The following is a 288,358-nucleotide window of genomic DNA, read 5'->3' as shown; positions in this document are numbered from 1 at the left end:
ATGGAGGGCTTTGTGGGTGAGGCAGGCCGTTCTGAAGTTTGACAGCATTTCTATGGGTAGCCACTTGAGTTCTTTGAGGGCAGGAGAGATGTGGTCAAATTTCTTTAATCCAGTTAACATTCTGGCAGCCGTATTGAGGGTAGTTTTTAGCGAAGCAAGGTGTGTTTTTGCAATTCCAGAGAGGACTGCGTTTCCATAGTCCAGTCTTGACAGCACCAATGCTTGAGTGGCTTGTTTAAGGTCGTTGGGTGGAATTAAAGGTTTTATTTTGTTTAGTAGCTTCAGATTAAGGAAGGCGCTCTTAGCCGAAATCTTAATGTGTTTGATCATGTCCAGTTTTGAGCCTAGCGTGATGCCTAATGATTTGACAGACTCGGCCACAGAGAGGTTCCCGTGGAGCGCATCGATCTCTTTTAGCCACTCAACCACTTGAGGGTTCTCTTCTTTGTTCGAGATGTGGTGTAGCTCGGTTTTGTCCGAGTCATGGGACACTACCCGTGTGGTTCAAGCACAGCATGAACATTTAACAAGCAAACTAAATACATCGACTTGGGACTTCCAACACCATGGGAACAATGACACCATATGAATTGCAACAGCAATAACGTAATATACACTATTACATGTGCCTGCAATCTTCAGTATATAGGGATGACAACAAGAAAAATCTAAATCAGAATCAATGAACACAGGAGCACTATATGGTGCAAAAGAAGCTCCACTAAACTGACAACACACTGTCTGGAAAAAGGACATTCTAAAATGGATTATAATAGAAAGAATGGACAACACTAGGTCCCTAACAAAAAAACTACTGACTAAAGAACGACGCTGGGTGTATAAGCTCAAAACATACAGAACAGGACTAAATGATGAAATTCCATGGGGACCACTGAGATACTAACTAATGCATGCCCCGGTAGACATATACATACATTTATATTTACAGAGGTACATACCCGATATCTATTCAGGAGACTGGCAAGCTAAGCGGGGAATTAACCAATAACCAGATATCAACCGGAACACACCGGACATCAACATGCTAGAGATATACTATTGTGACATAGTTGCATGCTTTTGTGCACACAACAGGGACATCTCTCATTATGAATACTGTGAAGGTTCAACATAAATAGCACATTGATCTATTAAGAAACCTAATCGCACCCGATAGCCCTGGAGGCTGAAAAAATGTTATCATTTCCTATTTATATCCTAATAGGAATTATTGACCATTGAGCTCTTTTCGTTGGTTTGTTTTTTCAATTGAGGTGAAACCTGCATACAACATTCAATATTATTTTCCCTATATAATGGTCAACCTCACTAATAAGACCAATTACCTGTGGAGTTTTTTGTAGTAGAGACTGAACGCTTTCATTACACTCAATAACACAGATTTTCCTTAAAATAATGGTGGACACGATTAACATACCTACTTTAAGGAAGAGGTGTGGCACAACAGGTAGTGTTGTGTTCTTATCTAGGACCCCGATCAATATTGTGACCTTATGCCCCTATACGGCTATAATCAATCCATACCCCTATAATGGCATAAACGGTCAGAGCCATATTTCAGAAACTCGTCTCTGGCATAAACGATCAGAGCCATATTTCAGAACCTCGCCTCTGCAGCTCATTACAGCATATGACACAGCAGAAGCCACTATCTTAGATTCCTAGATTACACACCGAGTTCTTTCAACAGATAAAACTCCCAGCAACCTGGGAAAGCCCCGCTTGCTATGTTTTGATTAGTAATAGAACTCTAATGAGCACTGTAAGAACGACCGGTTCTTAGTGACATCTTTATTGACGTCTTATGTCCAAAAACTTTCGTCAAACAAGGCACCTTTTAGGTATAAATAATACCAACGTTGCCTTAAGCAAACACGACGGTGGTGGTGAATACAGGAGCAGAACAGCTGTCCCTTGCAGAGCCCAGCAGATGCGAGAAACCCATGGACGCTGCCCCTCCTCCTCCTTGGCGAGCTGAGAAAGACGCTGTCTTTTCTCCTGCCGAGAAAATCCAGCTCCGGCGTTTCCAGCCTACCCTTGCGGGTAACTGGGATATCGAGTCCTGAGGGGAGATACCAGACCTCCAACATTCTATTCCAGAGGTACAGTGTTGACTAAATCCTTAGAGAGAATTCTTGAAGCAAACTCTTGGCAAAACCAACTTAACTTAAACTGCTACTTACTTACTCCCTTCCACTTATTAGGCTTAGGTCAGGTACACTGGGGTAGGCGTAGTTAGAAGCACCAGTTGAGTACGTTAGCTAAATGTATATATGAATGTATATATTTTATTCATTTTAACCATTGTATGGCTAAGAAACCATATCAATGCTTTTACAGTATTATTTCGCAATCCTTTTACTGTACGCACTTTTTATAATAACAAGTCTTGCAATTGTGGCAATTCATTTCTCTTGCATGAGAAGAAAGACTGTTCAATAAATAATACCTTTTTATTGAAAACACCCGTCTCTCTATTCTCTGCATCTTGGTGAAAGTAATCTGCGCAACTGACTGAGTGAAATAGCTGTCTATTGTTTCAGACGACTCTAGAGATTGACTCTTATTCTAAGGAGCAAAGTTGTCATGTTTATGCGGTTGTTGGAAAACTGAATCCCTTCTTGTCTGAGCCAGGGGAGCTGATCACTTCCTATTCAGTCAAGAAAGTTTCCAGTGACCTCTGAGCTAGTTGGTACAAACCCAATTAAGTTTAGCATAGTCAGTAGAGACCTGGAAGACCGCACTTCTACGTCTACACTGCTGTTTATGTTATTCCAATGCGCAGGGCCTATGGGGAAAATAGGAACTACACTACATGGCGCCCAACGTTTGGTAAGGCGATAAAACTAACGCAAGACGTTAGAGTAACTCAGTCGTGCTTTTCACACAGACCCTTTCTACCTTAAATACTCCAATAGATGTCTGGAGTGGGTGAAAGGTTAAAATCCGCCCGAACTTAGTAGGAAGAGATCCTATGTAAAGCTCTGGTTTATTCAACGTTGAAGGATACAGTGTTCTAAAATATTGTGTACCTAATCTTTGTCCTCCTTGAAACTTGATCTGCAACAAAAGACCTCCCTTACAGTAAAATGCCAGGAGAAGGCGGAAACAACCGAACCGCTGATGCCGCAGTAAATGCGACTCAGCCGGAATCCAATGAAACAGGAATTTACCCACCGGGTGCAAATATCATCCCAGTCAACATAAGAAAAACTATAACGTTAAAACTTATAGAAAATGGACTGACCACACAAGGTGGCACAGTCGTCTTCGTGATAGAGGCACATGAATATCGACAGACAGAGGTATTCTATTCATGGATAAAATTTCCAGCGGCAAACGCTGCAACACACGAGTTCCACTATTACAAAATAGAGGATCCACCGGATGAATACGCTCCTTTCGAGGAGATTGAAATCCCATTAAAATACCAAGAGCATCTGCTCTGGTTTAAAGGCGCCCTAAAACACAATGATCATATTACCAGGCTCGGTCCACTAGGTAGACCAGGAGCAACGTGGCCGGTTCTAGCCAGCTACACACCACCACCAAACATTGAAAAAATGTCAAAAGAAGAGCTGTTTGCACAGCTAAAAACCTTAATTAAAATACATAGACAATTAGTCCAATATGTAATGCGGACTGCAACAGTCCAAACAGCTGTTAATGTCCCACAGCTGACCCCTCATCAAGGGAACACAAATAAAATTACACCACATAACATACAATCATGTCTTGGTAAAACACCCATAAAACGGGAACAAATTCCTTTCTGGTTAGCGCAGAAAATTACTCAAATAGAGGCAGTATTTCCGAATACTACCCCTATTGAGAAACACAGAACTCTGACCATCTGCCTTCCATTGGGGGTCTCACCACATGTGGAGGACTGTGACACTTGGGGTACAGTTTTTGCTTCCATTTACACAAAAACACATGGTGTTCCGTCAATGGCGGTAATACCAGATGTGCTAAAACAGATTCAGAATGAATACGGTCCAGAACCTGCTTTAACTCTTGGTATGAAATTACTGAAAGACTTCAAGCAGGTCTCGGCTATATTACTAGCCAATATAAAAGGAGAAGCAGCATCTGTGGCGATCCGCCAGAAATTGAAAGAAACAGATATAACAGATCAACCAATTGAGCTTGCCAGAATCATAGAAAAATGCTATGAGGAACTAGGTAGAGACAGCTTGGGTGGGAAACCAGTAAAACCCCAACTACTCGAAAATACTGAAAAAACATTTATTAAAAATAATTCAAACACTCCTAAAAAGAGCTGGGATGGAAATAAACAATCCACTCCCAAGGAAAAAGTTTTCCAGTCCAGAGGAAGGTCTCCTCGGCGGAGGGATAGAACTCTGACTCAAGAACACCAATCTCCCCAGAGGGAGCCCTCTGAGAAAAGATATAACCTTAGAAATAGGGATAACTTGAAAAAGCCTGATAGATATCAAAGTATTGATACACGTCCCTCTCGATCTTTTTCGCAGAAATCGGAAAGAAGAGGACGGTCAGACCCAGGAGAGCACACCAAGTCCAAAGACAAGGAACCTGCTCAAAGTAAAAAATCACAATTTCCAAGAAAGAAGGTAGCCAGTATTAGAGTAATCGAACATGCCGAGAATACTGAGGACACAGCTGAAAAACGGGGAGTGGGCACAAACAATGCTAGACAGTGCAGCAGAACTCACCATAGTTCGCAAGATCCTTATGAGTCATCTGGAGACATTGGACACGAATGAATACATTCAAGTAGAAACTGCCGACACCAGAGTTAGCGAACCTCATAAGATATACGAAATAACACTGCGTATAGAGTGAGATAAGACTAGGAAAATAAGGGGTCTATTTTGGGATAGACTCTCAAAAGGCTATGACATCCTGTTATCTGAAAAGGATTGGCCCACGGAGTTTGTCAGGGAGTGCCCTCGTGGCGAAGAAATGATTATGCCTGCCTTCTCGAATCACATTCCGATTCACACTAAATATATATATGCGAGGAAATGGGCAGTAGCCCAGGCAACAGCTTTATATAAAAATCATGTAGGATGGGATGAGGACTCTACTCCTCACAAAATCCAGTTAAAAAGTCAACCGACTGCACAAAGGCAGTATCCAATTAAGCAAGAAGCTAAAAAACAGGTCAGGGAGATTTTAGATCAACTTGAATACCAGAGGGTGATTGAAACATGCACCTCTCAAATGAACAATCCTTTGTTTCCTGTTTCCAAACCAGACGATTCATATCGTCTAGTTTTGGACTACAGACACCTAAACTCATGTTGCAAAACATTTGCAGTACAAAATTCGCATAGTGCTGCACTAATAAAACGACATTAGACATATCTAATGGTTTCTTTTGTCAAAATATTGCACTAGAAAGCAGGTACTTGACCGCTTTCTCAGTAATGGGGTCACAGGAAAATTTCTGTAGGCTCTCATAGGGATTTAAGAACAGCCCAGGATTATTCTCAGCCAGAGTAACAGAGTTACTACAAATATATGATGATGAGGCAGTATCTTACGTTGATGACATCTATCTCACAGATGACGACTTGGAGACTCACTTGAAAAGGGTGAACACCATAATACTTGGGTTCACTGCAGAGGGTTACAAATTCAACTTTAAAAGGTCTCGAATTGCCCATCTGACAGTCTTATTTTTAGGATACGAATTATCAAGTGAAGGAAAAAGCCTAGCGGACAACTTCTTAGAGAAGTGCGCTGTACTCCAAGCACCAACAACGCTGAAGAACTTACAATCTATTCTAGGCTTCCTGAATTTCGGAAGAACTTACATTCATCTTATGCGGAGAGGGTTAAACCTCTCTACGAACTAATTAAACCTGATTTTAAACCAATCAACTGGACTCAAAAACACACAGAAATTTTGAGATCACTGCAAACAGACATGTTAGCAAAAACAAAATTAGATACACGTGACAATACAATCGACTTACAAATCTCACAGAAAATACTGTGAAAGCAGTGCAAACTGCCATAGCTAAAGAACGAGAACTAGCACATGGCAAAAGGATAATTGTCCTCACAGCGGAATCCGCCTTCGAGGTGCTATTCAGCCCAGTAAACCTGCCTACAGTGTCACTGGATCCGAAATGGATACAGTGTGTAAACTCTCTCAGCGCACAAGACGTGAAATACTATTTCGCGCCGCACATGAAAAAACTGAATGATTTAACTTATGAACAAGAATTTCCTCTGCCAATCGAAATTCTTCCTCTACAACAATACTCCTGTATAATCTACACAGACAGATTTGTACAGCACTACAATGTAGAAAATAAATGCTATGATGCAGCCTGCGCGATTGTTAAAGGTCGCTGGCTCTGCGGTAAATTCAGACCGAAAATAACAAAAACGGAATCACTGAGAAATTGTTCGGCTCAGCGAGCTGAAATTAGATCTTTAAAGATGGCACTTGAAAATGCAGAACGTGAATTCCCGACACTAATCGTGTGCGATTCGCATTTTTGCGTCAACTCTTTCAATAATAAGTTGCAGAGCTGGGTTCAAAATGATTACAAAGATGACACAGGTGCCACAATCAAGCATAAAATGCTTTGGAAACAAGTAGTTCTTTTACAGAAAGAACTACAAAAGACTCACGTGATACACACTCTGAGTTATCAACGTGATGGCGTTCACGTTGCAGTGAATTCATTGGCTAATACAGCCATGGCGGAAGCAACTAAACCGGCTTCCGTAGCCACAAGAAAGCGTTCAGAAAAATACATAGACGGGGGAAACCATGCTGGCAGTAAAAACGTCCTTAAAAAGCGACTATGCAGCACTACCCATGAACTATCCACTCAATTATGTATACGTAATTGATGCAAACTCCGTTCCTTTTGCTCGAATCCCTGGAGTGGGGGATAGGGTAATTCCAAACATGAACCGGAGAAAGTTATTAATAGCAGACGCACACATGGGTGAAGGTCCAAGGCACAAACAGATGAAGGAATCTCTGACTGAATTACAATCAGAGTACTGGTGGCCGGGGATGAGCGTGCAACATCAAATATATGTGAAGAACTGTCCCGACTGTGACAGAGATCGCAGTAATGAACCGGTCCAGTCTGTTGCCCAGTTACCATTTATAGACAGGGTAATGCTGTCTATTTGCAAACCAGCGTCCTATTAATTGTTTAAGACTAAAATTCACTTATAAAATGTGGCCCCAGCGCTTGGCTGACGCCAAAACTGTTATAAAAGATCTGCGAGTCTTTATCAGCACATACGCAATTGCCATGTTCCATTCTGACCAGGGTCCTGCTTTCAGCTCTCGAGCTTCTAAGGAGACCATGGCCAGTATGGGCGTTGGGTTGCGATACTCTTGTCCATCACACCCTGAGGGGAACAGTGTAGTGGAAAGAAAAAACCGAGACATAAAGCAATCTATAACAGCGAAGGTATTAGGTTCGGGTGATGGGTGGGTCAAACATTAAATAAGTGTCCAACTTAGTCTAAATAATTTGCCAAGAAATTCTCTAAAAGGTTTCAGCCCGTACGAACTATTGTTCGGAACTAGAATGCATCTTCAGGACCTCGATAGTCAGGCTTCAGTGGTAAAAGATAAGAATAAAGACTTTGACATCAAAGATCGTTTGGCTGTTTTACAGGACTTGAATGAAACAAGAAAATCCTTAAGCAACATAAAGTTAAAGCAACAGCCAACTACCACTGAAGACACACCACCTGTCCCAGAAAGACCTGTCTGGATTCCAAAGATTGGGGATCTAGTCAGAGAGAAAATAGCGGTGAAGAAGGAATTTGGGCCTTCTTACAGAAAAGCAGTACCTGTCTTGGCAATCAACGGAACAAGATCAGTAGTACTACCGCCTCTTGCTGGTAAAAAGGAGAACAGAGTTGTATCAATCGACCTGGTAAAACTACAAGCATGTGGCCTATAATCAACAGTAGGCCAAGTGGACTCCCAAGAAACAACAGAATACCCATATTTGCAACAATCCAAGAGGTTCAAACTGAAAGACTAATCACATTCGATCAGCCTGCAGTGCACAGAGAGGGACTACGCAATAATGCCATGGAACTCGTGCCTCTTGAAACACAGATTGAAACAGTTCGTCAAGAAACACCGGTCTACAATGATGTGGCATCAGAATGTGCTACCGAAAGACTAATTGAGAAAACAATTCTAACAATTGACAGAACTGCCTCTGGCTACTTCATCAACTTCGATACCTTTTCTGAAGATCAAAACGACCCTGAAGTGACGCCAGAAACAAAGACTTTTAAAGAAAAAGCAACAGAACTCTTTTATCAAATCAAAGAAGTATATCTGGATGCACCATTGATTGAGCATTGGATTATATCAGGGATACTTATACTCCTACTAGGCCTAATATTGGTTTTAATTTTAGGTACATTTATCACAATTCAATGGACACAGCAAGTCAGAACATCAACTTAGTCCTGAAACCACACAAATCATCCCACGTGAAGAAAAGAGGACTATCATCAGTAAATGTCACAGCCATTCCAATACCCGGCGGGGTAGTGTGGGACAAGACTGACTATGAAGTATATGGCCCGGTCTGAGTACATTCTCTGATGATTGGGATTTTGAAAGTATAAATAATATGATGTCAGATTTAGTGTTGTCAGCAAGATTTACACAACATGATTATTTACAAGGTTTGTCTAATTATGAACAGATGTACTGCTTCTCACATTACTGAGACCATTACTTACATAAATCTGCACAACCTAGAAATGTTTTTAAATATAACCAGTGGGAACATTGTGCTACTCCACCTAAAAGCAGTTCGAAAACATTCTATGAGAAATTCCAGTACTTCTCAGGTTTTAACACAAGTGATGCAGAAACGTTTTTTTATAAACTGTTGGATAAAACAGGGTTGAAAACTATGCTGACAAATACTAAATTGATATATTCAGAAGCATTTTATGAAACAATGATGACATTTGGTTTTGATTTCTGAAAAACAACATTGAAACAAAAACCATCTGGGGTACAAAAGATTGGCAGGTACAAGGCCTAGAGGCATTATTTCAAGCCTGCATGATCCCAGAACAAATAATGTTCTTAAATGACACAATTCACCAAACAACCTGTCTTGGCCTAGCTAAGATAAAAGACCTTAACAAACCGTCTATTCCAAAGCCAATTCCTGATAATGCAACAACAGAAGTTGAAATAGACGTATCTAAAATTTTATATCTAAACAGAACACATCCTGATTGGAAAAAGTGGTTAATCTGGCCTACTGACACGAATAACTGTCAAGATAGATTCCTGAACAAAACACAGGGGTTAAAAATGACCAGACCAGACCCTAGATCCTCCCAGAGACAACATCCAGGGATAGTAACAACATACAGTGTAGGGAAGCTGTGCCTTGAATGGCTAGAATCATCCACACTGGCAGAAATTAAGCAACACTTATCTTTACTTAAAGATGGTGCTGATTTGCGCGATTTCATTATGGGACCACGGAAACAGCGTCAAAAATGCTTCACAGCGGCCAGCATATATGCGGCATACAACGAGGCTTGGTAAGAAACTCAAATTGAAACAGCTGAAAAAATACGAGAAATTGATCGTATTAATTTAGAAAAATCACTTTCTGTTGTGGACAATGGGTTAATGACTCTGTCTTCCAGAATATATTCACTGGGCAGTATTGTATCATCTGCCATCGATATAATAGATAAAGACTTGCTAATGTTACAGCATGGCCAGTCGCAATTGCGTTCTATTGTACAGCTAAGCTGGACGCTGCTGTGGCGTTTAATCAACACAACGTCATTGTTTTCCATCTTTTACCTTACTGATAAACAAATCAGCTTGGCACAGAAAGGAGCAGACTATACAATCCTGAGCATCGAAAAACTTGAGAGATTACCATTGACAATGTCAGAAAGACCTGTCATTGAATGGATAATACACAGGATTATCACAATTCCGATAACAACTTTCCAATTTAAAAATTGCCTTGAGTATATACCGACTGGCCAGTATGAACGGTTGGGTAAAGGGTACATTAAGTCAGCATGGAAATTACCATATACACACACATGCTATAGTGACAGCAACAAAAATTTATTTCTTAGTGGTGAAAATTGCAAACATTCACTAAGCGGTATACTTTTGTGCCAGGGTATTAATTTACACGGGGCCTGTGAAGGAACTTCAAACAACCTTTCATGCCACCAACATGTCACACCTGCAACGCAGATAGAGCCCTTCTTTAGGCAGCTTTCTAACGGGAGTTACATTCTAATTACGGATCACAGCTGTTGTGGCTTGATGCCAGGGAAAGCATATCTCGTAAGCGTAACTTCCATGGTCACTTGCTGTATGCAAGCATTGTTTCCAAACGGCCCTGAAGATTCCGAGACGGCGATTTGGCCTCCTTTGAATGTCTCTTCTATAAGAATTGATACTTTAAGCAGAATGAAGTCTGTGCTTTTACAGACAGCAGTGCCCATAACGTCATCTAAAGAGACGTATGATCTCCAAGTTGCAAGGACAGCATCAGAGATACATGACCTTTTATCAACAAATTGCCCCGTGCATTTCACAGAAATTCTTAGCCAAATTCTAAATATGTCAGATGCCGTAGGTATCTCAGGCGTATTTAAGATGATTTTTTCAGGACTGTTAACACCATTCAAAGCAATCCTAGGAATTATTCCTAATTTTGTCCATTCAGTCTTTGGCAGCATAGCCCTGACTTTGGGACTTGTAGCAGGCATTTTATTTTTGACCCTCCTGCTCCGATATGGCAAGCCAAAACACAGACATGACTCCGGCAAGGATGGAAGAAACGATCCTAGCAGTACGCTACCGGGACCGCATAACTAGAGTCCTTGGATTGGCCAGGCTGAGAGATCTGAACATGACCTGGTTTCTTTCATTCAGACCTGTATGGCAGACCTGCATCTTACCTGTGCTTCAATGTATGCTATGCGGTGAAGAATGCGTGTTAGACACCTGTCTTGCACTCCCATCAGCAGTACCAATGGATATCGATACTTTGCTAAGTCCTGTAACGGCTCATGCATCGTGTTGTCCCCAGCGGCTACCAATCCTGATGACGGCATTCGTTGAGACTCCTGTGCGACGACTAGGTGGCGGCAGTGAAGCGATACAAGAAAGCAACATCACCCAGGTACGGCCTTCTGTGAGCATTGCTGATCCAAACATCGATGATAGCAATCATTCTCACGGATCACTGACAGAATTTCGACCTCATAAATATCGACCTACAGGAATATCGAGTCAACAATATCGAGGGCAAGAATATCGACATTCTATCTACAACATGGTAAGTACAAAAATATCGAAAAAATAATATAGATGTAAAAAATATCGATGTTAAAAATATCGATTTTTTTTCTTTTAATATATAAATGTAAAATTAAGTATATAACACTAATAAATAAAATCTACATATTTAAAAGTATCTAATAATATTTAAAATTAATAAATAATACATATATATTAATAATACATTAATTAAATATATACAGTAAATATATAATATATATGTACTGAACAATAAGTATTAATTATTTTACTAATTTATAAATTAATAAAATATATTCTAAATTACTAATACATTTACAAACATAAAACAATAACATAAATAAAATGTAACTAATATAAAAATAAAATAAACATTTAATTTTTTTACAATTAATTATATAAAACGTTGGATAGCGTAGGGGTAAAAATTACTATTCCCTCTCCAGAGAGTGCAACAGTAGGGAAAGCGTTGGATTGCGTAGGGGTAAAAATTACTATTCCCACTCCAGAGAGTGCAACAGTAGGGAAAGCGTTGGATAGCGTACGGGTAAAAATTACTATTCCCACTCCAGAAAGTGCAACAGTAGGGAAAGCGTTGGATAGCGTAGGGGTAAAAATTACTATTCTCACTCCAGAGAGTGCAAAGGTAGGGAAAGCGTTGGATAGCGTAGGGGTAAAAATTACTATTCCCCCTCCAGAGAGTGCAACAGTAGGGAAAGCATTGGATAGCGTAGGAGTAAAAATTACTATTCCCACTCCAGAGAGTGCAACAGTAGGGAAAGCCTTGGATAGCGTAGGGGTAAAAATTACTATTCCCACTCCAGAGAGTGCAACAGTAGGGAAAACGTTGGATAGTGTAGGGGTAAAAATTACTATTCCCACTCCAGAGAGTGCAACAGTAGGGAAAACGTTGGATAGCGTAGGGGTAAAAATTACTATTCCCACTCCAGAGAGTGCAACAGTAGGGAAAGCATTGGATAGCGTAGGGGTAAAAATTACTATTCCCACTCCAGAGAGTGCAACAGTAGGGAAAGCGTTGGATAGCGTAGGGGTAAAAATTACTATTCCCACTCCAGAGAGTGCAACAGTAGGGAAAGCATTGGATAGCGTAGGGGTAAAAATTACTATTCCCACTCCAGAGAGTGCAACTGTAGGGAAAGCGTTGGATAGCGTGGGGGTAAAAATTACTATTCCCACTCCAGAGAATGCAACAGTAGGGAAAGCATTGGATAGCGTAGGGGTAAAAATTACTATTCCCACTCCAGAGAGTGCAACAGTAGGGAAAGCATTGGATAGCGTAGGGGTAAAAATTACTATTCCCACTCCAGAGAGTGCAACAGTAGGGAAAGCGTTGGATAGCGTAGGGGTAAAAATGACTATTCCCACTCCAGAGAGTGCAACAGTAGGGAAGGCGTTGGATAGCGTAGGGGTAAAAATTACTATTCCCACTCCAGAGACTGCAACAGTAGGGAAAGCATTGGATAGCGTAGGGGTAAAAATTACTATTCCCACTCCAGAGAGTGCAACAGTAGGGAAAGTGTTGGATAGTATAAGGGTTAAAATAACATACTTATAAATAAACGATTTTTGTAATTATAAAAACATAAACTATTAAATAAATATAAACCATATACAATACCTATACATAATTATAAAACACATGCTTAGCAAAATATATTTTACCTAAAATAAATTTAAAATAATACCATTTATTAATATTTAATTACCAATTAATAATTAATTAACAATTATATTATTAACAATACAATTAGTTTTAATACATTATTAATTAATTAAATTTACATTACTTCCCACCATATTTCCCTATAAAACCACTACCCACAACATAACACATTTATCCATTTATGAATTAATGATAAATAATTAGCAAATAATTAAAATTAATTAACTATTAATTAAAATTAATTACCAATTAATTAAATTTATTTTATAATTCCTACTAATTATTAAATAATTAACCATAATTAAATTACTCCCCACCCTATTCCCCTATAAACCCACATCCCGCTACAGAAAATATATATCAATTAATCAATTAATTTAATTTTTTTCCAATTAATTAATAATAATTAACAATTAATTATAATTAATTAATAAATCCTACTAATTAATAATCAACTTAGCATAATTAAATTATTTCCCACCCTATTCCCCTATAAACCCACAACCCGCTCCGGTACTAAAACATACAATTTTCTTATAAATTAATTTATCATTATATAAAATTAATACACATATAATAATAATTATTTTAAATACTTAAGTTAAACATATAACACATACATAATAAAAAACTATAAAATAATACAAATATCGATATTAGTGTCATCGAAATTAGTAACATCGATATATATGCTATCGATATTACTAACTTCGATATTACTTACATCGATATTAAGAATTTCGATATTACTTACCTTAGGGTCGATATTCTGTCCAACGATATTCTTGACTTCGATATTATGGTAGGTCGATATTTCCTACTCGATATTTTGACTGTGTACCTATTCTCACACCTGCCAAGTCACAGCATTATCGAATTTGGTCGAACTGTCACCTGAATATGTAGACCTATTCTTTAAGAGCCTGTCTGATATGATGTTCTCCCCTTAACAACAACAATGAATTTTTGGAAAAGCATTCCCGCGCACAGCGTTCCCATGAACTCTGAATTCGGCCTTCAGTTTTGATCAACAAAAACTACTAAAAAGCGTTTGGAACTCTATTCCGCCGTTCACCGTGAACATTTTTTTAAATTGAACATTTTTTTTAAATATTTACCTTTTTTCTGGCACGAAACCTTTGCTTAAAGTAGAACTATTCATAAAGAACAGAACTTCTATTTTTAGGTAGATCTAGAGACATAATAATTTCACCTCAGCCTCTAGCACATGTTACAGCAAATGCATTTATATGTGATGAAATTATCTCGGCCTTCTTTTCTGTATCGCACGCCAACACAACCTCAACATCATCTCCTACGCCGACGACACCCAGCTGATCCTCTCCCTGACCAACGACCCCGCCGCCGCCAGAACCAACCTCCACGAAGAGATGAAAGACGTAGCCGAGTGGATGACGACCAGCCGCCTGAAGCTGAACTCAGACAAGACGGAAGTCCTCATCCTGGGCTCCTCGCCCTCCACCTGGGACGACTCCTGGTGGCCCCCCGCCCTGGGCACCGCACCCAAACCGACAGACCACGCACGCAACCTGGCCTTCATCCTGGACTCCACCCTCTCCATGACCAGACAAGTCAACGCCGTCTCCGCGTCCTGTTTCAACATCCTGCGCATGCTACGGAAAATCTTCCGGTGGATCCCCACCGAGACCAGGAAGACGGTCACCCAGGCCCTCGTCACCAGCCGTCTGGACTACGGCAACGCCCTCTACGCCGGAACCACCGCCAAGCTCCAGAAGAGACTCCAGCGGATCCAGAACACCTCAGCCAGACTCATCCTCGACATCCCCCGACGCAGCCACATCTCCGGACATCTGAGAGACCTGCACTGGCTCCCCGTCAACAAGAGAATCACCTTCCGTCTCCTCACCCACGCACACAAAGCCCTAAACGGCCAAGGCCCGAGCTACCTCAACAACCGCCTCAACTTCTACGCTCCCAAACGCCACCTCCGATCGACCAACCACGCCTTAGCTGCCGTCCCCCGCATCCGAAGAGCGACAACAGGAGGAAGGTCCTTCTCCTACCTGGCCGCCAAGACCTGGAACACCCTCCCGACCGACCTTCGCCTGACCCAAGACCACCTCTCCTTCAGGAAGAAGCTCAAGACCTGGCTGTTCGAGCAGTAGCGGCACCCCCCCCCCCCCCCCAAGCGCCTTGAGACCCTCCGGGTGAGTAGGGCGCTCTATAAATGCCTTGATTGATTGATTGATTGTATAAAGAGATATTTCATGTGTAATTTTTTTTCGCAAAATCGTTCAACTGATTACATATGCTATAATTTTTGAATGATTTCTATGCTTAAAGACGTACAGTACCTATATTTTCATGTATTTCAAATACGCCATTTCAAATGCAATATGTATTTTGGGGTGAGAAGTATTACACACGCATCTTATTGCTTTAGTTTTTAGTAATTTGATGGACATAAATTTGTGGAGTGGGTGTCGTGTGACCTTATGCCCCTATACGGCTATAATCAATCCATACCCGTATAATGGCATAAACGGTCAGAGCCATATTTCAGAAACTCGTCTCTGGCATAAATGATCAGAGCCATATTTTAGAAACTCGTCTCTGGCATAAACGATCAGAGCCATATTTCAGAACCTCGCCTCTGCAGCTCATTACAGTAGATGACACAGCAAAAGCCACTATCTTAGATTCCTAGATTACACACCGAGTTCTTTCAACAGATAAAACCCCCAGCAACCTGGGAAAGCCCCGCTTGCTATGTTTTGATTAGTAATAGAACTCTAATGAGCACTGTAAGAACGACCGGTTCTTAGTGACATCTTTATTGACTTCTTATGTCCAAAAACTTTCGTCAAACAAGGCACCTTTTAGGTATAAATAATACCAACGTTGCCTTAAGCAAACACAGCGGTGGTGATAGAGAATACAGGAGCAGAACAGCTGTCCCTTGCAGAGCCCAGCAGATGCGAGAAGCCCACAGACGCTGCCCCTCCTCCTCCTTGATGCGCTGAGAAAGACGCTGTCTTTTCTCCTGCCGAGAAAATCCAGCTCCGGCGTTTCCAGTCTACCCTTGCGGGTAACTGGGATATCGAGTCCTGAGGGGAGATACCAGACCTCCAACATTCTATTCCAGAGGTACGGTGTTGACTAAACCCTTAGAGAGAATTCTTGAAGCAAACTCTAGGCAAAACCAACTTAACTTAAACTGCTATTTACTTACTCCCTTCCACGTATTAGGCTTAGGTCAGGTACACTGGGGTAGGCGTAGTTAGAAGCACCAGTTGAGTACGTTAGCTAAATGTATATATGAATGTATATATTTTATTCATTTTAACCATTGTATGGCTACGAAACCATATCAATGCTTTTACAGTATTATTTCGCAATCCTCCTTTTACTGTATGCACTTTTTATAATAACAAGTCTTGCAATTGTGGCAATTCATTCCTCTTGCATGAGAAGAAAGACTGTTCAATAAATAATACCTTTTTATTGAAAATGCCCGTCTCTCTATTCTCTGCATCTTGGTGAAAGTAATCTGCACAACTGACTGAGTGAAATAGCTGTCTATTGTTTCACACGACTCTAGAGATTGACTCTTATTCTAAGGAGCAAAGTTGTCATGTTTATGCGGTTGTTGGAAAACTGAATCCCTTCTTGTCTGAGCCAGGGGAGCTGATCACTTCCTATTCAGTCAAGAAAGTTTCCAGTGACCTCTGAGCTAGTTGGTGCAAACCCAATTAAGTTTAGCATAGTCAGTAGAGACCTGGAAGACCGCACTTCTACGTCTACACTGCTGTTTATCTTATTCTAATGCGCAGGGCCTATAGGGAAAATAGGAACTACACTACAGTAGTGTGACTGACTCCGGAACCCAGGGGCTCACGGTTTGATCCTTGACGCCGGAGGCAGATCAGCCCAACACCATGTGACTCTGGGAAATAGCTCACTTAATCTTCACGACAGCCCCCTGTGTCTTGACACCTTCGGGTAATTGTTTGTGCTTTACAAATACTGGACATTTACATTTAATTTGTGCCTCTTCGAGTTTCTTGTTCAGAGTCTCTGGACAAATGAACTCTATCTCCCATCAAGTTATGGTTCTTTTTGTAGTTCAGCGTGATGTTGGATACTGGTCACGCTATGCTCTGCTCACGTGGTACAGAACTAATCAACGTCCACCACGGAGCATGACCGTCTAAATATTGATATCTCCCGGCATCATTTCATTGAGAGCCGGGAGCGACTGAGGGCAGCTTAGGCAAATAGCCACCCTTGATGAAGTAAGTAACATGACCAGATCATTCCGGAGACGGGGGGCGTCCGTACTCCATGAGGTAAGACCGCTGGTGACCCCCGCCTCTCAATACCTCCTGCCTTTTTTCCAACCACGTTTTACCCGCAGTGTGTGACTAAAGGGAGCCCCACCTCCGCTCCTGAGGCATGAGGTAACCATAAAGTGTGGGTGAGTATGATCATATGGACCACTATGAATTATCACTATAGAATGTGTATGATATGCAGAGAACCTTTTCACATTAGGAAGTTTTCTTAAAACCGTTTGGTGTTCGTTTTCATCTGGGGGTTAGGTATTTTCCTCATTCTGCATAATATGCATGAGATTGTTACACTAAAATGTGGCAACTAGGTCCATTATTTTATTGCTCTAGAAGAGAATACCCACACAATCCATGTGGCAGGATGAATTGCATCAGGAGAATGAATATATGTTTTACATTATTAGTAATGATGGGCACAAACAGTAAACATAATCACTGTTTTAATATGTACTCTCACCCTGTACAAAAGTCATATATGATTTGTATGTAATACCTGCAGTGGATTACTCTATTGCAGGTGAATCGCCACAAAGACCGTTGAAGGGCAAGTATCAGCACTGCCCCTGTATGACTGCATGGCACTACTCTGCAAGCTATATTTTTGACCTAATTACCAGGAAGGTATTGATCTGATACCCTGAAGAAAGCCCCAGACCTGGTTAGGCCTTAGACTGGGCTGAAACATGTTGGTCTAAAAATCTAGGGTCGTAGGACCATAATAGTCCACATTACCCATAATTCTTATTTTAGTTTCCCCACCGTCTCCACAAATAAAGGGATACCTCGGAGAAGGTGAGGGGTTTTTAATCTCTAGTTAAGTGCCCTGGTCACCCTCTTTCTAAGGGCTCCCTGAAATATGGTTGAACCCATGCTGACTTTTAGGAGTCAAGGGGAAGCATGACACTACTAGAGTGTGTGAGGGTTGTATATAAAACAGGAATCTTTTTTTCCCCGCACAAGTCATGCAGAGCTAGCATACCCACACGGAGTGATTTACCCCTCAAGTCCATATTCCATCCATTATATATCACAATTCCCATGACCCCTGGCGGGATACCTTTTTGTTGTATTGAATCTGGAAGCCAGCCAGGAGTAGATGAAATGGCGGTATGATCAGAATCATAGAGAAGTGCAGCCACTGGAGAGCGGGTGCATCCCTCAGTAGGGCACACCTTTGGTTCTTCCGAAAGAAGACTCCCTTGGAGTGATGTAATGTTCTTTTAAATTTTATTTGTCATTTTCAAAAGTTCATCATATAAGAATGTTGGAATTGAAGTTCATTCCACAATATTCAATCACAGTTGCATGACGTATATATATTCCTGAAACGCTCCAATGCATTTCGGGCTAAAGATCCCTTTATCAGGGAGCTCTAAAATACAAAGATATAGCAATAAACAGTTGTTCTCATAATGATGGTATCAAAACATAACGTGGCGTAAATAATAAGATGGTGACATGGTGAAAAAACATCACGTTAAGTGGAAAACCATAACCGTAAGTGAAACTACAAGACGAGTACCCTGTTATCCCGGGTGCATAATTAGTGAAAAAACGAACCAACGAAAAAAATGAGTAGGCATATTACAAAACGACTCTCACAAAAACAGGAGCCTAGGGGGAAACAGAGACAGGCCGCCCCCCACTCAAAAATCTCTCTTACAGCTGTGCCCAAATCAGTGAAAAAACAGTGAAAAAACAAAATATCACCTTAAAAAGAGCGTAACTAACTGGCAACTCATGTCTTTATTCTGTGCTGCTAGCTCGCTCTGATTAAAAGTCAACCGACATGTTTCATCACTATATTTTCAGTGATTTCTTCAGGGTTTTGATGGTGGGTCAGCGTTTAGCATGCACCTATCAGGATCTTCCCTTATTTTACCAGGTGGCCTGTTGTGATGAGCCTACCCGGCCCCCGTGGAAGATTGCGTCACGAGTAGCAGTCCCTGTCTGTGTACTGGGACGCTTTGAACCGCCAATCGGTCGGTATCGCGTAGGTGCGCTGGTATGGTCTTGGCTCACCCCTCTTTTTAAGGTGATATTTTGTTTTTTCACTGATTTGGGCACAGAAATATCACATTGGGTTCTCAGCACTCACAAACTCATGGTTGTTGGTCGTGTATGCACTATCTTTATGTTTGTTTTCTCCCTTTTATTTTCAAGGTTGACAGTAGCCGATGATGAGAAGTGAGGAATCAGGCGAGTACCAGTCTGATATAGTCCTCCCCTTGGTGTTGCTTCCGTGAGGCACTGTCAACCTCCCCTCCCCTTTTTTTCACGTATGGAAGGGAGGATGCATATGTAGTGGCGGTGGACACTGATACACATACACATACCTGGGCATCACTGCCAGATTAACAATTACAACGTAGTGTAACACTGGGGGTAGAAGGTAGATATTCTCTCTACCCCATGAACAAAAACTTTTTTCATTCTGTTTAGCCGTTGAGCTGTTCAAGAGCAGGCCATTGCTGTAAGAGATATTACAAAACGAGTAAGCATATTTAAAAAAAGTGAACGGTGAAACGTTGGGAGGGCGTGTTGTGAGATAAAAAGAGCAAGGAGAGTGGTTTAAGTCATGTGAGCTAAAAAAAGGTGCAATGAAGATTACACAGTTAAACAAGGTGTGACACCGACTTACTGAAATACGTTGCAAGACTTCTTGTCACACAGAAAGCTTGAGCGGATTGCAAACCAAGTGGTTCGTGTGGCAGGATCTCAGAAAACAACTTCTAAAGGAGGTTTAATCGTGATCTCGCGATGGGTGGGTAATGGAAAACGAGTGGCAGACTGTGAAAAGGGAACCAAAAAACGGACTAAAAAACGAGAAGGAAGCGGCGGCTATCTTGTGGGTAGTTAAAGGTGAAAAAATAAATGTGGATAAAGTGAAAATAAAATGAAAATAAAAGAATAGTGGAATAAGAGTGTGGTTAATGGGCAGCGGCACTAAACAGGAATAAGCATCAAACATACAAGCCTAACAAGGCGTGTTAAATGAAACATGAAAATTCTAATCGGTCATTAAGCCCGAAGGGCTTCATAGATTGCAGTCTGTATATCCAAGCAATTTCATGCTGTAGAAGGTACTTGTTGTTATCTCTACCTTCGCTCTTGTTGACGGTTTCAACAACCATAAATTTGAGTTGGGAGATATTGTGTCGCGCTTCATTAAAATGTACGGCGATGTTGGATTTGGAGGTTTTGGTTCTGATGTTAGATTTATGTTCATTCATGTGAACTTTAATTTCCTTTCAGTCTTGCCAATATAAATTTTGCCGCATGGGCATTTTACCAGGTAAATCACATTTGTAGTGTCACATGTGGCATCAGCATGCAATTTGATATCAAACCCCTTCATAGGGTGGGTGACAGTATTTCCACGGATGACGTTATTGCAATTACTGCAGTTCATGCATGGCCTGGTTCCTTTAGATTCTCCCAGTTGTAGTGTTTCTTTAGACAATATTTCTTCTAAGTTTGCATTACGGGTGTATGCAAATATTGGAGGATTTTTAAATGCACTCCCAAAGTCAGGTTCCATACTTAAAATGGGCCAATATTTGAGGATGATTTTCTGTAGTTTGTACTCAAGGTAGAAAATTTCGAAACTAGCACCATTCTAGTGTCCATGGGTCTACTAGTTCTTATAAGCAGTTTTTCTCTAGGTATTAGTGCAACTCGTGTTTTGGCCTGTTCAATGAGCGTGCTAGGGTAGCCTCTATCGATAAATCTTTGGCCCATCTCATTCAAACGTTGTGAGAAAGGTAGGTGTTGTTTGAGTGAAGCCTGGTGAAAACTGAATTTTTTTTGTTTCTATTGGTCTCTTTGCGGTGTAAGTCTGTTTCAATACCTGTGTTGGATAATGTGACTTGAACATCGAGGACAGTGATCGTCTTCTCATCAATCTGCCATGTGAGCTGAAATACGTTCATTGATGTCATTGAGGGCCGTCAATAACTGTTGAAAATTCTCTTTGGTGTTCATCCAGATGATAAATATATCATCTATGTAGCGCACAAACAGTTTAATGTTGTTGATCCAGTTTGGGTTTCCATAAATATGAGTTTCTTCGTATTGCTTCATGTAGATGTAGGTATGATCAGAATGCCACTCTGATTGAGTTTCAACATGGGCAAAAAAGTGTGGGTCATGACCCCAGTGGAGCCTTGTGCGCTCCAGGATAAGTGGGCTGCGTCATTTGAGGTGGTCACCTACCTGGTGGACTTGCAGTCTCCCAGGAACCCTTTGCGGATCCTGCATGTGTACAGCATTAAGCCTCTCTTTGAGAGGTCTGAAGTGAACATCCTCCTAGCGACACACGATGGAATGGAAGAGGAGACTGAGCCTCTCCATGACCTCCTACCTGCTAAGTAACAAGATGGGTCAGTGGACGGTGTAACGTTCTCCCCAGCCCTGACTCCTGTACAGCATTGTGACTGCTGCAAACTGTTGGCACTGTTTGGTGCTCTGTTCTCCCTGATTCCTGGTGTCACTCAGTGGTGTGTACATGATGTGGACACTGGGGACAGTCCTCATGTGAAGCATAACATTTACAGAGTGACTGACAGGGTCATGGCTTGCATCAAGGAGGAGGTCTCCAAGATGTTTGCATTGGGGGTGATTGAGCCCTCCAATAGCCCATGGGCCAGCCCAGTGGTCTTAGTCCCAAAGGTTTCCACACCCAGTGCCACGCCTGAACTCCGGTTCTGTGCAGACTACAGAGGGCTCAATTCAGTCACCAGAACTGACACACACCCCATCCCCAGAGCTGATGAGCTCTTAGATCAGTTCTGAGCCGCCAAGTACCTCAGTACATTTGACTTAACATCTGCGTACTGGCAGATTGCCTAAAATGATGGGGCAAAGGAGAGGTCTGCATTTTTAACACTAGAGGGGCACTACCAATTCTGGGTGATGCCCTTTGGGTTGAAGAATGCCCCTGTCACCTTTCAGAGGTTGGTCAACCAGGTGTTGGCTGGGCCGAAGGATGGATGGCATTGCCATGTTCAGTGCCACTTTGGAGGAACACCTGCATCACCTCTGGGAAGTATTGAAGGCTTTGCAGAGGGCAGGCCTCATGATCAAGGCGAGCAAGTACCAGATCGAGCAGGGATCAGTAGTGTGCTTGGGACACCAAGTAGAGAGCGACCAGGTGGCGCCCCTACAGCTAAAGATTGATGGTATTCTGGCTTGGGAGCCCCCCTAGACCCAGACAGTGGTGAGGGCCTTTTTAGGGCTCACCGGGTATTACAAGAGGTTTTTCAAGGGATATGGCACCATTGTTGCCCCCTTGACTGAGCTGACTTCCAGGAAGCAGCCCAAGAAGGTGAACTGGACTGACGCCTGTCAGAAAGCTTTTGATGCCCTGAAATTTGCAATGTGATTGACGCCTGTGCTCAAGGTGCCCAACTTCTCTCAGAAATTCATGGTACAGACAGACACCTAAGAGCATGGTGTGGGAGCTGTGCTCTCACAACTATATGAGGAGGGCCTAGACCAACCCGTAGGCTTCATTAGTAGGAGGTTACTTCCCCGGGAACAGACGTGGAGTGCAATTGAGTGTGAGGCTTTTGCTGTGGTCAGGGCACTGAAGAAGCTGGGACCCTACTTGTTTGGGATGGACTTCCGGGTTCAGATCGACCACAGTTCCTCATATGGTTGATGCAGATGAGGGGTGAGAACCCAAAGTTGTTGAGGTGGTCCATTTCCCTACAGGGGATGGACTTTACGGTGGAACACCTCCCTGGACAGAACACGCCAATGCTGATGGTCTGTCCACATTTTTCCGCCTTAGTGAAGAGATCTCCCAGGTGGATGGGTAGTTTTCCCCACATTTTAGCTGGAGGGGCACATGTTAAACCTAGCATATTGTCGTGTGTTTCCCCTGTATTTATTGCCTTTTGCCTCCTGTGTTTTAATGTGTATTGGACTTTATTTTACTGGTCTACATGCTTTGGGCAGCTTGCCACTGCTGTTCAGAGATAAAGTGCAAGTGCTCCCTCTGTAAATTGCTGTTATGGATTGATGTGTCCATGATTGGCATATGTGGTTTGCTATTACGTACCTAGTACCATGCACAGTGTGTGCCAAAGGACTGTAAACCAAATGCTGCTAGTGGGCTTGCAGCACTGATAGTGCCACCCACACAAGCAGCCCTACAAAGGTAACTCAGACCTGCCACTGCAGTGTATGTGTGCAGTCTAGTACTGCCATGTCGACTTGGCAAGTGCACCCACTTGCCATGCCCTAACCTTCCCTTTTATTACATGTAAGTCACCCCTAAAGTAGGCCCCAGGTACCCCTGTGGGCAGGGTGCTGTGTATGTGAAGGGTAGTGTAGGAGAGTAGGGTCTGCTTCCTATTGTCAACCCCACTTTTTGCTGTGATTCTCTGGTTTTTCGACTTTAGACTGGCTGTGGCCCTGCTAATTAGAACCACAGCCATCTGTTCTCTCTCTAAATTGATAAAATGTACTTTAGGTACATACCAGATTGGGTATTGGGTCACCTTTGTGAGCCCCTGTATAGTGTACCATATGTACCCAGGGCAAAGGTGCATCCAAGGCCTTCCAGGGGCTGCAGCATGCATTATGCCACCCCTGACTGGCCCTCCAAACTGGCACCACAGGTCTATTCACACATCCTGGGTAAGGTGGTGTAATCACCCCTTACTTAGATATAGTATACCTATATCTACCTTATATATAGACACGTAGTAACCTATAAGTCACTCCTATGGCAGGCCTTAATAATCCTGGAGGCAGAGTGCTTGGTTTTATGTGAGAGGGTGCCCTAGCATGAGCTGAGCCCCTCTGCAGCTTTCGGAACCATCTCCTTATAGCTGTTCTATGATATAGCCATACCATATACTCATAAGTGCATTATAATCCTCGCGGTTAATGCTAACTTTGGTTTGGCTTTATCAAAACATGTCGTGTAAGGTGTCAAACACTTTGGAATACTACCCCCCAACCCCCACCAATTCTGGTGGCGGGGGTAGCATTCCACCCTTCTAGAGGGAGAAGACATGTAAGTACTGGCAAACCCGGTTAAAGTTCAACAGAGCCTCAGCATCACAAAATGGATGCTGCTGCCACAGACACAAGTCTGACCTCCTACTGCCGGACGAAACTCCATCAGGGGAGGCCTGGATAATAGGTTTCCTGTCCAAGGCGGTGCTGGCACCTCCCCAGACAGGCTGATGAGTATTGGGCAGGGAGGGCTGCATTCAGTGAATGCATTTCAGACACTGCCTGGGGCACACAAGGTGCTCCATGCATAGCCTGGTTCAAACCAGATGCTGGGGCACTCCAGTCCTGCTCTGGCGCAAAACTGGACAAAGGGAAAGGGGTATAACCACCCCCTTCTCAGGTCCACCCAAGGAGGGACCTGCCAGGTAGTCCAACCCCTAAACTGAGTATAATTATAGGAGCTGTGTCCCTAGGTCTTTAGATCACCCTGGACGAATCTTTGAAAGACATATCCTGGACCTTCTTCGTTCCATTTCGACTGGAAGACAGAAGACATCTCCCTTGTGGTCAAGGAGTGACCACCCTGTGCATACAGGCAATACCAGTAACTTGCCGGTCTGCATTGTCAAGGCTCCCGCCGGAACCCGAAGACTCTGTGGCTCAGGACATGGACTTCCAGACATCTCTGAACCTGCTCAACGATTCCAGCGAAGCTGAGACTCGTAGCGGACACGAGAGACGTGGGACCGAACACTCCTGGACATCCTGCATTTTGCTAACTGCATCGACTCCCGAGGTATCTTGCAGTTGTGCATTGGGGAATGAGAAACTGCAGATCCGAGCACCATTTACACCGAAGCTCAGCCCTCCACACTCCACGAGTGTCCCGGGGGGCCCGCTCTTGTATTTCAGCTTGACGCGTCCTCCCGGTTCCTAGTCTGATGGCTAGTGAGCCCCCGGAGGACTCCATCTTGAATCTAACTTTCTTGGCTGCTCCAGGCTTGCTCCATCTTCCCCTCAAAGGAGAAGTGCCACAGACCTTGCTGGTCTGCACCGAAGCCAGTCTTCATCTCCTGCATGGATTGCATTTGTAAAGGCTTGTTGTGTCCAATCCGGATACTGACACCGCAGTCAACTAGATCCTTTGTGGTACAGCTCGAATCCAGCTCCTGGTTGTCATCAACACCTCCTGGACCTTGTGGCTGCAGAGACAAGCTTCACCTCTTCACCTGAGATCAACGCGACTTCACCTGGTTCCTTCCTGGTTCCTTCCTGGTCATTGGCTAGTGACCTAGACTCTGTCCCTTCTGCTTTCAGGTTCTTCAGATCTTCGATCCACCCTAGGATCCACCTGGACACTTTTCCTATGGTCGCCTGCAGCACTTCTTTGCAGATCTCCATTGAAAACGACGACGAAACTCGACACCAAAAGGCACCTATGTACCCGGCTTCCCTGGGTGAGGTAACACGAAGTGTCCTAGTCTAAAGGGGTTTTGTCGAAGTCCATCCGGAACTGCCCTTAAACAGTAACTTTGTAACTTCTACATTTCCCATAGAAAGTCAATGGTAACTCGTGGCTGTGTATAGACACTGCACGCGTCTCCCGTGGGCCTCCTACTTCCTAATCTTGGGTCGTTTAGAGTAGCCGCAGCGATTCCCTAGGCCCTAGGCCTACTTTCTATTCCAGACGTGGTTCTTATACCACTATTTTAGTATATGGTTTATGAGGCCCCAAGGGCAAAACGTATACTGTGCAACTTATCGCATGCTAATTGAGTAACTTGTATTGTGCTTTTATCTCTGACCTCATAAGAGTGCAAAGGGGTTATGTTTAGAATAAATACATATATATTTGATATATACCTTGTGTGGTGTCCTTTCATTTGGTATTCAAGGGATTATAATTGGTAAAACAACTTGCTTCACATGCTCTCTGAAATCTTAGCTTGATGACTGCTAGTCCATGCTACCACTAGGATAGCTTTCTATAAGGTTGACTTTACAACTACCATCAATAAGGGTCGATTAGACTGGTGCAAGGTGCCCACTAGAACTAGTGGACATCATATGTCAGGATAACTTCTCACAGGCAGGACATGCCTTAATGTGTGTGGCATGTCCTGATAGTGAAATACTGCCAATTTCGTTTTTCACTATTGCAAGGCTATCTGTCCTATAGGATATATTGGGGAGTTAACTTCTAACATCTGATAAGTATAACTGCCCATGGGGAGATGGGAAAATGGAGTTTAGTATGCTTGCACTCGGAATATAAAAATACATCTTTTAGTAAAGATGATCTCTATATTGTGTTTTTGAAAATACCACTTTTAGAAAGTAGACATTTTCTTGCTTATCCATGCCTCTGCTAGGATTGTGCATTGACTGTCTGGTTTTGGAGTGGCAGGGGCTGAGGATGTGCATTCTGTTCAGAAAGCCACTTGGGGGTGGGGGGCTGAGGTGTGTCCTGCATTTCCAGGGTGAGTCAGGGCTGGGCTGAATAGACCTGGGCTGCATTTGGAGTAGGGGGAGGAGATTTCTTTCACACCTGAATGGGTCTGGTCTGCCTTGGACAATGCTGTCTCCACCTCCTGCCGGGCAGCTGCACCAGAGATCACAGAACCAGTTTTGGCTGAGCACAGTCACTCTCTGCCTGCACAGAACAAAGGATTTTGTACTATAAAAAGTTGGGCCCAGACCCCTGAACTTTATAGCACTTTTAGACTTCAAGAGGAACCTCTGCCAAGGAGAAGAGCTGGAAGAAACAGGAGGAGGAGTACTGCCCGTTTGCTCTGTGCTGCCTGGGGTCAGCCTGCAGTAGCTGTTTCCGCCAAAGAGAGGAACTGTGTGAGTATTCCGCTTGAGAAAGTATCTCCAGGGGCTTGGAAGTTGAACGTGCCCATTGTTCAAGAGGTCTCAGGAACAACAAAGACCTCATCATCCTTCTGGGTACCGTCTCTGGAACAGCTGGTTTCAGTTGCTGCAGAAGAAAAGGGCAACCGACTTTCACCGAGTCTGACACAGGATTCTGTGTCCTGAAGCCCTGCAGAAGGCACCACCGCACTTTGCAGCATGTCCTTGGCCTCACTGATTTAATTAATTTAATTTTGGGTTTATATCGACTTTTTTTCCCGACCTACAAGAATATTGAGTTTAAAATATCAGAGGGACAGCATATCGATATCAGGAATACCGACCTGAAGGTAAAAAATATTGTTTTTGTTAATATCGAAGTTAGTAATATCGATAGCAAAAATATTGACGTTACTCATATCGATATTAACATTAGTGTGATGTATTTTATAATGTATTTTAAATGTATGTTTTTATAATTTTTGTTAATTATTGTACTAGTTTTAAAATATATGTATTACATTTTTCGAAGTTAGTAGTAATTTTTTTAAGTAAATTATGCATTTTAGTAGCGTAGCGGGTTGTGGGTTTCTAGGGGAATAAGGGTGGGTAGTAATTTAATTATAGTAAATTAATTAAATATTTTTTAGGAATTATTAAATATTTTTAAATACATTTTGCGTTTTAGTTCTGTAGCAGGATTTTGGGGAATAGCGTGGGAAGTAATTTAATTGTAATTAAATATTATTTAATTTTTATGTATTAGTATTGATAATTATTTTTATGTTAAATAATTATTAATTGGTAATTAATTTGTATTAATTGATTAATTGGTAATTATATTAAGTGTATTAATTTATTATTGAAGTTTGTTGTGAAGTTATAGGGTAAAAGGGTGGGAAGTAATTTAATTGTAATGAAGTAAATATTTATTTTAGGGTTGAATATTGATAATTAAATTATTGTTAATTAATTATTAATTGGTAATAAAGTTTTTTATAATTAATATTTTTTTAATTAATTTATTGTTCAGTACTGATTAATTGGTAATTAAATTTGAATATTCATAATGTATTGGTATTTATCATAATTTATTGTTCATTCATTATTACTTGCTAAATGTTTTTTTAATAATTATTGTTTTTTGGTATTGAAATTAGTTTTTTTGATGTTATTATTATTTGGTAATACATTTTTAATAATTATTATTTAATTGTATTTATTTTAATTGTTAATTAATTATTAATTGGTAATTATCTTTAAATATTTATTTATTGGTATTGTTAATAAATTGGTTGTGATTTAATAATTAAATTATTATTTTTCACACAAACATTTTTTGATTATGAGTAAGTTATTTTGACCCCTATCTATGCTATCCAACACTTTCCCTACTGTTGCACCCTCTGGAGTTGGAATAGTAATTTTAACCCCTACTCTATCCAACACTTTCCCTACTGTTGAACCCTCTGGAGTTGGAATAGTAATTTTAACGCCTACGCTATCCAACACTTTCCCTGCTGTTGCACTCTCTGAAGTTGGAACAGTAATTTTGACCCCTACGCTATCCAATATTTACTGTCTTAGTTAATGTAGTGTATAATTTATTTTACATTATTTTTTATAATTTGTTATATATAGTTTTGATTTTTTCATTTATATTATTGTTGTATGTGTATGTATATATTTATAGTTTATAAAATGTTTTTTAACAATTTATAAGGTATTAGAGTAATAAATTGTAAATATTTTTAAGTAAGTATATATATATTATATTTCATATGTATGTTTCAGTTTATTTTTACATTATATGTATTACTTATCATTTTAAACATATTTTAACTGTTTATTTTATTTATTTTTATTATTTATTTAATTTTATATTATTTGTAAACATAAAAAAATTATATTTTTTACAACAATATTTTTTACAATATTTTTTCTCTATATTTTTGTACACACCTTAATGTAGATAGGACTTCGATATTCTTGACATCGATATTGCGCCTCCGATATTTTTGACGCCGATATTTTCGACGTCGATATTATGTCACACATTCTTTGTGAGGACACTGCACCCTGCACCGCTTCCATTTTTGCTCGTACCATTGTGCCGTCCGCAATGAGAAAGGTACTGTTTTCGAGTCTGACTTCACTTTAGCTGACACCGCACGGACGTGATGAGCTGCAATCATTAGACTTTGTCATTTTCAGCTGCCCAGTAGCCCCAGACCGGCCTACCAACTCTGAGGAACTTTGTTCTTCAGCTATTTCTGCAATTTGAAGGTCAACTTGCATAATAACTATTTTTGAGTACTGTATGTTGGATTTTTTCGTATTTGGTCTTGTTGGTTTAGATAAAGTTTTGCTTATTTTTTTTCTAAACTGGTGTGGTGTCCATTTTTAGTGTTTACACTGTGTTATTGTAAGCATGCACAAATGCTTTACACACTGCCTCTGAGATAATCCTGTCTGCCTAGGTACCAAGGGGGTGAGCAGGGGGTATTTTTTAAATGTATCCTGCTTACCCAGACTAGGAAGAAGGATCCCTACTTTGACAAAGGTGCAAACCATTGCCAACTAGAGACCATCATTTCTAACAATTAACCTATGGAGACTTCTGGCAGGCTTTTAGCGGGTTCAGGCTCCCGCGCTAGGAATGGGTTAGCCAACATTGGGCAGTTATTCCAGGCTACTTACAGGCCCCGCCCACATGATTGAAAATGGGGTAAAACTATGGCCCGGCTCGAAAGACTATGAGACTCTTACAAATGAGGACACATCTGTCATGCAGTCCCAATGCTGATTGTGCATGAGAATGAGCTCTTTGTGCGACAGCTGGTTCTTTGAGTAAGTTGCATTAATTCTCATGAATGATGAGACTCTGAACAAGCATTGGCGCAATCAGTATCCTTGGAAAGCTGGTTTGATGATTATTATTATTTTTTTTTTTTTTATTAATGCTCACAAAATAAATCATAAACACATACAATAAAGTACACTGGGTTGCGTCCAATCAAACAATAGATGATGATACATCCTCCTGATTACAGAGATACAATACAAATAACAACCTACGGGTTCAGGGATCCTCCGATAATGCTGGATCATCCGGTGCGGCGAGGGGAGCACAAATATTGCCCCTATACACATTCCAGGGCCCCAAAATTTTACCCCACTTCTTGGGTCTCCCCCTGGCCACATACACCGCACGCTCTCTATACATACACCAGTCCAGGTTTTCTATCCATTTCCCAATAGTAGGCGGCTGATTCGCCCCCCATAATTGAGCGATTTTACGCTTGGCAATAGCACATGCCAACGTGGCCCACACCTTTCCATGAGACGTAAGATCTGTTGGGTCCCAAACATTCAAGAGACAACGCCACGCTTCCAACTCAAAGCTCACTCCCCACACCTCGCGTACCTTAACATGAACTGCGGACCAGTACCCCCGAATGAGGGTACATTCCCATAGCATGTGGAGAAATGTTCCAGCCTCACCACATCCCCTCCTGCACTCATCACCTGCAGCCAACCCATGTGCACCAATCGTGGGCCAGTAACATAGCAGTGGTGGAGGACCTTCAATTGCACCAACTGGAGTCTCATTTGGATAGCAATGACCCTTGGAGAGGCCTCCCTGTAGTCTTCATCGTCAAGGATCAGTTCGTCTGCAGTCCATTGGTCTCTAAGAGCCCCAAAAGGATCCTCCGTGTTGTTAACTAGTTTTTTATAAATCAAGGAGTATCTTCCAAACACCGCCAGGACGTCCAAAAATGCTATGAGCGAAGTCCGGGGGATCAAATATAGTACAGTAAAATGTCATCTGCATAAAGCGATATCTTATCTTCCCACTCGGACGTCCACCTAGGCCCCCTAATCGATCTGTCCCAACAAACCCACGCCGCCAGCGGCTCCAGCGCTAAAGCAAATAACAGTGGGGAAAGAGGACATCCCTGTCTGGTGCCCCTCCTCAAGGCAAAATCTGCTGATCTATGATTATTTACAACCACTCGAGCTAGGGGATCGGAGTACAAAAGACGGACCCAGTAGGCAAACTCCAGACCGATGCCCAGCTTGTCCAAGACGGCAAATAGATATGGTAACTCCACTCTGTCAAATGCCATGGTGGCATCCAGGGACAACAAAATCGTCGGCTCGTGTATTTGTGATGCACCGCCCAGAACCCCATGCAACATGCGTAAATTAAGGGCCATATTACGGCGGGGCATAAAACCCGACTGATCCGGGTGGATCAGTGTCGTAATGACCTTAACCAGCCGAGTCGCCAGCAGCTTTGCTAAGACCTTCGACTCGGCATTCAATATGGAGATCAGCCGGTATGAAGAACATTCCGTCTTCTGTTTGCCTTCCTTGTGCAGGACTATGATATTTGCGACACGCTGATCGTACGGAAGCTGACCCCTCTCCCTGCTCTCACTAAACATATCCTTGGCAAAGGGAGCCAATTTATTTGCGTTCACTTTATAGAGCTCAATGGGGAGCCCATTTGGACCAGAGGCCTTCCCGGAACGAACCCACCTAATGGCCTGTGCCACTTCGCCGTTCGTAAATGGAGAGTCTATGTAGTCCCTGTCCTCATCCGAGAGAGTGGGCATTGGAATGTCCCGAATCATGTATGCATTTTCGGACAACGTGTATTTACATTCGGCCAAATACACCACCTTGTAGTAGCCAGTAAATTCGTCCGCGATCTCCTGAGGATCCGTTATTTTATCCGAGCCAACGGGCTGCAGCACCGGTACCAAACGCGACGCCCACTCCCTTTTCTCCAACCAGGCAATCAGCTTCCCAGACTTATCCCCATGTTCGTACACCCTACTCTGTGTATCTGCCAGTTGTGTTTTCGCGCTATCACGAACCAAGCTCCGATACTCATCCCTGAGGATGCGCAGGCGGTGCAATCCCTCTGGGGTGGAGTCAAGTGACACCTCCCGTTCCAGCGCAAGCAAATCTGATTCCACTCTGTCAATCACAGCGCCGCCCTCCTTCTTCTTTTGGGAAATAAAGTACAGCAATTCCCCTCTAAGGACAGTTTTATATGCTTCCCACAGGGAACATTTGGAGTCCACCATACCAACGTTTTCTTGAAAATAACTATCTGCAACACGCACAATCTCCTTCTTTGCTGCAGGGTCCCACAACCGCCAAGCGCTAATAGGTGCAACCCTAGCCACACCACGCCCGCCAAGGTCTAAACCAATCCAAACAGGTGAGTGATCCGAGACCCCCCTAGCCAAATGTCTCACCTCCTGGAGCCAAGTCGCCTGTACATAGTCTATCCTGGACAGGGACTTGTGTGCAGTCGAAGCGTGAGTGTATTGAGATTCACCGGGATTTTTAAGCCTCCAGCCATCAATCAGACCTGTAGTCTCCACAAAGTCAGCCAACCACCTCCAGGACAGCAACAACGCCCGAGCCGGACACCTATCAGCCTCCCCATCCATAACTGCATTGAAATCACCACCAACAATCAACACCCCAACAGGCAACGTCAAAAAAATCTTGCACAGATCATGAAAAGTATCGGTCTGAAGGGCCGGTGGAACATAAACAGACAAAAAGGTCACAGTTCACCCCTCCCATAACCCCGAAATCCCAGCATATCTACCCCTATTATCGGTCCATGTGGCCTGTATGGCCAGCGGGAAGGAATTCTTAACCAAAATCCCAACCCCTCTTGACCCAGTCATAAAACCAGCATGGGCAACCAATTTGTAGCCCCCTCTGTGCAGTGCCATGCATCGCTTTCCCATGAGGTGAGTCTCCTGCAGTAACACCACAGCTGGGGAGTGTCTCCGAATCATCTGGCCAATCATACCTCTCTTGATCTTGTCCCCTAGCCCATTCACATTCCAACTCAATGCGGTAATCCCAATCACCCTTTTATCGGAGGACATCACCATACCAAAAAGTTACAGGATCGACTGATAGCACCCAGTGTAAAATAAAATGACATACAATAAAACAAAAACAATTCCCGACCCCCCCTACCATCCCTCCTCCCTGCAACCCTGCATACAGCTTATAATAATAATAATAATAAATGAGTTTGTAAAGCGCCTGGTGACGCCTTCCCGGCGTGTCCCCGCGCTGTGGAGAGAGTAGCTGGATGCAGAGGCCAAAATCATAGGGTGTACAGGTGGGTTTTTAAGCTTTTCCTAAAACTGGTTTCTGTTTCAGCTAGTCTAATATGCGTGGGAAGGGTATTCCAGTGTTTGGCCGCCAGAGCGCGGAAAGAGCGACCACCCATCCTGGCCTTCTTTACGCGAGGCATTTTAAGGAGACCCTTCCCCATTGAGCGGAGAGCTCTAATTGGCTCATAGGGTATAGCTAAGTCTGTGAGATAGTCGGGAGCTGTCCCTGAGATGATCCTGTAGCTAATGAGCAGTGCCTTAAAGAGAATTCTTTTTCTGATGGGAAGCCAATGAAGGGCATCCAAGGCGGATTTAGAAGGAGCTCTCTTGGGTAATTTAAGGACTAGCCGTGCTGCCGTATTTTGTAGGACTTGAAGCCTTTTCTTGTTCTTTTCAGTTGTCCCTAAGAGGAGCACATTGCCGTAGTCAAAACGGGAGGTGACAAGTGATTGGGTCAAGGTACGTCTAGCCTCTAGTGGAAGGAGGTCAAGAGTACGATTTAGGGTTTTTAACACCCCGAAACATTTCCCTACCACTTTGTGGACATGACTTTCAAAAGAGAGTCTAGGGTCAACCCAAACCCCTAAGTTCTTGGCTTCTACGGCAGGAGTGGGTAAAGGTCCCAGACAGGAAGGCCACCATTCCTGAGTCCAGCTGGAGTCGCTACCGCCTATTACAAGAACCTCTGTTTTGGAGCCGTTAAGTTTTAGGCAGTGTTGGTTCATCCAACCTGCCAACTCCTGCATGCAGTTTTTGAAATTAGTTGCAGCTAAGGTCGGGGCTTGGGATAGCGAGATGAGCAGTTGGGTATCGTCGGCATACGATACTAAATTTATGCCATACGATTGAACCACATCTGCCAGAGGAGCCATGTACAAATTGAACAGGGTCGGACTCAGGGCAGAGCCCTGAGGTACCCCCTGTTCAAGAGCAATGCTATCTGAAAGGAAAGCCCCTCTCTGGACCTGAAAACTACGGCCCAGAAGGAAGGCTTTAAGCCAGCCTAATGCTGTCTTGGTGACCCCAGCTTCGTTTAGACACTGTAGCAAGATGGAATGAGCTACAGTGTCAAACGCGGCGCTGAGGTCCAGCATGATGATTATGCTCATCCCCAACTAGCAGTGTGCCTGTCGCCCCCAACTAAGCTACGAAAATCTAAAAGTAGAAAACAGAGGAGGGCCTACGAGTCGGTTCACCACCCCCCCGAATCTTTGTGGATACACCCGCACAACAAAGTTCCTCAAAAACATTATGAACACAATTCTGCAGGAAATCCTATTGCTGGTCCCCGCTGAAACATACCCTGGAGCCACTATCTACAGCCCCCTGCTGAACTCACGCCAAACCAAGTCATTGTTCCTCAGCTTCCCTTGATCGCGGGACTCCTGGTCAGGCCGCTGGATACCATCCAACCAGTCCGCCGCCACATCAGGATTATCAAGGAACCAGGCCTTCCCATCAAGTTCCACTCGCAGGCGGGCAGGAAACATCATGGCGTATCTCATGCCTTTTTCTCTCAGTTTCTTCTTGATTGACAAGAACCTCTGCCTTTGCTCCTGCACTGCCTGAGTAAAGTCCGGAAAGAACAAGAGCGTCGCATTCTCGAATTCCAGGGGGTCTGCTGCACGAGCCGCCTGCAGGATAGCGTCCCGGTCACGAAAGTTAAGGACTCAGGCAATGATCGGTCTAGGATTCGCCCCGACCCGGGGCCTGTCACCCGGCACCCTGTGAGCTCGTTCCACCATAAAAAACTTACTGAGGCCCTTAGGTTTGAGATGATTGAGGATAAGGTTCTCCATAAAAAGATCCATTGCCTGCCCCTCCGCCTTTTCTGGCACTCCTAGGATGTGAACATTGTTACGTCGAGCCCGCCCTTCGTAATCATCAAGCCAATGATCAGTAGACTCCCTAGAGGACCGAAGATCACGCACCTCCTGCTGCAGCTGGTTCACATCATCGATAAGGCTTGTTGTTTTGACTTCCAGCGACTTAACTTTCTCTGTCGCCTTTGATAGGTCTGCCCTGATCAGCCCCATTTCTATCGAAACAGTGTTGAGTTTGGTATCAAGAGTCTCCATCTTCTGGCCCAGGGACGTCCGGACCCCAGTGATAGCCGCCATGAGGTCTTTTAAGGTCGGTTCCTCCCTCGCCGACCAGTCGTCAGAGCTTCCTCCCGGACCCTTCTTAGACTCAAGGGGTGACCCCTTAGGCAGAGTATACCTGTCCAGCTTATTGGACTGCACCTGCCTGGCACCCCTGGTGGTCTTAGGCAGCTGCTTCTCTGGGTCCGTCTTCGTCGCCATCCTGCCTCGCTCAAGGCAACCACCGTCGCAATCAGGAATTAACAATGGGGAGTATCCAGCCGGAGAATGTGGAGACCGTCTCCCCACACGGAGCAGTCACGATCCAGGGGCCCAGACCTTGTCACTCAGCAGCCGAGACCACCAGGGCAAGTATCTTCACAGGACCACTTAGCGCCCCACTTGGCCCCACCAGTTGACCGCCAGAAGGATGAAGGCCCACCAGGGGTTCAGGGCAGCCCAGAATGGAAGACGCACACCACTGGGGCTCCACCTCAATCACTGGGGCCCTGCATCGTCCCACAAGCCCTCCAGGGCACAAGGGGGCACCTCCACAAATTTACGGCCACCGCAGGGGATCACAAAACACGGGGGGCAGACTGTCCCCTGCCCCACCCGACTAAGAAATCCAGGCGGGTCGCCGCGATGGGGGCATCTTCAGGGGCTTCCACTAAGGTCTCTCGGGCAAGGCCACTGTCAGACATCAAACATCAAGCTCCAGCTATGGCAGCCAAGGTGCAGGCCAACGACCTCACGCAGACAGGCACCCCGGGCCCACAATAGGGGACCGTCACCCCCCCAGGTCACATTTCAGGCACATTCAGGTGGGGGGCCTAGAGCAGCCGGCGAGGCACCATGGGGAAAGCAGCCCGTGAACCCCGCGACCTCAAGCCGGACCGGCTCGGGTCCGTCCCGGCGGCCGATGTTGTGACACTACGGCCGGGGGGGGGCGCAGGCACTCAAGGCCCCGGCTTCCTACAGCTGCAGGCCGCAAACATGCGAGCAGCGCAGCGCAGTCGCTGGGGCACCTAGAGAGTCCGGGATAGTACCAGCGGACTCCGCTACAGTTCCCCCTCGGAGGATTGGCCGGGGGACAGGATCGCAGTCAGGATGGCGAGTCGGTGGAGTTAGGCCATCCGGAGCCGATTTTCAGGCGGCCATCTTGGACGCCGGCTCGGCTCCTCCCCGTTTCATGATTATTTTATGTTTTTTTATTGCAAGATTAAACCACAAAAGAAAAATAAGAAAACACCCCATTGCCTAAACCTGCCAACCATGCGCTTATAATAAAAAGCTTAAATAAAAAAAATTATATCTATATATACTTTTAATAAATCAGAACAGGGACTTCCTATTAGATCAAATAACAGTTCTAATGAAGAAAACGGGAGGATTTATTTACTGCATATGGAATACATAGTACAACACACAGTAGTGGGTATCCTGGTGCGTAAATCTCTGCCACTCACTGTGAAAAATACCTGGGTAGGACTACTTTGAGAGTTCAGTGGACTCGGCACAGACCATATGGGAGGCATAAAAGACTATCATAAAAGGTCAGGGGCTCTTACTGATAGTGGAACTTTAAAAGGAAAAAAGGGCGGGTTTAGGGACACTCGAGTGGGAGATCCATAACTTGGGTGTCCGGACTTTTTGAATCGGAACAGGAGGGCATGCAAATCCGCTTAACCTTAAAACTGCAGGAATACAGGGACAGTTACACGGAAGCCGCTAGAGCCAATCATTGTGCTGCTCAACATCGCTTCTGTGAAGTGGGAGACAGAGCTGGGAGCTCCTAGCCTGACTTGACAGAAAGAACAAATCAGTGGGTGCTTGAATTACTAAGGGCCAGATTCTGATGCGGTTAGGAAAGCCACCTAACAGCATTTGCTCCTTCCAAATAAGATCGGGAACATGTCTTACCAACCGAGGGCCCAATTATGATGCGGTTAGGAACATATGTTCCCATTGAAGTCAATGGAAGTCCAACCAAATCGTAGTGTTAAGCATCCGGGTGCATCGTACTCCGTCGGTCGGACTCTCCCGATCCGAGTGGGTCGGCAACCATTTCCAACCCGGTTCGGTTGGGAAGCATTTCCAACCCGCATCAGAATCAGCCCCTAAATGATAAAGGGGAGTGAGTGAGGGTTAGACAGTGAGTGGCGAACGCCTATGTGGCCTACTATGCATATTTATACTCTCCAACACTTATGGCCACGCCCGAGGAGTCTTGAGAACTGTTATCAGATATTTGACTCCCAAATCTTTCCCACTCAAACAGAATGCTCCTGGAACAGGACATTACAGAGGACGAAATAGTGCAGGCAATCCGTGACTTAAATTCTGGTAAAGCAGCGGGTACCAGTGGCCCCCCTATTGAGCTTTACAAACTGACAGCATCTACAGTCTCCCCCCATCTCCTCCAAATGTTCAAAGAGAGCAGTGAAGCGGGCTCCTTACCCCAAGATCAGAGAGTGGGCGGTCATAATTCTGAAGTATTGGGTCCCTCACCCTCCTTGCCCCTGTGCCACTAGACCTGCTCCACTAAAGAGAGCGACTACCTTGTGCAATGGCCACTTTACTCTGCTCCTTGTTGAAAACATGGGCCTCCATCCTGCCCGTTCCCTGCTCTGCTATCTCTCTCTGAGGCCTACCTCTGTTTCATTTCCCCCCTCTTCTTGGGCCATTACTTTGAGGCCCAAAGCACCACTGGCACTTCACTAGTTTGCTGGGGCCTAACTAAGGAAGGCAGGGATCGTAAAATAAGGCTAATTGGGGTTTAGTTGGCACCTGTAGGAAAGTGCCTCTTTTGACATGGTGAGCTAGCACCTTTTGCCTCGAACATAATGTGATTTCGTCTGGAAGTGCACTGGGTTCCTACTAACCAGGTCCCCCTTGCAAGATCTCTTTCCCTAAACTGTACTATTATTCCACAATTGCCAAAACTTCAGCCCCTTTGTAAGTCCCTACTAACTTCACAGACAACCTCAACAAGGACATCAACAACTTCAACAACAGGAAACAACTGTGCAGACTCACTCGCACGCTGTTCAACGTCTACATGACACTGCTCCCCAAAACCATCTCATCCCAGGGAATCAACATCATCTCCTACTCCAACGACACACAACTCATCCTCTCCCTGACGGACAAGACACCCACCGCCAGAAGCAACGTCAGCAACTGCATGACCACAGTAGCAGAATGGATCAGAACCAGCTGCTTAAAGCTCAACTCTGACAAGACAGGAGAACTGGTGTATGGACACAAGACCTCCCCAGGCGACTCCACCTGGTGGCCGATGGAGCTAGGACCAGCACCCACCGACCATGCCAGGAATCTGGGGGTCTTCCTGGATAACACGCTAAACATGGCAGCACAAGTCAACGCAGTTAGCACGGCCTGCTTCCACATACTCCATATGCTATGAAGAATCTTCAAGTGGCTGCCACAGAACACCAGGCATACCTTCACACAGACACTCATTACTAGCAGACTAGGGAAACTCAGTGTATATGAGAATCCCACAGCAGCACCTAGAGAGACTTCAGAATATCCAGCACACCGTTGCAAGACTCGTACTCGACCTCCCATGCTGAGCCCACAACTCGCACCACCTCAGAGAGCTCTCTGGCTCCCCCGTCACAACCGCAGCCAATTCAAACTCCTCTTGCACATACAGAGCCTTACACAACCCTGGGCCAGCATACCTCAACAACCGCATACACTTTCAGCAGCCTGACAGACCACTCCGCACAGCCTCAGTCTCACATACAAAGCCTTACACAACCCTGGACCAGCATACCTCAACAACCGCATACACTTTCAGCAGCCTGACAGACCCCTCCGCACAGCCTCACTCTCACATACAAAGCCTTACACAACCCTGGGCCAGCATACCTCAACATCCGCATACACTTTCAGCAGCCTGACAGACCCCTCCGCTCAGCGACACTCTCACACATACAAAGCCTTACACAACACTGGGCCAGCATACCTCAACAACCGCATTCACTTTCAGCGCCTGACAGACCCCTCCGCTCAGCCACACTCTCACATACAAAACCTTACACAACACTGGGCCAGCATACCTCAACAACCGCATACACTTTCAGCGCCTGACAGACCCCTCCGCTCAGCCTCACTCACACATACAAAACCTTACACAACCCTGGGCCAGCATACCTCAACAACCTCATACACTTTCAGCGCCTGACAGACCCCTCCGCTCAGCCACACTCACACATACAAAGCCTTACACAACACTGGGCCAGCATACCTCAACAACCGCATATACTTTCAGCAGCCTGACAGACCCCTCCGCTCAGCGACACTCTCACATACAAAACCTTACACAACACTGGGCCAGCATACCTCAACAACCGCATACACTTTCAGCAGCCTGACAGACCCCTCCGCTCAGCCACACTCACACATACAAAGCCTTACACAACACTGGGCCAGCATACCTCAACAACCGCATACACTTTCAGCGCCTGACAGACCCCTCCGCTCAGCGACACTCTCACATACAAAACCTTACACAACACTGGGCCAGCATACCTCAACAACCGCATACACTTTCAGCAGCCTGACAGACCCCTCCGCTCAGCGACACTCTCACATACAAAACCTTACACAACACTGAGCCAGCATACCTCAACAACCGCATACACTTTCAGCAGCCTGACAGACCCCTCCGCTCAGCGACACTCTCACATACAAAACCTTGCACAACACTGGGCCAGCATACCTCAACAACCGCATACACTTTCAGCAGCCTGACAGACCCCTCCGCTCAGCCACACTCACACATACAAAGCATTACACAACACTGGGCCAGCATACCTCAACAACCGCATACACTTTCAGCAGCCTGACAGACCCCTCCGCTCAGCGACACTCTCACATACAAAACCTTACACAACACTGGGCCAGCATACCTCAACAACCGCATACACTTTCAGCAGCCTGACAGACCCCTCCGCTCAGCGACACTCTCACATACAAAACCTTACACAACACTGGGCCAGCATACCTCAACAACCGCATACACTTTCAGCAGCCTGACAGACCCCTCCGCTCAGCGACACTCTCACATACAAAACCTTACACAACACTGGGCCAGCATACCTCAACATCCGCATACACTTTCAGCAGCCTGACAGACCCCTCCGCTCAGCGACACTCTCACATACAAAACCTTAAACAACACTGGGCCAGCATACCTCAACAACCGCATACACTTTCAGCAGCCTGACAGACCCCTCCGCTCAGCGACACTCTCACATACAAAACCTTACACAACACTGGGCCAGCATACCTCAACAACCGCATACACTTTCAGCGCCTGACAGACCCCTCCGCTCAGCGACACTCTCACATACAAAACCTTACACAACACTGGGCCAGCATACCTCAACAACCGCATACACTTTCAGCAGCCTGACAGACCCCTCCGCTCAGCGACACTCTCACATACAAAACCTTACACAACACTGGGCCAGCATACCTCAACAACCGCATACACTTTCAGCAGCCTGACAGACCCCTCCGCTCAGCGCCACTCTCACATACAAAACCTTACACAACACTGGGCCAGCATACCTCAACATCCGCATACACTTTCAGCAGCCTGACAGACCCCTCCGCTCAGCCACACTCACACATACAAAGCCTTACACAACACTGGGCCAGCATACCTCAACAACCGCATACACTTTCAGCGCCTGACAGACCCCTCCGCTCAGCGACACTCTCACATACAAAACCTTACACAACACTGGGCCAGCATACCTCAACAACCGCATACACTTTCAGCAGCCTGACAGACCCCTCCGCTCAGCGACACTCTCACATGCAAAACCTTACACAACCCTGGGCCAGCATACCTCAACAACCGCATACACTTTCAGCAGCCTGACAGACCCCTCCGCTCAGCGACACTCTCACATACAAAACCTTACACAACACTGGGCCAGCATACCTCAACAACCGCATACACTTTCAGCAGCCTGACAGACCCCTCCGCTCAGCGACACTCTCACATACAAAACCTTACACAACCCTGGGCCAGCATACCTCAACAACCGCATACACTTTCAGCAGCCTGACAGACCCCTCCGCTCAGCGACACTCTCACATACAAAACCTTACACAACACTGGGCCAGCATACCTCAACAACCGCATACACTTTCAGCAGCCTGACAGACCCCTCCGCTCAGCGACACTCTCACATACAAAACCTTACACAACACTGGGCCAGCATACCTCAACAACCGCATACACTTTCAGCAGCCTGACAGACCCCTCCGCTCAGCGACACTCTCACATACAAAACCTTACACAACACTGGGCCAGCATACCTCAACAACCGCATACACTTTCAGCAGCCTGACAGACCCCTCCGCTCAGCGACACTCTCACATACAAAGCCTTACACAACCCTGGGCCAGCATACCTCAACAACCGCATATACTTTCAGCAGCCTGACAGACCCCTCCGCTCAGCGACACTCTCACATACAAAACCTTACACAACACTGGGCCAGCATACCTCAACAACCGCATACACTTTCAGCAGCCTGACAGACCCCTCCGCTCAGCGACACTCTCACATACAAAGCCTTACACAACCCTGGGCCAGCATACCTCAACAACCGCATACACTTTCAGCAGCCTGACAGACCCCTCCACTCAGCGACACTCTCACATACAAAACCTTAAACAACACTGGGCCAGCATACCTCAACAACCGCATACACTTTCAGCAGCCTGACAGACCCCTACACTCAGCCACACTCACACATACAAAACCTTACACAACACTGGGCCAGCATACCTCAACAACCGCATACACTTTCAGCAGCCTGACAGACCCCTCCGCTCAGCGACACTCACACATACAAAGCCTTACACAACACTGGGCCAGCACACCTCAACAACCGCATACACTTTCAGCAGCCTGACAGACCCCTACGCTCAGCCACACTCACACATACAAAACCTTACACAACCCTGGGCCGCATACCTCAAGAACCGCATACACTTTCAGCGCCTGACAGACCCCTACGCTCAGCCACACTCACACATACAAAGCCTTACACAACACTGGGCCAGCATACCTCAACAACCGCATATACTTTCAGCAGCCTGACAGACCCCTCCGCTCAGCGACACTCTCACATACAAAACCTTACACAACACTGGGCCAGCATACCTCAACAACCGCATACACTTTCAGCAGCCTGACAGACCCCTCCGCTCAGCGACACTCTCACATACAAAGCCTTACACAACCCTGGGCCAGCATACCTCAACAACCGCATACACTTTCAGCAGCCTGACAGACCCCTCCGCTCAGCGTCACTTGCACACATACAAAGCCTTACACAACCCTGGGCCAGCATACCTCAACAACCGCATACACTTTCAGCAGCCTGACAGACCCCTCCGCTCAGCGACACTCTCACATACAAAGCCTTACACAACCCTGGGCCAGCATACCTCAACAACCGCATACACTTTCAGCAGCCTGACAGACCCCTCCGCTCAGCGTCACTTGCACACATACAAAGCCTTACACAACCCTGGGCCAGCATACCTCAACAACCGCATACACTTTCAGCAGCCTGACAGACCCCTCCGCTCAGTGACACTCTCACATACAAAACCTTACACAACCCTGGGCCAGCATACCTCAACAACCGCATACACTTTCAGCAGCCTGACAGACCCCTCCGCTCAGCGACACTCTCACATACAAAACCTTACACAACACTGGGCCAGCATACCTCAACAACCGCATACACTTTCAGCAGCCTGACAGACCCCTCCGCTCAGCGACACTCTCACATACAAAACCTTACACAACCCTGGGCCAGCATACCTCAACAACCGCATACACTTTCAGCAGCCTGACAGACCCCTCCGCTCAGCGACACTCTCACATACAAAACCTTACACAACACTGGGCCAGCATACCTCAACAACCGCATACACTTTCAGCAGCCTGACAGACCCCTCCGCTCAGCGACACTCTCACATACAAAACCTTACACAACACTGGGCCAGCATACCTCAACAACCGCATACACTTTCAGCAGCCTGACAGACCCCTCCGCTCAGCGACACTCTCACATACAAAACCTTACACAACACTGGGCCAGCATACCTCAACAACCGCATACACTTTCAGCAGCCTGACAGACCCCTCCGCTCAGCGACACTCTCACATACAAAGCCTTACACAACCCTGGGCCAGCATACCTCAACAACCGCATACACTTTCAGCAGCCTGACAGACCCCTCCGCTCAGCGACACTCTCACATACAAAACCTTACACAACACTGGCCCAGCATACCTCAACAACCACATACACTTACAGCAGCCTGACAGACCCCTCCGCTCAGCGCCACTCTCACATACAAAACCTTACACAACACTGGGCCAGCATACCTCAACATCCGCATACACTTTCAGCAGCCTGACAGACCCCTCCGCTCAGCCACACTCACACATACAAAGCCTTACACAACACTGGGCCAGCATACCTCAACAACCGCATACACTTTCAGCGCCTGACAGACCCCTCCGCTCAGCGACACTCTCACATACAAAACCTTACACAACACTGGGCCAGCATACCTCAACAACCGCATACACTTTCAGCAGCCTGACAGACCCCTCCGCTCAGCGACACTCTCACATGCAAAACCTTACACAACCCTGGGCCAGCATACCTCAACAACCGCATACACTTTCAGCAGCCTGACAGACCCCTCCGCTCAGCGACACTCTCACATACAAAACCTTACACAACACTGGGCCAGCATACCTCAACAACCGCATACACTTTCAGCAGCCTGACAGACCCCTCCGCTCAGCGACACTCTCACATACAAAACTTTACACAACCCTGGGCCAGCATACCTCAACAACCGCATACACTTTCAGCAGCCTGACAGACCCCTCCGCTCAGCGACACTCTCACATACAAAACCTTACACAACACTGGGCCAGCATACCTCAACAACCGCATACACTTTCAGCAGCCTGACAGACCCCTCCGCTCAGCGACACTCTCACATACAAAACCTTACACAACACTGGGCCAGCATACCTCAACAACCGCATACACTTTCAGCAGCCTGACAGACCCCTCCGCTCAGCGACACTCTCACATACAAAACCTTACACAACACTGGGCCAGCATACCTCAACAACCGCATACACTTTCAGCAGCCTGACAGACCCCTCCGCTCAGCGACACTCTCACATACAAAGCCTTACACAACCCTGGGCCAGCATACCTCAACAACTGCATATACTTTCAGCAGCCTGACAGACCCCTCCGCTCAGCGACACTCTCACATACAAAACCTTACACAACACTGGGCCAGCATACCTCAACAACCGCATACACTTTCAGCAGCCTGACAGACCCCTCCGCTCAGCGACACTCTCACATACAAAGCCTTACACAACCCTGGGCCAGCATACCTCAACAACCGCATACACTTTCAGCAGCCTGACAGACCCCTCCGCTCAGCGACACTCTCACATACAAAACCTTACACAACACTGGGCCAGCATACCTCAACAACCGCATACACTTTCAGCAGCCTGACAGACCCCTACACTCAGCCACACTCACACATACAAAACCTTACACAACACTGGGCCAGCATACCTCAACAACCGCATACACTTTCAGCAGCCTGACAGACCCCTCCGCTCAGCGACACTCACACATACAAAGCCTTACACAACACTGGGCCAGCACACCTCAATAACCGCATACACTTTCAGCAGCCTGACAGACCCCTACGCTCAGCCACACTCACACATACAAAACCTTACACAACCCTGGGCCGCATACCTCAAGAACCGCATACACTTTCAGCGCCTGACAGACCCCTACGCTCAGCCACACTCACACATACAAAGCCTTACACAACACTGGGCCAGCATACCTCAACAACCGCATATACTTTCAGCAGCCTGACAGACCCCTCCGGTCAGCGACACTCTCACATACAAAACCTTACACAACACTGGGCCAGCATACCTCAACAACCGCATACACTTTCAGCAGCCTGACAGACCCCTCCGCTCAGCGACACTCTCACATACAAAGCCTTACACAACCCTGGGCCAGCATACCTCAACAACCGCATACACTTTCAGCAGCCTGACAGACCCCTCCGCTCAGCGTCACTTGCACACATACAAAGCCTTACACAACCCTGGGCCAGCATACCTCAACAACCGCATACACTTTCAGCAGCCTGACAGACCCCTCCGCTCAGCGACACTCTCACATACAAAGCCTTACACAACCCTGGGCCAGCATACCTCAACAACCGCATACACTTTCAGCAGCCTGACAGACCCCTCCGCTCAGCGTCACTTGCACACATACAAAGCCTTACACAACCCTGGGCCAGCATACCTCAACAACCGCATACACTTTCAGCAGCCTGACAGACCCCTCCGCTCAGCGACACTCTCACATACAAAACCTTACACAACCCTGGGCCAGCATACCTCAACAACCGCATACACTTTCAGCAGCCTGACAGACCCCTCCGCTCAGCGACACTCTCACATACAAAACCTTACACAACACTGGGCCAGCATACCTCAACAACCGCATACACTTTCAGCAGCCTGACAGACCCCTCCGCTCAGCGACACTCTCACATACAAAACCTTACACAACCCTGGGCCAGCATACCTCAACAACCGCATACACTTTCAGCAGCCTGACAGACCCCTCCGCTCAGCGACACTCTCACATACAAAACCTTACACAACACTGGGCCAGCATACCTCAACAACCGCATACACTTTCAGCAGCCTGACAGACCCCTCCGCTCAGCGACACTCTCACATACAAAACCTTACACAACACTGGGCCAGCATACCTCAACAACCGCATACACTTTCAGCAGCCTGACAGACCCCTCCGCTCAGCGACACTCTCACATACAAAACCTTACACAACACTGGGCCAGCATACCTCAACAACCGCATACACTTTCAGCAGCCTGACAGACCCCTCCGCTCAGCGACACTCTCACATACAAAGCCTTACACAACCCTGGGCCAGCATACCTCAACAACCGCATACACTTTCAGCAGCCTGATAGACCCCTCCGCTCAGCGACACTCTCACATACAAAACCTTACACAACACTGGCCCAGCATACCTCAACAACCACATACACTTACAGCAGCCTGACAGACCCCTCCGCTCAGCCTCACTCACACATACAAAGCCTTACACTACCGTGGGCCAGCATACCTCAACAACCGCATACACTTTCAGCAGCCTGGCAGACTCCTACACTCAGCCACACTCACACATACAAAGCCTTACACAACACTGGGCCAGCATACCTCAACAACCTCATACACTTTCAGCGCCTGACAGACCCCTCCGCTCAGCCACACTCACACATACAAAGCCTTACACAACACTGGGCCAGCATACCTCAAGAACCGCATACACTTTCAGCAGCCTGACAGACCCCTCCGCTCAGCCTCACTCACACATACAAAGCCTTACACAACACTGGGCCAGCATACCTCAACAACCGCATACACTTTCAGCGCCTGACAGACCCCTCCGCTCAGCCACACTCACACATACAAAACCTTACACAACACTGGGCCAGCATACCTCAACAACCTCATACACTTTCAGCGCCTGACAGACCCCTCCGCTCAGCCACACTCACACATACAAAACCTTACACAACACTGGGCCAGCATACCTCAACAACCGCATACACTTTCAAAGCCTGACAGACTCCTACGCTCAGCCACACTCACACATACAAAGCCTTACACAACACTGGGCCAGCATACCTCAAGAACCACATACACTTTCAGCAGCCTGACAGACCCCTCCGCTCAGCCTCACTCACACATACAAAGCCTTACACAACACTGGGCCAGCATACCTCAAGAACCACATACACTTTCAGCAGCCTGACAGACCCCTCCGCTCAGCGACACTCTCACATACAAAACCTTACACAACACTGGGCCAGCACACCTCAACAACCGCATACACTTTCAGCAGCCTGACAGACCCCTACGCTCAGCCACACTCACACATACAAAACCTTACACAACCCTGGGCCGCATACCTCAAGAACCGCATACACTTTCAGCGCCTGACAGACCCCTACGCTCAGCCACACTCACACATACAAAGCCTTACACAACACTGGGCCAGCATACCTCAACAACCGCATATACTTTCAGCAGCCTGACAGACCCCTCCGCTCAGCGACACTCTCACATACAAAACCTTACACAACACTGGGCCAGCATACCTCAACAACCGCATACACTTTCAGCAGCCTGACAGACCCCTCCGCTCAGCGACACTCTCACATACAAAGCCTTACACAACCCTGGGCCAGCATACCTCAACAACCGCATACACTTTCAGCAGCCTGACAGACCCCTCCGCTCAGCGTCAGTTGCACACATACAAAGCCTTACACAACCCTCGGCCAGCATACCTCAACAACCGCATACACTTTCAGCAGCCTGACAGACCCCTCCGCTCAGCGACACTCTCACATACAAAGCCTTACACAACACTGGGCCAGCATACCTCAACAACCGCACACACTTTCAGCAGCCTGACAGACCCCTCCGCTCAGCCACACTCACACATACAAAGCATTACACAACACTGGGCCAGCATACCTCAACAACCGCATACACTTTCAGCAGCCTGACAGACCCCTCCGCTCAGCGACACTCTCACATACAAAACCTTACACAACACTGGGCCAGCATACCTCAACAACCGCATACACTTTCAGCAGCCTGACAGACCCCTCCGCTCAGCGACACTCTCACATACAAAACCTTACACAACACTGGGCCAGCATACCTCAACAACCGCATACACTTTCAGCAGCCTGACAGACCCCTCCGCTCAGCGACACTCTCACATACAAAACCTTACACAACACTGGGCCAGCATACCTCAACATCCGCATACACTTTCAGCAGCCTGACAGACCCCTCCGCTCAGCGACACTCTCACATACAAAACCTTACACAACACTGGGCCAGCATACCTCAACAACCGCATACACTTTCAGCAGCCTGACAGACCCCTCCGCTCAGCGACACTCTCACATACAAAACCTTACACAACACTGGGCCAGCATACCTCAACAACCGCATACACTTTCACCCCATGACAGACCCCTCCGCTCAGCGACACTCTCACATACAAAACCTTACACAACACTGGGCCAGCATACCTCAACAACCGCATACACTTTCAGCAGCCTGACAGACCCCTCCGCTCAGCGACACTCTCACATACAAAACCTTACACAACACTGGGCCAGCATACCTCAACAACCGCATACACTTTCAGCAGCCTGACAGACCCCTCCGCTCAGCGCCACTCTCACATAAAAACCTTACACAACACTGGGCCAGCATACCTCAACATCCGCATACACTTTCAGCAGCCTGACAGACCCCTCCGCTCAGCCACACTCACACATACAAAGCCTTACACAACACTGGGCCAGCATACCTCAACAACCGCATACACTTTCAGCGCCTGACAGACCCCTCCGCTCAGCGACACTCTCACATACAAAACCTTCCACAACACTGGGCCAGCATACCTCAACAACCGCATACACTTTCAGCAGCCTGACAGACCCCTCCGCTCAGCGACACTCTCACATACAAAACCTTACACAACACTGAGCCAGCATACCTCAACAACCGCATACACTTTCAGCAGCCTGACAGACCCCTCCGCTCAGCGACACTCTCACATACAAAACCTTACACAACACTGGGCCAGCATACCTCAACAACCGCATACACTTTCAGCAGCCTGACAGACCCCTCCGCTCAGCGACACTCTCACATGCAAAACCTTACACAACACTGGGCCAGCATACCTCAACAACCGCATACACTTTCAGCAGCCTGACAGACCCCTCCGCTCAGCGACACTCTCACATACAAAACCTTACACAACACTGGGCCAGCATACCTCAACAACCGCATACACGTTCAGCAGCCTGACAGACCCCTCCGCTCAGCGACACTCTCACATACAAAACCTTACACAACACTGGGCCAGCATACCTCAACATCCGCATACACTTTCAGCAGCCTGACAGACCCCTCCGCTCAGCGACACTCTCACATACAAAACCTTACACAACACTGGGCCAGCATACCTCAACAACCGCATACACTTTCAGCAGCCTGACAGACCCCTACACTCAGCCACACTCACACATACAAAACCTTACACAACACTGGGCCAGCATACCTCAACAACCGCATACACTTTCAGCAGCCTGACAGACCCCCTCCGCTCAGCGACACTCTCACATACAAAACCTTACACAACACTGGGCCAGCATACCTCAACAACCGCATACACTTTCAGCAGCCTGACAGACCCCTCCGCTCAGCGACACTCTCACATACAAAACCTTACACAACACTGGGCCAGCATACCTCAACAACCGCATACACTTTCAGCAGCCTGACAGACCCCTACACTCAGCCACACTCACACATACAAAACCTTACACAACACTGGGCCAGCATACCTCAACAACCGCATACACTTTCAGCAGCCTGACAGACCCCTCCGCTCAGCGACACTCACACATACAAAGCCTTACACAACACTGGGCCAGCACACCTCAACAACCGCATACACTTTCAGCAGCCTGACAGACCCCTCTGCTCAGCCTCACTCACACATACAAAACCTTACACAACACTGGGCCAGCATACCTCAACAACCGCATACACTTTCAGCAGCCTGAAAGACCCCTACACTCAGCCACACTCACACATACAAAACCTTACACAACACTGGGCCAGCATACCTCAACAACCGCATACACTTTCAGCAGCCTGACAGACCCCTCCGCTCAGCGACACTCACACATACAAAGCCTTACACAACACTGGGCCAGCACACCTCAACAACCGCATACACTTTCAGCAGCCTGACAGACCCCTACGCTCAGCCACACTCACACATACAAAACCTTACACAACCCTGGGCCGCATACCTCAAGAACCGCATACACTTTCAGCGCCTGACAGACCCCTACGCTCAGCCACACTCACACATACAAAGCCTTACACAACACTGGGCCAGCATACCTCAACAACCGCATATACTTTCAGCAGCCTGACAGACCCCTCCGCTCAGCGACACTCTCACATACAAAACCTTACACAACACTGGGCCAGCATACCTCAACAACCGCATACACTTTCAGCAGCCTGACAGACCCCTCCGCTCAGCGACACTCTCACATACAAAGCCTTACACAACCCTGGGCCAGCATACCTCAACAACCGCATACACTTTCAGCAGCCTGACAGACCCCTCCGCTCAGCGTCACTTGCACACATACAAAGCCTTACACAACCCTGGGCCAGCATACCTCAACAACCGCATACACTTTCAGCAGCCTGACAGACCCCTCCGCTCAGCGACACTCTCACATACAAAGCCTTACACAACCCTGGGCCAGCATACCTCAACAACCGCATACACTTTCAGCAGCCTGACAGACCCCTCCGCTCAGCGTCACTTGCACACATACAAAGCCTTACACAACCCTGGGCCAGCATACCTCAACAACCGCATACACTTTCAGCAGCCTGACAGACCCCTCCGCTCAGCGACACTCTCACATACAAAACCTTACACAACCCTGGGCCAGCATACCTCAACAACCGCATACACTTTCAGCAGCCTGACAGACCCCTCCGCTCAGCGACACTCTCACATACAAAACCTTACACAACACTGGGCCAGCATACCTCAACAACCGCATACACTTTCAGCAGCCTGACAGACCCCTCCGCTCAGCGACACTCTCACATACAAAACCTTACACAACCCTGGGCCAGCATACCTCAACAACCGCATACACTTTCAGCAGCCTGACAGACCCCTCCGCTCAGCGACACTCTCACATACAAAACCTTACACAACACTGGGCCAGCATACCTCAACAACCGCATACACTTTCAGCAGCCTGACAGACCCCTCCGCTCAGCGACACTCTCACATACAAAACCTTACACAACACTGGACCAGCATACCTCAACAACCGCATACACTTTCAGCAGCCTGACAGACCCCTCCGCTCAGCGACACTCTCACATACAAAACCTTACACAACACTGGGCCAGCATACCTCAACAACCGCATACACTTTCAGCAGCCTGACAGACCCCTCCGCTCAGCGACACTCTCACATACAAAGCCTTACACAACCCTGGGCCAGCATACCTCAACAACCGCATACACTTTCAGCAGCCTGACAGACCCCTCCGCTCAGCGACACTCTCACATACAAAACCTTACACAACACTGGCCCAGCATACCTCAACAACCACATACACTTACAGCAGCCTGACAGACCCCTCCGCTCAGCCTCACTCACACATACAAAGCCTTACACTACCGTGGGCCAGCATACCTCAACAACCGCATACACTTTCAGCAGCCTGGCAGACCCCTACACTCAGCCACACTCACACATACAAAGCCTTACACAACACTGGGCCAGCATACCTCAACAACCTCATACACTTTCAGCGCCTGACAGACCCCTCCGCTCAGCCACACTCACACATACAAAGCCTTACACAACACTGGGCCAGCATACCTCAAGAACCGCATACACTTTCAGCAGCCTGACAGACCCCTCCGCTCAGCCTCACTCACACATACAAAGCCTTACACAACACTGGGCCAGCATACCTCAACAACCGCATACACTTTCAGCGCCTGACAGACCCCTCCGCTCAGCCACACTCACACATACAAAACCTTACACAACACTGGGCCAGCATACCTCAACAACCTCATACACTTTCAGCGCCTGACAGACCCCTCCGCTCAGCCACACTCACACATACAAAACCTTACACAACACTGGGCCAGCATACCTCAACAACCGCATACACTTTCAAAGCCTGACAGACTCCTACGCTCAGCCACACTCACACATACAAAGCCTTACACAACACTGGGCCAGCATACCTCAAGAACCACATACACTTTCAGCAGCCTGACAGACCCCTCCACTCAGCCTCACTCACACATACAAAGCCTTACACAACACTGGGCCAGCATACCTCAAGAACCACATACACTTTCAGCAGCCTGACAGACCCCTCCGCTCAGCGACACTCTCACATACAAAACCTTACACAACACTGGGCCAGCATACCTCAACAACCTCATACACTTTCAGCGCCTGACAGACCCCTCCGCTCAGCCACACTCACACATACAAAACCTTACACAACACTGGGCCAGCATACCTCAAGAACCACATACACTTTCAGCAGCCTGACAGACCCCTCCGCTCAGCCTCACTCACACATACAAAGCCTTACACAACACTGGGCCAGCATACCTCAAGAACCACATACACTTTCAGCAGCCTGACAGAAGACCCCTACACTCAGCCTCACTCTCACTCGCACACATCTCCCGCATTCACAACCTCAGGACAGGAGGGTTCATTCTCAGACATTGCAACAACAACATGGCACAGCCTCCCACAGCACAACAGAGCCTCCTCCTCACTTCTTGAGCTCCGCACACAGCTGGAGACCTGCCTCTTTGAATACACTGAGGGGAGAATCACCTACACAGCTGCTTATGCGCCTGGATACCCTCACGGGTGATTAGTGCGCTATACAACCAGACAGAACATGACATGAACCCACACGGCTGCCTTTGAGTGACGCATGGTCCAGCTGCATAGAGGCGCAGTGCAGGCCTGGCCACCCCCTGGCGACCTGCCAGTGCTCCAGTGTGGTCCTTGGACAAGGCCCGGCCCCTCCTGCAGAAGGTATCCCAGAATCCTTCACTTTCACCCACATAAAGCCATAGACACAACTCCCCCCAGGCACCAACAGACACAGACTTGCTGAACAGGCAGAACTTTGGACACAGCTGCTAAACATCAACAAAAGTAAACACAGAAAGAGTCCAAAGTCCCTCACTGATGGCGGCACAAGAAGCGGGTGAAAGGGAGGAGGCGAAATCCAAGGCTGAAGACACAGACACTGGTGCATCAACCCCACACTCTGACATGATACAGGGAGATGGGGGTGTGAGAAACGACATTACTAGGGCACTCGAAGGTTTTAAGAAATGCCCTGTACATTCTATTTTATTGTCTATGGTTTTAAGATATCTAAAAAATAAACTGAATTACTACTTAATTACTTACACAAAGTTGTTCAAGAAATATAAAGACATTTGTGAGCCGGACTGAGTAGAGAATGTGTCTCACAGCTGATGACACACAGCCAGATAGACACCGTGTTCTTCTGCAGGGTGAGGACATGTATGTCACATGCAGATCACACCCACCATGGGCAGGGAGGCGCTTGAATTCCATGCAGAGGGGCGGGACCACCAAGTGGATGACGGAAAGACTCATTTGCATATGCTTTTGTAAAGACTACAAGCTAAGAAGGGCCGAGGATGTGATCTAAAGGCGAAGCTTCGATTGTGAACAAAGAACTTGGCTCTTCCCTGAAACTTGGGGGATGGTGTGTGATACCCCAGGCCCACAAGAATGCGAAGGTCTGAAATGCAACTGATTTTAAAATGTATGTAATGAAATACTTGATATATCACCCAACCCCCTCGCCCCAAAATGTACGGCTCTCCTTTGCTCCTAAGGGAGGTTTGTGATCTATAAATGCATACATTCATAATGATGGAATGGAATGCTTCTTAGAAGAATTAGGTGGATAACAAATGTTGGCTTTACCATTTCTGTAGGTTGGGTTGCCTCAAACATTCCGTACTTCTAGGGGAGGAGGCATAGCCATGGCGACAAAATCTTGCTTTCCGGCGGATTGGAAAGTTCTTGATCTGCAGATGTGCGAGAGCGCCTCTTTCAAGGTCACTGTCAGCCATCAGTTCACTTTTAGTGGCCTGCTTATCTATCGCCCTCCAGGGAATGACACGGTCTTCAAGGCCGCTCTCGTTGACATGGTTAATTCGTTAGCTCCTAGATGTGCTAACTTTAACATCGTTGGCGATCTGAATATACATCTTGATCAGACGTCCTCTTTACCTATCAGCTCTTTGATAGCGGACCTTGAAGCCATGCAACTTAACCAACTAGTCACCGCCCCCACCCATATAGGAGGTCACATCCTCGACCCCTTTTTTACCACCTTGGATCGGGCCAGGGCATCCGACCCGATGGCGGTTGGCTGGACTGATCATTTGTTGGTTAAAGTGTCATGTCCCTTGGATGATCAACAATTTAAACCTGTGGACAGACTGACCCTTAAAAGAAATTGGCGTAAGCTCAAAATGGAGGAATTCGTTAAAATCTTGGAGACACAGCCCTTGGGCAACCTGTCGAATGTGGACCAGGGATATGAACAGTTCTGTAACTGGGTCCGTACTGCTCTTGACTCTCTTATACCAATGCGTTGTTCGAAATGTCATGCTAAAACTCGCAGCCCATGGTATAATGAGACCCTTGCCGAGCTTAAGAGAACTTGCCGGCAAGCTGAGAGGACGTGGAGGAAATCCTTCGACCCCACATTAAAATCATTGTACTTCACCCAGCTTAAAATCTATCACAGAGCTATCTGTCAAGCCCGGGCGGCATATTATGCCTCAGAGTTTTCTAACAGCCCTAACCCATCTAAATTAATATTCAAGGTGCTCAAAGATCTGATGGGTAAACGGGCCACCTCGCTAGAAATCTGCACGGACTCCCACTGTGAAAGCTTGGCATCCTTTTTCGTGGAGAAGGTGCAGGTAATCTACCGAGGGTTCATGCCATCTGTGCCCGGTGACGAGCCCAAGGCTGTAAGAGCTCTGGACTGTGAACTTTTGTCTTCCCTACCTGCTTTGTCGGCTGAGGCGTTTAATACTCTGAGCCTCAAAATTAAATCTGGTTCTCCTCTAGACCCTCTGAAGCCAGAGCTTATTACTCTTCTCCCGCCCCTATGCCGTGAGCCTATATTGGACCTGATCAATCTCTCACTAGCTGAGGGCGTGGTTCCTGCCTCCTGGAAGCAAGCAGTGGTCAGCCCCATTTTGAAGAAGCCTAGTCTCGACCCTCTGTTACCTGAGAATTACCGCCCCATCTCCCTCCTGCCCTGGACCGCCAAGGTCACTGAGGCACACGTGAATTCCATCTTGTCTGCTCACCTCTCTCGCAATAATATTCTTGACGAGAGCCAGAATGGTTTTCGCGCACAACACAGCACCGAAACTGCGCTGCTCTTTATGAGCGAACATCTGCGTTCGGTGCTGGATGCGGGGCAGACAGCGGCGCTCATCTTGTTAGACCTGAGCGCCGCATTTGACACGGTGTCTCATGACATTTTGTTGCGGAGGCTGGAGGAAGTGGGACTTGAGGGGAAAGCTCTTCAATGGTTCCGCTCTTTCCTCTCGGACCGGTTTTTTAAAGTAGCTATCCCACCTGGTCAGTCCTCTTTCCACCCTTTGGGACTAGGAGTACCTCAGGGATCTGCGTTGAGCCCCACTTTGTTCAACTTGTATGTGAAACCGCTGGCTGCTGTCGTTAGACAAAGTGGCTTAACCATGACATCGTATGCCGACGACACGCAGCTGGCGGTGACACTCAGTGGGGACCCTAAGGTGACTGCCCCCAGGTTTCGCGCAGGGCTTTTAGTCGTGGCGAATTGGATGCGTATTAACTGTTTACAGTTAAACGCTAAGAAAACCGAAGTCCTGATCTTAGGAAAGCAAGCTGAATTGTGGGGTGACCAATGGTGGCCTCCTGAATTGGGGGTGACTCCCATCCCAGTTGCCGAAGTGAAGAACCTGGGGGTCTGGCTTGATTCCAATCTCTCTTTTACCAGCCATACTAAGAAGATCGCAGCTACCTGCTATGGTATTCTGCGGGGACTGAGACCAGTCCTCAAATTCTTCGACCCCCCTACTCGGCAACTGGTGGTCCAAGCCTCTATTCTCTCTCGGCTAGACTACGGGAGTGCTCTGCTGCTTGGTGTTAATCAGGCCGAGGCCACCAGACTGCAGAGGGTGCAGAATGCCGCTGCGCGGGCCATTGTGGGCCTCCCGAGACGGTGCTCTGTATCTGCAGTTCTGACCTCCCTTCACTGGCTGCCGGTCAGACAGAGAATCAAATTCAAGGCACTCTGTCTGACATTCAAGATCCTGAAATTTTCGTCACCTCCTGCCCTGACGGGTCTTGTTTCCCCGTATGTCCCCAGGCGGTCTCTCAGGTCGGAATCTCTTCATCTAGCAAGCACGCCTAGATTCAGACTGAGTAGGATGGGAGGTCGTTCATTTCGTGTCATGGCGGCTGGATTATGGAACTCCCTTCCTGTCCATATCCGTGCCCTTAACAGCCTGACTCTCTTTAGACGTGCGATCAAAACCCATTTGTTCACCTCTGTTGACTGATCTCCTCTCTTTTCAGCGGCGATTTGTTGTGTTGTGGTACTTGATCAGGCGCCAGGACGCCCCTTCGCTGGGGCAGCTGTGCGCCGAATAAAAGCTATTAACATAACATAACATAACTGGGGGTGTCTTTAGCAGAGGCGCATCGTTTGGTAGGGGGGCGTCCTCTCATATTCCAGACATAACACCAGTTCCAAGTACGTGACTGGTGGTGTGGGGTTAGTAGGGCGTCTGGTTCTCGGTGAGGCTGGTGGGGAGCTGAGGGGCGTGGACGGGGTGGGTGGGGCGGGCTCTGTCCATATTCGTTTTTATTGGGTACAAATCTGCTCCCGGTAAAAATGCGTCCAGAGTTTCCAGACTTGGTCACTTCCGGTTCAGAAACACAAGGTCACTCGTGCTCGTGGAAAGGCGGAGAAGTACAGCCGGCAGACCTAGCGCCCCCTCTGACTCACAGCGCTTCATTTGTACAAATAGAGAGCTCCAAGGACCTGTTATGGAAGCCAATGTAGCGCGCACCTTTGCTTGTCCCTGTCAGCCCTTCCAGTGCCAGAACCACCTCAAATACTAACCTCACACTCTTACAGGTGTGACAATTCAGACGATTCCAGGCCCCAAACCTATTAGCATGGCTCGGGAGGTGTGTATTACAGCCTTTAACGTGTATTATTAAACACTCTTGTGTTATGCTTGCCTCAAAAGTAGACAAACATTGCCACCATGTGGCAGCTGTCTGAAGTGCTGGTGTTAAAAATGAAGGGGCAAATTTACAAGCCCCATGCGCCGCCGGTGCATCACGTTGCATGACGCACCGGTGGCGCAGCCTGCTAAGGGATATTTACAAGCACAGGTAAAGTCACCCTGCGTTAACCACTTGGATTATGGGGCCTGGACTGGCAAACTTTGTGGCGAGAAAGAACAAATATTAAAAATCCTAACAATTGTAGAATTTTTGTGTCAAACCGTTTCACAAAATGACAGCTTGTCCTGCAATGAGTCACAAAAGTACTGCCTGGCTGTGATCTGTCCCAGCTCGACACTGCCAGGTCCCATCTCTGACCTGCAGCTCGCGCGTCGCACTTCGCAATGGGAGGAAGCGGGAAGATGGCGGATCTGGGGCAGATTTCAGTTTGGAAGCTCTGCTCTCTCTGGTACCAACTACACCAGGTGTCCATATCGCCGACTTCATCAGCCCGCACGCCCTCCTCTCCACTGACTACATCCTCCTCGGGGACCTCAACTTCCACCTGGAGAACAACAACGACCGCAACACCACCACCCTGCTGGACAACCTCGCAAACCTCGGACTCAAGCAAATGGTGACCACCCCCACCCACTACGCCGGACACACACTCGACCCCGTCTTCTCATCCAGCAAGGACATCGCCTTCAGCCACGCCACCGGACTCCACTGGACGGACCACAGCTGCGTCCACTTCAGCTTCGCAAGGACCACGATCCACCACCACCAGCAACAGGTTGCACGCAGAAGCTGGCACAAGATCACAGCCGACCAGCTCGGGTCCTCCCTGAGCATGAACCCTCCCACCAGCACAACAAACCCAAGCCAGGCGGCCACCAACCTCGCGAAGTGGATCAGCAACTGCGCAGACGACCTCGCCCCGCTGAAGACCCCGCCTAGCAGACCCGGTAGCAAGAAAGCCCCATGGTTCACCGACGAACTCAAGAGCTCCAAGAAGAACTGCCGAGCCCTCGAGAGAACCTGGCGCAGAGACCCAACACCGGACAACATGACTGCCCTCAAGCTCGCCACCCGAAAACACCACCAACTCATCCACGCCACCAAGAAAATCGCATTCAAGGAACGACTGGACAACAACGCACACAACAGCAAGGAACTCTTCAACATCGTTAAAGAGCTCTCCGACCCCAACGCCGGAAACAACGACATCACCCCTTTGCAAGACCTCTGCAACTCCCTCGCCTCCTACTTCCACAACAAGATCACGGACATACACAACAGCTTCAGCACTCAACCGACGCACGCCACGAGCGAACCACCGCCCCCCACCACCACCCTCCGCGCCTGGACCCCGATCCGCACCGAAGACACCGTCCGCATGATGAACTCCATCCACTCCGGATCTCCTACCGACCCCTGCCCTCACCACGTCTTCAACAAGGCCGACGCTGCCATCGCACCCCACCTGCGGGACATTATCAACACCTCCTTTGACACCGCTACCTTCCCAGAGAGCTGGAAGCACGCCGAACTCAGCGCTCTACTAAAGAAGCCATCAGCCGACCCCACCGACCTCAAGAACTACCGCCCCATCTCGCTGCTCCCGTTTCCTGCAAAAGTCATTGAGAAGACCGTCAACAAGCAGCTGGCCGCCTTCCTCGAGACAAACGGATCCCTCGACCTCTCGCAGTCTGGCTTCCGGGCCAACCACAGCACCGAGACTGCCCTGATCGCAGCCACCGACGACATCCGAGCACTGCTTGACAACGGAGAAACAGCAGCCCTCATCCTCCTAGACCTCTCCGCGGCCTTCGACACTGTCTGCCACCGTACACTAGTGCAGCGACCCAGCAACGTCGGAATCCAGGAGAAGGCACTGGAGTGGATCATCTCCTTCCTCGCCGAAAGGACACAGAGAGTCCGCCTCCCCCCCTTCAGATCTGAAGCCACCAAAGTCATCTGCGGCGTTCCTCAGGGTTCCTCGCTCAGTCCAACCCTCTTCAACGTCTACATGAGCCCCCTCGCAGACATCGTACACCAGCACAACCTCAACATCATCTCCTACGCCGACGACACCCAGCTGATTCTCTCCCTCACCAACGACCCCGCCACCGCCAGAGCCAACCTTCACGAAGGGATGAAAGAGGTAGCTGAATGGATGAAGATCAGCCGCCTGAAACTGAACTCAGACAAGACGGAAGTCCTCATCCTGGGATCCTCACCCTCCGCCTGGGACGACTCCTGGTGGCCCCCCGCCCTAGGCAGCGCACCTAAACCAACAGACCACGCACGCAACCTAGGCTTCATCCTGGACTCCTCCCTCTCCTTGACCAGACAAGTCAACGCCGTCTCCTCGTCGTGCTTCAACATCCTGCGCATGCTACGAAAGATCTTCCGGTGGTTCCCCACCAAGACCAGGAAGACGGTCACCCAGGCCCTTGTCACCAGCCGTCTGGACTACGGCAACTCCCTCTACGCCGGAACCACTGCCAAACTCCAGAAGAGACTCCAGCGGATCCAGAACGCCTCAGCACGACTCATCCTGGACATCCCCCGTCACAGCCACATCTCCGGACACCTGAGAGACCTGCACTGGCTCCCGGTCAACAAGAGAATCACCTTCCGACTCCTCACCCACGCACACAAAGCCCTACACAACCAAGGCCCAGGATACCTCAACAGCCGCCTCAACTTCTACGCTCCCAAACGCCAGCTTCGATCGACCGGCCATGCCCTCGCCGCCGTCCCCCGCATCCGAAGAGCCACCACAGGGGGAAGATCCTTCTCCTACCTCGCCGCCAAGACTTGGAACTCCCTCCCGACCCACCTCCGCCTGACCCAGGACCACCTCGCCTTCAGGAAGCAACTCAAGACCTGGCTGTTCGAGCAGTAGCGGACCCCCCTCCCCTAGCGCCTTGAGACCCTCTGGGTGAGTAGTGCGCTATATAAATGCTTGATTGATTGATAAATGCTTGATTGATTGATATAAATGCTTGATTGATTGATTGAATGGATGACAAAGGGCTGCGGGGACCGGAAGTGACACAAGGCAGCCGGGTTAGGGTCGCCACAAGACACAGGTCTGCAAGGTTCCCAGGGTCATGCTTGATGTGCTTCTCCAGTCCAGGTTTTTCAATGAATTCTGGGATTTGTAGTCTTTTACAATGCATTTTAAAACTGAACCAGAATTCAAAGAGCAAAACTAGGACGGGGAGCAGCCCTTCAAGCTTGGACCTGGGAAACCTGGCAGCCTGGAGACATGGGAGAGGGGAGAGAGGGGGCAGGGGTCCTAGCATTCTTTACTAGAGATGTCTTTGGGATTCCTTTTGTGTAGCCATGTCTACAGTTTAGATGGACTGCTCATGTGGAAGGGGTGAGAAGAAACATTGGGGACATGATCTCTCCGGTTGCAGAGGGCACAGACTGTTCTCATCGACCAGTTCTTCTTCGCCGCCTGCGCCTGTCATGCTTTTGGACGTGCACGCTTAGCACAGTTTGTAGCTCTGTGTCATTGTGGGCCAGGCACTGGCAGGGGCAGCGTGAACTATGTGCAGGGCCTCTGTGCCCAGTGTTTGTGAGAGCTGCTTCAGAACCCTCTGCTGGCCTTCCAGGTGTACCCTTGGGCAGTGCTGCCCCTGTGAAGACTGGCCTTCAGGGTGTGCCTCTGGGCAGTGCTGCCCCTCTGAAGACTGGCCTTCAGGGTGCACCCTTGGGCAGTGCTGCCCCTCTGAAGACTGGCCTTCTGGCTGTACCCTTGGGCAGTGCTGCCCCTCTGAAGACTGGCCTTCAGGGTGCACCCTTGGGCAGTGCTGCCCCTCTGAAGATTAGCCTTCAAGGTGCACCCTTGGGCAGTGCTGCCCCTGTTAAGAGTGGCCTGCAGGGTCTACCCTTGGGCAGTGCTGCCCCTGTGAGGACTGGCCTTATGGGTCTACCCTTGGGCAGTGCTGCTCTGTGAAGACCGGCCTTCAGGGTGTGCCCTTGGGCAGTGCTGCCCCTGTGAAGACTGGTCTTCAGGGTGCACCCTTGGGTTGTGCTGCCCCTGTTAAGAGTGGCCTGCAGGGTCTACCCTTGGGCAGTGCTGCCCCTGTGAGGACTGGCCTTATGGGTCTACCCTTGGGCAGTGCTGCTCTGTGAAGACTGACCTTCAAGGTGTACCCTTGTGCAGTGCTTCCCCAGTGAAGACTGGCCTTCAGGGTGTACCCTTGGGCAGTGCTGCCCCTGTGAGGACTGGCCTTCAGGGTGTACCCTTGGGCAGTGCTGCTCTGTGAAGACTGACCTTCAAGGTGTACCCTTGTGCAGTGCTTCCCCTGTGAAGACCGGCCTTCAGGGTGTGCCCTTGGGCAGTGCTGCCCCTGTTAAGACTGGCCTGCAGGGTGCACCCTTGGGCAGCGCTGCCCCTGTGAAGACTGGCCTTCAGGGTGTGCCCTTGTGCAGTGCTGCCCCAGTGAAGACTGGCCTTCAGGGTGTACCCTTGGGCAGTGCTGCCCCTGTGAGGACTGGCCTTCAGGGTGTACCCTTGGGCAGTGCTGCCCGTGTGAAGACTGGCCTTCAGGGTGTACCCTTGGGCAGTGCTGCCCCTGTTAAGACTGGCCTTCAGGGTGTGCCCTTGGGCAGTGCTGCCCCTGTTAAGACTGGCCTGCAGGGTGCACCCTTGGGCAGTGCTGCCCCTGTGAAGACTGGCCTTCAGGGTGTGCCCTTGGGCAGTGCTTCCCCAGTGAAGACTGGCCTTCAGGGTGCGCCCTTGGGCAGTGCTGCCCCTGTGAAGACTGGCCTTCAGGGTGTACCCTTGGGCAGTGCTGCCCCTGGGAAGACTGGCCTTCAGGGCGTACCCCTGGGCAGTGCTGCCCCTGTGAAGACTGGCCTTCAGGGTGTACCCTTGGGCAGTGCTGCCCCTGTGAGGACTGGCCTTCAGGGTGTACCCTTGGGCAGTGCTGCTCTGTGAAGACCGGCCTTCAGGGTGTACCATTGGGAAGTGCTGACCCTGAGAAGACTGACCTTCAGGGTGTACCCTTGGGTTGTGCTGCCCCTGTGAAGACTGGCCTTATGGGTGTGCCCTTGGGCAGTGCTGACCCTGTGAAGACTGGCCTTCAGGGTGTACCCTTGGGCAGTGCTGCCCCTGGGAAGACTGGCCTTCAAGGTGTACCCTTGGGCAGTGCTGCCCCTGGGAAGACTGACCTTCAAGGTGTACCCTTGTGCAGTGCTTCCCCTGTGAAGACCGGCCTTCAGGGTGTGCCCTTGGGCAGTGCTGCCCCTGTTAAGACTGGCCTGCAGGGTGCACCCTTGGGCAGCGCTGCCCCTGTGAAGACTGGCCTTCAGGGTGTGCCCTTGTGCAGTGCTGCCCCAGTGAAGACTGGCCTTCAGGGTGTACCCTTGGGCAGTGCTGCCCCTGTGAGGACTGGCCTTCAGGGTGTACCCTTGGGCAGTGCTGCCCGTGTGAAGACTGGCCTTCAGGGTGTACCCTTGGGCAGTGCTGCCCCTGTTAAGACTGGCCTTCAGGGTGTGCCCTTGGGCAGTGCTGCCCCTGTTAAGACTGGCCTGCAGGGTGCACCCTTGGGCAGTGCTGCCCCTGTGAAGACTGGCCTTCAGGGTGTGCCCTTGGGCAGTGCTTCCCCAGTGAAGACTGGCCTTCAGGGTGCGCCCTTGGGCAGTGCTGCCCCTGTGAAGACTGGCCTTCAGGGTGTACCCTTGGGCAGTGCTGCCCCTGGGAAGACTGGCCTTCAGGGCGTACCCCTGGGCAGTGCTGCCCCTGTGAAGACTGGCCTTCAGGGTGTGCCCTTGGGCAGTGCTGTCCCTGTGAAGACCGGCCTTCAGGGTGTACCCTTGGGCAGTGCTGCCCCTGTGAAGACTGGCCTTCAGGGTGTACCCTTGGGCAGTGCTGCCCCTGTGAAGACTGGCCTTCAGGGTGTGCCCTTGGGGAGTGCTGCCCCTGTGAAGACTGGCCTTCAGGGTGTGCGCTTGGGGAGTGCTGCCCCAGTGAAGACTGGCCTTCAGGGTGTACCCTTGGGCAGTGCTGCCCTGTTAAGACTGGCCTTCAGGCTGTACCCTTGGGTAGTGCTGACCCTGTGAAGACTGGCCTTCAGGGTGTACCCTTGGGCAGTGCTGCCCTGTTAAGACTGGCCTTCAGGCTGTACCCTTGGGCAGTGCTGACCCTGTGAAGACTGGCCTTCAGGGTGTACCCTTGGGCGGTGCTGCCCCTGGGAAGACTGGCCTTCAGGGCGTACCACTGGGCAGTGCTGCCCCTGTGAAGACTGGCCTTTAGGGTGTGCCCTTGGGCAGTGCCACCACTGTGAAGACTGGCCTTCAGGGTGTGCCCTTGGGCAGTGCTGCCCCTGTGAAGACTGGCCTTCAGGGCGTACCCCTGGGCAGTGCTGCCCCTGTGAAGACTGGCCTTCAGGGTGTACCCTTGGGCAGTGCTGCCCCTGTGAAGACTGGCCTTCAGGGTGTGCCCTTGGGCAGTGCTGCCCCTGTGAAGACTGTCCTTCAGGGTGTGCCCTTGGGCAGTGCTGCCCCTGTGAAGACATGGGCCTTCAGGGTGTACCCTTGGGCAGTGCTACCCCTGTGAAGTCTGGCGTTCAGGGTGTACCATTGGACAGTGCTGCACCTGTGAAGACTGGCCTTCAGGGTGCACCCCTGGGCAGTGCTGCGCCTGTGAAGACTGGCCTTCAGGGTGTGCCCTTGGGCAGTGCTGCTCCTGTGAAGACTGGCCTTCAGGGTGTACCCTTGGGCAGTGCTGCCCCTGTGAAGACTGGCCTTCAGGGTGTGCCCTTGGGCAGTGCTGGCCCTGAGAAGACTGGCCTTCTGGGTGTACCATTGGGCAGTGCTGGCCCTGAGAAGACTGGCCTTATGGGTGTTCCCTTGGGCAGCGCTGCCCCTGTGAAGACTGGCCTCCGGGGTGTGCCCTTGGGCAGTGCTGCGCCTGTGAAGACCGGCCTTCAGGGTGTACCATTGGGCAGTGCTGCAGTTGTGAAGACTGGCCTTCAGGGTGTACCCTTAGGCAGCGCTGCGCCTGTGAAGACTGGCCTCCGGGGTGTGCCCCTGGGCAGTGCTGCGCCTGTGAAGACCGGCCTTCAGGGTGTACGCTCGGGCAGTGCTGCACCTGTGAAGACTGGCCTTCATGGTGTACCCTTGGGCAGTGCTGCGCCTGTGAAGACCGGCCTTCAGGGTGTACCCTTGGGCAGTGCTGCGCCTGTGAAGACTGGCCTTCAGGGTGTACCCTTGGGCAGCGCTGCGCCTGTGAAGACTGGCCTCCGGGGTGTGCCCCTGGGCAGTGCTGCCCCTGTGAAGACTGGACTTCCCTTCAGGGTGTACCCTTGGGCAGTGCTGCCCCTGTGAAGACTGGCCTCCGGGGTGTGCCCCTGGGCAGTGCTGCCCCTGTGAAGACTGGACTTCCCTTCAGGGTGTACCCTTGGGCAGTGCTGCCCCTGTGAGGACTGGTCTTCAGGGTGTACCCTTGGGCAGTGCTGCCCCTGTGAAGACTGGCCTTCAGGGTTTGCCCTTGGGGAGTGCTGCCCCTGTGAAGACTGGCCTTCAAGGTGTACCCTTGGGCAGTGCTGCCCCTGTGAAGACTGGCCTTCCAGGTGTGCCCTTGGGCAGTGCTGCCCCTGTGAAGACTGGCCTTCAGGGTGTGCCCTTGGGCTGTGCTGCCCCTGTTAAGACTGGCCTTCAGGGTGTACCCCTGGGCAGTGCTGCGCCTGTGAAGACTGGCCTTCAGGGTGTGCCCTTGGGCAGTGCTGCCCCTGTTAAGACTGGCCTTCAGGGCGTACCCCTGGGCAGTGCTGCCCCAGTGAAGACTGGCCTTCAAGGTGCACCCTTGGGCAGTGCTGCCCCTGTGAAGACTGGCCTTCAGGGTGTACCCTTGGGCAGTGCTGCCCCGGTGAAGACTGGCCTTCAGGGTGCACCCCTGGGCAGTGCTGCGCCTGTGAAGACTGGCCTTCAGGGTGCACCCCTGGGCAGTGCTGCGCCTGTAAAGACTGGCCTTCAGGGTGTGCTCTTGGACAGTGCTGCGCCTGTGAAGACTGGCCTTCAGGGTGTACCCTTGGGCAGTGCTGCGCCTGTGAAGACTGGCCTTCAGGGTGTACCCTTGGGCAGTGCTGCGCCTGTGAAGACTGGCCTTCAGGGTGTGCCCTTGGGCAGTGCTGCCGCTGTGAGGACTGGCCTTCTGGGTGTACCCTTGGGCAGTGCTGCCCCTGTGAAGACTGGCCTTCAGGGTGTACCCTTGGGCAGTGCTGCGCCTGTGAAGACTGGCCTTCAGGGTGCACCCCTGGGCAGTGCTGCGCCTGTGAAGACTGGCCTTCAGGGTGTGCCCTTGGACAGTGCTGCGCCTGTGAAGACTGGCCTTCAGGGTGTACCCTTGGGCAGTGCTGCGCCTGTGAAGACTGGCCTTCAGGGTGTACCCTTGGGCAGTGCTGCGCCTGTGAAGACTGGCCTTCAGGGTGTGCCCTTGGGCAGTGCTGCCGCTGTGAGGACTGGCCTTCTGGGTGTACCCTTGGGCAGTGCTGCCCCTGTGAAGACTGGCCTTCAGGGTGTACCCTTGGGCAGTGCTGCGCCTGTGAAGACTGGCCTTCAGGGTGCACCCCTGGCCAGTGCTGCGCCTGTGAAGACTGGCCTTCAGGGTGTGCCCTTGGACAGTGCGGCGCCTGTGAAGACTGGCCTTCAGGGTGTGCCCTTGGGCAGTGCTGCCCCTGTGAAGACATGGGCCTTCAGGGTGTACCCTTGGGCAGTGCTACCCCTGTGAAGTCTGGCGTTCAGGGTGTACCATTGGACTGTGCTGCACCTGTGAAGACTGGCCTTCAGGGTGCACCCCTGGGCAGTGCTGCGCCTGTGAAGAGTGGCCTTCAGGGTGTGCCCTTGGGCAGTGCTGCTCCTGTGAAGACTGGCCTTCAGGGTGTACCCTTGGGCAGTGCTGCCCCTGTGAAGACTGGCCTTCAGGGTGTGCCCTTGGGCAGTGCTGGCCCTGAGAAGACTGGCCTTCTGGGTGTACCATTGGGCAGTGCTGGCCCTGAGAAGACTGGCCTTATGGGTGTTCCCTTGGGCAGCGCTGCCCCTGTGAAGACTGGCCTCCGGGGTGTGCCCTTGGGCAGTGCTGCGCCTGTGAAGACCGGCCTTCAGGGTGTACCATTGGGCAGTGCTGCACCTGTGAAGACTGGCCTTCAGGGTGTACCCTTGGGCAGCGCTGCGCCTGTGAAGACTGGCCTCCGGGGTGTGCCCCTGGGCAGTGCTGCGCCTGTGAAGACCGGCCTTCAGGGTGTACGCTCGGGCAGTGCTGCACCTGTGAAGACTGGCCTTCATGGTGTACCCTTGGGCAGTGCTGCGCCTGTGAAGACCGGCCTTCAGGGTGTACCCTTGGGCAGTGCTGCGCCTGTGAAGACTGGCCTTCAGGGTGTACCCTTGGGCAGTGCTGCGCCTGTGAAGACTGGCCTCCGGGGTGTGCCCCTGGGCAGTGCTGCCCCTGTGAAGACTGGACTTCCCTTCAGGGTGTACCCTTGGGCAGTGCTGCCCCTGTGAAGACTGGCCTCCGGGGTGTGCCCCTGGGCAGTGCTGCCCCTGTGAAGACTGGACTTCCCTTCAGGGTGTACCCTTGGGCAGTGCTGCCCCTGTGAGGACTGGTCTTCAGGGTGTACCCTTGGGCAGTGCTGCCCCTGTGAAGACTGGCCTTCAGGGTTTGCCCTTGGGGAGTGCTGCCCCTGTGAAGACTGGCCTTCAAGGTGTACCCTTGGGCAGTGCTGCCCCTGTGAAGACTGGCCTTCCAGGTGTGCCCTTGGGCAGTGCTGCCCCTGTGAAGACTGGCCTTCAGGGTGTGCCCTTGGGCTGTGCTGCCCCTGTTAAGACTGGCCTTCAGGGTGTACCCCTGGGCAGTGCTGCCCCTGTTAAGACTGGCCTTCAGGGCGTACCCCTGGGCAGTGCTGCCCCAGTGAAGACTGGCCTTCAAGGTGCACCCTTGGGCAGTGCTGCCCCTGTGAAGACTGGCCTTCAGGGTGTACCCTTGGGCAGTGCTGCCCCGGTGAAGACTGGCCTTCAGGGTGCACCCCTGGGCAGTGCTGCGCCTGTGAAGACTGGCCTTCAGGGTGCACCCCTGGGCAGTGCTGCGCCTGTAAAGACTGGCCTTCAGGGTGTGCTCTTGGACAGTGCTGCGCCTGTGAAGACTGGCCTTCAGGGTGTACCCTTGGGCAGTGCTGCGCCTGTGAAGACTGGCCTTCAGGGTGTACCCTTGGGCAGTGCTGCGCCTGTGAAGACTGGCCTTCAGGGTGTGCCCTTGGGCAGTGCTGCCGCTGTGAGGACTGGCCTTCTGGGTGTACCCTTGGGCAGTGCTGCCCCTGTGAAGACTGGCCTTCAGGGTGAACCCTTGGGCAGTGCTGCGCCTGTGAAGACTGGCCTTCAGGGTGCACCCCTGGGCAGTGCTGCGCCTGTGAAGACTGGCCTTCAGGGTGTGCCCTTGGACAGTGCGGCGCCTGTGAAGACTGGCCTTCAGGGTGTGCCCCTGGGCAGTGCTGCGCCTGTAAAGACTGGCCTTCAGGGTGTACCCCTGGGCAGTGCTGCGCCTGTGAAGACTGGCCTTCAGGGTGTGCCCTTGGGCAGTGCTGCCCCTGTTAAGACTGGCCTTCAGGGCGTACCCCTGGGCAGTGCTGCCCCAGTGAAGACTGGCCTTCAAGGTGCACCCTTGGGCAGTGCTGCCCCTGTGAAGACTGGCCTTCAGGGTGTACCCTTGGGCAGTGCTGCCCCGGTGAAGACTGGCCTTCAGGGTGCACCCCTGGGCAGTGCTGCGCCTGTGAAGACTGGCCTTCAGGGTGCACCCCTGGGCAGTGCTGCGCCTGTAAAGACTGGCCTTCAGGGTGTGCTCTTGGACAGTGCTGCGCCTGTGAAGACTGGCCTTCAGGGTGTACCCTTGGGCAGTGCTGCGCCTGTGAAGACTGGCCTTCAGGGTGTACCCTTGGGCAGTGCTGCGCCTGTGAAGACTGGCCTTCAGGGTGTGCCCTTGGGCAGTGCTGCCGCTGTGAGGACTGGCCTTCTGGGTGTACCCTTGGGCAGTGCTGCCCCTGTGAAGACTGGCCTTCAGGGTGTACCCTTGGGCAGTGCTGCGCCTGTGAAGACTGGCCTTCAGGGTGCACCCCTGGGCAGTGCTGCGCCTGTGAAGACTGGCCTTCAGGGTGTGCCCTTGGACAGTGCGGCGCCTGTGAAGACTGGCCTTCAGGGTGTACCCTTGGGCAGTGCTGCACCTGTGAAGACTGGCCTTCAGGGTGTACCCTTGGGCAGTGCTGCGCCTGTGAAGACTGGCCTTCAGGGTGTGCCCTTGGGCAGTGCTGCCCCTGTGAGGACTGGCTTTCTGGGTGTACCCTTGGGCAGTGCTGCACCTGTGAAGACTGGCCTTCAGGGTGTACCCTTGGGCAGTGCTGCGCCTGTGAAGACTGGTCTTCAGGGTGTGCCCTTGGGCAGTGCTGCCCCTGTTAAGACTGGCCTTCAGGGTGTACCCCTGGGCAGTGCTGCGCCTGTGAAGACTGGCCTTCCAGGTGTGCCCTTGGGCAGTGCTGCGCCTGTGAAGACTGGCCTTCCAGGTGTGCCCTTGGGCAGTGCTGCGCCTGTGAAGACTGGCCTTCAGGGTGTGCCCTTGGGCAGTGCTGCCCCTGTTAAGACTGGCCTTCAGGGTGTACCCTTGGGTAGTGCTGCCCCTGTGAAGACTGGCCTTCAGGGTGTACCCTTGGGCAGTGCTGCACCTGTGAAGACTGGCCTTCAGGGTGTACCCTTGGGCAGTGCTGCGCCTGTGAAGACTGGCCTTCAGGGTGTACCCTTGGGCAGTGCTGCGCCTGTGAAGACTGGCCTTCTGGGTGTACCCTTGGGCAGTGCTGCCCCTGTGAGGACTGGCCTTCAGGGTGTACCCTTGGGCAGAAGTCTGGCCTTCAGGGTGTGCCCTTGGGCAGTGCTGCCCCTGTGAAGACTGGCCTACAGGGTGTACCCTTGGGCAGTGTTGCCCCTGTGAAGACTGGCCTACAGGGTGTACCCTTGGGCAGTGTTGCCCCTGTGAAGACTGGCCTTCAGGGTGTACCCTTGGGCAGTGCTGCCCCTGTGAGGACTGGCCTTCTGGGTGTACCCTTGGGCAGTGCTGCCCCTGTGAGGACTGGCCTTCAGGGTGTACCCTTGGGCAGTGTTGCCCCTGTGAAGACTGGCCTTCAGGGTGTACCCTTGGGCAGTGTTGCCCCTGTGAAGACTGGCCTTCAGGGTGTACCCTTGGGCAGTGCTGCCCCTGTGAAGTCTGGCCTTCAGGGTGTGCCCTTGGGCAGTGCTGCCCCTCTGTTTGCTGCCAGCATGTCCTTTGCTGCATTTTGTTATATGAGCACATTACACCCTCTGATTCTCTGTTTTCCTTCTTGCAGTGGCACAGTACACCATCACCTGCTTCGGCGTCCGCGGTAAGTCACCTATTGTTTTCTCTTTCAATCACACAGAGAAAGAAGTAGTACTGAAACTTTGCCATGTTGTGCCCTCTCTGCCAGGGAAGGGTCCTGCTGCTCCTGTGAGGCAGTGCAACTGCATCTATGTTGTGGTTTGCTCAACATTGCCTCTTTAGTTCTACACCATGTCAATGTGTTCTCTTGAGGGCCAAGGAGTAGGCCTGCTACTATAGACAGGAGACCTGTGACTATATTTGGTCCTTTGCTGCCCTCTGTCACCTAAGAATAGTATTACAGGCTGCCCACTATGTGCTCTCTGTAGTCAGTATTGACATACAGGCACATGCATCAAAGGAAAAACCGGTCGCAACCGGTTGCGATTAGTATTTTTGCATTTGGAATGCATCATCCAAAATGCATAAATCGCAATTTTAGGAATCTCTAAATTGTGATTCCTTCAATTGCGATTGCATTTAAGGAATCCCAAATTGAGAACGTTAAAAAATGTGTGATTTCGCTAATAGGAGTAGCAAATTAACATGAAGTAATTTCATGGTAATTTGTAAAAACTTTGAAAAATACACTTTTGTGCATTTTTCAAAGTTTCATGTTGCGGACACACATGTCCTTAGGGCATGTGTGTGTACAACATATGTGCAGAGATCAATTTTAGGGATGCAGCAGGGTGTCATTTTGACACCCTTGCACACTTGGAATTGCATGAGCAATTTGCGAGTACCTACTTGTACTCCCAAATTGCTCATGCAATCTCCAATTCATTCCTATGGGCCTGTAGGCCCATGGGAATGAATGGGACAGCATTCCTTAATTGCGACTAGCAATTTGCAAGTAGCAATTAAGGAATGTGTAGGAATCGCAATTTTTTTAGCGATTCCTACATGCATAGGCTTTAGCGATTCCTAAATAGTGATTCCTTAAAAATCTTATTTAGGAATCGCAATTCCTTCTTCTGATGCACGTGGCAGTTAGTCTAGGAATTGTCTTCCTTCCTTAGTCATTTGGTAGAATTACAACCATTCTAGTCTCTACCCACTATGGTCTGGTCATTGAGTAAACCTGTGTTTATGACGCTATCCGTCCTTTATAGCCGGATTGTAAAATGAGAGCTCCGGCATGACCCATCTGCTGTTGCCTGGGAGCAAAACTATAGCTGTGTCTTGGTCTGACTTCCACGGTCCCATTAGAGCTACAGTTATTTCATCATACGGTCCCTCCTGACATTGAGTGGGTCTGCTCTCTATGGTCATTGGATAAATCTCTAGTTATATCCTGGCCCGCTCTCTATGGTCATTGAGTAAATCTCTAGTTATATCCTGGCCCGCTCTCTATGATCATTGAGGAAATCTACAGTTATTTCCCAGTGTGCTCTCTATGGGCCCGATTCACAAAATGAACTTAAGACTCAATCCTAAACTTACTACTATTTTGATATTCACAGAATGCACTTACTACTTTTGGCATTCACTGAAGTTAGGATTTTGTCTTAAGTCTGTCTTAAGTCTGTCTTAAGTCTGTCTTAAGTGAGGAGTTACCATGTCAAAAGAGGCACTTTCCTGCAGTTTTGTCAATTTAAAAAATGGTGTTAGCGTTTACAAACCCTCCTATTTACCAAATCAGAGGGTTTGTGAACGTTAAAACCTTCTAATTATGAGACCCAAATTAATTTATGATCTGATTCCACGCATTTGTCTGTTTACATATTCATTAACCAAGGACTGGTTATTAGGTACTTAAGTATCTACGTCAAGTTACCCTTAGTGAACACAGACATTACGCCCCCCTCTCTCTTAATATGACACCCACGGTGCTGTTCCATGTCAGATATCACCTGTGCTTTAAAGATTATTTAATAGCAGCGATACGTTCAGTTTCCTGAGCCATTACTTCTGTCCAGCCTAGATTTTCATGAACTCTTGAGAACTTATAACACCCGCAGACAGTTCCATTCTTAGATGATGTGTAAAGCAATAGCAAAGAATATATTCCACACATTGTTTAATAAGGTAAAGCCTTAGGTCTAGGGAGCAAGCGATTGAAATGTAATTTCTGCGGATGGAGGGCTGTGTAGGGGAATATGCCGGTAGACCTCTTGAGGACTGTGTGACTACAGAGGGTGCCTCCCTTAGCCTACACGAGGGTCCTATAGGAACCCTCCGCTAGCATTTAGCATGCTCTGTCGTGGAGATAAGAGATTCCTTTGCCCTCACCTGTATGTTTTCAAAAGCACTAGGAGCAGACATCCCTTTGGCCCTGATGAAAGCCCTTTATTGACACATGTAGGGCTGAAACATATTGGCATTGTGACAGGTGAATGCGTCATTACAGCCAATAGTCATCCATTCTTAGACCTTTTTTAAACATACCCGAGGTACCCACTAAGAAACGTATTTCCTGTGGGTTCACTTCTAGGTATTGACACAATGATCCGGATCCCACCTTTGATACAGCACATCTTTTATCAAGAATCCCTGCGTCCTGAGGTTGAGTCTGCCCTGGCAGTATCATCTTGTCAGGGTGGGTGAGGGCGCTGATAAAGGAAGCCACTGCTTGTGGGTGAGACCTCCTCATCCACTACTGAGCGCATCTCTGCAGGGCCTATGGAATAAGCTGTGACGCAAAGATGGTATAACCCCCTACACCATCGCATCATCCTGTGAGCTGATGAAATGTAGGAGCACCCGCTGAAAGGTGGGCTCCTGGAAGACAGACTCCGGAGGGGCCGATTCACAGAACTAACTTAAGACAAAATCCTAAACTTACTACTTTTGGTATTCACAGAAGTTAGAATTTTGTCTTAAGTTTGTCTTAAGACAAACTTAAGACAAACTTAAGGCAGACTTAAGACAAAATCCTAACTTAAGTCTGTCTTAAGTTTGTCCCCTGCTCTGGACTGCAATAATTGATTATCTCAAAAGGGGAACTGAGGACAGATTCCATCTGCTCAGCAGCAGGGCACAAACTCTCATGTCCCATTGCAGTCACCAAACCACTGATCAACAAACGAATCATGAGGAGGTTAGGTTTCTAACACAGCCTCTAGTCTTAACTCCTTAAGCAACTGGCCTCCCACTTACAATGTAATACGTTTCTCACAACATGCCGGGCCTGGTCACAAAAGCAATTTACACTTTTAATAAATGTAATACTTTGGAGTAAGTTTACTACTTTCAGTATTCACAAACTCTGGTCCTGATTCACAAAGGTAAAGTTACTCTTTTGTGTAAACTGCCCATTTTCTTGCTATTCACAAACTACAAGTTGATAGTAAGTTTACGACTGTGGAGAAACTGTAGTCGGGACAAGGCACTCCACACACATACGTATAGGTAAAACGTACATTTTGTAGTACGTTGTTTTACATTTTGAACTGCCACAAAACCTACAACAATAAGCAGTCTGTGAATCAGGTCAGTGGTCTTTAAAGTTCCTTAGACCCATGCCTACTTCTTCCTTGAGGTGATATTATGTACGCATTATGCCTGTACATGTTACCTATTCTTTAGCATCACTTCTATATATAACCTCCAATCTTTCTTTGTTCCCTCATTTACAAAGTGCATTACTTCTTTCCAAAGTGCTCTGATTTGAATAATTACAAGTACAATTAAAAACAGTCTTGCAGATGGGTGGACAAGAATGTTTGACAAATTTGTTTTATTTTTAGTATCCGCCGATGAAGTCAGAGGTTGATCAGATCCTTCCATCGAATGAAGCAGCCGGTCACAGCTTCCTGCTGATGAGGATGAGGGGTTTTAGGAGGATGAGGGGTTTGAGGAGGATGAGGGGTTTGAGGAGGATGAGGGGTTTGAGGAGGATGAGGGGTTTTAGGAGGATGAGGGGTTTTAGGAGGATGAGGGGTTTGAGGAGGATAGGGGGTTTGAGGAGGTGGCTGATACCACATTGGTTGATGGTCCGACTACACCTTCCTGGTGGGGTGGAAGAGGCGGTTCTTGTGGTCACTCGACTGCAGGTAGGCCTTGAGTTTTGGATGAGATTCCATCTTTTCCTTGAAGGCCTTCAGATGGGGGAAGCTGTTTAGGCAGTCTGGGGCCCAGATCAGGTGGCTTTGGAGAAGATCCAGAAGATTGTAATCTGCATATGAGACCTGTCCAGAGGAAAAGACATCCAAGTGATGAAGGGATCCCTCATGGCATAAGAGAGAGTAAGAGGGGATTAGTAAAAGAGTTCTTTCCAGACAAGATGGAGAAGAGAAGGAATCCCCCTGTGTGACCAGAGTGAACGACAAGAGGAAAAGCAAAGGAGATCTATTTATTTGTTAACAGTGCCCTCAAAACAACCCCTGGGTGAGCAACCACTCTGGGGCTCAAGGAAGGTGGAGACAATGATCAGAAAAGCCGGGCCTTGTAAGTTAGGCGGATCAGCAGAAGGGAAAGTTCCTTTCTAAAATGCAGGGTGAGAGTACCCATAATGTAGGTCTGAGCACCACAAATCTTCTGTGTGCTTTGCAGTTTCTTCAGTGAATGTCAGAAGCATAAGATAGGCTGAAGGATTTAGTCAGGTGGTACTTGTTGATGTTTTATCTGGGCCTCTAGGGGGATCCACCAAAGAGACAGAGCCACACAATCTTAAATCAATCCTGACTTGTACCTGGAGTCAGTGCATTGACTCTCTAAGATTGGAGACCAGATCAGTGTTTTCAAGCCTGGAGATCAAATGCTGCAATCATGGAGTCTGAAAAATCAGCAATGCACCATACAAGGCATTGCTATAATGATCTGTTTTAATTGATTACATCTCAGACAATTCCTTTATGTGAATCCCAGGACAAAAATCTTTTGACGCTGCCAAACTAATCCCCATCCTTGATTGTTTCTTTGTTTGGGGGAGGATCTGTCCAGAGGAAAAGACTAAGAGATAAAAGAATAACCCCACAAAGAGAACAAGAGAAATGAAGGACACTATGGACGAGGTGGCTCATCTGGAGAAGAAGAAAACACAGAAGACGAAGGAATCACCAAGGGACAAAAGTGAGTAACGGGAAAAGTAAAGAGGGCCTGTCCAAAGAAGAGGACACCGGAGAAGAAGGAGTCAGCAAGGGATAAGAGTGAGCAATGGGCAAATGGAAAGGGGACCCGTCCGAAGAAGTGGACAAAAGTGACAGGTAAGTTAAGTAAAGGAGACTTTCTGAACAAGAGAACACCAAGGTCTAGAAGCAGCACCCATGAGAAAAGGGAGTTGAGGAGAAAGGAAGAGTGATACAGCCAAGGATACCTGTTTGGAGGAGAAGAAATGAAGAAACTTTCAATATGGACCAGAAGCAGTAGGGGAAAGGAATAGAGGAGAAGGGCAAATACAATTTGTCAGGAGATTAAACTGCAGAGAAGGAGGGGTCCAAGGGACCTGTGAGAGATGGAAAACATGAATGTACCCAAGGTACCATCCACTTCTCACCAACAACCCCTGGGCACCCTGATGAAGGGTGAGAACACGTACCCATAAGCCCGCTCCGTCTCTGCCGCTGTGTGAATCAGTCACCTCCATAGACCAGTAACTCAGACCACATGCCCCTTGGTACCAGACATGCTCTGTCATCTTGTACACTGTGATGGCGAAGGCTCCACAGACCCACTATGTCTCTGTTACCATAACCCATCATGAGGGACACAGTTAATGGGCCCGCGGCACCGGAAGTCTCCAGCACTGGTTTTCCAAAGCCCAACCTCTCTTTAACCTGCAGTTCATTATCACCCCTCCAGAGGGCAGTCATGCTACTCACCTTGCTACCAGCAAGATATCCAGATGCATTCTGGGAGAGAAGATGCTCAAAAGGCCTCAGCTCATTGGGCAGATCTTCCATGTACTTCTCCTTGCCAGTGTCCTGTATAGAAATAAATCAAACATTTAGAAAACCAATAGGTTTGGCCTCTTCATAGTGCATTCACACAGAGACACCCAATATAGAGGCATAGAATCACAAAATGCATATATATATATATATATATATATATATATATATATATATATATATATATTCACTGAAAAAACCATAGGTTTTAGGCCATATATAGTTAGGGATTAGCATTTACAAAACCTTAATTTACTCGCACAAAACCATTGAAATTCGCATATATAGTTAGATGCAATAACTATATATCGCGCACCCGCAATCCACTGCTGATGATGTCACATATTACATCATTCATGACATGGTCAGTGACATCACTGATGACATCACTGATGACATCATCCAGTGACTGTATGTTTCTGTAAAGTTAAAATATGTCTTACATATTGAAGAATGAGTGGATGTATAAGTGTCTGGGTGAAGGATTTGGTAGGTGCATGACTGACTGTATGAGAGAGTGATTAAATGTGTCTCTCTGAGTGCATGGGTTAGTGACTAAACTGTCTTAATTTGTGCATCATTATATCTGTTGTTCTATGAACTGCTGCATGTGTTGATCAGTAGCTATATGAGTAACTATATGGGTTATTGATTGGTTGCCCAAGTATTTGTATGGGAGAGTGAGTGTGTGTGTAGGGGTGGCTGGGAGGTGTGTGACTCTGTGCATACATGTGTGAACAGTTGATTCACTAGATCTATGGGTTCAAAACTGCATGTGGAAACAGCTGTATGGGTGGTTGACTGTGTACGAGTGTATTGGTGAGTGAATGGATATCTCAGTGCTACATGTCAAAGTAAGTACATATGTAAAACACAGTACATGTGAGAGTTCACATATATAAATTACTGTGTATAAGAGCCAGTGAATGTGTGAGTGGCTGAATGGATCATTGAAAACTTGTATCAGGAATTGTATAAGAGAGTAAATATGTGTTAGTATATGTTTGAATAAGTAAGGTGTGTATAACTGTATAGTTGATGAAATGGAGGTGTGATTGATTCAGTGCATGACTGACTAGGTGTGTGAGTAACTCCATGGATGAGTGACAGTCTGTGAGTGTCTGTTTACTCTGAGTGTATCTAAGGTTATATTAGAGTCTGAAGAGGTTGATCGTATTATCACGTGATTGATGTCATCAGTGGTGTTGTCAGTGATGTCATTTGAGTTGTCATCAGTGATGTCCTTTGAGTTGTCATCAGTGATGTCATCAGTGATGTCACTGACCATGTCATGAATGATGTAATATGTGACATCATCAGCAGTGGATTGCGGGTGCGCGATATATAGTTATTGCATCTAACTATATATGCGAATTTCAATGGTTTTGTGCGAGTAAATTAAGGTTTTGTAAATGCTAATTCCTAACTATATATGGCCTAAAACCTATGGTTTTTTCAGTGAATTTCAATGGTTTTTTAATAGCAAATATCTATAGCTGTAACATATATTCTTATTCTAATTCACAAATATATTTTATATATTTTTTTTTTAAGCAAAGGACCCAGATGCATTTACAGTTTATCACTAACAATGTTCCAGGCTAATGTATTTTCACGGGAAATTAACAACTGTCCTGCAAGTAAAATATTCCTATTTCGTGAAAAAGGGCGTTTCTTCGTCCCATGAGGGAGCCGTTGAGCAAAAGAGACTCGGCCTGCTGTCTTAGTCGCTGATAGGCCTGATTATCGGATTGTTATCGATCACTTTATGTTGCAACAGTGGAAAACAAAACAGCCCTTGCCCATTCATTTTTACAGCATTCCTGCGTATTATACCCTACCCCCAAACAGTATTTTGCCTGTTACCATGGTAGTAGTTTATGGAACACTTACGTCAGCACATAGGTTAAAATTTCACCACAATATGTTCCTAATGAGTGAGCTTCAGCATTATACTTCAAATTATAAATATCATTTCTATTGATGACTGCTACCCCCACAAAAAAACAGACGTATGTACTTTTTTAATTAACTTTTATTAAAACAATAACTGGAACTATAACTAATAGATAACACTACAATAAATAACTAGAACTATAAGTAACAAAACAATATAATAAACAACATATAATATGGAGTCCAAAATAAGTTTTGTAGTTAATCTGCAAAACAAAAAGAAAATTAGTGTTTAAAATTAGATTGAAGTGACTAAATGAGATCAAACATCACAAGTCAAAGTAAAACTTGACAATATTTATATTTTTTTAAATCTTCGCAGTGTGCCTGAAATGCTTCCACTGGCATTCATCATGCAGACTTTGGTCTACCTTCTTTATCAATTTTTGCAGTTTGAGATATAACGTCCTACATGTGTTATTCATCTCCTACTTTCTCCTTTCAAATTCTCTTGTAAAGACCTTAACAACAAATAAAGGGAACATTTTCTGCATATTTTTAATAAAGCATTTGACACAATGCATAGTAACACCGTATTTATTGAATGTTTTGAAATTAATTTTCACAAGGCTTAAAAAAGGTGAATGCAAGAAAAGTTACTTGCCGCATATGCAAGACTGCTTTCAAGAGGAGACCCCAATAAAAAGGACTGGTGTGGAACTGCAAGTATGCTGAAGCAGTTGCAGACTAAGAATCCGGTCAACTTTGCAAGGGAAGAGTTAAGGAGATTGAGAGCGGCTCCTTCTGCTTCATGAGAAGGCCCGAGTACCAGTGGAGCAACACCGTCAACCTCTAGAGCACAGCCTAATTTTTGTCCCCAATTTGAAACCCTTTAAGAGAAAAAGTAAGAAGGTTGGGAGCTTTGTATGCCATCCTAATATCTAATTATCCATAGTTATACAGAGATCCGCCCTGTATCAGACTCATATGTACAAGTGTATATTGTAGATTATCTGCCACCGAAAACCTCTCAAGTACCTATATCCGTTACTTTTTAACTTCGTTGAGTAGTCATATTGTGAGTATTTACCTTAAAGTTGTTAATTTTTTATTGATTATTGCTCTTTGAGATATTCCCTGTCTACAAACAGAGAAGAATAGGAATATTCTGTCTCCCTTTGCAGATAGTGAAGGATAGGTAATGCGGACTTTTGTCCCCCGTTGTAATCCGTCATGCCTGTTTTTCTCCCCACTGATTGATTGATTGGATGGACATTTATTGTTCAAGGAATAGTTCTAACGAGGTATTCTCTGTTTGCAAATAACGTGGAATAGAAATATTCTGTCTAGTCTTTGCAAGTAGTGAAGGGTGGGTAATGCGGACCTTTGTCCCCCGTTGTAATCTGTCATGCCCATCTACTCCCCACTGATTGAGAAACTAGTTCCACCCGGACCATTTATTAGAGGTACATCATTTGGCTCAAGCGGAGAGTACCCCTAATAAAGAAGACATATGTAAAATACGAAGTAATCACTGTATCCTGTTAAACAGAAACTTTACAATGAAACACACTTGAAAAAGAAGGGAAAGAAATCGAACAAAATCAGTAGGCCACTGATGAGTTTTTGACTTTGCTAGAAATAAGAAACATGGAAGTGGTGAGAGAAGCCAAGCTTGACGTTACGGCAGCCACGAGGTAGCTAACCTCCGCCACCCCCCCACTGCTCCAAGCATGTCTGTCCCACCGCCCGCCACGCCCAATAACGGTAACATGAAATAGATACAAATCAGCAGATACCTACCCCCATTCCGGAAACTCCCGAAGTGCAACAGGTCCATGGTTCCGCCCATCCGGAAGATGAGGCCTCGACACGTGCAGGGCGGGGCCCGACTAGCCGCCATCAGCCGGAGAAGTCGTAGGATGGTCGGCCCGGAATGTGCTAGTCCTCCCTTTCTCTTCTGGCGCCCTGCAGGCCACGGGGGGGGATGTCTTGCCTCTGCCTCCGACCCCCCCCCCTCTTATCGCCTGGTCCAGACATCACGGATATCAACGCCTGACAAAATGGCGGCCAGCACCCTGTATCCTGGACTCGTTTGACGGCCGCGCTTGCTGAATACTGTAAAGGTTTTCCTACACTTCGCTGCCTTGAATTCCTGGCGTGAGTCCATGAAGTTTCAGTCCGCCAGGCCGGAGGGTGTTCTTCTAGACGGGCTCGCTGAACCGCTTCCCACGTGTGCTTGATATGAGCTCCCCATTCGGGCCTGAAGCGGTGCCCTGCAGGCCACGGGGGGGGGATGTCTTGCCTCTGCCTCCGACCCCCCCCCCTCTTATCGCCTGGTCCGGACATCACGGATATCAACGCCAGGTGTCGGCGTGGGGTGCGCTGGGAGGGAGAGGCGGCGCGAACGAGCCTCTCCCACCCCCACAGGTGGGGGCCCCTCAGCTGCACCCCTAACGCTCCACTCACCCAACAAAAGGTCTCGTCCACTATTGCGAGGCAATGATGCTCCGCTCACCCAGCGGGGGTCTCGTCCACTGTTGCGGTGCAACAACGCTTCTAGTTTCCTGCGTCCAGAAACGTTCTCCTCAACTTTGAAGATTCTATAAGAGCCACGGGGGCCCCGACCCCCGATGAGGAATGACTGCCATGATCACCCACGGAACGACCACGACGTAGCCAAGGGACGTCGGCGCGCTCATGCCGGCGCCGGCCTCAGTCTTCAAATGATCAAAATCCTGCAAGACTACCAACTTGATCAGTTCCGGTGGGACACCAGTATGACCCGGTAGGAGAGATTGTTTCCTCCCACCCCACTTTCACTGATGGTTCATGTCACCAGTCCCCTCTGCTACCCTTCAACAAAAACTTTTGGACTGCCGAAAGAGGTCCCGGTCCAACCACGAGTTGGTGGAGACATTTTGACTATACTTGGACCTTCCTGACCTCACCCAAAATGGCGCCGGTACAAATGAAACTCTCAACTCCTTGTTGTGCCCCGATTGCTCAGCCTTGATATCATGAGATATGTATGCAGTTTTTACCACATGAATTGATATGGGATAAGACTGATTACACGTTCGAACAATGAATTGATATTAAGTTCTAATGCATCATTGATTACTGTATTTATTATTGAAGGTTGGAATTGTCGACACTAATGGTACTTGCTCACAATGAATTATCGATATGATTTTGTTGCACTTGTCGCACTTTTTACTATGAAATCAACGACCACTGACTCTGTTATGTTTTCCACAAATAAATACCCCCCCCCATTTACAGTTCCAGCCTGCTCCGTGGCCGGCCCACGGGGTTGTAGGCCCGTATTTGGGCACCAACATTTTTATTAAAGGTTTTTGAAAAAGCAAACGTAGTTGTAACACGTACATTGGTAAGTTTCGAAGAAATGGCCACTGTTTCCGATTTAAAAAAAAAAAAAAAAAGCAGGGGAAATGAAGCAGCTCAATTAGTTAAGGGTTAAAAAGTATAGTACGCAGAAACATTGAAAATATGAATGGTCCAGGTTTGTTGTATGTGTTTTTCATTTTTGTACAGCATAAAGCAATCGATAAAGATCCTGGTATTTAGCCTCTACTTTATATGCTACCTGTATCAGGGAAGTTGTTTTAAATGCCCCTAAGCCACCCCGAAGGAATGTCACCTGGCCCCCCTAGTACGAACGAAAACGACCCCGTACCACTGTAGGTTATCTCTCTTCCTCAAAAATGACAAAAATTACTTTCTAGGACGTTTTGGACATTGATGATTTTCATATGATCTGTTTATTAAAGTAATACTCATCTCTCCGCATGAAATTAATTTTCCACATGCTACACAAGTCAATCTCATCTACCCAAAGTTCTTTTGCAGATTTGGGACCGTTTCCCTTGCCTCTGACTCACTTATTGCTAAGTCATTGATGGATGTTTTTGCCGGTCGGGGGTTATCCACCAAATCTCAAAGTTGTGCTTTAGAATAATTAGGAGGGTGCCACCTCTCCATGTGCCGATGCATGGTATGATTACCATAGCTATATTTTTTTTCGGTCCCTCTCGAGAGTTTTTTTTTTTGCAGATGAGGCAGGTAACGAACCTGGCATTAACTTTCTTTTCATGAGAAGGAAAAGAAAAAAATTGCCAGATAAAATTCACTTTCACATGGGACGTTCTTGGCATTTCTTTCAGAAACTTTTACATCACTATGTCATTTCTTTGTCTATCCTGGTTAAAGCAATGTCATATAAATAGTTGTTTAAAAAGTTTTTTTTAACGTGTTTACTTTGTTGGAGCGTTGTATATATTTATAAATTATTAAAGTGTTATAATCCTACTACTTTGTTGGAGTGCTATATATTTTTAATGTGACACATAATTGTGAAGACTTTGATGTACAAAAAGGCATCCCTGGAATCTTCCGCTTAAGGCTCGGTCCCACACACCCTTACAGTGAGAATCCCCTCCCCAATCACAATACAGGATCGTTATCAGATAGTAGGAACGCGTGTGGTGTGACGGATCTCATGAGGTGGCGACCTTGATCTACTGTAACTCCTTCGAACAGGGGTGATTCTTTACAGTTGGGGCCATAAACTACATCCGCAGGGCTAGGTGATAGCCTGGGACCGGCCTGGACAATCAGACACAGAGGAAGAGGAGTGTCAGAGGGTGCAGTAGTGAATAGGGTGAAAGGGAGGTGTCGGGCGGGCACAGGGAGTGATACTCAGGGAAGAGCAGCTCAGATGGGGGGAAGTTTATGGCCCATGCATTAGACAGAGAGCGGGGGTGACCAGTGCGTGAGGGAGATGCTTGCGAGGGTGGGGAGCCATGCTGAGGATCGGCGGCGTGCAGAGAGTGGGTCTGGTCAAGGCATCTAAAATGGCTGCCGTGCACGACAAAAGTGTGGCATTGGAAAAAAGCAAGATGGCGCAGACAATGTTTATCAATACGGATTAATTTATAACAATTATTTTTAACAATATATTTACTCGCAGTGTCAAAATGGCGATCAACACTTCCTAATTTCCTTCGAATCGAACGTTAACAGAAGTCAAGCGGCAAAAAATAAAAATAAAACGCTCACGCGCAACCGCTGGAAGACAAGTATCAACATATATGAGCCTCCTCAACCACCCTCAGAAAACATAGGGGGTCAGGATACGTCTCCCATACCCCCTTATACCCAATACTCACATTGCTTTTCCTCCATCTAGTAATTTAATTAAATCGAAACACAAAATGGCAAATTCACGTTTCGCTACCAGTTTGCGACCCTGTTCGCGAACCGGGAAGCGCTTCTACAGCGAAAAATCAAATTTTTTTTATTTGCCCCACGGGACCCTTTAATAACCCCAACATCATTCCTAGGGGGTCAAGAGGAGTCTACCTTGCCCCCTTTCATTAAATTCCCCCTTCGTTTTTCTCCTCCTCTTGTCTCTCCATCCTACCGAGTGACAAGATGGCGGCCGCACCGGACTGTTTAGAATGTTGACAGACACCGGAGAGCCAATCAGCTTCGCTTCGCAAAGCTCCGTTACGCGAAAAGTACGCGATCTAGTGCGCTATCCAGGACGCTGTCACAGATATATCTGTTTTTTTAAACGTTAATTTCTCAAAATCCACTGGAGCACATATATTGAGACCCAGCAAAGGGTCTCAATATATACTTAATAAGTCAGTTATACAATCAATTTTACAAATAAAACATTTGGGGCCAGATGTAGGAGCCCTAATACCGGTCGGTAACGGCCGAATTCGTCCGTTACCGACCGGTATTTGGGTTTCCAGATGTAGGGGGCCTATATTTTACAGATTCTGTAAAGTTACCGAATCGGTAAATTTACAGAATCGGTAAAATACCGAATCGGTATATTTACCGATTCGGAACAACCATATGTAGGTGGCACTCCTAAGAGTGCCACAGGCCCTTAAAAATCGGTATTTTACCACCCAATCCTATTGGGTGGTAAAATACCGAATTCAGGTGTGCATGCACATCTGTGCACTGTGACACACAGGCATGCCCTTAGGGCATGTCTGTGTGCCACATTGCACACAAGTCCAGAATTGGGGTGCTAGAGGGTGTCAAAGTGACACCCCCTGCACCCTTGCAGGATTCGGTATTTACCGATTCTGTAAATACCGAATCTGTATTTCACATTGATTCCTATGGGCTTCAAGGCCCATAGGAATCAATGGGAAATACAGAATCGGTATTTACAGAATCTGTAAATACCGACTCTGACAGATTCGGTAATTTTTTACCTACATCTGCCTCCTTCCAATTTACCGACTTTTAAATACCGAATCGGTATGACTCGGTATTTAAAAGTCGGTAAATCGGATTTACCTACATCTGGCCCTTAGACACTTATTTACCCATTTATTCTTCCATCAACCTTTCGATATACATATATAAAAAATATTTATTTTTCATAAAGACACACATTCACTGGATGATGCCATCAGTGATGTCATTTGAGATGTCATCAGTGATGTCATGAGTGATGTCACTGACCATGTCATGAGTGATGTAGTATGTGACGTCATCAGCAGTGCATTGCGGGCGCGCGAGATATAGTTAGCTGAACTAACTATAACGGGGGAATGTCAATGGTTTTGTATGAGTGAAATGTCCAGCTAACTATAACATTTCTAAGGTTTTTTAAATGCTAATTCCTAACTATAACGTGGCTGAAACCTATGGTCTTTTCAGTGAATTTCAAAAGTGTTGTAAATGATAATTTTTTGAATGTATAAATCATTATATTTCTTTCTCTTTATACTAATTTCTTACATTTTTATTATAAATATTTATATGTATTTTATTTTTTAAATTATATTTCATATTCTTAAAGTAAAATAATAACAAATCTAAATCCCACATTTTTTTTATAAATGAATTTTTTCCCGAATTTTTTACAATTAAATTCTGTATAATTCCTTTTTCATATTTTTTGGGGTAATCGCACCGTACGCGTACAGTTATCGCACCACACTTTGTACGGTAAGTGGTCCTCTGCGCGTAGCCCTGCACTCGTTACGGATACACTTTGACCTTGCCCGTCGCATCAACACTTCTGCGTGACATCATGTACGGCACCCCGTAAGCGTACGGTGCGAACGTTTCTAATTGTTCAAAAACATATATTTATGTATTTAATGTACATATTAAGGGAATACATTATCTAGGACAATCATGAAAATAGTTCTTTTTAACTTTTAATAAGCGAATATTACTTTTAAAAGCAATTACGCAAATCGCAAAGGTACGTCGTACGTACTAGCATCTTAAGAGCAATGTAAGAGCACTGTAAGCGTACGCAAAGTCATGTGACCATAAAAGGAGAGTTTTGATTGGTTCATAATACTTCCTATTCCAACTGTTGAAAGACCCCTCTGATTTTGATCATCCTACTTGGACTTTCCCAGGAGAAACATCTATTCTGTGGAGCTGTAGTCTTTTAGAACTCAGAAAAAGAGAAAAGAAGCTTTCATTTGGAAGTTTGTTTCATATCCGGAAGGGACAGAAACAGGTGAATACGCCGAAAGTAACGTTCAAGATCTGTGAGGTTACACTTTCTAGGAGTGACCACACTAAAAAGTACTCTTTCGGGACAGCCTCAATGGTTCGCCATGTCAAAAATTTGCATCCAAATAATTATGCAAGGATGGCAACACAAAGGTTCCAGGAGAACCCTCAACCTGCAGTTCCTTCTACCTCAACTGCACCACCACCTCCTCCGAGCAGTCCGCATCCTATTATTGTGCCTCAGTTTCTACATTTTGCAGAGAACTCCTATGTTACGGTGAGCAGTCTATTCACCTCATTGTGAAGAGGAAAGAAGAGCACCGTTGCCCAAAACAATAATATTTTTTTTTCTTTTTTGTTCCTGTTCCACAGTTTTTTTGTTTCCAGTTGGTTTTTTTGGGTTTAAAAAAAAATAACTAAAAACTTGCTTAAAAAAAAAATAGAAAACTAAAAAGCAAAAAAACAGTTCTTTTTAGAACTACCTCCACTGGCTTAAGAAAGAACTATATTTCTATATAAGTGTGTAAAAGTTTGTCAGAATGAATGTGTAGTGCATTAATGAGTGAATGAATTAATAGTGTATGCTGAATGTGAAAGTGCAAAACTATAAGAGAGTGTTACAGCATAAATGTATAAGGTGTTTACCTATACTATACTGTAGTACCTCCGAAGCACTTCAATGTAACACATCCATATAAATATGTTAGAAGTCTATACTTCAATTTGCACTTCTAGTGAAACTGCCTGGGTGAATTTGTATGTGTTAGGAGCGGATTTACAACCCCCTTGTGCCTCTTTTACACATCTTTTCCGTCACTTTTGTGATGCAGCGGTGGTGCAAAAGATGTGCCATGGTGTCTAATATTTACAATGTGATGCATATGGAAGGTGCATCACATTCTAAAGCCCTGTGCCATAAAGAGGCTTTCCTGCGCAGAGAGTGAGGGGGGGGTGGGGAGAGGGAGTGGAGGTGTTCTGGAATAGGAACACCTCCTAAAAGTGACTGAGTGAAATCTATAAGATTTCATTCAGTCACTTTTAAGCCTATGCTACGTCAAAACCCTGCACCTGCTTGAAACAGGTGTAAGGATTGACACAGCATTGTGACCATAGAACGCCAAGAGCATTGCTGGAGCTGCGTTGCGCTTGGAACGCAAGTCAAGCAATGCACCACCTTCACAACACAAATACATAACATATCTGCGCCGTTTTTGCTCTATAAGTTCAAGTTCAAGTTCGGGCATTTATATAGCGCACTACTCACCCAGAGGGTCTCAAGGCGCTTGGGGAAGGGGATCATTATTTGTCGAATAGCCAGGTTTTAAGTTCTTTTCTGAAGGAGATGTGGTTTTGAGTAAGGCGGAGGTGAGTGGGGAGTGAGTTCCAGGTCTTGGCAGCAAGGAAGGAGAAGGATCTGCCACCCATGGTGGATTTTCGGATGCGCGGGACTGCGGCAAGAGCTTGATTGGACATCTTAGTTGGCGGGTGGGTTTGTAGAAGGACAGTCGAGTGCTGAGGCATTCGGGTCCTAGATTGTAGAGGGCCTTGTGTGCGTGGGTGAGAAGGCGGAATGTAATTCTTTTGTTGACGGGAAGCCAGTGGAGGTCTTTTAGGTGTCCGGTGATGTGATCTTGGCGAGGGATGTCTAATATGAGTCTCGCTGATGCGTTTTGGATGCGTTGGAGTTTTTTCTGTAATTTTGCTGTGATTCTGGCGTATAGTGTGTTACCATAATCCAGTCGACTCGTGACCAGTGCATGGGTGACAGTCTTTCTGGTCTCGAGGGGGATCCAGCGGAAGATCTTTTTGAGAATGCGGAGTACGTTGAAGCAGGAGGATGAGACTGCGTTGACTTGTCTGGACATCGAGAGAGAGGAGTCTAGGATGAAGCCAAGGTTACGTGCATGGTCTGTGGGTGTGGGTGCTGTGCCCAGAGCGAAAGGCCACCAAGAGTCGTCCCAGGCTGTTGGCGGCTTTCTCAATGACTTTGGCCAGGAATGGGAGGAGGGATATGGGTCGGTAGTTTTTAAGTTCAGAGGGGTCTGCTATGGGTTTCTTCAGAAGGGCGCTGAGTTCGGCGTGTTTCCAGCTTTCTGGAAAGGTGGCAGAGTTGAACGAGCAGTTGATGACATCACGGAGATGGGGTGCGATGATGGAGTCAGCTTTGTTGAAGATGTGGTGGGGGCAGGGGTCGGTTGGCGAGCCAGAGTGGATAGAGTTCATTAGGCGGATGGTGTCTTCAGTGGTAATTGGGTTCCAGGCGCGAAGGTTGTTAGTTGGCGGAGTAGGATCTGAGGGGGGTGGGGAGGGTTGATCGCTGGGAGTATTCTCGAAGCTGTTGTGGATGTCGGCAATTTTGTTGTAGAAGAAGGAGGATAACGCATCGCAGAGGTCTTGGGAGGGAGTGACGTCGTTAGATGCTGCGGTGGGGTTGGTGAATTCTTTGACGATGTTGAAAAGTTCCTTGCTGTTGTGAGTGTTGTTGTCGAGACGATCCTTGAATGCTGATTTCTTGGCGGATCGAATCAGTTGGTGGTGTTTGCGGGTGGCTGCCTTGAGGGTGGCCATGTTGTCGGTGGTTGGGTTTTTTCTCCATGTTTTCTCCAGGGTGCGACATAGCTTCTTGGATTTTTTAAGGTCGTCATTGAACCAGGGAGCCTTTTTGCTGGCTGATTTGATCTGGTGCTTTTTCAGGGGTGCTAATTCGTCAGCACTGTGGGTGATCCATTGCTTGAGATTGGTGGCCGCTTGCTTTGGGTCCAATGAGAGGGTGGGAGGGTTTTGGTTGAGTGATGTGAGGAGTTGGTCGGAGGTGATTTTGTTCCAGTTTCTCCGAGGAATAGGTTGTGGGCGGTTGTGGGTCAGGGTGATTTTGTAGCTGAAGTGAACACAGCTGTGGTCCGTCCAGTGGAGAGCTGTGGTGCGATCGAAGGAGATGTGCTTGCTGGAGGTGAAGATAGGGTCGAGCGTGTATCCGGCTACATGGGTGGGGTGTCAACAAGTTGTTTGAGTCCGAGATTGGCCAGGTTGTCCAGAAGGGTGGTGGTGTTGCTGTCGTGTTTGTTTTCAAGGTGGTAGTTGAGGTCTCCCAAGAGAATGTAGTTTTCGGAGGCGAGGGCATGTGAGCTGACGAAGTCCGTGATGTCATCGCTGAATTGAGTGCAAGTACCTGGAGGCCTGTAGATGAGGGTGCCTCTAAGTGTGGTCCTAGGGTCGGTGTGGATCTGAAAGTGGAGATGTTCGGCGGTTGCAAGATTATCGTCGGAGCTGGTCGTGATTTTGATGGTGTTCCTATGGACAATGGCGATGCCTCCTCCTGTTTGATTGGTGCGGTCTTTTCAGATGATCTTGTAAGCATCCGGGATGGCTATGGGGATGTCGGGTGCTGATGATGTGTTCATCCATGTTTCTGTAAGGAAGGCGATGTCCGGTGACGCAGTGTCGAGTAGGTCCCAGAGTTCAGTTGCGTGTCTGTGGACCGAGCGGGTGTTAAGCAGGATGCACTTCAGGTGGTTATAGTCGGAGCTGTGTATGGAGGAAGTGGATTTGGTGAGGGTCCTGAAGCAGTTGAACTTGCAGGAGAGGCAGGCGAATGGGCCGTGGATACGTCCTGGGGTGGCTTCGCAGGATTGTGGTGTGCGTCCTGGGTTGAGGGCGAGGAGAGTAGCGGCATCATATGTGACTCTAGTGGGTTGGGTGTGGCAGGGACCAGGGGGTTTGGTGCTGGGCGCGGTCCAGGCGCGGACGGGCGTAGACGGGCTTACCTTTGGCGCACCTTCGGCACGCATGGGGCGCGACCGCTGCGCGTGACTGCATCTGTCATATGTGGATAGTGGAAGGGGAGGGGCGAGGGAGGGTCAGCTGGGAGGTGGGGTGGAGATCAGGGGAAGGAGGCAGGGCAAGAACAAACAAAATGGCAGCAGCAAGCAGGCAAACTGTAAACAACACAGGGGCACAATGGAGGTGAGCGCGATGTCAAAGGCGGAGGCGCAAATACAATATACAATTGCAGGCACTAATATTATTACAGGCAGCACGGTGCAGGAACAGCTGTCGCACAAGCGCACTTTGGAAGCTTGACGATGTAAATGGCCTCGGCGGATTTCAGCAATAATGCTCGGCGGTCGGGGCAATCTAGCGCTACGCACTAACTAGGCGCTTCTTTAACTGTGCAGGCTCAAGCAGAGTGTGAGATAGGATCTCAGCGTTAACGATACCAGATCCAGGAGGCTGGGAGCAGCGTGTGGAGCGGCCGCTTCTGCTGAAAGCGGGACTGCCACATTGTAAATACGGTGTATCCATTGTGGTGATATCACAGTGCACAATAACTGCATATTTCAGGGGATGTACCACTTATTGTACATCTGCTGATTACTGTTTGAATATAGTGAATGGATTACTACACACTGATCAATGAGTCATTACAAAACTATAACAGGAATGACAAAGTGCTTGCTGGACGTGTAAAGATAAAGACTGAGAAATTCAAAATATAAAAGGTACATTTGCAGGTGCATAGAACAGTACATGCATAGTAAATAGTAGTTTGAAGCAGTCCATATACTAAGGCCCACTTTGCTCCCTAATTACTTGGGTACTGACTGCATGATTACAGTCCTGCAAAGAGAGTGCATGACTGAATTTATAAGAGCTTCAGTTTTACATATATAATGAAATACTGCTGAATGGCTCACTGCAATATGGAAACAGTAGAGTGAGAGTGATTGTGAAAGTCTAATGATACAGACTGGGGAATTGAATGTATAAAAACAAATTTGCAGCTACATAGAAGACTGCATGCAAAGTCTATACAGGTTTAAAGCAGTACATGGCCTAAGGCCTACTTTGCACCATGATTACTTGAGTACTGACTGGATAATTACAGTTCTGCAAGGAGAGTGTCTGTCTGAATTTAAAAGAGCTTCATTTTTAGCACAGTGCATACATAAGGGCATTCTGCTGAATAGCTCACTACAATACTGAATCAGCAATCATAAAGAGTTTGCTGGAAGTGTAAGAACATAGATTGGACAATAAAAGCTATAAAAGACAAGTTTGCCCGTGCATAGAAGAGTGCATGCATAGTGTATAGGACTTTGAAGCAGTCCATGCCCTAAGGCCCACTTTGCACCATGACTACTTGGGTACTGGCTGAATTATTACAATTCTGCAAGGAGAGTGTCTTGCAAAATGTACAGCAGCTTCACTTTTAGAACAGTGTAAACATAAACACATACTGCTGAATGGTTCACTGCAATACTAAAATAGCAGTACCAAAATGTTTGGAGGAAGTGTAAATATACAGACTAGGCAATTGAAAGTTTAAAAGACAAGTCTACAGGTGGATAGAAAAGGGCATTTATTATTTAATAACCTTCCCAAAGCCCCAAGCGCCAGCGCACCTTTCCGAGGGTAGCATTACGATATACAAATGCTAGCATTTTTTAAATTAAGAACCATAAAAATAACATATATTAAACCTTTTTTTTTCTTCTAATGATAACAATATTTTTTTATACGTCTTCTATTTAGATGCTTTTCATCATGAAAATGCAAAGAACACAGTTTACCAAGTAACACTTTTTAAACTCTCCAACGTATGTAGATAATAATACCTTATACGTGTTACTATCAAAATCAAAACCTTTACAGCTTCACAGTTTGAAACTTTTCCGAACACGTGCAGACGAAAAACAGTTAAAACGTGAGCACGTGTAAACTGCAGAATGTGCCATCTACATAGGCGGAGCCATATCTTTCTTCCATAGACTACTAAACAACAAAAAACTGTATAAACCACACCTACTGTGCAATTAGTTTCGTTTTCCAGAGTTATTTCTGAATCGCCAATCTCTGTTGCAGGTCCGTTCTCCAGCATCGGATTCTCTTTTTGTGTCAACAATCATATTCCGGAGTTGTAAGTTGTTTCAAGATGGCATAGGCATAGTACTTAGTTATAAATTGTGACTATTTGTCAATATTTAAACATTTATATGTAGAAAAAATTTTTATTGCATGTTTTTCCCTTTTCCTCTGTAACGTCAGCAGATTGTTCTTAGAAACATATATTATCACAAATATTACTCCTTTTCTGGCTCCTTTTACCTTACATATAGTGACTTTTTATATTATAAAATTGATACTGTACTTCGCTCAAGAGGTGTTGCTAACCCGTCGACGCAAACCCTAAACATTTACAATCAACGTGACAATAATACACTTGTTATTATGTTTTCCCCTAGAGATCACATACTGTTAATATGTACATTATAACATTAACAGTCTTAGTGATCCTAGCGGAATTCACAATCCGTCGTCACAAACAGTAACGATAAGTAACCAACGTTACCGGCTTGCAGCTTTCAGTCTATTTTTCCCTTGTGATCATATGCTGTGAGAATATATACATATTATTATTCTCAACGTCTTGATCTCAGAGGAGTTTATGACCCATCGCCACGAAGATCTAATTTTTTTCACCTCCCGGAGAAAAGAAGTTCAGTAAATAATTACCGCTCAAAACTATTTCATTATGGATGTTCTGTTAAATACATAACTATATTTTCCTTCTCTTTTTACTATAACAATGGTATCAATCGTTATATTATATTAGATTGTCCTATTGCTACAGAACAGGAATGGGAGATTTTTCAGTGCCATCTGTAATATAATTATCAAATATTTTTAAAAACTTGATCAGATATTTTTATATATATTAAAATATAGCTATCATGGATAGTTTGTTACTTTTAATATTTAATAAGCCCTACATTTCTGAATGCTATTTTCTAATTTCTATTCTTATTTGTGATTCCTATTCACCTTCTCCCTAAAGAATATATAGGACCGTTACTATATATTATAAGAGTAACATTCTATATATTCTTTGGTGAGTATGTGATTTATTAGCGGAACAGTCTGTAACTTGTATACACTACTACAGCATGTTTCTGAATTGTACAGAATACAAATTTTAAAAATAATAATGCATACATTTCTATGTAATATGAAACAATTTAGATTTTAATGTTTACTTGTTCTCTTGATCTGAGATAATGTAGTGCGGGAGTGTTTGTTGTAGCACTTCTATTCTACTTTATCTAAAAGTAACTGATGCCCTCTTACATCAACAAGAATGTGGGGCAACAATTTTACAAACGGTAGCACAAAAATGAACTATAGAGCCACGCTTAACTGATATTTTATGAAATTCTATTTTTAATTGTCACCCCTTTCATATATACTGCAACAGTTTCTGAAGAAAGTTTATTTGTATTTGCTTAATAAAAACTGTTTCAAACCTAGACTGAATTTTTTGCTGCACAACCACACCTCCCCATCAGAAAAGTAAACACCACATTATAATTAAATAGTAGTACTAAGAAGTGTATCACCTTCAAACTTGATAAAAGAAAACAGCGCAAAACACTGTCATTTTTCCGCCATGATTTATACACCACACAGCAATTATATAAATGGCCCTTGAAACATATATAAAAAATTGTTTACCTCATAATTCCTCTCCTCCACCTTATGGGCACTGTACACAGTTAATAGTTTTCCTAACCTACCCTCTACTACTTTCTTTCCCCATACTCCTTTGAAAAATGCATCACAATATCACTGACAACAGTGAACCGTTTCCACCCAATAAGGAGCAAACTTGTGTTCGGAACACTTTAGCTAATAAAATGTCCATGTTCTCCAAAGATGAGCAAGGAATGACTGCTAATCCTTCTACTTTCAATACTTTACAGCCAATGAACATTAAAGTTCGTAAAGTCCCGCTTGGAGCACGTTACCCTAATACTCCCCGAACAGGAAGGAATCCTTAATAAAACTTTTTCACAAACTTCTTCTACGACTAACGGTTCCTATGAAAAAAATATATATAAATCTCCCGCACAGTAATTATTTCAATTACCAACATATTGTGGTGAACTTCTAAGCTCTGTACTCACACAACTGATCCATGAACTGTTTTATTTATTTATTTTATTTTTTACACTTATATGGCGCACAGCTACCCAAAAAGGGTTTCCCGGCGCCTATGACATGTGGATGAGCAAAGGTATATGATGAACATGATTAAGCATAGTTGTTTCTGGAAAAGCCAAGTCTTAATGTTCTTTCTGAACCTGGCATAGTTTTCTTCTTTACGTATGTGTTAGGGAAGTGTGTTCCACAGAATAGGCCCTCTGACAGAGAAAGATCTTCCTCCCATTCTTGTCAGTCTGAACGTGGGGACCGCGAAATTTGCTGCTGTTTGGGAGCGCAGATTTCTAGCTGGTAGGTAGGGAGTGGCTAATGATTGCAGATAGTCCGGTGCCCTATTTGATTTTATCCTGAACATGTAGCTCAGGGCTTTAAAACTGATACGGTTTTCTACCCTGAGCCAATGTAGATCGTTCAGATGTTTTGACACCCTAGCGGTTTTTGGTATTCTGCACAGGAGTCTCGCAGCTAAGTTTTGAACCAGCTGTAGCCGTTTAATGACTGCCTGGTTTGAGCTCAGGTAGAGAATATTGCCGTAGTCAAGACGCGATGTAATCAGTGCGTTGACTACGGTCTTTTGGGTGGCAAGGGGCAAGTCAAGTCAAGTCAAGTCAAAATTTATATAGCGCACTACATACCCAGAGGGTCTCAAGGCGCTTGAGGAGGGGGGGGGGGGTTTAACTTATCAAATATCCAGGTTTTAAGCTGTTTTCTGAAGGCTAGGTGGTTTTGGGTAAGGCAGAGGTGGATGGGAAGGGAATTCCAGATTTTGGCCGCTAAGTAGGAGAAAGATCTTCCCCCCATGGTGGCTTTGTGGATGCGCGGAACAGCGGCGAGGGCTTGGTTGGACGAACGCAGTTGGCGGGTGGGAGTGTAGAAGGAAAGGCGCCTGTTGAGGCAGTCAGGTCCAAGTTCGTAGAGGGCTTTGTGTGCGTGGGTGAGGAGACGGAACGTTATCCTTTTGTTGACGGGGAGCCAGTGAAGGTCTTTCAGGTGACCGGAGATTTGGTCTGTGCGGGGGATGTCTAGTATGAGTCTGGCTGAGGCGTTTTGAATGCGTTGGAGTTTTTTCAGCAGTATTGCGGTGGTGCCGGCGTAAAGGGTGTTTCCGTAGTCCAGACGGCTTGTAACCAGTGCGTGGGTGACCGTTTTTCTTGTTTCGATGGGGATCCAGCGAAATGTTTTTTGAGCATGCGTAGGATGGTGAAGCATGATGATGAGACGGCGTTGACTTGTCTGGTCATCGAGAGAGAGGAGTCCAGGATGATGCCCAGGTTCCGTGCGTGGTCCGTCGGTATGGGAGCTTTTCCTAGGGCCGTTGGCCACCAAGAGTCGTCCCAGGCGGAAGGGGATGCACCTAAGATGAGGACTTCCGTTTTGTCCGAGTTCAGTTTCAGACGGCTGTGCTTCATCCACTCGGCTACTTCTTTCATCCCTTCATGAAGGTTGGTTTTGGCGGTGGTTGGATCTTTGGTCAGTGAGAGGATTAGCTGAGTGTCATCAGCGTAGGAGAGGATGTTGAGGTTGTGCTGACGTGCGATGGTTGGGAGGGGGCTCATGTAGACATTGAAGAGGGTAGGGCTGAGAGAAGATCTTAGTGGAACGCCGCAAATGACTTCGGTGGCCTCTGACTTAAAAGGGGGGAGGCGGACTCTCTGAGTTCTTCCAGCGAGGAACGAGATGATCCAGTCTAATGCTTTTCCTTGAATTCCGATGTTGCTGAGGCGTTGTATTAGGGTACTATGACAGACTGTGTCGAAGGCTACGGAGAGGTCGAGGAGGATGAGGGCGAATGTGTCTCCGTTGTCCAGTAGTGTTCGAATGTCGTCTGTTGCTGCGATGAGGGTGGTCTCGGTGCTGTGTTTGGCTCGGAAGCCAGAATGTGAGGAGTCGAGTGACTTGTTGGTTTTGAGGAAGGCGGCGAGCTGATTGTTGACGGCTTTCTCAATGACTTTGGCAGGGAATGGGAGGAGCGAGATGGGGCGGTAATTTTTGAGTTCGGTGTGTTTCCATTTTTCTGGGAATGTGCCGGATTTGAGGGAGCAGTTGATGACGTCTCGGAGATGGGGTGCGATAATGGAGTCTGCTTTGTTGAAGATGTGATGGGGGCAAGGGTCTGTGGGGGATCCGGAGTGGATGGAGTTCATTAGGCGAATGGTGTCTTCTGTGGTGATTGGGTTCCAGTTGAGAAGGTTATTCGGGGGGGTACAGGTTCGGAGGTGAGAGGGGTTGACTGGTTTACGGGTTGGTTGTCAAAGCTGTTATGAATGTCGGCGATTTTGTCATGGAAGAAAGAGGCGAGGGTGTCGCAGAGGACTTGAGAGGGGGTGATGTCGTTGGAGCTGGCAGTGGGGTTGGTGAATTCTTTGATGATGTTGAAAAGTTCCTTGCTGTTGTGGGCGTTGTTGTCTAGTCGGTCTTTGAGTGCTGATTTCTTGGCTGTCCGGATTAGTTGGGGGTGTTTGCGGGTGGCGTTTTTGAAGGCGGCTTTTGTGATAGTGTTTGGGTCTTTTTTCCAAGTTTTTTCAAAGGAACGGCAGAGTTTCTTGGATTTCTTAAGGTCATCATCCATAGGATTTTTTTCAGCCACTTTATGATGGTGAAGCAAAGACCTGCCACTTTATTAGCCTGCTGTTTCAATGATAGGGCATTATCAATGATGACCCCTGGGTTTCTTACCTGGGTTGCTGGAGTGGGGAGATTTCCCAGTTCGGGGGGCCAATGAGAGGAGTTCCATAGCTCTTTGTTTTTTCCTAACAGGAGGATCTCGGTTTTCTCACCGTTTAATTTCAGCTGGTTGGTGGACATCCAGCTGAAGATTTTATGGAGCCCGTGTTTGAGAAGGGAAGGAGCTGAGGGTTTTGAGTCTGACAATGAAAAAATAATTTGGGAGTCATCAGCATAGGTCATGAGGGTGAGTCCTACGCTGTCAGCTAGGGCAGCTAAGGGTCTGAGGTAAAGGTTGAAAAACAGCGGGCTCAGGATGGAGCCCTGATGTACTCCGTGTGGGGCATTGAAAGTGTCAGAGCAGGCGAGGGTAGATTTAATCTGGAAAGTCCTATCTGTTAGGAAGGACTCGATCCATTTCAGTGCATCACCACGGATACCATTCCTCTCGAGTGTGGCCAGGAGTTTACTATGTGAAATGGTGTCAAAAGCCGCACTCAGGTCTAATAGAATGAGTGCGACCGTTTGACCATCATCCAAGAGTCTCCTGTTGTTTTCGGTCACACCCAGCAGGGCGGTCTCCGTGGAGAATCCTGCTCTGAAGCCCGATTGTGTTGGGTGAAGGAGGTCGTTTTCCTCAGTGAAGAGAGTGAGGGCAGAATGTATGTGCCTTTCCAGGAGTTTGGAGAAGGCCGGGAGCAGCGATATTGGAAGGTAATTTGCCAATATTGCGGGGTCAGCTGGGGGTTTTTTCAACAGTGGGTTAACCATAGCGTGTTTCCAGTATGATGGGACTGTGGAGAGTTGAAGGGAAGAATTTAAAGTGTCTGCTATAATAGTCAGGGAACGGGTGTTGATCTGTTTCAGGACGCTAACGGGTACTGGATCACGAGGGGAGCCTGATGTGATGGTCTTGAGGGAGGATTTTAGAGAGTCCATGGTTATAGGGGCCATCGCTCTAAAATGTTCACTTTGTCCGATTTCGCGGGGATGTCTTCCTGTGGGCCATTTGCGTCGGAGATTGAATTGATGTTAAGAATGATTTTTTCGATTTTTTCATTGAAAAAGGAGGCAAGGTCCTGGCATTGTTTTTTATTTAAAGGACGGGTCGTTGCGATTGTTTGAGCACCTGCAAGGTCCTTTACCGTGTTGAATAATATCTTTGCTTTATTTGCGGCAGTGTTTATAGTGTTTGCTACGGTATGTAACTGTTACCACAGATTTTTTATAACGCATACCATTACCACGGATTTTTTACAACGCAGGTCATTTTACAACGGAAACCTTTACAACGCAATACACTACAACGCAGATACTATTACAACGCATACCCTTACTACGTAAGTATAATTATAGGTAAGTTTATCTTTTTTTTAAAACATTTATTAGTGGGATTTTGTTATGGGGTACAGGGGTATTTTTTTCGTTTTAGGGCTGGGTTTGGGTTTTGGGGTACAGGGGTATTTTTAGGTTTTAGGGCTGGGTTTGGGTTTTGAGGTACTGGGCTGGGCTTGGGTTTTGGAGTACAGGGGTATTTTTAGGTTTTAGGGCTGGGTTTGGGTTTTGGGTACAGGGGTATTTTTAGGTTTTAGTGCTGGGTTTGGGTTTTGGGGTACAGGGGTATTTTTAGGTTTTAGGGCTGGGTTTGGGTTTTGGGGTACAGGGGTATTTTTAGGTTTTAGGGCTGAGTTTGGGTTTTGGGGTACAGGGGCATTTTTAGGTTTTAGGGTTGGGTTTGGGTTTTGGGGTGCAGGGTATTTTTAGGTTTTGGGGCTGGGTTTGGGTTTTGGGGTACAGGGGTATTTTTAGGTTTTAGGGCTGGGTTTGGGTTTTGGGGTACAGGTGTATTTTTAGGTTTTAGGGCTGGGTTTGGGTTTTGAGGTACAGGGGTATTTTTAGGTTTTAGGGCTGGGTTTGGGTTTTGGGGTACAGGGGTATTTTTAGGTTTTAGGGCTGGGTTTGGGTTTTGGGGTACAGGGGTATTTTTAGGTTTTAGGGCTGGGTTTGGGTTTTGGGGTACAGGGGTATTTTTAGGTTTTAGGGCTGGGTTTGGGTTTTGGGGTACAGGGGTATTTTTAGGTTTTAGGGCTGAGTTTGGGTTTTGGGGTACAGGGGTATTTTTAGGTTTTAGGGCTGGGTTTGGGTTTTGGGGTACAGGGGTATTTTTAGGTTTTTGGGCTGGTTTGGGTTTTGGGGTACATGGGTATTTTTTATATATATTTACAATTAATAAAATTAAAATTAATTTTATTAATAAAATTATTTAATAATTAAATAATAAATAATTAAATTAAATAATACAAAAATAATTATTTACATTATATATTAATATTATATACTTACCTATACTTACGTTGTAATTGTATGCGTTGTAATAGTATCTGCGTTGTAGTGTATTTCGTTGTAAAGGTTTCCGTTGTAAAATGGCCTGCGTTGTAAAAAATCCGTGGTAATGGTATGCGTGCTAAAAGTACGCGTTGTAACATCATATATCCGTTTGCTACATATAAGGCACAGGCCTTAATACAGGAAGAGTGGTACACATTTCTGGCTTTATTGTATATCATCTTTTTTTCTTGGGTGTAGTCCTTCCGCCACTGCCTTTCGAGGACTTTGCATTTAGATTTTTCGGTTTTTAGGAGTTCATTGAACCAGGGGCTGGGGGGCGATGAACATTCTTTTTTGCCTGAGTTAGAGGAAGACATTTCTCGGCTGCGTTCTCCAGCCATAAGTTGGTTCCTTTGGCTATACTTTCCATATTCAGGGCATGGGTGGGTGGTCTATTTGCGAGGGTTTGGTTTAGTTTTTCGACATCAAGAAGCTTCCAATTTCTCATGGAGGTAGCTGGCAAGGCCATATTTGTTTAGGGGACATTGGGTAAAGTGAGGTAGAAGTGAAGGAGATGATGGTCCGACCAACATATGGGACTGGTTTGAACCCATTTTAGTCCGGAAATATTGGAGAAAATGGGGTCTAATAGGTGTCCTGCCTTATGTGTGGGTCCTGAATTGAGTAGTGTCATATTTAGTGCTGCTAGGTCATCAATTAAGTTACAGCATGTCATGTTTGTTGAGTCCTCAAGGTGCAAATTTAAGTCACCAAGAAGTGTGAAGTTTTTGGAATCGAGATGAAAGGGGGTGATATAGTTTGCCAGGTTAGCTGCCCATGTGTTGGCATTTCCGGGGGGCCTGTATATTAGGAGACCGGAGAGCGTGAAATTGGGGTTTAGGGTGATTTAAAAAAATGCAGCCTCACAGTCTGGAATATTGACTGGCTCCAGGTTGCAGATAAGTTCTCTACGAAAAATGATCGCAATACCCCCACCTACTTGACCCTGTCTATCTCTTCTTACGATGGCATAGTTTGAAGGGAGAGCGGTTGCTATATCTGGGCCAGAACTTTCATGTAGCCATGTTTCCGTTAGGAACAGGATACTGGGTACCTTGTCTAGCAAAAAGGTGAGGATGTCAAGTTTGTGCTGCGGTAACGATCTGCAATTAACGCTATAAAAAGAGTATTCGCAGGAGGCATGCTTTGGCCGTAAAGATGGTGTTAAAGTGCAGGATCTGGGGTCAGGGTGGGGTTGGATATTTGTAGGGGCGAAATTACAATTCGTACAATGTGTGCTGTCTGATGGCGTTAGCAGGGTGCAGTTGCTATGTTTTGCAGGCTGTAAGGTTCTTAATTGGTCGGAACTCATACCTGGGATAGTTCAGACTAGAGGGGTATGGTTCCATGCCCCTTGTCCCGGCCTGGCCCGGACAGGCACAGACGGGCTGGTCTTAGGCTTGTCTTTGGCGCGGCTGTGTCCGGTTTATGTAGAGGACGGGCTAGTCTTCAACTCCGCCTCTTCACACTCGCTTGCCCAATCAGTGCCTGCCCCGGCCTGGAAGCCAGAAGAAGGTACCGCCCTGCACCCTCCACACAAGCAGCTTGTAAATCTACATCTAACTTTTCAAGAAACAAATCTCAACTCCAGACTCTGCGAGACAGTTTTAATGTTGTTTTCTCTTTCTTTCTTTCTGTGATGTCATTTGAGATGTCATCAGTGATGTCACTGACCATGTCATGAATGAAGTAATATGTGACATCATCAGCAGTGGATTGCGGGCGCGCGAGTTATAGTGAGTCCAACTAACTATAACGTGGGAATTTCAATGGTTTTGTATGAGTAAAATGTTCAGCTAACTATAACTGGTGTGAAACCTATGTTTTTCAGTGAACAAACGCTTACGGGCTTGAAGCGCGTTGTGTTTGGGTCTCTCTAAATAAAAAAGTTTTCATAGGAGTCAGTATATATATATATATATATATATATATATATATATATATATATATATATATATATATATATATATATATATATATATATATATATATATATATATATATATACTGACTCCTATGAACACATGAACACAGAACAGCAGTCCTACAGGCACCAGCAGCAACTACCCTGCAAACAGACTAATGTACACACAGCCAGAAAACATACAAGTAATCAGCCAATGAGACCAACAAGCGTGGCGGCATCTGTGTACAGAGACCAACATGCATACAGGTAGTCATGCAACTCAACCTGCAGACATCATTATACACAGAACAGACTTATAGATTGTCGTGTACAACAACAAACATAAATATAGGCACTTATGACAGAACAAGCTTTGCACACATGGCCTGAACACTCAATCACAGAAGCAGGCTCCCTTTTTGCAAACGGTCAGCTACTACCATTCACAGAACTAATGGTCGACACGGATCTCCCAAGGGGACAGCTTCTCACACATAGGCAACTGCTGCATTTAAAAAAACTGCTTTATGTAAAAGCAGTCCCAGGCATGGAGGTCTGCTGAGTCCAGCATGCCACCATCCCTGGGAGGGCCAGCCATTCCCAAAGGAGTCGCAAATTGCGGGTGCCTCATGAATATTCATGAGCCATGCAATTTGTAACCCCAACGTAAGGTTGTGGTCTATCCACATTCCTAAGTTCTTTGTGGAGTTTTTATAAACCAGTGGGCATACCAAATCTTTTGGTGAGTCAATGGTGACTCGTGGTTGCAGATTATTACCTAAGAACATAAGTTCCGTTTTTATCACCATTTAGTTTCGGTTTACAACTTGCCATCCAACTAGCTACCCTTTCCATGAAGGGAGCCATTAACTTGTGTTTCGAGTTGGGGCCCACTGCCACTGAGACCACTAATTGGGTTTCATTAGCATAGGATATGATTGACAACCCAAATTTCTGGAGGATCCGGGCCTGGAGTTGCATATATAGATTGAAGAGGGTAGGACTGAGGGCCGAGCCCCGTGGCACTCCGCATGCAACTTCTAGAATGTCACAAAAATACATGATAATGGTGAGCAGGATCAACTTGAAGGTGGGGAAGCTAAAGATTTAAAGGATAAGTGAGTCAGACTAACGGATAATTCAAAACAGTGCAGGGACTGCATCTTAACACCAATCATGAACATATTGTCCGGCCTTGCAGGTGACACTAACACCAGTGCTCAGACGTGTCACTGTAAATATAAATTTGTAAATGTCTTGCATTACAAACACTGTTTATGACTCAGCTTTCAACACTGAACTGACCTTACAGTGCCGTAAAACTCGCAGCAAAAACACTGACACATAGGCTAGCCAAGGGACAACTGAGAAAGCATCAGCGTTCACTATTGTGTACATAGGACAAATAGGATGGTAGTGCAATGACAACAATTTGTGGATGTCCTATCTCCACCACTATAAGTAGCATGGCAAGTAATTGTGACAACTGGCTCTATCCTCATCCCAGCACACTGAATGTGTGTCTATAACCAACAAAAGAATATATGCCAAACACATCATCAAAGTGTGTCAGGGATAGCAACAAGCATGCAGAATACATGCAAGTAACCTACAACTATCACATCCTCAAAGGCTAATGAATTTGTTCAAGATTTACCACTAACAATATGGTACCACAATGAAGTAGCATCACCTACCTACATAAGGCCACACAAACATTTCAAATGCAGATTGGAAAATGTATGTAATCTAGGTATTTGTTACTATGACACAACAACATATCACTCTATTTGCAAGCATAGTTGAACACAGATAAGAGCATCCATCTTCTAGGAAATGGTCATGTCACAAACCATTGTATGTCTCCAGGAATGTACACAACACCCAGGAACACACTCCCAAATTTAACGTGTGCATCACATCATCCAATCCCACCATCTACACACACATGCATGCACATATGTCCTCTGACACATAGTGGGACGTAAGCAAAAATTGCTACAGCACGCAGAACACAAATCTAAATCCTATCACATGTAAAGGGACAGGTATAACGTGTGTTGAAACCACTCAGGGCCACATTTACCAGTGCAACCCCGCAAACAGAAAGTCATTTTTAGTAAGATTTTAATGTCTGACTCCCACTCTCCAGATTTTCAAAGCGGGTTTAAGCAACAGAACGTGACTGAATGTTTCAAACATGTGAGGCACATGCTCTACTTCGCATGAAAGGGGGATGCAAAGGGTGTTGCAGTGGACCTTCCACCACAACAGCCAATGATTTTGTAGCTGCCCCGTATTACTGCACTGCAATGCTTAAAGGTAGACGTGGCCTCTTTTGTAATGTTTGTATGTGTGCTGCATGGTGCAGTGCATATTAAGACAGCTGAACAGCATGCATGATAATATATGTGCAGATAGGTGTCCCTTCCTGCACACAAATCAATCATTTACCACAATGCAGGCATCTTTGCACAATGGTGCAAGAGCGCCTGCGTTGGTGCTAGGCAACTACATTTAGCGCCAGCGCAGCGTGAAACACAGGACTGAGCCGCAATGTTGTACAGACTGTGCAACCCTGCGTTTCAAAAGTGGCGGAGACAAGACCACATCTCCCAGCACCTAGGACCTCCACTGGCTCCCCATTAAAAAAAGAGTGACTTTCAAGATACTCACACATGCTTACAAAGCACTCGAAGACAAAGGACACCAATACCTCAACAAAAGAATCTCTTTCTACACCCCCCAAGAGGAACCTCTACTCCACCGACCTTGCCCTGGCCGAAATCCCACACATCTGCAGAACCAGAGCGGGATGAAGATCCTTCTCCTATATCACGACCAAGACCTGGAACGAACATCAGAAAGCACCCACACTGCAAGCATTCAGGAAGATCATTAAGACCTGGCTTTTTGGATGAGCCACAGCTGCCCGAAATCCCCCCTCACTCAGCATCTTGAGACCCTCATGGGTGAGTTGTGTGCTCTACAAATCCCTGATTAATTGACTGATTGACTCAGACACTCACACATCCACTCACAGACCCACACAGACACTTAGACATCCATACACACACACACACACTCATAGACTAATGTATGTACTCATTTTCCCACTCAGAAACGCACACTCACTCACATATGTACTCAAATACTCACTCACCCACACACAGACTCACCCAGACACCTCACTCACATTCCCACTTTGACACTGACACACTTACTCACAGACCCACAAGGGCAATTAGGCATCTACTCACTGACCTACTCAGAGATTCATACACCCATTACTCACCCACTGATTCACCCATGCAGTCACCCACTCAATTGTGTGCTCACTCACAGACCTATTCAGACACTAACTCATCTACACACAGACTCACACAGACACTCACAGTGCCACTCACAGACCCACTCAGACAATCATGCACCCACTCACAGATCCGATACTCTTGCATACACTCACAGACCCACTCAGACCCTCACATTTCTACTTACAGACCCACTCAGAGACTCACACTCTCACTCGCAGGCCCACTCAGACACTCATGGGCAGACGGACCCACTCAGATACTCACGCTCCTGCTTACAGACCCAGTCAAAGACTCACACCCCCACTCAGAGGCCCACTCAGAGACACACACACCTACTTTCGGATCCACTCAGACACTCACACACCCAGACACAGAGGTACTCACACTCTGATACTCACTCTCAGACCCATTCATGTCCTCACATACCCACTCACTGACCTACTCAAGCATTTACATACCTACCCACATACTCATTCAGACACTTACTCACCTATTTAGAAACCCAGTCAGACACTCGTGCATCCACTCAGAGACCCATTAACATACTCCAATTCCCACTGACTGAACCATCCAGAGACCAATGCACTCACTCACAGAACTGTGAAGACACTCCTGTAGCCACTCACAGACCCACACAGACAAAGACACATCCAGTGAGACCCACACAGTCATCCACACACCCACTCACAGACTCACTTAGATACTCATATACCCACTCATGCACCCAGTCAGAGACATATGCACTCACTCACAGACCCATTCAGACACCCATGCACCCAAGCAGAGATCCATTCAGACAGTCATGCTTGTACTCACAGACCCACTCTGAGAGTCATGCACCCACACAAAGAAACATACAGCCAATAATGCATCCATTCAAACACCCCACTCAGACACTCATGCTCCCACTTATAGAGTCAGTCAGATACTCAGTCACCCACAGAGACTGACTCACACACTTATATACTGGCAGACTCATCCACTCATTCATTTACTTACAGACCTACTCAGACACACATGCATTCATTCACAGACTCCCTCACATACTCATGCATCCATTCTTGGATTCATTGAAACATTCATGCACCCACTCACATAACCAGTCAGACACTCATGCTCCCAGTTAGAGACCATTTCAGAGACTCATGCTCTCACTCATACCACTCAGACACTCATGCTGCCACTCACACGCCTACTTAGAGACTCACGGATCCAATCACAGGAACCATTCAGACACTCATGCACCTAGTTAGATGCACAGAGTCACTTATATAGTTGGGAAATTTGAAGGTGCTGGTATCCATTGAATATCTGCTGTTGTTTTGTGAATTTGCTACATATATATATAACAGAGTAGAGAGTTTAAAAGAAAATTAACTAGTGTTTTGGAAATAGGGTGGCTCTGAGAAGAGCCTTTGTGTTTATTGTGTATAGATGGCAATTATGCATAAAACAGGATGCAGTGTTTAAAGTTAGTGAGGAAGACCCTGTTGCCTTTCTCTGTGAAATAAACTACATCAGCTCTGTAGCTGTCATCCATGTCAAAGCATACGTTTTTGTTGTAGATAGAGGCCATGTTATGATCTCTGAGGAATGCAGAAACAGTTTCATTGGTTTTGTCTAACTGTGGATAGAACTTGTTTTCCCATTTCTATCTCTGCCTTTGGCATAGGTTGGAGAATACCAAGGCAGTTTGAGAGAAAAGTTCAATTAATTGAGCAAAGGTATCCTTCATTAGGATTCTCACTCCTACTCAAGTAAGTATGCCTTGGCCATTGCCACCACAGTGCACATTCATGAGGTCAGGGTGTTGGAAATCGGCGATGCTTTTAACCAAAGGTAGCAATTGATGCCACTTTAACCCTCCCTGGTCAATACAGGTAATGTCCACATTAGGCAAACCCAAGTCCCTGTCAATGACAGTCTTTCTAGCAAACTCTTTAACCTACAATCTACACTCCAATCTAACCATTTTGAAGGCAAGGTGGAGTAGCACACAAGAGAAGGCTAGAGCTGAATGAGGCAGTTTTCAAAATGTAATGCAGTTAAAATGATGGACCGGACCTGTTTAAAAAATACACATTTGATTGGATGGTGTAAATATGCAAGTTGATAAAATTAGGTAGTGCATTTAAATGATAAGTAAGTCGATATATGATTGGCTCCAGTGAAAATAATAAAATGTAATGCAAACTTTGATATGCTTTTAATTCTGAATAGTCAACCACACATGCTGCAGTACATTTTGAAACTAGTATGTTGTTTCTAGAATGTGTTGTTAACAATTTACCTATTGGTTCAGGAGAGTGTTCCAAAGGGGGATGCTATGGAAATTGAGATAAGATACTGTGGGGGAAGGGTATTAAACAGACTGCATTGTATTAGTTAATATTAGAGTGGTTTAGACTCATTATTTATGAAGGAGGGTTTATATTCCTAGTCAGGAGTTTCTCATGAAGTGTTGTGTAGTTGTAACATGTTAAGAGTACAAACCTAAATATGTTTCTGAACTCCCGCAGTTATTCATGAATTTTCAGCGAAGTTACATGCAGGCGGTGCTGAGGGTCGCGATGAATTCACAAATATGACCAAAAACACTACCAGATTAGGCTTCTTTATTAAAGTGTAAGAAAGAGTTAAGAAGTATTGACCGTTGTGAAGTTGAATAACAAAAGTAAAATATGAAAATAAGGTTTTTATTTGCTAACTACGGCAGTATCACTGAGAGAAAAGTTGTAAAGAGTGCCATTTATGGTTGCTTTGTATGAGAGTGGTGTACTATTCTTATGTTTAGTTTTCACATTTTCTGTGAGAGTACAGTGCAGATGACAACGTAAAACATATTACTGAACCAACCAACTCAAATAAAGGGTATGTGAATTAGAGTGTAGTTTGAAAAAAATGTTAGTGAAAAGATACATGTGTACATGAGGTTGATGAAAGTGTGTTTGGTATATGCAAAATAATTGACAGTATAAGGGGGGATTTGTGAGCGGGTGTGGGATTATTTTTGTAGGTTTATGAATGGGTGTGTGAATATGTCTGTGGGTATGTGAGTGTCTGTCTGTGTCTGAGAATAGGTTTGTGAGTAGTCCTTTAATCATGTGTTGCCTGGAACTGTACAGCAATCATGTGTAGTTTTACTGCATACTTGAATTGCAATTAAACACTGCCTGCTAAGCTTTAAAATTCCATTACACTGTGTACTAGTTATCCAGTTAGGGAGGGTGTAGGTAAGCCATCAGGTAGGGTTCTATGTGCATAGAAGGTAAGACATGCACTTCATAATCTCAGTCAATCACATGTGTAGTTTGAGACCCCTAGGCACAGTTAAATATCCAGTGTCCTTGCTAAAACCCACGGACTACGGACCTGCTGTCACCGCGACTGAGGAGGGAGCTGAGGGCGGTTGTTGCTGCCTGTTTTGCCTGCCTGTTGCCTGCTCCTGACGCTGCCTCTCGCCGGACCCGCTTCGCGGGTCCCGCTTCGCGGCCAGGAGCGGCTGTGAGGCTTTTAGGTGTGCTGCTTGACAGACCGGCAGGGCTGCGAGCCAGAAGCGGGGGACTCCAAGTTCCAGGAGCCCCCGCGCGCCCGAGGTCACCTGGGCTGCTCTCCCTGCCGGCTCCGCCCCCAGAGCCCAATTAGCCATCTACAAAAGAGTTGTGTTATCCCCGCTACGCGGGAGCGCGCGGGAGTGCGCCGGGAGAAGCCCGGGACAAGGGCGGGACCGTCTGTGGCCGTCCGGGGCCGAGGGAGGCCGGGCTGGGCCATCCCCCTTGATCTTGTGATACGCCATCTATTCCAGTAAGTGACACTGATTCTCTTGTATTCATATGGCGACTGCTACTAACATTAGTCCTAAAACCAGTCAATCGATGTCTTTTCCAACGGAGTGTGGCCCTTTGGCCATTGGTCCCTTGGATAAATTCTTTTTCAATCGCTCACTGGCAATAGATAAAGAACTAACTTTGGCAGAGAAGCGCGCCGAGCGTAGACTATCCATTGAAATACTTAAGAACTCCATGGACAAGTCTTCAAATGTTGTCTACCCCACTTTGGTAACCCCTCTTTCATCAGTGAGCCTTCCAGTTACAAACGAAGGCTCTGAGGCCCTGGGCGACAACATAATCGAGACTCCTGCGACGGATTCAAACAATACTTGCAGTAGTACATCTCACCCATTATCGCTCTCAGATTTGGGCCTTCAAGTTATACCTGCCAATTCCAAAACTGGGGCTAAAAGGAAACGTCCAGTTGCTGTAAAAAACTGCAAAAAAATGGCCCGACCACCATCAAAAAGTAGGAAGTTACACACATCTCTGAACATTGGGAATACAGTCAATGAGCCAGTACAAAGAGTAAGATGTGTAATATCAACCACCCCTACTGTTCAGGATAATGAAGACAAAGCGGACGATTCTTGTTCGGTTCCAAAAGTACCAAGTAAAGACAATGATGTATTATTTGCAAATATGCTTCCAGAACTGGAAAAAATGTTTAGATTGGTACTCTCTCCCATAGAGGATAGAATTGCTAAACTCATTGATAGGTTAAACCACTTTGAGCAAAAAACTTTAGACAATTTCTATTCTACTAAATCCCTGATCAAAGCAAGCAGGGTGGAAACAAACTTAAATCCCCAGGTCATGAATACCCCCCACACTCAGGACAAGGGTAGAAATCCTAGAAATGGCTCCCCCTTACCTGGCAAACAAAATAAACCCCCAGCAAAAGTCACTGCAAATCCCACAGCTAGGGCCGATAAAGCGACTTCGGGTTCTGAACCCTCACAGTCGAATTTGACACATCCCAAACAGTCCCCATTACCCCAGCCACAAAAACAACTGGCCAACATAAACATTGTGGCTAACTTGTGCCAACAAGTGGGTAAAGCAACAACATCTGCAAGCGCCACTACAAGCACATGTATACCCCCAAACACCAAGGGGGTAGGAAATGGGGTTAATGTTTATCAGCCGGCTGTTAAAGCCCCAACAGTGCCCCTAGCTAATAGCAAACCGGTGCAGAAACCTGCCCCTCAACCTGTTCCCCAAGTTCCCAAATCAATCCCAACGCCCTTGCCAAAGCCACCTCATAGAAAACCCCCAATCAATCTAACTCCAGACTCCTTCCCCTATGTGGCAGTTCTCATCAATGTACCACCTTTACCCCCAGGACAGAGAGAAAACTTCCAGATGCTCAAAAACAAGACCATGCACTGGTTAAAAGAAAATCGTCCTCTGCCGGGTGGTGTAGATGGGCTAATAATAGGGGCTAGGAGAATTGACTGGATGGGCTACACTCCAAAAACCCTGGGGGGGGAATGTATAGTGGTTAATTTTCAAGATCCTAGGGTGGTGGGATGGATAACAAGGCAGGGATGGGGAACAAATAAGGGCGGAATTGGTATTGTGGACCTCACCTTTTTTTACCCCAGACCAACAAGTGTAGCCACAAGCCTACTAAACGAGCCCATAATCCCCCCCATCGCGCAATGGCCAGTTGCTTCATTACCTCCCTCCCATGCTAGTTCTAACTATACTTTACACACACACAATAATCCCCACGTAGGATGGCAGGACTTGGGTTGGGGATATTGACACACTGGTACTGACAGCACGGGCGGAATTTCAAAAGAAGTAGAGGCGTTGGGTGATGTCTGTGGTAATACCATTGCTACAAATGTAAAGGAGAACAACATCGAGGCTGGGTGTGTGGCCGAAGAAGGTGGCCTTAGAATTGGAACATCAAATTCAAATGCCTTATACCCTGTAATGGATGATTCAGTTGTGGGCTCAGTGGACGACTCAGATAGGCTGGCTAGTTTAGTGGGAATTTCTATGTCATCTCACGAATCTTTGCCTGCCAAAGCTCGGGAGGGAACTAATGCAGATATTGGCACCCTTTTGTCCTGGAATATCGCAGGGTTGGCCAGTAAGCTGGACTCCCAGCTTTGGGTAGATTTTATAAGTGGCTTCGACATTTGTTGTTTCCAAGAAACCTGGGCTTGTGATCCACTCTTTTGCTTAGGTTACGTGAACTATCATATACCTGCCATCAAAGGGGCAAGAGGGCGGCCAAAGGGCGGCCTAACTGTGTGGGTCAGACTGGGTTTGCACATTGACATAAAAAGCCTTGACCTGGGAAAAAGTGATTTACAAGCCCTTAGAATCTCTGTCGCAAAAGGCCAACCAATAGATTTATATAATATCTATGTGAGAGGTGGCACAGTAACAAACCCATCCACCATCGAGTTGATGTCTGATGTTATGGAGGCCAATTCCCAGGGAAATGCAAAGATAATAGCAGGGGATTTAAATAGGACTTTTGAACCCTTGAACTGTACAAACGATCTCAATGAGTGTGAAGAGGACAATCTCTGGGGAGTACCATTTTTAAACTTACAACCTGTGAAGCGATGGACAAAAGAGATTTTACTGTTAAATGGAATATGTTTGGAATACGGTATAAGAGCCCTTAATGGCAGGACACCTGGTGATAGGGAGGGCAGTTTCACTTTCGATAATGGTATTAGCAGGAGCCGAATTGACTACATATTATGTAGTCTCCAGCTGTGGAATGGGGTTGTAGATATGGCAGTTAGACCCCGGGTTGAAAGTGACCACAACCCCCTATGTGTGTCACATAAGTGGTGGAATGCAGGTCTAGGAAACCCTACTGAGACACCCGAAGAAACCCCTCATTTAAGTAACGATGAGCGAAGGCTAAAATGGCCCAAGGTGTTAGCAAACGAAGTCACTATGACATATATCATTAACAAGGTTGATGGTGCAATTTCCGAGATTGAAGCCGCTGTCCCAGTGGCTCCCGGGGACAATGCTATCACTGAAATCCACAATAAGTTATTCTCCTCTTTAAGACCATGCTTTTTTATAAAGAAAAGGAAAGGGAAGATAACTAAAGAAGTGGGCAGGTGGTTCGATAATCACTGTAGAGCAGCACGTCTAGATTTGGGGAAGGCAATAAGGAACAGGGATCGTGCTGCTGTGATTAAGCATAGGAAATTGTACAAAGCAGCCATCTATCGTGCAAAAAAGAAATGGGATGAAGACCATTGGGCCCAATTAAAAGAAGCCTCCGATAGTAATGATTCAATGTTATTTTGGAAAATTATCAAGTGGGGTAGTGGTGCGGGCCCAGCAAAACCTGATAATAATGTACCAGTGGAATCCTGGGTCGATTATTTCGGGCCCCAGTATGCGGAAAGCAATATATCCGTGACAGCAGAAGATATAATCCCGGCCTATGCAATCGAAGATTTATTCTCCCTTAGTGAAGCAGAAATTGCCATCAGTTCTGCGAAATGCGGGAGGGCGCCTGGCCCAGATGGTATCCCCCCTGATATTTTTAAATATGATGTGGCTAGATGGGCGAGATATATCCTGCTTGTAGCAAATGCCCTAGCAAAGGGGGCAGTGGTTCCAGACATCTGGAAAGGCGCAACCATTATCCCCATCCATAAGAAGGGCGATCGCTCACTGCCTGCAAATTATAGGCCCATAAGCTTAATAGCCACTGTGCAGAAAATAGTCGGAAGAATGATAACAAACCAGCTAATGGACTGGGTAGAAGACAACAGCGCTCTCTCCCCATACCAAGCGGGATTTAGGCGAGCTACTAGTACCATTGACCAGGTCTTTCGCTTCACAATATTGAGGTGGAAGACCGTTGAGCTGGGAAGGGGCAGCCTGTACGTCGCGTTTGTCGATCTGCGGGCTGCGTTCGATCTAGTCCCCAGGTACAAGCTATGGTCGGTGCTCCAAAAGCTGGGGATTCCTGCAGAATTGCTAACACTAATTATGCGACTGCACGAATCCAACTTTGCCAGAGTCCAATGGGGAGGAAGTAGTGAGACAACAGTGGACTTCCCTGTGGAAAGGGGTGTTAGGCAAGGTTGTTCTATGGCCCCTCTACTATTCTCGTTATTTATTAACGGGATAGTTGAGAGAATGCTGAGGGCTAGTGTCGATGCCCCTTCGTTGGCGGACACCAGGGTTCCGATCCTGATGTTCGCGGACGACACTCTTATTCTGTCCAAGACTCCCATGGGGCTGCAGCGGGCATTAAGCATTTTTGACGCTTTTTGCACGGAGCATGGGCTAGAGGTTAACGTAGGGAAAACTAAACTAATGGTCTTTTCTGCTGGAAGTAGAAGCTATCCTAAGATAACCCTAAATAATAGCAGGCTCGACATAGTCAATGAATTTACATATTTGGGAGTGCAGATTGCGGGGGGGACGGGCTGGACGCATCATGTGAATAAAGTAGTCCTAAAGCACCAGCAGCTATCTGGCGCCTTAAGGGGGGAACACCGTAAATCAAAAACAAAACCTATAAAACCCGCTCTGGCAGTGTATGATGCGAAGGTTTTGGGTGCCACCTTATATGGCGCAGAACTATGGGCTTGGAACAGTCTGATGGCTCTTCAGACCTCCGAAAACAAGTTCATGCGCGGGATTACTGGACTTCCACAGAGCACCCCTCTAATCCCATTGTTTATGGAGCTTGGTAGACACACGATCATCGACAGAGCTCGTTTGCGACCAGTTCTTTACTGGAGACGCCTCTGGACGACTCCAGAAATAAGACAGTACGCGGAGGGCTTTTCTTGGATAATCAAGGAAGATATCTTCCACAAGATAAAATGGTTAAAACATCTGAAGACCATGTTGGTAAATCTAGGGTTTTTAAACCTTTGGAACAACCCTGAGGGAGAAACCTTCCCAAGCAAAGAAGCCCTCAAAGAGCAATACTGGGATTGGGTGGGAGGCAAGATGTTGAATGATACCAGGGCAGATTCAATGTCTGGCCGTTTCTTGGAGACCAAAATTTCACCTGTCCTAGAAAATTACTGGGATAACATCACGGTACCAATGGACAGGAAACTTATTTTCCAGTTAAGGTCAGGATCTATCCCCCTTAAGAAATTGACATCTGGTTGGCACAGACCCACTAATAGCCTATGTCCTGCCTGTGAAAATGCCGAGGAGAGCCTAGGCCATTTTCTCTTTTCATGTGAAGCCTATGTGAATCCAAGGAGGAAATGGCTCTCGCCGGTATGCAAAAATTTGGGGACACGAGATAGCTCCGTGGCCTTAAGAATCCTATGTACAACACGCCAGGATTCGATAGTCATGGGTGTCGCCAAATACATGGGTTGGGCTTGGGCGATAAGACGACGGTCCTTAGGGGATTGCGGGTAATTTAGGGATTCCTTTTAATGAATTAATAAACTTTTATGTATTGGTATAAATTGTTTTATCCATAATGTTGTATGAGCTGCACTGTGTTTAATGAATTTTTACTATGTATTATGTATTTTGTGTAACTGTTCTGATTTTATGTGCTTTTATGAGAATTGTCTCGAATAAAGCTTATACAAACCAATATCCAGTGTCTTACCCGTACTATAAGTTACATACATATTTACAACATCAGAGTGACTCACCTAGCCAGTCAGAGAGAGACCGAGACTTGTAGGTATTTTGTTACATGCCCATTCAGCACTTAAGTATCCAGCAGTAGCAGGGCCATTTGCACAAGCAGTTCTACTACTATTCACCCATGCAGACAAATAGCCATTTAAACATGTGTTGGGCCTGCTACTGAAGTGCATGTGTGTGCAGTTTTACTGCTAAGTTGTGTTTTTTTATTTAATACTCCATGCCAAGCTTTAAACTTCCCTTCTACTACATAAAGGTCATCCCTAAGGTAGGGTGTAGGTAGGCCACAGGGGAGGGTGCTATGTGCTTAGACTGTAAGATATGCACATTCACGTTTTAGTGCCTCACATGCCCACTTCCAGACCCATATGCCAGTCTACCACCCACACTGCAACTCACACACATTTATACAAAAGCATAGAGGCACTCACCTACTCATTCTGACAAAGATAGTGACACTGGCGCATTCAGTCAAATGTTCATACAGCACTTATGTATCCAGTAGGAACAGAGTCAGTTGCACACATACTTATAAACCCCAACACTCATTAATAGAGCCAGTAAGTAATATATACCGCCACTTGTATATACATATAGAGACCCAAACACATACTAATACAGCAAGTCATATAGTGAGATAGTTCCTTCACATCCAGTGACACAGACAGAGAGGGACTGATACACGTATTCAAGTATCTACTGAAGTATTGATACTCTCAGACACCTATGCAGACAAGTAGCCTTTAAAACATGTTGGGCCTGCTACTGCTCAGCCTGTGTGTGGATATTTACTGCCAGGCCAAGTAGGCATTTGAAATCACTTGCTAAGCCTTGAACTTCCTTTCCCTACATTTAAGTCACCCCTAAGGTAGGCTGTAAATAGACATACACTAATACACCCAGACATACTCTAATGCAAACAATAGCACACGGATGCACAGATTGATGCATACACTAATACAGTAATGCTCACACTCGTGTTTTGACAAATACACTCAGTCACACACTGATGCATATGGTGATACAGGCATGCACTCTAAATGAAATATGAAAGATAAGCGACTTAGAGTTCCTATAACATAATGACGCGACTGTTTGCATTAGAACGTAAGTACTTAAAATTTAATTTAATAGTAATTAATGAAAAGCTAAATATTTGAATTTGTGTTTTTTTCATTTCAGACATCTATTTTTGCATACAAAAGACAGGTATAATGCTGAAAAAACAGAAATAAGAAATTAACACAGGAAATGGTACTATCTACTGACAACAGAAAAACAAGTGGGATAGAATGTGGACAAAGAGAAAAGAGCTGCTGGTAAGAAAACTAAGGGCCAGATGCATCAAGCATGTTTTTCCTCTCAAGTGGGCCCATTCGCAGAATCGCCCGTTAGTGATTGCAAAAAATGCTTTTGCGATGCATGAAACCCAATTTTGCAAATTGGTAACCTGTTACCGAATTGCAAAACCGCTTTGGGATTCGCTATTTGGAAGGGGCGTGTTTAGGCCGTCCCTGCTAAATAGCGAAACCTAACAGTATGCATGAATGTTTTGTGACCGTGAATGCGGTTGCAAAACTTTCTCATATTACTACTTCAAGTAGGTGGTAAGACATTTGTAAATGGGAAGAGGTCCTCAGGGGACCTCTTCCCCTTTGTGAATGTCTGTAAAAGCAGTTTTAAGAGCAGACAGTGGTCTCACGGACCACTGCCAGGTCTTAAAAAATGAAAGAAAACTTTTTTTTGTGTGCAGCATCTTGTTTTCCTTTAAGGAAAACGGGCTGCTTTATTGAAAAGCAATCACAGACATGGTGGTCTGCTGATCTCAGCAGGCCACCATCCCTGTGATTTTTGCAATTCCTAGTGGGTCGCATATTGCGACCCACCTCATTAATGTTCATGAGGGAGGACATTTGCGCTCCCTTAGGAATCGCAGAAAGTGTACGGCACACTTTCATGCATGCCGTTTTGTGATTCCCTACTTACGAATCAGGAATCATAAAACATTTTTTGATTCATTTGGCCCTAAGATGTTTCTTAAAATAGTATTTGGAAAACTGCAAAGTGATCAGAAGCAAGTAAATAAAAAAGTAAGGTTTCAAATCAACGAAGAAAGGACAAAAAGTGAGTGACATTTACGTTAATTAATCATAGAAGAAAGCAGATAGTTTAACAAGAAGACACAGGCAGTTTAAATAAATAGTAGTCAGAATCTTCTGTAGTAGGGTAATTCAGAATCTTGAACGACCTATGAAGCAGAATAAAAGGACAGGAGAAGCAGTCAAACAAAAGGAACGTGTTGAGGCTGTAGTTGATAAGGCATTTGCCAGGAAGAGGAAGCTATTTTTTGTGATTCTGAGCAGAATGAGAACACTGGTTAAAACAGTGTTATCTTTGAAAAGAAGAAGTAGAAAGAAAATACTTTTTAGTGGTGAATGAAAGCACATTTACAGTACTGAGCCCTTCTTTAATGAAGAAAGCTACTTTTAGGAGAACACATTAGTGCATGCAGTTGAAACAACTGGTCAATGTTATGAGGTAAAGGGTGGTACTCCCATTCCAAAGAGGAGATGGTTCCTAGAAATATTAAAGAAGTGATAGCTGAAGAGATACAGGGATGTTGTAGACAGGCCCCTGTATACCAAATGGAACTGTAGCAGTATTTGCAGTGTTAGGCAGAATCAATTGATAGATTGAGAACTTTCTTACGTCAGTTCCCATGCAAAAGTCTGAAACTGAAAAGTGGAATTGAAATTTTGCAAGAACAAGCATTAGATCCATGTAATAAAGGAAGTATACTAAATTACAGGGACATTCACTAGCATGTCTATCAAAGAAAGTGTGTAGAAGCACATTCCATCACCCCAGAATGTTAGCTGTTCTTCACTCTAAAATGCAAAATTTGGTTAGGAGACGTTACTATGTAAAAACGTCCGCCCTATGTTCAGGAAAAATGAATACTGCTCTTTTGCATGGTACGGTAGCAAAGGTAGAACATTTTGTGAAGATGTTCAGTTTAGTTTCTTTGTTCCTGAACAGGAGTCTAGGGAAAATGAGGAGTTGGCATGTGCAGGTGTGGAGAAACACAACACAGGTGTTACTATTGATAACTTTACACAATAGATTACAAAGTTTGACACCGTTTCTTCAGAGAAACCAAACTTTTTGTATTTGTTGTCGATGCACTGACTACAAAAGCCAAACTTGCAATGTAGTCGTAGTCTCAAAAACTAAAACATAGAACAGAGATAAGTGGCGAGAATTTGCTGTCTATTTATTTGCAGAGAAATGCTTTGATTTGTTCTCACAGCAAATTATATATAGGTATTGCTATGATAAGTTAAAGGATAACAAAATGCCAGCTAGACCAGTACATAACAGATTAGAATTAGTTTAAATTCCAGAAGAACTTCGAGAATTAAATGTTTATGAATCAATTCTAATACAATGTATACACCCTTTTCAAGCCACAGTTCATATGGAAACAAATATAGGAAAATTTCCGCTGACACAGCTGCAGAAAGTCCTTAAAGGAAGAGTTGTCTACTTACCTTTAGATTTTAAAGTGAATGTTGAAACTGTAGGGGTTGAGAGAGATGCTGATGAACCACTTATCCTTCTAGTAAATGGTGCCCGTACCGAGAACAAAACAATCTGGCAAGAGTTAGTGGATGTTAATAAAGTAAAAAAATCAACATTATACCTAGTACAATATAATATTTATCGTTGGGGTCAAGCAATCCAATAATAACTCAAGGAGGTCGGGGCAAGATGGCCGCAGCTGCAGAGTAGCGGACAGTCGCATACAATTCCTCTCCCTTCTAGATTGTAACCGGAGTGTTAAATAGGATGCTGTGCACTCCCGGAGATTTGAAAAGCTGGGTGCAAGCAAGCCAAAGAGAATACAGGACTTTTAAAAGGCTGACATCTCCATACAGCTTCATACCCACTGCCTTTAAAGTCGGCCTGGAGAACTGGTTCGCCCTCCTCTACCGGACAAGAGCGGTATTCACAATGCCCCCGCGCCCCCCCAAGCAAGAAAAGGAAAAGACAGAATTGGCGCCTGCTGCTAGGTTAGGAGCGGACAAACTGCCGAAGAAGGACACCCCGGCTGCAGGATCGGTGCAGCGCTCTGCGTGCGCCGTTCGAAAGACAACTCTCCCTGCACCAAAGAAAAAGACGGAGCTATGGGGGAAAACAGGCGGCCCTGAGAGCATGGAGGAGGCATGGATCACTTCGACTCAGAAGCCTGGTAGCAGACAGAAGGACTCATCAATGATACAGTCTACCTTGGCTGAGGCGTTCACCACAAAGTCCGCAGCCCAGTCTGACGCCGACACAGGAGAGAAGGTAGACGGTGCCGTCCTCGAGGACGCTGGAAGAGAGGCTGCTAAGCAACGCACGTACACAGCGACAGGAGATCCTGCAGCCCGGCAGTCAATTGGTGAGGCAGCTCGTGGTGTGGCTCAAGGAGAGTCTCTCGGTGTGGCGGCAGTGCTGGATGCGCTGGATGCGGCAAATGCAGGCAATGAGGACCTGCTGAGAGCCCTGCTGTCGGTAGAAGCTGGTTTGAATACCCCACGCCGATCAGTGAGTACCTGGGGGAGCGAAAAGAATTTGGCAAAGGAGAAGGGCAAGGCAAGTGAGAGAGGGGAAGGCAGCTCGACAGAGGGGGACTGTTTTTTCTCTTTGAATGAGGACTCAGAATTTTTGCTTTCTAGTGAACAGAGCTCACTGGAAGATTCAGCCTCAGGGTCTAGCACTTCTGGGAAAAAGAGCACGCAAAAAAGCACAGATCTAAAATAAGGATGAATTGCCCTGAGTCCCTCGCAGACATGAATAAGAAACTTCTTTGGGACTACTCGGCCACCTCTCAAGTTTATCAGGATGAAAATAATTCGCCAGTCTCACAAGGGGGGGGGGCACCCCTCTCAGCCCAACCGGCCTCATTAGATTTGTTGTTTAGTACCCTTAAACAAATGCAGGGGGAAGCAAGAGCAGAAAGCCGCAGGGCCAGGCAGGCAACAAAAAAAATCCAGAACACATTGAGGAAAGTGAATAAACTTTACGACGAAGTGGCAGACAGGGTGACGCAGGTTGAGGAAAGAACGGGAAAGCTGGAAAATGATGTTGGCAGCTGGCAGGCGTTCAAATTGACACAGGAGAAATTGGCAGAGGACTTGCAATGGAAGATGGAGGATTTTGAAAACCGCCAGAGGCGGAACAATGTCAGGCTTTTGAGTGTGGCGGAGGGGGTGGAGGGGCAAGATCCCAGGCTATTTGTTATCAATCTATTGAAAGGAGCCTTTCCTGATTCATCTTGGCACTGGGAGAACGAGGTGCAAAGGGCGCATAGGTTCCCACTCACCTTGAAGGAAGGGCGGGGAGGTGCACAAGAGGGTATGCCAAGGGCAATATTGGTTTACGTTGGTAATTACCTGTTACGGCAAGAGATCATTGATAAGGCAAGACCAGATTCTAGGCGATCGTTTAATGGCACTACCTTTTTTGTTAGGCCCGATTTCTGCCATGTCACGGTCGAAAGACGATGGAAGTTAAGGCAGCTAATTATGCCCTTTCAGACTCTAGGATCAGAGGCTTACCTTTTGTTTCCTGCTAGGCTCAAAGTAATCACAAGGGGCAAGTGAGGATGTTTTTCTCAGAAAGTAAAGCACAGCAATATATGGACGAGCTAAAGAGACAAAAGGGCAGCTAAGGGGGCTAGGCGGCCCAAACAACAACTTAGCTTATCGCTTCAGGGGGTCTTGGATAAATACAGCTTTGGCATACAAGTACTGGCGGGGGAGGTTATGGCGGGTAAGAGGGTAGCATAGCAGGGACTTATAGTCAAAGGGGGAGAGGGATGCAATAGCTGCAATTCAAAAGCGGCCACACATAGGTCATGTGTGACCTATGTGCCTGTAAAGGGGGTGTCCTGGGGAGGCGGACACAGGGTGGGACAGGAAGGGTCGGGGGTGGGAAGGGGGGGAGGGACTAGGGGGGGGTGTATGGTTTCTAAATGGTTGGCACTTACAGCACAAGGCAGCACAAGGCAGCACAGCATGGTTCAGTTTGTATATTTACTTTGATTAAAGCTAGGCTAGGAATGGTTGGAGAGCAGTACAGCATATTTTAATGAGTATTAGAATTGCCTCGATAAATGTCTGCGGCCTCAATTATGGCAGCAAAGGGCAGCGAGTGGCAGCGCTTCTAAGAACAATGGGCTTAGACATAGTATGTCTGCAAGAAACCCACATTGAGGGGACTGAAAGACACCTTTTGGAACAACTAGGGTTTTCAGTACTGGCATCCACAAAGCAGGGGACTACGACCCGGGGGTGGCTGTACTCGCTAAAAGGGGGGACACTGTTGTTAAGAGGAAGAAGGAGGATTTGTGGGGGAGGTGGACGCTTCCTGAGTGTAGCACTAAGGGCGAGACATTTATGCTAGTTTCAGTCTACGGGTCCACGGAGGACGATCCAGACATATTTGAGTTTTTCGACTCTGAGCTTCCCCTATGGCCAGAACCAATTATCTGTTGTGGCGATTTCAATATCAATGGGCTGTCTGGTTTAGGTACAGAACCTGGGCAGGTTTACACTGGCCGTAAGAAGAGGACATGCCAAGCAATAGTCAACCTGGCACATCACAACTCATCAGCAGACTTATGGGCTCGGTTTAATCCTGTGGGCTCTGGTAGTACGTTTTACTCAGCGCCCCACAGGATTTCGGTAAGATTGGATTATTTCTTGATCTCCAATGCATTAGTCACAAGAGCAAGGATAGATAAACAACCTAGGATTATATCTGACCACAATCCTTTAGTACTCACGCTCAAATTGGGGAAAATCACGACTAAAGAAAATAACTGGACTTCTGAGAGGGCTTTACTGAAAGACGAGGTATATATCAAATGTATGCACAAGTGGATTGGAGTGTTCTGGGAAGTAAATAGAGGGAGTCACCCCCCCCCCCCGGGTAGCCTGGGACGCTTTCAAAGCTGGCACCATAGGGGAGACATTAAGTTATACATTACACAAAAAAAAGCAGGATAAGGACAGAATAGAAAGAATCACAAGGGAGTTATCGGTAATAGAGGAGGAGCTGAATGTAGCTATTGAAAGGAAGGCGCCCCTGGAGGATATCCTCCTTAGGTTGACGCTAAGCAAGGCAGAGGCAAGTGAGTGTATTTCAAGTAAGGCGGCCGCTAGCTATTTGATTAAAAGAGAGTGCTGTTATGAGCTTAGGGAGAGAGTAGGGCATATCCTTGCGATATGGACAAGGCAGAAATTGGCGGCTGGGGAAATTAAAGAGATCGCGGACGGCAAAGGAGGGGTAGCCACTGACTCCGAGGAAATAAGGGAGGTCTTTAGACTCTTTTACGTGAGTCTCTAAGACCAAGATCAGACAATAGAACCAGCTATTCAGGAGTATCTTGAGGGTATTCCGCATCCGGTTCTCTCTGAAGCGGAAAGAGCGGTGCTAGACCTCCCTATAACCTTACAAGAGACAGCCGCAGCATTAGGGAATCTCCCCTCAGGGAAAGCGGCAGGCCCGGACCAGATTCCGGATGAATTTTATAAAGTTTTTAGGGGGTCACTTAGTAAGGATATATATTCCGCTTTGGTACAAGCACAACAAAGGATATCGATACCTAACTCCTGGGGGGGGGGGGGGCGATATCATAGTTATATTGTAAAAGGACAAACCACCTCTTGATCCTGGCTCTTATAGGCCTATTACACTTATGAATGCGGACGCGAAAATATTTTCAAAAATTGGGGCTATGAGGTCAGGCAGGGTGATAGAAAGCCTGGTTTGTTCCACGTAGCATGGCTTCATCCCCGGGAAGGGAACATAAGGTAGATGCTGACACTGTTTGATGCAGCGGGGGTCTCAGGGGACCCTGCTGCGGCCTTGCTATTGGACGCAGAGAAGGCCTTCGACAGGGTCTCCTGGGACTACTTGTGGATGGTCATGAGGTGGTGCGGTATAGGCAAAGGATTTATAGGGGCTGTGCAGGCTTTATATAGAGAAACATAAAATATTTGCATATGCAGATAACGTTGCCATCACTACGTCAGCTCCAACCAATGCTATCAAGGAGGTTGAGATAGAGGCCAGCGGTTTCGGGATAGTTTCTGGGTATGTGATCAATAGGGCTAAACCCCAGATAATCAAGAATGCTTTGTCAGGGTGCGAGGACGACAGGGTGGTTCCAACTGCAGTATATTTAGGGATTAGGATCTCTGCGGGTCTAAGCAGCTTGGTAGAGCAGAATATGGAGCCTCTAATAAACAGAGTGAAAGGGGATCTGGAAAGGTTACACAATCTACACCTAACATTAGTGGGCCACACAAACGTCAAGAAATGATTATCCTGCCCAAGTTTCTGTACTTGTTTAGGGCGATCCCGCTTTTCTTTGAGCCCAAATGGTTTTGCATGCTAGAACACATATTGAATAGGTTTATTTGGGCCCATGGAAAGACAAGGAGAGCCTACCGTTATATCACCCTGCCCAGGGAGAGAGGGGGCTGGGGGTCCCCTGAGTTCAGAATGTACTATTGGGCTTCGGCACTTCAATACATGCAGGGGTTAATAGGAGGAGCTGGGATAGGTGCAGGAGGATTGGGAGGCAGGCCCAGGTACACCAATGTATATTCTATCTTATTGGGGAGTGAAGCAGCGAATTGCTTTTCAAACTGCAAAGACTTCAGCTATTATAAGCACACTAGGTTTAAGACACTTCAAGCGGCGTATAAAGTTTGAATAGCTTTCTCTAAGAAATTTGGCCTTGGGAGGTTCAATAGCTATACACGTATGTTAACTAACCCCTCCTTGCCAGGAGAAATATTCAGGGACCCAGTGATGTTGGACTGGGGGGAGCACGGTATTCAGAAAATAGGAGATATTTTGGGAACCAGTGGAGTGCTTCAGTTTTCAGAATTAAAATCGAAGTATGGTATAGATAGCAGGACTTTCTTTAAGTATCTGCAGGTTCGGAGTTGTATTTCAAGTAAGCACGGAGGACCTCTAGGGTTCAGACACAACACCATATTAGATGCGATTGAAGGTAGGGGGACTGAACGATTCGTCGGTTTTACGCAGAACTTGAGAAATATGCTGTAAAATGGGCAGAGAAATTAGGCATCTCTCAAGAAGGGTTTCAGGCTTCCTTGGATCTGGGCGAACAATATTTTGCTCGGCATCTTTACAAGCACAACACTACAAGACAGTGTACTCCCTGTATTATACACCTGCTAGGATAGCCCAATGAGGGGGCACCTATGGCATCACCTGCCCACGTTGTGACTACACCGAGCCAGACACAATTCACATCTTCGCTACTTGTCCGCAGTTGTATACACTTCTTAGGGCTATTGAGAAGTTTATGGACACCACACTTGGGCTGAAGGTTACCCTTTCAGCGGAGTTAATCCTCCTGGGGGTTACTGCAGAAGCAGCGGGCCCGCACGTAGAATTCCTTTTCATGGCTATGGCAGTGCTGCGCATATGCATAGCCAAGTCTTGGCGTGATAAGGTGCCCCCTACTCTGCACCTTTGGTTAGGCAGGCTGCTGGCTACCTCAATCTAGAAAACGCAATTTATGCAAGGAAAGGACGAAGGGGCAGAAAACTTGGGGAAAAAATCTGGTACCCCATTGAGCAATGGAAAAGGGGCCTGAATAATATATCGGAGTAGGGATGGTTTTTCTTTACTAGGTGGATAGTCTGGGTCGGCTATGTTGTTTGCTTTTGCTTTCCCCATACCCAGCACGGGGTCATTTTGTGTTATTTTATTTTATTTTTCCTCTTTTGTTCTACTAGGTAGGAAACTGTATTGCTTTATTGTAATTATGGGTAAACTATGTAAATATTGGTGATACCATGTATGCATTGTAAAGTAATCTGCTGTGTGGTGTGCTGTTACACCGGGTACAATAATTATTTAAAATATATATATATTATATTATATATATATATATATATATATATATATATATATATATATATATATATATATATATATATATATATATATATATATATATATATATATATATAAATAATAATAATATTTTTTCTTTAAATGTTGATGTTGTTTTAGATGTAACGTGTATGGAGGATGAAACATTACCATCAAGGGGGCAGGTTGAAAATGTGGATCGATCCAGATCAGAAAAACTTTATGAACACTACAGCATCGATCTCCTGCATTCTAAAGAAGTGATACTATTGATCTCTTTCAAATGAAACAAGCAAACGGAGCTCCCATGAGTGTGTGGGAGACCACTTTGAAGGCTCCCTGTGTTCTACAACTGTTTCTCACTGGAGTAGGGGCACACCATGATGACCGCCCAGTACAGATACCAGCAGCTGTGGAGAAGTGGAGAAGTGTGGCTCACTGATTAGAGCGGCAGACCCTGATGCAGAGGTCTAACCTGGGACTAGGGTTCAATTCCCGACGCGGCAGGGTCCTGAGCCCAAAATGTCCACGGACTCGATAATTCTCGCCTCGGTGCCGATTCTAATCATGGGTTCCCACGCTGCAACTCTGGGCAATAGCTTGCTTAATCTCCACTACAGTGGCCCACCCGCTGCGGGATGCCTGGCTTTCACCTTGGGGATGCCCAGTAGGGGTTATCTAACAGGGAAAAGCCAGGACGGGTTCCCAAGGCAAGCGCCTTGATGCCTTTGGGTGATACGTGTGCTATATAAATCGCAATACATTTACATTTACAGCTGAATACCGGTGGACCAGATTATGCTCAGAGGAGCCTCAAAAAAAGGTACCCCCTACAACATACTTTAGAGGTCCAGGAGCCAGGAGGAAAAGACACATGAAAATGTGTTATAACTAATACTCCTGTCCGAGCTATATCTAAATATATAATGGCTTGCGCAGGGCTCAAGTTGGACTGCCCCATAGAAATCAATCGTGCCATACGTAACTTTACAAAAATGTATTAATTTGTATTCATCTTTTTTCTTTTTGTGATGTATCTGTTTATAAAAGTATAAACAAATTCATAACATACAGTTACATCAGATTTTAATACAAGAAACATATGTGACAAATATTATTTGCCGTTTTAAAAAGACATAGAAAAACAAGTGTTATTCTTATTTCTACAGGCACACACACCCGAAAACAAGAAACTTGCATCAAGCAATCTCACCTCTCATACCACACTCTCACAAACAGTACCATCTCACACAAAAGAATACATGGGGAACCCTCAAGAATAGATTAACATACATCGGTGACAGAGATAATGGACTGAGCAAATCACAGATAAGATCCTCCTTGGTGTTGTCCTTAGAGAGTTCCCAACTATCTGGTCAACGTACATTGCACAGACATGAAGCGACACAATGTGGCAGAGGTGGACTAGCCCTCTGCACCCTACACAGGGATCGAGTGGTAGGGAATGCAACCCATTTCCAAATAGGCTACTGTGGAAATACAGTTTTTAGTAAAAGACGAAAGCTCCTCCATTTTGTATTTTCAAGCAACCATTTTGTGTTAGCCTTTTCTAGCCTGCCTCCTCAGCACATAAAATGTGACCGCTTCATCTGCACAAGGAAATGTTGATACATCAAATGACCCCAGAGCATATGTTTGTACTCCACTTGATAGCATGCGAATAGAACAGGGTGTATTGCTTAAAGGTCAATGACTCATTTGCTTAACTTTCCTATTAAATTAATGCCATGAATATACAGCTAACAGAAAACTGCTGATGGTAACAAATTATTGTTAACACAGGGGATGTGACCTTTTGTTCCATATCCAGATGACTAATCAAGTGAGCACCTGACTCTGTAACCACAGGCCTGTCTATGTTTGTACTTGGCACAAGTTATGCATAGTTCTGCTTTATTTCTTCGTACCACGAGATTACTAATGACTGATGGGATTTAGTGAGTAATCTTTATGTTTGTGTTCTGCATGCCATGTATACATATTTCCAGAGTTACTGGTCCTGACCAGTACATGGTATTGTCCGAAGATCATTAATCATCCTTGACAGCTGCTGATTTGTCATATGCATTCCCACCTACGCTTGTGACAGCACAAGAATATATAAGGCTGTCTATGACTGTGTAAGTTGTCCACTTCTCTAATAGCCACAGGGAGCTGTGAGGTGGTGTACCCGCTTGAGCGCAATAAATCTTTTTATGTTTCAGTTACCTCCAACTGCTGGTCTTCCTTTGTGAGCATACCTGGGCGAGGTAGGAACAGATCTACTTCGACAAAATGGCGACTCTGGTGGGACCCCTCCGTGGGACATCCAACGGCTAGCTGATTCCGTGGTTGAGAGGTGATACTGAGGACCGACTGATCGTAGTGGTCCCTGAATGAAGGAGACAGAGTTTCTCCGCAGTAGCTGCCATCTGAAGTCCCGACTGGCTTCTTGACACAGGATTCCCCGGCAAAGGTCCACTAGTTGATCCCTTCTGAAACAGACGTGTTGTCCGAAGACCCACAGTCGGACGATTCAAGGAACACCACAGAATGGTGTGATGGTTCTGTTGCATGTTTTGTTAATTAAGTTTGATTAATTACGTTTGTTGGATAGTTTTGGTAAAAAGTTATAACTAAAATAATAGGAACAATGAAGAAATGCATTTCTAAAACGTTCTGTTGTATAAGTTCAGGATACAGGTTGGACTAAAGCGTCCCCACCCCTGTTGAAGACAGTCCTGGTTGGATATTAATGATAAAAAAGGGAGTGTCCATAAACTTATACAATAGAATATGGCATGATTACACAAAAAAGGATAAGGAATTACAGTTTCCTATTGATAGTACCTTTGATTTAGCTAAATTACAGTATTTACAGCAATGTATGCTGGAACGAAAAGTCCGACCTGCCATGTTTGAAGTATTTCAAACATGGGAGAAATCTGCCGGAACACAAAATATGAAACAAAAAAAAGATAGGGAGAGAGAAAAGAATAAAACTACTATGGCCAATGTAGCAGATTATAATAATATGAAGATAAGCAAAAATATTGAACAGCATGAAAGAGAATTTGGGATGAAAACAGAAAAATGCTTTGTCACAGTAGACAAACGAACTTGCACCCTGTCGATGAGGTATTAGAGGACTTGTTAGACAAATGTCCCCCATATAATATTGTCCAAATACGGGCTCCCCCACCAGGTTCCGGTGTTGGGGGTCAACCACCTAACGTTGTTGCTCAGCCACAAATACAGCATGTGCACCCTCCTGTTGTGCAGGTCCAACAGGGAACCCAATCCTGTTGTACAGGTTCAATAGACAGCCCCTCTTGCTAATAATTCACAGGACACACATGGGTCTGTAGGAAACACTCCGGCAGCACCTTCTGTTCCAGCATTCCCCAGCATGACTTCTCCAATGTCAATGAACACCACTTACTTCACAAAGTGATACCCCCACAGTAAATGCACGAAGAACAAACAATGGGACGGGTTCCCCTTACTCATGGTCACCTACTAGAAATAATGTAGCACCAAACACATACGTTAGACAATCCCGACTAGGCCACGAAGAAAAAAATACGATAGGAATAATGACAAAAAAATGGATGGACCTAGGAGACATAACTAAAAGAGAAGCGTGGGCAACGTTTGAAGGAATGCAGGAATTAAGAGTAAAAAATGTGTCATTAATAGTATGGCCGATAGACTGTTTGATCACTGTTATCTCTTACTAGAGGACAGAACTGTTCTTTTCAACTTACCAGAATGGTTGAATATATTGTGGAAGGATAGTGAAAACTCCATATTATCGAACGCACAATGTAAAGATGCGTTTAAAGATTGTTGTAAGTTCCAAAGAGAGCTAGATACCATTATATGTGGTGCCACAGAAATCATATCCACCAACACTATGGCCCAGAACGTAGTTGTGATGCTTCAGCTTTCCCTATGAGAGAAGTACATCCAATTGCTGATCCTAGGGGTGGAATTCACCCCGCTATCCCACAAGTTGTGCACACTCCCTGGACCAGGGCTGATTTATTGGCCATGAAAAAAGAGTTACCTGATCCTAGAAGTAATCCAAATGTTTTTTATGAGCAACTTGAATCCCCTCTTAATTTAACACCTATGATACTAAAGGACATTGATTTTCTGTTTGATTTTTTAGTACCACAAGAAATATGGCGCCCGGTCAGGGATCATGATTGTGCAACTATTAATTGGCGAAACATAGTAGCTGCAGATACTGGTAGACAGGCGGGAGGGGATGTGCCAAAATTATTAAAAAGTTTTCAAGGACACATCATAACACAAATGCAGGAAATTTTGCCCGGACAAAAAGTGGATTGGGATAAAATGACCGCATGCCGACAGGAAGAGGGAGAGGAAGTGACTGATATTTTCAGCAGAATAGAGGAGGTTTTTACAGGATATAGTGGACAAGACATTCAAACACTACAAGGAAAGTGCATTTTTACTAATCAGTTCGTTCATAATATCTTACCTGACTTGTCAGACAGTATAAAGACATACAAAAGTACATGGACTGCTAAGGATCGAGCTGAATTATTGACAATGGCCTGCTATTGTGAGAATAAGAGGAATGCAGAGAAAGGGAAAAATGATAAGCAAATTAAGGAGCTAAAAACAAAAGCATTAATGCAGCAAGCTTTTCCTGCAGAGGAAGGTCAAGAGAGTGTACACATTTTCAGAGGGCAGGTGGACGAAGTCGTGGGGTTGGTCGAGCTGCTTCAGCTCCGGCGCAGCAGAGAGCAGGGTTAGGATACAATACATGTGCTTATTGCTATAAGGCGGGACATTAGAAGAATGAGTGCCCCTTGTTACAGGGCCAGGGTCAGATTATGAGAAACAATGAAAATACTTTCAGTGGAAACACAACTCCCCGTGCAGACAGAGGGGGCGGTAGAGGACAACAAAGAACTTACAGTGACGCTGAACAGACAAATTATTTTGACAAGAGAAATAATGTGTATTTCACCCAGAATTATACACAGTATGATGACAATGAGGACTGGACACAACAGGGATGCCTAGGAGAGGGCAGGGAGCAAGTGCAGATTCCAGTGGATTCTTCAGGGCCATATGTAAAAATGGTAGTTGAAGGTAAAGAGAGAGAATTCCTTCTAGATACTGGTGCCACTAATACATCCATTTCCCACCGCGTGCTCCCCCATGTTCCTCTCTCGGGAAGATTAGATAAATCGGTGGGATTTTCTAACGCTGTTGTCACAAGCCCCATTTCGCAGCCACTGGACTTCACAATTGGTCCTATAACAGGGAGTATGCCATTTGTAATAACAGAGAAATGTTCGCTGAATTTGCTTGGTTTAAAAGCTTTAAAAATTATGCATGCCACTATATATTGTACACCAGATGGTGTCTACCTGACTTGTAAGAAAACAGCACTGTCTAGACAATACATGGTTTTAGATAAAAATGACATACCACCTGAACTGCGGATATTGATCCAAAATTATGGGCACATGGACCAAACGATGTAGGAAAAATGGATATTGAGCCAGTGCATATTACAGTGAAGCAAAATGCTAAATTGCCACGTATTCCCCAATACAAAATATCAAAAGAAGGTGAGGAGGGGCGTGGCTGATGGCCGACTAAGATGGCCGCTTAGTCTTTGGGCTCCGGGGTTGACCTAACCCTTCACATCCATCCGTTCTCTTATCCGACATCTGCGGGGCTCCAACGGCTGGAGCTGACGTCCGAACTCGAGTGGCGTTGACCGGAGGCACTCCCGTAAAAATCTGTGACTGCCGGCGGCTGGGATCGCCGTTTGAAGGGAAGCGGCCTGCCTGCAGCGGCCAGGCCGGGGACTGTGGTAGTGCTGACGCCCAGTGCGGGGACTGCTGTGGCGTGGTGAAGAGCGCGGCTGTAATCCGCGTATAAACCCCACACTGCGGACTCTGCCCATGCCAGCTGCATCTCCTAAGGACCTCTTGCCTCCTGCCCCCCACTGTGAGCCCTACGATCCATGGTGATCCTGTTGCCTGAAATTGCCCGATTTATCTTCCCGCCAGAGAGGAGCTGCTTTGGAGACCGGGCCGCGGCTGCCACGCGTGCAGCATAAAAGCGCCAGTAAGTGCCCCAAATTTTATCAGCGCTGCCCCCAACGGCTCCACATTGCCTTGTACCCCCACAGCTCTGGGCACACAATTAGGAGAGGTGCGGTGCCATATTCTGTCCTCCGATTTGACCAGGGATCGGGCCCGGTGGAGTCACGCCCCTCCCCCCACCTCTGGCACCGAGGCCTTGATGAGTGCTAGATCGCATAACTCGACCTATTCATGAGCAGACGCCGATCAGGGAGCTATTAGGGAGCGCCATAGCTGTACTGGCGAGAGATGGATTCCACTGCCACACCGCGACCTGCTGTGCGACATCCCCGAACAGAGCCATACCTGCACCTGCGCCTGCCTACAGGGGAAGGCATAAGCCCAAGCCGCCAATCTTTGGCTATGCCGGCAGTTAGCTTTACAGGGCGCTACGTCCTCCTTCATCCCCCCCCCCGCCCTCCAGCCCTCCGGCCACTTTGGAAACAGCCCACCTGCACCTTCTACTGAGGACAGTTTTGGGCCCCAGAAACTATCCTGTTCAGTTAAGCCATGGCGGGCAGGGATCCCAAAAACCAGCCACACAGCAAAAATAGGATAAATACGCATATGGCAAGCACTCTCCCACAGCGCTGGAAGGACGCTCCTCATAGCATAAGACGCCAGATGGAGAAGGACCCCCAAAAGTTACACTCGAGGACATCGTGCAAGCCCTTCCCAATGTCCAGACTACTGTTGGAACAATATCAACTGATGTCTTCCTGCTGCGGGCAGACCTCCACAAAATGGTGGATAGGGTGAAAGAAGTGGAGGTGGTTGCAAAATCTTTGGTTGTGGATACTTCAGAGCTGCAGGTGGCGGTTGCACACCTTGAAAAAGAGAACAAAGTACTCACTGACAAGCTTGATGACCAAGAAGGGCGCGCAAGACGGACCAACGTTAGAATTATTGGTATTCCAGAAACTGAAGGCGCCCAGGCAATGGATTTATACGTGGAGGAGCTGATAAAATCTAAACTACAGCCTAAGGGACTCTCTCATTTCTTCTCAGTGGAGAGTGCCCCCAGGGTGCAAGGAGGAAGACCAAAGCCGGGGGCACCCCCTCGACCAGTACTGGCCAGACTTTTCAATTTCAGAGACAGAGACGCAGTTTTGCAAGCGGCATGCATTTCGCCTCCAATACCCATTCTGAACTCTACTGTTAACTTCTTCCCTGATTACACTGCAGCTGTCTCGAGGCACAGGCGAAGTTTCTTTGATGTCAAAAAGCTGCTTCAAGAAAAGGAACTACCGTACTCTATGCTCTTCCCTGCAAAACTTGGAGTAGTGGCTGGAAGCAGAACCTGGTTCTTTGATACGCCGGAGTCGGCTCTCGACTGGTTGGAGGGGTGGTGTCCGGTGGGCCACGCTGAGCGAGGAAATGGCTCTCACCGCCACAGGGAAGGGGAAGAAGACCCGGAGAAACAAGGTTCCAGAAGTCGCGGATCAAGCCAGGTGACGCCACTGGAGGAGGAATAACCCGAGCAGAAATACCGGCGTTCCCTGCCGCATTGGGCAGCTATATGAACTCTTTGGACTGACCTCTCTTGAGGCTTTGGACTGAGGCAAGCCTTGGAGTCTGAGAAGGGCTGGAGCCTTACGGATCTCATTACCCCCGATACGCAAGTATTGCACTGTTGGGTGGGTCGAAGCACTCTGCTGAGTTGGGGTGGCGGGCAGTTACAGGCTTGCTGGGCAGGGAGGCAGGGAGGGGGGTGGGAGCTGGGGTAAGGGAGTACATGTTTTGTTTAATTCTTCTGAGTTGGTTGAATACAATGTTCTTGGGGCAACACTCTTCTTTCATGATGGATCTACGCGTAGCAAATGTGGCTTTGAATATCTGAAAACTTTTAATATGTCATATGGCTGAACATGTTTCACAGGAGCCTAAGATTCCCCAAACAGCCTTAACGATATTGTCATGGAATTTCCGAGGGTTGGGAGACAAAGTGAAGAGAAGTGTGGTGCTACAGCATTTAAAGCTTTGCAGCCCCGCGGTGGCTCTGCTGCAAGAAACGCACATAATGGGTTCGACTGTCAAGACTATGGATAGATGGGGATACCAAATGGTTGCACATGCAGTTTTCTTCGGGTGCTAGAGGTACAGGGATACTTATTAGAAAGAATTTCCCTCTGGTGATACAACAGAAGCGAGTGGACGACCAAGGCCGCTTCGCAGCACTGACATGTCAATGGGAAGGAAGATTATTTAATCTGGTCTCTGTTTATACCCCACCGGCCCTTCACGCGCAAACCCACTCTGCTCTCACAACATTCCTACTAACACTACCTGCTGTAACGCTGCTCATAGGGGGCGACTTTAATGATATAATGGATGGCATATTGGACAGATTTCCCACCAGATCAGGGGTGCAGGGTGGGCAACGTCTCCTTGGTCTTACAGAGGCTATGGGACTTACAGATAGTTGGAGGTACAAACACCCTGACGAGAAGCAGTACACTTTCTACTCCGGGGTCCACAACTGTCTCACACGCATTGATTATTTTCTAATGTCAGCAGATGGCCTGCAGGGAATAGAAGAGGTAGCTATTCGCCCAAGGGGCATATCGGACCATTCTCTGTTGCTGCTAAAATACACACATCACCAGACTTCTAGAAAGCGCATGTTCCCAATTCATGCCGGTTTTCTACATGTGCGCCCTATTATGAAACACCTCACAGTCACTACCAGACAATTCTTTCAAGAGAATGCAGGCTCGGTGGACTCCTCTAGCACGCTCTGGGAGGCCTATAAGGTAGTCCTGCATGGGCAAGAAATAGCCTCAATTACAGGTCACAGACGGGCGCAGAGGGCAGAGTTAGATAACCTTGAGGAGGAACTAGCCGCCTCAATAACAGAACAAAGAAAAACCAAAGGAAATGATGGACGGAGCATTGACAATACAAACACTCACCCCCAGTCAACTGATCTGGGTTTAATCCATCACCATTCTTTAGCCCACTCTGCCACCCCAGTTCAGACATGGCCATATGCAAATCAGTCTGACCCTGTGCCTCATGGGAACAGTCCAGCCCGAACTGCCAAGCCTTGCCTTCCCTGGACTGGAAACAAGCTACCGAGGACCGGTTTCTGGCATTTCAGCCTTCTTCAGCCCGGCTTGCTTGAATCCAGTGGCAAAGTGAGCAAGGGACTCATGTCTGAGTATACCCTGCCACACTTATGGCGAACAAAGAAAAACCAAAGGAAATTGTTCCGTTGCCGACCAGCCCAACACCGCAGGAGTGAAGAACGTCCCAATCCTCTACCCTCGCCGTGACCCCCAACACCCGCGATCAAAACGGGTGGTGGAGAACACAACACCGGGAGAAGGTGAGTAAGAAAACAAGGGAAACCAAGGTCTTGGGGAACACAGCTCGTCTCCTCTGGCTTCTTGGCAGCTGACAACTTGACTCAGATGAGACGGCTATAAATGAAAAAAGGGGACAAGATTAAACACACCCCTACTAATATTACCAGTGCCAAGTACACACACGAACCACCGACCTCCCTGCTTACCCCAGTTAACAAACGGGAGTGGCCTGATACGAAACAGGATTTCTTCCACCGCAATCGTATTGGTTGTTTCTTGCGTAACCCCAGACCAACCACGCCCCCTCGGGAAACACCGAGAATGTCAAAGGGGGTGGAATACACAATCATAAGACAAAAAGGGGCAGGGGAAAAAGGCATCAAGGGTATTCGAAAGACACCTAAAAAAAACCTGGAATCTAAAAAGAACACGAAGGTAGCACAAAAAACGGCCGTTATTCAGCTCCTTCGTGAAACCACCCAAACAACGTACAACAAGATGGTTTAGATACAAAAAGGGGTAAATAACGGGACGCTAGAACTCATAGGAAACGCAGCCGCGAATCCCAGAACGTCACCGAAGATCAAAAACAGGTCCCCAATAAGGGTTCAGTAATGCCCGATGGAATAAGAAACAGGGTAATAGGGAAAAAAGGGGATCAACACCCAGCATTTGAAAAGACCGCTGGAACAGAGCTCGAAGGAAAGGGAACAAGGTAGAACAACAGGAACAGGAAACACACGGCAAGGGACCATAGTAGAAACCAAGCACCTGTTTCCTGTTGGCAGCCCCCTTTTAAAGCGAGCCCTAGGGAGCATCCCTAAATTCGCATATGCACTTGGCACTTTAAGCTAAAACCAATGAACGGGGACCTAGACAGAAGGCACCAGACCCCCTGAACCCCAACAGTACCCCACCCCGAAAGCCTTCCTACTGGCCTAGGTTTCCCAGGGTGCAGGCGATGAAACAGACGAGCCAACCGGGCAGCACGCACCCTACTCGCCGAAACCCAAGAACGGTCCTCTGGGGGATAACCCTTCCAATCAATAAGGTAATACAGCTGTCCCTTCATCCGCTTGGAATCCAATACAGTTTGAACCTCGTACTCCACGTTATCATCAATCAAAACAGGAGGAGGAGGTGGCAACTCTTGAGATGTGATGACATACGGTTTCAACAAAGAGGTATGAAAGACAGGATGAATACTATGCTCAGCCGGTAAAGTCAACCGAATCACAACTGGATTCACCACCTTCTGGACAGGAAAGGGACCCACAAACCGAGGCTGTAACTTTCTTGGACCCGGCAACTTCCGATTCTTCGTTGCTAGCCAAACCCTATCCCCAACTGCATACAGAGGAGCTGGCCGTCTATGCCTGTCTGCCTGTACCTTCATGGCCTTCTTGGACTTAATTAGTTGCTGTTGGGCTTTCTTCCAGATTTCAATCAAACCCCTACTCAGGGAATCCACTGCTGGCACCCTCTCAGATGGCTGAACAGGAATTGTCTTGGGATGGAACCCCATCAAACAATAAAACGGTGACATGCCTAGAGCTGAGTGCATGCTGTTATTATATGCGAACTCAGCCACAGGAAGTGCTTGTACCCAACTGCCCGTCAGTGACGTTAGCAAACAGCGCAAATACTGCTCCATGGTTTGATTGGTGCGTTCTGTTTGCCCGTCGCTTTGTGGATGGTAAGCTGTTGACAAACGTACCTCCATCTTTAATGACCGACACAGAGCAGTCCAAAAATGTGAAACAAACTGTGCCCCTCTATCTGAAACGATGGGAGTAGGCACCCCATGCAATCGGATCACTTGGGCCATAAACACATCTGCCAATTCTCTGGACGTTGGTAACCCTGGCAAGGGAACGAAGTGTGCCGTTTTAGTGAATAGATCCACTACAACTAAAATGGCCGTAAACCCTGAATCGAGCGGCAAATCGGTCACAAAGTCCATACTGACCGTATACCAGGGGGAGGGAGGCACTGGCAAAGGGTGCAACAACCCAGATGGAGACATGTGCGAGGACTTACTAACAGCACACACCGGGCAAGAGGTCACAAATACCTGTACATCATGGGCCAGAGACTTCCACCAAAACTAACGCATACACAGCTCTTTGGTCTTATTGACCCCAGGATGCCCAACCAAGGACGATGAATGGCAATATGTAAGAACCAGTGTACGCAACTCTGGGGGCACAAACAACTTCTTTGCCTGATACAATAACCCATCCTTTAACGTAAACCCAGGTTCCGACAGCCACGGAGCCAGATCCAACTGTTTCATTTCATCCTGCACTTTAGCCATAAAGTCATCTATGGAGGCACAACCAACAATCTTATCACTGGGGATCATAAAACGAGACTCCTCTGTCCTCCCACCCTGTGATGGATCCGCATAAATCCAAGATAATGCATCAGATTTCCCCTGTTGAGCAGCTGGCCTATACGTGATGGTAAAATCGTATTCATTAAAAAATAGCACCCATCTCATTTGTCTGGGAGTCAAAGCCCTGGCGGACCGGAAGAACTCCAAGTTCTTATGATCCGTATAGATAGTAATGGGGTGACGAGCCCCCCAAAGGTAATGGCGCCATTCCTCAAAAGACAGCTTTATGGCCAATAGCTCCCTCTCGGCTACCGCATAATTCTGCTCAGCCGGTAATAGTTTCTTTGAAAAGAACGCAATTGGATGCATCAACCCAGATTCACTATCACGCTGGGACAACACGCCCCCAACTGCTAGCTGGGACGCATCCGCCTCTACATAAAACGGAAGGACAGGATCAGGATGCATCAACACAGGAGCAGATGTAAAAAGCCCGATTAAACTTTCCAAAGCCAACTGTGCTGCAGGCGTCCAATCAAACACCACTCCCTTCTTCAACAATGAAGTCATAGGCGAAACAATATCAGAGAAATGACTGATAACACGCATGTAGAAGTTGGCGAAACCAAGTAGCACCTGTATATCCTTAACACATGTGGGTATGGGCCAGTTGACAATAGCTTCAATCTTCCGGGGATCCATCCTAATACCATCCGCAGAAATCAAGAATCCCAAAAACTCAACATGTGTCGCAACAAATGTGCATTTATCCAGCTTGACAAATAAACGGTGTTCCAACAACTTAGACAAAACCTGCGAAACATGAGCATCATGTTCCTCAAAGGACTGGGAAAAAAACAAAATGTCATCAATGTAAACAATCACACTGATATCCAAAAACTCACGCAAAACCTCAATAATAAAAAACTGAAAAGCGGCAGGGGCGTTACACAAACCAAAAGGCATAACACAATACTCAAACAAACCAAACTTGGTACGGAACGCCGTTTTCCATTCGTCGCCCTCTCGGACGCGAACGAGATGGTAAGCACCTCTTAAATCAAGCTTTGTGAAGACCTTAGCATGTTGCAGCTGATCTAACAACACCGGTATGAGAGGTAATGGGTACTTGTTCTTTATTGTGACTTTATTCATCGCTCTGTAGTCCACGCAAGCGCGAAGATCACCCTCCTTCTTCGGTATAAAAAATATGGAGGATGATACAGGCGAAGAAGAAGGTCAGATAAACCCATTCTTTAACATCTCATCCAAATACTGCCGTAGATGTTTCTCCTCCGGCTCCGACAACGCATAAACCCTACTACAGGGCAATATGGCCCCCGGAACCAAATCAATACGGCAATCAAAAGCCCTGTGTGGTGGCAAAACACACACCTGAACCTTATCAAACACCTCCTTGTATGCCACAAACGAAGGAGGCAAACTGTTCTGAACGCAACCACTCACTGCACAAGACAACGGAGACACCCAATCAGTCGCCTCACAATAACATTGAAGAAGGCAATACTCCGAATCGAGCGTGACCAACCTCCGCGCCCAATCGATTCTGGGATTATGGGCCTGTAACCAAGGCACCCCGAGTACCCCCCCAAAAGCTGGTGCGGCTATCAGATCGAAACAGACTGTCTCAGAATGCCCATTATCGAATGTCATCAACAGAGGTTCGGTTTGTCGAACAATCGACCCAGCGGTTAGCTCCGTGCCGTCAATAGCCCTCACAGGTTCAGGTTGTCTTTTCATCACACATGGAACCATCAACTTCTCGGCCAACCCGATATCCATAAAGTTCCCTGTGGCCCCACAATCTAATAACACCGACAAGGAAGCTCTACCAGTAGATGAATCAGCGAAGCAAGCCGACACCGTGAAATGATGCGGGACTTTTTGAACCGCCCCTTGTACATCATATGGATTACAATATTCACTCTCAAGGACAGAAGGTCTCTCACACCCTCTTCCCACGAAAGCCACAGCCTTATTCACCGGTATCCGGGATGGTTTCACTGGACACTCTTGAGCGAAGTGTCCACCCCTCCCACAATACAAACACAACTGCAACAACCGCCTCTGCTCCTTTTCCTCCATTGGATAAGGGACCCCGCACCCCACCCAATGGCATAGGTTCGAGATCAGGTTTCAACCCCCAAAGACAACTGTAACCAAGAGAGAAACATCTGAAAATGGGGGTGTGAACGCATGCTTAGCAAACAGACTATGCATCTGGAGCTTGAAGGCCGGAAAACTACTTAACACAGCGTCATTGTTTTCGACTAAGGGGAGCACCCAACCAGCAGCAGTACCCGAAAGATATGAAATCACAAACGCTACCTTAGTAGTATCGTCAGGAAAAGCGGTTGGTCGACACATGAGGTGCAAATGGCACTGGTTCATAAAGATAGCATATCTGCTACTGTCCCCGGAAAACCTCTCTGGAGCTGCTAGAGGCACCGGCACAGGAGTGTTCACTGTAACAGACAAAGGAGATGGAGACCCACTCTGCCCCCCACTCCTCTCATATTTAAATGTGGCTGGTTGAATCAAGGGGGGCCTAGCCTTTACTGAGGGATCCCTCCCTTTTCTCTTGGTGCTTTCCTTCACCTCACTCAGTGTCACCAGTAACTCATGATTCTCCTGACATAGGGATTGGACTTCCCCCTGCATGAGTTCTAAGGCCTGCCTAAATTCCCGCATAGAAGAAGCCCCCCCGCTGCCTCCTCACCCATTCTTCACTCGGGCGGCGTATTAATTCGTGGGCTTGGTTTTCTGTTCCGTTGCCGACCAGCCCAACACCGCAGGAGTGAAGAACGTCCCAATCCTCTACCCTCGCCGTGACCCCCAACACCCGCGATCAAAACGGGTGGTGGAGAACACGACACCGGGAGAAGGTGGGTAACAAAACAAGGGAACCCAAGGTCTTGGGGAACACAGCTCGTCTCCTCTGGCTTCTTGGCAGCTGACAACTTGACTCAGACGGGACCGCTATAAATGAAAAAAGGGGACAAGATTAAACACACCCCTACTAATAGTACCAGTGCCAAGTACACACATGAACCACCAACCTCCCTGCTTACCCCAGTTAACAAACGGGAGTGGCCTGATACGAAACAGGATTTCTTCCACCGCAATCGTATTGGTTGTTTCTTGCGTAACCCCAGACCAACCACGCCCCCTCGGGAAACACTGAGAATGTCAAAGGGGGTGGAATACACAATCATAAGACAAAAAGGGACAGGGGAAAAAAGGCATCAAGGGTATTCGAAAGACACCTAAAAAACCCTTGGAATCTAAAAAGAACACGAAGGTAGCACAGAAAACGGCAGTTATTCAGCTCCTTCGTGAAACCACCCAAACAACGTACAACAAGATGGTTTGGATACAAAAAGGGGTGAAATAACGGGACGCTAGAACTCATAGGAAACGCAGCCGTGAATCCCAGAACGTCACCGAAGATCAAAAACAGGTCCCCAATAAGGGTTCAGTAATGCCCAATGGAATAAGAAACAGGGTAATAGGGAAAAAAGGGAAAAAAAAGGCATGGCTTGGCAGTTCGGTCTGGACTGTTCCCATGAGGCACAGGGTCAGACTTATTTGCATATGGCCATGTCTGAACTGGGGTGGCAGAGTGGGCTAAAGAACGGTGATGGATTAAACCCAGATCAGTTGACTGGGGGTGAGTGCTTGTATTGTCAACGCTCCGTCCATCATTTTCTTTGGTTTTTCTTTGTTCACCCTAAGTTGGCAGGGTATGCTCAGACGTGAGTCCCTTGCTCACTTTGCCACTGGATTCAAGCAAGCCTGGCTGAAGAAGGCTGAAATGCCAGAAACCGGTCCTCGGTAGCTTGTTTCCGGTCCAGGGCAGGCATGGCTTGGCAGTTCGGGCTGGACTGTTCCCATGAGGCACAGCGTCAGACTGATTTGCATATGGCCATGTCTGAACTGGGGTGCCAGAGTGGGCTAAGGAACGGTAATGGATTAAACCCAGATCAGTTGACTGGGGGTGAGTGCTTGTATTGTCAACGCTCCATCCATCATTTCCTTTGGTTTTTCTTTGTTCGCCCTAAGTTGGCAGGGTATGCTCAGACGTGAGTAACTTGCTCACTTTGCCACTGGATTCAAGCAAGCTGGGCTGAAGAAGGTTGAAATGCCTGAAACCGGTCCTCGGTAGCTTGTTTCCGGTCCAGGGAAGGCATGGCTTTGCAGTTCGGGCTGGACTGTTCCCATGAGGTACAGGGTCAGACTGATTTGCATATGGCCATGTCTGAACTGGGGTGGCAGAGTGGGCTAAAGAACAGTGATGGATTAAACCCAGATCAGTTGACTGGGGGTGAGTGCTTGTATTGTCAACGCTCCGTCCATCATTTCCTTTGGTTTTTCTTTGTTCGCCCTAAGTTGGCAGGGTATGCTTTGACGTGAGTCCCTTGCTCACTTTGCCACTGGATTCAAGCAAGCCGGCCTGAAGAAGGCTGAAATGCCAGAAACCGGTCCTCTGTAGCTTGTTTCCAGTCCAGGGAAGGCATGGCTTGGCAGTTCGGGCTGGACTGTTCCCATGAGGCACAGGGTCAGACTGATTTGCATATGGCCATGTCTGAACTGGGGTGGCAGAGTGGGCTAAAGAACGGTGATGGATTAAACCCAGAGCTGTTGACTGGGGGTGAGTGCTTGTATTGGCAACGCTCCGTCCATCATTTCCTTTGGTTTTTCTTTGTTCGCCCTAAGTTGGCAGGGTATGCTCAGACGTGAGTCCCTTGCTCACTTTACCACTGGATTCAAGCAAGCCGGGCTGAAGAAGGCTGAAATGCCAGAAACCGGTCCTCGGTAGCTTGTTTCCAGTCCAGGGAAGGCATGGCTTTGCAGTTCGGGCTCGACTGTTCCCATGAGGCACAGGGTCAGACTGATTTGCATATGGCCATGTTTGAACTTGGGTGGCAGAGTGGGCTAAAGAACAGTGATGGATTAAACCCAGATCAGTTGACTGGGGGTGAGTGCTTATATTGTTACCACTCCATCCATCATTTCCTTTGGTTTTTCTTTGTTCGCCCTAAGTTGTAAGCGCCACTATTGTAAGCGCTTCTCGAGTGCAAGATTTGCATTGCACCGAGGCGCGCTCCACTCACCCTTTCATCCCGGCGTGGCCGACTAGGGGCTGACGACGCGGGGTAAAGGCGCTAAGCATGGGTGAATTTTGCGAATTCTTGATCCGTGAATTTGCGGATTTGCGAATTCGCGATCCGCAAAATTCGCAAATTTGTGCAAATTTGCGGATTTTTGTTTTTTTGCGTGTTTGCGGGTTTTTTTGCGTGTTCGCGAGGCTTTTTGCGTCTTCGCGAGCCGCTTGCATAGCGAAGTTACCCATGCAGTCGTTTATGGGAGAGGGAGAGAGAGAGAGATAGATAGATAGATAGATAGATAGATAGATAGATAGATAGATAGATAGATAGATAGATAGATAGAGAGAAAGAGAGGGAAAGAGAGAGGGAGAGAGAGAACGAGAGAAAGAAAGAGAGGCCGGATCTCTGAAGGGCCAGATTCCTGAGTTGCCCCTACAGAACATACAGCTTTTTATTTTTAGCAAAATGCATATGAAAAGTGTGCTGTAAAGGTCTCTTTTAGTTTAACCCCTCCTGACAACTCAAAATGGGTGTATTTGCCATCCTCTCCCTTCTTCCTGTTTTTTATATCTGTAAGTGCTTCCTGATGAGGTTTAATTCCTTGGACAGGTGCCTCGTTGCCTACTTGTAACTATTCTCTGACCCTGCTTCAAGGGTCAGAGCAGGGTCAGAGAATAGTTGCAAGTTGGCAACGAGGCGCCAGGAAGCAATTAGCAGCAGGTGTCCAAGTTGAAGTTAATTTGTTTGTAACCCTTTTGTAAAAGGTTACAAAGAAATTAAGTTCAACTTTTGCACCTGCTGCTGTAACCCTTGCTTGGCTGAAAATTCGTCCCCGCTGATTCGCGGATTTTACCGAGATTTCGCGAGATTCGCGGATCGCGAAATCGCGGGAAATCCGCAAATTCGCCCGCGAAACGGATTTTACGCCCACCCTTAAAAGGCGCCATCTTGGAGGGAGAAAGGGTTGGCGGTCCAGTTGCAGGACGCCTCCCGCCCTCCCGGATATTTAAGGAGTGGTGCCTCTCAAACGGCTTATTTTTTTTACTTCTCCCCTGAGGCGGAAGCCGGGGGTTCTATTACTCTATCCCTAACCTGTGGTGATTTTGTGGTAACATTTTAAATGCTGTATTGTCAGACGAGGTCTTCCTCAGGATCTGTCGAGTTGATATAGGGGCCCACCTCTCGATACCTCCAATTCTGATTGTAGTAAATACACAGAATATTGAAGTGATCAAGCGAGGGGAAAAGGGTGTTGGGAAAGGAACAGCAGGGAAGGAGATCTGAAAAGGAAAAGTTAGTCAGGGGAGTTGGGTAGGGAACAGCAGGGAAGGAGATCTGAAAAGGAAAAGTTAGTGTTGCAAATCTATACCGATATTCTAAGAACTCTGCAACAGCTTAAAGAACTAAAATTTCACCCCTCAATAAAAGACCTTTTGTCTTTAACCTGGGTTTAACTCCAAATTAACATATATGAAATCATTCCTTTAAATTAAGCATCAAAAGAAAACACATTTGGGTCTCAGATTCAACACTGACAGAATGACATTTTTCTTGTAAATAACCACTTTACAATGACAGTCAAAAATGTCTCTTCGCCTAGTAAAACATAAACTTTTACATGAATAATCTCTAGTGCAGTCTTTACATAAATAATCTCAAGTTCAAAACCTTCACTTGAAAATTCTTTCTTTAACAATATAATTCTTTCTTTTGTAATGTCAATTCGTACTGCGACGGTTATGGATTGCGACCAAAGAAACCATAAGAAAAAGACCCAACAAGTTAGAGCCTAAGCTCTCAGAGAATTATTTCACAGAGAACAAAGAATGTGTAATTTGCGCAGATAAAAGACTCAAAAACACTTTTAAATAAGTTTACTATAATGGACTTTAAATATTGGCGCAGAAAATAGCTTAAAATGTCCTACCTGTAGAGTACGACCTACTCTACTGATACACAGGGCGTGGCCGAAGAAACCTAAGCCTCAGATATCCAACTTACAGGTACTGCAAAGGATTCCCAAATGCCTCCACAGCAGGTTGCGCCTTCCCAAAGGACCTTCAAAAGGATTGCCAACCACTTCCAGAAGCAAAGTCCAAGAAAATGCTTCCAAAACTCTGAACTCCACTCAGAGCTACAGGGAGACGCTGCTTCACCCTCAAGATCTCTAGAATAGTGAGCAAAGAGGTCTGGGCGTGGTCGCGCACGTTAACGTGGCTACGCCCGATGTTAAACGCGACCGCTTGCCGTTTCTCACGCATTTCGCGTGAGGTTTTCAATACCGCTTGCCAAACCTCACGCATCTCGCGTGAGGTGCCAAACCTCACTCATTTCGCGTGAGACAGTCAAATCTCACGCATTAGGCGAACTAAGGGGTATAAAGAGCATGTTCCAAGTACATTTACATCACACATCATTGTATGCATCAACATATGTTACTGTAGGTTGTGCAAGTGAACCACCAGCGCCCCCTGGAGGGAAAACTGTGAACTTTCCCACACAAATACCTCGAGCATAACTCATGCCGTGGGGCGGGCCCTAGACCGCAAGCCGCCCTGATATTCCTGACAGTACCTCCCCCTCCCAAGAGCGGTCTAGGGCCCGGCTTAGAAGGATGAAGGAGGTGGAATCTGCGTAACAACCGAGGGGCATGAACATGTTCTGCCGGTTCCCAAGAATCATTCTCAGAACCGTAACCTTTCCAGGAAACCAGATACCATAGTTTCGTGCCTCTGCGTTTAGAATCCAATATCTTCTGCACCTCATACTCCCAATTGCCCTGAATCAGGATCGGTGCAGGTTTGGGGGTTACACCTTGTCTAGCTGGCTTTAACAATGACGTATGAAATACAGGATGAATCCGCAAGTTCTTGGGAAGTTGCAATTTGTATGTCACTGGATTAACTTGACGGATCACTGAATATGGACCAATGAATTTGGGACGAAACATGTTTTTGTGTTTAAATTGTAAGTTCTTAGTGGATAACCACACCTTATCTCCAGAAGAATACATTGGTCCTGCTCGATGACGCTTATCATATTGCTGCTTGTATTTCTCTTTACTTTGTAATAGCCTTTTGTGAATTTTCTGATGAATGTTCTGCATAATTTGCACTGTCTCTTGAACTGCGGGTGCATTGGTCTCTTCTTTGGGCAGATTTAGAGGAATTGTTTTAGGTATATAGCCATATAGGGCCTCAAAAGGAGAGGATCCTGTAGAAGAATGAGGTGATGAGTTATAGGCTATCTCAGCAAACCATAGCAAATCCAACCAAGACTCTTTTGAATCTGTTACATAGCATCGCAAATATTGCTTCAGGGTTTGATTTAATCGTTCGGTTTGACCATCCGTTTGAGGATGATGACTGGTTGACATATTTGACGTGATCTGTAGACATTGACACCATTGTTGCCAGAACTTGGATGAAAACTGAGAACCTCGATCCGATATCAATACTGAAGGCAGTCCATGTAGTTTCACGATATTTTTTAGAAAGATTTGCGCTAACTGTCCAGCTGTAGGCAATTGTTTACAAGCTATGAAATGTGCGTACTTTGTTAAACTGTCTACAACTACCAAGATAACTGAATGTTGACTGTTTTGCGGAAGATTTGTAATGAAGTCCAAGGAAATATGTTCCCAAGGTCTGGTTGGAGTGGGTAGCACTTGCAACAGACCTTTTGGTTTACTGTGATCCGTTTTGAATCTTGCACAAGTTTCACAGTTTTGAGCCATTTGAGTCACATCTTTCTGCAGAGTTGGCCACCAGAATAATCTTTGTATTTTCTCCACTGTCTTCCTCGGACCCGGATGTCCTGCCATTGGATGAGAATGTAACCAACTGAAAACAGTTCTTTGTAGTTCTTTGGTTGGTAGATAGATTTGCCTTCCATGAAATGGTAATCCCTCTTTGATAGTTTGATTCTCTTCCTTATTCTCCCATTTTTTCCATTGATTAGGAGAGAAGTTTTCGTGTATTTTCTCTAGAAATTGATCGGCTGATATCAAACAAAGTACTTTATCTGGGCTTATGATCGCTTGTGGATCTCCTTCGAACCTGTGCAAAGAAGAATCTTTCCTAGAAAGAGCATCAGCTTTCTTGTTGTGTTGACCAGGTCGATAAGTTACTACGAAATCGTATTCTGCAAAAAACATCATCCATCTTAGCTGTCTGGGTGTCAACATTCTGGCTGAGCTCATAAATTGCAAATTCCTATGATCCGTGTAAACGGTTACCGTGAATTTAGCTCCCATGATGTAGTGTCTCCATTCTCTGAAGGCTTCTAGGATAGCAAGTAACTCTTTTTCTGCGATGATATAGTTTTGTTCGGCTGAGTTCAATTTTCGTGACATGTATGCCACCGGATGCATTTGACCAGTTTTAGGATGCCTTTGAGAAAGAATAGCTGCAATTGCCACATCTGACGCATCTGCTTCGATTATGAAAGGTTCTTTAACATCCGGGTGCATTAAAATTGGAGCTGCTGTGAACGCCTTTTTTAGTTTCTGAAATGCATCATTTGCCTCGGAAGACCATTCAAATTTTACCTTTTTTCTCAGTAATCTTGTGATAGGAGCTACTACTGCAGAAAAGTGATCAATAAATCGAAGGTAAAAGTTGGCAAAACCCAAAAAACATTGTACATCCCGGACTGAAGTTGGAATAGGCCACTCAGCTACTGCTTGGATCTTTCGATCAGTCATTTTCATTCCTGTTGGGGTGAGTAGGACACCTAAAAATTCTACTTCAAATACATGAAAGTCACATTTTGTTAATTTACAATACAAATTATGTTTTTGTAGGGTTTTCAAAACTTGTTTTACATGGCCTTCATGTTCTTCCACAGAGTTTGAGTAGATTAAAATATCATCGATATAGACGATAACAAATAGATCTAAAAATTCTCGCAAGACATCATTGAGGAAGAATTGGAATGCTGCTGGGGCGTTACAGAGACCGAATGGCATTACCAAGTATTCAAACAGACCATATCGAGTTTTGAATGCAGTCTTCCACTCGTCTCCTTGTCGGATTCGTACCAAGTGATAAGCCCCTCTGAGATCAAGTTTGGTATAAATCACTGCTGTCTTGACTTGATCCAAAAGGACAGGGATTAACGGCAATGGATATTTATTTTTGATGGTTATTTTATTCAGCGCCCTATAGTCGATGCAAGTTCTTAATTCCCCATTCGCTTTTGGAATAAAAAACAAAGGGGAGGCAGCTGGAGACTTAGAAGGACGGATAAAACCATTTTCTAGATATTGGTCTAGATAGTCTCTCAAATGTTGGTTTTCTTTTTCTGATAATGCGTAAATTCTACAATTGGGTACACATGATCCTGGCAGAAGATCAATCTGGCAATCATAGCTTCGATGAGGTGGAAGTTTTGCTGCTTTCTCTTCACTAAACACCTCCTGAAATTCTCTGTATGCTTTGGGTAAAATTGTCTCTTTTTCTTCTGCAGTTGCGATTTTACTTACAATTGGTTCCAAGATTTTTAAACAAGATGACTGACAAAACTCTGAGAGGAATACAAGTTCTCTTTTTTGCCAATCGATTAGAGGATTATGCAAGCAGAGCCAAGGCATGCCCAAAATAAACCCATATTGAGGAGCTTGGATCACATCGAATTGCACTTCTTCTAAATGTCTTTGTTTTTTTGAATCCTCACAGATCATAACCACTTTTGAGGTTTGCATTGTAACTGGCCCTACGGACAAAACCTTCCCATCGACTGCTTGGACAATTTCTGGAGTTTCTTTTTTCTCGCAAATGATACTTAGTCTCTGTACAGTGTCTAGATCAACAAAGTTCCCAGTAGCACCAGAGTCAATTAAAACTTCCATTTGCCAAATCTTAAGAGTTACTTGAATTTGTACTGCTAACCTGAAATGAGCTTTGTAATTGGACACACAAGAGTTTATGGAAGGGTAAGCGATGGTACCCAAGAGATCCCCTTCTAAACATCTCGGGCAAACTAGTTTTCCGACGTTTGATCTGTTTTTTCTAGGATTGCCGCCTTGTTTGCACTGAAGGACTTAGTTTTTGGCTTCATCAAGCAATCCTTCACGAAATGTCCTTTGCGACCACAGTAAAGACATTGTCCATTTTTGCGTCGGGTTTCTTTTTCTTCCTTAGATAATGGTTGTCTAAGAGCTCCGATCTCCATTGGTTCTGAACTGGATTCGGAGTGAGATAGTTGAGTCCGAGATATAGGTTCATTCTTCCAATTTGGCTTCTCGCTCTTTCTTTTATCTGACCTTCTTTCAGAGAGCCGATGATCCAGTCGTAAGGTTAGATTAATCAAATCCGAACATGCAGTTGGTTGTGGATCAATTTGTGCAAGAACATCTTTCAACTCATCCCGCAAACCCTGATAAAAAAGAGCAGCTCTCTTTTCTTCTGGCCAAGAGGTTTCGGCCACCAGTCTGTTAAAATGTGACAAATAAGAAATAAGGTCTCTGTTTCCTTGTCTTAATTGCAATAATTCCCTGTCTGCAGATAAAGTTACAGTTCGCCTATCAAACACCTTTTCAAATTCCCCTACAAAACGTCTCCAGTTATATAATAAGGCACTATCCTGTCTGACCAACGGAACCGCCCAAGTAGCGGCATCTCCAGACAGGTAGGATATAAGGAACGCAATCCTAGATTGAGGAGTGGGAAAGGCTGCAGGCCTGCAAGAAAAGTGCAACTCAATTTGTGTCAAGAAGGTTTGCACCTTAGAAGGATCTCCAGTAAAACGTTCTGGGGATGCTAAAGGAATTTGCGGGGGTACAGTAACAGAGATATTAGTGGGACCTCTTGAACCTGTATCCTGAACTTCATCAGGCAATGGTGTATTCTGAAGTTGAATGTTATCCACTTTCTCAGCCAATAACGCAGTTGCATTCATGGTTTCATTTAGATCAGTTTGCATTTTTACAATTACCGCCATTAAATCATCTAAGGTAGCCATTATAGCAACTCCGACAGATCAGGAGGAAAATAATTCGTGGGCTCACTATTCTGTCAGACGAGGTCTTCCTCAGGATCTGTCGAGTTGATATAGGGGCCCACCTCTCGATACCTCCAATTCTGATTGTAGTAAATACACAGAATATTGAAGTGATCAAGCGAGGGGAAAAGGGTGTTGGGAAAGGAACAGCAGGGAAGGAGATCTGAAAAGGAAAAGTTAGTCAGGGGAGTTGGTTAGGGAACAGCAGGGAAGGAGATCTGAAAAGGAAAAGTTAGTGTTGCAAATCTATACCGATATTCTAAGAACTCTGCAACAGCTTAAAGAACTAAAATTTCACCCCTCAATAAAAGACCTTTTGTCTTTAACCTGGGTTTAACTCCAAATTAACATATATGAAATCATTCCTTTAAATTAAGCATCAAAAGAAAACACATTTGGGTCTCAGATTCAACACTGACAGAATGACATTTTTCTTGTAAATAACCACTTTACAATGACAGTCAAAAATGTCTCTTCGCCTAGTAAAACATAAACTTTTACATGAATAATCTCTAGTGCAGTCTATACATAAATAATCTCAAGTTCAAAACCTTCACTTGAAAATTCTTTCTTTAACAATATAATTCTTTCTTTTATAATGTCAATTCGTACTGCGACGGTTATGGATTGCGACCAAAGAAACCATAAGAAAAAGACCCAACAAGTTAGAGCCTAAGCTCTCAGAGAATTATTTCACAGAGAACAAAGAATGTGTAATTTGCGCAGATAAAAGACTCAAAAACACTTTTAAATAAGTTTACTATAATGGACTTTAAATATTGGCGCAGAAAATAGCTTAAAATGTCCTACCTGTAGAGTACGACCTACTCTACTGATACACAGGGCGTGGCCGAAGAAACCTAAGCCTCAGATATCCAACTTACAGGTACTGCAAAGGATTCCCAAATGCCTCCACAGCAGGTTGCGCCTTCCCAAAGGACCTTCAAAAGGATTGCCAACCACTTCCAGAAGCAAAGTCCAAGAAAATGCTTCCAAAACTCTGAACTCCACTCAGAGCTACAGGGAGACGCTGCTTCACCCTCAAGATCTCTAGAATAGTGAGCAAAGAGGTCTGGGCGTGGTCACGCACGTTAACGTGGCTACGCCCGATGTTAAACGCGACCGCTTGCCGTTTCTCACGCATTTCGCGTGAGGTTTTCAATACCGCTTGCCAAACCTCACGCATCTCGCGTGAGGTGCCAAACCTCACTCATTTCACGTGAGACAGTCAAATCTCACGCATTAGGCGAACTAAGGGGTATAAAGAGCATGTTCCAAGTACATTTACATCACACATCATTGTATGCATCAACATATGTTACTGTAGGTTGTGCAAATGAACCACCAGCGCCCCCTGGAGGGAAAACTGTGAACTTTCCCACACAAATACCTCGAGCATAACTCATGCCGTGGGGCGGGCCCTAGACCGCAAGCCGCCCTGATATTCCTGACATGTATATATTTTAATAGCCTCGCTTTTAAAAACCACCATTGTAAGCGCTTCTCGAGTGCAAGATTTGCATTGCACCAAGGCGCGCTCCACTCACCCTTTCATCCTGGCGTGGCCGACTAGGGGCTGACGACGCGGGGTAAAGGCGCCATCTTGGAGGGAGAAAGGGTTGGTGGTCCAGTTGCAGGACGCCTCCGGCCCTCCCGGATATTTAAGGAGTGGTGCCTCTCAAACGGGGTACTTTGTTTACTTCTCCCCTGAGGCGGAAGCCGGGGGTTTTATTACTCTATCCCTAACCTGTGGTGATTTTGTGGTAACATTTTAAATGCTGTATATATTTTAATAGCCTCGCTTTTAAAAACCACCATTGTAAGCGCTTCTCGAGTGCAAGAATTGCATTGCACCGAGGCGCGCTCCACTTTCCCTTTCATCCCGGCGTGGCCGACTAGGGGCTGACGACGCGGGGTAAAGGCGCCATCTTGGAGGGAGAAAGGGTTGGCGGTCCAGTTGCAGGACGCCTCCCGCCCTCCCGGATATTTAAGGAGTGGTGCCTCTCAAACGGCATACTTTGTTTACTTCTCCCCTGAGGCGGAAGCCGGGGGTTCTATTACTCTATCCCTAACCTGTGGTGATTTTGTGGTAACATTTTAAATGCTGTATATATTTTAATAGCCTCGCTTTTAAAAACCACCATTGTAAGCGCTTCTCGAGTGCAAGATTTGCATTGCACCGAGGCGCGCTCCACTCACCCTTTCATCCCGGCGTGGCCGACTAGGGGCTGACGACGCGGGGTAAAGGCACCATCTTGGAGGGAGAAAGGGTTGGCGGTCAAGTTGCAGGACGCCTCCCACCCTCCTCTAGAGAGTACAAAATGATGATGCCTTTCCGTCCGCGCGTCCGAAGGCGCGCCAAAGGCAAGCCCGTCTGCGCCCGTCCGCGCTGGACACGGGCCTAGGGCCACCACCCCTGGTTCCCCCGATATAACCCGCCTCCCTCCTTACTCATCCTCAATGCTGACCGACCTACGTCCACCGCCTACTGATAGATGTACCGGATATAGTTTGGACTCTGCTCTACACACTACTTTTCTAGAATGTAAGCACTGTCAGGCATCCATTCCCCTTATAAATAAACCTACAGAAAGTTATAATCAAAGACAGGTTACACAAAAAACCACAATAGCCCTTATTAATGTCCGCTCTCTGGCAAAACACAGGCAAGAAATTGCTGACTTACTGCTAGACAGGAACATTGATATAATGTTCCTGACTGAGACCTGGATGGATAAATCATCAGATTCAGATCTTGTGATAGCCGTTCCAAATAGATTCAGAGCTTATAGACAGGATAGACAAGGCAAAAGAGGAGGTGGGATAGCCATAATTGCCCGAGATACATACAATATCCGGACTTCACCAATACCCACAGTGACATGTGAGGCGCTACAGTTTGAAATTCACCTGTCCCCCTCATACAATTTTAGAGGCATGCTATTGTATAGACGACCTGGAATCCGTTCTGGATTCCTTACAGAGGTTGTCACCATCTTGGAATCCCTTGCAACCGAGAAGTCTATAACAGTGTTGGGAGACTTTAACTTCCATCTGAACAGTAATGGGGATAAAGACACCTTGACCCTTCTGTCAGAGATGGAGGTTTTCGGGCTCTCACAACTGGTGAATGGACCTACCCATGCTGCAGGGCATACTCTGGACGCTATCTTCACCAGTTTGGAAGATCTGCAAAATACCGATGTCCTCCCTATGACCTGGACTGACCATCATTTGGTCTTAGGTACAATAATGATTAATGAAGCACCTATTTCTAAAGCATCCCCCCTTAGACGTGAACCTTTTAAAGTCTGGAAAGATATTAACATTCCGAACCTCAAGGTAGCACTAGATAATTACAAGCCAACTCTGTCCATTGACCCAGAAATGGCAACAAAGCAATATCAAGTTTGGCTGGATCACGCCACTAACAAATTAGTACCGATTAAACTCAGATCTAGAAACAGGAACTCCCCTTCAGCGCCGTGGTATTCTGAGGAATTAAGAAAACATAAACAGCTCTGTAGAAACAGAGAAAGGCACTGGAAGAAAAACTATGATGATGAAAGCAAAAATAACTATAAGGAGCTCCTAACCCAGTACAAATCTTTGATCATGGAGGCCAAAAAAAGTACTTTAGTGAGCAAATTGAGAGCGCAGAAAACTCAAATAAAAGGCTTTATGAGATAACCAAGCAGTTGGCTGGAAATGCCCCTGACCTTAACCCCCCAACCTCACAAATCTCTTGTGATTCCTTAGCATCTTTCTTTTTTACAAAAGTGAATGATATTTACTCTGCATTCACCTCTTCTGCTATTCATAGCACCAACGAAATAAATATCCCACCTACTTGTAACATTCTTCCACAGTTTGTGGAAATCTCAGAGAACCAAGTTAAAGACATCATCAGCTCAATTAAATCTGGCTCAGCACTGGATCCATGCCCCTTGAAAACCCTACGCCCAATAATGGACACCTTGATTCCAGTTATAACTCAAATTTGCAACCTGATGTTCAGTACAGGAACTTACCCGAGCCCTTTAAAAAAAACCCTACAGAAGCCCCTTCTGAAAAAATCTGGCCTAGATAAAACAGAGCAAAAAAATTATAGACCTATTGCCAACCTCCCTTTTCTGGCCAAAGTGGCAGAAAAGGCCATGAACATCCAACTTGCAGCTTTTATCGAGCAATACCATCTTCTCGATGAAACCCAATTTGGGTTTCGCAAGTTTCATGGAACAGAAACGGCTCTAATCAAGGCTGCGGATGGCATTAGAGTCATCCGAGACCAAGGAGGCTCAGCACTGTTGGTGCTTTTAGACCTATCAGCAGCTTTGGACACGGTCGACCATCAGATCTTGGTCGACCGTGTTGAAAAGATGGGCGTACAGGGCCTAGCCAAGGATCTACTGGCATCATTCCTGACGGATAGATCACAAGCAGTGACGCTAGGACCGTTCGAATCAGCAGAGTTGTCTTTGCCATGTGGGGTACCTCAAGGTTCATCCCTAAGTCCGACACAATTTAACATCTATGTGTAGGACCTCGCTAAAACCATCAAAGCTCATGGGATGAACCTTACCTCATATGCGGATGACACTCAGCTGATTCTAACCATCAAAAATGATGGAGAAACTGTAGCGGAGAGTTTTAAAACAGGTATGCTGGCCATCGGACAATGGATGTCGGCAAACTGTTTAAAATTGAACTCCGAAAAAACTGAGGTGGTAACCTTTGGACATCTTTGTCCCAACTGGTCCCCAGTTTGGTGGCCACCATCCTTTGGAGCTTTGCCTAAACCAACCCCCAAGGTGAGGAACTTAGGTGTTATCTTTGATAACAACCTGAATTTCATGGCGCATGCTAATCTTACAGCCGCTACGGCTTTCTACAAACTACGACTGGTAAAAAAGATCCTTCCTTTTCTCCCAAAGAACGCAGGCAAGACACTGGTAAGCGCGCTAGTCCTGTCTGCGTTAGATTACAGCAATGGCTTGTTAGCCAATGCCCAAATCAGGGTCATCAAGAAAATGCAGACAGTGCAGAACGCAGCTGCCAGACTTCTTTCGGGAATTCCTAGATTTAAACCCATAGCTGACACCTTAAGAAGCTATCACTGGCTCCCCATCAGGAACAGAATCAAATTTAAGACCTTGTGCATAGTTTATAAATCACTGCACCAACAAGCTCCTCAATTCCTGAGAGACCACCTCACTCCATACAATCCTTCTCGACCTCTCTGTTCAGCTAAATTGAACGATCTGGTGGTACCCCGAACTAAATTGGTCACTTGGGGAGATCAACGTTTTCTGGTTGCTGCCCCGAAATTATGGAATACTCTCCCCCAATCCATCAGATCTAGCCCAAACCTCTTGTCATTCAGAAAGCAACTGAAAACCTGGTTGTTTAACCTCTAAAAGTATGAATCCTAGCATAGGAGAAGTGTCAGGTTTTTACCAAACTGCGCCACCTAACTTATGAACTACATCTCCCAGAAATCTAGTGAGGGGGCGGGGCACTATAAAGGCAGGGCGGCCCCTCTACACGTTGTTCGTGATTTTGTGTAACAACCGTGTTGGGAGAGTCTGGAGTGGTGTGCTGTTTAGTTATCCTTCTGAGGGGGAATTTGGTTCCTGGTTAACATTTGGCGCGTAAGCGCGAAGAGATCAGCTTTGCGCTTTGGATGGAAAACATTGGAAATTCCCCGTAGCGTGTGGTCGGCGCTTTCTGTTTATTTTGCTACCTCTCAGGAGTGATGAGGCTTGCAAGGTATTGACGGCTGGTGAAAGAGAAGTACGGAGTACGAAGAACCGGGACTAAGCGGCGTCAGTACAGTGAGTTCTTTGAGCGACGCGTGAAGTTAACGCGTTGTTTTGACAAATGCTGAAGTGTACTTAAAAGGCGGCATTGCTCAACGGCTTAGGAAGTAAGGCACATGAACGGTTGAAGTTGAATTGAAGGATTTTGTTTTGCATTTCCAGTGAGAACGGAGTACAGCGGATTATTCTTTCTGCGTATTACCGTTACGAAGAGAGTCACTAGTGATTATCTCAGCAAGTGCCAAGGCGGAAGGTAGTGGGGGGAGATCCTACACCTTACCGTATTTGGAGTGGAAATAATAAAGGAACGCTGTGGTGCGAACTAGAGAGCGGAAGACAGTAGTAGGAGGCTACGTCTTACCGTGTCCTTTATGGATTATATTGAGAGTATTGTATATAAGTGAACCGACTTATTTGAAGTAGAGGATTGTTGCTGAACTCACATAGGTTTTGGGGTTACCACTTGATTATAATTTGAACACTCTTCAACACAAGGCAGGGTAGGTTCAATACTAATAGATAGCATTGTATATTGGTTCTGGGAGAGACTAGACCATAACAGGTGTTTGTGTTCCTTAGGGACTAATGTGGCGAACATCAACATTCAGGAAACAGGGAGGAGGAGGAGCAATCGTCTATTGTAAAGGTGAAAATTTACGCATACAAAGTGAGAAGAAAATGAGAGTAGGGTTTCATGGTGAATAAGAATAACCTGTATGATTGTTTTCTTTTCTTTCAGCTGTCCCTTCCCTGCAGTTCCCTTCCGTCCCCTCCTTGTTTTGTTTCCTGTTTTCCCTCGCCCTATCACTCGAACACGCTGTGTTGTTATTACTAGCGTGTTGGTGAGATCGGGAGGTGGAGTCATATGTGCATCAATCGGATTCGGCAGCGTGGAGTCTGACAGAATCACGAACCCACGAATTGCATTCTGCCGGGTCTGTTTGGAGTACATATGGCCACCTTGGATGATGTGTTGAGGGCCTTGGTTGTGGTTCAACAGGAACTGGCAGCGTCCAAGGCAGAGGCTGTTCTTCTTAAAGATAGGGTAGAACAACTATCCAAGAACCCTTTTTCTACAGGTCCTTCGCAGATTCAGGTCACTGTTCCTCCCCCTATCCCGTTAGCCACCCCTGAGAGGTATGGGGGGGATCCTAGTAAAACACAGGCCTTCTTGACGCAAATCATGCTCCATTTTTCTTGTAAACCTGCCTCTTTTCCTAATAACCATTCTCGGGTAGCGTTTGCAATATCTTATTTAGTGGGAGATGCGGCCAATTGGGCAGTCCCTCTGATAAAACGAGACGATGCCATGTTGTCCAATTGGACAGCATTCAGAGAAGAATTCGAAAAAGTCTTTGACAGGAGGGCCACGAATTTCAGTGCAGATAAGGAGTTATTGTCCCTGCGACAGGGTAGGAGTGATTTGATTACTTATCTGACTACGTTTAATCGTTTGATTGCAGAGACTGAATGGCCGGAGGGCAAAAGAATGACTCTGTTTTATCAGGGTTTGAGGGATGAATTGAAGGACGCTGTGGCATACATAGATCCTCAACCCACGACATGTGTGGATATGGTGAATTTGGTCATGAGGTCGGATGGTAGGCTAACTGAGCGGAGTGGGGATCGAAGAAAATGGGACAGGGGTTATGCTCGTAATGTGAGTTTTCCTACTAGAGCTGTGGGTTCCGCAGAAGCAGGGGCAGAGCCTATGGAGATAGGAGCTATTCGACCCCCTTTGTCCAAAACAGAAAGAGAGAGCAGGAGGGTAAAAGGCCTCTGTATGTATTGTGGGAAGAAGGGTCACTATGTACGAGAGTGCCCTTCTAAGCCCAAGATTTCGAACACTTGGAACAAGAACCAAAGGGTAGCTGTTTCTAATACTGCCAGGGAGAGTGATGAGGGTTTGGTACCGTTGCCAACTAAAGAGGAGAACCCCGATTGGAAGCTTACATCATTATCTTCCTCGGGCATAGGGGAAACCGAATCCCATCTGGTATTAGTCATGACTTTGGAATGCGAACATAAATCCCATCAAGTAATGGTCATGCTGGACTCCGGGGCCACCGGAAATTTCATAGACAATGGGCTGGTGGCTCGTTTGATGATTCCTAGAATACCAAGAGGCAATCCAGAGGAGGTCTTAGCCGTAGATGGGCAGCCTATTAAATCAGGTCTGATAACGGAAAAAACGGCTGAGGTAGAGTTGTCTATTGAGGTGTCAGAGGGAAGGCATGTGGAAAAGGTGGAGTTGAACATAATAGAGGCTCCCCAGTACGAGATAATTCTAGGGATGCCGTGGTTTACCTTTCACAACCCTTCCATCGATTGGAAATCTCGCACGGTGCATTTCTCTTCGGGGTTTTGCAAGGAACATCTGGTACCTTATGTGTCTTCCCCAGTAGCCGTGTTGGCCTTGCAGTTTATAGTGGCTACAGCCGCCGAGAAGGAGGTGAACCTCCCGAAACACTATGAAGCATTTCAGGACGTATTTAGTGAAAGCAGAGCTGAGGAGTTGCCGCCACATAGACCTTATGACTGCCGGATTGATCTGATTGATGGGGCAGTGATTCCTACGTGCCGTGTGTATGCCTTATCTGTTCCTGAAACTGTGCACTTAAAAGAATACATCGATCACTATGAAAGCATAGGCTTTATAAGACCTTCCCGTTCCCCAGCTGCTTCTCCACTTTTCTTCATAGCTAAAGCGAATGGTGATCTGAGGGCATGTGTGGACTACCGCGTCTTGAATAAAAACACCATTCGTAACCGATACCCTCTCCCCCTCATTACGGTACTGATTGATCAAGTGAGGGAGGCAGTGATCTATACTCGCTTGGATTTGCGAGGAGCCTATCACTTGGTCAGGGTACGTGAGGGGGATGAGTGGAAGACGGCATTCAAGACGCGGTATGGCCTATATGAATATCTAGTCATGCCCTTTGGGCTATGTAATGCCCCTGCGGCATTTCAATTCCTGATCAACGACGTCTTGAAGGAGTTCATCGACTTATTCGTTGTAGTGTACATAGACGACATCTTGGTGTACTCTATGGATGAATGTTGTCATGTGGAACAGGTCAGCAAGGTATTGATGAAACTGAGAGAACATAGCCTCTTTGTTAAACTCAGTAAATGTGAGTTTTGCGTGTACAGTGTGGAATTTCTGGGGGTGATGATCAGTCCCTCGGGGTTGCAAATGTCTGAGCGTAAGGTGGAGGCAGTGAGAGACTGGCCGGTACCGAAGAACGTGAAGGAAGTCCAGAGTTTTCTGGGCTTCGCTAATTACTACCGGCGCTTCATTTTACATTTTTCCTTGCTGGCAGTGCCCATTACGAAACTTTTGAAAAAAGGGGTTCCTTTCGAGTGGACATCTGCTGCAGAGGAGTCTTTCCGAACTCTTAAATCTTCTTTCATCACTGCCCCAGTGCTGTCACATCCCAATTTAGAACATCCTTTTGTGGTTGAGGCGGATGCTTCGGACGAAGCAATCGGGGCGGTTCTATCTCAGAGGGACATCAGTACAGGTCAGTTGCACCCAGTGGCCTTCCTGTCAAAGAAATTGAGTTCGGCTGAACTCAATTACACTATTGCCGAAAAGGAATTGCTTTCAATAAAGAGGGCTTTTCAGGAGTGGAGGCATTATCTATGGGGGGCCATACACACCATTACGGTGTACACAGACCATAGAAATCTACAATTTATGTCTTCTGCTAGACACTTGACAGCAAGACAGATGAGATGGACGCTCTTTTTTGCAGAGTTTAATTTTGTGGTCACTTTCCGCCCGGGGTTGAGAATAGGAAGGCAGATGCCTTATCTAGACAAACAATGCCAGTGGAAAGCGTGGAAGAGAAACAGGCAATCATTCCAACAGGGAAGGTTCTGTGTGTGGTGAGGGCTGAAACCTTTTTGGATGAGGTGAGGAACCATCAGTATCCGGGTGGTTGGGGGTCCTGGGCGCATGACAGACTGGATTGCAAAATGAGAGACGGGTTGCCATTCTTTCAGGGAAAGTTGTATTTACCCACAAGTCCTTTGCAGAAGAAAGCTATTGGATGGTGTCATGAGGGGGAACTGTTAGGACACCCGGGTATACGTAAAACCCTCGATACAGTTAAGAGACATTTCTGGTGGGCAACCCTGAGCAAGGATGTTTCGGAGTGGGTGGCTCGTTGTGAGGTGTGTGCTAGAGCCAAGGGTACTACCACCCAGAAAGCAGGGAAACTCATACCCATGCCTACCCCCAGTCAACCATGGCAGCACATCAGTTTGGATTTTGTGTCGGGTCTACCAACGGATAAGGGCTCATCAGCCGTGTTGGTAGTGATAGATAGTCTCACCAAAATGGGACACTTTATACCTTGTAAGACCCTTCCCAATGCCAGCCAAACGGCTCAGTTGTTAGCCAGTAATGTGGTCAGGTTACACGGTATTCCTAGGGTTATCGTATCCGACAGAGGGCCGCAATTTATTGCACGCTTCTGGCGCATGTGGTGTCGTGCCCTGAATATAGAGTCCAATTTATCCACCAGTTTTCACCCACAGACAGACGGGCAGACAGAGCGTTTGAATCAGACGTTAAAGAAATATTTGAGGTGCTATTCTAAAGAAGCTCACGAGTCTTGGGTGGATCTGTTATGGATGGCAGAACTAGCTTATAATAACGCATGGCATAGTTCAACGGGGATGTCACCTTTCAAAGCCAATTATGGTTTTGATGCAAATACTTTGCCGGTTGACATACCCTTTGATCTTAGCGACCAGCCTGCGGTGAAAGAAAGAATCCTGATGTTGAGAAGGGTACACAAGGGAGTACAGGTACATTTGAACAAAGCGAAGGAAGCGTACAAAAAGTGGGAAGACCGCCACCGGATAGAGAGCCGTCAATACGTGGTGGGGGATAAGGTATGGCTGTCTACAAAAAACATCAGGTTTAAGTTGCGCAGCGTGTTCCACCCAAGATACATAGGCCCATACACCATAGTGAGACAGGTGAACCCCGTGTTGAAATTGCCAGGGTCGATGCGCATACACCCCGTATTCCATGTTCAATTGTGGAAGCCTGCCCTTACATCGCGCAGAGTGGCACCTCCACCGGTGGTGTGTGATGGGGGTATGGAGTATGAAGTGAGGAGTATCAGGGACGCCAAGCGGTGCCGGGGAGTGCTGAAATACCTGGTGTCCTGGAAGGGGTATTCCGCTGAAGATGATTCTTGGGAGCTGAGCTCGGATGTGCATGCTCCTGCCGCTGTGCGTTCTTTCCACAGGAGGTTTCCAAATAAGCCGGGCCCTAGAAGGCGCTAGGGAGGGGAACATTCTGTCAGGTTTTTACCAAACTGCGCCACCTAACTTATGAACTACATCTCCCAGAAATCTAGTGAGGGGGCGGGGCACTATAAAGGCAGGGCGGCCCCTCTACACGTTGTTCGTGATTTTGTGTAACAACCGTGTTGGGAGAGTCTGGAGTGGTGTGCTGTTTAGTTATCCTTCTGAGGGGGAATTTGGTTCCTGGTTAACATTTGGCGCGTAAGCGCGAAGAGATCAGCTTTGCGCTTTGGATGGAAAACATTGGAAATTCCCCGTAGCGCGTGGTCGGCGCTTTCTGTTTATTTTGCTACCTCTCAGGAGTGATGAGGCTTGCAAGGTATTGACGGCTGGTGAAAGAGAAGTACGGAGTATGAAGAACCGGGACTAAGCGGCGTCAGTACAGTGAGTTCTTTGAGCGACGCGTGAAGTTAACGCGTTGTTTTGACAAATGCTGAAGTGTACTTAAAAGGCGGCATTGCTCAACGGCTTAGGAAGTAAGGCACATGAACGGTTGAAGTTGAATTGAAGGATTTTGTTTTGCATTTCCAGTGAGAACGGAGTACAGCGGATTATTCTTTCTGCGTATTACCGTTACGAAGAGAGTCACTAGTGATTATCTCAGCAAGTGCCAAGGCGGAAGGTAGTGGGGGGAGATCCTACACCTTACCGTATTTGGAGTGGAAATAATAAAGGAACGCTGTGGTGCGAACTAGAGAGCGGAAGACAGTAGTAGGAGGCTACGTCTTACCGTGTCCTTTATGGATTATATTGAGAGTATTGTATATAAGTGAACCGACTTATTTGAAGTAGAGGATTGTTGCTGAACTCACATAGGTTTTGGGGTTACCACTTGATTATAATTTGAACACTCTTCAACACAAGGCAGGGTAGGTTCAATACTAATAGATAGCATTGTATATTTGTTCTGGGAGAGACTAGACCATAACAGGTGTTTGTGTTCCTTAGGGACTAATGTGGCGAACATCAACATTCAGGAAACAGGGAGGAGGAGGAGCAATCGTCTATTGTAAAGGTGAAAATGTACGCATACAAAGTGAGAAGAAAATGAGAGTAGGGTTTCATGGTGAATAAGAATAACCCGTATGATTGTTTTCTTTTCTTTCAGCTGTCCCTTCCTTGCAGTTCCCTTTCGTCCCCTCCTTGTTTTGTTTCCTGTTTTCCCTCGCCCTATCACTCGAACACGCTGTGTTGTTATTACTAGCGTGTTGGTGAGATCGGGAGGTGGAGTCATATGTGCATCAATCGGATTCGGCAGCGTGGAGTCTGACAAGAAGTCTGCAATAGTACAGCGCCGAGACGCCTGCGGGCAATTGTTCGCGCTTTACTAAATATCAAAAATAAATAAATAAATAAATAAGTTGGCAGGGTATGCTCAGACGTGAGTCCCTTGCTCACTTTGCCACTGGATTCAAGCAAGACGGGCTGAAGAAGGCTGAAATGCCAGAAACCGGTCCTTGGTAGCTTGTTTCCGGTCCAGGGAAGGCATGGCTTGGCAGTTCGGGCTGGACTGTTCCCATGAGGCACAGGGTCAGACTGATTTGCATATGGCCATGTCTGAACTGGGGTGGCAGAGTGGGCTAAAGAACGGTGATGGATTAAACCCAGATCAGTTGACTGGGGGTGAGTGCTTGTATTGTCAACGCTCCGTCCATCATTTCCTTTAGTTTTTCTTTGTTCGCCCTAAGTTGGCAGGGTATGCTCAGACGTGAGTCCCTTGCTCACTTTGCCACTGGATTCAAGCAAGCCGGGCTGAAGAAGGCTGAAATGCCAGAAACCGGTCCTCTGTAGCTTGTTTCCGGTCCTGGGAAGGCATGGCTTGGCAGTTCGGGCTGGACTGTTCCCATGAGGCACAGGGTCAGACTGATTTGCATATGGCCATGTCTGAACTGGGGTGGCAGAGTGGGCTAAAGAACGGTGATGGATTAAACCCAGATCAGTTGACTGGGGGTGAGTGCTTGTATTGTCAACGCTCCGTCCATCATTTCCTTTAGTTTTACTCTGCAATAACAGAACAGGCGGCGCACCCGTCACTTGAAACCACCCTTGAGGTCCAACTTAAACAAACAGCGTATGTGGCATATCAAAAGGAAAGTACGATAGCTCGCCTCCAAGCAACTAGGCATAGGGTATATGAGCTGGGAGACAAAGCGGGAAAGATGCTAGCCTGGCTGGATAAGAAAGAAAAAGCAAACAGGGTCATAGCGCAGCTGCTCTCCCCCACAGGCTCCATGATCTCTAGACCGGATGGTATAGTGGACATCCTGGCCGATCATTATGAGCAATTGTATGCCCCCCGGGCGTCTTACACATCTGAGGAGGCGTATGACTATATCAAAGATTTGACTGTTCCTCAACTTTCCCCTGAGGCAGCACTACTGTTAGAGGCAGACATCACCATAGAAGAATTACAGACTGCAACCTACTCACATGCCTCTGGTAAGGCGCTGGGACCTAATGGATTCCCAGTGGAACTGTATAAAAGAACTGCACAGACATCTGCTCCCTTCTTGCTTGAGATGTTTCTTGATAGTCCCGAAGCGGGAGAGCTGCGGAGAGTCCAGCGGCTCGCCACTATAGTCACGATCCATAAACCCGGCAGACCAGAGACAGACTGCGCGTCCTATCGCCCAATCTCCCTGATAAATGCAGAACCCAAGATCCTGGCCAAACTACTGGCGTTGCGGCTACCCCCCACCTCTCCTCCTTAGTGCATCCGGACCAGTCTGGATTTATGCCGCACCGTAGCACGGCACTTAATTTGAGTAGGCTTTATGCGGTCTTGGCACGTATACCGTATATTCAGGAGCCTGCAGTCATTCTCTCCTTAGACGCCACTATGGCATTTGATACCGTGGAATGGCCTTCCTTGTTCGCAGTACTATGTCACATGGGCTTTGGTCCAAAATTCTGCGCCTGGGTTCGCCTCCTTTACAACAAGCCCTTGGCACACGTTCCAGCCAATGGACACATCTCCCGAGACTTCCCACTTGGTCGAGGTACGCAGCAAGGATGCCCGCTGTCCCCACTGCTTTTCGCACTGATTCTGGAGCCACTTGCAATCTGGATCAGATGGGAACCCTCTATCAAGGGACTTTCTTGGACCAATACGTGGGAGGACCGCATATCCCTATATGCGGATGACATTTTACTATATCTCACCTCCCCCAAGAAATCCATTCTAGAATTGCTGAACGTCTGTGAGAAGTTTGGTAGAGTGTCTGGTTACAGAATAAATTGGTCCAAGTCCGTTCTCCATGTCTTGGCCGGCCCTCCTCCCATTCTACCCGTGAGTTGCCCTCTGCGCACTACTGTGACGGCATTCAAATACCTGGGTATCTATGTTACAACAGACCCAAACTAATTTTCTGCTTTAAATCTTAGTCCCCATCTAGAGCCATTTAAGCGTGATGTTAAGGTATGGTGAACTCTCCCACTTACACTTTTGGGTAAGGCGGCACTATACAAAATGATGGCGCTCCCGCGATTTCTATATGTCCTTGAGAATACGCCATTTCTAGTTCCTGACTCTTATTTCAGAACTATTGCTACTACTGTTTCCAATCTTTTGTGGGATGGGAGGCTCGTATCGCGCAAGCTAAGTTAACAAAGAGTTGGTATGATGGGGGAATAGAAATGAAATGAAATGAAATGTGGATTTATAAAGCGCGGTTTCTGCCCAGGGGCGTCCAAGCGCTAGTATGAGGTGTATTTGCTGAACGGAAGAGGTTTGGCTAGGAGATTAATGTTGGGCATTGAACAGGAAAGTTTTCAGCTGTTTCCGAAAAGAGAGGAGGTTTGGGTTGGACCTGAGTTGAAGGGGAAGGGAGTTCCATAGTTTGGCGGCATTGAGGTAGAACATCCTGCCACCAGCTCTTGCTCTTTTTATTCTGGGCACTGAGGCCAGAAAAGACTGCCTTGATCTAAGATTTCTGGTGGGGTGGTACTGGGTTATTAATTGGCGTCCGATTGCTGGTCCTGTATGCCAAAATGCCTGGTGAGAAATACACATCGCCTTGAAGGTGATTCTTTGTCGTACGGGTAACCAGTGCAGCTTGTTCAGCCCAGGTTTGGCTGATTGTCTGCGGGACAGCTTGAGTAATGTGCGGGCTGCGCAGTTCTGCACTACTAGGGCCTTACTAAAGTCCTACCGGGATTGAATCAGGCCCTGGACAGCTACCTGTTTGGCCTCCACAGGTAGGAGAGGGAGGACTTTCCTCAACATCCTGAGAAGACCAAAACAGGTTGCAGATAGTTTAGTAGCCTGAGTGTTGAAGGTTGAGAGCTTTGTCCAGCCAGACCCCAAGCTCTTTATGTTGTCTTTGGGGGCTGGGGGGTTGCCTAGGCAAGGGGGCCAGAGGGACTTGAAGTGTACCGGAGATGTGGGTCCCAGAAGCATCAACTCCGTTTTATCCCCATTGAGTTTGAGGGAGGATGTTGTCATCTATCCCTTGACTTCCTCCAAGCATTTCAATAGTCCTGATGAAGAAGATTGGCCGCCCTCCTGCGCCAGAGAGACCACTAGCTGAGTGTCATCCGTGTATGAGATGATTTTAATGCCAAACGGACGAACAACCTCAGCTAGTGGTTTCATATAGATATTAAATAGCGCTTCCCAATGTGGAATTATACTACTGGGCGGCCCATGTTAAACCGATACATTACTGGTTGCATACCCCACAGACCGAACCGGCATATCTAGCTGATATACAATGCTTGGAAAGCAAACGGCTGTTGGGTAATCTATATAGCCGCCGCATGCCCTCAGACCTACTTGAGCCCAAGCGACATTTTGTACAACTTTGGTATAAGGCGAATAGGCGTCTTAAATGCTCTGGGACGATCACACAGATGACACCGCTGTGGGACTCGTACAGGCTAGGCTTCCTTCGTAACAGTACGGAGTTCTGGAACTGGGATAATATATGCATTTCGGTGGTGGGTGATCTCTAGAAGGGAGGAAAGATGGTAGACTTCTCCCACCTTCAAACACATTACGAAATGACACAAAAGGAGAAGTTCAGATACCTCCAAATCAGACATGCACTCCAGTCAGTCATACCTGCAGATACTGAGCTACAGGAATCCTCTCCTCTAGAAGATAGGCTTCTGACAGAATATATGCCAGATAGGGCCACTTCTTTGACCTACCGGAAGCTGATAAACAACCTTCCTGACATGACGTCCACACTAAGACAGAACTGGTCCAGAGACGTGGGCGACTTTGATGAGTCTGAATGGCAAGAGGCCCTTTCGTCCCCCGGGAAACAGCAATACCCTCCAGATTCAAACTGGTTCAGCTCAAAATATTACATCGTACATATTACACTAGAACGACGTTATTCAAGATAGGGTCAACCTCCCATAAATATTGCTTACGACACTGTGGAGACGAGGGGACATTCTATCATACCATATGGGACTGTAAACACATAGCAGCATACTGGACGGCAGTCATGCGTACAATTTCCCAAACTATAGATGTTTCCCTGGTGCCTGAACCCCGTCGTTGTTTGTTAAACGTATGGAAGCCAAACGACCTTAATCATCGACAACAAGATTGGGTAATGTTGGGCATGATGGTGACAAAACGTAACATCGCCTTATTGTGGGGCTCAGAAACACTACCTACCCTCCTTAAGTGGTGCAAGGATATGGATGAAATGATGGTGGCAGAGTAGTCGGTGTTTATACATCGTGGGTGCCCCAAGAAATTGGAGAAAATTTGGGGGCTTGGAATACGTTTTGTGGTAATATTTGTGAGCCTCCAAACCTTACGGACGATGATAGTGCTTCAGAATGACACAGATTGGACATGTAAAGATTAATAATACTGATGTGTCAATACATGTACTCTTCATATGTAACTTGGACAATGTGATAGGCAGCTTTGCTCTCATGATCCACACAATGCATATTATTTCATCTGTATGTATCAATGCCCTATTTGTTCTGTTAATACAAATATTTTTTCGAAGAAAGAAGGTGAGGAGGGTCTGAAATTAGTTATATTAGACTTATTGCAACGAAAAATAATGCAAGATGTTACCAGCAGTCTATGTAATAGTCCCATTTTACCTGTGGTTAAACGTGATGACGGAACAGGACAGGTCAAATATAGGATGATTGTTGATTTGAGAGCCATAAATAAAATAGTGGAACCACAATACCCTGTTGTACCCGACATTACTGCTACGTTTTCATCTGTACCACCTTCAGCCCAGTGGTTTACCGTGATTGATCTGAAGAATGCTTTCTTCAGTATGCCCATACACCCAGATAGCCAATATTTGTTCAGTTTCAGTTTCCAAGGAAGATCGTACAAATTCTGTTGAGTTCCCAAGGGGTATACAGAAAGTCCTAGCATCCATAGCCAGGCATTAAAAAGACAACTGGATAACTGTACTTTGCCATCAGGTACAGAATTAGTGCAATATGTGGACGACTTACTGATCACAGCTGAGACAGAAAACATTTGTAAGCAGGCTACGCATGCTGTTGTAACATTTCTCGCTTTGCATGGACACAGGTTTCGTCAGCTAAACTGCAGTATTGTCAACAGGACAGGTCATCTCCTGTCGAAAGGCGGGAGGAGATTATCATCTGACAGAATACAAACAGTGCAGAACATTTCCAGACCTAGAATTCAAAAATATATGCGTGCATTTCTTGGGATGGTCTCCTTTTGTAGACAATGGGTACCACATTTTTCTTATCTGGCCAAACCATTACTGTCCTTAACTCACAAAGATGTGGAAGATCCCGTCCTTTGGGAGGAGGAACATCAGAATAGCTTTGTGGCTTTAAAAACTGCTTTATGCAATGCACCTGCTTTGGGCACACCAGATTACACTAAAAACTTTGCATTGTTCGTACATGAAAGGGAAGGGTGTGCAATGGCTGTACTAACTCCGAAAAATGGAGAGAAGAATAGACCTTGCACCTATTTTTCCTCAAAATTGGATCCGGTAGCGAGAGGCCTACAAAAGTGCCTCAAAAATTTTGCTGCGGCGGCTGCTACAGTAAAACAGGCAGACTCTATTGTCCTTGGACATCTAGTTATGGTTCACGTACCTCGTTCAGTAGACGCACAGCTGAATAAAACCAAAACTCAGCATTTAACTAATGCTAGGTTGACTCAGTATGAGCTAATACTAATGGCCACTAATGTGACCTTGCAGCGGTGTAATATCATAAACCCAGCTACTCTGATGCCTCTCCCTCCGGAGCAGGATGAAGTACAACATGATTGCGTGAGTGTCACTGAAACTGAAACAAAAGGTCGAGTAGATTTGGTAGATGTACCTATGCCAAAAGTCGATGGAACACTATTTGTGGATGGCTCTTGTCTAAAGAGACCAGATGGAACTACCTCTGCAGCCTATGCAATAACAACCAATAAAACAGTTGTTGAAACATGTAAAATAGAACATATATCTGCTCTGGCAGCCAAGTTAATTGCTCTAACTAGAGCATGTGAGCTTTCAGAAAAGTTAGCAGTAAACATTTACACCGACAGCCAGTATGCCTGGGGGTGGCACATAACTTCGGACGATTGTGGGCCGAGAGAGGGTATATTACATCTGGAGGTGCCAAAATACAGCAAGGCACCTTGTTTACAAGACTTCTAAATGCTCTTGCATCACAAACTAAGTTGGCCATCATGAAGTGTAGTGCACACAAGAAAATCACATACCATGTACGTCAGGAAAACGCCTTTGCTGACGAGACAGCAAGACACACTGCATTGAATGAGTACACCTTAAGATATGTAGTGTTGAGGGCTGATAAGGAAGAAACAGACATTGATCCTTACAAAGAGATAAAGCACATTCAAGCATTTGCAAGTGAAGATGAGAAGAAGCAGTGGGTTAGGGAAGGATATTATTTGGACATTTGAAAAAGTGGGTCCTGCCCGATAGTTTTCTCCTACCCATGCTTCACATGGTTCATGGTCCTGCACACCTGGGGGCTGATGGGATGACAACTACCATTGAAAAGATATGGGTAAACAAAAATACAAGAAAGACAGCTGTAAAACTTTCTAAGAACTGTATGACCTGTGCTCTTCATAATGTGGGAAAAGGGATACAAGTACCACCTGGTCATTTCAGATTGCCGGAATCCCCCTTTGAATGCCTTCAGATGGATTACATAGAAATGCCCCCTGCCAATGGCAAAAGATATGTTCTGGTCATTATATGTAGTATCTGTATTGGGTGGAGGCATTCCCTTTGAAAGATAACACTGCATTGAGCACAGCCAAGATATTGTTGAAAGAGTACTTCTCTGGCTACGGTTTGGCCAGAAGTCTCTGGAGTGACAACGGGGAACATTTTTCGAACGAAATAATGGATCTAGTATGACAAGGATTGGGGCTAAAACAAAAATTCCATCCAGTTTATCATCCAAAAGCGGCCGGGCTTGTAGAGTGCTGCAACGCTACATTGAAAAATAAACTGCAAAAAATATGTGCATCAAGCACTCTCATCTGGGTAGATGCTTTACCCTTTGCCTTGTTCTCCATGAGGACAACTGTTACGTCCAAAAACAGACTCTCTCCATATGAGCTTGTTATGGGGAAACCAGCAAATGTATATGGGTTTGCCTCTCCACCTAAGTTGCAAGAATTGACGCATTCTGCTTTATTGGATTATTGTAAAGAACTAACTTCTGCCCTGTCTACCATTCGCGAACAGGTCAGAGACACTTGGTCCCCGCCTCTGGAAGGAGAAGTACATGACATCAAGCCCGGGGACTGAGTCCTGAACAAAAACATTTTGAGGAAGAACAGCCTACAGCCCAGGTGGAAGGGGCCGTCGCAGGTTCTATTAGTAACACAGACAGCAGTTCGATGTGATGGACACAAAAACTGGATTCATTTATCGAATGTGAAGAGAGCACCACCATTCTGGCCAAAATTGCCCCCGGAAGAGGACCGTTCCCTCCGAAGGACTGGTGACTACACTCCTGCACGCATCGATGATCAACAAACTGTATCAGGATACAATCTATGCCCAAGAAAACTGAAGAGTGCTTAGGACGGAGCAAGCACCAACTGCCACGCTCTGAATAGTGCCAACTTTAAAGGACTAACTTGTGCAGTGAGGTTAGTAAAATAAGGACACTGCTGACAAAGATCTGAAAGGAGAATAAAGGAATACCTCCCAAGCCCAAAGACCCATAGGAGGAGAGGGTGCGAGGTAAAATTTTGTTAAATCATACCAATTGCAAGGCCTGTAACAGTGAGGCCTATAATGAACTCTGTTGAACTGCCACACATGTGAGATTGTACATTTCAAAATTCTGAAGCATTATTTCGAATGGTACTGCTATTTGGAAGAACAACTAGACTCATTCCTTTGCTAGATATGGAGAATACATATTCCACCCTTAAATTGAACAAGAAAGGGCATTGGCACTCCAAACTATGCATATTATGTATGTTGTTTTGTATAATGTCTTTGGTCATTGGCTTATTATATCTCCTAGAGCTCTACCATCCTATTGCAAAAACAGCCCGCTTACATCCGAGTTGTATTGTGGTATACTTATATAGCGCAACCTGTCACCACCAAGGGCATCCTGGCGCTTTGACCCATGATCCAGCAAAATCAATAGCTCAACCTGTCCTAGGAAAAAGGAAAGTTTTCAGCGCCTTTCTAAAGGCTAAGAGATCCTCAAGACTTCTCAGGGATATTGGCAGGGAGTTCCAGAGTTTGGCCGCCGCTACTCTGAACGAACGGCCACCCATCCTCACTCTCTGGAAGCGCGGAACTACAAGTAGCCTGGCCGACGAGGAACGTAAAGCTCGGGATGGAAGATACCAGGCAAACATTCGCCGCAGAGGGATTGGGCCCAGGCCATGGATAGCCCTGAACACAATACACGCTGCTTTGTAGCGAACGCGTAAATGGACCGGCAGCCAATGGAGTTCCTGCAACGCTGCCGTAGAAGAGCTGTGGTAGGGGCGGGAGAGGGCGAGTTTGGCAGCCATATTTTGCACCCTTTGAAGCTTGCCCAGAAGTGTTATCGGGGCCTCCAGAAGCAGTGCGTTACAATAGTCAAGTCGACTTAGGATGGTACTTCGCACTACTTCTGGTCTGGCTTGCTCAGGGAGGAGGGGTAAAACCTTACGCAGCATGCGGATCAGCATCATGCACGTTGAGGTTGTCTTATTTACGTGCAGATCCAGCTGCAGGTTGGGCCCAAAAATGACGCCCAGATTACGCGCCGATTGTGCGGCTGACACCGTCTCTGAGAAGGACGGGGGCCAAAAGTCGTCTGGGAGATCTCGGGGAACTCGGTCAGTGGAGCAGTGCAGGACCTCTGTCTTGGTTCCATTGAACTGTAACGAGTTCAAACGGAGCCATTCCGCTGTAGCCTGCATGCACCGGTGAAAAGTTTCCAATGGGACTGCATCCTGTCCCTCCAGAGAAAAGACCAGCTGGGTATCATCCGCATAATTAAATGCGGAGATCCCAAATGATTTAATAAGCTGGACTAGAGGGCGGAGGTAGATATTAAAGAGTATAGGGCTGATGGCTGAGCCCTGGGGTACTCCTTGTCCCACTCTCCGCTCCTCTGAGCTGAAGGGAGGGAGCGAAACCCGTTGCTGACGGCTGTCCAAGTAGGAGATTAACCAGTCCCTGGCCTTGTCTTTGACCCCGCATTCTTCCAACCTCGAAATCAAGGTAGGATGACTGACCGTGTCGAACGCGGCCGACATATCGAGCAACACCAAAAATGCTGCCCGACCACTGTTGACTCGCGCCCGCAGATTGTCTAACACGGTCATCAACGCGGATTCCGTCCCGTGCGCTGGGCTAAAACCGAATTGCGTCTCATCCAACCAGGTGTTCTCTTCTAAGAAGCCGGACAGAGTGCGGGTAACCAATTTTTCCATGATTTTGACTGGAAAAGGAAGCAGGGAGATTGGCCGGTAGTTAGAAAGGCACACAGGGTCGAGCGTAGGTTTTTTTAAGAGCGGAGATACCACTGCCTTCTTCCAGCAGCCCGGTACAGTCCCTGTTTCAAACGACTGGCAACAGATGGCATGCAAGGGCTGGAAGAGATCCTCTTGAAACACCTTCCAGAGTTTTGGAGGAAGAGGATCAAGAGGCGAGCCAGATGAAATCGTGAGTGCTAGACTGCCAAACTCCTCCAGAGAGGGAAGGGGAAAGCTGCTCAGCTGGGGTCGGCTGGCCTCAATCGCCGGAGCTCCCAAGCTGAGAGCCGGATCCAAAGAGGGAGGAGAAAAGCTACTCAGCTGGGGTCGACTGGCCTCACTCGCCGGAGCTCCCAGACTGAGGGCCGAATCCAAGGCGGGGGAGGGAAAGCCACTCAGCTGGTGTCGACTGGCCTCAATCGCCGGAGCTCCCAAGCTGAGGGCCGGATCCAAAGGGGGGGAAGGAAAACTACTCAGCTGGGGTCGACTGGCTTCCGTCGCCGGAGCTCCCAGGCTGAGGGGCTGATCCTCTGGTCGGGGTCGACTGGAGGGCGTGGCCGGAGCTTCCAAACAGAGGTGAGCGACCCTCTGCAGGGGTCGACTGGCCATCTCCTCCGGAGCTCCCGCATCAGTGGTGGGATTAACTGGGTCCTGCAGACCCTCCAGGATTTTACGGATTTTCTCCTCGAAGGCATCCGCAAGTGAGTCGCAAAGAGCTTGCGATGAAGGGACTGCACTAGCCACACACGTAGGGTGGGCAAGGTCCCTAACGATTTTAAAAAGGGCCTGTGCCTTGTTTGGGGCCTGCTTCAAGGTGGATTCAAGATAGGTCGCTTTAGCCATCTTGATTTGAGCTTTGTATTTTTGTATAGCAGACCTAAATACCATTTTCTCCGAGTCTAAATACTGTTTCCTCCAGACCCTTTCTGCGCGTTTACAGTCAAGTTTAAGCTGGCGTAATTCGCTCGTGTACCAAGGGCTAGCTCGGTTCACCCTCCCTCGTGACTTCCGAAGGGGTGCCAACTTATCCAACGAACTCGATATGGACTGGCAGAAGAGAGTATAACTCTCTTCAGCTGTGTTGCCAAGCTTAAAGTCCTTACCTAAGATGTTCGGCAGTGGATAGGTTTTGAGGATTCGGGACCAAGGTCTCTCTAGCTTGGCTAGGGGTAGTCCAGCCTTTCGCAAAGTATGGTCCTCAGAACAAAGGGAAAACATAATCAGAGAGTGGTCTGTCCAATACTGGCACTTGATATCATCTAATGATACCCACTGTGGGTCCGCAAACACTAAGTCCAAGGTGTGGCCTTTTCGATGCGTGGAGGCGTTCACCAACTGTTCTAAATTGATATCTGTACATGCTTGGCTAAGGGAAAAAAATGCATTGTCCAGCGAACTGCCTGCCCAGAGATTAAAATCTCCAAGAATCAATAACTTGGAGTGGGAGCTAGAGAGTTCATAAATCAGGTCAATGAGGAGAGATATGGAAGGTGCCGGTCCCGGGGGACGATAGCATAGGACACCCGAGCAGAGTGTCAACTCCTGCTGTTTGACTGTAAAACCCATCAGTTCAAATCCTGGTACTTCTCGAATCTTTAGCTGGGAGAGGGTCAGCGAGTCTCTATAAATGTACCCGATTCCCCCTCCTCGATTGAGTGGGCGCGGGGTGTGGCTGATTTTATAGCCTGAGGGGCAGGCTAGGCCCAGCTCGACCTCACAATCCTCCCGAGTCCACGTTTCTGTGAGAAAGAGGACATCGAGTTTTTCAGAATCGATGAGGAAGGCTATTTCCGTGTAGTGCTTGCAGAGGGATCTGACATTAAGCAGCCCACAGGAAATTGGCCTAAAAGTTGGAGGCCTGACCGGGTCCGGACATGGTCTGAGTCTGAGTAGCTCAGCCCGAGAGTAGGCTATGCGAAGTGGGCCAGAGGGGCCAGAGGTAGCGGCCCTAAGCGCGTCCGTTGCGCGAACGGGCGCAAACGGGCTTACCTCTGGCGCACCTCCGGCGCCCCTGCGGCGCCCCCGCTGCGCACCGTTGCTGCGCACTTGTCTAGCGGCCATCTTAAATGGCCGGCGGGGTGTCGCGTGGGTCCTGGCAGGGCGAGTGTCTCTCCCTCACCCAAGATGGCGCTCAGTGTGGAAGGACCTTCTCCCCACTCCAAAATGGCGCTCGAAACCGGCGCGATGGTACTACAGTGCCCCCGAGTCCCTTCTGTCCCACAAAATGTGGGTGTGCAGCAATTAGAGTGCAGGTAAGAGCTCCCTTATTTCCCCCTAAGCGGCGCTAACAATATACAGTTAAAAGCGCGAAGCGCTCGGCGCAAACAAGATAAAAACAAAGTAAAGTAATATTTTTTAAAAGTTACAAGGCAGGAGGAGCGTTATGCACGCAGCGCTAAAGCAGGAGTTAGAATCAGACTGAAACGAGGTAGGAGGTCCTACTATTATTACCTCCTCCTCCAATGCGTGGGTCCTGGCAGGGCGAGTGTCTCTCCCTCACCCAAGATGGCGCTCAGTGTGGAAGGACCTTCTCCCCACTCCAAAATGGCGCTCGAAACCGGCGCGATGGTACTACAGTGCCCCCGAGTCCCTTCTGTCCCACAAAATGTGGGTGTGCAGCAATTAGAGTGCAGGTAAGAGCTCCCTTATTTCCCCCTAAGCGGCGCTAACAATATACAGTTAAAAGCGCGAAGCGCTCGGCGCAAACAAGATAAAAACGAAGTAAAGTAATATTTTTTTAAAGTTACAAGGCAGGAGGAGCGTTATGCACGCAGCGCTAAAGCAGGAGTTAGAATCAGACTGAAACGAGGTAGGAGGTCCTACTATTATTACCTCCTCCTCCAATGCGTGGGTCCTGGCAGGGCGAGTGTCTCTCCCTCACCCAAGATGGCGCTCAGTGTGGAAGGACCTTCTCCCCACTCCAAAATGGCGCTCGAAACCGGCGCGATGGTACTACAGTGCCCCCGAGTCCCTTCTGTCCCACAAAATGTGGGTGTGCAGCAATTAGAGTGCAGGTAAGAGCTCCCTTATTTCCCCCTAAGCGGCGCTAACAATATACAGGTAAAAGCGCGAAGCGCTCGGCGCAAACAAGATAAAAACGAAGTAAAGTAATATTTTTTTAAAGTTACAAGGCAGGAGGAGCGTTATGCACGCAATGCTAAAGCAGGAGTTAGTTCCCCTCTGACTTTGTCTGCTCAGTTACAGTACCACCCGAGGATATGGATCACAGGGAGGGAATACAGACCCATCAAGTAATTGATCAAAATAATTGCTGGATCTGCATGCAATTTCCAGCCTATGTGGATGAAGAAATCCCCCTTCTCTAAGTACCCCTGCCACTTGAAGCATCCTGTTATGCATTACACAATGTGGTACTGAGAATTCAGCTAATAGGGGTCCTCCGTAACCTGGTTACCTCCCGTTCTACCACTAGCACTAGAACATCAACTGTCTCCTTGTACACCCGGTACCATGATGACATCCTCCAGGTAGGGAATTGCAATGAAGTTTTCTTGCCCAATGCAACATTCCCCTTTTCTAATATATTCCCCCCACTATTTTTGGTAAATAATGATAGTACACCTCCGCTTGATAGGGACACCAGGGAAATACCCTTCTTGAAGATGAGGCAGCGTAGTGTGCTTGGGAGTATATGTATTAGAAGTAATGGTACTGCCAACATGGGGAATAGTACCAATTGCAATATGACTTTTGTGGTGACTTCTAAGGAAATAACTGTTCCACTTTATGTTGGTGACTCAGTTTATTTCATTTGTGGTTCCAGGGCCTATACTTGGCTACCAGTGAATTGGGTTGACTGTTGTCATCTAGGTCTTGTTACACCAGCAATGTCTGTAAAAAGTACTGCAGACTTAAATAGAGCCTCCAGAACTCTAATGGGTAGGAGGAGTGTTGATCAAGGAGATACAGTATCTGAGATAGCTGGTGATGTACTAAAGGCTTTTGTTCCATGGTTTGGTCCTGCCATAAATTCCAGAAACATACGCAGGTTATCCCGTCTATTGGTAGCAACTATAGAGGAAACAGCAGAGATAACTGAGAACATCACAGTTGAGCTCAAGGCTCTCAGATTGGTTTCTCTTCAGAACTGGATAGTTCTAGACATGATGTTGGCAGAACGGGGTGGTCTGTAGGGTGATCGGTGCCTCCTGCTGCATGTATATACCTGACTCCTCCACGGCAGTTAGGGAAGCTGTCAAGAGACAGTATGATATTGGAGTGCAGGCCCATAGTGATGTTGCCCATGGGATCCTGCAGGTTCCTTTTGGAACGCTTTATCTTCATGGGGATGGAATATAGGGATGTTCCTAGTGGCTATCTTCCTTGTGGTGATTTGATGCTGTGTTCTCATTAATTGCCTGCCCATGTGCTGTCTGTGTTTAGGACGACTGCTGAAGCCACCCCCGATACCCCCAGTGACACTGACTAACGCTCTTATAATGAGGGATATTGTAACTCAACAATTAATGGAAATAGTTTTTAGTAAAAGACGAAAGCTCCTCCATTTTGTATTTTCCAGCAACCATTTTGTGTTAGCCTTTTCTAGCCTGCCTCCTCAGCACATATAATGTGACTGCTTCATCTGCACAAGGAAATGTTGATTCATCAAATGACCCCAGAGCATATGTTTGTACTCTACTTGATAGCATGCAAATAAAACAGGGTGCATTGCTTAAAGGTCAATGACTCATTTGTTTAACTTTCCTATTAAACTAATGCCATAAATAACAGCTAACAAAAGACTTCTGATGGTAACAAATTATTGTTGACACAGGGGTTGTGACCTTTTGTTCCATATCCAGATGACTAATCAAGTGAGCGCCTGACTCTTTGACCACAGGCCTGTCTATGTTTATACTTGCCACAAGTTATGCATAGTTCTGCTTTATTTCTTCGTACCAAGAGATTACTGATGACTGATGGGATTTAGTGAGTAATCTTTATATTTGTGTTCTGCATGCCATGTATACATATTTCCAGAGTTACTGGTCCTGACCAGTACATGGTATTGTCCGGAGATCATTAATCATCCTTGACAGCTGCTGATTTGTCATATCCATTCTCACCTACGCTTGTTCCATCACAAGAATATATAAGGCTGCCTATGACTGTGTAAGTTGTCCACTTCTCTCATAGCCACATGGAGCTATGAGGTGGCGTACCCGCTTGAGCGCAATAAATCTTTTTATGTTTCAGTTACCTTCGACTGCTGGTCTTCCTTTGTGAGCATACCTGGGCGAGGTAGCAAAAGATCTACTTCGACACTACCCTTCCTCTGAAGATTGTTAAAGGGGCCTCTCGTGGTGCCATTAACTGAACCCTAAAAAGAGAGGACCCAGCACTCTGACGGCCCTCTTTTAGTAAATATAAAGGCAAACCTACCCATTCAAAGAAAAAGAATTTGGCAAACTTCTTTCGCAGGTCCTCCAACCCATCATTGGCCATGTCAATAAGCGCGGCTTCCTTGATGTTCTTCCCGTAGAGATCTGTGAGGGAAGCAGAGGTGTTAGAAGACTAAAATGGGAGCGACACGCACCACGGTTGGGAATTGTCAGACATTCATAAGTCTGGGAGATGTTGGCTTCACAACCAGTCAATGCTTATTCAGCCTCTTATGAGGACAGCAAACCCGATTGGAAACGTTACCCTGTTAGGCTTCTTTCTTTCACATTCTGGTGCTAAAGCCTTCATTGAACCCTGGTGTAATGTTGGCTTCATCGCTCCTGAGGCACTGAGAATGTCTTTGAACTAAGCCTTTGTGGGACCTTCAACTCTCTCTAACTTATATCTAGTTCCCCTCACTTCTTGCTTACTTCCACCAAAAAATGGATTGCATAAACCCCACAGTCAATCCGTACCCCCACCTCCTTGTATGGTGCTCACCGTGTTTGCGCCCCAAATATCGTAGGATGGTATTGGACTGGAACAGGATAAAATCACCATCAGCAAACTTGGGTAACTGCCCAAAGAGCTAAACAAAGGACCAGAAAGAAGAGAGAGTAAATACATTGGGCCCAGTTTGGAGCTTACAGCCATAGTGAAAGGATTCTGGTGGGTAGAGCATAATAGATCGAGCTTCAGCCGATCAGCCCCTGGTGATAACCTGAGACATCCCCAGCATCGACCCACCCCCATGAGTACCTGCGTGTGCTGTTATCAATGTACACCTCATAGACCCACCTGGCCTATGAGGCGAGGATAGCTGGGTTCGCTGTCCATCTGTGAGAGCCAGGGGGGATATGGTGCAGTCCCAAAGTGCAATGCAATGTCCAGACAAGCCTTCCGTGCAGCCTTTGTCTCACCTGCCTTAATCGTGAGACTGAGGAACCCTGCACTAACTGTCCACACTCAACGGGCTCCTCTTCACATTAGTTGATGCTGTGCAGCTCCTAGACCTGGCTTAGTTCCAAAAACAACAACGTACATTGACAGAAGGTGGCTCTCTGCCTTCCAAGGTCATGATCCATTTATCTTTGGAAGAGCCTCCAAACCTAATGGCTATTACCGAAGCTTCCATTGGGTAAGTGTGTGCTCTCCCCCCTACGGGCACAACTACTACCCCTCCCCTAAATACAGTATTTAGGTACCAAAATTCCAGGCAATTTGCAACTTAATATCTCCAGCTCCTGTCCCAGTTTGAAAGCCCAGGATATCCTCACAACCTCCAGTCCTCACTTAGGACCTTGGACGCCACAGAAAATACCACTGGATCTTCTTTGGTGACATCTTAGAGTGAGTGGACAGTGAGTAGCTGGCATGGAATTTACTAATGGACCTGTCATAGGTGCTGGGCCCTGGTTCACCCTACTATGAAGACTCGCCTTAGCGAGAGGCGTAATGATCTTTACTCATAATGACTCACCAATGTCTTTTTGATCTCAGCCTTTCCACACATCCAGTCTTCAGTGAGTACTTTGTCCTCCTTCCATTCGCAACCTTGGTCTGCCAGCAGCAACCGCATGGGCTCTGCCCGGCCTTGAGGGAAGGAGATACAGTAGAGTTAGGAAATCGCAAACAACCTGGGCCCGATTCACACAAGTAATAAACGACAAAATCCCAGCTTTACGACTTAAAGTTAGGATTTTGTCTCAGTTAAACTTAAGTTTTGGTCTTAAGTTAAGTTAAGCCTCATTCTAGGGCACTCAGGTTGACTCCCACTTCACTAGAGACATGTTTGGGTCTTATGTTCAAAATGGGGTAAGTGCACAAACTAAGCTTCAGTCCTACTGGTCCTCTCGCACAGTTTGAATAACACCCATCTTCGCACCGTACATGAGAAGAGATCCATTTTTTTAATGCCGCGTACACTGCATTTCAAAGGTATTTCTGCGTTATTGCCCCGGGACCATCCAGACCATGACAGGTTGTTCAAAATACAGCCTGTCATGGAACAATTGTATGCCAGGTTTCCCGAGATTTATTTTCCTGAAAAGAATATAGCCATTGATGAGTCCTTCATCCTGTACAATGGACGGGTGAAGTTCAGGCAGTACATTGTGAGCTAGGGCGTCAAGTTGTACATGCTGTGTGAGAGCTCTACGTGCTATTTATACAGGGTGAGAGTGTGTACAGGGAAGGGCTTCGCTGTAAAACCTGAAGGAGTGTGCTAGGAGTAACTGAAAATATTGTATCAGAGCTTTTCCAGCAACAACGTCTATCCTGGAGTACATGTTTAGTGAGCTGTTCGAAGCTGCACTGTGGCCTCTGGGTGCAGTTTGTTCTCGCCACAAAGGATTCCCGCAGGAGCTTGTTTGTGAGAAGCTGTAGAAATACTAGAGTTCACAGTCAAGTTCTCTGATAGGTGTGATGTGTACGTGCTCCCTACCATTCACGATGAGAGCACTTCCCCCATCGCATTTTGGGGTACGATGGCCAAAGTTCACAAGCCCACCTGAATACTTGATTACAACAAGTACATGGGTGGAGTGGATACGAATAACCAAGCCATACAACCAGAGTCATAAAACTTGCACTTATAAGAAGCTCTTTACCCACTTTATGGCAACATAGAATGCACGTGTTGTTCATCCTCAAACCACCACAGGAATATCCGGTGTTGTTTCTTGACTTTCAGAGTTTTTACTTGATGGTTGTTTTCTTTCGTTTTCATTACAGCAGGTACGGAACACTACAATTCAGGCAGGAGATTGCATCTGCGCCCATTTGCAGCACAGAAATGACCACACTAAATGAAAGCAAGTGCACTAGTGCACACCTGTGTTTCGGCTTCTAGACCACCGCCACCACTAGAACCAACTTCCATCCGTGTATGGCGAGCGTCACCATTTGAATATGAGATACTGCCTGTAGCTCAACACTGAACACTGACAAAACAGAAGTTGTGATCTTCAGCAACAACACCCCTCATTGTGACACTTTCCAGTGGTCCTCTGTGCTAGGACCTTCACCCACCCTGTCAGACCACACCAGAAACCACTGCATCATCCTGGACAACTAGCTGACCATGAAGTCCCAGATCAACACAGTCTCATCCGCCTGCTTCTTCACTCTCCGAATGCTATGCAAAACCTTCAGAGGGCTTGCCCAGAGCACAAGACACACTGTCACACAATCCCTCATCACCAACCAATTGGACTATGACAACACTCTCTATTCAGGGATCACTGCACATCTCCTCCAGAGACTACAGATTATACAGAACGCTGCAGTCAGACTCAGCCTCGACCTCTCCTGACGAACCCACATCACCCCTCACCTCAGCGAACTCCACTGGCTACAAGTACTGAAGGGATGTTAATTCAAGCTGCTGACCCAGACATACAATGACCTACACATCAGAAGACAAGCCTACATCAACAACCACCTGAACTTCCACCATCCACCCAGACCTCTTTGCTCCACATCTCTCTCACTCACCCACAACCCCTGCATCAACCGAGGCAGGAGCAGAGGACGTTCCTTCTCCTACCTTGCAGCAAAGACATGGAATTAACTCCCCCTGCAGCTTCAGACCCACTCTTACCTGTCGGCATTACGAAGGGGGCTCAAGACCTGGCTATTTGACAGAGTCACTCGGACCCTGAAAGTGCCTGGATACCCACTCGGCAGCGCTATATGAATCGGCTAATTGATTGAGTATGGCCAATGAAAGCACACTAACAGAGCCCTGTACTATGGCCAAGTTGGAGATTTCCTTCTGCAGTGAGGTGGTGTAGTAGGGCCTTGTTGGGTCTAGAGTGGCTTGGAAAGTTTTACTAAGTATTGCTCCTAGTTTGAAGGTGTTCACCTTCAAGCAACCAGCTTTCCCTGTCCTGGGAGTTGGTGCCTGGGTCCCAGCGATGACACTTTCTGAGTGCTCTTCTTAGTAAACACTCAGGAGTCCGCCTTCCCCACAATGTGTGAAATCACAAGACAATGGGATGGTGTGGGGAGGTTATGCCGTGTTTGGGTCAAGCCTATTGCCCTAGGTGGTGTAGATATGTGCTAAGTATTAGATGAGAAAATCTCACCCACAGGTTGTGGCATGCATGTGTGGGAAAGCAATTTCCTTCCTCCACAATAGAGTATGATAAACCCTATTGAAGGGTTGCTCTAGCCTCCTGGTCCTGGCAGAAGGAGGCGCCCTCTGTAGTCACACAGTCCTCAAGAGGTGTGCCGGCATTTTTGTTTACATAGTCCTCCGTCAGCAGTATCTTTGCCCTGCATTCTGTTTCCAGCAGTTGTATATTTCAGGTGTTTTCCCTATGTCAGTTTGTGACATTTGTTTCAACAGGCTACCGCATTGCTTTGTTTGAAACTGCATTTAAAGTCCCCTGTATCTGAATTATATACTGTATTTTTAAAAAATCAGATACTGAAATTAGAACTTTCTTTGCAATGTACCATTTGCTTTAATTGTATTATAGGTACATTTGATGTTTCAATATGAAAGCATCTGTTCGTAGCAATACAGTGCTGGGGATTCAGATGCTCTGCATACTCCCCCCATCTATGTTTGGGGTCAGACGTTTGCAACTTGTTTTTCCAGTCACAAGATGTGCTGTGACCCTCCTTTAGTCCACAGTGCCCTCTGGGCACCTTCTCCATGTTCGATTGTTGGTTAACCCCTTAAGTGCTGCTGACGGCCAATGGTCGTCAGCAGTGTTACCTCCCCAGTGCTGCGCACGACCATTGAACGTCCATTCAGCACTAGTTCTAATGGACAGCGCAGCACTGGGGAGAAATGTTTACACGCAGCTAAGGTGTTAATGAACATTCTTGATAGACCTAACACCACACTGTATTACACAATATGTGCAATAAAGTCTGCTGTTGCTTTACACATCATATACAATTAATCTTTTCAGTGGTTGTTATAAGTTCTTGAGAGTTCAAGAAATCCTAAGCTTTACAGGAGCACTACCTCAGGAAATTACCACTGTACTTAAATAACCTTTGAACATCAGCTGATATCTGGCATGGTGCAGCATTGATAGTGTAATATTAATTGGTAAATACACAACCCACCAGTCCCTCATGACCCAGCGGAGAGTGGCCGAGGCTCCCCCGCCTCATCAGTCGCAGGGGTAACCAAGCACAAGGGACATTCTCCTGGCTAGCCAAGCCTCCCGATCCAAGAACCCAAGATCGGGGAGGCTGGCATTGACGTGGCTCTCCTATGCCAGGAACTACGCAATGTGGTGGAGTGTGCGGTGAGCACTGAAAGCCGCATTTATGATTTGAATGACTCTGTCTCCACTCTAAAAGCAAAGGTAACCTGTGTAATGATGGCATCCCATAATCTGGAGATCTGGGCTGAAGATGCAGAAAATAGGATCTGGCAGAATAATCTTAGGTGTGTGGGATTTCCCGAAGTTGCTGAGGGAAACTCCACACCATGCAGACTTTTTAGAGAAGTGGGTCCTATTGTGGGTTACCGAGGGGCATTTGTCCTTCTGTTTTGCGGTGGAGTGAGACCATAGATCGCTGGTAGCAGTTCCTCTACATGGAGCACCTTACACAATCACTTATAGTGAAAATCTTGAACTATAAAGATAGAGATGTGGTCCTACACTTTGCCCGTGAGTTGACTCCTTCGAACTTCTAATCATCCCTGATTACACTTGTATTATACAGCTTCAGCGCCTGTCCTTTGAAGTTGTAAAACAAAATCTGCAAATGATGCAACTGTACTACATGCTCCTGTTCCATGTCCATCTCAGTCATTCATGCCTCCAAATCCTACTTCTTTGCCACCCCCAAGTTGGCATGGGAATAGGCCACAGAGACTAGGCCCTTGCACAGTAATGTGTTGCTGACAAGGGCACTATTGGTGGAAACCGGCACATGGCCGGTGTCAACGGAACGGCCATGGCAAGCATGGCAGGTGAGTGGGGTGCTTCCTCCACTTCGGAGATGCCCAGTCCCTCATGGGAGCCCACAAAGAAAGCAGTGGCAGTGATTGAACCAGATCCCCCAGTGACATTGGAGGCGCATACAGCCACATCCTAGGATAAACAGGGAATACAGAGACTTGGCCCAAAGGGAGTCTCCTTTGATGAGCATCAGACTTTAATGTTCTCCTGAGTCAGCAGCATAGTATCCTTCTTCCTGTGGACACCTCTGTAGTAGGTAAGTGGTGTGTGTGTGCCCTGTGAGGTCGATCTTTTTTGTTTGTAGTCATGTTAAGAGGGCTACAGATGCTTCTGGGGGGAACTATGGTGTGAAGTGGGTGGTTGTGGGGAATATTTGCGGTGGTTTGCTCCGCTTGGAAGTAAGTGTTTTTAGTTTAGGTGAACTGCAACCTCTTGTCTTTTCCTTCTCACTGGACGACCACTTGGCCCTTACCCAGGTCCTATGGTATTTCATTGTAATGTCAGTTCCTAAGTTAATGGCATGGAATGTCAACACCTTAATCACCGCATTAAACAATTCCTGGGATTTGCGAAACACCACACGCCTGATATTCTCCTGAGACTAACCTCCTTGGTACCTGATTCCCCTTTATGGTCCGATATGGATATGTAAGGGTTTCTGGGTCTGGCTATCCAAATCCCCAAGCACCTTCCCATAGTGGTCACTACTAGTGCTTCTGACCCTCAGGGTAGGTACGTCACGTTTGAGGTGATGAATAATGCTCAGGCCCACAATCTGCTAAGCGCCTACTCACCTTTCAAACTCCCTGATACCACGCTAGACGCAATACAAAATGCACTGGCCGGGAACTCCGGAGGGGTCACCATTGTGAATGGAGACTTCGACATGCTGATGTCCCCCGCTGTGGATAGTTCAAAGGCATTGTTTGGTCTTCGCTCTTGATTGCCTGTCTAGCAGATTGGGTATCTGCCATGAACTGTCCGACGTATGGCTCACTTGGCACCCTCATACACAAGCCCATACTCACACCTCCGCTGCTTATAAAACTAACGCACACATTGATTACATCTTCATGCCAGCCACAGATATGCTCCTTATCACTGATGAAGGGATGTACGTCACTACCACGCACACTTTTACAACGCGTACCATTACAATGCGGTAGTAACAACACAAGTCGTTACAACGACTTGCGTTGGGGGGGGGCGCAAATTTAAAACATTTAATTTACTATTCCAACACTAGTCCCCGTGGATAGTAGGGAAGGTGTTGGGATAGTAAATTAAATGATTTACTATCCTTGAGCGCCACCCAGCGCAATTCGTTGTAACAACTTTCGTTGTTATAACCGCGTGGTAATGGTACGTCGTTGTAACGCTCGTGTTGTAAACGTTGCATACACTGATGAAGGGATCCTGCTGAGAGGCATCTCGGACCATGCCCTTGCTACCATCAACCCGGGCAGTGAGGTTCAAGAGAAGAACTCAATTTGGCGCCCTAACGTTTGGTGACTCTTGGACAAGGCTGTGGTTGATGCAAGAGCTGAATGCTTTCCTACAACTTAATGCTGGGTCAGCGGGTCGTAGATGCAAGGTATAGCCCAACCACACTTCCATAGTCAAGACCAACAATGACTGCTACAGATTGAAGGGCTTGAACTCCACGTCACACAGGCGGAAGAAGCATCAGAACCTCATCAATTTGCCCTGGGTTGGATCTCACTGCACCAGTTGAGTTTCGCTGAGGAGCAACATTGCTGGATTGTCTCTCAGAGCAGAAAATACAGCTGGGGTGACACATCAAGCAAGCTTTTATACTGGCTATCCTCTTGCAGTCTTGTCGGCAGAGTAATTCCTAGTATCCGACCCCGAAGTGTGGCCTACTCGCGGAGTCTGGTGGTATTCCAATGCTGGTCCACTGGAACCAATGAGGGTGTATGTCTCATCGGGGGACTCGTCATTGCATCTGGGGGGTGCAGACAGCCACAGCATACCTTCATCTACTGCCAAGCTCTAATGCCTTTCTCCTCATAAAATTTTGACAAAGCTTTCGATTCTATTTACTGGAACTCCCCCTGGGATGTACTGGCTCAGTTGGGCTTCAGAGTCCGGCGCATTAGATTTGTGCCATCTTTATACACAGGGGCACGACTAGGATCAGGGCCGGACTGACTACCGGGCGTTTTGGTGTGCTGCCGAGCTGGGGGCTGATTTCACTGCAGTGGGGGCTGATTTCGTTGATGGAGACCTGCGTGTGCTTCGAAATAATTAAAGCAAAACAAATTTTGTTCAGTACACGCAGGTCCCCATCAACAAAATCAGCCCCCAGCTCAGCAGCATTCCAAACGCCCGGTAGCCAGTCCGGCCCTGAATAGGATCCGCGTGAACGGGTACCTCTCCCCAATGTTCCCGATTCACCAGGGCCCCTCTCCTGTTTGCCCTTGCGACAGAACCCCTGGGTATGTGGGTCTATTGCAATGCGCCGATACAGGGCTTCTGGCAGAAGAGAGACATGGAAGAGGACCGCATTGCGCTATACGCTGACTATGTAGTCCTCTTTCTACATCAGCCCGTTGTGTCCGGCCTCGAGCACTGGCTATGCTAGCTCTTTACGGGCAGGCGTTCAGATTCCAAATTAATCACTCCAAATTTCTGCTGATCTCAGTGATGGGATTCGATTGGCATTTCTCATCGAGGTGATGGATGTCAGAGTTCTACTATATGCCCCTTCCCGAGTTACTGGCCAATTACCACCTAAACCACTCCTAGTTCTTCCGCTTTCTGCTGATTCATCATGCCTTGTCTTATCATCAACCAGCTCTGATGGAGGTCCCTTAGATTTGGCCCCATGGAGATCCAGCTCCTCTGGGGCAGGGTGGAGTTCCCTGATCTATCCCTCCCTGGTCATCTGCACCCCTGAGTTATTCCTGGCCCTCCGCACTCGCTGGGAGTCCCGAATGGGAGCCTTGGAGGATGGGGAATGGAGAGAAGCGCTTATGGTGCCCCAGGAGTCAGTCATCTCCTGCCGGTTTCTTATGATCCAAGGGAATGTTCTTCATATACCATTAAGTACCATTGAGTTGGGTAACAATATACATCTGTTATTTCAGCGCCAAGATGTCCGGTTGCTGGGGCGAACGTGCGCTTTACAAATACACCTGTTATGTGTATGTTATGTTATATGACCAATCTGATGCCAGTGTGGCGGTGGAAGGTGGGTAAGCTACCAACACCCGCTTGCCATAGATGTGGTGCAGACAACCCAGATTTTTCTCATGTACGTTGGCTGTGTCCCATTATACATTAATATTGGTCCAAACTCCTTGTCGGATGTGCTGAGGAGGCCAACTGACCGCTCGCCTTGGATCGAGGTCTTAGGATTACTGGGAGAGTGGATGGAAAGAGTCTGAGAGATAATTGGAAAATTTGAGTACTCTGTTGGGAAGCAAGTTATCACCTGGAACTGGACCTCAATGTCTGCCCCAGACCTGGCTACCTGGCAACATGCCATGGACTGGCGCTGATAAATGGAAGTGCCAGTGAATGCGGCCCCTGGCAGCCCACAGAAAGGTCGTAAAAGGAGGAGAAAATGTCATGTTTCACTGTACTAATAATACACTAATCCTTATGGGTTTCAGAGTAGTGTGCTATTTGCCGAAAAAGCGCTTCAAAATCCCATCAGGGGTAGCAAGCGCTATATAAATATAAACCTCTTTCCCTCTTCTATCCCGCCACCTACCCTTCTCTATCCAAATAACTGAATAACATATTCACCACACAAATTACTTCATATTTTACTATACTAATTTTCAACACTAATCCTTTATGGGTTCCAGAAAAAAGCACTTCAACGCCTCATCAGGGGTAGTAAGCGCTATATAAATGCAATTACAATACAATACAATATGATGGGAACATTTTGGGTTCATTGGAATCGAATACGGATCCTTCTGCTGTTCCATGACGGGGGTAATCTCATTTTGCCTTTAGTTTTGCTATGCTTGCTATGATTGCAGGTATGTTTTATATGTCTAAAAACCAAATAAATATATTTTCTCAAAAAAAGTGTTATATCGTAAGAAGGGGCCTTAATTTCCCTTGTTTGGAAAGTGTAACTCGACCTTGATACTAGGGGGATTACTATACAGACCGAAAAAAGGCATGGAATAAGTATACAAATACATATGGGCCTCATCTACAAAGAATTTTAGCCTTCAGAAACCCTGTGTTTCGGTCAATCAGAGGGTGTGCAAGTGTACAAATCAAATGTAACAATTCGGAAAAGGTGTTTTCGAACCATTTGATGGGTTTAGGAAACCATCAGGAATCACTATGTGTAAGGGGAGTGTCATGGGCAGTCCTTCAAATACTGTGTAAGCAAAACCTGCTGTACACTTATATAAAAGTCCAAGCAAAAACGATGTCTCAATGGACATAAAAGTTCAAATTTCATGGGCGAAGGAACCGAAACCCAAACCCGAGCGACATCGCCGCTGACTTACTCCCGGCACTACGGGGACTATTTGCCTTAGAAGTCTCTACTCTGCCCGCGCTTTAAATACGTGGACAAAGACACACTCCTGAGTTACTCTCCCTGAGGATTGTATTACTTAGCAACACCGTTTATCAAAGTATCTCCAAATACCCGCTGGAGAACAGTACTTCTGAATTACGCAACTCGTATTTTGACGGATACTAAAACCCGATCTCGAGCGGAGCCGGGTCGGAATTATCACCGGCACCGCGACCTGTGGTTTCATATCCATTACCTACAGCCCTGAGGAGTCGCGGAAATAGTGTGTTTTCTTGCGACGATACACATGTCGGCTGACTATCTATGACCAATAAAAGAGGAACCGAAACACTGGTGGTCCACTCCTTCGCCCATGAAATTTGAACTTTTATGTCCATTGAGACATCGTTTTTGCTTGGACTTTTATATAAGTGTGCAGCAGGTTTTGCACATTTTGAGGGGTTACAGGGACTTGCCCCTTACCTGCACGCACCTTCTGCCTTACAGCATTTCTCCTGCACGTTACCTGAGCAGTGCGCCCAGTATTTCCCTCAAACCTAAAACCCTGTCCTCTGTTGTTGTAGTCCTTCAAATACTGATTCCTTATGGTATGGCATGTATGAATGTTTAAAAAACATGTATTTTTCACCACCACCTCAAAGGGGGTGGTAACCCAACCCCAAAGGGGAAGAAGTCCCCAAGGGTCACCTTCCCTTCGAGAAGATTGACAAAAACACCTTTATGGAGTACCCAGTGATCTATGGCGCCAAAGCCTCCCCCTGAATAAAAGGTCTGTGGATCTTTTAATTGTTTTTCTAAACACATCTCATTTTCTTTCAAGGAAGGAAAATGGGCCACAAATAAAAAGATTATTGTCATATTTAAATGCAAATGTAAATCCGGATCCCGGTAAGATGGGTAGGCAGACTGAACTGACCAAGGCAGTAAGAACCTTATACCCCTATGGTTCTTTTCCCTTGAAGTAAAACCTACCGGGTACTGTTGACACCTAGACACTTTGACTTTTAGGCAAGAGCTGTCCCATACAGGTAGTACAACTATTTTAAACTGACACTTAACTAGGTCATGTTTAATTGAGGATAGATGTAAACCACTAGGTCCTGAAGAATCGCAGCCAGAGTGCTAAGGCGAGAAACATGTTGACCTCACGATATGTATTGTAGTCCTGGATCGTTACGTGGAATCCTAATTTCCAGCGATCATAGGCTACCCACTGTTTTTACCTGTGACAGGGGACCACCAGAATAAATTGATCTCTGGTACCTTGTGTCACATTTTAATTCACGTATTTACACTATCCGTCCCTTTCTGGCCCCTCACCCGCACTTCACTCTAGGCAGTTGGTAAAAAGATCTCCGCCAAAGAGCCCCTCTTTAAGGTGAGCCCATGGGGCATTGCACCGCCTGCCCAACAGGGAGCAACCGCCAATGATGAAGCATGACACTCGCAAGGGTGTGTCAGGCCATTAATACCAACATATTGGATACCCAGGGTAGCCCTCCACTGAGCACTACCTTTTCCCTTCTTGTGACCGTATCTTTACCTCTTCCTACTCTCTAGTCTATAGGAACAGCCCAGTCTGTCTTTGCCTGACATATTTAAATGCAATCACAGACATGGTGATCTGCTAAGCCCAGCAGGCCACTATCCATGTGATTGTGGCCAATCTCTGTGCATAGGTCGGTTAGCAAAATACCAATACCTCTGCTAGAAGTTGGTGCACAAATTACTACCATTTTCAGAATCCATTTCAGTCCATTCTAAATAAGAAATCGCAAATTGCACATTGTTTTTAGTTGTAATTTACGATGAACTTTCTTTGATATACCACTGTATCGTAGCAAGGTTTGCCAAGTAGAAGGTCGAATGTGAGACTGAACCTAGAGAGTAATACACTTAGGACCGGATTCTCAAAAACAAAACAGCACAGACAGCCAAAAATGCTGCCCTGCATTGCATGACGGTGAAGGGGAAGGAAAGTGCCAAGTCTACAGAGATACAGCTCTCCCCTCCCCTCTCCCTAGCGCTGGCGCTGATTAGAGCTGCTGTGTTGCAGGCACACACGTAAGCGCCATAGTTGGAGAGTATGTGTCTGAGTCTAGCACAGGTTTTGTACAGGAAGGGTACCCTTGCAGTAAACATACTGTGGCTAGACAAGTTTAAAACCCCTTCCGACGTTCCATGTGTGCAGTACAGAGCAGCACACATGGAAAGTCGAAAAGGAAAAAAGAAACTAAAACATTTCTTTTTTTAACGTCTGCTTTTCAGCGCCATTCATTTTTGCCAGAAAATTCTGTCACTTTGTTTGACGCTCCAGTGGGGCAATGCCCTGTTCCATGCATACAATGCTGCATTGTAAATATTGTACCCTTTCACGCAGTTTTCTGCCTCAAAGGGGCATGCAATGGGCATCCCCCACAACACCCATTGTTTTTTGACACTGCCCCAAATCTACAAGGATCTGTAAATCGGAGGCCGTGCCAAAAACGAATACAATTGTGAAATAGGCGTTAGAGTGGCACAACGAGAAGAAATACTTTTATTTATTACTCCTTATTTTTTTATCTTTCTATGTCTGCTGCATTTTGCAGCGCACTTAGAAGGACCACACCGCCTGTAATGATTGTTTATGTGAAGGAAAGTTTCCCTTCCTGCACCTAAATAATCATCCCTGTAACGCAGGCATCCTTGCACCATGGCGCAAGGGTGTCTGCTTTGCGCTAGTCAGATTCTTTAGCGCCGGTGCAAGGGAAAACGCAAGGGTCCATTTTGATGCTGCCTGCATGACAGGAGACGCTCCGATCGTGACGGCCGACTCACTAAGGTTGGTTTACGGCACTTTGCCATTAATATTGGACCTATCTCATCTTGGTTGGACCGAGGTTCTCTTTGACTTGATTTTTTCCTACATCTGGTCTCATAATTAATAAGAAGGGTTTCCTGCATGCTCGATTAAATAGCCAGTGGATGTGTAATATGATATCCTCTACGGCACAGACATCTTGCATAGCTTGACCCCACACCCTTCCATTCAACTTATGGAAAGGGTTGTTCGTTAGCTTCACCGATAAATTAGATAAATGGATGGGACTAATATATATATACCCTGCTGCTCTAACTTCCTGGACAGATTTACGTAATTTATTATGTGCAAATCAACCATACCCTGAAGAAGTCCGTGTTTATGGACGAAACTCATCGGCTGTTTTTAATCCTGTATAACTGATAGAAGAACTTTGAAGAATATATCTTCGGACACAGATCTAATTTTTTCCTGGTTTGTACTTTGGTGGTGCGCCATTGCTTATGTTTAAATTGTGATATTCCCTCTCTGGGGTTGCATTGTGACAGTGGGTGCGTCAACAGTGTGCACACGGATTTCTGGGTACTGCCAGTATATATTACATAGGGCTAGCGGGTCAGGTGCTGTGTTTTATAGGGTTCCACTGTCTAGGTCTATCTCTCACAAGGGTGAGCTGTATTCTTTTGAAAATCACATCTCCTGAATTTTTTAAATGACACAGCACCTCTATATTGCTTGCAGAGCCGTGCTGCATCAATTCTTTGTAAATATGCCCCCAAAATCTAAAGAGGGAGAGGTAGCCCGAGGTCATGAATATACAAGAGAGCAGCAGGCGCAGATGGTTCTGGGTGAGGGGTATCCCTTTTTTGATAGTATGAGCTTGTTGCTGGATTGAAACAATCAGTACCCCATCCGCTATGGTATCACAAGGAGAACTGAGGGGGCCCACCAATCCTCCCCCCAATTTGAAGGAAATTCGACAATTCTCTAAAGGATCTATGGAACAGCAGAGCGCTGCAAGCAATTTTGCTGCGTAGAGCTGTGCCTATTTAAAAACACAGGGATGCATCGTATTTACAAAATTACATTGCTGTTCTCTCCCTTGCGCCAAGAGTAAAATGGCAGCCGTGTGCCAACCCTCATGTAAACTCAGCCGCAAGATGGCTGCTCATGCACATTCATCTGCAAGGTGGCGGTTCACGTAAACTCACCTGCAAAATGGCTGCTCAAGTAAACTCATCCACAAGATGGCTGCTCATGTAAACTCACCTGCAAAATGGCTGCTCAAGTAAACTCATCCACAAGATGGCTTCTCAGGTAAACTCACCTGCAAAATGGCTGCTCATGTAAACTCATCCTCAAAATAGCTGCTCACATAAACTCAGCCGTAAGATGAGTGCTCAGGTAAACTCATCTCCACGATGGCTGCTCAGGTAAACTCATTCGCAAGATGGCTGCTCACGTAAACTCATTCACCAGATGGCTGGTCAGGTAAACTCAGCCACAAGATGGCTGCTCATGTAAACTCGTTCGCAAGATGGCTGCTCAGGTAAACTCATCCGCAAGATGGCTTCTCACATAAATTCATTCGCAAGTTGAATGCTCAGGTAAATTCAGACATAATATTGCTGCTCATGTAAACTCATCTGCAGGATGCCTGCTGAGGTAAACACAGCCACAAATGGCTGCTCATGCAGACTTATCCACAAGATGGCTGCTCATGTAACCTCATCCGGGGACATCATCTCCTTGTATGCCATCGCGTCCACCAACTACACCCTACTGGGAGACCTCAACTTCCACCTCAAAAACCAACTGGACCCCAGCAGCACATCCCTCCTGGACAACCAGAAATCATTGGACTCCGCCAGATTGTGACCGAACCCATGCAGTCAGCAGGACACACCCTCAACCCCCTCTTCACAACAGGAAACTGCCACACCACCGAAATCCCATAGACTGACCATCGACAGCGCCAACACCATAGCCCCCTCAGGAAAAACAACAACACCCATGCTAAGAAAGCTAGATGGTTCACCACCGAACTTTGAGAGTCCAGACGCACTTGCCACTGCCTTGAAAAGGACTGGAGGAACACCAAATCTACAGAAGCCCACAACAACTTCAGAGCCACCACCAACGCAAATCACCAACTCATCAGAAAAACGAGGAAAAAAGCGATTGAAGACAGAATCTCCACTCATGCACACAACAGCAAGTAACTCTTCAACATCATCAAGGAGTTCGCCCAGCCCACCAGCGAATCCACCGACATCCTCCTTCACAAGACCTCTGCGACAAACTCAGCACCTTTTTCCACCACAAAATCAAAAGCATCTACGACAACTTCGATGAAGACAACCAACACACTGAACCCTCACCAACCACCCGACATCCTGAAGCCAGCGATCGACAACTGGACAGACCTCACCACCAAAGACACACTGAAGACGATGAAGTCAATCCACTCAGGAGGCCCCACGGACCCCTGCCCCCACCACATTTTAAACAGAGCCGTCGACACCATCGCACCTATGCTCTGCCACACCATCAACTGCTCCCTGGCAACTGTCTCGTTCCCTGACGACTGGAAACACGCTGAGATCAACCCCCTTGTGAAGAAACCCTTGGCGGACACCACCGACCTCAAAATCTACAGACCCATCTCCCTGCTCCCTGCTCCCGTCCCCAGCGAAAGTCATAGAGAAAGCCATCAACTGCCAACTCACCACATTCATCGAAGAGCACAACATCCTCGACTCCTCCCAATTGGCTTCAGAAAAAACCACAGTATGGAATCCGCCCTCCTCGCCACAACAGATGACATCCGTACCTTACTAGACAAAGGAGAAAAAGCAGCCCTCATCCTCCTCGAACTCTCAGCGGCGTTCAACACAGTCTCTCATCGCACCCTAATGCGCAGACTCCATGACACAGGGATCCAAGACAAGGCCCTCGACTGGATCTGCTCCTTCTTCTTCAGCAGAACACGGTGGGTCAGACTCCCCCCTTTCCTCTCAGACCCTACACCTACCTCCTGCGGAGTCCCCCAGGGACCCTCCTTCAGCCCTATGCTCTTTAACGTCTACATGGCTCCGCTCGCCCCCATCGTCAGAACCTACGGACTCAACATTGTGTCATACGCAGATGACACCCACTCATCCTCTCCCTATCCAACGAACCCAACACCACCAGACACAACTTTCGAGGAGGCATGGAAGCCGTCGCCAAATGGATGAAAAACAGCTGCCTACAACTAAACACAAACAAAATGGAAGTACTCATCATGGGCCCAAACCTAGATGCCTGGAACGACACCTGGTGGCCCCCGCCCTCGGAAGCCCGCCCACCCCCACTGACCATGCACGCAACCTGGGAATCATCCTGGACTCAGAGCTCAAAATGGACAGCCAGATGAATTCTGTCTCGTCCTCCTGCTTCCCTACCCTCCGCCTCCTACGTAAGACTTTCAAATGGATCCCCCTCGAACACAGAAAGACCCTCACTCACGCCCTGGTCACCAGCAGGCTCGACTACGGCAACACACTCTATGCCAGAATAAACAAAAACCTCAACCACAAGCTACAGAACATCCAAAACGCTGCAGCAAGACTGGTCCTCAACCTGCCAAGCACTGCCACATCTCCCAGCACCTGTGCACAGTCCACTGGCTCCCCATCGAAGCTAGAGTGTCCTTCAGGATGCTAACCCACACTCACAAGGCCCTCCACGACACCGGACCAGCATACCTGAACAGCCGACTCAAATTCCACGCACCACAAAGGACCCTACGATCAGCCCAGCTCTCCAACGCCGTGGTCCCCCGCACCAAACAGACCAGATCGGGATACCGCTCCTTCTCTTTCCGCGCAGACAGAGCCAGGAACGACTTTCCGCTCCACCTCAGACAGACAACATCTCTCCCTATCTTCGCAAGAAACCTCAAAACTTGGTTCTTCGCCAGACACCCTCCTTGATGGACTGGAACCTGCGAGCCCCCCACGCCCCTGTGCCTTGAGACCCTTACGGGTGAGTAGTTGTGCTTTACAAACACCTGATTGATTGATGATTGATCCCCAAGATGGCTGCTCATGTAAACTCATCCGCAAGATGGCTGCTCAGGTAAACTCAACCACAAGATGGCTGCTCATGTAAACCCATCCGCAAGATGGCTGCTCAGGTAAACTCAGCCACAAGATGGTTGCTCATGTAAATTCATCCACAAGCTGGCTGCTCATGTAGACTCATTTTCAAAACACCTGCTCACATAAACTCAGCCGCAAGATGGCCGCTCAGGTAAACGATTCCGCACAATGGCTGCTCATGTAACCTCATCCACAAGATGGCTGCTCATGTTAACTCAGCCACAAGCTGGTTGCTCAGGTAAACTCATTCATAAGATGGCTGGTCATGTAACCTCATCCACAAGATGGCTGCTCATGTTAACTCATCCACAAGATGGCTGCTCAGGTAAAGTCAGCCACAAGATGGCTGCGTATGTAAACACATCTGCAAGATGGTTGCTCATGTAAACTCATCCACAAGATGGTTACTCATGTAAACTCATCCACAAGATGGTTGGTTGAGACAGAATTCCTTTTGGCTGCATAGTACATTGCCTACATCCTGTTCTTGGACACTTTGGCATTAGCAGTGTTAGGCCTCAGTTAGCTTTGAGCAGGGCTTTTTGTGCAGTACCTTGAGGCATCTGGAGTAGGGATTTCTTGAATTTTTAGGCACCTTTCCTAGCTTTTGGCTCAAGTGGTGGAATACCCTTCCTTCCAAGCCCTCGAGTCGTACTTTAAAGGCATCCGAAATTCTATAGTCCTCATGGTTTCTTTTGCTTTATATATACAACACATTGTTACACTCTCACTACCACAGGCTTGCTCATACTTACAGATGCTTTATCTGACATGCTCACATATTCGCCATGAAACTAGGCTTCCTAAGGAGTTTATAAACATCTGTATCTCAAGAGATGCACCTTGATTTTGGAACTCTGAGCTCAGCACATCAAATTGACCTGTTTCAACTCACAAGCCAACTTATTGCTGATTTAAATGATTTTAAGTAATTAGTACTTGAAAACACCTTCAGCCCCAGCATTGGGAACCATGTAGAAATGTTGATGTTTACCTTTGCTTTTTTTCTTGGTTGGTGAGGGCCTGACTTAGCTGCAATATAGGGCAGATCAGGACATAACTGTAGATTTGCTCAAAGGTCATAGAGAGCAGACCGGGACAAAGCTATGGATTTACTCAAGGACATAACTGTAGATTTACTCAAAGGCCATAGAGAGCGGACCACAACATAACTGTAGATTTACTCAAGGACCTTAGAGAGTGGACAGGACAGGGTTGGTTATCTTCCCTCTAGGGGTATAAGACAATCGGGGTGAACCAGAGAGTGGAGGGAGACAGGGGCCACGGAGTCTGCAGGGTGTTATCCATTGACATGCTGGGTACCAGTAGCACCGCATCAGTGTGCGAGTGCTCTGTGCGGACCGGGCTGGTACCTGTCAATCGTGTAGCAGTGCGGAATGAGAGTGTGTAAGTGGGAGGGACAGATCACGGACCGCCTGTCCTTCACGACACTGGCCGGCGATGCCACTTTATATGCTGATTTCATGCCAAAGCACCATACCTTTAACATTGAGTTTACCCATATGGCTCCGTGTCGTGGTGCTGCTAAAACTTGTTCTATTTTCAAGTACTTACACATCTTTGACATCGTTGTGATCCGGGGTTTCCCCTCATACTGTGTGGGACTGTATTATCAGGGTTGTTAGGGTGGGTCTGGAGTGGATAATGTGTTGCACCACATAGGGGTGCTCCCTCTCTCTAGTGGGGTGGGGCGGTTAGATTAGTAATTTTCCACAGTGTGCATACTATTGATGTCATAACGATACAAGTGGGCCTAGTACTGGTAGTAATATTTCCAAATGTGTTCATGCCCAAAAGTATGTGATGGTCAGGTCATAATGATTAACTATGTGTGTTGAATATAAATTTCATCCTTTTTTGTGACGCTCAGTGTATTTTTCGTGTGTGACTGCTGTGCCTTTGCTTTATACATTGCCTCGGAGGAAAGCCTGACTGCTCAGTGTTAAGCTGCCAAAGGGTGGCCACAGATTACACAGTGAGTGTAATCATTCACCCTTTACATGATTGGTAAGCTCTGCCTGGCTGGGGGAATCCCTTCAGCCAACCAGAAAATGCAGGTTATAACAATAGCATGCTTGTAAATTCTTGGGAACAGAGGGCAGCGCAGGATTAAATATTGTAATTGTATTGTAATTGGAATATATATAGCGCTTACTACCCCTGACGAGGCATCGAAGTGCTTTTTTGGTGAGTAGCACGCTACTCCGGGTCCCATAGAGGATTAGTGTTGAATTAGTATAGTGAAACATGCAAGTAAATTTTGTGGATAGGTTAGAAATCACAAGACAATGGGATGGTGTGGGGAGGTTATGCCGTGTTTGGGTCAAGCCTATTGCCCTAGGTGGTGTAAATATGTGCTAAGTATTAGATGAGAAAATCTCACCCACAGGTTGTGGCATGCATGTGTGGGAAAGCAATTTCCTTCCTCCACAATAGAGTATGATAAACCCTAGTGAAGGGTTGCTCTAGCCTCCTGGTCCTGGCAGAAGGAGGCGCCCTCTGTAGTCACACAGTCCTCAAGAGGTGTGCCGGCATTTTTGTTTACATAGTCCTCCGTCAGCAGTATCTTTGCCCTGCATTCTGTTTCCAGCAGTTGTATATTTCAGGTGTTTTCCCTATGTCAGTTTGTGACATTTGTTTCAACAGGCTACCGCATTGCTTTGTTTGAAACTGCATTTAAAGTCCCCTGTATCTGAATTATATACTGTATTTTTAAAAAATCAGATACTGAAATTAGAACTTTCTTTGCAATGTACCATTTGCTTTAATTGTATCACCTTACCTAAAGCGCCGGGATATTCTTTTTGAGTAACCGTTGCGCTATACAAGAAAATAAATAACATAACATAACATAACATTATAGGTACATTTGATGTTTCAATATGAAAGCATCTGTTCGTAGCAATACAGTGCCGGGGATTCAGATGCTCTGCATACTCCCCCCATCTATGTTTGGGGTCAGACGTTTGCAACTTGTTTTTCCAGTCACAAGATGTGCTGTGACCCTCCTTTAGTCCACAGTGCCCTCTGGGCACCTTCTCCATGTTCGATTGTTGGTTAACCCCTTAAGTGCTGCTGACGGCCAATGGTCGTCAGCAGCGTTACCTCCCCAGTGCTGCGCACGACCATTGAACGTCCATTCAGCACTAGTTCTAATGGACAGCGCAGCACTGGGGAGAAATGTTTACACGCAGCTAAGGTGTTAATGAACATTCTTGATAGACCTAACACCACACTGTATTACACAATATGTGCAATAAAGTCTGCTGTTGCTTTACACATCATATACAATTAATCTTTTCAGTGGTTGTTATAAGTTCTTGAGAGTTCAAGAAATCCTAAGCTTTACAGGAGCACTACCTCAGGAAATTACCACTGTACTTAAATAACCTTTGAACATCAGCTGATATCTGGCATGGTGCAGCATTGATAGTGTAATATTAATTGGTAAATACACAACCCACCAGTCCCTCATGACCCAGCGGAGAGTGGCCGAGGCTCCCCCGCCTCATCAGTCGCAGGGGTAACCAAGCACAAGGGACATTCTCCTGGCTAGCCAAGCCTCCCGATCCAAGAACCCAAGATCGGGGAGGCTGGCATTGACGTGGCTCTCCTATGCCAGGAACTACGCAATGTGGTGGAGTGTGCGGTGAGCACTGAAAGCCGCATTTATGATTTGAATGACTCTGTCTCCACTCTAAAAGCAAAGGTAACCTGTGTAATGATGGCATCCCATAATCTGGAGATCTGGGCTGAAGATGCAGAAAATAGGACCTGGCAGAATAATCTTAGGTGTGTGGGATTTCCCGAAGTTGCTGAGGGAAACTCCACACCATGCAGACTTTTTAGAGAAGTGGGTCCTATTGTGGGTTACCGAGGGGCATTTGTCCTTCTGTTTTGCGGTGGAGTGAGACCATAGATCGCTGGTAGCAGTTCCTCTACATGGAGCACCTTACACAATCACTTATAGTGAAAATCTTGAACTATAAAGATAGAGATGTGGTCCTACACTTTGCCCGTGAGTTGACTCCTTCGAACTTCTAATCATCCCTGATTACACTTGTATTATACAGCTTCAGCGCCTGTCCTTTGAAGTTGTAAAACAAAATCTGAAAATGATGCAACTGTACTACATGCTCCTGTTCCATGTCCATCTCAGTCATTCATGCCTCCAAATCCTACTTCTTTGCCACCCCCAAGTTGGCATGGGAATAGGCCACAGAGACTAGGCCCTTGCACAGTAATGTGTTGCTGACAAGGGCACTATTGGTGGAAACCGGCACATAGCCGGTGTCAACGGAACGGCCATGGCAAGCATGGCAGGTGAGTGGGGTGCTTCCTCCACTTCGGAGATGCCCAGTCCCTCATGGGAGCCCACAAAGAAAGCAGTGGCAGTGATTGAACCAGATCCCCCAGTGACATTGGAGGCGCATACAGCCACATCCTAGGATAAACAGGGAATACAGAGACTTGGCCCAAAGGGAGTCTCCTTTGATGAGCATCAGACTTTAATGTTCTCCTGAGTCAGCAGCATAGTATCCTTCTTCCTGTGGACACCTCTGTAGTAGGTAAGTGGTGTGTGTGTGCCCTGTGAGGTCGATCTTTTTTGTTTGTAGTCATGTTAAGAGGGCTACAGATGCTTCTGGGGGGAACTATGGTGTGAAGTGGGTGGTTGTGGGGAATATTTGCGGTGGTTTGCTCCGCTTGGAAGTAAGTGTTTTTAGTTTAGGTGAACTGCAACCTCTTGTCTTTTCCTTCTCACTGGACGACCACTTGGCCCTTACCCAGGTCCTATGGTATTTCATTGTAATGTCAGTTCCTAAGTTAATGGCATGGAATGTCAACACCTTAATCACCGCATTAAACAATTCCTGGGATTTGCGAAACACCACACGCCTGATATTCTCCTAAGACTAACCTCATTGGTACCTGATTCCCCTTTATGGTCCGATATGGATATGTAAGGGTTTCTGGGTCTGGCTATCCAAATCCACAAGCGCCGTCCCATAGTGGTCACTACTAGCGCTTCTGACCCTCAGGGTAGGTACGTCACGTTTGAGGGGATGATTAATGCTCAGGCACACAATCTGCTAAGCGCCTACGCACCTTTCAAACTCCCTGATACCACGCTAGACGCAATACAAAATGCACTGGCTGGGAACTCCGGAGGGGTCACCATTGTGGATGGAGACTTTGACATGCTGATGTCCCCCGCTGTGGATAGTTCAAAGGCATTGTTTGGTCTTCACTCTTGATTGCCTGTCTAGCAGATTGGGTAACTGTGTGACGTATAGCTCACTTGGCACCCTCATACACAAGCCCATACCCACACCTCTGCTGCTTATAAAACTAACGCACACATTGATTACATCTTCATGCCAGCCACAGATATGGCCCTTATTACTGATGAAGGGATCCTGCTGAGAGGCATCTCGGACCATGCCCCTGCTATCATCAACCCGGGCAGTGAGGTTCAAGAGAAGAACTCAATTTGGCGCCCTAACGTTTGGTGACTCCTGGGTAAGGCTGTGGTTGATGCAAGAGCTGAATGCTTTCCTACAACTTAATGTTGGGTCAGCGGGTCGTAGATGCAAGATATAGCCCGACCACACTTCCGTAGTCAGGACCAACAATGGCTGCTACAGATTGAAGGGCTTGAACTCCACGTCACACAGGCGGAAGAAGCATCAGAACCTCATCAATTTGCCCTGGGTTGGATCTCACTGCACCAGTTGAGTTTCGATGAGGAGCAACATTGCTGGATTGCCTCTCAGAGCAGAATATACGGCTGGGGCGACACATCAAGCAAGCTTTTATACTGGCTGTCCTCTTGCAGTCTTGTCGACAGAGTAATTCCTAGTATCCGATCCCGAAGTGTGGCCTACTCGCGGAGTCTGGTGGTATTCCAATGCTGGTCCACTGGAACCAATGAGGGTGTATGTCTCATCGGGGGACTCATCATTGCATCTAGGGGGTGCAGACAGCCACAGCATACCTTCATCTACTGCCAAGCTCTAATGCCTTTCTCCTCATAAAATTTTGACAAAGCTTTCGATTCTATTTACTGGACTCCCCCTGGGATGTACTGTCTCAGTTGGGCTTCAGAGTCCGGCGCATTAGATTTGTGCCATCTTTATACACAGGGGCACTGACTAGGATCCGGGTAAACGGGTCCCTCTCCCCGGTGTTCCCGATTCACCAGGGCCCCTCTCCTGTTTGCCCTTGCGACAGAACCCCTGGTGATGTGGGTCTATTCCAATGCGCCGATACAGGGCTTCTGGCAGAAGAGAGACATGGAAGAGGACCGCATTGCGCTATACGCTGACCATGTAGTCCTCTTTCTACATCAGCCCGTTGTGTCCAGCCTTGAGCACTGGCTATGCTAGCTCTTTACGGGCAGGCGTTCAGACTCCAAATTAATCACTTCAAATTTCTGCTGATCTCACTGATGGGATTCGATTGGCATTTCTCATCGAGGTGATGGATGTCAGACTTCTACTATATGCCCCTTCCTGAGTTACTGGCCAAGTACCACCTAAACCACTCCTTTTTCTTCCGCTTTCTAATGATTCATCATGCCTTGTCTTATCATCAACCAGCTCTGATGGAGGTCCCCTAGATTTGGCCCCATGGAGATCCAGCTCCTCTGGGGCAGGGTGGAGTTCCCTGATCTATCGCTCCCTGGTCATCTGCACCCCTGAGTTATTCCTGGCCCTCCGCACTCGCTGGGAGTCCTGAATGGGAGCGTTGGAGGATGGGGAATGGAGAGAAACGCTTATGGTGCCCCAGGAGTCAGTCATCTCCTGCCGGCTTCTTATGATCCAAGGGAATGTTCTTCATATACCATTAAGTACCATTGAGTTGGGTAACAATATACTTCTGTTATTTCAGCGCCAAGATGTCCGGTTGCTGGGGCGATTGTGCACTTTACAAAAACACCTGTTATGTGTATGTTATGTTATATGACCAATATGATTCCAGTGTGGTTGTGGAAGGTGGGTAAGCTGCCAACACCTGCTTGCCATAGATTTGGTGCAGACAACCCAGATTTTTCTCACATAAGTTGGCTGTGTCCCATTATACATTAATACTGGTCCAAACTCCTTGTCGGATGTGCTGAGGAGGGCGACTGACCGCTCGCCTTGGATCGAGGTCTTAGGCTTACTGGAAGAGTAGATGGAAAGAGTCTGAGAGATACTTGGAAGATTCGAGTACTCTGTTGGGAAGCGAGATATCACCTGGAACTGGACCTCAATGCCTGCCCCAGACCTGCCAGCCTGGCAACATGCCATGGACTGGCGCTCAAAGATGGAAGCGCCAGTGAATGCGGCCCCTGGCAGCCCACACAAAGGTCGTAAAATGAGGAGAAAATGTCAAGTTTCACCGTACTAATTCAACACTAATCCTTATGGGTTTCAGAGCAGCATGCTACTTGCCAAAAAAGCGCTTCAAAACCCCATTAGGGGTAGCAAGCACTATATAAATACAAACCTCTTTCCCTCTTCTATCCCGCCACCTGCCCTTCTCTACCCAAATACCTGAATAACATATCCACCACTCAAATTACTGCATATTTTACTATCCTAATTTTCAACACTAATCCTTTATGAGTTCCAGAGTGGCGTGCTACTCGCCAGAAAAGCGTTTCAACACCCATCAGGGGTAACAGGTGCTATATGAATGCAAACCTTTCTTCCCCTTCTACCCCTCCGCTATCCTTCTCACTCCAAGTAACTGACTAATATCCACCACTCAAATTACTCTCATATTTCACCATATTAATTCACCATTAATCCTTTATGGGTTTCGTGAGTAGCGTGCGTCAACGCCCCATCAGTGGTAACAAGCGCTATATAAATACAAACCTTTTTTCCTCTTCTATCCTTCTGCTATCCTTCAGAATCCAAATAACTGACTAACCTATCCAGGACTTAAAATGTAATTGCCTGTTTCACTGTAATAATTCAACACTAATCCTCTATGGGTCCTGGAGTAGCGTGCTACTCGCCGAAAAAAGCGCTTCAACGCCTCATCAGGGGTAGTAAGCGCTATACAAATGCAACTACAATACAATACAATATGATGGGAAAATTTTGGGTTCATTGGAATCGAATACGGATCCTTCTGCTGTTCCATGACGGGGGTAATCTCCTTTTTCCTTTAGTTTTGCTATGCTGGCTATGATTGCAGGTATGTTTTATATGTCTAAAAACCAAATAAACATATTTTCTCAAATCAAGTGTTATATCGTAAGAAGGGGCCTTATTTTCCCTTGTTTCGCAAGTGTAACTCGACCTTGATATTAGGGGGTTTACTATACAGACCGACAAAGGCATGGAATAAGTATACAAATAAATATGGGCCTCATATACAAAGAGTTTTAGCCTTTAGAAACCCTGTGTTTCAATCAGAGGGTGTGCAAGTGTACAAATCAAATGTAACAATTCGGAAAAGGTGTTTTCAAACCATTCGATAGGTTTAGAAAACCATCAGGAATCACTATGTGTAAGGGGAGTGTCATGGGCATTCCTTCAAATACTGATTCCTTATGGTATGGCATGTATGAATGTTTAAAAAAACATTTCTTTTTCACCACCACCTTAACGGGCGTGGTAACCCAAACCCAAAGGGGAAGAGGTCCCCAAGGGTGACCTTCCCTTCGAGAAGATTGACAAAAACACCTTTATGGAGTACCCAGTGATCTATGGCACCAAAGCCTCCCCCTGAATAAAAGGTCTGTGGATCTTTTAATTGTTTTTCTAAACACATCTCATTTTCTTTCAAGGAAGGAAAATGGGCCACAAATAAAAAGGTTATTGTCATATTTAAATGCAATCACAGGCATGGTGATCTGCTAAGCCCAGCAGGCCGCTATCGATGTGAGTGTGGCCAATCTCCGGGCATAGGTCGGTTAGCAAAATACCAATACCTTTGCTAGAAGTTGGTCCGCAAATTACTAGAATTTTCAGAATCCATTTCAGTCCATTCTAAATAAGAAATCGCAAATTGCACATTGTTTTTAGTTGTAATTTACGATGAACTTTCTTTGATATACCACTGTATCGTAGGAAGGTTTGCCAAGTAGAAGGTCGAATGTGAGACTGAACCTAGAGAGTAATTCACTTAGGACCAGATTCTCAAAAACAAAACAGCACAGACAGCCAAAAATGCTGCACTGCATTGTATGACGGTGAAGGGGAAGGAAAGTGCCAAGTCTACAGAGATACGGCTCTCCCCTCCCCTCTCCCTAGCACTGGCGCTGATTTGAGCTGCTGTGTTGCAGGCACACACGTAAGCGCCATAGTTGGAGAGTATGTGTCTGAGTCTAGCACAGGTTTTGTACAGGAAGGGTACCCTTGCAGTAAACATACTGTGGCTAGACAAGTTTAAAACCCCTTCCGACTTTCTAGCAGCACACATGGAAAGTCGAAAAGGAAAAAAGAAACGAAAACATTTCTTTTGTTAACGTCTGCTTTTCAGCGCCATTCATTTTTGCCAGAAAATCCTGTCACTTTGTATGACGCTGCATTGGCGCAATGCCCTGTTCCATGTATACAACACTGCATTGTAAATATCGTACCCTTTCACGCAGTTTTCTGCCTCAAAGGGGCCCTGCAATGGGCACCCACCACAACACCCATTGTTTTTTGACACTGCCCCAAATCTACAAGGATCTATAAACCTGAGGCCGTGCCAAAAACTAATACAATTGTGAAATAGGCGTTAGAGTGGCAAAACGAGAAGAAAGTCTTTTATTTATTACTCCTTGTTTTTTTTTCTTTCTATGTCTGCTGCATTTTGCAGCGCACTTAGAAGGACCACACCGCCTTTAATGATTGTTTATGTGCAGGAATGTGTCCCTTCCTGCACCTAAATAATCATCCCTACAACGCAGGCACCCCTGCACCATGGCGCAAGGGTGTCTGCTTTGCCGCTAGTCAGATTTTTTAGCGCCGGTGCAAGGGAAAACACAAGGGTCCATTTTGATGCTGCCTGCATGACAGGAGACACTCCGATCGTGACGGCCGACTCACTAAGGTTGGTTTACGGCACTTTGCCATTAATATTGGACCTATCTCATCTTGGTTGGACCGAGGTTCTCTTTGACTTGATTTTTTCCTACATCTGGTCTCATAATTAATAAGAAGGGTTTCCTGCAAGCTCGATTAAATAGCCAGTGAATGTGTAATATGATATCCTCTACGGCACAGACATCTTGCATAGCTTGACCCCACACCCTTCCATTCAACTTATGGAAATGGTTGTTTGTTAGCTTGACCTATAAAATAGATAAATGGATGGGAATACACAATATACCCTGCTGCTCTAACTTCCTGGACAGATTTACGTAATTTATTATGTGCAAATCAACCATACCCTGAAGAAGTCCGTGTTTATGGACGAAACTCATCGGCTGTTTTTAATCCTGTATAACTGATAGAAGAACTTTGAAGAATATATCTCCGGACGCAGATCTAATTTTTTCCTGGTTTGTACTTTGGTGGTGCGCCATTGCTTATGTTTAAATTGTGATATTCCCGCTCTGGCATTGCATTGTGACAGTGGGTGCGTCAACAGTGTGCACACGGATTTCTGGGTACTGCCAGTATATATTACATAGGGCTTGCGGGTCAGGTGCTGTGTTTTATAGGGTTCCACTGTCTAGGTCTATCTCTCACAAGGGTGAGCTGTATTCTTTTGAAAATCACATCCCCTGAATTTTTTAATTGACACAGCACCTCTAAATTGCTTGCAGAGCCATGCTGCATCAATTCTTTGTAAATATGCCCCCAAAATCTAAAGAGGGAGAGGTAGCCCGAGGTCATGAATATACAAGAGAGCAGCAGGCGCAGATGGTTCTGGGTGAGGGGTATCCCTTTTTTTGATAGTATGAGCTTGTTGCTGGATTGAAACAATCAGTACCCCATCCGCTATGGAATCACAAGGAGAACTGAGGGGGCCCACCAAGGCCCCACTTGGACCAATCCCCCACCCCCCAATTTGAAGGAAATTCAACAATTCTCTGAAGGATCTATGGAGCACCACAGCGCTGAAAGCAATTTTGCTGCGTAGAGCTGTGCCTATTTAAAAACACAGGGATGCATTGTATTTACAAAATTACATTGCTGTTCTCTCCCTTGCGCCAAGAGTAAAATGGCAGCCGTGTGCCAACCCTCATGTAAACTCAGCCGCAATATGGCTGCTCATGCACATTCATCTGCAAGGTGGCGGTTCACGTAAACTCACCTGCAAAATGGCTGCTCAATAAAACTCATCCACAAGATGGCTGCTCATGTAAACTCACCTGCAAAATGGCTGCTCATGTAAACTCATCCACAAGATGGCTTCTCAGGTAAACTCACCTTCAAAATGGCTGCTCATGTAAACTCATCCTCAAAATAGCTGCTCACATAAACTCAGCCGTAAGATGGGTGCTCAGGTAAACTCATCTCCACGATGGCTGCTCAGGTAAACTCATTCGCAAGATGGCTGCTCGCGTAAACTCATTCACCAGATGGCTGGTCAGGTAAACTCAGCCACATGATAGCTGCTCATGTAAACTCATTCACAAGATGGCTGCTCAGGTAAACTCATCCGCAAGTTGGCTGCTCACATAAATTCATTCGCAAGTTGAATGCTCAGGTAAATTCAGCCATAAGGTTGCTGCTCGTGTAAGCTCATCCGCAGGATGCCTGCTGAGGTAAACACAGCCACAAATGGCTGCTCATGCAGACTTATCCACAAGATGGCTGCTCATGTAACCTCATCCGGGGACATCATCTCCTGGTATGCCATTGCGTCCACCAACTACACCCTACTGGGAGACCTCAACTTCCACCTCAAAAACCAACTGGACCCCAGCACCACATCCCTCCTGGACAACCACAAAACATTGGACTCCGCCAGATCGTGACCGAACCCACGCAGTCAACAGGACACACCCTCGACCCCCTCTTCACAACAGGAAACTGCCACACCACCGAAATCCCATAGACTGACCATCGATGCGTCCACTTCACCTTCAGAACACCTGCTCCCATGAAGAAACTGGACTACAATCACTGATGAACACCTAACCTCATCACTCAGCAACTCCACCTCAACCATCGCGGAAAACGACGACCCCAACCCCGCAGCCCGAACTCTGTGCAGATGGATCACCGACAGCGCCAACACCATAGCCCCCTCAAGAAACACAACACCCATGCTAAGAAAGCTAGATGGTTCACCACCGAACTTTGAGAGTCCAGACGCACTTGCCACTGCCTTGAAAAGGCCTGGAGGAACACCAAATCTACAGAAGCCCACAACAATTTCAGAACCGCCACCAACGCAAATCACCAACTCATCAGAAAAACGACGAAAAAAGCGATTGAAGACAGAATCTCCACTCATGCACACAACAGCAAAGAAAATTTGACATCATCAAGGACTTCGCCCAGCCCACCAGCGAATCCACCGACATCGCCCCTCACAAGACCTCTGCGACAAACTCAGCACCTTTTTCCACCACAAAATCAAAACCATCTACGACAACTTCGATGAAGATAACCGACACACTGAACCCTCACCAACCACCCCGACACCCTGAAGCCAGCGATCAACAACTGGACAGCCCTCACCACCTAAGACACACTGAAGACGATGAAGTCAATCCACTCCGGGGCCCCCACAGACCCCTGCCCCCACCACATTTTAAACAGAGCCGCCGACACCATCTCACCCATGCTCTGCCACACCATCAACTGCTCCCTGGCAACCGTCTCGTTCCCTGACAACTGGAAGCACGCTGAGATCAACCCCCTCCTGAAGAAACCCTTGGCGGACCCCACCGATCTCAAAATCTACAGACCCATCTCCCTGCACCCGTCCCCAGCGAAAGTCATAGAGAAAGCCATCAACTGGCAACTCACCACATTCATCGAAGAGCACAACATCCTCGACTCCTTGCAATCGGCATCAGAAAAAAACACAGTACGGAAACCGCCCTCCTTGCCATAACAGATGACATCTGTACCTTACTAGACAAAGGAGAAAAAGCAGCCCTCATCCTCCTCGAGCTCTCAGCGGCGTTCGACACAGTCTCTCACCGCTAAGTAGACTCCATGACACAGGGATCCAAGACAAGGCCCTCGACTGGATCTGCTCCTTCTTCTTCAGCAGAACACAGTGGGTCAGACTCCCCCCTTTCCTCTCAGACCCTACACCTACCTCCTGCGGAGTCCCCCAGGGACCCTCCCTCTGCCCTAAGCTCTTTAACGTCTACATGGTTCCGCTCGCCCCCATCGTCAGAACCTACGGACTCAACATTGTGTCATACTCAGGTGACACCCATCTATCTTCTCCCTATCCAACGAACCCAACCTCACCAGATACAACTTTCGAGGAGGCATGGAAGCCGTTGCCAAATGGATGAAAAACAGCTGCCTACAACTAAACACAAACAAAACGGAAGTACTCATCATGGGCCCAAACCTAGATGCCTGGAACGACACCTGGTGGCCCCCGCCCTCGGAAGCCTGCCCACCCCCACGGACCATGCACGCAACCTGGGAATCATCCTGGACTCAGAGCTCAAAATGGACCGCCAGATGAACTCTGTCTCGTCCTCCTGCTTCCCAACCTCCGCCTCCTACGTAAGACTTTCAAATGGATCCCCCTCGAACACAGAAAGACCCTCACTCATGCCCTGGTCACCAGCAGGCTCGACTATGGCAACACACTCTATGCCAGAATAAACAAAAACCTCAACCACAAGCTACAGAACATCCAAAACGCCGCAGCAAGACTGGTCCTCAACCTGCCAAGCACTGCCACATCTCCCAGCACCTGCGCACAGTCCACAGGCTCCCCATCGAAGCTAGAGTCACCTTCAGTATGCCAACCCACGCTCACAAGGCCCTCCATGACACGGGACCAGCATATCTGAACAGCCGACTCAAATTCCACGCGCCCCAAAGGACCCTACGATCAGCCCAGCTCTCAAACGCCATGGTCCCCCGCACCAAACAGACCAGATCGGGAGGCCGCTCCTTCTCCTTCCGCAGACAGAGTCTGGAACGACTTTCCGCTCCACCTCAGACAGAAAACATCTCTCCCCATCTTCGCAAGAAACCTCAAAACCTGGTTCTTTGACAGACCTCCTCCTTGATGGACTGGAAACTGCGAGCCCCTCACACCCCTGTGCCTTGAGACCCTTACGGGTGAGTAGTTGTGCTTCACAAACACCTGATTGATTGATGATTGATCCCCAAGATGGCTGCTCATGTAAACCCATCCACAAGATGGCTGCTCAGGTAAACTCAGCCACAAGATGGTTGCTCATGTACATTCATCCACAAGCTGGCTGCTCATGTAGACTCATCTTCAAAATACCTGCTCACATAAACTCAGCCGTAAGATGGCCGCTCAGGTAAACGATTCCGCACAATGGCTGCTCATGTAACCTCATCCACAAGATGGCTGCTCATGTTAACACAGCCACAAGCTGGCTGCTCAGGTAAACTCATTCACAAGATGGCTGCTCATTTAACCTTATCCACAAGATGGCTGCTCATGTTAACTCATCCACAAGATGGCTGCTCAGGTAAAGTCAGCCACAAGATGGCTGCTTATGTAAACACATCTGCAAGATGGTTGCTCATGTAAACTCAGCCACAAGATGGCTGCTCATGTAAACTCATCTACAAGATGGTTGCTCATGTAAACTCATCCACAAGATGGTAACTCATATAAACTCATCCACAAGATGGTTGGATGAGACAGAATTCCTTTTGGCTGCATAGTGCATTGCCTACATCCTGTTCTTGGACACTTTGGCATTAGCAGTGTTAGACCTCAGTTAGCTTTGAGCAGGGCTTTTGTGCAGTACCTTGAGGCATCTGGAGTAGGTATTTCCTGAATTATTAGGCACCTTTCCTAGCTTTTGGCTCAAGTGGTGGAATACCCTTCCTTCCAAGCCCTCGAGTAGTACTTTAAAAGCATCCGAAATTCTATAGTCCTCATGGTTTCTTCTGCTTTATATATACACCACATTGTTACACTCTCACTACCACAGGCTTGCTCATACTTACAGATGCTTTATCTGACGTGCTCACATATTTGCCATGTTACTAGGCTTCCTAAGGAGTTTATAAACATCTGTATCTCAAGCGACGCACCTTGACTTTGGAACTCTGAGCTCAGCACATCAAATTGACCTGTTTCAACTCACAAGCCAACTTATTGCTGATTTAAATGATTTTAAGTGATTAGTACTTGAAAACACCTTCAGCCCCAGCATTGGGAACCATGTAGAAATGTTGATGTTTACCTTTGCTTTTTTTCTTGGTTGGTGAGGGCCTGACTTAGCTGCAATGTAGGGCAGATCAGGACATACCTGTAGATTTGCTCAAAGGTCATAGAGAGCAGACCGGGACAAAGCTATGGATTTACTCAAGGGCATAACTGTAGATTTACTCAAAGGCCATAGAGAGCGGACCACAACATAACTGTAGATTTACTCAATGACCATAGAGAGTGGACAGTACAGGGTTGGTTATCTTCCCTCCGGGGGTATAAGACAATCGGGGTGAACTAGAGAGTGGAGGGAGACAGGGGCCACGGAGTCTGCAGGGAGTTATCCAATGACATGCTGGGTACCAGTAGCACCGCATTAGTGTGAGTGTGCTCCGTGCGGACCGGGCTGGTACCTGTCAATCGTGTAGCAGTGCAGAGGGAGAGTGTGTAAGTGGGAGGGACAGATCACGGACCGCCTGTCCTTCACGACACTGGCCGGCGATGCTACTTTATATGCTGATTTCATGCCAAAGCACCATACCTTTAACATTGAGTTTACCCACATGGCTCCGTGTCGTGGTGCTGCTAAAACTTGTTCTATTTTCAAGTACTTACACATCTTTGACATCGTTGTGATCCGGGGTTTCCCCTCATATTGTGTGGGACTGTATTATCAGGGTTGTTAGGGTGGGTCTGGAGTGGATAATGTGTTGCATCACATAAGGGTGCTCTCTCTCTAGTGGGGTGGGGCAGTTAGATTAGTCATTTTCCACAGTGTGCCTACTATTGATGTCATAACGATACAAGTGGACCTAGTACGGGTAGTAATATTTCCAAATGTGTTCATGCCCAAAAGTATGTGATGGTCAGGTCATAATGATTAACTATGTGTGTTGAATATAAATGTCATATACATCCATCCTGTGTTAATCCTTTTTTGTGACGCTCAGTGTATTTTTCGTGTGTGACTGCTGTGTCTTTGCTTTACACATTGCCTCGGAGGACAGCCTGATGGCTCAGTGTTAAGCTGCCAAAGGGTGGCCACAGGTTATACAGTGAGTGTAATCAGCCACCCTTGACATGAGTGGTAGGCTCTGCCTGGCTGGGGAATCCCTTCAGCCAACCAGAAAATGCAGGTTCTAACAATAGCATGCTTGTAAATTCTTGGGAATAGAGGGCAGCGCAGGATTAAATATTTTAATTGTATTGTAATTGGAATATATATAGCGCTTACTATCCCTGACGAGGCATTGAAGTGCTTTTTTGGTGAGTAGCACGCTACTCCGGGACCCATAGAGGATTAGTGTTGAATTAGTATAGTGAAAAATGCAAGTAAATTTTAAGTTGTGAATAGGTTAGTCAGTTATTTGGATTCAGAAGGATAGAGGAGGAAAAAAGGTTTGTATTTATATAGCGCTTGTTACCCCTGATGGGGTGTTGAAGGACGCTACTCCGGAAACCCATAAAGGATTAGAGGTGAATTAGTATGGTGAAATATGAAAGTAATTTGAGTGGTGGATATAAGTCAGTTAGGGGCATATCATCAAGGACCGGCAATAATCATCGCTAAGCACACTTAGCGCTAGGATAATAATCGCGGGGTAACGTGGAATTGTATCGCTGAGATAGGGTGCTATTAGCAACGCTTATCTCAAAAGCGATAAAATTCGAAGCGCTAACTGCCAAATGTGAAATTATTGCTGGAAACCCAGCGATAATCTCACAAAGTTTGGCGATAGCTTGCTGATAAGGTAAGGCATACCTAGCCATGATATCCACCTTACATAGGATATCATGGCTAAGTCAGTCTTGAAGCAGGCGTTTAAGGAAAGTAGCGATAACCTCTGTTATCGCTACTTTCCTCGTCGCACTGCAGGTTAGTGTGCCCATTGATAATCTCTAGTTTGGTCAGGACAGGAACACCCACTTTGCATCTCATTAGAGATGCAAAACTGGCCGTTCAGAAAACAGGCGCTAAAGCAAGGTTTCATGCGATAGCGTGACCTTGCTGATTAGGCGATAACATTATTGCTGCTTTTTATCGCCTCGTTGATGATATGCCTCTCACTTGGAGTGAGAAGGATAGCGGAGGGATAGAAGGGGAAGAAAGGTTTGCATTCATATAGCACCTGTTACCCCTGATGGGTGTTGAAGCGCTTTTCTGGCAAGTAGCATAAAGGAATAGTGTTGAAAATTAGTATAGTGAAATATGAAGAAATTTCTGTGGTGGATATGGTATTCAATTATTTGGATAAAGAAGGGTAGGTGGGGGGATAGCACGCTACTCTGGAAGCCATAAGGATTAGTGTTGAAGTAGTATAGTGTAACGTGAAATTAATTTCAGTGATGGATTTGTTAGTCAGTTATTTGGATTGAGAAGGGTTGGAAAGGGGTAGAAAAGGGAAAAAGGTTTGCATTTATATAGCGCTTGTAACCCTGATGAGGTGTTGAAACGCTTTATTGGCGAGTAGCATGCTACTCTGGACCCCATCAAAGATTAGTGGTGAATTAGCATAGTGTATATTTATAGGTCTCCTCTCTATAGTAGCAGGCCTACTCCTTGGCCCGAGGGAACACAATGTCACGGTGTAGAGCTAATGAGGACATGCAGAGCAAACCCCAGCATAGATGGAGTTGCACTGCTTCACAGTAGCTGCAGGGCCCTTCCCTGGCAGAGAGGGCAAACATGGCAAAGTTTCAGTACTACTTCTTTCTCTATGTACTGTGTGAAAGAGGAAACAATAGGTGACTTACCACGGAGGTCGAAGTAGGTGATGGTGTACTGTGCCACTGCAAGAAGGAAAATAGAGCGTCAGAGTGTGTAACGTACACATATAAACAAACACAGCGCAAAAGACTTGATGGCAGTAATCAGAGAGCCAGCACTGCCCAAGGCTGCACCCAGTAGCCAGTCTTCACTGGGGCAGCACTGGCCAAGAGTACATCCAGAAGGTCAGTCTTCTCAGGGCCAGCACTGCCCAAGGGTACACCCCGAAGGCCAGTCTTCACAGGGGCAGCACTGCCCAAGGGTACAGCCGGAAGGCCAGTCTTCACAGGGGCAGAACTGCCTAAGGGTACAGCCGGAAGGCCAGTCTTCACAGGGGCAGCACTGCCCAAGGGTACAGCCGGAAGGCCAGTCTTCACAGGCGCAGCACTGCCCAAGGGCGCACCCTGCAGGCCAGTCTTCACAGGGGCAGCACTGCCCAAGGGCGTACCCTGAAGGCTAGTCTTCACAGTGGTGGCACTGCCCAAGGGTTCACCCTGAAGGCCAGGCTTCGCAGGGGCAGCACGGCCCAAGGGCACACCCTGAAGGCCAGTCTTCACAGGGGCAGCACTGCCCAGGGGTACACACTGAAGGCCAGTCTTCACAGGTGCAGCACTGCCCAAGGGCGCACCCTGCAGGCCAGTCTTCACAGGCGCAGCACAGCCCAAGGGCGCACCCTGCAGGCCAGTCTTCACAGGGGCAGCACTGCCCAAGGGCGCACCCTGAAGGCCAGTCTTCACAGTGGTGGCACTGCCCAAGGGTACACCCTGAAGGCCAGTCTTCACAGGGGCAGCACTGCCCAAGGGTACACCCTGAAGGCCAGTCTTCACAGGGGCAGCACTGCCCAAGGGTACACCCTCAAGGCCAGTCTTCACAGGGGCAGCACTGCCAAGGGCACACCCTGAAGGCTAGTCTTCACAGGATCAGCACTGCCCAAGGGCGCACCCTGAAGGCCAGTCTTCACAGTGGTGGCACTGCCCAAGGGTACACCCTGAAGGCCAGTCTACACAGTGGTGGCACTGCCCAAGGGTACACCCTGAAGGCCAGTCTTCACAGTGGTGGCACTTCCCAAGGGTACACCCCGAAGGCCAGTCTTCACAGGATCAGCACTGCCCAAGGGTACACCCTGAAGGCCAGTCTTCACAGGGGCAGCACTGCCCAAGGGTACACCCTGAAGGCCGGTCTTCACAGGATCAGCACTGCCCAAGGGTACACCCTGAAGGCCAGTCTTCACAGTGGTGGCACTGCCCAAGGGTACACCCTGAAGGCCAGTCTTCACGGGGGCAGCACTGCTGTTGTGTCTTTTCGCTCTTTTTATTCCCGACCCAGGCCGACAAGAATAAAGTTGCACACCTACTTTGGAGTTCGTTTTAATCACATTGGTCACATTCTTTTCACCCACTGTGCACTCTGCTAGCTGCGCCACCCTGCCTTTGCCGTAGGGTGTTCTACCATATACTTAAATATCTGAAGAGCTCCGCCTGATGAGAGAGGAAGTTGTAGCCTGCACCGTAGTTTGCTGTAACGATGTGAGGAGAATGACGACTCTCAAATTAACATGCATAGAGAATCTTGATTTCATTAAAGACAACTGAGGCTACCATTATGCAATACTCTTTTATTTCTGCCCCAACATACAGCTCTTTATAGAATATCAACACATCACAAAGCAAACAGAATGTTCAGAATACATAAATATCTGGAGCACAAGACATCCTCCTCTTTTAGGCTGCAATAAAACAGAAAAATAACTTCTTCTTCTGTTGACGAACTTCACAAAGCATTGTCTGAAAGGAACCATAGAACTCCAAATTAATATACGATAATAAAAAAGGGTCAATGCAGAAACATTAAACATTCGATACAATCTTCAATATTACATCATATTTCTTTGCATCTATTCTGCTCACCATTACTTATACCCTCTCCTCAAGGGTGAGGAGGGTGGGATAAAGCTACCTTTAAAGAAATGAAGATTCTCTATAAATGTTAATTTGAGAATCGCCATTTCATTACAAGACCGGGGGCTACTAATATGTATTTTCAAAGCCATCCAATGCCACACAACTTACATATTTCACAGTTCTTAGATAGAGCAAGACCTCTGACCTCTTAGTCAAGGAAACTGCACCCCCCTTGAGCAGCTCCATTGTTGCACTGCTGCCTTTTGTCTGTCTGTGCATCGTTGTGCCTTTTTGTGCCTTCTTTTCTCCTTGTACCTTTTAGTGCCTCTCTCTGTCTTTTTTGTGCCTTTTTTATCTCTCTTTGTGCCTCTTTTCACTCTCTTTGCCGTTTGCGGTTTCTCTCCCTTCCCCACCGCTGCTGCCCCCGAAGCCCCTCCCCCTGAGTCTTCCCGCCTCCCAGCTGCTCTCCACCCCCAACCCCTACTTAATGGCAGGCACTGGCGAGCCAAATACAAGCCAGACTGTGCCCATCAGTGACCCGACCGTGACCAGAGCCAGGGACCCTGGTCCTCCAACCACCCACCGATATGACTCAGCATCCCTCGACGCACTCAGCCCCAGAAGAAACAACAACTGCCAGCTGTTGCTGCCGAACACCATCCAAGGCCAGTTCTGCTGCTGACACTGCCACCGCACCTTAACCCACCTCCAGATCCCCACTGCTACATCCAACCCACCGGACACCAGCGAGCCCAATTCCCTGAGCTGCATCCTCCTCAATGTACGCTCCCTACACAGACACGCTGTAGAAATCTGGAACCTCTTCAACAACCTATCGCTGACATCGCCTTTCTCACACAGACCTGGACCAATGCCAGCTCTGCACCCAACATTGCAATCGCCATCCCCGATGGGTACAAGATCTAGAAGAAGGACTACCCCATCGTACACAAAAAAATCCCTCCGACTCACTACAGCCAGCACGAATGGCTCCTCGTCTCCCATGGAACACCTCCACGTCCAGATCCAGACCAACACCAGAATGACTCTACGAAGAACCCTCACCTACAGACCTCCTGGACTGCACACCACTTTCACCACAACCATCATAGACCTCATAGCGCTCCACGCCCTCACCTCCATAGACTGCTTACTGCTCCGAGACCTAAATTTCGACCTTGAAAATGTCAGCGATGCCAATTCATTGCCCTCCTGGACAACCTTGCCAACATCGGACTGAAACAGCTCATCACCACCCCACCCACAAGGCAGAACAGACCCTCGACCCCATCTTCGCAGGAAAAAACAACATTCGCTTCAGCCTCACTACGCATCCCTCCTGGATGGGCCACCACTGCATCCATATCTCCTTTTCAAAACCAACCGCACAAAAGTCTACACCATGCCCCCACGCAGGAACTGGAGCAAGATCACGGAAGAGCGCCTCAACTCCGCCCTCAACTGTGCTCTCCCACCCACCACGACCAACGCCAACTCTTTAGCCAACAAACTCCGCAGATAGATCACCGGCTGCTTAAACACTCTCGCCCCCCCCAGAACTCCAACAGACAGCGCACCACGAAAGCCACCTGGTTCACAACGGACCTCCGAGAATCCAAGCATACAAGCAGATGACTCAAGAAAGTATGGAAGAACAGCAAAACCTCATAAGCACACACCACCTACAAGACCGCTATGACAGAACACCACCAACTCATAAGATCCACAAAGAGGAATTTCACCCAGGACAGAATCCTCTCCAACTCCCGCCACTCTGAGGAATTCTTCAGCATCCTATAAGAATTCACCAAACCACTCAACAAAAACTCCGACGTCCCTCCCTCCCAGGACCTCTGCAACAAACTGGGCTCCTACTTCCATCACAATATTAAGTATGGGCGTAAAATCCGTTTCGCGGGCGAATTTGCAGATTTTTGACGATTTTGCGATCCGGGAATCCCGCGAATTTACCCAATAATCCGCAAATTCGCAAGCTACGAATTATTTTGCTTAGTCGCGCTTGAAAAATACAATATTCCGCGCGCTGCGTTAACTTACCGTGATTCTGAGTCCGCCGAGTTGTTTTTCTCCAGGTTTTGCGTGTGCTGCGCCATTTTCAATCTTGCTGCGTGATTTTCGAACTCAATTACGTTATCGCGTGCACGGCGAGAGTTTGACAACGCGAGTACGTCATAAAGGCCTGTGATGGCGCGCAGCTGACTTCCGGCAGGAGATTTGAACAGCTCGCGTTCCCGAAATTGCAAAAATTGCAATTCTGCACAAGAAATCCACCGCAGGAAGCATAAACCTTGTGAAAATGAGTTGACATTTGGGTGCTTTTTGGTGCAGGAGTCCATTTTTTGGGGTGGGGTGGGAGGAAGGAAGTGCCTCAGAGTCTCCAACTTCCTGTTCCTGTCCAGCAGGCTCCTCCCAGTGCTTTGTGCATGTACTGGTCACTTTTCATTTGGCTGTGTAGCTGGAAGGATTACTTTCTGTGACTGCTGCTGGATTTGTATTTGAGGACTTTTTGGACTTTGGATCACTTTTGGACTTGAGATTTTACAAGTAAGTTGGTGTTGTTTGTTTGGGGCATTGCAATTGAGGCAACTACAGTTCTAAAACTTTTTTCACAACTTTAACAAAATATATATTGTGGTGGGTAGCCACAGTGTCCAGTAGGCCCAGGGTTAGTCATGGGTGCATGATACAACTGTTTCTGTGATTTGTTTTTTAACTTAATTCTCATTTATGTCATGGAATTTTATCTCACTGTTATATATTGATTTTTTAAAAATTTTGGGGTGCCTGTAAAGTCTCACTAGCCAGTAGGCCCTGATGTAGTGAGTGGTGCATGGGCCTAGTCTTTCTGTGGGGTGTCTTGAATTTAAACATCATTGAGGGCATGGATGGCATGGGATTTTGGTGATATTTGAGTGTTTTTCGACATTTTGGGTTGTTGTTGGGCCTGACCATGTGGGTGGGGGCCATTTTGAGGCCTGGTACAGGCAGGGCCTGGCCATGTGGTGGGGGTAAAGGGGCCATTTTGAAGCCAGGCAGTGTGCTCAGGCCTGCACCCAGTTTGCCTTGCTTTCAACCATTATGCCTAGGGGTACTCAGTGGTGCATGGGCCTAGTCTTTCTCTGAGGTGTCTTGAATTTAAACATCATTGAGGGCATTAATGGCATGGGATTATGGTGATGTTCGAGTGTTTTTCGACTTTTTGGGGTGTTGTTGGGGCCTGGCCATGTGGGTGGGAGCCATTTTTAGGCCTGGTACAGGCAGGGCCTGGCCATGTGGTGGGGGTCAAGGGGTCATTTTTAAGTCAGGCAGTGTGCTCAGGCCTGCACCCAGTTTGCCTTGCTTTCAACCATTATGCCCAGGGGTACTCAGTGGTGCATGGGCCTAGTCTTTCTCTGGGGTGTATTAAATTTAAACATCATTGAGGGCATGGATGGCATGGGATTGTGGTGATTTTTGAGTGTTTTTCAACTTTTTGGGGTGTATAACTGATGTTCCTCTGGCTTCCATTGCTTTTAGGTACACAAGAGAAACACCAGTGCCAGGAAGAAGTCCTGCAGTGGTGTGTGCAGCACAACGTCACGTGACGTCACGTGTGGCCACAGACAAGAGAACTCTGCAACTCGTGCAACTGTGGCCTGATGTTCTGACATCTCAAGAAGATGGCCCCAAAGAAAGTTGGCTGTAGCGCCTCAGCGAAAAAAGTTGATAGTGCCACTGCCAGTAAGAAGGAGCAGAAGAAGTAAGAGGCACCACCTACCACGGAGACTGGTGTGCCCGCCGACAGCTTTTTTGGGGAAAAAAACTACTCCTGCAGCAGCAGCGGTGTCTGCCGGGGACCAAGCTGGAAGCAGCACCTCCGCTTCATTGGGCTCAGTGCCACCACGCCAAGTTAGGTCCAAGACCACCATGAGTGCTGCTGCGGCAGCCATTTTGGTTGTTGAATCACCATCGACCAGTGATCTTGGCTCATCACAAGAAAGAACCATCCAATCAACGCCGGGTGTAACTCAGCTGATGAGTGTTCAACAACCAAAGCCACAAACACAGGTGGAACTAGTACAAGCGCAAGTACATGGGCAAGGAGAGGCGCAAGTACAGCCGCAAGGAGAGGCGCAAGGAGAGCCGCAAGGAGAGGCAAAAGTAGAGCCGCAAGGAGAGGCGCATGGACAGGTGCATGGATAGGTGTGACTAGAGGTTCATGTAGCGGCACAACTGCCTACAACGCTTGTTCCTCCAGAAGTAGGGGCACATCAGGAAATTGATATTCAAGAGGAGGTATCATCCGAGGAAGACACTCCTCCTGATGATGATCTATTGCCTTTCAGATCCCCAGCAAGAAAAAGGTCAAGGAGGGCTACTAAAAGTTCTTCTTCAAGCCCCCTGCCTTCTGATGAACTTGTTGCTGATTGGAACCCACCAATGCAGTCTGAGAGTAAGTCACGCCATGAGTCGACAAAGGTAGCTAAGCCTAAAAGGAAGGCTCCCGCAAAGCTTCGACTTATGGCTGATGACGACGAACAAGAAGTGGTGTCTCTGCTGCTGATGAACAGTCTGACGATGACCCAGTCATCACAGCCATCACTCCAGCCCCAGCAGGCATGCAGCAGACAGACATTTTCCCCTAGCCCGAACGGCTGCTGAGCGGGATATGGGCGGCGTGGCACTGGTACTACCACCGTTAACTACAACACCAACACGACCTACAGCTTCCATCTTTTTTAGTCAGAAGGGCCGGCATGGACCTCCATCCAGCTCGACCTCAAGTAGTGGTGCTGTAAGTGAACAACAGAAATGAATTTAGCCACGCCCATCCTCCACTTCATCTGGCATTGAAAGTCAAAGTAGCACCTCCACCTTCAGCAGACAACACCAGTCCCCAGTTTGGGACTTCTTTACTGTTAGAGCAAAGGTGGAAAACATGGTCGTTTGTTCGATTTGTAAAGTATTCGTTAGTCGGGGTAAGCTTGGTACCAACTATGGTACCGGAGGCCAGAGAGGTCATCTCAAGCAACACCACACTATCATTTGGGAAGCACACATGAGGAAGATCGAGGAAGGCCAAAGAAAAACAAATCCAAATGTATCCCTTGATATTGCATCTGATGATGACGAGAATCTGATCGTGCAGGGGGGAAGTGAAGTAGCGACAGACATTTTTTCTGGTACACCCAGTTCTACTGGCAGCAGCACTGCATTGGTATCGCCCACACCCGCTACCCCTGCAACATCTATGTGGCACACTAAGAGTGTTGGAGAGACACCAATGCGAAAAAAACTACATCAATGGGCCTAACTGGTTTGAAGGCGTCATCATCATCATCATCAGGTAAAATGATCCAGCCCACCATTCGCGGAATGTTCTGGTCAGAGGCGCCATTTGAACGCAACCACCCAATGGTACGTCTGTATAACGCGAAGCTGGCTAAAATGCTAGCGCTGGACCTTCTCCCTTTTTCTTTTGTGGAAGGGGTGGGGTTTTTAGAATTAGTGGCAACAGTCTGCCCTAAATGGAAGGTATCTAACCGGTCCTATTTTGCCAGAGTTGCTGTTCCAGCACTACATCAAGATGTGCTGGAGGTGATTGGGGCAGCTTTGCAGAAGAGTGCTGGTCACACTATCCACTTGACAACAGACATGTGGACCAGTTGCCAAGCCCTTGATTACATGTGCATCACTGCACACTGGGTCTCTTTTGCAGGGTCTTTTGCAGGGGTTAGAGACAAGTCAAGTGCAGTTGTTGACCTGGACACAGTTTTTCAAGCTACTCGGAAACATGCAACATTAGCCATGTTTGCCATGGAGAAAACTCATACTGCAAAAAACATTTTGGATGAGTTTAACAGTAAGGTCTCTGAATGGCTGCAACCAAGAAATCGCATAGTTGGTTATGTTTCCACGGATAATGGCAGTAATATAGTTAAGGCCATGCAGGACGGTGAATATTTCAGAGTGCCGTGTTTGGCGCAGTGTATAAACCTGGTTGTTCGAGATTTATTGAAAACTGAAAACCAAATAAAGAAGTTACTGTCTACCTGCCGAAGAATCTGCACACATTTCAGCCATTCTTTTAAAGCCCGGAAGCAGCTGAGGAGCATTCAACATGTACGTAAAGTGCCAGTCAAAGGACTTCTCCAGGAGGTGGCAACACGTTGGAACTCAACCTTACCTGCTTGAGTGTCTGTTTGAGCAGTGCATGGTAATCAATGACTATATCTTTACAGTAGGTTCTGCTATTAATGACATGAGGCTAGAGTTGGAGGAATGGCAGCTAGTTAAAAGCCTGACAGACATGCTTCGTCCTTTTGAGGTCTTCACGCGTGAAGTCAGCAGGGAGGACTGTTCTTTGAGCAAAGCTATCCCATTGTTGCGCATGCTAAAGCTCCAACTGAAGGTGGTGTCTTCACCGTTGAGAGATGATGGTGGAAAGCAAGCTGCATATCTGTTGGCGGAGAACTTATTAAGCCGCCTAGTTGCCAATGAAAGGCTTCAAAAGATACATACAGAACAACATTACATTTGTGCCACTATTCTGGATCCACGGTACAAAAAGGCAGTGGACAGCAAAGTATTTATTCCTTTTGATGAGGCAGATGTTTCAAAGTACAAACATTGGATAGCTGTGTCAGCCAGTCAGTTCGAAAAAGATCGGCAGAAAATTCAAGGAGCCGTCAGAAGTCCAACTGAATCAGCAGGCGATCCAGCGTCAAGTTCCACTACTGAATCTGTGGGGGAAGGGAGTAACTTTCCCTCCTAGCCATTAACGACACCAGCAGCAACCCTATCATCATCCTTACCTGCACCAGGCCCACCCATAATATTGTCAGAAGCGGATTGGCTAACTCATCAAGGGTTTGTTCGTTTCAGTGCTGATAAGGCCACAGATGGTACGCAAAGTGGAGCAACCGTGGAGAACCTTGAGTTGATGGTGCAGGCCTATCTGGATGAGCCAACACAGGTCTTTTTTTTAATACAAACCCATTGCTGTATTGGTACAGGAAAATGGCTCTATGGCCACTGATCACCAACCTTGCTATAAATTATTTGTCTTGCCCACTCGCAAGCGTGTCTTCTGAACGTGTTTTCAGTGCTGCTGGTGCCATTGTAACTTCAAAAAGGACCCGCCTCTCATCCAAAAATGTGAAGAGTTTAACACTGATCAAGATGAATAAAGCACTTGATTCCACCAGATTACAAAGTACGTGAATGCACGCAGGAAGAAGAGGACACCAACTTAGGTGACGAAAGTTCTTCTCTGTTACCTGACCTACTCCCATCTCAATTCATGGAGTTGGAGGACGAGCTCTACTTCCCTGACACCGAGCCCTGAAAATGACTTCCTTTTTTTCATCCTTATTCACTTTTATTCCTGTGTGTCTTTCTTTGTTTTGCAACTTTTACCACAACAAAACTCTAATCGCCTAATCACAACAAGTCCATCAGCAGCACTGTCTTCATCTCATATTCCTTATTGATTTGAAGGTGCCGCAGTCTGCATTCCTGAGGTTCACAAGTTCACAACCCAATCATACTCCTTTATACTCCTCTTCCAGACTCCCCCTGTCCATTTCCATCAAGGCAGATGGATGGATTACGACGAGTCCCCTCAAGTGGGACTGAAATTACTGACTGACTACATGCTTGCTGATTGCTGACAGAGTTACATTTGATATTGACAAGAGAGGCTGCCCTGTGGGCCCTCACTTTCCAAACAAGATGCGGACAAAAAGTAGAACAGGTGATGAATAATTGAGAAGATGGCATGCACTGGCCAGGAATGGCTGTCTGGCTCTGATGAAACCAATTGCTGTTTGTTTTTTGTGCATGAAATGATGATTCATATGTCTTGTCTTAGTTATTATTTAATCTTTCACGCAGTAATTGTAACTCATGTCAACTACTCTTTTTTTTTACCTTGTTTAATTAAAATTGTACTTCAAATTCAGGGGCCACTATATTGCATTTCACAAAATATGCAAAATGTCCTTGGAGCGGACTCACTTGCCAATATACCATGATGATTGATGAAATAATATATATTTTTTCTTTACAGTCACTCACTGGGATGGATGGATCATCAGCGTCGATTTACGGAAGAACTATGGCCAATTTGTGAGTGGCAAACAGGTAAACCAGTCTACAACAACTACTACAGCAGGACTACATGTCTGTCTTTTCGTGGTATGTTTTGGTCGAGGGCGAGGCAGTGTACTGTTGTTGTTATGCCAGGCAGAGTCCACTCCAGACAGCAGTTCATGTAAAATTAGGGCTATGTGGCTTGCTGCATACACTTAGATATGCTTTGTCTGTCTGACAAAGAGCCTAGGTATGCTACATCAGGTTGCCTCACTCAGTGGTGCCTGCCTTGACCCTCTGCATGGCACTGCCTCAAGCTTGGGCCAAACATCCGTTATGTTTGCAAAATTTGCTGTTTTTCGGTATTTCGCAAATCTCGCGAAAGTACAGAAAAATCGCAAATTCTTGAGCGGAACAGATTTCTGGCTCAGGCTTGCATCAGGGTCATGCAGACGGTCAAGGCAGGCACCACTGAGTGAAGCATCCTCCTGATGTAGCATACCTAGGCTCTTTGACACCGACAGACAAAGCATTTCTACGGTTTAGGGTTCAGTGCGATTTACTAGGGTTTTTGAGTTTAAGTTGGTATGGTTCACGCTGATTCTAGGGCTCGGGCCCGATGCAGGCTCGTTCTTAATGATGTTGGCAATGTTTTAGGGGGGTTTGGTGTTCTTTGGTCCAGAATTGGCAGGATTTTGGCCTTTTTGGGTGTTTTGCAGGCGCGTGTGTTTGGGTGAAAACTAAGTGGAAACTAGTCGTAGACCTTCTTCTTCTTCTTCTTCTTCTTCTTCAGAGAGCGCAGTGGTTCGATTTTGTTTTGCCTTGCTGAGATTCTTGTGAATCGCTGGAACAAGTGACTGTCCAGGTGAGTTTCAAGAGGATCAAAGTAGTGGAAGTGCTAAAAACAGTAATGTTTTGTGAACAGCGCAATTTGCCATGTTTTGAATATACCAGTATTGCATGTTTTTGGGGGGCTGTTTGGGGGTGTTCTAGATTTGTGGGGGAGGGTGTGGGGGTCTGGGAGCAATGCTGGGATAGCATATTTTTTATTGGAAGTGATGTGAAGAAAATCCATGGTGGGAAAGAGGAGTTAGGGCCTAGCTGCAGAGCGCGTTTGGACCGATGTTGACTGGTTGGCTGAAAACTTTCTAAGTATGAGTTTTTGCATTTTTGCTTTTTCCTGTTTAGGGGTGTTCTGCTTTTTTTAGGGTGGCTGCAGAGGTCTGGGAGCATAGCTCGGAAGGTCTAATATCGGAATCAAGTGTTTTGGAGCAAATCCATGGTGAAAAAGTGTTAGCGTTTTTGCTCACTTGCCTGTCTTTGGGGTGCTGTTTGGGGGGCTTTTAGGTTTTTTGGGGTGGGTTTTGGGGTCTGGGAGCACTGCTGGCACAGTCTAATGTTGATTGCATTTGTTTTTCAGGAAATCCATGGTGGAAAAGGGGAGTTAGGGCCTAGCTGCAGAGCGTATTTGGACTGAATTGAAGGTAGCCCATTTTTAGGTCTCGCCTGTCAATGCGCATGCGCATTGAGCTTGCGAGACTATGGGGGCTTAAACAGACTTTAACCAACTTGCAAGTCGATGGCGATTCCTTGCAGTGCCCGTGAAATTCAAGCTCAATGCGCATGCGCATTGACATTAAAAGCGCGTGCACATGCCCGCAGCCGCCTGCCTTGCATGTCTTTTCCCTCAGCCGCACTCCTCCCACACCCCCGCTCCACCCCCTCCCCTGCCTGCCGTGTCGCATTTCTTCAGGGCACCTCCCCTCATCAGTTCCCCAGCAGCATCTGTTCCCCAGCCTGCCAAGAGCAGCTCTTCCTGCTCCGCCCTCTCCCCACTCTCTCTCCCCTCATGACGCCCCTCCCGTTCCGCCCCCTCCCCACTCTCTCTCCCAGCACTCTAGCACTGCTTATCTTCCGTGAAACTGTCTGTTCTGCCTCGAGCGGAAGGAGGCTCAAGACGCAGCTTGCCTCTTGTGTCATACACCTATGCATCACCGCTTACAGTGCGGCTTCTTTGGTTGCAAGTCGCCTCCAGCACAGCCCCTACCCGATAGCTTTGAGTCTCTCCTACCCATCTGTTGGCGGAAGCCTCTGCTCTCCACACCGATTCCTCTCACAGAACGGGGCATGTTTCCGAGGGCGCCCATAACAAGGATGCTCCGCCAGCAGCTCTTCCCCTCCCCACTCTCTCTCCCAGCACACCTCCCCCTCGCTCCGCCCCTTGCTCTCCGCCCCCTGCCTCCCCAGCCGCCAGCATTCCACACTGACACGGCCTGCTGAGAGCAGCTCTTCCTGCTCCGCCCTCTCCCCACTCTCTCTCCCCTCACGACGCTCTTCCCGCTCCGCCCCCTCCCCCCCAGCACTCTCGCATACAGCACGGAATTCAGGCATCAGCTGGACATGCGGAAAATTGTCCAGATTCTTATAGCGCAACTTGTAGAGATTGCATAAACTGCTCGGTAAAGAAAGAAAGTTACACACTATTTTGTTCTGCAGCTCTTCCCGCTCCGCCCCTTGCTCTCCGCCACCTGCCTCCCCAGCCGCCAGCACCTCCCCTCATCTGTTCCCCAGCAGCATCTGTTCCCCAGCCTGCCGACTCTTAGTCTATCAGCCTATAATCCACTTTACAGCAACACATCGCCCATAACAAGGATGCTCTGCCAGCAGCTCTTCCCCTCCCCACTCTCTCTCCCAGCACACCTCCCCCTCGCTCCGCCCCTTGTTTAAGCTTGAAAATACATCCTGCCTCTCCTCCCCCTTCATTCCCCCCCCGGCTTCTTCCCACCCTCCTCCAGTTGCCTGAGGACATCACGAGAGCCGCTAACCCTCCTCCAGGAGCCAGATGATGAGGGAGGAGACGCACAACTGCGGACCTCTCCTGCTGGCACACGAACAACGTCACCTTCTTCACTCTTCAGCACACCAGCCATATTTTTGGGGGACTAGCCAGAGTTGTTAAAGTTGAGCTATATGTACTGTGAAGCCAATGCAGACAGCGGCAAAGTGGCTTTGAACGAAACCCAAAACAAGTCACTCTCACTAGGGTCCGCAAGGCTTTAATGTCGAGAAAGAGTGCACGCTCTAAGAGCTGAAAAAATGGGACAACGTTCGCGTTCACTCAAATTCTGTGATGCTTCTATCCACAGCTCGAAAAGTTATTTATAAAGAAACAGACATCTCTCACTTTCCTCTTGTTCCTGCCAGCTGTCACCTCCACATTCCATATCCTCCGTACTTTTAATTTTGAATCATTATGTTGCCCTCCTTCTTCGTAAATCATTCTTTCTCCCGACTTTTCTTCCCTTTACTCCTTTGTTATCTACTCCCAACGTACTTCTCTCTTCTAATTTCATTTAATAGGTCGAGCCTGGTCAGCCCATGCACTGCTATGCAAGGTGTGCTGTATTGGAGTATGGACTTGAAGCCCTGCCCACTCTCTCCCCACCACCACATCCACCACCGCCACATCCACCACATCCACCACCACCACATCCACCACCGCCACATCCACCACCACCACATCTACCACCACCACATCCACCACCACATCCACCATCACCACCACATCCACCAACGCATCCACCACCACCACATCCACCATCACATCCACATCCACCATGATATCCACCGCCACATCCACCACCGCATCCACCACCACATCCACCACCACCGCATCCACCACCACATCCACCACCACCACCACATTCACCACCACCACATCCACCACCGCCACATCCACCACCACATCCACCACCACCACATCCACCACCACCACCACATCCACCGCATCCACATCCACCACCACATCCACCACCGCATACACCACCGCATCCACCACCACCACATCCACCACCACCACATCCACCAGCACATCCGCCACCTCATCCACCACCGCATCCACCACCACCACATCCACCGCATCCACATCCACCGCATCCACCACAGCATCCACCACCACCACCACATCCACCACCACATCCACCAGCACATCCGCAACCTCATCCACCACCGTCCCACCACCACCACATCCACCACACCCACCACCAGCACTTCCACCACCACATCCACCACCACTTTCACCACATCCACAACCACCACATCCACCACATCACCACCACATCCACCACCACCACCACATCCACCACCACATCCACCACCACATCCACCCCCACATCCACCACCATCACCATCACCACCACATCCACCACCACCATATCCCCCAGATCCACCACCACCACATCTATATGTGTGTGGCTCTGTGTGTGTGTAGGTGCAAATGCAATGTTCTTGGATTTTTGGCACAATAAAATACACTGAACATAATCTTCACAAAAGTTATTTACAAACGTTTAAGCTACTCCCATTAAAAATTAAATAAATTATTTAAGTATTAATTATTTACAAAAATTAAAAGCCATTGTTATTTGTAATATCAATACATCTAAGTCACGTAAATACAAAACATGTTGCATTACAAATGCTATAGGTGTCACATTTGCAAAAGTTATAACTCTTGGCATTGTAAATGACAAAGCTATTAATTTAGCTATTTTCAAAAACAACACATAAATTAAAAAAAATCATTTACAAGACCAATAGCTCCAACTTTTCTAATGCGAGACCTATTGCATTTCCAATGCTTGTTGCTTTTTGCCTGTTTGGGTGTGTTCTGATTTTTGGCGGGTGGCTGCAGGTGTCTGGAGGCATAGCTCGGAAGGTCTAATATCAGAATCAAGTGTTTTGGACCAAATCCATGGCGAAAAAGTTTTAGCGTTTTTGCTCAATTGCCTGTCTTTGGGGTGCTGTTTGGGGGGCATCCAGGTTTTTGTCGGTGGGTTTTTGGGTCTGGGAGCACTGCTGGCACAGTCTAATGTTGATTGCATTTGTTTTTCAGGAAATCCATGGTGGAAAGGGGAAGTTAGGGCCTAGCTCCAGAGCATATTTGGACTGAATTGAAGGTAGGCCCATTTTTGCTTTTTGCCTGTTTGGGGGTGTTCTGCTTTTTGGTGGGTGGCTGCAGGGGTCTGGGGGCATAGCTCGGAAGGTTTAATATCGGAATCAAGTGTTTTGGACCAAATCCATGCCCAAAAAGTTTTAACGTTTTTGCTCACTTGCCTGTGTTTGGGGCGCTGTTTGGGGGGCTTCCAGGTTTTTGTGGGTGGGTTTTGGGGTCTGGGAGCACAGCTGGCACAGTCTAATGTTGATTGCATTTGTTTTTCAGGAAATCCATGGTGGAAAAGGGGAGTTAGGGCCTAGCTGCACAGCGCATTTGGACTGAATTCCAGGTAGGCCCCAAATGTGCCAAGTCTCACTTTTTGCGGTTTTGCTTTTTGGCTGTTTGGGGGGGTTAAACTTGTTTCCGCCTGGGTTGACGGGTCTGAGGGCATTGCTGTGAAGGTCTAATACCGGATAAAAGTGGTTTGGAGAAAATCGGAGGTGAAAAAGTTTTTCCATTTTCAGGCATTTCGCTCACTTTAGCGTTTTTGGGGGGCTGTTTGGGGGGGTTCCTGGTGTTTGTGGGAGGGTTTTGGGGTCTTGGAGCAATGCTGGGTATGAATACTTTTGATTGCAAGAGGTTTGCCGAAAATCCATGGTGGCAAGGGGGAGTTAGGGCCTAGCTGCAGATCGCGCACGGAGTGATCTGGGAAATATGCAAAAATTTGACGTAGTGCCCATTTTTCCATTTTTCCTTTTTGGCAGTTTGGGGGGGTTAAACTTGTTTCTGCCTGGGTTGACGGGTCTGGGGGCATTGCTGTGAAGGTCTAAAACCGGATAAAAGTGGATTGGAGAAAATCGAAGGTGAAAAAGGTTTTCCATTTTCATGCATTTTGCTCACTTTAGCGTTTTCGGGGGGCTGTTTGGGGGGGTTCCTGGTGTTTGTGGGTGGGTTTTGGGGTCTTGGAGCAACGCTGGGTATGGAAACTTTTGATTGCAAGAGGTTTGACGAAAATCCATGGTGGCAAAGGGGAGTTAGGGCCTAGTTGAAGAAAGCGTTTGACACTATTTTTAACTTAGGGCTTGTTAGGGTTATCAGTATTGCATGTGTTTGGGGGTGTTCGAGATTTTGCCAACTGGGTTCTGGGGTCTACTCTTGGAGCACTTGTCGAGAAATGTCTAATTTTAGTTGGAAGTGGTTTGAAGAAAATCCATGGTGGGAAAGGGGAGATTTGGGCCTACTTTACTTTCAAAGTACGTTTTGTCACCATTTTCCACAAGGCCTCAGACAGGTAGCAGTATTGCACGTTTTTTGTGGTCTGATTGGGGGTATTCTACATTTTAGCGTCTGTGTTTAAGGGTCTGGGAGCACTGTTGGGAAGGTCTAATTTTGTTCTAAAATCGCAGTTTACACTACACCTAGCTTGAGGGGAAAGATCCGCAAAATTTGCCCATACTTATTTATCCTTCAAAAGGAGACTCAGAGTACGCCCTATTGTACTGTTGATTCTGAAACTGAAAGTGTGACTTTTTGCACTACACTGTACCTTATATTTTTTTCTCAGAGGTGTTTTAATATCACTTCCTGTTTTTGCCTCAACATTTACAGGGCGGCTTTCACCCTGTGCAATGGAAAAAAGGATGAAGTCAGGCTTCACATTAGGGACTCGCATTTCAGCATTTGCCAGACAGGTAGTGGACAGGATGTCTTCTGGTCACCAACATTAATCGACGGAGCGTCAGATGGAACGGAGGAGTACCGCAAATAAGAGGAATGGCTTGATGCATACAACTTCCTAAATTCAACAGGACAAGTACAACAACATACAGTAACAGTATCCATTCTTTTCTACTTATCTTTTAAGTAATGTTATTGCTGGGAACTTCTATGAGTGTGACTGTGCATTTCTTTGCTCTCTGCTTCTAAATTTGCTATGTTTTTGCTATGTTTAACAGTAATTTAATGTTCAAAGTGTTTATTCTCTCTGAGGGCAGAGAGGCAAGTGAAATTGCGTAATGACTGCAGCCCTGTACTCTCAACGTGTTTCTTCGTAGTTACTAGTAAGTTGCAGTAAGTAGTAGTGCTACTTTGCAGTAACCTAACCATCCATTTAGTAAACAACTTCTGGCATGCAGTAGTGCACTTCCTTTATGTCCCTTTAAATATTTATCTATATCTTCAAATCCAAAGCTTTGTTTCTCTTCATTTGTTGTTTGACTGTCCATGCTGTGATTTTTTCCTCTCTACCAAACTTTCACAAAAAAACCCATTCCCATCCAATTTTCAAACCCTAACCCTCTTCCACTGGGCTGTGTGGTATTTCATTGTGGTGTGACTGACAACAACAATAAATTCCACACACTTGCTGGGGAGGATAAGGTCAAAGCAGCCAAAATCATTACAATCAGAAGTTCATGTGCGCCACCGTGGATTGATAAGAACATCCTCCTCCTACACGACGTGAACAATCAAATGCTTAATGCTTATGTTACGTTGATGACGTGTCCTTTGCCTAATTTCTTATAGCATTCCAACTCCACGCAACTACTACTTATATTTACATTAATTTAACACTGTTTAGGCTACAATTTAGGGCACTGTTCTCTACCGTACTATCTAATGTACTGTTTCTAATGCTACGCTCAGCCCCCTCAATGTTTCATTTCCTTTTTTTCATATGGTGATACTGCCAGTGTGTACCACTACTGCTACCAGCACAACAATGATATTGCATCCGTCGAGGATTCAAGTCAACAACCAACCTTATTCACCAACCGTGATTCACGAATCACAGGTAAGATAAGCATATTGGAGAGGTAGTTGAATAATTGGCTAGGACTAAGTTGGGAGGAGAGCAGAGACTGACAGTACTACTAGTAAAGTACAGTAGTAGGGCTACTGAATTGACTAACTCGGTTACTTGAAGTAGTGTGGCTCACTGGTTAGAGGCGGCAGACCCGAGAGCAGTGAAGTAGTGTGGCTCACTGGTTAGAGGCGGCAGACCCGAGAGCAGAGGACGGCCCGGGACCGGGGTTCGATTCCCGGCGCGGCAGGTTTCTGGACCAGGGTCAGCGGGCTCGATAATTCTCTCGCCTCGGTGCCCACTCTGATCAGCGATCACACTCGGCAACTCTGGGCATTAGCTTGCCTCATCTTCACTAACAGCCCCACCAGACCGCCGGGGATGCCTGGTCTCACCCTGGAGATACCCAATAGGGACCATCTCTCAGGGAAGCCAGGAAGGGTTTCGCAGTGGTCGAAGCGCCCTGGGACCCTACGGGTAAGTAGTGCGCTATATAAATGCCTATACATTTACATTTACATTTACTTGCATTTTGGAACATACCAGGACAAGATGTTTCATTCATGCTGGTAAGTTTGAAAAACCAAACGTCCAGTAACCACCGCCAACCCCCACACAAAATAATATGAGCGCGTATACTGTGTTTTGGTATGAAAAATATAATTACTAAGAAATATAAATTATGGATGTTGTTGTCACAAAAATAAAATAAATTACCCCAACTCACCCCCCGCACTAACCAAACCAATGTCCAAAAATCAAAAAGTCCCCTTTCCCAAAAACCCAATTCCCACCCCTAACAGTCTTTAAAAAAGGGGCAAGGGACAGTCACTTCCTCCGGTGGCGTAGTGTGGACAGCTGGTGCTGCACGTCCCGCAGGTCTTTGCGGAGGTCCCGGAGCTGGCGCTGATGTTTTTCACCCAACCACTCCAGGTAGTCCACTCACTTTCGGAGGCGGCGCACACGTGCCATCCAGGCTCTGGGGGGGGGGCAGCTGTTGTTTTTGCTGCTATGCAGCGGCGGCGGGAGGCTGTCGGGCCACGGCTTTGTTTTGCTGGAGGCTTGTGGCTGGTGGACCCGGGGGCAGTGGAGGAGGATGTACTGGTTGATGTTGATGTGTCCTCATGCTCCCGAGCCCACAACCGCCGATACTCGGCACAAATAGCCTCCAGCTTACGAGGCTTGGCCAGGCCACCCATTTCCTTGCGGGTGAGCTTTTTTGGAGTAGCATCTATGAAGAAAGAAAGAAAAATACTGTAGCCAATAGTCTTTAACATAAAGTCAAAATAATTCAACAGAAAGTTGACACTCAGTAACACCAGCATCAGTAACACCAGCAAGTAGCAAACACAGTATAACATTTTGAAGATAACGGACCAGGTTTTTTGATTGTCGATCCACAACTGGCGTGTTTGACGTTATTTATAATTTCTAACCACTATTTTGACGGTGCCCCAGATAGGAGGAAGAACCTAAACCTCCAATTAGGACCAAGATCCAAACGTAATTGATACAACAGGTATCTGTGCAACCCAGAGGACTGCACTCAGTGCCTAGAGCTATCGCTGGATCAGAGTTTTGTTTCACACCGTTTGCCGACTTGGCAAGCTTAGCTACCTACACAGACTGACTCATAATCGTAAACAGTAGAAGTGATGGTAGCGGCAGGATAAGAATATAAAAAGAAGTCTACATTAGAAGAAGATCAAAGACTATTTTGTAAAACATAGAATTATTAGGAAACAGTGTGTAATGAATAGGAGCTGTAAAAGTTAGGGAAGTATAAGTATTAATATAACAATAAAACAACTTACTGGGGCCAGCAGAAGAGCCTGCAAGGGACTGATCCTGTCCACCTTCTTCCACCGGAGTTTCAGTCGCCCTCGCCGCCTTGCCCCTGCGAGCTTCTGGTGAACATGAAATAAAGAAACACAACATGGATGATTGTTTTTTGGGAAATATTTGATTTCTTTGAACACAATCTAAAATTATGTCGGGGAAACAAATTAACAACAATTGCATCTGATCTGGTCAACTAGGAGGATAGTAGTAGAGTATTGCAGGATTCGCAGACCGTCTATTAGGAAAGTTATGTAATTCACTAACTACACCAACCAGGTGGAGAAGTGTGGCTCAATGATTAGAGCGGCAGACCCTGATGCAGAGGTCTAACCCGGGACCAGGGTTCAATTCCCCGCCTCGGCGGGTCTTGGGCTCAAAATTCCACGGACCTGATAATTCTCGCCTCGGTGCCTATTCCAATCATGGAGTCCCACTCTGCAACTCTGGGCAATAGCTTGCTTAATCTCCACAACGGCCCCACAACGCTAAGGATGACTGGCCTCCACCTTGGGGGTGCCCAGGAGTGGACGCCTCACAGGGAAAGCCGGATGGGTTCCACAGCGGTATTCGTACAAGCGCCTTGAGACCCTTGCGGGTGAGTAGTGCGCTATACAAGTATCAATTTACATTTACATTTACCAACAACAAAAAGGTTCTAGTACGACTGCCATCACTCAGCAGCACGAGACTTCGCGTGACAGACACAGTCCGTCATCATGATTGCAGACCACTAACAAATGTCCTAAACAAGTAATAAATAATATACTCAACGTATCAATCCACCACTATCTCTTCAAAGTGGCAGCAGCAGGAGTACAAAGAAGGACTAGACTTGAGTCTACTGTCTCTAGCATTACGCAGTAATGCTCTCAAATGACTAAAAAGTTGCAAACAAGTAAGCAGAGTAGCAACGCCAATAACCAGGCGAGCACCTGCAATGACAGAAGCTATTTAAAGATTAATTTACCTGCAATGTAATCGAATCAGCAGCATTCGTACTCTTCAGGAAAGAAATAGATTAGCAATATAACAGAGCAAAAGAAAAAAAAGTCGTTATTAAATAGCTACTTACCAAGGCCAGAGATCTCCAATCCTAGCAGGCCGAGCTTATCATGCTCCCGGTCCAGGATGTCAGTCCACTGGTGCGTCACTTGCTGGTAGGTGCGCCGGACCCCAGACTCCTTCCACATGCGCCGCCACACCTTCTCCCACACTGGCGATGCTCCCGGAGGCCGTAACCGGAAGCAATCCGCCCACTTGCTGCCACGGTCTTAGGGAGGTGGACTTGCACAAACACCATTGAGGCGACCACCTCCACCGCAGAGAAGATCTCCCTGGCCTGGACTAGCTCCCCCCTCAAACGCCCGCCAGGGAGCTGGGTACGGGGTGCTGGGCCCTTCCCCTTGCCCTTGTCGGCTCCCTTTGCCATGGTCTTGGGCACAAAGAAAAGGAAAGAAGAAGAGGTGTGAAAAAAAAGTAAGAGAAAGAGCGAAAGAAATAAAGTAGGTAATAAAGTAACAAAAAGTAAAAAAACACAAAATATAGATGTAGGAAATTGTAGAGATAGATAAGAAGCAAATAAAAGCAAAAAAAGTTCAGAAAAACATAGGATTACAAAGATGTAAGATGGATCGAAAGGTAGCATGCCCAAAAACCCTAGCAATGAATAAAAAACAAGATGGCCGCACCCATAGAGGACCGCGTGGGTAAGTTCGCGCGATAAGTTCCCCGCGAGCACACAAAAACACAGGCGAAATCGTAATAGCTCGCCGCACACAACGTGAGATTGCCAATAGCGCCCGGAACCAGAAATACGCAACGCGAACAAGATGGCCGCACCCATGTACGACTGCATGGGTAACTTTGCGGTCGGTGTGCTGGAAGCGGCTTGCGAAGACGCAACATAACCCCGCGAACACGCAAAAAAAACGATCCGCTAATTTGCATGAATTTTCTGATTGCGAGTTCGATTTAGCACGCATTCGCGCCCCGCGAATCTCGCGAAATTGCACAAAAACTAATTTTGCAAAACTGAAAGCACTTAGCAGGTGCAAAAGTTCAAGCTAATTTGTAACCATTCCCTGTAGTGCTTCCTGAGGGGCCCCTCCAAAGTTCAGTTACCTACTTGCAACTATTCTCTGACCATGCTCTGACCCTCAAAGCAGGATCAGAGAATACTTACAAGTATGGCACAATGCTCCTGTAAAAAAAATTAAACTGCAACAGGAAGTACTTGCAGCTAAGGAAGCAAGTGCCAGACTTAAAGCTCAAATTCAGTGGCACATTAACCAGCCCCAAATTAATTCATCTCAGTTGAGGCTGGGCAGGTGTGCTTTCCCCCCATAATCTACAGTGGTGAACCAGAGTGTGCTGTGATGAACCAGAGGGTGGCAGTGATGAACCAGAGGGTGGCAGAGATGAACCAGAGGGTGGCAGTGATGAACCAGAGGGTGGCAGTGATGAACCAGAGGGTGGCAGTGATGAACCAGAGGGTGGAAGGGATGAACCAGAGGGTGGCAGTGATGATCCAGAGGGTGGCAGTGGTGAACCAGAGGGTGCTGTGATGAACCAGAGGATGGCAGTGATCAACCAGAGGGTGGCAGTCTTGAACCAGAGGGTGGCAGTGATCAACCAGAGGGTGGCAGTGATCAACCAGAGGGTGGCACTGGTGAACCAGAGGGTGGCATTGCAGAACCAGAGGGTTGCAGTGATGAACCAGAGGGTGGCAGGATGAACCAGAGGATGGCAGTGATCAACCAGAGGGTAGCAGCCTTGAACCAGAGGGTGGCAGTGATGAACCAGAGGGTGGCAGTGATGATCCAGAGGGTGGCAGTGGTGATCCAGAGGGTGGCAGTGGTGAACCAGAGGGTGGCAGTAATGAACCAGAGGGTGGCAGTGATGAACCAGAGAGTGGCAGTGGCAAACCAGTGGGTGGCATTGGTGAAGCAGAGGGTGGCAGTGATGAACCGGAGGGCGGCTGCGATGAACCACAGGGTCGCAAACAGACTGGACAAGTAGAAACAACATGGTCGCGACCGTTGCGACTGCACAAGTAAGTTCGCGTTCCCGAACTTGTAAAAAACCCTTGCGAACTGGCAAAAACCCTCGCAAACGGGCAAAAAAAGCAAATTCGCTCGAATTCGCGGATTTTGCGTATTGCGAGTTCGCTTTCGCACGAATTCGCGAACCGCGAATTCTCAAATTTCGCCCATGCTTACACAATATCAGGATGCTCTTCCACAACTTTGATGAACGGAACCAAGGCACCAACACTACCCCCAGCAGCGGCAACTCTACCCAACCTAGCATCACCGCCTGGACCCCTGTCACTACAGAAGATACCGCAAAGATCATGAGGAGCATACATTCAGGAGCTCCACCGACCCGTGCCCGTCGCACATCTTCCACAGAGCGGTCTCCACCATAGCACCCGAACTACGACGTACTATCAACTGCACCCTCGAAACAGGCATGTTCCCTGACGCCTGAAAACACACAGAAGTCAAGCCCCTCCTCAAGAAGCCCTCCGAAGACCCAACGTACCTCAAGAACTACAGACCTATCTCTCTCTTCCCCTTCACAGCCAAAGTCACTAAGAAGATCGTCAACAACCAGCTCATGAACTTCAAAGAATCCAATTTGATCCTCAACACTTCCCAATCCAGATTCCGCAGCAACCACTGTACCGAGACCGCCCTTCTAGCCACCACAGATGACATCCACACTCTGCTCTACCAAGACTCAGCAGCCTTCGACACCGTCTCCCACTGCACACTAACCGCAGGCATAGAGGGAACTGCCCGAGACTGGATCCGCTTCCTTCTCACCAGCCAAACTCAAAGATTTAGACTTCCACCCTTTCTCTCTGAACCCACAGAGATCAGCTGCGGAGTACCCCAAGGATCATCACTCAGTCCCACGCTCTTCAACATGTACATGGCCCCCTCGCTACCATCATCAGAAAGCACGGACTCAGCATAGTATACTAAGCTGACGACATCCGACTCATCCTCTCCCTCACCAAGGACCCCGACATCACCAGACACAGTTTCCAGGACGGAATGGAGGACACTGCATCCTGGATGAGCAACAACTGCCTGAAGCTCAGTTCAGAGAAAACCGAAGTCCTAGTCCTCGGATCCATCCCCTCTGTGTGGGACAAAACCTGGTGGCCTACCCCCCTTGGCAATCCTCCCACACCCAAGAACCATGCCTGCAATCTCGGCACCATACTTGACTACTCCCTCACCATGAACCGACAGGTCAACACCGTATCTTCCACGTGTATTAATACCTTCGGGATTCTCGGCTTGTCTCTCTGCAAGAGCCCCCTGAATCCAGAAAGGCCATTACCCAGGCATCACATAACCAGCAGACTGGACTACAGCAATGTCCTCCATGCCGGAATCAACAAATCTCTACTCCTCGAAATCCAGACCATCCAGAATGCCGCAGCTAGACTCGTCCTCGGCATCCCACGACAAGACGACATCACACAGCACCTACGAGACCTCCACTGGCTCCCCGTCAAAAAGAGAGTGACCTTCAAGCTGCTCACTCAAGCCTACAAATCCCTCCATAACACCGAACCTCAATACCTCAACAAAAGAATCTCCTTCTACGCACCCAAGAGAAACGTCACTATGAAGCCTATGCTATCCAGTAACTCGTTTGGCCAAGCCAAATGTTCTCAAAGTTCTAACCTGTCCTGCAACATTATCAAAATGTCATCCAAATAAATAATTAGCCACACTCCTCTCAGTCTGAGAAATGCCACTACAGGATGCAGCACCAACATCACAGAGCCTAGGACAGCTCGAAGGGGAGACAAAGGAACTGGTATCGGACACGTATCCATCAGAAACACAGTTTCCCCATGGACACTGTTCCTGTCCATGGGTATTGTAAAGTGTGCGTGCTTGAGGTCTAACTTCAATAACCAATCTCCTGACTGTGAAATGTCCCTCAACAGATGGATCCCTCCATCTTGAAATGGCTATAGATCAGGAAATTGTTCAACTCCCTTAAATTTACAACAGGACGACATCCGTTGTCCTTTTTCTTTATAAGGAACACTGTACTCACAAAACCTCCTGATCTTTCCTGATCTGGAACCCGAATCAATGACCCTACATTTGGGCATGTATGCAACTATCAGCTACAACTTATCTGCATCTAAAGATAAATATAAGAATTGTCCGATTTGTATTGGTTAATCCCAAAATCTATCTTGAAGCCTTGCACAGTTTCTAAAACCCAGGAGTCCCTTGTGATGTACTCTCAATTGTGGGTGAAGAATCTCAACCTTCCCTCGACCTTTACTTGAGAAGAACCAACACATCTCAGCTTGTGATCCAGAGCCTGAAGATCGAGATCTCCCCCCGCGGTTTCTCGAGTTGCTCCGTCCCTGAGGGCAGACGTCTGTATATCGGCGATACCCTCTGCCACAGCTGCCATAATTTCTTGGCTCCTGTGTAAGACTGGGACCTGAAAGCACCGTGGCCGGCAGCCAGTGCCCTCCTGTCAGCCCATCCAAAACAGCCCGGAGCCGAATACTCTTCGCATACGGGTCTGAGCCTTACTGAAAGCAGTGAAAGTCAAAACGTATTCTCCCAATGACTTTACAAAGCTTTCACCAAAGAGAAGTCCCTTGGAATCTCTCATGCCCTCCATAGTGGCCAGATCAGCCAGTTTAGGGTTCATTTGCATCAGTATGGCTTTCCACCTCTCAGTTATTGGGCTCGCATTGGTGTTACGTAACATGCAGATGGCAATTTGTGTTCAACCTCCCAACGCATCCAAATTGACTCTGCCGCACTTCCCTCTGGCCTCCTCTGCCATATCTAAGATACAGGTAAGCAGACCCAGGACATCAAGGAACTTGTCCTGACATTATTTAAGGTGTTTTTCAATTCCTTTTCTCCAGTATTTCCCAAATTTGAACAAAAACGTTATCAGCTCTGGTTCCAAGTTTGGGGTGTTATAATGTTCTCTTCCATAGAGGGTCTGGGACACTCCGTCCGAATCAAAGAGCGGGTTTCCATATCAAGAGGCTTCCTAACCCAGTAGCGTAAGTATTTGCCAACGCATTGGCCCCCACTCTGCGCTGCACAGACGCTTCCTCATTGCAGTGCTGAACAGCTCTCCCCCGAAGGGGTCTTTTATCTCACTGGAGCTAGAGGAATGCTCCAAGTCCTCATATAGGCTACCCAACAACTCACCCGTGTCTTGTGGATCTGAAATATACTCATCCCATGCCATGTTGTCATAATCATTGTTATCCTCACCAGGGAAGGCTTCTGCGTCAGAGCTGAGGGGCGTGGCCCCGCTTAAAGGACCCTTAAAGCACCCTCTTAATAATGAAAAATAAAAGGGGAATTTATTGCATTTTATTTTTCATCTTCCTGTCCCGAACCGAGTGTCAGGACGGAGAGGGACTTGCAGAGTGACAGCAGGGAGGGATGGTGGGCAGAGGGCTGCCTTTGCACTGTTTAAAGCCTGCAAGTCTCTTTTGCCGGCCAGCCATCTTGTGATGGCCAGTCAGACATGCGCACTTTAAGCCTCTCAGCCCAGCGGTCTCAAGACAGCTGGGTTTAGAGTAAGTGCAGGCCTCCAGTAAGCTGTGGAGCGCCATGTGAGGCCGCTCTCTCCAATCAGGGTGCTACTCACATGCTCCAAGTGAGGCCGCTCTCTCCAATCAGGGCGCTGCTCACATGCTCCAAGTGAGGCCGCTCTCTCCAATCAGGGCGCTGCTCACATGCTGCATGTGAGCTGCGCCAGGATTGGGCAAGGGAGTTGGTTCGTGCTCGCAGCCCTGCACTGGAGAAAGAAGAGGACAGGATCAACGACATGCAAGGAAGGTGCTTCTTTTTCTAATGTTTTTATTTTATGTGCCCGCGTGCCCAGCCCCCCCCCTCCATAGATGCCAGCAACCTCTGATCCTTAGTAGAATTCAACTTGTCTCGAAACTCTTTTTGTGACAGGAAGGTCACTCTTATCAAACATGCCACTAAAGGCAACTTTTCTTTGTGCCCCATCAAGGAGCCCCTTACTTTTGGCTGCTAGGATCATCAGACTCTATTGTAGTGCAAAGGCTACCTGTGCCATAGATGTGGCTTAACCTTTCCCCCAACACAGGGTTCAGAGGTAAAAGGGGACACCCCATCTCAGAGGGAAAGATAATTTACCTCAGCTGGGGTGTCCCTCGGCCTCTTAGCCAGTGTGGCGTCCACCACCTCTCTTACAGCGGACCTAAGTTCCTCTTCTAGAACTTTTTTAATCGATTCCCCCATGAAAGCCACTGCTTGATGGGCCTGAGTATTAGAACCCTTCATAGCCTGGTAACAAATTAGAATAGAACCAAAGCTGTCTGCGCGGCTTCGTTGCGAGCTCGTTCAGGCCTGGCGTCAGGGATGTTGCCTAGCAAAGCGCTCAGGTCTCCCTTTTTCAGGTGCAAATTTGGCAGAGGGCACACTCCCCTTGAGAAGGCGGGCGACCAGAGGGAAGCCCTCCCTGACCGTGGTACACCTGTTACAAAAGCCAAGAAGTCAGCGTAGGCCGTGGCAAATGGAGGGGCACTTCCCAAGACACGAGGAGTCCATGCAGCAGCATAGCTGAAACAAGCATTGGCATAGCCAATAGGTCTCGCCTTTGGGACCTTATAAGTGTTTAGTTATCCAGCACAATATCCTTGGTGCAACAACATCAAGTGTTGCATGGCTAAACATTTATAAGGTCCTAAAAGCGAGACCTCTCGGCTATGCCAATGCTTGTTGATTTATTTCAATGTGCGTGGTAGGGGCGCGGAGCAAGCTGCAAGGAGGCGTCCCGTAAAACAGGTTTTCATCAGATGCCCACAAGGTCAATAGAGGTTCTATATTTATTTAGGCTGTAATTATATATTGTTCCTAAAGCTTACAGTCGCACAGAAATACCCGAGAGTGTGTGACGTTTCCACGTCTGAAAAACATACGTCGAGCCAGAATGGCCACATTTTGGTTAACATTCTGAAGCAGCAATGCAGCTGATCCTGTCAAAGCCGTCAGGCAGGACACAGGCACAGAGGGCCCGATTCACAGAACTAACTTAAGACAAAATCCTCAACTTACTGCTTTTGGTATTCACAGAAGTTAGGATTTTGTCTTAAGTTTGTCTTAAGACAAACTTAAGAGAGACTTAAGACAGACTTAAGACAAACTTAAGACAGACTTAAGACAAACTTAAGACAAACTTAAGACAAACTTAAGACAGACTAAAGTTAGGATTTTGTCTTAAGTTTGTCTTAAGTCTGTCTTAAGTCTGTCTTAAGTCTGTCTTATGTTTGTCTTAAGTCTGTCTTAAATCTGTCTTAGTCTGCCTTAAGTTTGAATTAAGACAAATTTAAGACAAAATCCTAACTTCTGTGAATACCAAAAGTAGTAAGTTTAGGATTTTGTCTCAAGTTAGTTCTGTGAATCAGCCCCGGAGTGAGAACATAAAGCCAGAAGCATTGGAAGAGATAGGCCCACTTACTGCACGAACATTCGAGTCAGTTAAGAATAAAAGACATTAAAAAATGGAAGCTAAGATTACATTTTAATATATGAGTGGGACCAAAGCTGAACTGAGCCCCATGAGCGAACAATAGTTTCCCTATAGTAAGATAAAAAAAATAAGAGCGCCCAGCAAACTTTGACTCATAGTGTTATATTTTTGGATGACTTTGGATAAATGATGCATTGTGCAAAATAATCAACCCTCCAGGCTCCGTTTGGTTGGAATGTATTCCAAGGCAACAATCCAGCAAGGACGTGTTTGTATGTGGATGACTGATTCTGTGGCCACTGTCACACCCTGGTAGTGCCGGGTGTTGGGGGCGAGAGGGGAGAGGGCTCTTTACTTGTGGACATAAAACCCTATTTGAAGCAGGGGCGTACCTTCCATTGGTGAGTAGGTGCAGTGGCACCGGGGTCCAGAGCCCTGATAGGCTCCCTGAACTCTGATTATTGATGTCTTTTGGCAATTCCAACAGCAGCCTTCAGCGGAACCACCGCTGCAGTGACTCCTCTGAAGGCCCTTCATTTTGATGGGCTGCTGCCATAATTAATGCTAAGATTTTTGTTTTCAGAAAACAAAAAATGTCCTTGAGATGCAGGGAGAATATACTGATTCAAGCATCCTCTATCACTCCTGGGCATGGAAAACGAGTGACAGTCGCCCGGTCATAAGCAGGATGCTGCATGCCTTTATGCCATGCAAACAGCAGCTCGTCCATCTCGCTCGGTCCCAATGGGTCTGTTAAAGACTATGGGCCCGATTCACAGAACTAACATAAGACAAAATCCTAAACTTACTACCATTTTGGTATTCACAGAAAGCACTTACTCATTTTGGTATTCAAGAAGTTAGGAGTCCTAACTTTACTACTCCTAAAATGAGAAAAATCCTAACTTTAAGACTTTTGGTATTCACAGAAGGTATTTATGAGTTCTAAAGTTAGGTCTCCTAACTTCTGTGAGTACCGAAATGAGTTAGTGCCTTCTGTGAGGAGGGTTGAAGCGGGAGGGTACTAACAGTGGGTGGGTGTTTGGGGAATAATGCGCCATAGACCTCTTTGGGACCCATCCACAGTTTATGTGGGGTCAAGGGGTATGTGATCTGCCTGCACACCAAGGCAGTATCCGAGTGATATCTTCGGATTGGCCAGTTGTAACTGAAATTTATGTGAAGAATTGGAAGGCACGGACACCTTAGGAGTCCTAAAGTTAGGAGTTCTAACTTTACTACTCATAAACTGAGAAAAATCCTAACGTTAAGACTTTTGGTATTTACAGAAGGCATTTAGGAGTCCTAAAGTTAGGACTCTTAACTTCTGTGAATACCGAAATGAGTAAGTGCCTTCTGTGGATTCCAAAATGGTTGTAAGTTTAGTATTTTGGCTTAAGTTAGTTCTGTGAATCGGGCCCTTCATCCTCAGTGGCTCTCCCATCCGAGCATCTGAAGCACTTCATCCTCAGTGGCTGTACCATACCTCAGCATCGCAAGCAGACAACAACGTGCAGACCCTGCTGAATGTGTCCCTTGCAAATGACACCAGGATAAGTTCAGCATATTTCTGTGGGCCCAACTTCTTGGCAGGGTGGACGGCGTCCAGCCTGTGAAAAAAGTGAATGGGCACCGTCCACCCGCGTGTACCCCCGACTTGTGCCCTGTATTTAACCTTTACTTTCACTCACACATTCATGCTTACATATACACACACATATACACACACATATACACACACTCTCACCTACAAGCATGCATGCATTTACAATAAGTGCTTACTTTACCAGCTGCCGGGCGAAGGGGGAGGGTCCTATTCCTGCAAACTAATTCTTTTTTACACTAATAGTGAATGATAACATTTTATTCCCTATTAAAGTAATAAAACATGGACAGAAAAAAAGGAAAGTGGGGCTGCCCTTGTGGTCTTGGCACTAACTTTGCCTAGTCTGAGGCCAGTGGTCCCAAAGGCAGGGTCAGGGGTCGTAAGGGGCAAGCAGGGGCCACAGCTGCAACCTCTGGTGGCCCCTAAATGATGTCCATGCACTTACTTGTGGTTCTCGTCTCTCCGGCCCGTCCAGTCCCTGCAATCTGAGAGTGCAGTGCAGCTCTCAGGGTCTGAGCCAGACTTTATCTGTCCTGGAGGTGCTGAGTCATGCAGAGAGGGAGGGAGCAGGAGGAGAGGGAAGGAGGGCGACTGGAAGAGAGAAGGACCCAGGAGGAGGAGGGAGGGGTACTGGGAGAGGGAGCCAGGAGAAGAGGGTTTTTATTTATTTATTATTTTTTTTTTATGCGTTTTTATATAGCGCGGACTTTACCCGTGTCAGAGCGCTTCACATTAGGAACAGCAATGATACAGGAGGAGAAAATTACAAGTGAGCATGTTACAAAAACAAACTTTATGTTACATGAGGCAATAGTGACAATTGTGAAGACAAAGAGTGAGCCAGAGTGGGAGAGAGAGAGAGAGAGAGAGAGAGGGAGTCAGCAGGAGAGGGAGATAGTGAGTGAGAGAGGGATAGAGGAGGAGAAGGACCACTGGGAGAGAGAGGACATGAGCAGGCGAGAGACGGAGAAGGGAAGACTGAAAGAGAGACAGAAGGAGAGAGAGAGAGAGGAAGCCAGGAGAGAGGGAGTCTGCAGGAGACAGGAGAGAGAGAGACAGAGCGTGGAGAGAGAGAGAGGGAGGAAGAGGAGAGAGAGGGAGTGATAGAGAGAGAGACAGAGCGGGGGGGGGGGGAGAGAGTGAGAGGAGGGGGATGGAGAGGGAACCAGCAGGAGAAAGAGAGGAAGCCAGCAGGAGGCAGGGAGGGACTGGGAGAAGGAGCCAGGAAGAGAGAGTGTAAGGGGGTTTGGAAGAGAGAGGCAGAGCAGGAGAGAAAGACAGGGAGAGAGATGGAAAGAGAGAGGTGGAGAGACAACGGTGAAGACTGAGAGGTAAAGAGAAAGGAGGGAAGAGAAAGAGGGAGCCAGGAGGAGAGAGTTTGTGAGGGTGAATGGAAGAGAGAGGGAGAGCAGGAGAGAGAGAAAGAGACAGGAGGGGGACACAAGGAGAGAAAGAGAGAGGGGAGGGGAAGAGGGAGAGATGGGGAGAGAGGGAGCAAGAGAAAGAAAGGTAGAGAGAGAGAGAGAGAGAGAGAGAGAGAGAGAGAGAGAGAGAGTGAGAGAGAAAGAGATAGAGAGAGGGAAGGAGCCTTGGCGAGCTAGAGAGAGACGGAGGGGGACCGGAAGAGAAAAGGAGCCTCCAGGAGAGCGAGGCAATGAGAGGTAAAGGTGAGAGGGGTGAATGGAAGAGAGAAGGAGAGCAGGTGAGAGAGAAAGAGGAAGGAGGGGTACAGGAGGACAGAGAGGGAGAGAGAGTGAGAGAGAAAAAGGAGGGGGGCAGGATGAGAAAGAGGTAGCCAGGAGAGAGAGAGTGTGGGGGTGAATGGAAGAGAGAGAGAGAGAGCAGATGAGAGAGAAAGAGAAAGGAGGGGGACACAAGGATAGAAAGAGAGAGAGGGAGAGAGAGAGAGCGAGCAAGGGAGAGAGAGAGAGCGAGCAAGAGAGAGAGAGAGAGAGAGAGAGAGAGAGAGAAAGAAGCCTGGGAGAGAGAGGGGGAGCGGAAGAGAGAAGGAGCCTCCAGGAGATAGAGAGAGAGGTAGTGAGAGGGAAAGGTGAGTACTGCTGGGAGTAAGGCCTGACAGTGAGAAGGAAAGGCCACCAGATATAAGAAGGAGTGGTTGAAGGTAAAAGAGCGGGGGTTTATAGGACTGGAGGGAAGAGGGAGAAGCATGTGGGAGATTGGGAGGTATAAATAGACTGAAGGTGAAAGGGAGCGAGGTAGAGACAAAGTGAGGCAGCCTCTCCAGGGGCCACGCATCAGGAGATAAACAAACACATTTTTGTTTAATGCCTGCATTACTGCACTTGAAACTTACGTCACACATGTTGAGAGCTCCCGTAAGCTTACCTCTGTCACTCACACGTGCCAGGCCTTGTTATTATCAGCACTGGTACCATCTCACTTCTTTTCTTCTGTCTCAAACTGACTGTTGTGTTCAATATGTGGGCTTAAGCCCGCCCACATGCTTCACTTTCGCTGGCTCTATGTCGCGCTCATATTCTTTCTCCCCATTGGCCCATGGCATGCATAAGTCATGCCCCTTCCTGCGTTTAGCACTCCCCGAGAGCATTGACCAAGTACTAGTATCCATCCACTGCTCCCATTTTATTACCATTTTAGGACCTACTTTGTTCTTTGTTTTTGAGCACTTCACACGAGCGCTCATGTTTTCACTTGCTTCGTGCTCCATTTGCAGTAGCCTCTTTCAGTATTCTTCTGAAAGTTCGGTTTCCATACACAGGCCTGTAAATCTTGTTTGCAAGTGTGTGCATTGGAAAAGCTTGCCACCTAGTTTTCCTCTTTACTGTTCCCCTATGCTTACTTTTATAAGCACAGGGGAAGGACATGGCGTGACTGCTTGATTGGCTGACTTTCAAGCTGGTGATCTTGGTTTGAGTCTCAAGTCGGCTCAACATCCTGTGATTTTGGGCTAATCACTTTCTCAATTCATAAAAATGAGTGAATGAAACTGGCGCTCGTGTACAGTTTATTTATTTATTTATTTATTTTTTAAGTTTCGAAAGCGCGCAAATACCTTTCGGTGTCTCGGCGCTGGAGTTTGCAGATTGCAGGGGTTCCACTGACGTCTTACTGGTTAAAGACGGTGCTCCGATACCTTCGGGTGGTTTGCGCTGTATAAAACTACAGAAAAGGTGGTTTCTTGCTGAATACTCTGGAATGCATACTAAAATAGGCATTAACTTTTTATTTGTTGTAACAATTGTGCACTAAAAAAATTATTAAGCACACAGTTAATGCACATGCTTACACCTACAGCCATCCTACATGTTTACAGGTTCAGGCTTCATGCTTTTTGCTTCCCTTTCAGCCATGCTGAACAGCAGATGTGCAGCCATTCAACATGGCTAAAAGACATTAACATTGGACACGCCAATAACTCTCAGATTGCCAAGACCTGTTTTATGTTCTCTATTCTTCACCTCTGCTCAACACCAGTAAAAATATCACTGTAACTCCATCCACTCCTTTCTATCACCATCTTCCCCCCCTCAGACCCTTGCATCACATCTTTCTCCCCAGTCCCCCACAGCCCACTGTCCTCCTTCGCCTACTTCACTTCCTCCCCCACCTTCGACCCTCACACCTCAACACTCTCCCCGGTCCCCAACTTCCCCCTGTCCTCCTTCCCTCCCGCGCCACAATAAAGCCACCCACAGTCTGTCCTCCACAGACATCACCAACTTACTGGCTAGCTACAAGACTACCAACGTCAATTCCCCTCCACTCGCCTCTCCTAACAATTCTACTGAATTTACCATTCAGACCATCTCTTCCGTCAGAACTCACCAGCCTCCCCCTCAAGGGGCACCCTCATTCAAGAATCTAATCCCTAACCCCCTTATCAGTCCTGACACTAACATCACCAAAACAGTTCCATCAGAGCTACACTCCATAACTGCAGATCTGCAACCAAACGCAAACTGGAAATCTCCGACACCATCACCCACCACAATCTCGACTGCTCTTTCTCACTGAGACCTGGTGTAACGACTCCTCTCACACTTCATTTGATCTTTTGATACCTACTGACTACTCTATCCTCAGAAACGACAGAACAGACAAGATCGGTGGAGGTGTTGCGATTATCTTCAGAAACTCCCTCCAAATCAAAGCCTCTCCCACCATCCTCTTTTGCACCTTTGAATGCCTCTCCCTAGAACTCCAAGTCTTCAGGTTCCATGCCATCTACCACCCGCCTGGTAATTGCTCTTCCTTCTTGGAGGAATTCATCGACTTCATTAGTGACCAATATTCACAAAGCGACAAGCAGATCTTCCTAGGTGATTTCAATCTCCACTGGGGCTCCATGGAAGACTCGGCTGCCTACAAGCTTGTAACATTTCTCTCAGCTAACGATCTTGTCCAACACTGCTTGGAAACTACACACGCCAAGGGCTCAATTCTGGACCTTGTTATTTCTAAATCAGACCAGCTTACCACTGCTCCCCCATCCGTGTAGACTGGGCAGACCATTTCCTCATTCCCTTCTGTTTTCACCTCTCGCACATCATAATTCTCGGCCAACCTAAAAGAGTCTCTACTTGGGGATGTATGTCACTACAACGCATACTTTTACAATGCATGCCATTACAACAAAACTTTTACAACGCAACGCCCATTACAACGCATTCCATTACAACGCATGCCATTACAACGCATTTCACAAAACTACCATTACAACGCATTCCATTACTACTCATACTACCTTTACAACGCATACCATTACAACGCATACCATTACATAGCATATATGGTAAGTATTGGATAGTGTAGGGGTAAAAATTACTATTCTAACTCCAGGGGGTGCACAGTAGGGTAAGTGTTGGATAGTGTAAGGGTAAAAATTACTATTCTAACTCCAGGGGGTGCAACAGTAGGGTAAGTGTTTGATAGTGTAGGTGTAAAAATTACTATTCTAACTCCATGGGGTGCAGCAGTAGGGTAAGTGTTGGATAGTGTAGGGGTAGATATTACTATTCTAACTCCAGGGGGTGCAACAGTAGTGTTGGATAGTGTAAGGGTACTTACACTATCCGTTGTAATGGTATGCGTTGTAATGGTATGTGTTGTAATGGTATGCGTTGTAATGGGATCACTGAAATAATATCTACTACCAAAATATCGAGTTCCCAAAATATCGATGACAAAATATCGAGGGACATAATATCGACTTTCTATCTTCACTAAGGTAAGTACAAAAATATCGACTTTAAAATATCGAGTGTTAAAAATATAGACTGTCAAAATATCAATTTTTTAATGTCTTTAAAATAAGTTAAAACTATTATAATAATACATATATTTAATAAAAACATTGTTAAAATTATTAAATACATGTAACATTATTACATAATTAATGTAAATTAAAAAATTAATAATAATAATACATATATATATTAATACATGTTATTAATAAAACATATAGAATATATTTACCGTGGCATAGCAAAAGGTTTAAATTTAATGTAACCACTCCAGTGGGTGCTACATTACAGAGATCGTTGGATAGCGTAGGGGTAAAAATTACTATTCCCACTCCAGTGGGTGCTACAGTAGAGAAAGCGTACGCCTGTACCCCAAAAACTCAAAACTGACCCTGAACCCTAAAAATATCCCTGTACCCCAAAAACCCAAAACTGACCTTGAACCCTAAAAATACCCCTTTACCAAAAAACCCAAAACTGACCCTGAACCCTAAAAATACCCCTTTACCCAAAAACTGAAAACTGACCCTGAAAGTGGAGAAGTGTGGCTCAGGGGTTAGAGGCGGCAGACCCGGAAGCTGAGATCGGTCCTGGACCAGGGTTCAATTCCCCCCCTCGGTGGGTCTTGGGCTAAAAATTCCATGGACTCGATAATTCTCGCTCCGGTGCCTTCTCGACTCACGGGTTCACACTCTGCGACTCTGGGCAATAGCTTGCTTAATCTCCACAACGGCCCCTCGCGGCGGGATGCCTGACTTTCACCTTGTGGATACCCTGCTGGGGCTATCACACAGGGGAATATCAGGACGGGTTCCCTAAGCAAGCGCCGGGAAACCCACTGCGGGTAGCTGTGCGCTATATAAGCTCAAATACATTTACATATACATTTACAACCCTAAAAATACCCCTTTACCCAAAAACTGAAAACTGACCCTAAACCCTAAAAATACCCCTTTACCCAAAAACTGAAAACTGACCCTGAACCCTAAAAATACCCCTTTACCCAAAAACTGAAAACTGACCCTGAACCCTAAAAATACCCCTTTACCCAAAAACTGAAAACTGACCCTGAACCCTAAAAATACCCCTTTACCCAAAAACCCAAAACTGACCCTGAACCCTAAAAATACCCCTTTACCCAAAAACTGAAAACTGACCCTGAACCCTAAAAATACTCCTTTACCCAAAAACTGAAAACTGACCCTGAACCCTAAAAATACCCCTTTACCCAAGAACTGAAAACTGACCCTGAACCCTAAAAATACCCCTTTACCCAAAAGCTGAAAACTGACCCTGAACCCTATAAACACACAACCCGCTACAGAAAATAAAGTAATAAAAATTAATTATTTATCAATTAATAATTTTTAATTAATTAACTATTATTTTTTAATTATTTACCAAATATTATTTAATTAACAATTAGATTAAATTTACATAATTAATTAATTAATTATAATTAAATTACTTCCCACCCTATTCCCCTATAAACCCACAACCCGCTACAGATTTATATTACTCACATATTATTAAATATTAATAACTTACCTTATTTTCGATATTTTTGTTGTCTATATTTTTTCTAGTCTATATTATGTCTAGTCTATATTTTTGATTCGATATTTTGGCTATTCTAGTCGATATTAGTCGATATTTTTGTTGTCTATATTTTGTCTAGTCTATATTTTGTCCAGTCTATATTTTTTACTCGATATTTTGTCCAATCGATATTTTGGACTCGATATTATGTCTGTTTACCGTTGTAATGGTATGCGTTGTAATGGTATGCGTTGTAGTGTCATGCGTTGTAATGGTTGCGTTGTAATGGTATGCGTTGTAATGGATGTTGCGTTGTAAACGTTTCGATGTAATGGTAGTGCGTTGTAAAAGTTGCATTGTAAAGGTTGTTTCCCCTACTCGGTTCTGCAACACAAAAAACATTGATCTTGGGTCTCTATGTGATTCTGCTATTCTTCACTTCCTAGTCTAGACCCCAATACTGATGTCAACGATCTCACGCCCCATTGCCTCTCAATCCTTGCAGTCGAAATCGACAAGGTTGCTCCACTCCAAAGCTTAAAAGGAAAAGACCCACCCAATCAGCTTCTTGGTTCAATAAAGCTCTCTATGACGAAAGGAAAGACCTTTGAATCTTGGAGAAGCATTGGAGACAATCTCCATCCACCTCCAACCTCTCTCTTTTGCGTTCAGCAAGATCCAAATACCACAAGCATACCTTCCAGGAAAAAACATCACATTTCAGATCCCTCCTCGATTCAGCTAAAAACAGACCCAAAAAACTTTTCGACCTCATCAAAAACCCAAATTGTTCTCCCCAAACCATCAAACCTGAGGATGCTTCAAAGAAAGCAACTGAGTTCGCTACATTCTTTGATCAAAAGGTAAATTCTCTGGTGGAACAGGTCACCCACCCCAACCCCATTGAGGAGCGAAAATCTTTAGTCACTTGGCAGAACTTTGCCGCCATCTCTGAGGATGATCTCCTCAAAGGCATCCTCGAAACCAAACCCTCCAACCATTTTTCTGACCCAATACCCAGTGTCAACACCATTTATTTGTATACCAACACTCTCTCCTATTAGACCAGGCTAGTTAACCTCTTCCTCAGTCAAGGATCCCTACCAGTTGTCCTCAAAACAGGACACGTTACCCCACTTCTAAAAAAAACCCTCTGCAGATGCAAATGATCTCAATAACCTCCGCCCCATCACCAATCTCCCTTTTCTTTCAAAGATCGCAGAAAAATGTGTTGCAAAACAACTTTCCCAACACATTATGGACAATAATCTCCTTGACATGTTCCAGTCTGGCTTTATTCAAAATTGCAGCACTGAAACAGCCCTGCTGCGAGTGATCGATGATGGGCTGCATATACTCGATTCGGGGGAATCGTGCCTTCTGATTCTTCTTGACCTCTCTGCAGCCTTTGACACTGTTAATCAGAACACCCTCCTTCCTACTCTTCAACAGAGAATGGGCTTGGAAGGCTCAGTACTCAAATTGTTTGCCTCATTCCTCTTAGACAGATTGCGAACAGTCTCTCGTCTCCACTGATGGTTGGTCAAGGCATCCCTCAAGGTTCTATCCTTGCTCCCACTCTGTTTAATCTCTATCTGGAACCATTCGGGAATCTCCTAAGCAAATCTGGAATCCTCTACCATCTCTATGCGGATGACACCCAAATCTACCAGAAGGTGTCTTCTTTCTCATGATCTCTCACTACTCAACTCTACTCTCAAGTCTATTCACAACTGAATGTTAGTTCACCAACTCATTCTCAATCCCACCAAAACGGAATTCCTCCTCTTATCTAGTTCTCTCTCTCCGCCTAATGTTCAATCCTGGATGGATCAGTTGAAATTACTCAATAGTAAACCCGTCATTGTTGACTGCGCTAAATCCTTAGGTGTCATACTCGACAAAAGACTCAACCTAATCTCACACATCAACTCCATTGCCAAGAGCGCACGTTATCAGTTCTTCCCGGAGAATGACCTAAAAACCTTGGTCCAATTGCTAGTTCTCTCTAGATTCGATTATTGTAATTCTCTTCTGACGGGCCTTCCCAAATCTCACCTCTCCCCCCTCAAATCGGTCCTCCATTCTGCAGCTTGCTTCATTTCAGGGTCCAAACGAAGTGACCACATCACTCCTATCCTGTCTTCTCTCTGATGGCTTCCCATCGAGGCTAGAGCTATTTACAAAACGGCGTGCATCACCCACAAAGCTTTGCACTCTTCATCCCCTCGCTATCTGGCGAATAAACTGAAATTGTCTGGAGGCTCCAGACCTTCTCGGAATGCGGAAAAGTTCCTGCTTGAGCCCCCCTCCTTCAAAAAGGAAACATTGATGGCGCAATTATTCTATGGTAATGCAGTGAGAATCTGGAACTTGCTTCCTCCTTTGCTCCGTGCCATCACCTCCATCCAGATCTTCAAAGTGGACCTCAAATCTCTTCTATTCCAAAGACACTTTCAGAACTAATTCCCTCCTTCTCAGACCCTGCCAGGAAGTACTTTAGTCATTGTAAATTTGTCATATATATTTATATTTTTGTTTGTACATTCTGTGCTTGCTGTGTTGATATTGTGTCCCTTTTGCCTGTGTTGTTTTGATTCTATGGCCCGCTATATTTTTGTTTGTTCCATTTTTGTAACCGTTCTCTCATGTAACAGAACTGGTTCTATTGTACGGCGCTCTGACACCTTCGGGTAAAGTCTGCGCTTTATAAAAATGCATTAAATACAAATAAATAAAATAAAAATCGGACTGTGGGTGGCCTGCGGCACCCCACGCTCTGCTGCCGCTGAATGAGGAGTGGTCTGTGGTATGACCTGGCCGGCTCTTTGATGCTGTGATTGCTACAGTGGTGGTGGTTTCATCACAGGCGTATGAGAGTGGGTGTCCAGGGAGCTCTTCCCAGATAGTGTGGGGTGTGCGGCAGGGGTGGGTGGAATCCATTTTCTGCTCTGGGCAGGATCATTGACTTCATTAATATGATTTGCATATTATATGAGGTGGCCATATTCACTGGCCAATAAGTTTAGATACCATCATTCTCAAGTCATTGTTCTATTTACTTTTCCTTCTTAAAAAAATACATATTTTTTTCTGTGTTTTAATGAGTATTTTCCAATCTGACCAATGTTTGAAAACTTATTTTTAGGGCTGAGTTTGGCAATTCTGCTACAAGCATTCCCTCTGAGGCTGCCCCCGCTGGACATCTTGAAGTCCTCACCAGTAAGGGCTGCTTGTTTTTAGATGAGACAAGTCTGAACTGTTTCTACCCAACAGAATAGCACTGGTCCAGGTGAACAGGTTGGAAACCAGGTGCACTCAGGGCTTCAGGTTTCATCATTCATGGAAACCAAATGGCCCGATTCACAGAATGAACTTAAGATTTATTCCTAAACTTACTACTATTTTGGTATTCACAGAATGCACTTACTACTTTTGGCATTCACAGAATGAACATACTATGTTTGGTATTCACAGAAGTTAGGATTTTGTCTTAAGTCTGTCTTAAGTCTGCCTTAAGTCTGTCTTAAGTCTGTCTTAAGACAAACTTAAGACAAAATCCTAACTTCTGTGAATACCAAAAGTAGTAAGTTCATTCTGAGAATGCCAAAAGTAGTAGTAAGTTTAGGATTGAGTCTTAAGTTCATTCTGTGAATCGGGCCCAAAGAGAACAGGCAGCCAGTGGCCCAAAAGAGGCCACTAAAGTCGGCCCCTTCTGCCATCCCGTTCAGTAGTACTTTACGGCCCTGGGTGCAGTAAAATCCTCACATGCATAGGTCTGGTGCCACTGCACCTGATGCACTAATAAGAGGTTTCAACCCTTACAGCAGCACTCCTGTTTATGTTCTTTGCGGCATTGTAATTAACCCAGTCTGACCTCTGCTTCCAGGGCTCACTGGTTGTGTTTTCTGCCCATCCTCTGGGCGAGACAGGGGAAGTGCCGCAGAGAACATGCCGTGAGAGTGGCTGCACCAGGCTCGGTGGGCAGGCGGGAGTCCTCAGGAAACACTGCTGCCTCAGCCTGCATCCAGAAGACAGATGAATACAAGGAAGCTAATGGGCAGGTCGCTGCCCGACTTTGCAATCCTGAACTGGCACCAGACCAGACTGGGCAGACCACGGTGTGAGCCTGGAGATGCCCACAGGCCACTTGGTGTGAATCCTTCTCTTGGGGTAAAGAGGAGCGGGAACCTGTGGTGTTGTGTCGCACTCTAGATGTTCTAACCCCACGTCACTTCTGGTGGAGCCCGGGGGGAGGGGAGGGGGGAAACAGGAAGTGACATGTAGAACAGGGTGCATGCAAGGCGGGCTGGTATACCGTTTCTGCCGGCTGTCCCTCTCCCAAAAAAGGAGCCTACTATTCTGCCCACGACGACTCTCGTGCTTTAATACGTGGGTGGTCCCGCACAAAAAACTGGCAACGAGTCGGACGAACCTCCGTGTTCAGCCCATAATGCACCGGAAGCCTGTGACCAGCACCGTGCCGGCGGATCGCGGCGAAAAGCAAGTTCTGCCACGGTCACTGCCACCAAGGTCAGTCAGAGAGGGAGAGCAGCAGCACCACTGCAAATAGTGGCCGTTCATAAGCATCAGCTCCTTCAGGTGGGACCGCGTTCACGCAGTTATTCCTTGGTGAATGCTCCCAGCTAATTGAAGTGCTCATCCTTCCCCATGCTGGATAAGGCACACCACATGTCGGCGGTCAGCTCACACGCGCTTGAGGTGTACGCACATTCGGCCCGTCAAGCACCCCAGCATACCAGGCCATCAGTGAGCCACCGGGCAGCACAAAAACACGTGTCCACAGCAGCCACCCTATTGGTTGCTGACCTACAGACTGTCCCTACTGCATGTCCAGAGCTCTTATCCCTGCGGCGCTATGCATGCCTCATCGCTCCTAGTACAAGCATTCCAGGGGGTACAGGAGCTGCATAAATAGTACCCCCTGCTGTTTCCACCTATCCACTGTTGCTGTTCAAGCAGGATGTGCGCACAAACCTTCCCCCTGACCAACCCAGTCCCCTTCCTCTCAAAGCCAGGGGAGCCAGCCGACTGGAAGTGTTACTTCCTCAACTACTTGTCTGCCCTGGAGGATGAAGGGGAGGTGGATTTCTCTAGCAAAAGCAAGAAGAGAATTCTACTACACAATCTAGGTCCGGAGCAGTTGAGGGTCTACGAAGGTATGGTATAGAAAACAAGAGATGCGGAGGACACAGATGTGTTCCAGCATGTCCTAGATAACTTGTATTGCCATTATCAACCAGTTATTTGCACGGCCATAGAGAGATTAAAAGAAAATCGCTGAAACAAAATCGACACAGAAACTGTAGAAGACTATGTAGCAGCGTTGAAAAAACTGGCAGTGAATTGTAAATTTGGCCACTTCTACGACAAATTTGTGCGAGATCAGTGCACACTAGCGTAAAGGAGAAATTATGGGTTCGCGGGGAAGAACCCCTTAATAATGTCATAGCGATCGTCAAAAGGGCTGAACTGTCCAAACTCCATGCTTTTGCAGCTAAGAAGAAGAATGACAGTAAGCCCACAGTGTGCAAAGTGAGCGACAAACAAAGTTCCAGTGACAAGCCCACCCACAGTACTGGGCAGAACCAGAGTAGAAAACCCATGCACAAGCAAGCCGGGACCATTAGACATCCCAGTGACAAAAAAGGAAGTTGCTATAGATGCGGTAGTCAGTCTCACAAGGCACAGGATAAAAGATGCCCTGCCTTTCATGTAAAATGTTCATTTTGTGGGCTGGTGGTACACTTCGGTAAGGTCTGTAGACGAAAACCCGGCAACTCTACTGTTAAATGTGTCATGTCTGAATTGGATGTGGAAGATGGGCAAGGTGGGGACGAAAATTGTATTCTCTGTATCGAGGACCATGTTATGGGCATTGATTGTAACAGCTGGAAAAAAATCCTCCTGCATGGTGACCATTGGGTGGGGGTGCAGATTTCTATGGTAGCAGATTCAAGGTCCCCGTACAATATAATCCAAAGAGATATCTGGGACAGGGACTTTGCCACCACAGTAGGGAGGCACCTCACCGCACCGACGTACACCCAGTCACCTTCACGGGAGAGAAAATCCCCATGGTCGGGTTCAGATGACTTAAGTTCCACTTCAAGGGGAGAGAAACAATGGGCAAATTGTATGATGCTGAAAAGGGGCCTTCTGTCCTGGGGTGGTCCGATCAAGGGGCCTTAGGCATCCAACTCAATCCCAGTGGAGAAACACAAGTACTCATGACGAGTGACCTATCCCTGTCTGAAGTATCCCAGTGGCAAAAAGAATTTCCCAAAGTCTTCGGCAGGACCATAGGGAAACTATCCAAATTCAAGCACAAGATACTGCTAAAAGATGGCACAGTGCCAGTCAGCCATAAAGTCCGGAATATTCCCTTCAACTGTGGAAAAGCAGTGCAGCTGGAATTGCAGCATCTGGAAGACAACAGCATCATAGAGTCCATCGAGAGTGCAGAGTGGATGGCGCCCCTGGTCCTAGCATGGAAAACAGGTGTCAAGGTATGCCTCTGTATAACCTCAGAGAATTGAACAAAAACATAGTTGTGGACAAATTCCCACTGCCACGAATCAACACACTGTTAGCGCAGACCAAGGGAATCCAATGTTTTTCTGCGATTGACGTCACAGCGGCGGAGAACCAAATATCGCTTCACCCCTCAAGCAGGAAGCTGATCTCCTTCGTCACCTCATTCGGCTGCTACAGATTTTGGAATATGCCATTGGACCTAGCATCCGCCGCGGCCATATTTCAAAAACGTATGCACAGGTTATTCAAGGTTCTCAGCGGTGTCTTATATTTCCAGGATGACATACTTGTCATGGGTTAGAACAAAGCAGAGCACGAAGACAAACTGAGAACAGTGCTACGGAAATTGGCAGCAAATGGTCTCACGCGGAACTGGAGAAGTGCAGATTTGGCCTCCACACCGTCACATACTTAGGGCACGAGATCAGCAACAAACGGATCTCTCCCAAGAAGGCGAACGTAGAAGCCATCATGTCAGCACCCACGCCACGTAACAAGGATGAGATCCGCTTCTTTCTGTGATTTGCTGAATTTTACAGCAAGTTAGTCAGAAACTTTGCAGCGAAAAGTGGTAGCATGCACCAACTATTGAAGGACAAGAACAAGTTCAGCTGGATGTCGGAGTCTGATACGGAATTTGAGAGCATCAAGAAAGACATTTGCAATGCCATTCCCCTACACGGCTTTGACGACTCAGCTCCCATCATATTTACAACAGATGCCAGCAACAGAGATTTAGAGGTGGTCAATCAATCAATCAATCAATCAATCAATCAATCAATCATAGTCCTTGTAAAGCGTGCCACACACCTGTGAGGGTCTCAAGGTGCGGAGGGGGGGGGTGCTTCTACTGCTCGAAGAGCCAGGTCTAGGTGAGTCTTCTGAAGGTGAACAGGTCTTGGGTCTGCCGCAGGTGGGTCAGGAGGGTGTTCCAGGTCTTGGCGGCGAGGTAGGAGAAAGATCTGCCACCGGAGGACTTTCGTTGGATGCGGGGGATGGTGGCGAGGGCTAGGCTGGCAGAGCGGAGCTGGCGGATGGGTGTATAGAAGCTGAGTCTGCTGTTCAGGTAGGCTGGTCCGGCGTTGTGGAGTGCTTTGTGTGCATGGGTGAGGAGCTTGAATGTGATCCTTTTGTCGATGAGGAGCCAGTGTAGGTCTCTCAGGTGGGGGGTGATGTGGCTGCGGCAGGGCACGTTGAGGATTAGTCGGACGGAGGTGTTTTGGATATGTTGGAGTAGGCGCATGTGTTTGGCCGGGATACCTGCGTAGAGTGCGTTGCCGTAGTCTAGTCTGCTGCTGACGAGGGCCTGTGTCACCGTTCTTCTTGTTTCATTCGGGATCCACTTGCAGATCCCGTGAAGCATTCAGACGGTGTTGTAGCAGGAGGAGGAGACGGCGTTGACCTGTTTAGACATGGAGAGGGAGGAGTTGAGGATGAATCCTAGGTTGCATATGTGGTCGGTCGTTGTCGGTGCTGCTTCCAGCGTGGTTGGCCACCACGAGTCATCCCAGGCGGAGGGGGTGGGTCCGAGGATGAGGATCTCTGTCTTGTCCGAGTTCAGTTTCAGACGGCTGCTCCTCATCCATTCGGCGACGTCCTTCATTCCTTCGTGGAGGTTAGTTTTGGCTGTGTGCGGGTCCTTGGTGAGGGAGAGGATGAGCTGGGTGTCTTTGGCGTAGGAGATGATGTGGAGGTCGTGATGGCGGGCCACTTGTGCGAGGGGGGCCATGTAGATGTTGACCCGATCCTGTCCCAACGCTCCGCGAACAGCACGAAAACTACCACCGCCATAGGATTTGCCTCACGTTCCCTCGCCCCCAACAAGGAGAAATTCAGCGTCATTGAAAAAGAAATGCTGGCGTCCATTTGGGCCAAGGTAAAAATGTTGTCAATACCTCTGGGGTTCCCGGTTCACACTCAGGATGAACCACAAACCGTTGCTAAAGGTTCTCTCGTCCAGTGGCAATGCCACGACTACTCCACGCATCGCTAAGATGACACTCAGATTCTTGGATTTTGTCTATGACGTAGAATACCTGGCAGGACACAGGAACAAGGTGGCGGATTATCTTAGCCATTCTGCGGCCTGGGAGGGGGCCCCAATCCACAGTGAAATGGATGAATACAATTTGGCATTCATGACAGACGAAGCGGACATCATCAGCGGTCAGGATTGGGAGACGGCCTACTACAAAGATTCAGTACTATCGCAAGTGAAACTGTGTGTTACACATGGATGGCCCGAGAAGAGACACATGAGAGACGACCTTAGAAAATATTGGGAGGTACGCAACGAACTGTCCGTCAGCGATGAACCCATCTTTTTGTTGAGAGGTGGCAGAGTTGCCCCCCATGAGAGTTAGTGGACCGCATCCTCAGCATGACGCACGAAGGCCACCGGGGTATTGTGAAATTAAAGAAGAGAGTGAAACAGTTGAACTGGTGGCCAGCCAGCGACACCTCAATGGAGCGCAATATCAGAGCTTGTGAGCATTGTGCCAACACAGACAAATCACTGACCAAGCTACGTCCTCCCATCCCATCGGTGAGTTCCACACACCCAAAAACCCTTGGGAGCAATTGTCAGTCGACATTCTGGGCCCTGTACTGGATTCTTGGGGTACACTCAAATATGTGATCATCCTGGTTGACAGATACTCCAAGTGGCTGGAGGTAGAAGTCTGCGAGAAGGTGGACACATATGCGTTCATTTCCTTTCTCACCAATGCGTTCTTAAGGGAAGGCATTCTAAGAGTGATTACAAGTGACAATGGTCCCCAGTTCACTTTGAAGAAGTGGACGGCCTTCCTCGGGAAGAATGGTATCAAGGCAAAACACACTCCAGTGTATCAACCCGCTGGAAATAGTCTATTGGAACGATTTAATAGAGTGATTATGGGTTCCGTTCAAGCGACCATTAGCGCAGGCAAGAACTGGGAAACGGAAATCAAGAACACGGAACACGTGTGGGTTTATCGAATTACACCCACCCTGACAGGATACAGCCCATTCAAAATCCTCAAAATCCTCAGAGGAAGGGAACCATTCACCAGAGACTACCACATTTTGATGAACCTGCAACTGCAAAGCAAATGGTCACCAGCGGTAGTCAGAAGCAATTCAGAGAAAGCACAGAAAACCTATAAAACCAACTATGATAGGAGGAATAGAGTACAAGAGGTCTCCCTGGCAACGGGTGACTGGGTATGGTAAAACTGGGCAATCTAGGGAAGAAAGGAGACAGCAAGTTCAGCAAGCCTCTACAAATCAGAGAACTTTACTCACGCTCCGCCTTGCTGAGCGATGGCAAAGTGTGGTTGCACAGCAGAATGGCCAAATGCAACAAGGTCATCGGGTGGAACACGGATAATACTACCACTAGCACTGGATACAGTGGAGAAGTATCGGGCTGGAAGGAAGGCGCTGTCACCTCAGATACAGTACGATGAGGGGCACAGGGGGTGAAGCAGGTACCATGGCAGAAAGGAACCAACCCTTTTCCACCCAGCATACTCCACCTCTGATAACCAATGACACGGGTAATCCAGACATCAAGCAAGGGGCTACCACCTCACACGACAAGGGTCCAGAAGGGAGCACGCAAGAAAGCAATTCCCGCTCTGGGGAAACACGTGCACCACAGGTCCCTCTCACGTTTACCCGCACTGGCAGGACAGTGGTGCTACCCAGGAACTACAGCGAATGTGATATGTAATCCACTTTTTCCCCCTTCATCCCTTCTCACCTTTGGGCAGTCACATCTTCCTTTTCCCCCCTTCCGCAGTCTGCTCCTCCGCCCAGCTTTCTGCATGTTGTATAAAACAGTCACTTGCTGATCCCTTGTTGATCCAATGTGTATACGCATTCAGCACGTAGATGTATTATTCTGATATCTTTTGTAATGTATTAAGAAGGAGGATGTGTGGTGTCGCACAGGAAGTGACGTGTAGAGCAGGGTGCATGCAAGGCGGGCTGGTACACCGTTTATGCCGGCTCTCCCTTTCTCTATAAATGAACCTACTATTCTAACCAAGACGACTCTGGTGCTTTATTACGTGGGTGGTCCCGACACAACAGAACCTCTTTCTAAATGATCCTGAGGGTGGAAATGTAAAGCTTAGATGCACATTATGATAAACACTCCCTGACACTCTGCCCCTAGGGTTCCTGCTGCATTCAGTTCTCTCTGTATGATAAATGCACATCTTTTAATAATCTATCAGATGTGTTATCCGGTGTAATACCAATTGCTATTATCATAACCAAGGTTCCTTATTAATCCAAGGCACTGTCAGGCCGCACGAGTGTAGTTCGTGCATTGACTGAACAATGACACCAGACCAACACTCCCCATTCCAAGATGGGCGACAATGACACTAGGCCCACACTCCCCCGTTCCATGATGGCCGACAATGACACTAGACCGACACTCCCCGTTCCAAGATGGTCGACAATGACACTAGACGACACTCCCCGTTCCAAGATGGCCGGCAATGAAACTAGACCGACACTTCCCATTCTAAGATTGCCGTTGGGCCCACCAGTGGTCGGGAACAGGTTCAAGAATGGAGGCGCTGCCATCAGTCTGACGTCAGTGAATTTATAGGGATGGTAGAAACCCACACTTCACACAAAGCGCAAGTGAAGCACATGTGACTTGGTGAGGAGGACTGTGTCCAGTTGTGCATTCTGGAGCTTATTGTCCAAAATATGTGATTTCCCTTTTTTTTCATGAAATTGTGATTTATATGCCCAACATAAAATACAGTTCAGTGACTTGCCAGGCATTCAAAATGATCATACGGGAAATTAAACTCGTCCCAGGTTGCAGTCACTTTCAAACAAAAAGATGCAAGCTTGTGAAGAATTGTCACAGCAAAGGATATGCTGCAGAATGTTTCCATTCAAAAAAGAAAACAAAGCTTTCAAAGTTATTTTTTGCATCACATTACCACATCTCCACCTCCTAAATAACTCTGTTCCAAGTCTTCAAAATCCACCTTGCTGAAGTCAAGTCAAGCAACTGAAAACTCATAAATCCAATGGTGAATTTTGTGAACTCTCTTCTAGAAAGATTGAAAATCCAAAGGAAAAAATTAATGCGGCTCCAAATCTTCTTTCTTGGCCTTTGGAAAGTCTTCAAGGCAAGCAGCTGAAATTAATCACCCTTAATGTCGTCACAAAGAATAATAAAATTCTAGCTTACTGGTCAAGAATTTTCAATTCTATGAAGGACACAGAGGCGAGGATTATGCTTCTCTTTACTTTACAGACATTCATAGCAGCCAATAAAAACTGTGAACTACATAACCCAATAGGCATAGCATGCCATGTCTCCACCAATCCTCACGCCCCTTTAGGCATATAACGCAGTTCTCACAGTGATCGTCCTCTTTCTTTACAAACAGTCCAACAGGAATATTTAATTTCGAACTTCGGGTCGTTCCACCGTTCGTCATCACAATCACCTCCAACAGAAGAAATCTTAGATTGTTTCGGAGCCAAATCTCCAGCTTAAAAACATCCTACAGGCCGTCTTGCTCTCCCCATCAGAAAAGAAACCAAAGCCATAACATCCCAAGTCTCAAATATTACATCCATAATGTGTGGGTATCTGTAAAAAAACACAATAAATAATAACAGTCATTGACCATAAAATGAATCCTCAAATATTCAATATTTCCTCATAACTTCAAATAGGGTGGGATAATCTTCGCCTCCCTGTCCTTAATATAATTGAAAATTCTTGATCCAGAAGCTAAAAATTGTGTTATTCTATGTCAGGAAACTGAGGCTTCTGACTATGCTAGTTTAAAGTGTATCCACAACATGTGATGCCGCATCCACAATAGGTTTATGATAGAATGTCATAAACGTGGAATCAGATGACCAATCCGCCGCAGTCATAATGTCCTCCAAACAAGAACCAGTCATGAAGGCCTTAGATGCCATAGCCCCTCTCACTGAGTGGGCCCCAAAAACAGAGACTTCAATACCGGCCTCCCCAATAACCATAGACCCATCTGGCCAATGTCGATGAAGAGACTAGGCGACAAGATTCCTAAAGGGAAATTAACAATTGGTCTGAAACATCATTTCTAAATTCACGAGTACAATCCAGGAAACATTTTAAACTCTGGACTACACATAGTTTAATATGATGCGGAAAAGCAGGGTAAGTCGCACATTTTGAATTTGTCTTAGTCCGTTTATAATTAGTGAAGGAAGGAAACCCCAGAAAGAGTAAATACTCTACATGCCGAGTCCAAGGCCCGTACGTCCGAAACTCATCTACAGGAAATGAGGCTTTGCTGGCAACTGTTTGGCGCTCATTTGCTGGCCAACTTCGGATAAAACGAAGCACTACATCTACATCCCAAAGGGTAGCAAATCTGGGTTTCGATGGTTTTACCAATCGAATGCCTCTCAATAGTTGACTATCAACGGATGTTCCCCAACTGGTTTCCCTTTAACATGGGGATGCCCCACCGACACAGTCAAACAGAAATTATTGACTGTCCTATATGCCATTCCTTGACTGCTGATATCAGAAAGAAAATTCACTATCATATGAATACTGAAGACCACGGGATCCACCTGTTGTTAGGAATGTATGTGTATTGGCATTTATGTAGCGCACTACTTACCCGTAGGGTCCCAAGGCACTTCGACCGCTGCGAAACCCTTCCTGGCTTCCCTGAGAGATGGTCCCTTAATGGGTATCTCCAGGGTGAGACCAGGCATCCCCGGCGGTCTGGTGGGGCCGTTAGTGAAGATGAGGCAAGCTAATGCCCAGAGTTGCCGAGTGTGATCGCTGATCAGAGTGGGCACCGAGGCGAGAGAATTATCGAGTCCGCTGACCCTGGTCCAGAAACCTACCGCGCCGGGAATCGAACCCTGGTCCCGGGCCGTCCTCTGCTCTCGGGTCTGCCGCCTCTAACCAGTGAGCCACACTACTTCACCACCAACAAACCCATCTACGCCAAGCTGACTCATAGCCTTTGTGCGTAGTGGGAGCCCAAGATTGCGACAGGACAAAAATGCGTCCTGCGAAACTCCTGGCACCTGCCAGCATCTCCGGAAAGTCTTCACACAATGATGGAAAACTGACCTTGCATCCCTAACGGATGCGGACGACCCATCAGGTCCTTTAGAATTCCTGGGAACAATAGCAAACGTACTGGGGGAGCGCAGCACAGAGCTAACATCACCTGGAACCATGATTGTGCCTTCCATTAAGGAGTAATTAATATTAACCGCGCTCCCTGTCTGCTGACCTATGCTAGCACTCTCTGTATCATGACAAACGGGGGAAAGACATATAGCATGCCCATCGTCCAAGATTGAAGGAATGCGTTCGAATTGAGTGCCTGAGGGTCCGGTCCTCCAACTGTAAAACTGAGGCAACTAAGTGTTTAACTTGGATGCAAAGAGATCTATTGTGCATGGACCTCATTTCAGATCCAGTTGTTAAAAAAATCTGGTATGCAGTCTCCAGTCGCTGGAATTCCAAAGAAAGCAGGAGTTCTAATCTGCCACTATATTGGAGCTGCCCGGAATATGTTCCGCAGTGACCGTGATCTGATGTTGCAGGCAATAGTGCCAGAAATATTTGACTATCTCTGCCAATAGCCGAGACATCGTGCCCCCCAACCCGTTGATGTAGCAAACTGCCCAGACATTGTCCATCTGAAGCAGAATACAACAGCACATCTTCTGTGGGTAAAGGGTCTGGATCACAAACGATCCCGCCAACAGTTCCGGACAATTTATGTTCAATTTCAATTCCTCCGTAGACCGTCTGCCTCCCGCCTCAAATGACCCGCACCAGCCTCATCAGCCCCAACGACTGGTGTCCGATTCTATCACTACTTCTAGAATCAAATCAAAAATGGCCTTGCCATTCCAGGCATCCATGTGCTTCAACCACCAATAAATTTCCATCCTGGCTTCCGAGGAAAGGAGAATGTGCTATGAATAACTCAGACCCATGCGCAAGTGCATGATCTTCAGTCGTTGTCGGGCCCGGTAATGCAGTGGACCCGAAAAAATCGCCTGGATAGACGAGGCTAACAGGCCTACTAGGCAAGCTAATATCCTCAAGGATATAGTCTGAGAGGCAAGGGCCCACCTCAATTCCTTCTTGATTGAAATTCTCTTTTTCAGAGGTAGTAAAAGTTGTGTCAGCACTGAGTCCACCTGGAAGCCCAGGAATCCATCAATTGAGAAGGAATGAGAAACGACTTGTGCGAGTTGATAATGAAGCTCAAGTCCTGCAGGAGTTGGATTGTCCAGGATAAATGGAGTAGGACTATTTCTGCGCCATGATCAAGACGTCATCCAGATAAATAATCAACCTCACTCGTCCTGAACGGCCGCTCCCCTCGCTCCCTGCTCCCAGCCCAGTGCAGCGTCCACAGCCCACAGCTGAATCTGGTTTTGCCTGTGACTCGCCTGCAGAGTCTGGTATCGTTGATCTGACCTGCTCAATTCGTTCTGTGCATTATTTAGAGGCAGCGCTTTTTAACTTGTATGTGCATGTAGTTTTGGCAGCGCTTTTTAACCTTTAAGTGCATTCATTGTAGACAGCTTGTTTTTAAATTGTAAGCGCTCTTACCGGGATTCTCTGTGTGAGCACGCTGGTACTTCTGTGCATTCGACATTACCAGGCTTCGCATTGCGCCCTCCCGGTTTCACTTTCCAGCCCCCCCACCATCTTGTTGTTGTGCTTTTCCCCTGGCCCGCCTCCACGTCCCCGCCTCCAGCGGACGCTCCGCCCCCTCCACCACCTATGTTAGTCAGATGGTTCCACGCGCAGCGTCCACGCGCTACGGCCACGCCGAAGGTGCGCCTAAGGTAAGCCCGTCTACGCCCGTCCGCGCCTGGACCGCGCCCAGCGCCAGACCCCCTGGCCCTCGCATTGCCCAGCCCTCCTTCATTACCTACGATGCCACCACCATCCTAGCCCTTAACCCCGGCCGCTCCCCCAACTGCGTCCAAGCCGCCCCTGGACACACCCATGGACCTTTCTCATGCTACTCCTGCAAATTCATCGGCACCGTCAACAACTCCGCTACGATCACACCACAGATTCCCGACCCCAACCACCTACAATGCATCTTGCTCAACACCCGATCGGTCCACAGGCACGCCATTGACCTATGGAATCTACTAGACACCATCTCTCCGGACGTCGCCTTCCTAACAGAAACATGGATGAACGCCTCTTCCGCCCCAGACATCACCATAGCCATCCCAGAAGATTATAAGATCATACGCAGGACCGTACCGGCCACACAGGAGGAGGAATCGCTATCGTCCATAAGAAATCCATCCACATCTCAACCAGCTCTGACGTCAATCTCGCCAACTCTGAACACCTTCACTTCCAAATCCACATCGACCCCAAGACCACACTCAGAGGCACCCTCCTTTACAGGCCACCAGGACCCCGCGCACAATTTAGCGAGGACATAACGGACTTCATCACTCCACACGCGCTCCCCTCCAAAGATTACATCCTTCTGGGAGACCTCAATTTTCACCTTGAAAAGAACAACGACCACAACTCCACCACCCTTTTGGACAACCTCGCCAACCTCGGACTTAAACAACTGGTCACTTCCCCCACCCACATCGCAGGCCACACTCTCGACCCTATCTTCTCCTCCAGCAATCATGTCTCCTTCAGCCACACTACGGCTCTCCTCTGGACTGACCACAGCTGCGTTCACTTTACCTACAACAAGCCCAAACCCAACAACCACCCACAACCAACTCTGCAAAGAAACTGGAACAAAATCACCATCGACCAGATCTCCTCATCACTTCTTCCAAACCCCCCAGCCTACTCCTCAAACCCCGACCAAGCCGCCACCAACCTCACCCTATGGTTATCCAACAGCGCTGACATCCTAGCACCACTGAAAAAACGACAAAGCAAACTTGGCAGCAAGAAGGCCTCCTGGTTCAACGATGATCTTAAGAAATCCAAGAAACTCTGCCGCTCCCTTGAGAAGGCCTGGAAAAAAGACCCATCCACCAACACCAAGAACGCCTTCAAAAACGCCACCCGCATTCACCACCAACTGATCCGAAATGCCAAGAAAACCGCCTTCAAGGACCGACTAGATAACAACGCCCACAACAGCAAGGAACTTTTCAACATCGTCAAGGAATTTACCAATCCCTCGGCCAACTCTAACGACATCACCCCCTCTCAAGCCCTCTGCGACTCCCTAGCTTCATTCTTCCACAACAAAATTGCAGACATCCACAACAGCTTCGACAACCAACCCGGAGACCAACCCACCCAACCATCTGCTGGACCCCCCCCCCCCTCGAACATCCTTAATGACTGGAACCCAATCTCCACTCAGGACACCATCCGCCTGATGAACTCCATCCACTCAGGATCCCCCACAGACCCATGCCCTCACCACATCTTCAACAAAGCAGACTCCATTATAGCACCGCACCTCCGAGACGTCATCAACTGCTCCTTCAACTCCGCCACCTTCCCGGAATGCTGGAAACACGCTGAACTCAGCGCCCTTCTGAAAAAACCCACAGCGGACCCCACCGAACTCAAAAATTACCGCCCCATCTCGCTCCTTCCATTCCCGGCCAAAGTCATCGAGAAAGCTGTCAACAACCAGCTCGCCGCCTTCCTCGAAGCCAACAAATCCCTTGACTCCTCACAGTCCGGCTTCCGAGCAAAACACAGCACTGAGACCGCCCTCATCGCAGCAACAGATGACATTCGAACTCTACTGGACAATGGAGACACAGTCGCCCTCATCCTCCTCGACCTCTCCGCAGCCTTCGACACAGTCTGCCATAGCACCCTTCTACAGCGCCTCAGAAACATCGGAATCCAAGGAAAAGCACTAGAATGGATCACCTCGTTCCTCACCGGAAGAACCCAGAGAGTCCGCCTTCCACCATTCAAGTCAGTGGCCACTGAAGTCATCTGCGGCGTACCACAAGGATCTTCACTCAGCCCCACCCTTTTCAACGTATACATGAGCCCCCTCGCGGCCATCGCCCGCCAACACAACCTCAACATCATCTCCTACGCGGATGACACTCAACTGATACTATCACTCACCAATGACCCTAGCACCGCCAAAACTAACCTACACGAAGGAATGAAAGAAGTAGCCGAATGGATGAAACACAGCCGTCTGAAACTGAACTCAGATAAAACAGAAGTCCTCATTTTAGGTACCTCCCCCTCCGCATGGGACGACTCTTGGTGGCCAGAAGCCCTTGGAAAAGCACCCATCCCGACAGACCACGCACGGAACCTGGGCGTCATCCTGGATTCCTCACTTTCAATGAACAGACAAGTCAACGCCGTCTCCTCATCCTGCTTCAACATTCTTCGCATGCTCAAAAAAACATTTCGTTGGATCCCCACCGAAACTAGGAAAACGGTCACCCACGCTCTGGTCACGAGCCGACTGGACTATGGAAACACCCTCTACGCCGGTACTACCGCCAAACTCCAGAAAAAACTCCAACGAATCCAAAACGCCTCAGCCAGGCTCATATTAGACATCCCGCGTAAAGAACATATCTCTAGTCACCTGAAAAACCTCCACTGGCTTCCCGTCAATAAGAGGATCACTTTCCGGCTCCTAACCCACGCACACAAAGCACTCTACGAAATCGGACCAGAATGCCTCAACACACGACTGTCCTTCTACACCCCCTCCCGCCAACTACGATCATCCAACCAAGCCCTTGCCACTGTACCTCTCATCAACAAAACCACCATGGGAGGTAGATCCTTCTCCTACCTGGCAGCTAAAACCTGGAACTCACTTCCCACTTTCCTTCGCCTTACCCAGAACCACCTAGCATTCAGAAAGCAACTTAAAACGTGGATATTTGACAAGTAATTCCCCACCCCTCCTCAAGCGCCTTGAGACCCTCTGGGTATGTAGTGCGCTATATAAATTCTCTGACTTGACTTGACTTGACTCTTCTCTCTCGCAGATATTGTACTAGCGGTTTGAACAACTTGGTGAAACACCAGGGGGCAGAAGAAACGCCGAAGGGCATGGTTACAAATTTGAACCATTGATGATGCCATTGAAACTGGACAAAACCTCCGAGGAGGAGGAGGGAAGATTGTGACCACGTTTTTCATATCGAGACGCACCATCCAGTCTCTTTCTAATAACAAGTCCTTCAATAGGTGTATGCCCTCCATTTTAAATGGCGATACACCATCCAGGCATTGAATTCATTGAGATTTAAGACTAGGCGGAATCCCTGATCTTTCTTTGGCACCAGAAAAATTGTGCTGACGAAACCAGGAGGGTGAGGTGCTGACTCTACGATCGCCTCTTTATTTAATAGGGATACTATCTCTCCGTCTATGAAAGAACCTTCTGTCAGGGAGAAATCCAGAGGTTGAGGTCTCTGCAGTTGCTTTGGGGAGGAATAGAACTCCAGTTGAAAACCATGTACCGTCTGGAGTACCCAAGGGGCTTGTGTTAGTGTCTCCCAATTTCGGAGGAACAATGCCATTCTTCCTCCCACCTTACTTCCCCGGCCTGAACCAGGCTTACCTGTATAAGAGGTGTCACCGGCGTTCCCATTCTTTTTGCCTCTGTAACTGCCACAATCCTGTCTGCCTCTCCAACCCCTGTTGCGGGTGTGGTAGAAATTCGATTGGGTGGCGCCGCCACGACTCCTGTTGTTGAGGCCTCTGAAGGTTTGGAAATTTCCACGGCTGGTCTCTCAAACCCTAAAGCGGCTGGCCCTGGTAAAAAGTGTTAAAGGAACAATTGATGGACAGAATGCAGAACAATGTCATACATTCACCCCATGTACAGAGATCTGGGCCTAAATCCATCGTTTTTTTTGCTCACCATGCCATTCCAATTTGGACCCAGCCATATGCAAATCAGTCTTGACCCTGTGCCCAATGGAAACAGTCCATCCCGAACTGCCAGGCCAGATCCTACCTGGACTGCAAACAAGCATCCTAGAACCGGTGTTCACTCAGGGTGAAAAATGCAAAAAGAACAATTGATGGACAGAATGCAGAACAATGTCATACATTCACCCCATGTACAGAGATCTGGGCCCAAATCCATCGTTTTTTTGCACTACACACCACCCCAGTTCAGACATGACCATATTCAAATCAGTCTGACCCTGTGAATCATGAGAACAGTCCAGCCCGAACTGCCAAGCCATGCCTTCCCTGGACCGGAAACAAGCTTCCGAGGACCGGTTTCTGGCTATCAGCCGTCTTCAGCCAGAATAGATTGACTCCAGTGGTGTGGAGAGCATGGGACTCACGTCTGAGCATACCTATCCCACTCGGGGTGACAAATGCAAAAACAACACTTGATGGACAGAATGCAGAACAATGTCATACATTCACCCCAGTACAGAGATCCATTGTTTTCTTTTGCTCACCATGCCATTCCAGTTTGGACCCAGCCATATGCAAATCAGTTTTGACCCTGCCCCCAATGGAAACATTCCAGACCAAACTGCCAGGCCAGTTCCTCCCTGGACTGGAAACAAGCATCCTAGGACCGGTTTCGGGCTTTCAGCCCTCATCAGCCAGGATAGCTTGGCTCCAGTGGCAAGGAGAGCACAGGAACCACGTCTGGGCATACCCGTCCCACTTTGCAAAAAGAACAATTGATGGACAGAATGCAGAACAATGTCATACATTCACCCCAGGACAGAGATCTGGGCCTAAATGCATCGTTTTTTTGCTCACCATACAATTCTAGTTTGTACCCAGCCATCTGCAAATCAATCTTGACCCTGTGCCTCATGGGAACAGTCCATCCCGAAATGCCAAGCCAGATCCTCCCAGGACCGGAAACACGCATCCTAGAGCCGGTTTCGGGGTTTAACCCCTCATCAGCCAAGATAGTTTGATTCCAGTGGCACAGTGAGCCCAGGACCCACGTGTGGGCAGTCCCAGCGCACTTAGGGCGAGAAAGCAAAAGACACACAATTGATGGACGGAATGCAGAAAAAATTAAAAAATTCACCCCAGCCAAGAGATCTGGGTTAAATCAATCATTCTTTAGCTCACCACGCCACCCCAGTTTAGACCTGGCCACATGCAAATCAGTCTGACCCTGTGCCTCATGGGAACAGTCCAGCCCGAACTGCCAGGCCATATCTTCCCTGGACCGGAATCAAGCATCCTAGGACCGGTTTCGGGGTATGCCCAGACATGAGACCCGTGCTCTCTCCGTGCCACTGGAGTCAAGCTATCCTGGCTGATGACGGGTGAAACCCCGAAACCGGTCCTAGGATGCTTGTTTCTATTTGCTTTTGCATCAAGGATTTTTTCCTTGGGTGGTGCATGGTGGGTGTTCCTGCACAACCACCTACGGGTTTTAATGTAAATATCTATCTAGAAAGAATTGTACTCAGGAATTTGCGCCAAAATCCTGCACCGCCCTGAAGCTGTCGTAGCAAGTATAAATATTTTCCTTTCTCCTCGTTTTTCTCCTCTTTGCATGTGTTCTGAATTCAACCGCACACATACCAAGAGAGAAATGCCTTAAAACATAGTTTTTGTAAAGGCAGTGATCCTTCCTGCTCAAAAACTAAGCTGACCACAACACAGACACCCCTGCACTACGGAACTAGGGTGTCAGCATTGGTGCATGGAAGCTTAAAGTGTGCCAGTACAGGGAGAGAGCTTAACTGCGCCACTTCTTAGTAGATACGGTGCAGTTCTGCTGTCTGTCTTTCACACAATGCAGCGCATCAACGTTACTTACTGCGCTGTGTTGCATGACTTGTTCGTAAATGTTTCAGAAAAGGGGGGTGGTGATGGACAGAGTATCTGAATTAAGCAGAACACTCGTACCCAGTCAACAGATCAGGGCTTGATCCATCACCGTTTTTTAGCTCACTGCACCATCCCAGCTCAGAACTTGGCTATATGAAAATTATTCTATCCCTGGCCCAGTGCATCATGCGAACAGGGCAGACCAAACTACCAAGCCAATTCTTATACTGGAAAGGAAACAAGGAAACAAGCTTCCGAGGACTGGTTTCTGGCGTTACAGCCGTCTTCGGCCCGGCTTGCTTGAATCCTGATGGTGTAATGAGCAAGGGACTCATGTCTGAGCATACCCTTCCACGCCTCTGGTGGACAAAACGATTCAGAAAAGGGGGTGGTGATGGACAGAGTATCTGAATATAGTAAATGTGGCCCACTGCATTGTGCACTGGAAGGTTATCCTTCCGGCACAAAACCCATGCTAGACATGACACCAACGCGTTTGCACTGTGGTGTAAAAGTGTGTACACGGTGCTGGGCAGTCTGTATGTGCTCCAGCACTAGGGAGGGATTAGGACAGTGTAGTAGAAATGGCAGGTTCCTGCCCCCTCACTCTCACACAACGCACCACAGCATCTTTGGGTAGAGCTCTGTGTTATGTGACATCTTTGTAAATCTGGGACAGTGTGTCTTGGTGCTGGACAGCTTGTTGAGTAGGTGTGCTACATACTTGTGTTTTAGGTGTGAAGATGTATATAATATTCTTCTTATGTCTACCTGTGGGGTGTATAATGGTCTGCCTCCCTCCCAGCAGTCATCCTTCCAGGGTGGGGCTAGCCTGCAGAGTTGTTTACTAGCTTGGACGGGAGTGGTTCTGCTGCTAGGCAGCCAGCGGGGACCTTGAGCTAACGGTTGTGCGAGGTCAGCTGAGTTTTTCTTTATCTTTAGAGGAATAATGTTCTTTTTAATTGGAGCCACTGCGTTGAAAGAGCGTGTGTGTGTGTGTGTGTGCGTGTGAGTGCATGCGTGCGTGTGAGTGCATGCGTGCGTGTGAGTGCACGCGTGCCTGTGTGTGCATTTGTGTGTGCTCAGGTGTGCGTGTGTGTGCGCTTAGGTGTGTGGGCGCATGTGTGTGTGTGCGTGTGTGTGTGTGCTCAGGTGTGTGTGTGTGTGCACGTGTGTGGGTGTGTGTGTGTGCATGCACACATGTAGGTGTGTGTGTGTCTATGTGCATGTGTGTGCACGTGTGTGTGTGTGCGTGCTGGGTCACAGTTTGAGGTTGATCATTGAGGGTAAAAATAACTAATCAATTTGTGCAGCTATGGTCTAGAAGAGCCTAAAATCATTAAAAATAAATAAAACAATCTGGGGCCTATTTATCAAGAAATCATGCAGCGCAGCCAAGCCACCTTGCACTGCGCTGCGTGATAGCGAAAGGGCAGGAATGTGCAGTATTTAACATTGTACAGTACCTTCCGTTCTTGTCCCTGCGCTGGCGCATAACATGTGCCCAGCGCCAGCGCAGGGACTCTTGCACCATGGCTCAAGGGGCCTGCGTTGCATGCCGGATTGTTTTTGTGCAGGGGTGGATGCCTGGGAACACTCTCCATCCACCCGCGGAATGCCTCCCTGGTGCAGAGGAATGCAACGCAGCGATTTGAGCAGCGTTGTGTTACTCTAGATTTATCAAGACACTCAGGGCCACGAAAGATGGACTGTGTGACTTGATACATTTACTTAGTCGTTGTATCGACCTTGCACCCAGTTGCGTGGCTCAAGGGCGACGCACCTGCTCGATAACTAGGCTCTTCTATATTTTGCGACTTCCTGTCTAGAAAGCGGAATGTGTCTTGAATTTGGATGCAGGCGTTGCAGCACCACCTAGGTGTGTAGTTGCAGTAACATGCAGTTGTGATTTGTTACATATATTAAGGAGGGTTCCTGATTGCATGAACTTCGAGTTCATACATGTGTGGTATACGTACGTGTGTACGTAACCTGCACTGCAGCAGTGAGAAGTACAGATGCTGCAAAGAGGTGTCAGTGCTGCAAACAGGATGCACAAGCGCACGGCCGCTGTGGCGTTTGCCAGGTGCACACCGCAGCCTTCACCGTCCCCATCTTGGGCTCTCTTTCACATATCACAATTGATCGCCCTACCCTGGGCGTATGACACAAAAGGAAAATGTCAACATTTGGCGCTATGTTTGAGACACAAAAGTGAAGCGACGAGCACAAAATCAATACTTTGTTATTTACTTTCAAGCGCAAAACAAATCTTGTTCTGCAAATGTCCTAATAGTTACGCAAAGTAGCTCGAGGCACTGTGCTTCATTACTATCATCATGGATAGTACATGGGCGTTCCTACGCAACCACCCTTGCTTTTTGACACAACACCCTATCTACCAAGAGTTTGAGACAGGGTCTTGCATCAAAAATGAAACTTCTTGAAAGCAGGCACTAAAACTAGAATAGTGTTATTTGCTCTTTTCTTTTCCCACTTTGATTGTGTTCTGCACTGCGCAGCACACTTGCGAAGTAGGAAACGTTTAAAAGGTTGTCCAGGCACCGTATTTTGAGCTTGAAGGGCACCCTCACAGTTTAAAACCTATGCTAGACTCATGCGCTCACCCTTGCACTATGGCGCAACGGTGTGCGCGTCAGGCTCGGAGGGGATGCCTGGCCCTCTTAAAATGTAGGTCCGGTCCTCGGTAGTGAAAGGCTGAGCTGAGGTTTCAAGGCGCTGTCATTCACTGAATCTCTCCTCCAGCTTGGGCAGATACTGTCAGAGCTCGTGCCTGTCCTGGGGAGGTCACATCCTTGTCTGTCAGCAGATGCACTGTCCTGTGCCAACCCCCTGCAGGGCCGGCCACTCCCACAGGACTCAAGTTCATGTCCTGGTACAAACCCTGGAAAAGCTTCAGCGTCAACAGCTTCTGGACAGAGCTCTTGACCACGCGTCAGCTTCCCCCGCAGATGCCCATTAACTAGTGCTCAATCTTTAAACTAAATAAGTACCAGGGCTGTAGTCAGGAGGCCACTGCCTCTGGCACCGCCCATTGACCCTACCAAAGGTGGCAATCACACTACCAACACAACTACTAACCATCACACACCTACAAGTGCGCACCTCAGACTATGCAGCTGTCATAAGTGCCGGTGCTGACATTTGAGTGCCGTTGCCGAGCACCGGAAACCACTGGCTCTCTTATTTCTATGCTTTGGTTCTGGCTTGTATTTTTTTATACATGGGCGGAAACCTATCCCTGTGCTTGAGCTGACGATAGCCTGGTTGGCCAAAAGACTGATCGGACACATAGGACCTGATTCACAGTTCAGCAGAAGGGATACGCCGACACAAACATGACTGATATCCCGTCCGCTGTATTATAAGTGCCATTGGATATAACGCACCATTAATGCGACGGGCAAGATATCCATCACATTTTTGGAGTAACCCGTCCACCAATCGCGAAAGCCGGCCCTTTGTCTCTAGGTTCAGAATCCTGCTCAAGACTGGAAGTGAGAAAGGGACACATTTTCTGTCATTGGTAGTCTAGGAACTGTTTAAAGCTTTAGGAATGTTATTGTGTCTGTCAACCTGAGTCATCGGAGGAGGAAAGCAAAATATCAAACAAATTACACAATATATTGTACAAGATGCAGTAAAACCAGACTCATTGAACCTTTATGGCGTCAAACCCCAACTTTCACTGAATGCCGAGTCACTTGGATTCACCCTGGACCCCAGCCTCACCCAAACATTGCCTGGCACCAGCTCTTTGTTCCACAGAAAGTCAGATAATTTCTTCCAGAAAGCACCTTTAGAACTGCTGTTGAAGCTTTCTGATTCTTAGATGTTGTAAAGTCCAACGCCATGGCATCCCAGACTCACACTGGCACCCCTTAGGGATACCCTACACGCCAGAGCACGTCCCACCCAGCACCATCTTCAAAACTGACAGCATCGTTTACAAAGTGATCACGACAGGCGCCAGTGCCTATCTTGGATGACAGCTCACCGTCTCTGGTGCATCTCCGTGCACCCGCAGCCAGTACGCCATCAGACTGCAGGGTAAGAAGCGTATTAGAAATAAAAAACAAGACAACAGGTATTTTCTATCTAGGATAGGATCTGGAACTTCATCCCTGAATCAATCAGGACTATCCCAGCCCCCAAGGTTTCAATTTAGGAAAGAGCTGAGGACGTACCTCTTTAAAGAATACTACATACATCACAATACATTAACTATTCTCAACTCCGCCTCCTCTCTTCTTACTACTTGACCTTATGCTTGTGTTTGACCATATACAGCTCTCCTCTGCCTTTTGTCTTTGGTTAGAGCTATGGAAAGGCCATCTATATATATACATTCATACATATTGTCAGGACCAGTGATATCAAGATGAAAAAACTGAAGAAATTACTTTGAAAGTTCATCAAAAGGAAATGTGAATTGCAATTGTGTTGAGTGAGTTCTACATCACACCTCAGCGATGGCGCCATGCCTGTGCCAAGATGGCAGCCTTAAGATGTTACTCAAGTAAGGGTTTCCTAATCCAGGATTGCGCTCAGACCAAGCACTACTTCTTCTGGGTTACTGAACACAGAGTCAATGTTAAAGGAATTGAACGCTTAAGAGTGGTGCCCGGCAACCAGGAGAAGACCTCCTCGCGCCCCTGGTCATGAGAGCGTGCACGAATCTTTATACTAATACTTTAATGTACTGTAATTGTGACTCAGGATAACATGTCACCACTGCCTCCAATTGAAATATTTCTATATTTATTGATCGGTTGAGTTAAGGTCTTTTCATTACCCCAGAGGACGGCAACCAGCACGTAATAGAAAAACGTGGCGTGTGCTGATCGATTGAGAGAGTCAACAAAGTGCTGGTGTAGCGGCCAATGTGGCTGCTGTCGCTCCTCAGATCATAACTACCCCATGAGTAGCACCAAAGGACGGTGACTCTACAGAGCCCAAGGACTCTTAACTTCATGTTAACGGCTCATCTTATCGGCCGCTCTCTGTGTTGAACGTTGTCGCTGATATTCCTGACACCTCCATAGGTGCTGATGAATGGATGAATGATATACTTGAAGCTCTTAAGGATGTATTGATGACCAGCCTGAGTGATGGGAGTCTTGTCAAAGGCTTTTTCACATGGTAAAATCACCTTAGAACACACCTGTAAGCGTGGGGTGGGAGCGGACCGGAATAACAAGCGCGGAGGCCGTATGTAGTGGGCTATCTCGTAGCCGGTGTTTATTACAGTACAGTGTTCCAAGGGTAGGGTACAAGGGAAAAGAGGGTTCTAAAGGATCGCGGGTTCCGGTTCCGAAGTGGTGAGTCTTCCTGTGGTGAAAGTCCAGGGACGGATGTTGGTCTTGACTGGAGTCGTGACTGGTCCGTGAGGCAGCAGTCGGTTCAGCTCCCGGACGGTGGTTCCTCGGAGGTGGGGAAAGGAGAGAGAAAATAGGGGCCGTTAGTTCTGTCGGTCAGACCCAGGGTATGAGACTGTTTCCTTCACCGGAGTGTTGGGGCTAGAGCGAACGTGAGGAGAGGGAGGGGAAGGTAAGAGAGGAGAAAAGACAGTACGGACAAGGCGGAGGGTGATTCTGTGCCAGGAGGTGGGGGAGGGTTTATCTACACTTGTGATTGTGCCACTCTCACACAAATATACACTCTATTCACAGTGCGAGGTGAAACGTGAGGGGGAGACTCTATTTTACAAGGATTGTATTTACAGCCTACTATTTACACATACGCGGAACTGGTACTCACTTGGCCCGCCGCAACTCCGTCCTTGAGTTGCGGCCGCTCTCCAGCGTCCTCCTCTGGACTCCACCAGTCCTCCGTCCAGACCTCGTCTCCTGGTTCGGGTTCGTCTCTCTTCTCCGGGGGTTCTTCGCACGCCGTCTCCTGCCACGAGTCTTCCTGCTTGAACGCGGTGTTGTCGGCTCTTCCTGCTTTTCTGTGGTCCGCCTCCGGATAGGGGGAGGAACTTCCGGGGTCGCGGGGATGCACTTCCTGTGTGTTCCGCGTTGGGACTGGTTCATGCAGGAAAAGAGAAAGGGGTGGAGTCCTGGTTGTGATAGTTGTCCGGGTAACAGGGAATGGTTGTTGTGACCGGGATGGGCGACGTGGTATCAGCGCTGAAGGCGCCGTGGTCCCATCACATCCCCTTCCCCTAGCTGTCCTTCTTGATCGGGTAAGCTGGCAAGGGTATCGCGAAAGATAGTCAGCGTTTGCTTGATCAGCGCCTTTCCTGTGGAGAGTCCTGAACCTGAAGGGCTGCAGGGAAAGGAACCAGCGAAGAACTCTTTCGTTGTGTCCCTTGTTACGGGCCATCCATTCCAGCAGGGGCATGGTCGGTGTACAGAATGAATTCTCAGCCTTCGAGGTAGTAGCGGAGGCTTTCCACCGCCCATTTGATGGCTAGGGCCTCCTTTTCCACTATGGCGTAGTTTCTCTCCCGGGGAAACAGTTTTCGACTTAAAAAAAGGATGGGCCGTTCGTCTCCATTGAGGTCTTTCTGTCACAGGACAGCCCCTAGACCCTGTTCTGAGGCGTCAGTCTGGAGAATAAAGGGCTGTGAATAGTCTGGGCTGATGAGTACGGGACTAGACAGTAAGATGTTTTTCAAGTGGTGGAAGGCATCAAGCAAGGAGGGATGCGGTTGTCGTAGGGCCTCTTCGGTTTTTATGGACTTCTTTAACAGGTCTGTTAGGGGGGCTGCGATCTGCGAAAACCTGGGGATAAATTGTCTATAATAACCTAAAAGGCCCAAGAAGGCTCGTAGTTCTTTCTGGGTTTGGGGAAAAGGAATGGAGTGGATAGCGGTGATTTTGTTGTTTTGAGGGCGGATCAGCCCTTCCCCCAACAGATATCCCAAGTACTTCACTGTCTGAGCGGCCAAGGTGGTTTTCAAGGGGTTGATCGTGAACCCATAGGACCTCAGGGAGTGTATTACGCTTTTCAGGTGACATAAGTGTTGGTCCCAATCATCACTATAGATGATTATGTCATCCAGATAAGCCCCGGCATATAGAACATGAGGTCGTAACACCAAATTCATAGCCCGCTGAAAGGTGGCAGGGGCCCCGTGAAGCCCGAAGGGCATCACCGTGAATTGATACAGACCTTCGGGGGTGGAGAAGGCCGTCTTCTTTTTGTCTTCAGGTCGTAAGGGGATCTGCCAATAGCCTTTACAAAGGTCGAGCGTGCTGATATACTTGGCCCTACCTATGCGCTCAATCATTTCATCAACACGGGGTAAAGGGTATGTATCAAAGGAGGATATTTTATTAACCTCTCTAAAATCGATGCAAAAACGGACCGATCCGTCAGGCTTTGGCACTAACACAATCGGTGAGTTCCAATCGCTGCTGGAGGGTTCGATGATCCCCATGTGCAGCATCTGGGCTACCTCATCCCTAATAATGGGCCTTCGGGCCTCAAGGAGTCGATAAGGCCGCGGACGTACCGTTTTCCCTGATTCTGTTATAATGGCATGCTCGATGACTGACGTGAGGCCAGGAGAGGAGGAGAATACCTGCTGCAAGGGCTGAAGGGCAGACCGAAGTTCCTGTTTCTGTCGGTCCCTCAGTTCTGAGTCCATACAGACCTCATAGGGGGGTTCCTGTTCTGGACGGCTGTTCAGGAGGACAGGACGAGGTCCCACCTATTCCTTCAGTAGATTCACATGGAATATCTGTGTGACTTGTCGGACAGGGTCGAGTTCTATTTCATAGGTCACTGGCGTGACCTGTCTCAGGACAAGAAAGGGGCCTTGCCACTGCCCCAGCAGTTTGTGGTCTGAGGAGGGCATTAGGAGGAGGACCAGGTGACCAGGAAGAAAGGACCGAGGTTTTGTGCCTTTGTCATATTGTTGTTTTTGATTAGCTTGGGCTGTTATCAGATTCTGTCGCACAATGTCTCTTATTTGACCTAGATGGGTTCTAAGGTTCTGTACGTACTCAGGCAGGGGTCTAGTACGGTCGGGTTCCGCCTCCCAGGCCTCCTTGGCCATATCCAGCAGGGTCCGAGGGGGTCTGCCATACAGAAGCTCATATGGGGAAAAGCCGGTGCTACTTTGGACCTTGCAGTGGATGGCAAAGAGGGCTAGGGGCAGCATTTCCTCCCATCTCTTGCTCTCCAAGGCCAGGAGTTTTTTTAGGCTTCCTACAAGACGGGGTCTTCCTGTTGGGCAGCGCGAAATTCTCGGTCGATTTCCCAGGGATGTTCTTCTACCCTCACCGGCAAGGCTGTAGAAAAGTTCCTTTTCTCCTTTTTCTTTTGTGTTTTGGTTTTGTGCACCCGGACGGGTGATGCTCCGACTGGTGGAGGGTTGTCGGAAAAAGGGGCTTCAGACCACCATTTTTCTAAGCTGGCTGTGGTGTCCTGGAGAAGGCGAGGAAGACCAGGATAATCACTGCCCAATATAACCTGTTCAGGTAGGGAAGGAACAAGCCCCACAGTTAGTGTGCTTCCAGGATCCAGGGGGTGTTGCACCTGAATATTGGCCGTCGGGTAAACCTTTGTGTCTCCATGCACACACTGGATGGCCACTGTACCGGTCATCGGTCCCACCGGGTGGGGTAGCTCTTGGGGTCTGAGCACGCTCTGTCTGCATCCTGTGTCTGCAAGGGCCAACACCGGGTGTCCATCTATACGCACTGGGCGACGAAAAGCAGGAGGAGTGGTCCCCGAGGAGAGATATACATAGTTTCGGGCTATTCCCACCTCCATTGGCTCTTCTTTTTGTGGACATACCCGGGCGATGTGCCCGTAACCCCTACAATTGTAGCACTGAGGACCAGGTGATGGGGGTCTGGACATCACCGGGTAAGGGAACAGAGGGGGAGGATCGGGCTTCCTGGCCAGGAAAGGTCGTGGGCCTCGGGTGTGTCCATGTGCTTGCGGTCGGTGGCTATGCTCTTCTTTGGGTTTCTGCAAGTCCTGGGCGCGGCTGTACGCGCTGGCGATTTCTATCGCGTTTTCCAGTGTCAGACGCGCATGCTGACGAACCCACTTTTGGGTGGCAGGATGGAGCGAAGCCAGGAACTGCTCCAGATAAATCTTGGGGAGGATTTCTTCCTTAGTGGCGGTAGAGGACTTCAGCCAACGATCAGCCAGGTCTTTAATCCTAAAGGAGAGGGCTCTTGGTGTCTCCTGTGGTCCCTCTTTTGCTTGGCGGAGCCGTACCCGATAGGTTTCGTCATCGATGCCTAGTCTCTCAAGGATACAGGTTTTGATGTCCGCATAGGGGGTCAGTCCCTGCAGATTAGCCTGTTGGTATGCTGCCTGTAATTCGCCAGTCAGTAAAGGACCAAGATAATGACCCCACCGGTCGGGAGGCCAGGCAGAAATCCGGGTCCTCTCCCGGTACATACTTTTGGAGAACCACCAAAGGAAGTGAGGTGGTGGGTCGTTGTTGGCCTAGGACATCGGTGAGTTTCCCCGAAGCCTGGTCCTGAGCGGTGCCCTGACCCTTCAGGACATCGTGCAACTGCCCTCTGTCTTCTTCGGCCGTTTTCAAGAATAGCTCCATCATTTTTCCAAGTTATTCCTGGGAGTCTGCTAACTTCTGTACCGCGGCCTCCATGCTTCCGGTTAATCCCACTTCTGACACCACCTGTAAGCGTGGGGTGGGAGCGGACCGGAATAACAAGCGCGGAGGCCGTATGTAGTGGGCTATCTCGTAGCCGGTGTTTATTACAGTACAGTGTTCCAAGGGTAGGGTACAAGGGAAAAGAGGGTTCTAAAGGATCGCGGGTTCCGGTTCCGAGGTGGTGAGTCTTCCTGTGGTGAAAGTCCAGGGACGGATGTTGGTCTTGACTGGAGTCGTGACTGGTCCGTGAGGCAGCAGTCGGTTCAGCTCCCGGACGGTGGTTCCTCGGAGGTGGGGAAAGGAGAGAGAAAATAGGGGCCGTTAGTTCTGTCGGTCAGACCCAGGGTATGAGACTGTTTCCTTCACCGGAGTGTTGGGGCTAGAGCGAACGTGAGGAGAGGGAGGGGAAGAGAGGAGAAGAGACAGTATGGACAAGGCGGAGGGCGATTCTGTGCCAGGAGGTGGGGGAGGGTTTATCTACACTCGTGATTGTGCCACTCTCACACAAATATACACTCTATTCACAGTGCGCGGTGAAACGTGAGGGGGAGACTCTATTTTACAAGGGTTGTATTTACAGCCTACTATTTACACACACGCAGAACTGGTACTCACTTGGCCCGCCGCAACTCCGTCCTTGAGTTGCGGCCGCTCTCCAGCGTCCTCCTCTGGACTCCACCAGTCATCCGTCCAGACCTCGTCTCCTGGTTCGGGTTCGTCTCTCTTCTCCGGGGGTTCTTCGCACGCCGTCTCTTGCCACGAGTCTTCCTGCTTGAACGCGGTGTTGTCGGCTCTTCCTGCTTTTCTGTGGTCCGCCTCCGGATAGGGGGAGGAACTTCCGGGGTCGCGTGGATGCACTTCCTGTGTGTTCCGCGTTGGGACTGGTTCCTGCAGGAAAAGAGAAAGGGGTGGAGTCCTGGTTGTTATGGTTGTCCGGGTAACAGGGAATGGTTGTTGTGACCGGGATGGGCGACGTGGTATCAGCGCTGAAGGCGCCGTGGTCCCATCACAACACCACAATGCTGTCAGTCAGTCAGTCAAAGAGCTTCTATTTCAGTTAAAAACCATAAAAAGGCAAGATACATACAACAGAAAATGTTCATCGTCAGATTAACATTAAATACACATGAGAAGGAATAGCAGCTTAATAAATACAGGTTAAAATCTTAATTAGAAGGTAGAAAAATCTGAGCATCTCAAATCTGCAGAGGTACCGTTCGACCAGCCCAATTAGGGAAGGGTTGGTGGGGATGTCTGTTTTAAAATGGCACACCTTATGATCCACATAGATAAAAGAAATTTGGATGTAGCAAGTACAGTCAGAAATTCAGTGTCGGTCTTGAGGATTCTAAACGCCTTCCTATAATCCCTAATTCCCCTAGACCGACAGAATAGTACTATCCATCTGACTCTCGGCCGATGGTACGAGGGGCAGAAGAGCAAAACGTGCTGGGCTGTCTCCTTGCCTCCCGAGCACCCCGGGCAGATGCCAGACATCGGGGACGCGGGTTTTAGCCATTTGTATGTTATGTCCCGTAGGGTAAGTGAACCATGCCTGAACTGGACATATAGTTTCCTGGCTAAAGGAGGCTTTATGTCGTCCAGCCAGCTCTCAAATTTAGGATGGGCCTTGATTTCTAGGAAGGTTTTGGTTAACCTACCCAAGGAAGAGTTGGATATTAAGAGGTATAAACCGTACTCTCTCAGTGCCACAATCAGATTTTTCCCAAGAAGCAAGGCACTGGACTCCTCGGGTGAGGACCGAAGATCTCCCCTGCCTATAGCCCGAGAAAGCTTCCGGACGTAATTGAGCCAGGGAATTTTCTCAGCTCCCCTACTATCCAACAAGTCCCGTAAATCTTCCCTATAACTCTCTATTTCCGGGGTGGCCCAGAGACGTCTCCAATATAGCAGCGGACGGTTCGAAGCGACGTCCTGGAAAGGGGCCAACCACAATTCCTAAAATGAGTATGGTACCATCAACAAATAATTTATAATGTAAATAAAGTCTTAAAACCTTCTATTAACTGCAATGCTTTTTAATGAGGTGCTATCATGTATATTGGTCCCAAAATGGCTGCCAACACTTCTTGGATGAAGTGCTGACAGCCAATCAGATCTCACGATGAGATGTGTGATTAGGCTCCGCCCAGATATATATATATACATATATTTCCTTCAATATCTAAAAAACTACTGAACAGATTTACACCATTTAACAAAAAGGCACGACTCTGAACCAAGGTCTACCTTTTTGCCAAATTTGGTGTAATTCCGTTCAGCAGTTTGGGCTGTAGCTGCGATTAAAGGTTCATATGGAAAATTGCATGAGGACACGTTTTGGGACCCCCCTTTTGTCTCGGCCCCGCTTCACGAATCACCGTGAAACTTTCAGGATAGAAGCAGACCGGAGCGCCCCACCACTTTTGCAAATTTCGCCCTGCACCAAAGATTTTGCAAATAGAATGTTGCGGATTTCCTATGGAAAACGGGTCCTAACTATAACTCCCTAGATTGCCTCTGAAAGGGGCCTCAGAAGAGGCATGAGGTCTCCAGCTGACCACCTATGATGATATATGAGGACCATAACTCTATGTTGGGCCATAGCAGAGAGGTTCTCCATGGCTATTGTGTGGTGTTCACAACAGAGTACCAGAGGGTCAGTAAAAAGACAGGCTAGTTAAAGAAGACAGAACAGGTGTAGCGCTCCCACTATCCATATGATTTCGGGGCAAATGCTAAAGAATATATATATGTATATATCTCTATGCCAGATCAAAATCAGTATCTGGTCTCTGGCTCCCATCAGTCACCACTCGGAACCGCCCTTCATCATTTGGGGCCCCGAGGACCAACACTGTACCAGATCTCAGTATATTAACAGAAAGAGAAGATCTTCCTGTAAGTCTGTATGTGTTGGTATTATGGTTGAAACCATATATGTTGGTGAAGTAACTGATGGGGTTGGAGAGAAATCTACAGTGCAGTGCAAGAAAAAACCAGAAAAAGAATAAGGGTGAATAAAATTGGTTTAAGGAGCAGAAAATAATTTAATAGGGTATAACTCCTAGCACCAATGTTAAAAAATAGCTCAGACAGGGTGAATTTATAACCTGCCTAGTGGTGTGACGTGGTCGACATGTTTCAGCAAACCTGGCTACTAGCCTTGCTTTCTTCAGGACCTATTAATTACAGCTACTGCAAACAAAGAACCCAACGTGACAAGTAAGTAAAAGGGTAAAATGTAATGTAGGAACGACACAGAAAAGTCACCTGAACCTCCAGGTTGTGTCTGTTCCAGACCTCTTCATACACTCAGCGGCGGGCTGATCAGTAAGAGATATACACCTCACCTCGCCTGGCTGCGGCTCAGGACTGGTGAAGCACCGCTCTATCCGTCGGTACTTCCTCGCGGCATCTGTGCCTCCCCAGACGGCACAGATGCCGCGAGGAAGTACCGACGAGGTGAGGTGTATATCTCTTACTGATCAGCCCGCCGCTGAGTGTATGAAGAGGTCTGGAACAGACACAACCTGGAGGTTCAGGTGACTTTTCTGTGTCGTTCCTACATTACATTTTACCCTTTTACTTACTTGTCACGTTGGGTTCTTTGTTTGCAGTAGCTGTAATTAATAGGTCCTGAAGAAAGCAAGGCTAGTAGCCAGGTTTGCTGAAACATGTCGACCACGTCACACCACTAGGCAGGTTATAAATTCACCCTGTCTGAGCTATTTTTTAACATTGGTGCTAGGAGTTATACCCTATTAAATTATTTTCTGCTCCTTAAACCAATTTTATTCACCCTTATTCTTTTTCTGGTTTTTTCTTGCACTGCACTGTAGATTTCTCTCCAACCCCATCAGTTACTTCACCAACATATATGGTTTCAACCATAATACCAACACATACAGACTTACAGGAAGATCTTCTCTTTCTGTTAATATACCGAGATCTGGTACAGTGTTGGTCCTCGGGGCCCCAAATGATGAAGGGCGGTTCCGAGTGGTGACTGATGGGAGCCAGAGACCAGATACTGATTTTGATCTGGCATAGAGATATATACATATATATATTCTTTAGCATTTGCCCCGAAATCATATGGATAGTGGGAGCGCTACACCTGTTCTGTCTTCTTTAACTAGCCTGTCTTTTTACTGACCCTCTGGTACTCTGTTGTGAATACTGTTAGTTGGGCTTGTATTCGGAGCTGGTCATTAAACTGCCCATGGGTCCCCCTTACTGTATGTGTTTTGGATATTGTGTGGTGTGCCTCTCATCAGTAGTTTCGGTAACTTAGATTATTTGATGTTTGCAATGAACACTTTTCAGAAGCAGATTAAACTGAGATAGAGTTATTTGACTGTGTCTACTCAGAACACACCGTTTGCTGACCCCTAGGCAGTGAGTGCCTGCTCCGGGAGCCAGCAGATTGCAGGACACTTGGAGAGAAGGCATTTCTTCTTCATTAGGGGAGGACACTCAATTTTGAAAGAAGCAGAGCTTTGCTTGCCTCAGGCTCCCTCACAGCCTTCAAAGTTGGATGAAGATGGGTCCCTCTAGCTTCTAGTTTGTAAATTATCTGAACATCGAAGGCAACCTCCCCATCAGTGTTGGGCAGATGCTGCTGCAAAGACCACACCTCTGGTGGAAGTCCTTCTTTCTCAGATGGACACACACCTGGATGCTGGAAGGCTGTGATAAGGGAGACTCAGGGAAGATGTATTGGACAGAGGAGCCACCTACTTATCCTCACCCACGGGAACATGACATGTTTGGCTGGTCCTTCGATACAGACTTTGCCCAAGATGATTCTCTCACTAAAGATGCTTGGTCCAAGCAGGAGTACCCGCAGGGCACACTGAAGTGTGGGGTCTCTGAAACTGACAGTCATCGGCAGCCTGAAGCAATAATCAGAGAAAAACCAAAGGGCAGGCTGTGCCAGAAACTTCCCCACTATGAACAACAGAAACTGCAGCCCCGCCTCTTGTCCATACCACCCACCAAAGAGCAGTGCCCAGGAAGGACCAATGAGTGGCCCCTGTTGAAACAGTCTTCATGGAGTTAGTAAGGGTAGCGCTGCCTCCACCCCTTCACGTCCTTGCCTGGTTCTCCACCCTCCATCCATAGGGGACGCTGTAAACGCACTACATCCTGTAATGTTATGTTATGTTGTCTTATATGGCTTATAATGGTTTTAGAGGTAAGCCCGAGGTAAGCCCGTCTGCGCCCGTCCGCGACCGGATCGCGACCAGCGCCAGGACCCCTGGCCCACGAAGACCCCGACCGACCCGCCTGACGTACACCGCCGCCACCCTCATCGCTCTCAACTCCGGCCGACTCCCAGAATGCCATCAAGCCACACCACGACGCACCCACGGACCTTTCAGCTGCCACGCCTGCAAATTCACCTGCATCCGGACCTGCCTCACACCAGCACCCGCCAAGACAAACACCAGCAGCACCCACCTCAAGTGCATCCTGCTCAACACCCGCTCCGTCCACAGACACGCCATCGAACTCTGGAACCTCCTAGACGCCACAGCCCCCGACGTCGCCTTCCTCACGGAGACCTGGATGAACGCCTCATCAGCTCCCGACATCGCCATCGCTATCCCAGAGGGCTACAAGATCGTCCGGAGGGACCGCAACGCCAACCAGATGGGAGGAGGCATCGCCATCATTCACAAGAACACCATCCGTCTCACGACCAGCACCGACAACACCCTGACCACCGCCGAACACCTGCATTTCCAGATCCACACCAACCCGAACACCACCCTCAGAGGCACCCTGATCTACCGACCCCCTGGACCACGCACACAATTCAGCGAGGACATCGCCGACTTCGTCAGCCCGCATGCCCTCCCCTCCGCTGACTAGATCCTCCTGGGGGACCTCAACTTCCACCTGGAGAACAACAACGACCGCAACACCACCACCCTGCTGGACAACCTCGCCAACCTGGGACTCAAGCAACTGGTGTCCACCCCCACCCACCTCGCCGGACACACACTCGACGCAGTCTTCTCTTCCAGCACAGACATCGACTTCAGCCACGCCACAGAGCTTCAATGGACGGACCACAGCTGCGTCCACTTCACCTTCAAAAGAACAACGACTCACCACCACCAGCAACAGGCTGCCCGCAGAAGCTGGAACAAGATCACAGCAGACCAGCTCACCACCACCCTGAGCCAGCACCCTCCTGCCAGCTCAGCGAACCCCAGCCAGGCCGCCGACAACCTCACGAAGTGGATCAGCATCTGCGCGGACGAGCTCGCCCCGGTGAGGACCCCGCCCAGCAGACCCGGAAGCAAGAAAGCCCTGTGGTTCACCGACGAACTCAAGAGCTCCAAGAAGAACTGCCGAGCCCTCGAGAAAGTCTGGAGAAGGGAACCTACACCGGACAACAGGACCTCCTTCAAGCTCGCCGCCCGGAAGCACCACCAGCTGATCCGCGCCGCCAAGAAAACAGCTTTCAAGGAACGGTTGGACAACAACGCACACAACTGCAAGGAACTCTTCAACATCGTGAAAGAGCTTTCCAACCCCAGCGCAGGAAACAACGACATCACCCCATCGCAAGACCTCTGCAACTCCCTCGCTTCATACTTCCACAACAAGATCGCGGACATACACAACAGCTTCAACAACCAACCAACGCACACCATGACCGAACAGCCACCCCCCACCACCACCCTCCACGCCTGGACCCCGATCAGCACCGAAGACACCATCCGCACGATGAACTCCATCTACTCCGGATCACCGACCGACCCCTGCCCTCACCACGTCTTCAACAAGGCCGACGCTGTCATCGCACCCCACCTGCGAGACATCATCAACACATCATTCGACACCGCCACCTTCCCTGAGAGCTGGAAACACGCCGAACTCAGCGCCCTACTCAAGAAACCAACAGCGGACCCCACCGAACTCAAGAACTACCGCCCCATCTCGCTCCTCCCGTTTCCTGCCAAAGTCATCGAGAAGACCGGCAACAAGCAGATGGCCGCCTTCCTCGAGACGAACGGATCCCTCGACCCCTCACAGTCCGGCTTCCGAGCCAATCACAGCACCGAGACCGCCCTCATCGCTGCCACCGATGACATCCGAGCCCTGATGGACAATGGAGAAACAGCGGCCCTCATCCTCCTAGACCTCTCCGCGGCATTCGACACGGTCTGCCACCGCACCCTAGTACAGCGCCTCAGCAACATCGGAATCCAGGACAAGGCGCTGGAATGGATCATCTCCTTCCTCGACGGAAGAACACAGAGAGTCCGCCTACCACCGTACAAGTCAGAGGCCTCCGAAGTCATCTGCGGCGTCCCTCAAGGATCATCTCTGAGCCCCACCCTCTTCAACGTCTACATGAGCCCCCTCGCGGCCATCGTACGCAAACACAACCTCAGCATAATCTCCTACGCCGACGACACCCAGCTGACCCTCTCCCTGACCAACGACCCCGCCTCCGCCAGAGCCAACCTGCACGAAGGGATGAAAGAGGTAGCCGAGTGGATGACGACCAGCCGCCTGAAACTGAACTCTGACAAGATGGAGGTCCTCATCCTGGGCTCTTCCCCCTCCACCTGGGACGACTCCTGGTGGCCTCCCGCCCTGGGCACCGCACCCAAACCGACAGACCATGCACGCAACCTGGGCTTCATCCTGGACTCCTCCCTCTCCATGACCAGGCAAGTTAACAACGTCTCCTCGGCGTGCTCCAACATCCTACGCATGCTACGGAAGATCTTCCGGTGGATCCCCACCGAGACCAGGAAGACCGTCACCCAGGCTCTCTTCACTAGCCGACTGGACTACGGCAACGCCCTCTACGCCGGTACCACCGCCAAGCTCCAGAAGAGACTCCAGCGGATCCAGAACGCCTCAGCCAGACTCATCCTCGACATCCCACGTACCAGCCACATCACCGGACATCTGAGAGACCTTCACTGGCTCCCCGTCAACAAAAGAATCACCTTCCGCCTCCTCACCCACGCACACAAAGCCCTACACGACCAAGGCCCGAGCTACCTCAACAGCCGGATCAACTTCTACGCTCCCAAACGCCACCTCCGATCAGCCAACCACGCCCTCGCCGCCGTCCCCCGCATCCGAAGAACGACTACAGGAGGAAGGTCCTTCTCCCACCTGGCCGCCAAGACCTGGAACTCCCTCCCGCCCGACCTGCGCCTGACCCAAGACTACCTCTCCTTCAGGAAGAAGCTGAAGACCTGGCTGTTCGAGCAGTAGCGGCACCCCCCCCCCCCCCCCCCCCAGCGCCTTGAGACCCTACGGGTATGTAGCGCGCTCTATAAGTGTCACTGATTGATTGATTGATAGAGCGCTTGAATCACCCCATAAGGGTATCTCTGCGCTAGGGCCGCCTAGGTGTGTTGATGATAGATGATTAGAACAGCGATGTTTTCAACAGTTTCCAGTTTAATGGATCAAACTGTCCCAGGCCTTAGGCTCTCACTTCGCACAGGACCAACGGTGTCTGGTCAACTTTGAAAGTGGTGAGGCATAAACACCCTCAGTGAACTTCAGGGTGTAATGCGAGCGGACCTGACCTCATGTAGGAGGATTCAGAGGGGTCTCTCTCTTTCTTCCCTTCTCCCGTCCATCTGTCCCAAGTAGATTCTGACTCATTTGCTGTGTCCTCTGCTCTAAAAGGAAGGGGCGAGGTGAACACATTAATAGTCACACGTCATCAAACATTGGACAGCAGAGGTCTTTTGAACTCCACTGCCTAATTAGTTCTCATTAGTTCATATACTTGTCCCGCCTCCATGGGTCAGACCCACAGACTCAATAGGATGCTGTAGAAAGGTGGAATCTTACTACATGGTTACCCCCACTTTTTGCCTGGTGTTTTGCTGGTTTTGGACTTAGTTGGACTGGGATCCTGCCATTCAGGGCCTTGACAATCCTGGAGGCAGAGTGCTTGGTTTTATGTGTGAGGGTGCCCTAGCATGAGCTGAGTCCCCCTGCAGCTTCCAGAACCATCTCCTTATAGCTGTTCTATGATATGGCCATACCATATACTCTTAAGTGCATTATAATCCTCGTGGTTAATGCTAACTTTGGTTTGGCTTTATCAAAACATGTCATGTTTGGTGTCAAACACTTTGGAATACTACCCCAACCACCCCCCCCCCCCCCAGTTCTGGCAGCAGGGGTAGCATTCCACCCTTCCAGAGGGAGAAGACATGTGCACACTGGTATACCCGGTTAAAGTTTTAAAGAGCCTCAGCATCACAAAATGGATGCTTCTGCCACCGACACAGGTCTGACCTCCTGCTGCTGGAGGAAACTCCGGCAGGCGAGGCCTGGAAAATAGGTTTCCTCCCCAGACAGGCTTTAGTGTATTGGGGTAGGGTGGGTTGCATTCAGTGAATGCTTTCCAGACATCGCCTGGGGCACACAAGGTGCGCCATGCATTTCCCAGTTCAAACCAGTTGCTGGGGCACTCAGCTTCAGCTCTGGCGCGAAACTGGACAAAGGGAAAGGGGTGTAACCACCCCCTGCCCAGGTCCTCCCATAGGCTGGACCTTAGAGTTAGTCCATCCCCTAAACTTAGTATAGGTATAGGAACTCAGTCCCTAGGACTTTAGATTACCCTGGATGAAACTTTGAAGACGAAATCCTGGACCTTTGACATTCCATATCGACTGGAAGATGGAAACAATCTTCCTTGGGGTCAAGGAGTGACCCCCTGTTCAAACAGGAACCTAAGAGCATCTTGCTGGTCTGCATTTTCGAGGCTCCCGCCGGATCCCAAAAGATCTGCGACACAGGGCATGGACTTCAGACTTCTCTGAGGCTGACACGAGATTCCAGAAAAGCTGAGACCCACAGTCATCACAAGAGGCATGGGACCGGAGCTCCTGGACATCCTGCAATTTTGCAACTGCACCTACTTCCCGAAGTCTCCCGAAGTTGTGCATTGGGATATTTGTTGCCCTTGCCCTGAGCACCTTTTGCACTGAAGCTAAGAGGCCTACACAGTGTTCAGTGAGTCCCCTTTCTTCACCGCAGTTTTTTTTTGTATGTTCTTATATAGCGCTCGACTACCCGGAGGCATCTCGGCGCTTGCCTTGGGAACCCGTCCTGGCTTTTCCCTGTGAGATAACCCCTACTGGGCATCCGCAAGGTGAAAACCAGGCATCCCGCCGCGGGGGGGCCGTTGTGGAGATTAAGCAAGCTTAATGCCCAGAGTTGCAGAGTGTGAACCCATGATTAGGTCAGGCACCGAAGCGAGAATTATCGAGTCCATGGACATTTGAGCTCAAGACCCTGCCGCGTCGGGAATTGAACCCTGGTCCCGGGTCTGACCTCTGCTTCAGGGTCTGCCTCCTCTAACCAGTGAGCCACACTTCTCCACAAGGCTCAAGGCTTGTTTGCGATCCCTAGTCTGTTGGCTAGTGAGTCCCCATGAAGGACACTCCTTTGTTTCTGTGAGCTTTCCTGGTTGCTCCAGACATGCTCTGAGCCCCTCCAAAGGGTGGGTCCCTCAGACCTTGCTGGTCTGCACCGAAGCCAATCTTGTCATCTTGCGTGGGTTGCTGTTGCCAAGGCTTGTTGGGTCCAATCCGTATACCGATGCTGCGGCACTCGACATCTGACGTGTGACAGCTCAAATCCAGCTCCTGGTCATCGGCGAAGCCTCCTGGTCCTTGTGGTTGAATGTATGTAATGTAATGTATAGGCATTTATATAGCGCGCTACTTACCCGGAGGGTCCCAAGGCGCTTCGACCGCTGCGAAACCCTTCCTGGCTTCCCTGAGAGATGGTCCCTTAATGGGTATCTCCAGGGTGAGACCAGGCATCCCCGGCGGTCTGGTGGGGCCGTTAGTGAGGATGAGGCAAGCTAATGCCCAGAGTTGCCGAGTGTGATCGCTGATCAGAGTGGGCACGAGGCGAGAGAATTATCGAGTCCGCTGACCCTGGTCCAGAAACCCACCGCGCCGGGAATCGAACCCTGGTCTCGGGCTGTCCTCTGCTCTCGGGTCTGCCACCTGTAACCAGTGAGCCACACTGGTTAGAGGCGGCAGACCCGAGAGTGGCGGCAGTAAAGTTT

At 47.3% G+C, this 288,358-nt stretch overlaps 1 protein-coding gene across 1 annotated transcript; it reads right to left on the bottom strand.

Moving 5' to 3' along the window:
* Nucleotides 1-73,656: 73,656 nt before the first annotated feature.
* Nucleotides 73,657-240,079, bottom strand: LOC147736631 (glutathione S-transferase P-like). The gene is made up of 7 exons (XM_086953395.1): nt 239,998-240,079; nt 209,835-209,870; nt 175,846-175,958; nt 174,867-174,954; nt 174,366-174,469; nt 75,759-75,860; nt 73,657-74,126 (listed from the first exon to the last, which is right to left on the bottom strand). Coding segments are annotated over exons 1-7 (633 nt in total). The 5' UTR covers nt 239,999-240,079; the 3' UTR covers nt 73,657-73,937.
* Between the last annotated feature and the right edge of the window lie 48,279 nt (nt 240,080-288,358).

This window comes from Lissotriton vulgaris, chromosome 1_2, assembly GCF_964263255.1.
Source record: "Lissotriton vulgaris chromosome 1_2, aLisVul1.2, whole genome shotgun sequence".
Lineage (NCBI taxonomy): Eukaryota > Metazoa > Chordata > Amphibia > Caudata > Salamandridae > Lissotriton > Lissotriton vulgaris.
The sequence above is the reverse complement of the archived record's forward strand: the minus strand, read 5'-3'. Positions and strand labels throughout refer to the sequence as shown.

Coding starts and splice junctions, on each gene's coding strand:
- LOC147736631 (XM_086953395.1), bottom strand. Junction 174,955..175,845: donor CTGAGATCAAAAAGACATTG/GTGAGTCATTAT, acceptor TCCTTTGTTTAG/CTCTTTGGGCAGTTACCCAA. Junction 75,861..174,365: donor AATTCTTTTTCTTTGAATGG/GTAGGTTTGCCT, acceptor ATTTCTATACAG/GACACTGGCAAGGAGAAGTA.